The sequence below is a fragment of the Sander lucioperca genome, chromosome 4 (genome assembly GCF_008315115.2).
Source record: "Sander lucioperca isolate FBNREF2018 chromosome 4, SLUC_FBN_1.2, whole genome shotgun sequence".
Lineage (NCBI taxonomy): Eukaryota > Metazoa > Chordata > Actinopteri > Perciformes > Percidae > Sander > Sander lucioperca.
The window spans coordinates 45247968-45531324 of NC_050176.1; the positions used below are offsets into that span (position 1 = coordinate 45247968).

Below are 283357 nucleotides of genomic sequence, written 5' to 3' on the forward strand. Positions count from 1 at the left end.
CAAACCCATCTCAAGATCCACTTGCTGGCTTATTCAGGAGCTTTTGATTGTAGATGTTCAAACTCCCACTTCCATGACAACTGAGAAAACTGCAACTGCTAATGAAAACTATGTGATAAATTGGAAAGCACCAGAACAAGCAAATGAGTGGACTTTGAGTGGATATTGTTTTGACATCTTCTGTTTCCAAGGTCAAGAATGAACTGTGAAGCTCTGTTTTTAAACTGTTTTTTATGCCCAAGTAACTGAACCAAAAACCTTTAATTTAGCAGAATGACACCTTGATACTCTTTAATGTGTAATGTCAATTTGCACCTGGCTGACGCGTGCTGACTAGAATACATTTCGAAAGTGTCACTTAAATGTGACACAATCCATCAATGTTATGTTTGAAAGGTGAATTTCCTGAACTGGATCCTGCTGCAAGAAAACTTTTTAAAATGTAGGGGGCAATTTGGACTTAGACTTATCTGAAAAACGCTTCAAAGGTGTTAACTGCTGTAAAGATTAGTGTGAAGGACTCAAAATGTCAAAAGAGTTCCGCAATCTTTTTTTTCTTTTATCCAGTATGCAACACTGACACCATGTGGTCATGAGTCAGTATTACTTTAGTTTTCTGGCTGTGCACATGATCATTTTGTAGCATGTAAGGAGCGGCTCCATTGTTTCAAATGCATTTTGGTCATAGTGAAGGATAAAGTACGAAAAGCAGAAGGACAATAAATCAGTCCATATAAACATACTTTTCAAATTACAAATAATATTTAAGAGCTACATTTCTTTGCATATTCAGTCCAAGGCCATTTATTTTGAGCCGACAGCTGGAAGATACAGCTACCAGTTTGATTTATAGCAATCTGGAAAATAATCATTTATGAGTAGAACGCTATTTATATTTCACTATTTATGTCATATTAGATATTAAAAAAAATAATAGGTGGACAATACATTTATGTGTAACTTAAAAAGAGGGAGCTGTGGCTGCCTGAGTGGTTTGGATGTTATACAGTACGCATCAACCATATCGGGATAAAATAAAGATTTAAAAGGCTAATAAGCAGGGTAATCATTAATTTTATGTACAGCAAAACCACCATTACAAATGATATAAAAGACAAACACATGTTAATGTTCAATTACTTATTATCTTCAACAACAAAAGCAAAAAGCAGAATCAGTTTTTAGGCCAGGATGTTGGTAGCACTTAGTACTATTCCACAGGCCCATCACAATGCCAATCCACTGCTGCCTACTAATTTGATTTTTTAAACAATATCAACCTAATATTCACATCGCAGGTTGAATGAATGAATTTTTTTTTTTTATAAAGTCTTTTTATTGGGGTTCTGGTATTCAATACACACATTTCCATTCCAGCTATGTATAGAACCACTTTTTCCATGAACTGAACATATTAACAACAGAAAGAGAAAAACACAGCAGGGATCGCACTAAACAGACTTACTTAAAAAAATTAAATAAAAAAAAAGGACAAAGTGAGACATACCCCTAAAATAATGATGAAGCCTAAAAAATGACAAGACAGACACACCACCATGCAGGCATAGTTATATTCAAATTGCTAGAACAGGCTGTAGTCAGATCCTATGTTGTTAGTTGGATGAGACAAAGTTCAGTCCAGAGGGGTCCACTGCGGCCAGAACTGGTTGCCATATCTTGATGAATCCATCGAAATTGTCATGCAGAGTATGAGTCAGTTTTTCCAACGGGAGTATTTCCAATACTTCCCTATACCAATCGTCCAGTGTAGGGGTGTTCTTAGATATGCAGAACTTGAGAATGGTCTTTCTTGCTACGTACAAAAGTATGCCAATCAATTTAGCATTATGGGCACTTTTTGCACTGTCCACTTTAGTTGCTAAGATGCACTGGAGGGGTGAAAGTTTCAGATCATATCCAACCAAGGTAATCACTTCCTCCTTCACATCTCTCCAGAACTTTTGTATCTTTACACATGTCCAAAACATATGTACGTGTGTGCCTGTTTCTGTGTCACATTTAGGGCATTTAGGTGAGCCCAGACCAAGCCTGCCCCTCAGTAGCGGTGTGATATGGAGTCTGTGCAATATTTTAAATTGCCTCTCTCTATCAGCGTTACAGCTCATGATAGTAAGTGTATTTTTTATGATCGCTGCCCAGATATCCTCTCCTATATGACAGTCTATATCATTCTGCCATAGCCTTCGGATGTGCTTAGTGGAGTAATTACAATTTAGGCCTAAAGTTTCGTAAACATGAGAAATAAATCTCTGAGGAAGTCATCTCTGAAATCAACGAGGTACAGTAAGACGTCATCCGCATACAGAGAAATCTTATGTACTGTGCCTTTAACATTGAAGCCTCTAATCATTGAGGTAGATCTGACGAGCTCGGCTAGTGGCTCAATGGCCAAGGCAAACAGGAGGGGGCTCAGTGGGCATCCCTGGCGGGTACCACGCTCCAGTGGGAATGGTTCTGAACAGTAGGAGATAGTAACTACTGCTGCTTTAGGAGAGCAATAAAGTAGCTTCACCCAGTCTACGAATTTTGTGCCCATTTTGAATGTTTCCATAGTATAGAAAAGGAAAGGCCATTTAACCCTATTGAATGCTTTTAATGAATCCAAAGATACCACTGGGCCCTGTTCCTTATTCTCACTGGCCAGCTGTATGATATTCAAAAGCCTCCTGATGTTGTTAGAAGAGCTCCGTCCTTTAATAAAGCCTGTTTGATCAGGTTTTTATGGAAACATTTTGAATTATATTTTTCTCAGCTGGGTTTACTTGAAATGTCAATTCATGTCTTCCAAGGCCATATCATTTTGTATCCTCATTATCGGCAATTAGTAAAATCACTTGTATTAAAATGTCAGCATGTGTCACGTCCAATAAAAGTCTGTTTTCAACTAAAAATTATGAATTACTGACCACAGGTTTAGGTCTTTAGGAAAGAGCAGTCCCCATACCATACATGCAAGGACCAATTGTTTTGCAGCCTGCAATAAAGTCATAAAAACACACATAAAAGAAAAATCATTAAACCACACAAGAAAAGGTTTTTGAAACATTAAAAGAATCAGGTAGCATATCGATCAACTTCTAGTCATAAGTCATCTCACATAAGTGGCCCATAAAAGGCTTTCTAAGTAAATCACACTGTTTCACCAGATAAATGGACAAGGAGTGTCTGCACTGAAAAAAAGGATGTCAGTTTCTAAAAAACTATTAATTAAATCCCAGGGATAGTCCCAGTGGATGTGCATTTCATGGATTTTATAAAGATAGAGGAACATTTTGCGAGGGAGGCGCCTATGAAGTAAATCGCAGAATATTAACCTCCTTACAAACTGTCCAGTATATCAAATGGTCTTTGGAGTTGTCAGATGCTTTCAGGGGCTTAAGAAAACTCATTTTCTGAGTGAAAGTGAGCTGAAGAGAATTGCCTTTCTGCCTTTACATACAGAGAGAGGGCTAAGGGCTTCAAAGTGAAAAGATATAATTGTGTATGTTGAAATGTCCAGTCAAATAACATATCTAGTCGGGTGCTGCGACCCTCCAACACCAGCATCAGTACAGCTGTGCATAAAGCCTCTATTTTCTGTCAGTGTTGTGTTCCTCTGTTCAGAAAAGCCTTGCAGCAGAGCTGTAAACATTCTTTCTCCCTGATTCGCAGGCGGTTGATGTGAGATTTAATCATACCGGTGTTCCTCTGTAGGCTGTCACTTGTGTCTCCTCATCTTTTCATGGTCACATCAGCTTAAACTCATCTGTGCCATCAGTATTCTTGGTAAAACAGCAGGAAATAACAAATATACAACATGATTTTACAAGAAAGCATATCTTAGGATGGCATATGTATGTATCAGCCTACAACTACAAAGAAACTTTCCAATAGAAATTTGACTAACTAATTGAGAAAGTGTTTTGCCTATGTGAAGACAAGTGACAGCTTTATGCTGTGGTTGTGACAGTAGTGATTTGTGGGTAGGTATTAGGCACTTCAAGGCTGTGATATTGAAACTTGTAGCAATCTTTTTTAATTCAGGGGTAATTGTGATGCTTTCGGCATAATTCACCTTGACTAACTTCAACAACAAAAATAAAAACTGCTTCTTTAAACCTTTTGATATAAATTGGTCATTCTTGAAAGCATTTGGTGAGAGACTTGCCATGTCATGTCAGGCAAGTCAGGTTCACCGAGGTCAAAGCAAAAGTTTGTGTCATTAATCTTCATCCATCTACTGTAAGTCTGCCTCAAGTACAAGGTTGACCTTTTAACAAAGCTCAACATGGACACCAACTGGACAAAGGGGAGTTTTACAGCCTGAATATCATGCAAAATGTGTTAAAGGTCCCCCAGTTGATTTCATTTGTTAGCTTTACAGCAATATTAATTTGGTTCATAGTCTGCTGTGAAAAATACTTTTAAATGTACCACAAAAAGAGTCCATAATGTTTAATTATTAGGTCAATTTAGTCAAATGCAGTTAATCTTTATAAATAGAATGAATGCTGTTGGGACAAAGAAAAACAAGTACAGTACCATAGTAACGTAGTATCAATCTACAATGCAACAGATAATATAATGATATTATCTGATACTGATACTAACAGCACTATAATATCTAAGAGCTAATTGTAAACAATGTCCATCTTGCCTCATGTTTTAGATATAATTGTTATACACATTGCTTGGAATTCCTAAAATGAACCAGAATTGTACTGTTAAAGTTAAAGATTAATGTTCCGTGTTATAGCCCCTTGAAATGACTATCAAATCGATTAAATATTTATTGAAGGCCAATAGACATTAGAAATTGTGACGAAACTTTTTGTTAATGTTTGATTGGGTCTTATTCACAATGTGGATGCATTTAGAAGATAAATATACTGTAGCATATGTTTATGTTTATTGCATAGTAGCTGGATGCTGCTCACATATGCCCAGCAAGGACCTGAGGGACCTTCAGTGGTAGAAGAGAAGCACAGCTGGCTCAGTAATTTGCCTGGATGCAGACCCTGTGTTATTCCCAAACATCAGCTTGTTCCTTTCAAGGGATGGGAAGTCTCTGGATCGTTATGGCATCTGTTCAGACTTCTGTATACCCTAAACACAAACAGACTCTGTTTTCCACTGTTTTCATTTCTGTGATTTCATGACCTGCTACAGAAAATGGAAAACTTGCATAATTTCAGTCTCGCAAGCTCAATATTACATCCCTTTGGTTTGCTCCCAGAGCAGATGGCAGCAGCAGAATGTAGGTCTCTATTGGTCTCTGTGAGGGTAATGTTGTCTGGAAACAGTTAATCTGGAGCAGAAGCCAGAAAATGCTCTTTTTCACATAAGCAGTCTGTATGTTGTAAATAGAAGCTAGTAGACTCTGAGAGGTTTCACTGGAAAGATCACATAACTGCAGGAATGTCAAACTGTGCTATTAGGTCTACTACTTCACGATGCATTATAGCATGGTTTTAACATGTTGGCATGTGTAGAGAACATCCCTATCTGCTACACATGACTTGATTTAAAATTCTCTTATATTTTAGATATTTTACACTGAACATTTTTACATTTTTTATGATCAAGTAGAATGGTAAAGTTGATCAATTGTTTGTAAGGCAAGACCCTGCACTGTATCTCAGGATAATGCTTAAAGCTGGAAACAATGTCTGATGTATAAAGTCATGTCATTATCATACACATAATTTTCCTGGCTTGTCTCGAACTTGTACAGCTAAACTACACTAAATAAACCTTCAAGTGTCACAGTTCATGAAAGAGTGCATTTTGATGTGATACTTATCATAATATCTATGCAACTGATGCAGAAAAGGTGTAAATAAATAAAAACACCAATTTAAAACAAACTGCATCTGCCAAAGAGCTAAAATGTAATAAATGTAACAAATTAAAATACAAGAAAATTAAATACAAATAGAAAACATAACAAACTACCATAAGAAACCCTCGACTAACTAAAAGCCTGCTTGAAGAGCAGAGTCTTCAGTTGCTTTTTAAAAGATTCAACAGAATTCACACAACCAGAAAGGGAGGCAAAGCATTCCATAGCCTAGGCACCACTGCCTGGAAAGATTGGTCCCCTCTAGTTTTAAAATGAGTGCGAGGAACCACTAATAGCCTCTGACCTAATGACCTCAGACTCCGGGTGGGAGTGTGAAGCTGAATCAAGTCAGGTAGGAACTTGACCATGCAGGACTCTAAAAGTAAGGACCAGGATTTTAAATTGAATTCTATACTGGACTGGTATCCAGTGAAGTGCTGCTAAAACAGGCGTGATGTGTGCTCATTTGTTAATGTGAGTTAAAAGTCTTGCAGCCGAGTTCTGAACAGCCTGGAGACGGTAAAGCTCCTTCTTACTCAAACAGGTACAAAGACTGTTGCAGTAATCTAAACGAGAGGAAATGAAAGCATGAATGATCATCTCCAACTCACCCTTAGTCACAAAAGTTCTTAATTTGGAAATATTCCTCAGTTGAAAGAAACAATTTCTAACTAATTGTTTAGAGTGGAGCTCCAAGGACAAAGCTGAATCAAAAACAACACCTAAGCTCCTGAGGCTCGGCTGGACAGACGGGCCTAAGTCACCAATATGCTGCTTTATATGAGGGATTTTACCTTCAGGGGCGATAATTAGTGTTTCTGTTTTATCTGAATTCAGAAGCAAACAATTGTCACATAACCACTGCTTGATACTGGTCAAGCAGTTGATTAAAGAAGACAGTTTATAGAACTCAGTTTCCTTAAACGAGTAGTACAGTTGGATATCATCCGCATACAGATGGTAAGATATGTCGCTAAATTGACTAATTATTTGTCCTAGAGGAAATATGTACAAGAGGAACAGAATAGGTTCCAAGACAGAACCCTGAGGTACCCCACACACCAACTCTGCAGTTTAAGACATGATCTGATTCACATGAACACTAAAACTTCTACCAGAAAGGTAGGATGAAAACCATTTTAAACCTGATCCAGACATCCCAACCAGATCACGAAATCTATTTATCATGATATCAATCATGATAATCAATCAATAGTGTCAAAAGCAGATGAAAGGTCCAATAGGCAGCACGGTGGCTCAGTGGTTAGCACTTCGGCCTCACAGCAAGAATGTTCTGGGTTCGAACCCAGGTCGTCTCAGGCCTTTCTGTGTAGAGTCTCCTCGTGCTTGCGTGGGTTTCTCTGGGTTGTTCCGGTTTCTTCCCACCATAAAGACGTGCATGCAACTAGGATTACAGTTGAAAATTAGCGAACTGCGTGCATTTACAGAAATGTTGATTAATGTGCATTCTCCTAATCAAAATAAATCTTAATAGGACTAACACTGTATATTCCTTAGAGTCAGCTGACGTCATAATATCACTGGAAACTTTGAGTAATGCAGTTTCCATAGAGTACTTTTTACGGAAACCAGACTGGAATTTGTCAAACAACTCATGATTCTCTAGGAAAAGGGTGATTTGCTCAGCTACAACTTTTTCTAGAATTTTTTATATGAATGGAAGTTTTGATATTGGCCTGTAGCTTTTAGGTTGTAGCGGATCCAAACTAGTTTTTTTAGTACAGGCTTAACAACAGCATTAGATGACACAGTTGCTTGAGGGCCAGAAGGAGAAACTATTTCATTAATGGAAGCAAGTTCTCGCTTTTCTCAGCATCTCGTTTAAGGTAACCCTTAGTTCTTTAAGGTGAAGCCTATGAACCTCGAGTTTAGAAGATTTCCAAAGATGTTCCACTTTTCTACAATTTCTCTTAAAACTCTGGATTGCTTCATCAATCCAAGGACAAGGTTTTTTATGGGAGAGAGTACTAGCTTTAACTGGTGCTACTTTATCTAAAACTGATAAACACTGACCATTAAAAGACTTGATAAACACATCTACATCACTGCATTCCATCAGTGAACATGGGTCGAACAGGGCAAAGAACTTCTCAGAAGCATCTTGATTAATAATCCACCTTTGGGCCCTAATCCTCAGGGGCGGAGGATCTCGAGGAAAGTTAATGTTGAAAAACACACAGCTATGATCACTCACATGTACATCTTCCACACATGCATTTACTATGTCTAGACCAAGAGAGAAGACAAGGTCCAGGGTGTGACCCTTAATGTGTGTGGGTCCAGTAACATGCTGAATAAAATTAAAAGAGTCTGTGATAGAAAGGAGATCAGCAGCTGTGTTACATGTAGAATCATCAATATGCAGGTTAAAGTCCCCGATAATTAAAACCTTCTCAAGTTTGATGATAGATGATAAAAAGTCAGTAAAATCAGTAAGAAAGACACCTTCCGGACCAGGAGGGCGGTAAATTAACACACTGTAAAAAGAGTTAAAAGAACCTACTTTGAGCATCTGTGATTTAAAAGAGGAAAAACTTTCAGAGTTTATCGCTCTACATATGAATCTGTCACGATGCACAACAGCAAGCCCACCACTGCGGTGCAGTACTGGTGTCCCAGTAACAGAGCAGCCAACAGGACAGAGCTTGTTTAAGTGAACAAACTCATTTTCCCTTTGCCACGTTTCCGTAAGGAACATAAAATCCTTTGAGCAAGGCAAACTGGAGTGATGATGGCAGACCGGCATCCTCAACCTCAGTGTTGTGAAACATTGAAAGTGAAAGCACTTTCAAAGAATATATCAAGCTGACATTGACATAATATAACAGGTACACAACCAATAAACATTGTACAATGCACCTAAACTAAATGACCAATAATAGTAAACACCACAATACATATGTACAATAAACGTATTTCCACTCCTGTATGAGTAAAACAATCCTCTCATTTACTGATTGCAAACCTCATATTATCCCTTTAACTGCATTTACAGGTAGCCTCTGCTGGCAGGTAAAACAACAAGCCTAGCTTTCCAGCATACCTGACTAATTTTACAGGCTGACAGGTTTAACTCTGCCAACTGCCTCTCTACTAACTTAGCAATATTGTTAACTTTTACACAGTCTAAATACACAAAATATACACAGTTAATATCACAGTTAAAACTATGCAAGTAACACCACATGAACTGTTGGGCTTCTTCTACATTAACGTCCATTTTACCAGGCTGAAACTGACCATTTATGATTAGCACTACTAGTAGTCTGTGAATTGCTTATGCTAATCACTAACGCTAATCACTTATGTTTACAAGCCCTATTAACAAATACATAATAGTCTCTGGTGCTGTCGTTGGCACAAATAACACAGTGAAACTGCAAAATGTCTCTCAATTTTATAGGAAACATCTTTACAGTCTGGCAGTTAGTTTGCAAGACTTTATGAGGACGTGTTGACAAAGTTAATCTTTTAATGTGTTCATAATATTGCTTGCATTGAGGTTACGTAGACCCTTCACACATACAAAGCAAGCAAGGAAAGAATAAAAAACACTTTGCTGAGCTGCAAGGGGAATTTCAGTATTTTTCAACCCGGACCCTTTTTCTCATGCATTTGTGTCTGTGAGTAATATGAACAAAACTCTTCCCATAATGTAGTCAGACACTTGTAATAACAATCTAAGCCCGTCAGTTGCAAAAACACCACTTTGAGTGGGAGTTCATTGACGGTGCACATTTGCCCTATAGTACATTGCAGCCTGGTTCGTGGCTGCTGGTTACAGCGTTCTCGCTCAATACTGGACCAATTTCAAAGATTAGTCACTTAATATGAAAAAGTGTCACGCTAAATTTAAAATTACATTTTTCTAAAATGAGCTTTGCAAAAACATTAGATTTCATCCTGACTGATCAGGTTTGAATCATTAAACATATCCACCTTAATAGTTTTATTGGAAGGAAGAAGTGACAATTAATGCCTCTCCTTTCTTTAAACTGTTCATTTATTTCCCTAACAACAGACGCAAAATACTTGTATTTAAGTATTTGTCACTTCAATTTGTCAGAATACATTTCTGAAATTAGGCTATAACCAGACACAGAACTAAATTCATTGCCACAAAGCTTTATAATGTAATTACAGCCTAAATGAAACCCTTTCTACTGCCTTCTTTTATGTGCTTCTGCAGTATTTGAAGATCAGTTTAGTTATTAGTTTAATTAACCCTCCACGTATTCTATTTAACAATTATTACCCATCCTCCCTTTTCTTTGATCATTTTTCCTTTCCCTCTCCCCATACAGAACTGAATTCATTCCACAAAGCTTTTATAATGTCATTACAGGCTACATTCAATCCTGATCCGTGAAAATATTTAATTTCATACCTAGTGTAATATTTTTCTGAGGTAAGGTGGATTTAGTCATTTGTGTGCTCCTTTCAGTTTTAGGTAAAAATAATAAAATAAAAGATTTTTTTTACCATAAAAACGGATTATGTCTTCGTCCATCATTCAAAAGTTTTAAGGTATTGTGCAATGCTCAGTGGCTTTTCCCAGCATGCAAATTACATTTTAACACATTTCAACATTCTTTTGTCTCTGACACTAAAAGAAAATTTACACATACTGTAAAGTTGGGCATTTTAACATGGGGTCTATGGGTCTATTGACTCCCTTTTGAAGCCAGTCTCATGTGGCCACTCGATGAACTGCAGTTTTAGGCCCCTCCTGCATTGGCTTCTATTTTTCAGCACCGGAGGTTGCTGCTTGGGTTTTAGAGTGTTGAACCCATATTGTCCTAACCGAAGCACTTGCAAAATCAACCTGACATAATTTATTGGCACAAATCAAAGACAACCCTGTAACACTAATATTACTCTTATCTTGTTAACTCTCTGGAATGTTCGTTTTACCAAGTCTTTATTGATCATTAGTGGTTCCATTGGAGACACCAGGAAACAGCAACGAAACAAAGTGGCATATAAACACCAAATGTAAAACCAAATGGAAAACATTCAGAATTAATCAAATAAAATTAAAAACAGCTTAAAAAAATCTTAGTGAAGTTTTAAAAAGCGGGGGTGGGAGGTGAAGCCCTTTTACAACAGTGAGTTGAGCATATCATTACAACAAAGCTCTATATCTGGCATGAATGATTGGCAGAAAACTATCACACACAAGTCTTTACAGTGTTTACTATTATGTAGGTACAGCCAGAAATTCATTTTGCAGTGCACAGCTGTTATTGTATTTGTTTCAACTTCTACTTTCACACTGTATAGGAGAGTATTGATACATTTGCATATAGATGGTGGAGAGGAAGATGCATTAATTTTATTGTATATAAGTTCACAGTAATGTTAAAATGTATGTATGTGTGTCTATATGTGAACCTAGTAACATCTCGCTCTATCTACAGTGAATGTCATTGTGTTTTCAAAGCATACATTTACAAGTGTTCGTCCATTGCAACAATAAGCCACAAGTAGTGCAACATCTAAAGACGTGTCCATGCAATATGTATAACTGATCAACTTGAGCCACATTGAAACAAATATTGCCAAGATGTTGAAAAACAGATGCAGGAGAAATCAGTTATTTCATCAGCTGTCCACCACATGGGTGGAAAGGAGCACCATGTCTGAGCAGACCCACACAGTAGACATGGGATGTGAGGAAGAATAAGGAGGAAGTCATGCTCACGGGGAAGGAGATAACAACATTATGACATAACACCGGGTACACATTTGGGGTCTGATACCAGATCTGTGTGTGTGTGTGTGTGTGTGTGTGTGTGTGTGTGTGTGTGTGTGTGTGTGTGTGTGTGTGTGTGTGTGTGTGTGTGTGAGTGCCCCAATCTTGAGCCTATGATTTTTTCATATTTTTAAATGACTTGGTTGATTGTAAACCACACTCTTCTTTTATTGGAAGTATTCATGTGCTTCTTTTCTGTGACCACGCACTAAAGGCAAATTGATAAAAATCATAATGGTCTACAAAGAGTGTGTCACCATTGTGCAAAAAAATACAAAGGTATTGATTAATGCCAGTGTGCTCACACTCTTAGTCATACACACACACTCAGGAGGTGAAACCCCAAAACAACCACACTTTGCACACGGTCAGGTTGTTCAACCAAGGCTGGTGATGTTGGAGCGACCACCGGGGGGTGCTACAATACGGTGGCCAGACCTACGAGGGATGTTGTCATCGAGCTGTGCCCCTGGGAAATGAAGACAAAATGTAAATATTAGATTTATTTACATAAATATTAGAAATTATTGAATTCAGAACCTGTTCAGTATACATAAAAGGTCATAAAATGCATCTGGACATTGATTCATTTGACACATTAAAAGGAATCACTGGATTGGATTTTAAAACTAATATAAAATAAATTGTTTCTGTTACCTGATAGGCTAAAGTTGGACTGGTGAAGATTGCGTATTGGTGGTGGTTGGTGAGAGATGGGTGAGGTTTTGGCTGACGGAGCAGGAGTTATATATTTGGGGGTAGGAACAACATCATACACAGGGCCATCATACAACCCACGAGTAACACCCTGCTGTTTCTTCACCTGGATAGAAAACACACAAACACAAAGTTAATCTGTTAGTCTTTCTTCAGAAACAAAATGGCCAGTTACCCACCAGTCACCATAATATAAAACAAGTTGGCTCATTTGTTTTGCTGGAATCAGTTAATATGGAAATTATGAAAGAATGTATCTGACTGTAAAGATTGTTGTGAATATATATTATATATATAAGAATGCAAAACAAAAATTAGAGTATGACAGTGACGGTTGTCTGTAGGCTTTTGTGATGTAATTTCTTAATTGAGGTGTCGATAATACTTTTTACCTTGTTTGTTTCCTGAAGAAATGTTAGCCATTGTTCATGTGATTCCGTTTTCTAGTTTGTTAGTTTCTATTTTCTAATATGTCTTAATGTCAGACAATGAATGTCTGACTGTAAGAAAATACCAGGGACAATAGTGGAAATAGGTCTAGGACTTTTATTATTCAATGCATGACCAAGTGTTTTATAAATATATTAGACTGTTGCCAATAAACCAAACCAAATTAAACTGAATTATTTATCAGTGTTTTTAATATGTATTAAAGTGATTTTGAAGACAGTAAGCAGAAAAGCAAGATTGCAACTATAAGGAACTGGATGTTGCCCATCTAATCTTTGAATGGAAAATACTATTTAATGTATTTAAAATGAACTGTCTACTGTACCTGGTTCCTGAATTTAACACGCTGGTAAGCGTAGTCTGGGAAGTGCTTGCGGGGAATAAATCGGCCGGTGCCCTGCTGGGCCTGCAGCTTGCCTTCCTCATAAACCACCCGACCTTGACTCAACACCAGCACTGGACCTCCACGGCACTCCAGACCCTCAAAGATGTTGTATTCTGAAGCCTATGTGGAGAGGGATAAAACATACAAGATAAAGAATGTGGAAAAAGTGATTTAAGCAGATGAATAAGGGAGAGCTCTTTCATTTCCCTCCCACCATTCAGAACAGATGCCCTACACTGTCTCAGCCCACTGTGCCATTTCAGCAAGCATTGTATCAGAAGGCAGTAAAATGCAGCTGTTGAGAAAATGGGGGATGAATAAGTGAGAGGCTCGGGGCATATAGAAGGAGTGACTGTGAATGCAGGGGGAAGGGTAGAGAGATGGTAGCATAGAATGGGTGAGGGGTAAAGGGGGATTATGACCTAAAGCCGGCACCAGTCTGGATTACGGCCTTGGAGAATGGCAGAGCAGACTGAATACATTAACCACTGTCTAATATTGTCACTGTACTGCATTGCTTAAGGTCTATTTTCACCTCAGAGGCCATTCGGCTTAGTTTAAATGCATCATTTTGTCTTGAAATTTAAAGGCTGGGTTCACCTGAATTGCACAAAAGAAAACACATGTCCTTACTTAGCTCATGGGGCATCTGACCATGTAGATAGCTCTGGTTTTATTTGTCTAGGTTTTCAAATATTTGTCACTGAGATTGCTGATGCGACCCCAGACCTACAAAGGGGTTGAATTTAATTTTGCTCTTGGTAATTAAAGGATTAAAACAACAGTGTCCCAATAAAACACAGTCCTAACTGTGAACATCTTTAAATGGAAATACTTCCTATTGTAGAACTGTAAATGTCATTGTCCAAAAAAAGCCAGTTTTATAACTAATGTAATGCATGTATTTTGTTATTCTAATACTACCACAACTATGCAATATGACATCATACCACTCACAGTAATGCCAGGCTTGACTATGTATCATATTAAAAGTACATTTAAGGGTTTTCTCTTCATCTCCTGTGATCTGACTCTCGGTTTTTATCTTCTATCTTTCACACTCTCCCACATAAAACCCCTCTCTCCTGCAGCCTTCCTCCTACCTTTATGTACTTCTGCTTCCTCAACTGATGCAGTATTTGTGATCACAGAACATCAGTTGCATTACCCTTTTATCCCTTGTATTATAACAATTTGGTCATCCTCCCTTTTCTTTTGCCATCTTTCCTTTCTCTCTCCTCCTATTTTCTTTTGCTCTCACCGACTGCTGGAGTTTGGCAGTGATGGTTTTGACGCTGTAGGGGTCCCAGATGACAATGTCAGCGTCAGAGCCCACCGCTATCCGGCCTTTGCGTGGGTACAAGTTGAAGATTTTAGCAGCGTTGGTAGATGTGACTGCCACAAACTGGTTTTCGTCCATTTTGCCCATGGCCTGAGAGACAGAGAGTGGTGGACAAAACTCAATGTCACAGCTACACAAAAGACACAAACACACACACATACACACACACACACACACACACACATACACATCCTCATTTCTCACCACGGCCTTGTCCCAGACGAAACCCATTCTCTCCTCCACTCCATTGGTTCCCTCTGGGATCAGGGTGAAGTCATCTTTACCGATTGCTTTCTGGGAAGTGCTGTAAGCGCAGTGAGCGCTGCCCACTACCTGGAGGTCCCCACTGAATCAACGTAACAAAATGATATGAAATAATCCACATACCCTTCACACTGCAGTGATCAACTTGTCAAATGTTATATTTTTCACGGCAGAATTTTGAAAAGTCTTGAAGGCTGCTGGACGGATCATTGGTGTCCCACTTCCCTCATTCCTGGACATTCCATTACAAAACCCGCCTCACGCGCAAAGCAACCAGCATTGTGGGTGACCCCAGCCACCCCTCACACAGCCTCTTCAGCCTCCTGCCATCTGGGAGAAGGTGCCAGAGCCTCCGAGCCTGTTCTGCCAGACTGGCAAACAGCTTCATTCACCAGGCTGTCAGGAAGCTCAACACCCTTCCCTTTCTCTCCCTCTACTCCCCTCTGCCCCCAAGAACTCTGGACTCTGAACACCCCCCCCCCCAATCAGGAACAGCACCGGTCACTTTATAAAAGACTCTCAGGAACACTTTTCACTTTCATTTTATATTTTTCCTTTATATTGCACATTTTTAATTTCTTTAGTTTCTATACTGTTTGGTTTTGCCTTACTTTTTGTGTTATTTAGAATGTATTTATTGTATTGTATATATTTGTACTTATTGCACCATGGGTCAGAGAGAAACATATTTTCGATTCCTCTGTATGTCTGGCACATACTATGATAGAATTGACAATGAAGTTGAATGACTTGAACTATGGAAAGCAGCTCAATCCTTGTGATCAGATGGTCAGTTCAAGACAGTATTCAAATTCAGGCAATCATGATGAAGATAAAGACGGACATTTCTACTTTTAGCCATCAGGTGTCCTCATTGAGCATGTGAGTTAAAGTACAAGTCATGTAATGACCTGGGGCAGAAAAACCAGCCAGCTGAACCAGCCAGAATAATGCAACGCAGCTCCAGTCCCAGTCCCTAAAGCTTTAACTATCCACATCACAAATGTATTATCGCCCATCAAAAAGCTTTTAGTGCGTGTTTGGCCATTTCAAACAATAGGTGTACTTGAAAACGCACGCATCAGACGCTTTCAGTGCATTTGGGCCTTAAAGCTTTAACTAGACCACATCATAAATGTATTATCAAAAAGCCAACACCATATATACTGCCTTTACCCCTTAATATACAATAGGTTGAATTTGACTGATAAAAAGCTATGATTAGAATGATTTCTCATCTGAGGCCTTTTAGTAATTTGTTAATTACATTACTTCATGATAGTGAGCTGGGGGAGTGTCCAATGCCATGACAGTGCTTATTATTGAAGTAATGGGCCTCGCTGAAATGTGAGGAAAAGTGTTGTTCTTTTGTTCGCGTCTCCAGAAAAAGAACAACCTAAAAATACACCCTATTGCTTCAGCAGGAGCTCAAAGACAACAGCAGTATCACACCACCGGTGTGACAGCACAGACCCGCCTAGAGAAGCTGATTTTGCAGACGAAGTGAGGAGGAGGAGGAGGAGGAGGAGGAGGAGGAGGAGGAGGAGGAGGAGGAGGAGGAGGAGGAGGAGGAGGAGGAGGAGGAGGAGGAGGAGGAGGAGGAGGAGGTGGTTGGTAGCCAAGGCAACAGATGATGAAGGATTCTAGTCCCTGTGCTATTTATGGAATCGGGGACAGTCAAAAATGTACAGCATATTATTCTGTGCATTGAGTATGTGTGTGTGTGTGTGTGTGTGTGTGTGTGTGTGTGTGTGTGTGTGTGTGTGTGTGTGTGTGTGTGTGAAGTGAGAACTTAAGTGGGTTTTCTATGATACTCATGAATTACAACTGAACATCAACGTATTTGACCTTTAATCATTGATAATAGTATACATATACTATTGTACTTTATATGTAAGTATGCAGTTTAAGTGGTTTGCAAATGATTATGCAGTCCTTTATCCATTAAGTCTCTCCCAACCCTTACCTTCTGCCCCTCTTCTGCTTACACATCAACGCATTTTCTTCGTCTGTTTGTGTTTTGTTTTTTTACTGAAGCTGGTCTGATATTGTGTCTTACACAAGCAGTTGTTTGTGGCATGAATACCAAACTAATATCTAAGGGCGAACAGTGATAGTTAGATCCTTGCAGGCGTCTCCTTTGGTGTCATCCAGCTGATTTGCATTTCACTTTCTGCAGAGCTAAATTTAGCTAAATTAAACATTTTCTCTGCCCTCAGTCTGCAGTTTTTACATGTCCCAGCATTCATGAAATATACTGTAGGCTACATATTTAGTCAGGCTTCTCAGAGCATTATCGTCACATATTGTAAAACACTGGGGCCCGGCCTTGCATTAAAAGACTTTGCTTCATTTACTTAGTTTGCGACATGTTCATCCATTGCTAAAAATGGTTTTAAGACATACCAAGCCAGCAGTGTGTTGAGGTGGTCTGGGGTTGTGGGGTCAGGACTCAAAGGTGGAGAGGTCACATAAGCAGCTGCTTTGGCCCAGTTCCTGCTCCAATAGTGAGAGCCGTCAGTGACCAGGCTAGCTGTAATTGGCTCCCCAAAAACTACAGAACCTGAATGGGAGGATAGAGGGACAGTGTAGGTCAGGATGTGAAAAGAAGATGTTCATAAACACTGGAAAAGGCTTTAAAATAGAATCACATACTAAATGATTGAAACTTTTGGCGTGAAAAGAAAGAGAGGCTGACCTTTCCTACGGGCCTGGGCGATAGTGTCAGCTGCACTCTTGCTCATCACCTTGGTAATGTACACAGGACAATTCACACGGTTGCCAAGCGTGATGGCACGGAACACTGCCTCAGCCTCCAGCTGCATGGAAAGAAAACATTAAAACCTTTGGATGGATGGATGGATGGATGGATGGATGGATGGATGGATAATGGGGCTGACGAAAATGATATCACCTCTTCAGGACGACTCAGAGGATGGCCTTCAGGTCCGGTGATTCCCATTCCAAGGATTTTTCTCTGTTCCTGAAACACAAATGAAATCAATTTAATTATATAATTGTATTAACTATAATATGTATTAACTTCATACCCACTACAATAACTGTCAGCATTGCATACAGTACTTGTCAAATCATGTTTTACCCACATTCTCACATTTTAGTGCCTTTGCTAGTATTTTATGGCTGTAAAATCAAAATTTCATGGTCTGTCATGCTATCAATGAAAATAAAGTGTGCATTTTAATCCTACAATGCCAATGCACTGTGGGGAGCTTTTGCTGGCTGCACTTGTTGTGTTTCTGACAGCGATGTCTGGAGAACAGCAAAATTGGGATGAAAACCAGACCCCCGACCCCCTTACTGTTTTTCTTTTATTAATTCTTTTTTTTAAATTTTTTTTATTGTTTGCTCACAAGTATGTCATAATTATTCATCAGCACTCCCATTATCTTCATTACCCTCATTCATCTTCACATACATCATGGTTTTCGCTGTAATTGTCCCCTAATCTCCATGACCACGGCTACCACTTTTCATCAGTGCTGTCAGAGCATTATCAGCACCTTCACTCTCACCATCTTAATCACCATTACATCACCATCATTAGAATAATAATGGTCAACAGCAATGGCAGCCTAGGAAAGACCTGTCATACTCAGCAGCTGCAGCAGCAGCATTAATCCTCTATGAGAGCTGGGGAGTAAGAAGAACATCTCTCAACTGCAGTGAGGGTTTCAAGAGACTATAAAGGTAGAAGATTAGACATGAATTAGTTCAGCCATTATATATTGTTAGTTATTTTACCACAGTAAACTGTTGTGTCTGGAGGCTGAAGACACTGACAGGTTGTGTTGTTATAAGAGGTATGAGTAGTCAGTTGCCACTAAGATACAAGGAAGTTATGTAGCACTTACCTGAGCAATCAGGTCTCCATTTTCAGCATGAACTAACACCACAGCACCCAGCTGCTTTAGGAAGGAGAACGCTTCATACAGCTGAGGGAGGGATGAATCCAAATAAAAACGAAGGGATTAATAGTGAAAGGAAAGAGCAGTAAGTCAGTAGTGCCGTAGTAATGATTATGAAGCATACCTGAGAGTCTGACATCTGGTACGTGTCCTTATAAGCCATGTACACTTGGAAGGAGTTGATACCTGACAGCAGTGGAAACAATAAATGTATTCATGACAATAAGGTAATAAAGGGAAACTCAGCAGCGAGGATTACAAAGATAAATTGTGTGAGTGTAGCCCATATAATGTATCATGAAATGCAATAAAGTTAAAATGAAGGGCAAACTTGTTGTGAAATACAGAAATGGATCCACAATATTGTCTGGTGTACAAAGCATGCAGAGCATGTTTATGTCTAGCATCTGAGCCAAGAATTACAACTCTCATCTTTATTTTTGAAAGAAACTGGACACCCAAGCAGCTGCCTTGGCTCAGTAACTGGTTTATTTTGAAACTGCCCCAAAAGAAAAGTGATTTTTTTACTTAAAACAGATTACAAGCAGGATTTATATGCTACCACCATGACAGCACCGTAGAGAACAATGGATTACTGCTGTGTCTTCGCTATAAGAGGATTCAACACTAGGCAAAATTGTTTCTAAATCTATCCCTATTGTTCTTATGAAATGGGTCCAAAATAGGGATGAACATGAAACAGAATTACAGCAATGACCACAGCTCTGAAACACTATGGAGTAACTAAAAATTGATGTACCTTTCTCTTGCACCAGCAGCTCCAACTCATCTTTAACAATCTCATTCCACTGGGGGATGTCTACATGCAGGGAGTAATCGCAACATGCCTTCTTATCTGCAGCCTCCTGCCAGCACTCAAACGCCTCCAGCAGACTCTCCCCCGGCGCGGGGGTCACATGGTCAACTGAAATGTGGGAGGGATTAAAGGTTAAAATGTTTTTCAACTCTTGAATGATTATGTGGTTGCAGTATGAACTGTGGCTGCATATGTGAGTCTAGACATCCACACTCACTGATCATGGTGGTGCCCCCAGCGAGTGCAGCCTTGGTGCCCTGGAGGAAATCATCAGCAGGCTGTGTGCCCAGGTAATGCTTCATCAAGCAAGTGTTGACATCTATCCCCCCTGGTATCACCATGCGACCATTGGCCTCGATCACCTTGATACCCCCCGGTACAACCAGATTCTCCCCCACCTGCCTGCCAAGGATCGGATACATTAGACATAGTGGTGGGTGAAAGGGTGGGTGACAGGGAAAAATGTTGTGCAGGAACATACATGGATGGTTGTAGATGAAAAGGGGTTGTGGAGGATGAGGATGTGAAAAGGGGAATAAGGCAGTGAAATCATTATCGACTGCAAAATATTTGCAAGTCTTTGTATGCCTCTTTAATTAGCTCCTTATATACGCACTTGATAAGCCCATCCTCAATGTACACATCTGCATAGAGAGACTGGTCATCATTGACCACCCGCCCTCCTTTGATCAACAGCCTTTCACTCTGCAGGGGAGAGAGAGAGAGAGAGAGAGAGAGAGAGAGAGAGAGAGAGAGAGAGAGAGAGGGAGGGAGAGAGGGAGGGAGAGAGGGAGGGAGGGAGGAAGAGTGTAAGCAGTACAGGAGCTGCTGAATTCAATCCTGACATTTTGATCTATTGCACAATCAGTTATGTAATCCTTGACTTCATAGCAATATTATGACACACTGCAGTTGATCATGGAAAGAAACCCATAGCCACATAAGTGCTGTGCATGGTGGGGTCTCACAAAAGCTAATAGTTGTGCTGTTTGCCTTTCTCTTTTATTTGTATTAATTTTATGTAGGATGATATTATAAGTGCAATCAAATACTAAATATTTAGAAGCACAGTGTGAGATAAGCACCTTTTTCAGATTACCATGCTTCCACACCCTATAATACCATGGAACGTGCCTGCATGGCAACAGCTTTAGGAAGATGCTATGTCTCCATGGTAACTAGTGATCACCCATGGTTTGAGATGATGGCAGCTGACAGCCCAGCTACATTCTCAGCACATTTAACCAATAAAGATGCTTACAAAAGAAAGAATGTGAATGCAGTCTCATGTTATTTTCTTTTTCCACCATGAAATGTAATGCTTAGTTAGGCTATATCAATTGTAGGTTGTCTTAGATTCATTTGGCATTTGATAATAACCTACTCTGGAAGGATAGAGGATGCTTTCTGCAGAACGGATGTTATAATATAGTTGAAAAAAAATGCATCTTTGCACAAATCCAGTCCCACACCTTTGTGTTGTTTTATGCAAGCCATTGTTTCCAATGTCCTGGTTAGACCGCCACGTCAACCAAATTAATCCCTCTGACAGGCGGCGAGATTACACAACACTGTCCAACCCTGAGTGAGAATAGGCGCTCGATTTGACACACAGATATTGAGAATTGTCACCTCTCTGTCTTGGGTTTGCTGTTTAACTTAAGAGAAACTGTAGAAGGGCCTTCTGCTCTTTGCCACCTCACTAAGAATGTAATCCCTTCTCTGACGGCATTGGCAGCAGGGATTTGCATGCAAGCGTAGAGCTTCTCGGGGCAATGCCGCTGACCAGGCCAGGTCTCTTACCGTCAGATGGGGGATGCTGTTCTTTCCCTGGTAACCGGTCCCAGACATGCTCTCTCCGTCACTCTGCCCCCTGACAGTCAACTCAGAAGCGGGTTGTAATTACTCCAGCGCCCAGCGCTGCTCTCTGCGCCCCTTTGTCTCCCCTGATGTGTGTTGGTTATTGTTTCCGTGTGCAAGAGAGACAGCGATGAATCCGGCGCCGTACGGCTGCGTCGGGATGTGTGGTGTGGAACGCGAACCGTGACAAGACAGGTGACTATCCTGGGCGTGCGCGTGTGCGGAAAGCGAGCGTCTGCCCGGTGGCTCACACAAACAGCTCAAGTGAGAGCACAAAAACAATACAGCGAGGGTTGCTGTCTGGCGCTGTCCTATTCAGCACCACAGACTAAAATGAGTGTAATTGTGTCGATGTGCATTTGAATTTTTTTGGGATCTTTTTTATTAGTTACGTTACGTAGACGTAGTCGCAACAAAAAATGGCAAATAAAATGGCCAAACTGCAATGCAGCACAAAACTTCATCATTTATGCAGACTCAGGCATTTGTTCCAAAAATAACCTACTCAAAATGTTTCTACCAGCTGTAGTCTATGGACGTTTTTGTCACTGCTTCATGTGTAAATCATATATCGTAAATACATGACAACGATCAGAATTTCAACCAAAAAGCCAGACACAGAGAGAAAAAGCCAAGGAGCAAAATCCTTACTCCTACCTCTCCATTTGGGATTTCTTTACCGGATGAATATCTGACCTCAACACCAGGGTGTGCATCGTCTGTCTCCCCGGTTGAGTTGGTCAGTGACCCCTCCCGGGCCTCGCTGGACGTCTTGCCCATGGGGTCACCAGCGTCCAAGACCCTCTCCCGGCTTCCGCTTCTCGGGGTGCGGCTCCCTTTCCTCCCCACCGCGTAGTTATCGAAGTCTATGGTCTTGCTTTCAAACGCCCCCTCCACGGAGCTGAACATCCCGTAGGTTTTCTTCTGGTTCGGCCCGGTGTTGATCGGCCCCGCCAAGTAGACCGGTAGCTCATCCTCCCGGTTCCACTGTCTTCTGCAGTCAGACATTGTGGCTTCCACGACAGACGGAGACTCCCCCCAATCTGAAACGATGACAGGAGCCTCGACTGTTTTACGTCTAACCGGGTCACAGACAGCCCCGCCCCTCAAGCGCGCTCTGATGCTAACTGTGAAAAGCAGCTCTGTCCGAGCTACCTAAGAATGGACACACACACACACACACACACACACACACACACACACACACACACACACACACACACACACACTCACTCACTCACACGCACGCGCGCACACGTGTATTACAAGTGAAATGATGCAGTGCTCCATATTAGGGAGTGGTGGTGTGTCAGTGTGAACTAGTTTTAATGTGAAGCATCTGCAAGAGCCGTTAGTGACCACGTGCAATCATACAGACAATTAGGCTAAATATAAGGAAAGCAAGTCTCTCTACCATCCATCTCTTTCCTTATAATGTGTGGGGGCTGTGCGTGAGCAGGTCACACCATCAGCGGATTAAACCAGCATGTGTCATCCTTAAACCCACATCTGGAGGGAGAGACAGATTGTTAAATGGTCTATAGCTATGCTCTCATAATTAACTAGGCCACACGGGGGGGCTGGTCTATTGCAACTTGCAAGACACTAGCAAGGTATAAGGCTCCCAGACAACAGCAGGTGCTTTTATCTCCACTGGGCCAAAACCAGATACCTGTATGCTGATGGGATGCTTACTAATGTGAGCAGACAGTCTTGTTTCAGGCAGCAACAGACTGTCCTTCGCACAGCCCATAGGGATTCTGGGAAAGGGCGAAAGAGAGAGAGAGAGAGAGAGAGAGAGAGAGAGAGAGAGAGAGAGAGAGAGAGAGAGAGAGAGAGAGAAGAGAAGAGAAGAGAAGCTGGGAGCTGTCTTTTCAGTACTCGCGCAGGTGGACAGCTCCCAGAGGAACAATGCGAGGTTGGAATGCGAATGCGTCACAGTGCTCATGTATAAACACAGGTTTGGCACTATACGTAGAATAGGCTACATGTATCATAGCACATGTCTGGGAGCAGGCATTTAACCTATATAGCACATAATATGATAATTATATTTTTATTGGGTAACAGTTACGTAAAGATAAAGGTACAGCATATGGTTAAGTAATACATAACTAATGCATGACTTATAATAGTCAAATGCATGAATTGATTAGCAAGATATATCACAAATTCATATTGCTCGCCATTAAGAAATGACCAAGTCACTATGGTGTTTATGTTATTAATTGATGTTTAATGATACAATGTAATTAAAAAAGCCAATTAAAAAATGGCATTTAAAGAACGATGCATTTGATGAACAGTACCTGTTCTCACTGAATTATCAAGCTGTTTTTATCAAACTGGTGGCCAGATGCACACATCTGCACGTTGCTGCACGATAATAATAATAATAATAATAATAATAATAATAATAATAATAATAATAATAATAATAATAATAATAATAATAAAAACAGCTTTAGAGTGACTTATCAGAATTCCTTAATAGTCAATCATCCAGTGTACCCTTATTATAAATTGTAACCTTATTGTTAGACCGCTAGCTGGCGTCGCGTGGTCACTCTTATTGTCGATTGGTACCATATGGAAGAGAGTCAGACTCGATTAAGAGTAGCCCTACATATAGCTTTTGACTGGAACCCCATAATCTACTTAAATAGCCAGTGGAAATAACGGCACATGCAGCCTTATTGAACATCAGTCACCCACTACTTTCAAGCTTTAAAGATACAAAAAGAATCACGGGTGATTCATTGAAGAAAACGTTACAAGAGACGATAGGTAAAAATGTTCCTCACAAGTTTAATAAGCGATAAAACGCCTATAACCAATCCGATACGTTGGCCGTTTGACGGGCATATATTTCTCCCTATCAGGGGCGAGTATATTTCAAGAGGGCAGACCTTAAAGTTGTGGTGTTGTTATAGACCAGACACATGAGAGTTTGGTCACGGTCAGTGTTCGTCGCAGTGTGGAGTGCATGCAGCTCAGCATGGACTACAGACACAACTTTTGAACTGAGGAGGATAATTTACTTTTTATCCTGAAGAAATCTGCTCATTTAGTTACCAAGTAAGGTTTTTTTTCTTTTGTTTTAGCCAGTGCTGTATTGGCGTACGTATAGAGTTGAGAATTTACTTGACATGAAGTTCAGAGTTCCCGTATAGCTACTTGCACATTTAGTGTCCGCGTGTAATGCATGTGAAAAACCGATGAAACGCTCTATATTTTCCTAAGTTTAAGTATCAGGTTAACAGAATGTTTCTGCTTTCATTTGCCACTTTGTTTCTTCTTTCACAATGTTGATTCACACTGAGTAGAACAGAGTTTTCATGATGTTTGTATCCATGTGAAAACTCTTCAAAGGGAAGGTGTCATATTTTAATAATTTTAATCCATTTCTCTGTCAGGGAGTTTTTAAAGAGTCAACCCACCCGCTGTGTCTTCACTTATGACTCACTTTTAGATATTACCTCGATTATTTTGCTACAGTGTATGGATGTCATTAACTACATGATAAATGATTTACACCCTTTTTATTCCAGTAAATATGGAGAATGATTTCCCGTCATCTCCAAAAGCTGTGAACACCCAGGGGTCATGCCCTGCTGTGGATGGACCCTCTCTTCCATCCACCACACAGAATCCTCCTTCACTAATCTCTGCTCCCTCTCACCCCGCCAAATCTCCAACCTCAACAGAGACCACTACAAAACCAAGAAAATTATCTAATTCTTCTCAAACATCCGCTCACACAATCTCTAAATTGATGGATACCCCTCCTTCTGTAAAGGGGTCAAAGCCCTTAAGTCCTGCTGCGCCCAGTAAACCCACATCCACTGAACCCTCCTCTCCTCCTTCAAACAAAACACCCCTTGTTACTTCTCCTAACTGCTCTACCCCTCAAATGTCATCATTGCCCAAACTCAAATCTGCCTCCTTTACATCAGATTACTTGGCCTGTAACACTCCAACAGATTCCCCTACTACTTCTTCCATCTCTGCTTCTACTGTGGCTCCTACAACTTCTTCCAGCGTTCCCATGAAACGCACCTTTGCCTCCATGGCCAAGCGGGTGATAATGCAGGAAAGACTTAGGAAAGCTGAGGAGGATCCCAATGATGAAGAGAATGGTGAGAATGCCTATGTTTTGAGTTTGGGATTAAATGACACATTGTGAGTTTAAAATAGCCCTGAGTGCAGAAGTCTCAGACCCCAGACACATTGCTGTGTTGTGCTGATAAGCCTTGTGCTATGTTTATAAATGTATTTCCATGTGTAGCAGGGTAATTCTGCCCTTGGATAAGCATCTCTCTTGGCCAGGCTAACATTAGCATTTAGCTCTAAGCACTGCCATGCCTAAGTAAAGTCTCACAGAGCCGTTAGCATGGCTAGCCTTTTTGTTTTGTTGAATCTGAACATGCTTACTGTAAGCTCTGTTGTTACATAGCAACCTTTTGTCAGCAATATATGAACCAATTGTTTGCACCCATTGGTTTATTTGAAACTGATAGTATTAATTATTTCTGAATTACAATTTAAACTTTGTGATTTTTCACTGTCATCATATGTCAGAGCTGCTGGAGGGCTACAGGCAAAGACACTGAACTCCTTTACTTAAAGGACACTGGAGAGACAGTAACAGTTGTGAAACTTAATGCAATTGACAAGTAATGGTGTGACATAGTATCTGGGGAAAGGTGTTGAGGGAGCTCTGAGGTCTTGTCACAGACTATATGCATATACAGACAGATGCACAGACTCTCACATCTACTTCACCTCTGACTTCTTGTTATTCTCATATTACAAGATATATGTCAGTTGGGATTCATTCATTGCAGGCTGTGAACACAGTATGTGTAAAAATCAGTCACACTGCTCATTCAATACAGTCATACCACTATACAAGTTTGGATGTGAGGGTATTTTTTAATCCATTGTTTCAGAAAGTAGTTTTTCATTGATCGAGATCTCCTCCCATCACCTCCAGATGAAGAACCAGAGGAAGATTTGTCCTTGGAGCAAATAGAGGAGAAGGCCAAAGCTGGTGATGCCAGAGCCCAGACCCGGGTGAGTTAAAGCACATGCACACAGACTGGCACTTGGCATTGTTTTCCGTCCTGCTGGTTGACTCAGTCTGGTTGTGAGCATGTGTCTATTTTTGGCCATTTGGAAAATGATCCCAGGCTTTCAATATGATACAGCAAAATGCTGTCACACATACAAATCATTATGAACACTATTGCAGTGCATTGCAGCACTGCACTGAATTTGTACAAATATTAATGAAATATACACTCTTTTTACTCCTCAAACTCTACAAAGAAGTACAAATGTTAAAAGAGGTGCTGGCAGAAGAGAACAGGGTGGCTAGAGGTGGAATATGAGCCAAGACTTTACATTTAAGACCCACCAGCCTGAAAGGGTAAATTCTTGAATGGCTCTATGTGGCTTTACCTTCCCCATTCTATATGTCATGTATTTGCAAATACCAAGCACCTAAATAACCACAGGGGTGTGTGTAAGTGAACATGTCAAAACATGTGACCACATCAGGATAGTGGTTGGATTAGAATGCATCAGACGCTGCAACAATGTGTCATATACCATAACGCTATACGCCTTCATACACAGGGAATCAATGTTTACTGTTGCTGTGTATGTGTAGTTTGACAACACTGTTGATTTAAATGCATGCTAATAAAGCAGGTTTATGAGATTATAGTATGCTTGTAGTATCTTCTGTAGACAGAGGCAGGAATATATTCATGCTATTTCAAATGAAGACACATCTCACCCCGCTATAAACAGACACATGTAATGATAACTAGGAGAGAAGAAAGTTAAGAAATAACAGTTAATATTAGAACACAGTCACTTGATATGCCTCTGGGGCCTGCGCTACCCCCACAGACTGTAAAAGAATGGCCACCCCTGACACTGATGACCACAGGGAGAGGGAATTATAGGTTTTGTAGTCATCTGTAATTCATGTGGTTCCATGAACTTCACCGTGGACTGTTGACTGTGATTGGAACTACTTTTTTTTTTAACAAAGAAATAGTCCCTATCAAACCAGTGTGCCTTGAGGATTATCCAAACTAATGAGGGACATTGTCTGATTGTACTTAGTTAGATCAAGCCCACACTTGCTGAGTTAATCTCCTCTCTTCCGTGTTTCAGCTGGGACAGCACTACTTGATTCTTGCTGAAGAGAAGGACACAGAGCTAAATAATCGTCTGGCTGTTAACTGGCTGATTAAAGCAGCTAAACAGGGAAGAAAAGGTGCAGCGAGAGCACTGCAGCGCTGTTGGATGCAGAAAAAAGGTTAATGTTACAGAATACAATGCACTGTATTGGTGTATTTGTGTTTGTAGTTCCGTAACTTTTCCTTGTCTGTCGCCCTCTACTAGGAATCACCCCAGAGAATGAGGCCGACATGCGCAAGTTGTCGACAGAGAGTAAGTTTGAGCTGGCAGTTCGTAAAGCAGCCATGATGATGTACTGGAAACTCAACCCGGAGAGGAAGAAGAAGGTGGCTGTGGCTGAGATGCTGGAAAATGTCAGCCAGGTCAATGCAATGCCAGGTAGGATGCACACACAATCACAGCCATGTGGACAAAGACTCCATCAAAACCATATCAACAACAATCCAGCCTTATGTACTACAGACTGCCCAGAATGCTGTAGCATGCTGTTATAACTAAAGCTGCCATTGATGTTAAATATATCGTATATTCCCCTTTGTCATTTCAGTATTTGCAGCTGTCATGGTGAAGAATATCACATAACATGCAGGCCACCACATCCAGGGGAATGTTTGCAGCTCACTTGTGTTGTTGTTGTTATTCTTCACCAGCAGGGAGCACTGCAAGCAGGATTCCTGGCCCAACCTCAGGCCAGACCCAGAAAGTATTGGAGAGCATGGTCAGCAATGAGTGTAAGTATGCAAACAGAGACAAAAAAGAGAATATCATTTTTCTTCTTCTATAACTGCTTTCTTTGTGTCCTCTCAGCCACACAGTTGGTGGACCTGGATGACTTTGTTGAGATGACTAAAAAGTATGCACAAGGTATTGTCCCCTCTGCACCCCATACTGGCAGCCAGGTCACAGTCAAGACTAAAAGCTCTACGGCTGACAACAGAAGTGGGGAGGTAAAAGACCCAATCAGGAAAAATAGAAATAATATGTCATCATAAGGACACAGATGTCATTTTCCATGTGTCTATTTTTGTATGTGGACCCAATTGTGTTTTATCAAAAGGCTGAGCTGGTCCCATCAGGATACAAGAAAGCATTTAAACGATCTTGGAGCTTTGGCCAAAGGGGGATGATGCTGGACACTAGACAGAATGGGGCCATAAAAAAAGCTATGGACATGAAATCACGCTTAATGGTAATGATATCTAGCAATACATTTCATTCTATTTTTCTTGAGTTATTCTTTATTAAATATCTGTGAAATGTCTTTTGTTGTGGATGTTTTTACTCTTGATTATTGAGTTCTCTTTCCTAGTTTTTGCATGTTGTACATTTCTCAGGTCTTTCTTTATATCTGTCTCTCTTGACTTCAGATCCTGCAGTACCCGCTGCACGGTATTGTTGAGATGAAAGAGCACCTGGTGGACTGGGCGTCACGGGCCGGTGTTCAGTGGCTGAGCACAGTCATCCCCACGCAACACGTCAACGCTCTTATTTTCTTCTTCATCATCAGCAACCTGACAGTTGACTTGTTTGCTTTCGTCATCCCCTTGCTTGTCTTCTACCTCTCCTTCATCTCCATGATCATCTGCACACTGCGTGTTCTCCAGAGCAGCAAGGTGATTGTAGTTGGCAATTTAGCCCTGTTGCTTTTCAATGCAAAAACTATGTTGCTACGTGTTTCTCCGTTCTGTCAAGATGTTGATGTATTTGCATTCATTTTTGTTTTTCACTTTACTGATGTGGATGAACATGTTGGAAGTTTTCCATGTGTCATCCTCTTTTCACAAACTATGCCAGTGGGAAACTCATATAGTCAAATAATGCTATCATTTTCCTTACTGTCATAAATCCAGCCAGAGAAAGCTCATCTTGTGACTTTACAGTAATTACACTGATGCCTTACAACTGGCAGTGATGGTGGTAATGATTTATGGATGTTCAAAAAAAATTATATCTCTCTTTCTTTGAACTAACATCTTTGTTTTCCTTTTTTTTCACAGACTTGGGAGAACTTCAGAGCCCTGACATCTCTGCTGATACATGTAGAACCTGACCTGGATGTGGAGCAGGCAGAGACCAACTTTGGCTGGAACAACCTAGAACCATATCTCTATTTTATCCTGTCTGTTTTCTTTGTCATTTTCTCCTTTCCTGTAGCTGACAAGCACTGGATCCCCTGTTCTGAGCTCTCCACTGTGGCCATCTTCTTTACTGCTGTCAGCTACAAGAGCCTCAGCCCCATTGCTGCAACATATGCACGCCGAGCAATGGTCATAGAGGTCAGTGGGCGCACAACAAAGGCATAACATATGTGATTAAATGAATCACAGTTCTGCATGTTGTAGCCTATTAACCACAACTCACGGAGTATAACATTACTATCACAACTACAATCTTACACAGCGTAAAGCAGGTTTGTAGAAATGTTTGACAGGAATGTTACATGACCTGTATAGGATGAGCTAAAACATGCAGAAATGTGGTCCTTTTAATGCTTTTTAATCTGACAGACATAAATTACAATTAAAACAGATCCCTTAAAGTTTAGCAAAAAAACGACTTTATGTACGTCTTATTTTTTTTAATCCAGGTTGCATCATCTCTGTGTTGCCTGACCCAGTTGCTGCCAGAGAACATGACAGTGATTCGTTTCCTGGGGCGCACCTTTGCCACACTGCCACTAGGGGAGTCAGTGGTGCTGAAACTCAGTCTGCCCTGTCTGCTTTATGTTTATCTGTTCTATCTGTTCTTCAGGTGAGCATGAGCATTTGGGCTATTGGATGTGTTGTTGAACACCACTTAAATATAAAATTTTAATATATATGCATTTATTTTATTTCCTCTTCTTTCTTTCACCTTCAGCATGGCCAGGGTGCGTGGTTTCAGAGGGACTTACTGCTTTCTGGTTCCATACCTTGTGTGCTTCATGTGGTGTGAGTTCTCTGTGGTGCTCCTGCGGAGTTCCTCTGCTGTGGGTCTAATGCGCACCTGTGTGGCCTACTTTCTCTTCCTGTTTGCCCTGCCTGTTCTGGCTTTAGGCCTTGCCATCATGCTCTTGATCCAGCTCGTTAAGTGGTTCCTCGAGCTGGAACTGACAAAGGTGATTGTGACCCTGGTAGTTTGTGCGATCCCCGTCACCCTGCGGCTGTGGACGCGGTTCAGCATGTCTATTCTGGATGTCTTCCGCTCACTGACCCACCGCGGCCCAGTCAAACTCATCTTACTCTGCATCTCCATGGTGATCTTATTCTTCTCTATCTATGTGTACCATGCAGAGGGACAGAAAGTGTACAATTCCACCCTGACGTGGAGACAGTACAGCCAGGCGTGCGGGCCCCCTGCCTGGGAAACTAAAGGCATGGCCCAGACACAGCTCTTCTGCAGCCACCTACATGGACACAGAATCACCTGGGCTGGGCGTTTCAAGCATGTCCGTGTGGCCGAAACAGAAAACGGGGCACAGTCGGTTATTAATATGTTGCCGGTGTTCATGGGAGACTGGCTGCGCTGCCTGTATGGAGAGACGTATCCCAAATGTGAGCCAAAGAATACTACAGTCGCAAACCTAACAGCTGCCAATTTGACAGCTGGTTCTGCATCGGCTACACTTGCACTGCCCATACTTCTCCAAATGCAAGAAGAGGAAGAGTTGTGTCAGATCAAGGCTCTGGCCAAACACACCTGCCATATCAAGCGCTTTGACAGCCACTTCTTTGAGGTGACAGTAGGGATGTTACGGGATGGAGGTGTAGAGGACCCAGCCTGGGATATAGTCCTAATTGCCAGCCATGAGTTCAGGCAAGTTCTGCTTAACCTTAATCCCGGTGATATGGTGGAGTTTAGCACCAAGCTGGAGGGCCGCCTAGGAGCCAGGGCTCCAGCCTTCGAGTTAAAGGCGATCCACTGTCTGGACTGTGTTTCGTCACAGCTGACTGGAGGCAGGCAGGTGAAGATAGAGAGAGACTGGAGACGCACTACAATGAGAGCCCTGAAGTTTGCATTTGATTTTTTCTTTTCTCCCTTCCTGTCAGCAAAAATCACCACCTGAGAAGAAAGGCAGCAAGACAGTGAAGCTGAAGTAATAAGGACTCACTTTAATCTCTTCAGGAAGCCATGCTGTCTTTATCTTGTGATGTGATCACGTTACTATTGTAACTTATGATGTTGTTTACAATTTGATTTAACATGGATCTACAGCTCATAGTTTATGTAGTTAATTTTTTAACAAGGTGATAGCATTGAAATTATTTAATATTGGAAGTACTTCTGTCAGTGCATGACTTTACAAATATTTGTAAAATGTACCTCCAAAGCAGTTCAAGAATGACTTGAGACTTATTGTACCAATCACTTTGAGTTTTTCTAATCCCGCTAAACCGAGAGACAAAAAAATATTCACCTAATTGTGTCCAGGGTACCGAAGCTCTGAGAGGCAAAAGATAAGAAAAAACAATTATGGTGATCCATTTTGTCTGATACATCTTTTTCTTTCCTGTGTTTATGACTTAAGAACAGGTGAAAAAAAGGTTTTGCCAGGACAATCCTTCCTTGTTTTTATTTTTTCATCTCTGAAACAGGTGGGGAAACATGTTTTGCCAGTGTTTGTTGTTGTAATACTCATTTCGGCCACCAGAGTCTGAAGTGCACACTACCCAATGTTCAAAATAGGACAAAAAGCATTCATGTTTTCTTCCAGGGGAGTTTTAATTTCTCCATGAACACTAAATACAAGGTATTGTTTGTTAACAAGGTATGTTACATTACTGTCATGTCTTTCTTTTGGCTAGAAATATATTTTAATTGGCACTAAAACATGGGTTGGTGGTGCAGCTTCAGCTTCTTTTGGCCAAAATAACTATTAACAACAACAACACACTTTTTTCACCTGTTTTGACAGATGAAAAAAAACACATTTTGAAAACATTTTAGATTAGGCTTAGAAAATGGTTAAACTGATCTTATTTTTATTCTCACTTGCCTCTCAGAGCTTCTGTAACAGGGTTGTGCTTTTAGAAGGTTCGTGTTTCAATTTGCAGTGTTTTAAATTACTGGACAAAAAGCCTGTACATTTATGGTGCCAGATTATGTGCAGGGAAGCTAATGTTGGGTGCTGACCACTTCTGAATGCCTAGAGAGGCCGTTCTTTTGTTACAAATGAAATGTTATCAGAGTGAAATTTATCTTTGATAAGAGAAATGTTGCTGCTGCTTTTATACTAAGGAATGTCTTACTAGTATGGGGAATATGTTTGCATGTACAGTATGTGTGTACCTTTTTGTGTGTAGTGCATTATAAAATGTAGGTTTACCTATTTATTTAGAGGTTGTGTGGCAATATATATTTATGGCTCTGTTAGCCAAGAATGATCTTGCTTTCTGATCTTAAAGCATTTAAACATCTTATATTTATTTAATGATCAGATGTTCCTGTGCCTTGAGCTGCAATGCACATAAAATGTCATTTGAAAAGCCAATTTAAGACATTGATCAGGTTTTTTTTTATTTTTGCGGTGAGGCTGTTCATGGTAAACTCACAAACCTGTCAAAGTATGCAGCTGTAGTCTCTGTTCCATGCTTCGTATTATACTCAGACACCAGAGTGCCACAGCAAAGATGACATGGCCAATGATGCAGGAACTGATTTTAAGTAACTGGCAGGGATGACTTCTAAATATGAATTTTTTTTTTAAACACCACTAGTCTTCACAGTATACATTGAGTCTTCCTCTGGTATATCTGACTCTAGACATACCAACAAAAGATTGAACAGTGTTCATTCCGTAGAAATAGAGTGCCAGTACTGTGAATTTTGATATTTATATGGTTTGTTTTGCTTTACAGAGTGATTTTACATTGCCCTGATGTCATGATAATTTAGTCACATTTATAAGACAAAATAAATGTCACAGTTTTTAACTTTGCTTTTTGTTACTGTAAGGATAAACTGATGTTTGAAGTGTTTATTTATGGGTTGAGAAGAGTTTCCTACTTCTTAAGCAAAATACATAATTTCAAAAGGAATTATTGAAATCTGATTATTTAAAAAATGCTGTTGCAAAGCTGAAAATGGGGCTGTTCTTCACTGAGATGCATGGTTTTTACAGGGCAGTGATGTTTTGTTAAACTCCATTAGAAGCACTTAGATGATCAGCATATGATACTTGCAGTGCATAAAAAGCCATGTGAACATATTAAACTGTAACCTCTACAGTACTTACCTGTGAATGACTATCACTGATGTTAAACCTGTTTACTGTGAATCTGAGTGCCTTCTTTATTTAGTGATAGAGTTTATGGGAGCGTGCAATGACTATTAAAGTGCAGTTCTTTCAAACAAAACCACCTTTTTGATGCTTTTATTCAGATTCATAGTCTGAAAGTTCAGTGATGAGAAATTTAATATAGACACACAAGCATAAAATGATCCAACACATTTATTTGTCAGATTTTATATTATTTTATTAATGCACATTCCTTTCATTCACCTCATTTAAGTTATGTTTTTTGTATAGTTAGATTTTTTTAAGTATGATAGATATACACGCTAGTAGCATTGAGTAATGGCAACATGCTGCTGCTGCTGTGCTCCTGAACACAAATCCTCTCAGAGTTTGCATGTGGTGGTGGTTTTGATGTGATTACAACTGACCTGCTCTAAGCTGCAGCTCACCATTGGAGGAATGAATCCTGTAATTTATATAATGCTTCAGGTGGCCTGCCACTATGTAAACCATTTTCTTGTGGGTTGTCATTGTGGATTGTGATGTGTTGTACACTTCGTTTAACCAGTCAGTGCAAGATCGTGTCTGCATTCAACAACAATGGTGTACACTGAAGACCAACACATAGTAGCTAGTCCACAGGCTGTAACATAAAAGTCTTAGAACAGTGATTTTAAAACCAAAGGAGTTGCAAAGTGAGGAGAGAGCAGACAAGTGGAACATATACTGTATATTAACAACTGTCTTCTTTTACTTGGGGTTGAAGGTCTACACAGTGAAACTGTTGTTGATCCATCAGACGGAGTACTCGTTAGAAAAAGTGCAACCTCCACCTCTGCACTGATTCTGTTACTCCACCTACTACAGAACACATCCAGACCACTTAGAATGATCCTATCAGGGCCAAGGTCACTTGAAATCAAAGCACTTCACTGTAAACAATCACATCTTGACCAAGTCACAGAATTCAGTCCAACACATACATCACCTTACTGCTGTACATCCTAGGCTTTTCACTGCAGAGTAGCATGTGGCACTGTGAGGTATACGGTATAATGACATTACGAACCTGTGATATAATAAATTCACATGACATTATTGGTTGAATGTTAAAGACATTTCAGCAATGTACATAATGAGCTATTGGACTGATGATGAACTTTGACTTTCAAATACACTGGACACAAACTCACTCATCAACACGTTGTTTGGCTAAATCAGGGGATTCATTCATGAACAATGTGCGTAGATTCCATCTTTTCTTGATTGTAAGATACTTCTTCAAAATGTGCTTATACATTATAAAATGAACGCTGCTCATTTTAAGTTAGCATAACACTTAACATAAATTAAACTTTTGTATAAATTAGGTTTAATCACCAATTAGCCTCAATTTGAGCATATGTGAGAGAGCTCAACATTAACCCACTGTAGCTCTCATTTTCAGTAATTTACCACGTAGACTTTAGAAAAGAAAATTACATCATCAAAACCCAATGCAGGCCTAATATACACAGCAAAACTGTAAGTGTTGATTTGTGCACATTTCATCCCCTCCCTCTTCACAGCCAGCAATACCTATTTATGTGCTGCTTTAACTGAAATAGTGCGATTCCGCAATCTTTCCATCCATAAGATTCTAGGTTCATCAGCAGTGTACTGGACAAACAAATGCATCTTTTAACTTTGAGCTCTCTGGAACCAAAATTGGTACCACCTTAGAAAAAAAAGAACACAGAATATTTACAGCTAACAGTAAAAAGAGTGTATACCTGTAGAAGAATAGCTCATGTTTTAAAGCAGGAATACTGCTGCACTGTGTTTTTGTTAGTGCTGTTATTGCAAAGTGAATAGAACAAAGATGATGGGGCATTTACGGGTGAAATCTCCAAGAGCACTGCTCTAAAGGAGAGGTTCAGCTGCTGTTGTCAACCCATGAAGAAAAAAAAAGGATGTTGTTGTGAAAAGCTGTACAATAAGATAACACCACTCCTAATGTTCCACAATAGTGAAAAATATGCTTCATTCGTCATCTCAAGATGGTTTTGTAGCATCATTCGCTGTCTGTTGCTACACATCGCCAATCTTCCATTTTGTGTCAAAAGGTAGGCTACCAGAGCAACATTGTGTGGTCAACAGCACTGAGTCATTGCAGATGGAGAGGTGTCCCCGCACCTCTTTTACTGCCCCTACGGTGGAGCAGTTAGACAAACATCTTCAAAAAGTGGGAATAGTGGGACCAAAAACATGTCCTGATGGGTACTGGAGATGTCAGTTTGTCTCAGTGTTTAACAAAAATGATTATACACCTTCCTAGGGGATCAAATAAATGAACTTGTCTTGTGATTTTATCATTAATCTCATCTTTTATCAACACAAACATATGTTGCATCTCAGTATGTTGTGATACTGCTTGCTTTTGACTTAATCTTCTCATAAAGGCTTTGCACTCCCAATGTCGTCTCTAAGACATCCAAATATATTTGGGTTGCTGTTTGTCTTTCTTTGTGTCTGCCACTGTCCATATTGCCATCTCTGTCACTGTACCTGCGCCTCAGGGTTGACCCGATCCTGGAAGATGTACAGGTTGTTGGTGGCTGCTATGGCAATGATATTCTCAGACGGGTGCCAAGCCATGTGCAGGATTTTCTTGGTAAAGTCCAGGCTATCAACACCCACATCTCCACGGCGACGCTTACCGCCGTTATACACACGCCGGGTTCGCAGCACAGCCCGAGGCTTGCTGCTTTCGCGCCAAGCCTCTAGGGTTACGCCTCGCCCCGTCTCCCTGTCAAACATCCGGAAGAAGCTGTTGTATGCGCCTGTCATGATCACGCTGAGGAGAGGAGAGATTGACATAACGAGATGTCATATTGAGAAGCGCAAGATAATGCAGTGCAGAGGGTAAAGAGAAGAAAAGCACGGTTCAAAGGTGGGAGGAAGTGGAAAGGAAGAAAACAAAATTGAAGGCACAGGGATTGATCGGACTTCTGCTAAGCTTGTCTCTGGGATTGATTTAAATGTCAGATAATGGCAGAGGCTAAGCATTTAGAGGATCACTGCATGCAGAAACATACTGACACACTCGCCCTCCTATGCTTTTAAATGGATTTAAATATACTGTACTTTGTCTATCCTTTTCTCCTTTTTATCTCTGCCACTTACCTGTCTGAGCTGTTCCAAACACACTCAAACTTGTCAAAGATGCAGTCGTTTTCATAGAGGGAACACAGCTTACTCCTCAGGTATTCATGGACCTGGGGATCAAGCAGACAGTCAACCTTAGTTTCTGGGGTAGATTCAGAATTAAACATGATGGTCCAGTAAATCGACGACATGCAACGCACAACTTCTACAACAGACTGCTTGTGTTCAAATTCTGGCTAGATGCCATATTCATCAACAACACAACACACAGGCTCCGAGGGCTACATTAACTGGATTGGTGGGCATACATTTAAGGTAATACAGATTTTAACTGACACATGGATGAGACACAGATCAGGGAACAGATGTGCTACCTCACCTGGTACGTCTCCACGGGGCCCTTGTCCATGTTTAAGTCCCACACCTTGGCGGTGAGGTAGTCTCTGGTCAGCAGGTAACGTCCACTGTGGCTGAACTTCACATCTGACACAGAGGAAATGATCTCTGAGAAAAAGGACCGGCTCCCTGGATCTTCAGGTTCCTCAAACACTGACCAACGACAGAGTGATTGATTATTAATGAATATAATAACAGAATTCTTTTTTGTGAGACCAATATGCTCAATTCTACGTTTCATCAATGCGAACAAGCTCTCCAATGTCCACAACATGCTCACGTTTGGTGTGTCTGTCACAGAGTGCGGAGGCTCTCATGTCACAGAGGCGCAGGGTGCCCTTGCTGCTGCTGTACACAAACAAGTGGCAGTGGTGAGGGTGGAACTCTGCTGCTGTGATCACCTCTGTCAGATCCTCCATGTTGGCTGGTTTGATGTCCACAATATCTGAGAAAAAGGTTTGTTAGGAATTAAACACCACAGAGATGGCATGAGGGCAGAGTGAGGCATACCAACACATACACATTTTAGGTGCTTTCATGTTTCATGTTTCAGTACCAACATGTTCTCCACGCTTTCAGCTCATTTTATAATCACAACTTCAAAAATGCTCCCCAACCAACCCCCAAAATGCATGCACACTCTGCTCCTGTCTCTGTTCTATTTGTGGTAGTCCTGTGTGGCTCAGTAGAAAGTGTGCTGCTGAGTGAATTATTTAAACTCTTCTTCCATAGATGCCTCTATGATTTTCTAGGTCAGCTTCCTTTTGAATGGGAAACCACCAACTGCACCCCTGTCCAACACGCTGCAGCCTGCGCTGAACACACGGCACTCTAATCCAAACATAAATCCAAACATAGTCATATAGTCATAGGCTGTTTACATTAAATATAGATCAAGGATGAATTCAGATGAGCAAGAATGTAAAGTATATTTCGACTGTGTGTATATTTCAAGAGCTGGTATTGTGTGTGTGAGCATCAGAGAGTATATACATTTTGGCACACTTGCATGTGGTGCATATCAACACTATTACAGTAATTCATGCACACTCTTACATACATCAGATTTAGTGTGCCCTTGTTCTTACAGTATACTTTAATACATAGATTCACTGACATTTTTTATTTTTATTTTGCACCAATAACATTTTGAATATCATTTAAGCAATTTAATAGGCATTAATTTTAGGTTTGGAAAATGATTTGAATGGGTGTCTACTCATCCCCAAAATATTATTGACTTATTATAACAGTTTTTAATCTGTAGTAAAGGGCCCAATATGTTCCACTCTTCTTAGTTTGTTCCTTATTACTGTTCCAGAAATTGATTTTTACTTACAGTAAAGATTATCCTATAATAATTTTCTCATTGCTGCTGCAAGATTGATTGTGATGACACAAACTAATACTTTGTGCTTTCATTCAGTGAAGTTCTGGGAATTTCATACCCCGTGAAATCTGATTCAGCTCCTCCAGTAAAAGATTACGTTACACACAAAAATCAAAGGCCAGCTACAGAGTTATAGAAAGCAGAGAATGATGTTTCTGAGCAGAGAGAATGTGTATGATATAAACAAAACAAATCACTGTTAGGAAGGATACTGAAGCTGCGGTCTGTGATGCCCAGGTGCCACATATTGATGCGGAGGTCATCAGCAGACAGGTAGGTCTCCCCGTCGCTGTTGACTGAGATGGAGTTAACATGGTAGGTATGTCCGTTGGAAAACACTCGTCTGGGACGAACCTCCACCATCAGATCTGTGGGTTTCAGCACCGGCACCTTAGATAGAGAAATAGAGATTATTGACGAAAGCGGGGAGGAGAGAAAGAGAGCGGGGTACATGATAGGAAGACATGTAGGACAGAATTAGAGGACAACAGAGTCAGGGGTCATATGAGGGCACTGGAACATCAACCTGATACGTGCAGTATTTGACTGACCAAAATAAAGGTAAATGTGCAGGCTTGTGTGTGTGTGTGTGTGTGTGTGTGTGTGTGTGTGTGTGTGTGTGTGTGTGTGTTTGTGCACACCTGAAGAGAGGTAATGGTAGAGATGTCCTTGAGCCTTCCCTCCTCATCTTTCAGGTTGTATCCTTCTGGTCTCTTGTCTCTTTCACTCACCTTCCACAGTTTAATGGTCTTATCTGTGACAGGCAGAAAGATTTGCACATCACAGGAAGTTGATTAAGTTGAGTGGACAAGAGACCTGATAATGATTTCCTCTTCATATGGACAGTTTCTAAGGCAATCCAGATAGGAATTTCAGGGCAATTAAGTCTCATGACAGAAATATCATTTAAGCGCAGATTAGATGCTGTTGTTTTTACATGGCAGGTTGGTGCCACTCCTGTACCCACAAATGTGATTCCAATGACTTTGTGTTATATTATCGCACCTATAATAGAAGATGAAGCCAGTCATGATCTTTCTAATATCAATCAAAATCCGTGCATCATCCCGGTTGATATTTCATATTACAAACTGTACACAGGTCTACTTGTTGAGCTTCATCCTAACTGATCAGATCTGGGTTCTCTCCTGGTGTCACTGGTTTCTCACCATTGGTGGAGAGGAGGAAATGTGCTGCATTCTGCTGTGGCAGCCATCTGATCTTGTTGATTTTCTCTTCAATCTCCAGACTCTTCAGGTAGTCAAAGTCCGGCTCGTGGCTCTGGAATGTGCTGTAGACATTGTACTCTCCAGAGTCCCCCGTTTCCCCCACCTCCTCTGACTCCCCTTTAGACTATAAAGATCAAAAAATAAGAAACCACAGCTTTGAATGAGCATATCTTTGAAGATACAATACAAAGAACATCCCTTTGGGACAAACTGACACACAGAATGCTGTAGTTAGGGCTTAGGTAGTAAGTACTGCATGCTGTTTGTGGATATTCTGGGTATAGAATGGGGCGATTATTTCAAGTTTTACATGTTAAACCAACCTCAGTCTCTCTCTGAAAGATGACCACTCGGCCACCTTTATCCCCTGTGGCCAGCAGGTCCCCTGTCTGGTTAAACTCCACCGTAGAGATGACATCAGCTGGGAGGGCAACGAGGAAATGTGAGATGATTAAGAAGGATAATAGTTAGAATAAAAGAAGAACGGGTGAAGGAGCGATAAAGAGGTGACAGAATAAAAAGGAGATTAAGTTGGCACAGGGAAAATGAGGGGCAGAGAATTAAGAAAAATATGGACAGGGTTGGGAATAAAATACTGGATCAATACAAAGTAACCTGTTCAATAAAACCACGATAACTCTGATAATGATGATTGGGCCAGATGTGGATACATTCTCAATGGGACAACACAATAAACACTGAATGTTAATTCTGCTTTCAGCTCCTTAAACTCCAACCATAAAATCAAACATGTATCTGTCATTTAAACAGGCCCAACAATGAAGTGTCTCTCAGTGAGTGTTCATTAAGTAATGGAATGATTTATGTTAACATCCATTCCCTATATTCAGCAGTGCGGGGAGAATGCACCCATGAAGCTGAAATGAACCCATTCAATCATACCGCCATGTTATCTGACACCACAGAGACAGCGATGCCGGTCTCTTCTACCTTCAGTGACGTAGTCTCGCAGGAAGGTGTGGTTGATTTTGGGGCTCTCAGCGTCCTCGCCCATCTGAAGCTTAAGGAGGGTGACCCGCCAGCGCGCCCGTCCTGAGGGGAAGGGACCAATCCGTGCTCTCTCTCCCCACCCAGGCTGCGCCCATGCTGCTAGGGCCTAGCGTAGCGGCCTGGAACAAGGCATCATGGGAAACCAGCCAGCCAGAAGGAGAAGAGACGTGAAGAGTAGATGGAGACGGGAATGGAGAGGGAGGAAGAAGAGGGGTTTTGAGAAAGAGGAAAAGGAACAAGAGGAAAAGAAGATGCAGGAGGACAGAAAAGAGGAAAGTGGTGAGGTAGAAGATGTGAGGCAGGAAGAAGTGGATGGAAAAGCTGGTGATGAAGTTGGAAAGAAAAGAGGAGGACTGTCATTAAGCGGGCTGACAATACATGCACACAGCATGCCAAATGGTGTGACCTTTGTTAGTCATTTAACACACTTATTAGCAAAGACACATGTGTGCAGAAACACAAGGCCTAGTCAACGCTGAAGCAAATCCCAGAGCTGTAGAGTGGAGGAAAAACAACAAACAGCTCCAGCAGAGAAACAGAGAATATAAATACATCTGTATGCTCACAGAAACACGCACAGGATGAAGAGGATGTAAGTGAAAATATCTACTGCAATCTTCACCCGGTGTGAAGCTCTGACAGTGGTAGCGAATGTTCCCAGGGTGTGGTAGTCTTCTCTGCCTACTTTCCAGATCCCCGCTCTCACACACACACACACACACACACACACACACACACACACACACACACACACACACTTCTCAAATAGATAGTCCTTGACGGAGATCAGAGGAGAACGCAATGTCTTGCCTGTGCTGCAGGAGGGAGACAGGCCTCAGCACACCTACCAGTCCGCCTGCTGCTGCTGCTGCTGCTGCTGCTGCTATTCCTGCTGCCGTGTGTGTGTGTGTGTGTACGTCCTCTGCTGCAGAGTGCCCGAGCAGGCCTGCGTGTGTCCCAAGGAGAGGAGAAGGGAGAGAAAAGAGAGAGCAAGGGTGGTGGTGAGAGGAGGAGAGGCAAAGGAGGAGAAAAAAGAGAAAGAGATAGGGATAACGAGGAGGATGGAGGTCTGCTGCCTGCTGATGCTGTGGAACTGATAACGTTCAGCATCCACTGTGTCATGGCAGCCTCCTCCTGGAGCAGCCAATCACAGCACAGCTGTCACTCGTGGTTCCACCCACTGCAGATGATGAAGGAGTAAGAGGCCAGCAGATGGAGCAGTTAGACACTGAGTGGTAATATTAAGAATAGAATTTAGGGGTTAAAGGAAATACTTCTGGTCATAGGCCTACTTTGTTTGCCAGTTTTGGTGCAAAACTCTAAAATGTAGGGATGGCCTTAAAATGTATTTAAAATAATCTGTGACTGATACAGATTACAATACACATAACATAGTACTTTGCAAAAGTCTAATTAAAGCAAATTTATTTAGCTATAACTCTACCCACCAGTTTATAACTTAAAAATGCTTACTGTGTCTTGTTTTTATAAAACAAGTAAACCAAAAATACTATATATATATATATATATATATATATATATATATATATATATATATATATATATATATATAGTGTGTGTGTATATATATATATATATATATATATATATATATATATATATATATATATATATATATATATATATATAGTGTGTGTGTATATATATATATATATATATATATATATATATATATATACATATAATTTTGTCCAATAATTTGATTTGATAGGCAATTTATTTTTAATTTGTTCAAGTACAATCGGGAAACAAAGTGAAATAAGTGAAATGATAAGGTCTCTACATTTTAATGAGCAGGCTAAAGACAGGCAGTAATTCATGGGAAACTCGAACTTTCTTCAGATAGCCTAATGCACTAAGCAAACAGGGGGACTAACCTATGAGCTAATTCATAAAGGAGCAAAGCCAGTGGTTCTGGAAGTTTAAATTAGTCCCTTTAATGAATAAACCAGTGGCGCCAGATCGGCTAAGTAAGAGGTCAAGGGATTACCTTGACGCAATCGCCTCCGGGCTCTGCATCGCTATCTCTGGCACGTCACTTTAGTATGCCTCACTACGTCCACAGCGCAGGTGTTTCTCCTAGATAACGTTAACTCATCAGGCAAAAATCTGAGTTTAGTCGATCTTTTTTCGCTTTACCTGAGCGAGGGGATGCCCTGCCTCCACTCTGAAGCGCTGGAATTCATGGAGTCTGACAGTGCGACGACCGGGGCATCTCCTTCCGCTGGGACAGAGAAGTCCTACCTCAGGGAAACAGTGACTGAGCCGCCGGTGGTGAGGGACATGGGCTGGTTCTTCTCCCCGCTGTGGAGCCCTCGCTCCAACACGCGCAGCAGGTTTGGAGGCGGTGGGAAAGGCGACCAAGTGGAAGCATGGCTGGATGACCACTCCGACTTTACGAGGGCTTACTTTTTACGCAGAGCTTCCACGTAAGATATTTGACACTAAAACCCTTTCCAACTGATAACTGCATCTATGAATTCGTGTAGCGTATTTTAAAAGTCCTACATGACTGTAAGTCATGACAAAAGTCTGCGCCTAATGACATAGTACTCTATGCTAATGTTATGACTGTAAGCCAAGAAAATGTGGCTCAAATCATTATTGCTTTAGGGCAATGTTTCCTCCACAAAATGTATTTTCCAAAAGACATTCTTCATGTTGTGATTTGTGCTTTCCCAGCCAATCAGCTATCTGTCTTGTCTGTGACATCAGGGTCAGTGGTCCACAGGGAGAGTCCCCAATGCCCAGGTTTCCCAGGAGCAGCTCTGATTACTCTGACCTCCTCAGGAAGGCTCATCATCGCAGGACTTCCTCTCCACCGACCAGCTCACACTTGAACATTTCATCCTTGACGGACAGGCTCAAACCCCTTGCCTCCAGTCTCAGGGCCCCTGAGTGGATGGATCGCTCCAGTCCAGATATATTGGGCAGTCACTCCCCTTGTTCTCCATGCTCTCCTCGCTCTTCACGCTGCTCTTTTTTTTCCAACCGTCCTCTTTCTCCTGTTTGGCTTTGCTGCCCTGACTTACCCCACTCTCCTCATCCTCTGTGTCCCACTACTACAAATACTGCAGCCTGTGGCAATGGTGAGTGTTGCCCATGGCTGCTGGAGCTCCTGAGAGGAGGTCTCAGCTGGATGGGTTCTGTAGCAGAGCTCTGCCAGGGTGCTGTCTTGCACACTGGGGAGCTCTTGGCAGCTGATTGTTGCTCCCTATCTCTGGTAAAGAAAGACTGTGTTGGAAGGAACACATTGGAGGAGGTGATTGCCCCGACAGCGTTAGGTTGCTTAAGCGAGGGCAACCTCTGCAGTCATGCACACCTGGAGCTGGTGAAAAGTATCATGGGATGTGTACTGGCTACAGGGTCACCAGTAAACCTGAGAGATGTATCAGAGGTAAACCTTCAATCTGACACAATAGTTGTAGTCCTCATGACTCTGGTTTGTCAGTCTTAGTGCAACTAACAACTTGGTTTGTCAGTCTGTTGTGTGTTTTAAGCAAAGCTTAAACTTGTAGGGCACATGTATTTTAAAGATGTTTTTTTTGGGGCTTTTCCACCTTTAATTGACAGGACAGCTAGGTGAGAAAGAGGAGAGAGAGAGGGAAGACATGCAGGAAATGGTCACAGGTCGGACTCGTACCCTGGACCTCTGCGTCGAGGCATAAACCTCTAAGTATATGTGCGCCTGCTCTACCCACTGAGCCAACCTGGCCACGGGCACATGTATTTTAAATGACCAATGAGGACTGTACACTAATGAGTCGCCCATTTCATGATAACGTGTTTTTAGACGATGACATGGTTATTTTTATGTTGTGTGGGCGTGTATAAGGGAATCCCAGATGACGCACCTGCTTCTAATCCTTTTAGGACCTCCTGATTAACCTCTGATTATTGAGATGGGGATGTTCTCTACTATGCTATAATTTTCCTTGCACACACCTGCACGAAGAGAAAAGACAGCACAGCTCACTTAAAGGCTTACAAGAGGTACAACTCCTTGTCCTCATCACCAATGTGATTAGGAAACAGTGTCAATGTCTAGCACAGTTAGCAGGTAATCCCCAGTTAGCGACGGTGTGGATGGATAGTTCCTAACCACCTGTGGGGCACCAAGCTTACTGAGAAACGTGGGTATTCCTGGCTAGTGTCTAAAGTCAATGAACAATATTGACCAGGTAGTGAACAGGCGTATGAATAGAGTAAAATTTGGCTAGGTGTTATAGCCTGTTGCTGTCAAATTACATTAGATCTTAATTCACACAAGTATGCAATACACATGTTTTACACACACAAATGTGTTGCAATTACATATAAGTGATGCGATGCTTGTCTGCAGAGTAATGTACTTAAGTGTCCTTTGTTTACTTCCTCAGGATCCCAGATTCGACTTAGATGACGATCAATCAAAGATTAGGACTGTTTTGAGTGTTCCTATCAAGGCCCACAGGGGAGAGGTAACATTTGTAACTATTTTTTCATTTATTTCAAGATTGTATAATGTGTGTTTTTGCACATGCCTTAATGCTTAATCAGCGTAACTATTTGGAACCTTCAGTGCGGTATTGTAGAGGTTATTGCACAGATTGCTTGAAAGCAAAACATGCTCTTTTTGTGGACAGGTGGTCGGTGTAATGATAATGATCAACAAGAGAGATGGCTGCGATGGATCAGTTTCTGTTTTTACCAACATGGATGAAAAGGTGAGGGATGGGAGGTTTGGGCCTGTTACTACAGGGCAGCAAATGTTAGAGCTCTTGTCTATTGTGTATGACTTGCTATGTGATGTATGTCTCCAATGTCTTTAATGCTAACTATATATAAATGTACACATTTCGTTAAGAAGTGACTAATAGCTGTCTGCCAGCGATACATTTCAGTAACAGTAAGATTGAGTCGAATTTTATTGACCAGGTGCTGTCAAATCATATGGATGTGTTGGGGATGGTCCTGGATAATGTCCAGCTGTATGAAAGCTCAAGACAAGAGGCCAAACGCAGTCAGGTAACACCACCAGAGAACAATAGGAAATCTACCTATTTCTATGTATGTATGTATGTCTAAGGTAATCTTATCTACGTGTGTGTGTGTGTGTGTGTGTGTGTGTGTGTGTGTGTGTGTGCGCGCGCGCGTGTGGGTGTCAGGCCTTGATAGAGATGGCACAGGTATTGTCAATGGAGCACCGTTCCTTTGAAATTCTGCTGAGTAAGATGGCTGCCACCATCATGCCCTTCACACGTGCTCAGTACTGCACCATCTTCATCCCTAGCCAGCAAACTTCAGTTGTGGAAGACCAGGTGCATGATCCTGTTTGATTCAGTTTTTGTTTTTGATCAAATCGTGTCTTTCCTAATGTACAGTATTTTCTGTTCCTCTGGTGGTTTTTATTTCAGGTTTCCTTCTCCAGAGTGATCCACCTGGAGTGTGAGGAGCTCGGATCAACCTGCCAGATCTACAGAAGGTTCTGCCTGTTGCTTGATTCATAAAGACAAAGAATGATTATTGCCTAGTCGATAGCTGACAGAATTTTGCTTATAACAACTTTGTAATTGCTTATAGACATCAACCAAATGGTATTTTATTCATCTTACAACATCAGACATAGTGTTAATGGTTCCATGTCATTTTTCAGGCAGCGTGACATCAGTGACATAGACCAATCACCTGCCCTTCGAACTCTGGTTGCTATGAAAACACTCAATATGTCAGAGAGTTCTGAGGAATCAATAAAGAGTCTAATCTGCTGCCCCGTCAGAAATGAGAGATCTGAAAATGTTATCGGTAAGTCTCTTTTGAATGGCAATGGTCATGATACATTATTCATCAGTCTCTGTTGCACTTATGGTATCATATCACAAACTCTAGGCTTCCACAAACGACTTCATGAACTGTACCTTCTCTAAAACACAGCGGTACAGTCATTCATGCTTGGCACACCTAAACATACAAAATGTTGTTTGGTGTTGACCGCCTGAAAAAAGAAGTCAACTAGTAGTGTGATTAAGACTATTAGGGAAGGGTTTGATTAAAACGTATTTCTTATGCTGCACAACTGTCCTCAATCCATGTCTTTGTTGTCATATAGCGGTCTGTCAACTGATGAACAAAAAGAGCAGAGACTCAGATGAGATGGAAGCCTTTAACAGATATGATGAGCGCCTACTAGAGGACCTGTCGGTGTACTGCGGCCTGGCTCTGCAGTATGCTCAGGCTGTGCAGATCACTGAGGAGCGGAGGGCCAGTATAGAGGTCACACAGGAGGTGGGTAACCCAGTTATTCTACTCACATCTTTAGCTTGCAGCCAAGTGAATTTATTCAGGCAACTTACAATGTCTGAATGTGTGTTCTCTCTCTTTATCACAGGTTCTTGCCTACCACATCACAGCAGCAGAGTCGGAAGTCCAAGCATTGCAGGTGACTCATGACTTCCTTTGGTAGAAAGGAACACTTTCTGTCAGTCTGGTCTAGCCTTGCTACAACTCCTGACCTCTCTGTGCTTCCTTAATGTAATAGCATACATGTAATTAATAACCAATTTTGACAAGAACAAAGACAAACTCATCTATCTTCTTTCCTTTCCTTTACGCACCACTTACTCCCCTTTTCAGTTCCTCTAAAGCCACATTTTTTCACCACCTAATTCACTCTCCCTATTGTTCAATAGTCCTGTAATCCCCCCTCAGTATACAACAGGTCAGATTAACAGTCTTCAATCCTAACGGACAACTAATGATGTACCAAATGAAAGCTCTTAATTAGCCTCTATCACTGCCTGTGAGTGGCAAAGCTGATGGTGACCTTACCCATGTTAAACCTAGATGGTTTTTCTGCTTGTAGACAAGAGGTAGAAAAATAAATCATGTGTCTTTAGTTGTGTCTGTGGGTGTATGAATGTTCCGTGCCTGAAAGTGTATATTTCAATGGCTTTTTTCTGTTTTCAGGAGGCCACTATTCCTTCTGTTGAATCACTGAATATTCTAGACTTCCATTTCTCTGATTTTGGTCTTCCAGAAGACCTGACCACTCAGGCTACCATTCGTATGTTCCTGGACCTCAATTTGGTACAGGATTTTAACATTGATTACAAGGTAACTGACCTAATTAGGCTTCATGGTAGAGAGTAGTAGGTATGAAAAAATTGCAAGCATATTCAGTTTTTTCTTTTAAATATTTTCTCTTTTAGAGAGAGTGTGTGTGTGTGTGTGTGTGTGTGTGTGTGTGTGTGTGTGTGTGTGTGTGTGTGTGTGCGTGTGTGTGTGTGTGTGTGTGTGTGTGTGTGTGTGTGTGTGTGTGTGTGTGTGTGTGTGTGTGTGTGAGAGAGACAGAGACCTATGACAAGATGTAGTTCACCTCAAGTGTTTCACTGTTGGCAAATTGAAATTTAAAAGCAAAGAAAAATGAAAAGCATAGTAAATTCAGATAATTCTACTGATCCCTCTTTAGTTATTTACCACCTCTTATAATGTCTCTTTCCTTCAGAGTCTCTGCCAGTGGGTACTGACCGTGAGACGTGGTTACAGGAACAGCGTGCCATATCACAACTGGAACCACGCACTGAGCACTGCTCAAAGCATGTTTGCTATGCTCAAGGCCACAGACGAACTCCAGGTTAGTGTATCATGTCTGCGTCTACAGTATGTGTGTGTTTGCTCATGTGCATGTATGATAGCCCTCACTACCAAAACTCTAATGTGTAAAGGTAATAAGTCTCAGTAAAATGTGTACACCCCCTAATATGTGGAGCTGTCATATCTTGACAGTTGCATCATGTTGATGAATTTCTACTCTCGTCTGTTTTTTGTTCTTAAGTTCAATTCTAAAGTTTGTGGAGGTGTCATTCAAGGACTGCCGGGTTTCTCCAGTACAGAGCACTCTATATTACTTGAAAGAGGATTAATTTGAGACCTCCCCAAAACCTCTTTGCTGCTTTCTGTGGGAATCACACACCAGCCTAAATCTCTACTTGTGACCCCTGTTGCCTTCTTACTTCAGGCTCTCTCTGTTAAATGTTTTTCGTCGTTGATTCAAGAGCCTTGAGCTAATACACAAAATGTGTGAGTGTGCCTTACTTTCTTGACTGGCTGAGTTCAGAGTGAAAACTGCACAAAATTTAACATGCTTTCATGTAGAGAAGCAGGTAAATAACTTTCTTCTCTCTCTCTCTCTCTCTCTCACTCTCTCTCTCTCTCTCTCCATCTCTTTCTGTTTGTATTTTTAGACAATTTTTTCCCGTCTGGAGATTTTAGCACTGATGATAGCTACTCTGAATCATGATCTTGACCACAGAGGAGTCAGTAACTCGTACATAGAAAGGTAAACACTATACTCCCCCTCCTTTCATGCTTAGTCAATGTTATATATTTGCTCAAATAATTCATCTAATCCATGGCTATGTATATTTATCCAGTACTATACTGGTAATGCTGTCAGTTGTCAGTCACTGTCTTCTTATATTCAGCCAATATATAAATCTCTCTCTCTCTCTCTCTCTCTCTCTCTCTCTCTCTCTCTCTCTCTCTCTCTCTCTCTCTCTCTCTCTCTCTCTCTCTCTCTCTCTCTCTCTCTCTCTCTCTCTCTCTCTCTCTCTCTCTCTCTCTCTCTTTCAGGAGTCAGCAGCCTTTAGCTCAGCTGTATGGACACTCTTCTCTTGAAAACCACCACTACAACCTGTGCCTCTTCATCCTAAACAACACTGTAAGAACCATCCAATGATCTTCACATTCATTTTGACCCATCTCTTTTTCTCAACCTACGAGTCACTTGTGTATGCACACAATCGTTACCTGTTTCATCATATCCAACCACTTGTAAATCATATACTACTGTGTTTTTCTCCAATCATCACACTTAATTGGACTCTGTATCTGTCTAGCTATGCGTCTTTATCTGTCTCTTTGACTTGATTCATTTTTAAATCAAACTTTGCATGACACATGCACACCTATTGCATCGGAAATATTTTAGCATAAATTATATACAAATGCCCTAAGATGGAATGCAATTAATTGGATGATAAACTGATATATTGTATTATATTTGCTATAGATATTGATTGATTGTGTATATAGAATTACAATACTTGAAATATCTCCTGCTTGCTCAACAAAATTAAAAATGGGTTTCTTGTGTGTGCATACTATGCGAAAGCTGTAATGGTGCCAGATATTCGCCAAGAGAAATTGAAAAAAGTTGAGTTAAAGTGTAGACACAATCTTTGTTGTCATAATAAACATCTTGTTTTCTGTCTATGTGTATATTTGGTGGTCATTGAGTCGAATTCTTTACTTTATTTTGCTCTCTTACTCGGTCGCTGTCTCTCTCTCGTCCTCTCTCAGGGGAGTCAGATTCTCAGCGGTCTCTCTGCAGAAGACCACAGAACTGTACTACACATGATCAAAAGGGCAATCCTCTCAACTGACCTAACTGTCTACATGGAGTATGTTAAAACAGAAAATGTCAAAGTAGCTGTAGGTCAACTATTTTGTACGTCTTGTTTAACCCCCTTTCTCTGCTTGTCTTTTTAGGAGAAGAACAGAGTTCTTTTCTCTCGCCAAGAAAAGCAGAGTGAACTGGAAGAGTGAGAAACAAAAAGATTTACTGAGGTGAGAATCAAATTGAATTAGAACCCGGGACATACAGTATGAAAATTATATCTATGATGGAATGGGGCAGGGGGCTATTCCTTTAAGATACTTATTCACCCCACAGGTCGATGTTGATGACAGCCAGTGACCTCTCTGCTATCACAAAGCCTTGGCCTGAACAAAAAAGGGTAGGTCTCATAAAAGACTTTTTTTTCCCTTTGTTTATCTCTGAGTCATTTTTATGTTCATCCCGACCCTGACCTCACTTTTCCTCCAAAACAGATTGCCAAGCTAGTTACCATGGAGTTCTTCGCACAAGGGGACAAAGAGAAAAAAGAGTTCAAAATCAAGCCCATTGTAAGTATTGCTAGCAGGATTTTGTCCGGTTACATTGTTATTTTGTTAAAAACAAATCAGTGTTATTTATGGTAACTATCAAATATTTTTTTCACACTCGTCTGTATTGTACAATAAGAATCACATTCATCCCCAAAACTGTTTTTACCTCCCTGATGCAGCCTTGTTAATGTTAATTAATAACAGTACAAGAAATACACATAGCCGGTTACTATTCAAACACATTGATGGTACTTTAGTCACAGTGGAACATGGGTGATTTCTTGTTTGACTAGTTCAACTACACTTGATCTGGCCTCCTTTGAAATAGTCCTAACAGCCAGTTTACACTCTCTTCTGACCAGGACATAATGAACAGAGAAAAGAGCACTCGACTGCCATACATGCAAGTTGAATACATTGATGACATCTGCTATCCACTGTACAAGGTGTGTTATTTCTGCAGGTGTTGCATGTAGTACAAACATGCATAGGCCTATGTGTGTTTGTTTGTAAGGAAAAGAAAATCACAACATTGTCTTTAATGCTGTTCTATTCTCGTATCCTCTATTTTCCACTCTTCCATCACTTCATTCATCACACTCTTCGTCTATGTCTCCCTCAGGCTGTATCTAGACTGTTCAACACCTGCTCCCCACTGCTGAAGGGATGTAAGAAGAACAGAGAAAACTGGATGCATCTTACTGAGAAAGCAGATGAAGAAGATTGTGAAAATAGTAGTTGTGTAGCCCTGGAAACACATAAAAACAATGAGGAAAAGACGCAGACAGAGGAATAGAGGACTGGGCAGAGGATAAAGACACAATTGTACCACCTGCACCTGTTTGTTGGCCATTCTCTCTTGGACACATCTTGACTAAATATGGGCATAGTGTCCACACATCAGAACTTTGACTACTAATGTGTTGGGATATACAACAGTCTTTTCTTATGATTTATTTATTGGGTTTTCAGGTTTACAGTATTAAATGTAATAAAACACCATACGTTGTCAATTTACACATAGCAATTAGATGTCACATTAAGCTATACAGTACAGCTAATACAATGGTGCCCACAGGAGACAGTGTACAATACTCATAAAAACATATATGTATGTATGTACACACACACACACACACACACACACATATATATATACACACACACACACACACACACATATATATATATATATATATACACACTAAGGTAGAGTATTTATCAGTGCACACACCTACAGAAGGGCTAGGGTCAGAACTAGATTATGGTACAATGAGGTCAAATAAATGGGGCACAGGAAAAGTTTGGGTAGGTGCCAGAGACCCCATTGAGGACAATGGTGGGAAAATGGACAGGGATTCACAGGCCTTCTATTCGTCAGATGAAAGGTATATTATATTATTATTATTATTATTATTATTTTATTATATTATGGTATATATATTCTACAAAGGGCTGCCAAATAGTGAAGAACTTATAGTCAGAGCCTTGTAGGGAGTGTTTCTTTTTTTTTTTTTTGTTGCATAAAGTGCAACACATCTCCAATCAAGCAAGAATGAGTTAAATGCTGCAGTTGTGTCCCAAATATAAGGCTAAGAGTATATCCTGTCCTAAGACCAATGTCAAACTTGTGAGCAGTATCATATAAGTAACCTAATCTGTGTTATTATTTTTAAATGGACTGAAGCTACCAAAGCTAAGAAAATAGCAATGGCCATACTATAGCTGCATTTGTGTGTCAATACAGAACATTGTCATGTAATGCATTACTGTATAGTTGCAAACCTTATCTGTAGAGCATTTTGGCCCAGTAAACATCAAAACTATCCGGGGCTGCACATTATGATTCAGTATGATCCCACATGTACATTATAGCATGTGATCCTGAAAGGTGTTTTGTAACCCAGTGTTGTATATAAAGCCTTACACATTTGTAAATTTACATCACCACTGAAAATGATGAAATGTCTGATAACAAACCATTTTAAAATTTTTAACAAACCATTTTAAAATTATAATGAATAAATGTGGTCTTTGTGCCAGAAAAGTCAAGCACATTATTTTAAATACACTGCTATTGTTGCACACATCACCATGGCCATTTCCTTCGTGGTGAGAAAATGCTACAGACAAAATATTCCTATAGTTTTATGGATATGGATATTTGTATGGATGTATAGCTCAGTGGTAGTGGGTGACGCGTTTGTTAAATTGGGTTCAGGATTCTGCAGTTAGCTAACCCAGCCTCTGGGGGACAGTGATGCGCTTTAACGTGGCGCAGTTGCTGCCGATTTCGACCCGCAGAAGAAGACGCCGTCGGAGAGACAAGAGGAAGAAAATGACAGGGCGCGCAAAAAGAAAACTCAAATCTAGTCAGGTAATATTACAATCTTTTGACCCCCCCTGTTGGGCTGCAGTTATGTCCGTTTAAAATGCCGTTTTACCTGGCAAGGAGATGTGCTGCGTGTGGTTATAATGGGGACAAAGCAACTTCTGTTAAACGCTAAGGGCAGAACTGTTTGGCTGTGTGTGCAGCAGCGGTCAGACGAAAACATGGCAGCAGCACTGCTGCCCGGTACTGCAAAGCCGCTTGTTCAGTGGCGTTCACAACCAGCTACACGCCCGTTTATAACATACCGTGTCGATGTTTGTTGCATTAACACAAGTCCGCAGCGCTGAGTCGTGGAACATAACCGAGTATTGTAGTTCGGTAACGTTTGTAGGCTAGTCTGCTGTAGGAAACACAACTGTGTAGAGGGTCTCCCAAGGAGTCGCTCTCGATCCCTTTACGTTCCTCTGACGGGTACAAAATGCAAAGCACTGAACACAGCTCCACTTAAAAGGGAAAGTGGAACCATGTGCAATGCAGTTGCCAGTTTGTTACCAATACAACAAGCCTTCGATAAACCCTACCTTAATGAGGGTTATAATGATCAGTTTAGGGAAGGCGATATGTAGAAAATCAAATATCACGGTATTTTTGACCAAATACCTCGATATCGATACCACAACGATATTGTAGTGTTGACTGTTAGTGCTTTCACAAAATATTTACACAATGAGATTTTTGATAAATAATCATCAGTAATGTGGATATAATGACTAAGTGGGTAAAGGCAAATAATAGAACAGTTACAATAGTCTGGTAAGTTCAGAAAATGACATAACTTTACTGTAATGCAGTCTTTAAAACCAGGAAAAGACCACACTTATGCCATATTACGATATCCAAAAGCTAAGACGATATCTAATCTCATATCACGATATCGATATATTGCCCAGCTCTAGATCAGTTTTTCTTCTTATTTAGAGTTCACCTTGTTTCTTCACCTTGATGATCATTTTGGAGTCTGTAGTTTGTGATGCTGTTGAGTTTGATTGTGCTGTTATTCTAAAAGGTTTTTCTTTTTTTACTTATTTATTTCTTATTGAACATATTTTAGATCACACACAATCATCAACATTAACATCCCTTGAGTTGACAACAAGACTCACCATCATAATAACAGGAAAAATGTTGTGTATAACGTAGTTGTTTTTCCTACAATACATTTCTTTAGGAGTCGGGTACAGGCAATGGGGAGTTGAAGAAAGCCCGCACTGATGAATCTAAAGCCATGCCATTGTCAGAGGTGGATTCAAAGCAACGAGACGAGATGGTGCAACTGTACAAGCTTCAAATGCCAGAAGATCTGTACCACTTCTGGGACCTCTGCAAGGAGCTTTGTCCTGACAGCCCCCGTGGTATGCCCTTTACACCAACGGTGCATCTTGTTATATAAATACTGATAGGACAGAACGGTGAATCTGACATTTAATCAAATGCTCTATGAGACTACTTGTAAACAAATATATACCATTACCAGCCCAACAATTAAGAAAACCTGCTGACACAAGTGTCTTTGTTAGATGTTGTCTTTATATTTGCCTGTTTTGCATTGAGAAGCAGTGTCATGGTCCGGAGTTGTTCTTTTGGTTATAAGTGCTGCCAGACCATGGTAGTCTTCTAAACAGCATTGCTGTTTAACATACCATATAGTCAAAATATTCTAGCAATTCCTCACTGAAAGTTTCCATGTCCCAAATTGACATCTGAAACCGATTTTTTTTTTTTTTTGTGTGTGACCAGCAGTCAGACAGTCCAGGGGTTTCATTTATAAAACTGTGCAGGATCCTTACTAAAAGTGTACGTAAGCCCAAAAGCCAAAAATGGCGTCAGATTTAATCAGAAATCAGATTTATAAAACCATGCGTACACACATCTGTAAGCAATGTTCCCTTTATAACTCACAGATTACCCACAAGTGTGCATACATGAATCAGCCTCTTATGTCGCCCTGTACACGCCCATTTTTAACCATAAAAAGTCAATGCAAAGCACCTCATGAATGCTGTATGTTAATGACCCTGGCAGTTGGTCTTACGCCGAATCATGACGACTGGTGGGGAAAAAGCAAAAAACTTCTCAGACGCTCGGGAATTGCTGCAAATTGAATTATAATTTCAGCCTGTTCTCGCACAGTGTAGGGAAACCTGATCTATAGACTACCTTTATTAATAATACCGTCCAAAATGGCAGGCATTTCGGCATTCGGGGACAGCTTTGATATACTAGACCTATATGATAAGATTTAACAGAACTATATATTATATCCAAACCAGCCTTAGTGATAAAGTCTGGAAACAGCCGGTTGCTCCCAGAGTGGCGAGAACCTGTATTTGGACCAGGATGGCATGGTTCCGGCGAGTTGCCCTCTCTACTGGACCCAATTCAGTACATAGATCCAAGAGCATAGCTTTAGGGAATTTAAATCGGCATATTAGCCAGTCATCGTCATGGTCCCTGAAGCCTCTTTCTCTCCTGATTATTCCATTGGGGGTTAGTCCTCCTGCAGTGCCATCATGCAGCATTACGCACGGGCGTCACTGCAATATTTATATGTTTACAACAATTAGAGTGATTGTTAACACCTTGCCAAAATCACAGCATCAACTAGTGGTATTCCCCTCCCCAAAGATACAATTTGAAGACGAAAGTCTAATAGGCAAACACACTTTTCTTCATGCAGGTTTTGTCACGAACAGTATTAAAGTTCGGACTAATAACGAGGACATTAAGGGTAACTATTGCGCAAGAGCTTAACGGCTGTATTTCCAGACTTTGACATTTGATGATATGTGCACAGTATTAAAGACAGATATTTAGTTATTTACAATGTGTTCTGCTGTTATCTAATAAATAGGGTATTTAAATGCTATCCTGTATTCCATGCAGTCGGGCCATCTCTTCCTCCTGCGCTCCGTAGCGGACAATGTGACGGTGAGACAGCGCTGATTTAAATATTAAGATTTGAGTTGGATTTTAGAAGGTGTTTATGGAACAATTCTAACTCAGTACAAGTGCAAATAACACTGCTGGATTTAATCTTCATGGTAACGTGGATGATATGGAGTGAAGAAATGTGCGTGAGGCATCAATGCTTGAAAATATTACGAGTACTAGTTATTCCCAGATGTACTTTCTGCAGTCTGACTTCAGTTCACCACCTCACAATCTGTGTCGCCAATTCCCATTGTCTCCAAAATGTGCGTTACCCATGGGTCAGAGTTTGTGTGGAGGACCGCACATTCTCCCGTCAAGTTTGTTTTTTATAAATCACAACCTTTGCGTGGGAAGTGGCGTACACACATTTTCAGCCCCGTTTTGTGCGTACGCCACGTTTATAAATGAGACCCCAGATGTATTAAAGAAGGAAGAAAAAACATGAAATCTCAACATTTGAGATGCAGAAACCTGACCATACCAAGGTAAAGGGAAGCGATTGAAAGAATTTGGTTTCTTGAACATTTCTTTGAGTATTTATAGGTTTTGTATATTTTTCCTCAAAGATGTAGAATGTAAAACAGTGTATATATATATATATATATATATATATATATATATATATATATATATATATATATATATATACACACGAGATATATCGATATAAGGATCAAAACCATCTGTCAAAGCTTAATTTGCGGAAAGTGTACTCAAGCATTTGACTGCCTGTATATTCATTTCTGTATTAGGGCTGTCCCAAACGATTATTTTTTAAACGACTAATCTAACGATACATTTTTTGATTAATCTAACGATTAATTTTTCTATTAGCGATTATTTTCCCATTGCTCAATTATTAACAATTTACACAGAACAAATTTCAATAAGGTTCAAATCTCTATTTATTAAAATTGTTTAACACTGCACTGTTCAAGTAAAATAAATTTTTAGTGCAACCTGAAGCCAGATGTAGGCTATCAATCCAACCACAAAATAAAGTCACTTTCAGGAGGAATACAAAAATAAAAACTTAAAGTAAACAGAGCAAGTGCAAAAAGAGTAGCCTGCATTTGCTTTTTTTAACAGTAGGTAAAATAATGAATAAGCTCTTGTTTAACATCCAAGCTCTTCTCCCTTTTAATATAACTTTAATTAGTTGTATCTAAAGGCTGGTTAAGCACTGTAGGGAGGAGAAGTTGGACAGTTTTTTTTGTCTCGTTCCAGTGATTGGCACATCTGGTTGATGGCGTTGGATATGCGTTAGCATGTTAGATGTATTTCCACTCACATACCCAGCAACCGCTGAACAACGGCGACACACAGTCCTCGTCTTATCCACCACTCTCTCGCATGTACTACTGTAACTGACCCGAAGACCGAAGAATTCGAGGCGGGGACGCCACCAGGCGGGAGGGCATGAGACGAGCGGACGTGACATGGGAGGCTCCAAGCATACAGTCTCGAAGTTTTCCCAAACTTGCGATCTTAAAGAGGCCGGCGGGTCCTCTAACTCTTGTGGGTCGTCACCACTCGCCATACTCGTCCTTTCGTGCTGCTATCTCTGACTCACTCACTGGACTGTTGCCTTACAAAAAACTGCATGTAGACGGAGAGCTCGCCTAGCTTCAGAGCTAAGGCGGGGCTACAGATTAGAACCCGCGTATCTTAACAGTAGTTCCGCATTACATTAATTAATTTGCACGCAAGTTTTATTTATTTATTTTATTTAGTGACGCGTCGAAGCAAAATTATTTGTGTTGATGCATTTACGTAATCGATGACGTCGACAAATCGTCCCAGCCCTATTCTGTATCATTACATGCTTTTTTTCATCTTGCTCTATATAGGTGCACTGAAAGACACACTGGGTTTGCAGCTGGTTGGGCCCTTTGACATCCTGGCAGGAGCCCACAAAAACTCCAAGAATCCTCAGCCTAACTTCCACATTCACTGGAGGTATTTATACGACCCACCAGAGTTTCAGACCATCCTTCTGGGGAGCGAAGACAGTCAGCATCACATCGGCTACTACAGGTATAGAACACAAAACTTGTTGCCACTTGCCATCTGAAGTCTTTGAAGGTGTGGGATCTGTGCTGAGCTATGCTGTAGCTTCCACTAGAGAGCCCTTTGCTTAGCTTACTAACAGTCTACTAATCTAGCTAGTGAGGGGGGGGGTTGATGGTATGACAACAGTGGTACCTGTTCTGATTTACTGAATGCTATTGTTCTCAAAATCCACCAGAGACTCTCCAGACTCCCTACCTTCGTTTGTTGGAGAAAATGAAGCCAAGAAAGGCTGCACTATCACACAGATGGGAGGCAATGTGTTTGCTGCTGTCCTGTGAGTTTTATCCATCTGGCTATGGCACTTATGTTTAAATTTTGTAGTACATGATCAAATTACAAGTTGAGCACACTGACACTGCACTTTTCATTTCTCACCAGTAGCAAATGGTGAGTATGCATTCCAGTAAGCAGGCACATACAGACAACTATTTATTCTGACCTGTATCAGTGTAAATAGTAGGGCTGTCAGCATTAACGTGTTAATCACGATGCGATTAAAGGCTGAGCATAACACGTTCATTTTTTTTCAATCGCATGGCGGCATTTAATAATTTATTTTACACTTCACTCGGCTTCGCGTCGTGCCTAACAGGCTACTATTTTGTCCCTTTGCCGCACCGTTACTTATCATCAAGCTGCGATACTTCCTCCTGCTTCAGGCATGATGGAGAAAGACAGCAGCAACACTGAATTTTCCAAAACTCCCGGACGGGTCGTAGACAAGTCGAAAGCTATATACACATTGTGTAAAGCTGAATTAAAATATCACCGAAGCACGTCAAGCTTGAGCTACCACCTACGAGCTAATTAACGTGACTCAGGTTGATGCTACCCACTAGCATGCTACCCACTCAGGCAAAGCAGTATTTTGGAAAGCGCTACGAGTGCTACTCGCCGACCTGTTGATGAAACCAAATCCCAAAAAATTACTGCAGCTCTTGCGAAATGGGTGGCAACCAACTGCAGACCTGTCAGCATCGTAGAAGACTTGGGTCCCAAGACGTACTACGGTTGGCATGTTCTGACCCGTCTCATTGCCGTCGAGGGGGACAGTAGTTTCACGCATACACAGCCTGTACGACACGGAGAAAGCAGCCCTGCTACAAGGTGCTGCAAACGCTGTCTCATTAACCGGTGATCACTGGACGTCCGTGTGTAATCAAAATGATTTAGAAGTTACTGCACACTATATTGACTCTGGTAAGGGTAGGGATTTTTTGTTTTTTAGTTAGGTACTTGGAGGAATTGTGCAATAATGACAGATTCACACATTTTTCTTTTGTTTACAGTAAATAAATAATAAACAAATACAAATCTTGAAGTCAAGTTCATAAAGTAACTTTCTTAGCATTCATTTGATTCCCAATGAAGATACACTGGTAAGAATTGCTTTTCATTGTTAATATGTACTGAAATGCAGAATAATAGAATTTTAATCATGTGATAAAATATGCAATTAATCCATAGACTGTATAATACAGTCTATGGATTAATCGCGATTAACTATAGAAATTCAGCGATTAATCGCGATTTAAAAAAATAATAATCGTTTGACAGCCCTAGTAAATAGTATCGGGACTTACAATCTTCGTTCCCAGGATCTTTTCCTTCTGTCTGTTCCGAAGGTTAGAACTAAGCTGGGGAAAAAGGCGTTTAAGTTTGCTGCTCCCTCTACATGGAACAAGTTACTGAAATCCATGAAACTTAATGAGCTGCTCTCATTGGTCACTTTTAAGAGGATGTTGATTCACTTGGAGGCAGCCACATCTGGCTGTAGATATTTTGCCTGATGTGTTTAGGATTGTGGTTGACTTTGAGGGATTTGCTGTTTCAGTTTTATGTTTTTAGTGTTTTTGTGTATTTTGTGTTTGTATGTATGTGTGGTTGTACTGCTGCCTGTCTTGGCCAGGAGACTCTTGAAAAAGAGATTTTTAATATCAGTGAGTCTCTTCCTGGTTAAATAAAGGTAAACAAATAAATAAAATAATAATTATGTTCAGATTGATTTGCACGTGCACATATGGTAGCCACACAAACCTCTCAAACTTAATGCTTGCTCAGATCAGTGATCATAAAAGGTGATTGGCGCACCCTACCTATTGTGATAAACTGCCTATTATGTCTGCGATTGTCTTCACATTATTGAATATGACTTTTTTTCATCACACGGTCTACTTCCATGGATGTCCTCTTACCCACTGTTGATCCCTTTGTTTCCACCTCCATCAGCCTGTATCTGTTGAGGAGAAGGAAAGAGAGGGGCAGCAAGAAAGCAGGGGGAGAAGCTTTGGAAAGGTTGGAGGCACAGCTGAGAGACAGGGCAGAGACTCTGGGCTTGTCTCTGGAGCAGAAGACCAAAGGCATGAAGCAGAGGGACAAGAAGGTAACGTACACAATGGAATAAACAGGGGTTTTATCTGTCTATTGTATTAAGAACTCACTCATAGTGCTTCTAATTTCTACCTCCATATGTTATGCTTTGTCCCTCATGACTGTAAATGTAAACCCCTGCAACAGTGTATCAATTCAGTACTCAATATAATATCTATCTATTATAATAATAATAATAATAATAATAATAATAATAATATCAATAGTTCAATAAGTACAGCTATGTTTATCACGTGATTTAAGTCAGAGACACCTACAAGGTATACCCCTAGCATTTAAAATCTCTATTTGGTTTTCAAGGAACCTCCATGGTACAGTCATGGTGGATAAACGTATTACTGTTTTGGACACATTGCCAACCCCACCGCATCACAAAGTACTATCATTTCACAAAATGTGGGTAAATCAGTTTAAAGGGGTTGTAGTAATATGTTAAAAACTAAAATAATGTTTGACCAGAGTGCTCCAAGTTGACACCAGCAGGTCATTTCTTCACCTCTTGTCACACCACAGGTGGTCACCAAGACATTCCATGGTGCCGGCATTGTTGTACCTGTGGACAAGAATGATGTTGGATACAGAGAATTACCAGAAACAGATGGTGAGCTTATATATTGTGTGTGTGTGTGTGTGTGTGTATATATATATATAAATAAATGTCTTTAATTCCTGGTATATATCCTATGAGTGATTACTTGATATTTATTTTCTCCCTCCTCTATATCCAGCTGGTCTCAAGAAGATCCTCAAGGCAATTGCTGAAGCCCGGAATGATGAAGAGCGTGTCAAGGCCTTTGGACCTCTCCAGGAGATGATTACGTTTGTTCAGTTTGCCAACGATGAATGTGACTACGGCATGGGATATGAACTAGGAATGGACCTCTTCTGTTACGGATCACATGTGAGTCTCACAAAGTGTTGCATAAATGCCAATTTAACACTCACACTCATAGTGCGCAATTATTTTATATTAGGGGTGTCACGATTCTCCAAATCTTCGATTAAATTTTCGATTCTAAGGTCACGGTTTGATTCGATTCTCAATTTTTACATTATTATTTATTTTTAGACTAGACTTTTATGCAATATAATATCTGACCTTTGTTTGCAATGTAACACACTACATTGTCAAATTTAAAACATTTATTAACAACATAATGTAACAGTAACATATCGTCAGTCAATTGGAAACTTGACAATCTATCAATAAAGTTGAATGACAATGCGAGGGCAGATGCTTCACCTCTCAGCAGCTGAGCAGTCTGAGAGCAGAGAGGGCGACTCGGCAGTCCGCTAACTTGTTGCTCTCTCTAATATACCAATGTAAGGTGCTCTGTTTAGGCTACAAACCGTTCATGCATGCTGAAATTCAACCATGCGGTTTTGTTGGGATTAAGCTATAAGCAGAAGGAATCTCTGCTAGCTGCTAGGCTAATGTGCAATGGTAAACACAGAATATGGTACACGCACATAGCAGAGCTTGCAAACTGTGTTTTTTTTTTGTCGACAACGCGAACTTTGTCAACATAACTCACTGGAAATCCTAAATACTTCCACACCAGCGACTTCAGTGAAAGAGGAGGGGGCTCAAGTTCTGTTGATGGGTTTCCTGCATCTGCAGTTGCCATGCTATGTTTTGACTGGCTGTAGCTAAGTTGGAAGAGGTTGACTGACTTGCAGCACTTCAACACGTGTGTTTTTTTCCGCTTGGCAAGCCAACCGATGTGACATGGGGGCGTGGCAGTATCGACGATTCCATTTTTTTATTCGAAATTCAAGATTGTGACTTAATTTCGGTGACACCCTTATTTTATATTAATGAAAATCCATTACGTTGAAGCCATTGCCAAATGAGTTGATACAAAGCTAATCAAGCCTATCAGCTCCACAAAACTCTCTCTGTATTTCTCTCAGTATGGCTATGTTTACAAAATGGTGCCGTCCGGCGACATTCGCGCGCGTAAGCTCAAAGGATGCGTTTTATGTCACCACTGAGAAAGGACAACCGCAACGTTCAGCTTTGGAGACGAAGAGGACATAAAAATAACAAGATAATTACCTCTTCTGAAGAGTCCATGTTTTTTAATCCTCCGTGTCCTCCTTGAGCTACTAGCAACTGCGTAGAGGAGGGGTGGGGGTGGTGCGATCACAGAAGGCTTGCATCATGTGGATGCACCGACAGTGGTGTTGTCCTGTGGTGCTTAGAATTCCTCATGGGGGCGACAGAAACTATGCACTATAGCTTTAGATATGCTGTATAAAACCAAATATTCAGACAACTGAGATATGGTTACTTCTCCTGTATGCAAAAGCATGTTTCGGTGAATGAATGATTGTTTTTCAGTATTTTCAATTTTGCACAGTGCTTCCTCAGCGTCTTGTGACATTGTGTTAGGTGCACTTGGGTTTGCGAGAGTAAAGTTAACACACTCCTCACAATAGCTTTGTTAGGGTTCAGCACCCCTCCAGTACGTCACAGTGTGGCAAGGTGGGATTTAATGGCCTATACTAAACATAAAAACACATTTCTGCCACACATATTTTTATATTTTGGGGATTTAAAAGCCAAAAGGTTTGGGAGCCACTGCTTTTAAAAGGCCTGAAAGTTGCATAACCACTAAGAAAGAAATGCATTATTAATCTTTTGTTTCCTGACTCTCCCCAGTATTTCCACAAGGTTATCAGGCAACTTCTGCCCATGGCCTACAGCCTCCTGAAAAGGAATTTGTTTGGGGAAATTCTGGAGGCCCACCTCTCCAGCCGCAGCCACGACAACCTGGACCAACTCTCCGCACATTAAAAAAGACTCAGAAGTACACTCCAGCTCTAAGCTTTTCCCACCATGTGTCCTTGTCTTCTGTTGTTTGTCATTGTTAATGTTTCTTGGTGGTGTTGGCGCTACTGTCATTGATTTGAACCATTTCAATGATAATCTTGTTTGTAAAATAAAGTATTTTTTATATAGTTACCTGTCCGGTTTTTGTATTCAAGGCCATCTCAATATATCCTTAATGTAATGTGATTAAGTCTTGATTAGTTTGGCCACTGCCATGATAGGTCATCTTGATAGGTAACGATAGGTAGTAATCGTAAAACATGGCTTGTAGGACAATATTGTGTTTTGAGTGTGATACCATGCAGTGGAAACAGAGGGCAGTGTTGCATATAAAAAATAAATAAAGAAAAGCATCATCATAGGTGCTTGTGAAACATATATCCCTACCTTACAGGTTGAGTCAGCATGTCCCATAGTTAAGATAAACTCAGCAGTCAGTCATCAATCATTTACACTGATTGGGTAAAAGCTTTATAATGTGGCCTTAGGTTCTTGAGATGTCATGTTTTCAGTCTTTTCTTAGATGTGGTTACTTGTGATATGGTACTTAAATTGGAACTGTTATTTCTAAGGCCATGCTGTATGAAAAAGGGATACTGCCATAACATACTTAGCAATGAGTTGCAGCAGGAAACAGAATCCTTAGGAGCATGGGCAGTTTGTGGGCCCAGGGGCATGCATTTGCTGTCAGGCCCCTTTTGCCTCCCAGTTACCATCAAGTACAGTGCACACACTAAACCATCGATGGCCCTAGATTTTGATGAAACACAACTGTAGGCCCCTCTAAGTTATAGTGGCACTCATACGTTTATGAACCCATGCTAAAGTTGACTAAAAAGAGGAATTAAAAGATCATCTTTTGGAAATTGATCTTAATGCCTTAATTAAAAAAAATTAGGAAAAATCCAACCTTTAAGGACACCAATTTTCTTTGTGAATGAATAATGTATCATAAATAAATAAATGTTCTTTCTTAAAATACAGTGGCATAAGTAAGTACACCCCTATCTTAAATTCCCATAGAGGCAGGCAGATTTTTATTTTTAAAGGCCAGTTATTTCATGGATCCAGGATACTATGCATCCTGATAAAGTTCTCTTGACCTTTTGAATTAAAATAGCCCCGCATCATCACATACCCTACACCATACCTAGAGATTGGCATGGGGAACTTTCCATAAAATCATCTCTCAATCATCTCTTTATCAGGATGCATAGTATCCAGGATAATGTGCATCCTGATAAAGTTCCCTTGGCCTTTGGAATTTAAATAGCCCCACATCATCACATGCCCTTCACCATACCTAGAGATTAGCATGTTTTTATTTCAGTTAGCCTAATAGCTGGTTTGATTTTCATTCAGAGATAATTTTATGGAAAGTATAGTAGTATAGTATCCTGGATCCATGAAATAACTTAAATAACTTAAAAATAAAAATCTGCCGGTGTACTTACTTATGCCCCTGTATTTTAAGGAATAACATTTATTTATTTATGATACATTATTCATTCACAAAGAAAATTGGTTAGCATTAGCATGGGTTCATAAACTTATGAGTGCCACTGTACAAACATAATAATGGAGAACCCAGTTGATTTTGTACTTTCATGGTACAAAATGTAAGGTATCAAATAAGCAACTGGTACACAGTGAACCTAGAGCAAACCCCCGTGGTATGATAAAGTCTTTGCATCTTATATATCTGTGCTAACCATTTAAAAGTATGTCTATCTTGACCAAATTTCTTTGGACTTGTAGAAGAATGACTAAAGACTGAGGTAATAAGCTATACTGTGTCCAACGTGATTGCTTTCTGTTGCTATTTTCTAAGGCACATTCATTAAGTTATAAAAGGAAAATATTGAAAAGACCTTGGTTCTGTATATTTGGTTTTGGATGTAACCATTACAGTGACATAAGGCTGAAAGTAGTCAGTGCTGAAGGGGCCAACCACCATGAAATTGACAAGAAATTGAAATTGAAATTGAAAGAAACTGTGCCAAAAATGTCTTTATGTTGGAATTAGCAAAATGAAACAAGCTTTACACTCTTTAATACATGTTGTATGCTTTTGGAATAAACAAATGCATGCAAAACAAGTTATTAGACAGTTAACATTTCATTTAGTACTCTTCAATTTAAAGGGAAGGTAAATTAAAATAATGTCGGACTTGGAACAATATGTTTCCACTGCAACCGGATGTCTCTGAACAATGACACGTTTGTTTTGTCTATTGAACATGATTTTTTACTTTTTTCCACCTCGCCCACCTCGAGTCCTGCTGGTTTTTAAATGTCTCCCAAGACAATGTTATTGATTTTGCACTGTCAACCTCCATTAAATTTGTAGCTGAGTGAGGACACACAGGCCAAGGGTGGGGGCGTAAGAATACTAAGATGGAGCTTACATTATGTAAGTCCAATGTGCCTGGGCTTCGATGATTTCATGTTTGTGTATTAAGCAATCTTACAGTTTTCATTTCATCTTGGACCACACTGTTAACTTGCTTCTGCAGAAGCACAGACGGGTGGGGGACAAACAAAAAGGCAAAACAAGAGCGCACTGCTGCTTCTCACTGGTGCATTCACGTGCCATTGGTAAAAAATGTTCTGGTCAAAAAAATTTTGATATAGGCCTATGTCTCTTATTTTATAATAGGAATCAAGTGGAGCAGAGCTATTTTTCTCAGTGGTAATAAATGATGAGTACATGTGATGTGACATGTAACTGCTGTTTTAAGTAGTAGGCTATGTTAAAAAATAACACAACTAACGCAGACAAAAAGTAAAAAATAGACACGTCATTAGCCTACTCTAATAATAGTTTATTATTTTTCTCACCCCGTACAGATCGTATTTCAGCAAAGTGGAGTTGCAGTTTTCTTTTCAGATTGACCATCCTAATCAATTTGCGTTTACAACATTTCCGACTGTCCTTGAAGGCAACATTGATCCTGCGGAGTTTCGTGGAAGCGCATTCGCGCGTTCACATCTCCACACCACACACACTCAGCCTACATCAACACACCGGGAGCATCCCTGAACAGAGGGAGCGCTCGTTTTGGTTTGTCAATCTGGAAGAATCACTGTATCATATTTTGTCACGTATCATAACAGACTGTGTGTGACGCCGCAGAATGATCCCGGGCCCGGCCGAGCCTTGTGGATTCTGAGGCCCCCCGCAGAGATCCACCTTGCACCGGTAAAAGGACCCTCACTGACCGCGTCGCCGGACCAGCAGCAGCCAGCCCGAGACAGAATGTCAAAAAGCCCTGAAGGAAGTCTCTCCAGGGGCGGCGGCTCCGATGGAGACTTGAAAATGGCCTCTTCGAGCAACACGTCTCCCGAGGGTGGACCTCCACCACCGCTGCACCAGAACCGTATACGGCAGGTGGGTGTCTGTCCGCAGCCTGCTGTTCTGCATTGAATGGCCCAGCCAGCCGTGTAACGAGCAGCCCAAACCGCTGCCGATGATGTGCATTTAGGGAGAGCATTCAAAGGCGTCGCCGTGCTTTAGCATCTGGTGATGTAAAAGATTTTCTCAGATGTTGCATAAATTGTGTTCAAATTAGCTACTAATTGGAGCAAGCGACTCTGCGGAGAAAATGCCAGACTCAAATTGTGCTAGTTGTTATGCCCGTCAAAATAAACACCACCAGACTTGCGCTGACTCTACTAGTCACTATTACAGTCTGCAGTGAGGAATGTTTACAACTTCACATACAACCTACCACTGTAGGTTTACTGTTTACATGGGACATATTGTGCTTTACTGGTCAGAGGGTGGATATCCCTGTTGTTTTCATTGACCCTTCTGCCCCAAACTTGACATAGGCCTATTGGTAGTAGTTTATCTAGTAGTTTATTAGTAATAGTAACTCGAGTACTGGGCTCTTGTGAATTTTAGTAGGCAGACTGTGTCCAACTTGAAGAAAAAAAAACAATGATAGTTTAATAGCCTTCTGCCTGAGACAGACAGAGAGAGAGAGAGAGAGAGAGAGAGAGAGTGTGTGTGTGTGTGTGTGTGTGTGTGTGTGTCCACTACGTGCCACTCTTGGGCTGGGCTGGTTTGCCAGTAAGTCTGTCCTTGTGTAGACTGAAATTCTGATATCACTGGTACTATGCAGCTTCTTATTCCTCTCCATCACATATATTTCTTGCTAAGAACTATTTCATTTATATCTATGAGTATGTTTTCATAATGTATGGCATAAACAAGAAAATTAATGTTAAGTGTAACCACCTAGATCGTGTAATGTGTTTGTGTATTCAGTATTCAGAGAGTGAGTCAGGAGATGGTAGATGGTTGTTTCCTGTCTCAGTGCACTCTCTCAGGCTAATGTGATTTCAGTAATGGACTGTAGTGCTACATATACACACAAGTACACACACACACACACACATAGACACACACTTTAGTGTCTTCTTTTAGGGTGGGGCCATTGAGCTTATATACTTTGATGCAATCAGGAGTTTATCCATTTTCAGCATTGAGTAATCTAAAGCAGCACTGCTTAAACAGGTGTTGGTGTGTCTTTATATCCTTTGGTTGGTGTGTTCTTCATATACACAGAATAAAGATTAGCAGATTAGCCATAGGTCTCTGAACTATAACTTGTTTGCTATAACCAGTGACTGTAAAAAAAAACGTGCTCAACATGTGTGTCTAATGAAAGTACAAAGGAGTCTTCTCCTTAATTTCCTCCCAAAAAGTTGATCATTTCTGTTAAACGTGAACACTTTTTTGGAGGCTACACTGGTAAAAGGAGTCATGTTTAAAGATAATCTTTACACATAACTGTTACCCTCACTGAGATCTGTATACATGTTTGCAATATTACAATATCTCCTCAGTACATACCAGTATGACATCAGCTGAACCTGGATAAGTGCCTCTAACTTGGCCCCATTGATCAATCACAAGTGGCAGTGATGATGAATGATCATGTCCTAGCTGCGGCATTAGTAACTCCTACTGGTTGTTCGCTCTGTATTTTTTCCCCTCCTCTGGCCAAGACTTGGCATTAGTAAGAAACTTACTGCAGGTAGAATTGGACATTGGAAGACAAAAATAGATGAAGTACTCCGATTTCCAACATTGCCTTTTGATTACACCATTGTGTAAAGGTCCACACACCTACCAGGATGAAGCTGGGTAGGGCTACGTGTATGCTGCCAATTATGTAAGGTCACCACACTCAATGTATCATTGTACAGTGTATCCATAAGAATGATCAAGGTGTAGGCCTCCTGCACACTGCCTGCGTGGCGTGAGCATGGCATTTCTGTTGCGTGTCAGTTGCGTGGCAGCTGCGTGGTGTTTTCTGTCTTTGCACGCCAGAAACGTGTCTGACGCGGCGCTGCTGCTGCTAGCCTTGTCTGTACACATGTATGTTTCCCATTGATAAAATGCACTCAAGCAGTAGTATACTTAATGTTAAATATAAATATATACTGATTTGATTACAGCCAAAGCCGGCAGTATTGATGGCAAAATAGGCTACAAAATATTTCGTTCTGTATTGACAGGTGCAATATTTGAAAATCGATAATTATTTATTATTATTTTTTTAAATTACATTTATATCTGCATTTAAGTCAAAACCTAGAGACTTTCAAACATTCAAATGTCATTTATTAAATGTATTTGTGTCAAAATGACATATAAACATCTTTTCTTTTGCCTGGAAACGCTTCCAACACTAGGCGTCGGTCCTATTTTTAGCATGCATGCGTTTTCAGTGCGGCGCGAGCCGCACCTGAGACGTGCGTGTCACGCAGGCAGTGTGCAAGCTCTAAACTGTTAACATGGGAATCGAAATAAAAACGGACACGCCATGCAGCTGACACACTCACGCCACGCAGGCAGTGTGATAGGTGCAACAGCAGAATGAGGAAGATAGCCAGTTAAGCATATCTGCATGCCCATACAATCCTGACAAGATGTCAGAACAGGCCAAATAAGTGCTATAACACCATAACACCTGTGTGTATGGACCCTTGTTTAGTTTTGTTTTGGCTTTTTTGACCACTTAGGGGGCAGAAGAACTCCATAACAAACTGACTGCCACAGCCCTGACATAATATTGGCTAATAAGATTGTCTGGGCTAACACGTATCAAACATTTGCCTTTTTACAAATCCAGCAGATGCAGAGCACCATTACTATTCATTTGGATTTGTGTTTCTGGCTACCTGACAAATGTAAGTTTAATATTCACTCTCCTTTTAGCTCTTGGGTCTCCTCCGGTTCCTGTGTAAAATATCTGTGTTGTTAGCTTGCTATATGTTTGACTTTCCTCACCAGCTAGCTGCTACTTTGTCCATCTGCAGTTTGGTGCTGGGAAGGAAGCGTACGGTGGTTTCATCAGTGCTGTTTTTCGCTGAAAACATGTCATGCTGCTGTTGGAATTTGGGTTGGTGAGAGCAGTTGAGACTGAAGTTAGTGTGTGTGGAGTAAAACCACAGCAATGAGCTAAGAGGCTAGAGAGCTTTAAAGAGAGTTCTGTGACCCATTTCACATTATATGTAGTTATTTCATTCGTTGTAAATATAAAAAAAATATTGATTAACAAAGCTTTAAAGGTACTTTTGTTTGTGTATGTTACATTATTGTACCTTTTTAAGAAAATGGTGGCTGTTGTACTCCAAAATGTACTATTTAATCTACCTTCTTCTGAGTGTGTAGTTGCATTTAGCCCTGTCGATAGTTTAAGTGTTATTTGTTGAACACGCTAGAAAGTGTCAGCAGAAATGTCTTTCCAGAGACAATAACCTGGTTTCTTAGGATTATCCACAGAACAGAACTTGCTATAGATAGTTTTTACTTTACCTTTGACAAAATAATTCTTTACAATGAAGATTGTTCAAAGCAATGTCTCTATATTACCCTGAGTAAACAGGACATGTTTCTAGGAAGACACTATGTATGTATGGCTTGATGCCAATTGGGGTTAAGTCTAAATCTATGTTACGTCTAAGTCTGTGATTTGGGGGAACTGATTCTGTAAACTGGGGAAGGCTCTGCGATAGAGTTGAAAAACATGAATTGATAGTTATGGGAAACTTCAAATGTTGAGATAGAGCTCAATACAGCAATAACAGATTTACGCATGTGAGGCAAAGAGAGAAAATGACAAAGGGACACAATGTGATGTGAGGATTTAACTTTCAGATCTAAAAATACTGCCCGTCTCTCTTGTGATTGTCCTGGAGAAGGATAGCTTCTACCGAGCCAAGTGGCTGTGCGTCCTAGTCTGTGTGCTCACTGAACATGTGTCACTGGGCATTTATGCTCTGCTCTGGGCTGGTGCTGAGCGATTGCTTCCCTCAGTCTGCTTTCTCCTGTCATGAACAAAACAGAGAGACTGCGTCATAATTCGTCAACCCTCTGCCCGTGCCAGTCCACTTTCTTGTGGTTGAATAGTGGATACTTAAAGAGCTCAGTTTGCAGAGATCAATTCAGAACTGGATTGTATGTCTACTGCAGTCTGATATTGGTAATTGAAAACTTTGACCCTCCAGGCTTCAGTTGAGACATGCTGACCACCTTTAGATATAAGCTCTCAGAGATGAGCTTGAATCCTGCAAAACACAAATGTCTCCCTTCCCTCACCCTGTCTGCCACACACTCCTCCCCACCATTGGTCCCGTACACTAAGATCCTGATGTGCCAGTAGGTCAGATTTCACTGCATCCTTTGACATTTTCATCTCTCTCTCTTTTCTGCCTCTCTGTCTGCATCTCTGTGTCTGCCTGCCTATCTGTCTATCTCTCTTTCTCCACTGGGAGTGGTGTGATTGGATTCTGCAGGAAGGGAGTCCTAATGGAGCCATGGCCTTCATTACATTACCTCTGAACAGCCTCACACACACACACACACACACACACACACACACACACACACACACACACACACACACACACACACACACACACACACAGCCATAGCTGTCTTCCAATGCATAATGTCAAATAGGAATGTTTAACCAACTGAGGTCTGTGTGGGTACAGTTTTACAGGGTGTATGTACATGTACACACACACACACACACACACACACACACACACACACACACACACACACACACACAGCATTACATAGCTGTATTTACCCAAGCTGTTAGAGCACTTGTTATAAGTGCTTACACAGAGACCTGTGAATGACCAAAGCCAGTCAGCCACTCCAGTACCTATACTAATGGTTACCATATCCTATTAAGAATGAATCATTGTTTCCTGTGAAATACATGCTTGGCTCTGCATTGTTGTATACTGTATATAGGCATGATTTAGCAAGATATGTCTGTCCAGTACACTGTCCCGCTCTCTATATAGAGTATGTACCAGCAACATCCTCATCAGAAAAACTTGATCGGTCATCATTCATGCCCCAATGTCCTGACAAAACCCACTGAGTCCCATTTGTTGTTGGTATGCAGTCTTTATTTTTGACATAATCTCATCTTTGAATGGAATGTTACTGTAAGTGCTGCCATGTTTTGTCTAACCAGCAGTCCAAAAAAGTTGGCTATAATTGTTTTACAGAATGGCTAATCAAATAATTGGCTAATCATTTCAGCATTATTGTTATCTTCTTTTAGGGCTGCAACTAGATTATTATTAGAATTTTTTTTTAAGTTATTTGTTTGGTCTTTAATTGTTCCTCAAATGTCTTGTTTTGTTCAGTCAACAGTTCAAAACCCAAAGATATTTGATTTACAATGACATAAAACAGAGAGAAGTGGCAAATCCTCACATTTAAGGAGCTGGAACCAGCAAAGTCTGGGCATTTCTGCTTGAAAAGTAAATCAAACCATTATTTATCACAATAATAAATCTTCTGTTTATCGGCTAATTGACTGATTAACTATCGTTTCAGCTCTGATCTTCACTCTGTTGTTCTAAACGATGTCTACCGCAGCAGACAAAGTTGACCTGAAGAATTGACACATGCAACATGCAACAAGTCATATGATGTTATCTATGGGTTTTGTATGAGTTACTGTGTAATGGTAGGGTGGTGAGAAAAGCATTGGCATTCCTGTCATGGATCCAAAATCCTTATGGGCCATCAACATGTCTATATTTGGGAACAAACGGCGTGCTGACACTGTATCCTGGACTGACCTTCTTGGCAATCGCTACCTCTTAACTAGTTGGGGTGGCCTAGTTGTATGTGAAACCATCTCCCACACTGCCCTATTTCACCCTGATGGATGTTTGAAGAGCTATAGCATCACTTGATGAATCATAGTTCGCCATCATCACGCTTTTCTTGTTAAGGTATAAGCCTGTTCATAAAAAGAACACAAAGTAAAAAAGTGACAAACAGATAAGAAGATACATCCTTTGCCAGTCATGCTCTACAGAAGGGCAGGTGTTTTGGACTGGAGGCAGTGGGAGGCATTTTGATGTTAATTATTCATTATGGCCTTATAACTCTGTTTCCCGTCAGAAAGAGGGACAGAGGAGGGCGTGGTTGGTGATCAATGGACTTCTCAGAAGCTAAGCTCAAACACCTTGATGTAAATATGCTCTGTCTCGTCAGCTCCTTCTTAAGCTTCCTCCTCTCTTTCTCTCCCCACTGCCTCTCACTATGTTTGAGTTGAGTAAGTGAAGGTTTTCTCGCAGGATAACACATCAAAGCTTTTCACTGTATTGATGAGAATAGCATGGCTCAGAGTACTGCACACAGACAGAGACAAACAGACACACACACACACACACACACACACACACACACACACACACACACACACACACACACACACACACACACACACACACACACACACACACACACACACACACACACACACACACACACACACCTTTTTAACTCCTGTTGGAGAATTAGAAGAGTGCAGTTTAATCCTTGTTTTATGTCCACACTCTTATTAGGCTACCTCTAATTCAGGGATTTGTGTTACTTTTATCATGTCATGTTTAGGGCTGTCCTTGACTAAAGAAATTCTTAGTCGACTAACACTTATATGATTTTGTCGATTAATCGATTAGTTGATGTAATCGACAGAGCTGTGCTCTTTGAGAGGTGGTTAAGACTAGAAAAGCACAATATAATGTAGTTAATTAACCATCTGTAAAACTGATTTTCTCCACAATTAATCCTGCAAAAGCACCACTTTAAATCTTGCGTTTACCAGAAATGTGCCCATAAGTTTCTCTGAAATGAGTAATTAAGCATGAATAAGCATAAAAAATGACTTATCAACTAAAGAAATTAAGGGTGCTCCGATCAGGATTTTTGGGGCCGATCACCGATCACCGATTGCTGTGAGCCGTGTCGACCGATGCCGATCACCGGGTCTATTTGAAACCTTCTATTTATCATGTCATATTTATCATATATTAATTTTAATATTCTTAACAACAATGCATAAGTATTAAAATTAACAGAAGATAATGTATTGTGAATTGTCAACGGTTTACTTTTATTGACAGGAAACATTCCACTTCCTCTGTTAGAAACACACCTTAAACAGCTTAGAGCTTAACATATAGCTAAAGCCTTATTCAGAATAAATTACAAAACAACTGTCAGTGTGTTCTTCAGTGTGTCTTTAGTGTGTTCTGAGCAGGAGGGGGCCACTTACATTTTTTACCAGCCACTTTTTCCAGAATTCAAATTTATAAAAGAGAGTGCACTATCATATTTTGAATTGCTTTATTAAATTATGTTTTATTATTAATACATATTTTATTAATATAATGTATTTATTATGTGTCAGTAGCTTGTTGATCTTTACATTGTAAGTTCATTTCCTATCCTGGCCTGGGACACACATTCATACGGTTTGATAAAGGACTTATTGGACTTTAACTTATCATTGATTTTACAATAACGAGTGTAGCTCATGGATGTATTAAGTGTAGCTGTCCTCAATTTAGGTCATCCTGTACGTCTCATCTCCGGTTTTTCCTGCATCCACCGTGTGTGTGTGTGTGTCTCGTCGGTCGCGGGGTAGAACTGAGCAGCAGAGAGCCAACAGATTTAAAACGGCAGCAGCTTTCAAGCGACTTAAACATCGTTACAGTCTACATTGACGTTAAAATGTAAACAGGTTGGCAGGACGGTCTGAAATGTTTTGCACGGTCTTTCGCTGTATGTTTTGTCAATGCGCCACTTGTTTGAAAAGTACCTTCTCTTTTTCTTTACTTCGCCCTCAACAGCTTGTACATCCATAGCTACTGCTGACTCCGCGGCGGGCCTCTTAACACCGGGGATATGTCGCCACATTTTTTAACAGATAATTTTCCTTTCGTCTGTACCTCAGCTCAGCTAGCTAGTTACACGGCGTCCCGGACTAGCGCTGAAAACTAGCTACTCGACTATGCGTGGTCAAAGCCCCGGCTGTGAACGGTTTAATTTCCTGTAAGTTCTTCACAATAAAAGTCCTCCGTTATTTTCGTATTTGAATGTTTTTATTATGAAGCAGCAAAATCCGGAAATGTTAGGGATTCATTAGCAGTAACGTAACGTGATTCCTATAAGCATTGTGCATTGTTACTTAGCAACAGCATTCTTTGACAAAATCTGGTTGGTGTGTAACTTAGCTGCGTATAGAACATTTTCTCACGAGTAGTGCGTCATCTGATCGGCCTATCTGATCGGCCTTTATGGAGACCACCGATCAAACTATTTAAAGCCTTTATCGGCCGATAACGATCGGTTCCCGATCAATCGGAGCACCCTTAAAAGAAATCTTAGTCGACTAAGACCAAAACGACCGATTAGTCGACTAATCGACTAAGAGGTGGCAGCCCTAGTCATGTTTGGTTTAGCCCAAACCAGAACTAAAAAGTGTGATTGCTAATGAAATGTTTATACTTCAACTCACATCTGTTTTATTTAGTCTGAATCATTCTCTCTCTCTCTCTCTCTCTCTCTCTCTCTCTCTCTCTCTCTCTCTCTCTCTCTCTCTCTCTGTCTGACAGCATCACTCAGCATTCCCAATATGAAATCTGTTTCTGCCTCAATACCCTTTGTCATCTGACATGGGATGAGATCAGGCGTCAGATGGAAATACATTCTGCCAACATTTTAGCAATGCTAGCACATGAACAGTGGGTGCAAATGCATGCAACATTTGAGGGCTGTGGCTCTCTGTGATGGGGTCGGGAGATGAAGAATAGTCAGATTTTAAGATAAGTTATACACAGATGGACAATTGCTTTTGTTCACAGTATCTGATTTTTTGGCCATTCAATTTTGTTTTTTGGCAAGAAATCTGTAACAATTTATTTTATCTGCTCCCATGATCCAATAAATTACAGGCTTCTTCGCACACTTCCTACAATCTGAAGTCCTTAACACCTTGATACCAGGATATTGATATTACTTAGCATTGATAGCATCTGCAGTGGGATGGCCTCTAGGCCTCTCTCTCATCTGATTAACAGCAAACTGACGTCATGTGTTCTCAAGGGACTTGGGCAGCACTTCAAAGAGGAAAAAAGGGAAAGCCGTAAATTAGTATGACGGCCATTTCCAAGGCAGTGGGTATCAAACTAACCCTCCTTTTTTACAGAGAAGCACTGGATATTGGTTATAGCTGCAGGCATTGCATTTCACTCGCACAGCTTTTAGATATAACACCTCGTAAACCTGCCGTCAGTTGCGGGAAGGGAATAATGGATTTACAGGCGTGATCAGTTGCTTATTCTGCATTTCTAGATTCTTCTAGAGTCCTCATAGTCTGCTTTGAAAAAAGGATGTTGAAGGCTGTGGTCTAACGTAGCAAAACACAATCAGTTAATGTGGCACTGCTGTCTGCCTGTCTGTCTGTGGAAGTGGGGAGGGAGGGTTGTTAGTATAGTAGCAACACTGAAGGCTGATTGGAGCAAGTCATGTTACTGGTAAATCAGCGAAGTCACAAATCAGATGTTTCCATTTGTGTGTTTGTTGGTGTGTAGACGTGGTACTGCTTCAGTTACAACAGGGTGTGGTCTTCTTGACTTACTCCCTCCTGTCGTCTTACTCTCTGGGCGTATTATGTAACTGTATCAAGGATATACGTCCCATCTAAAAAGCGTCTTTCTATTCCCTTACCCCCCCCCCACCCCCTACTATTGCAGTGCTGAAACATGGATGGTTTTACCTGAGAATGTTTGTACATTCTTACTGAGGGTGAAAATGGTTTGATATGTCTTTCACTATGAGGTCTACTATTCTGTCATGACGTGCTATATTCCTTTGTAGGCATGGCAGCCATTTAGTATTTAGGGTGTGGTCTTCTTGACTTACTCCCTCCTGTCGTCTTACTCTCAAGGCGTATTATGTAACTGTATCAAGGATATATGTCTCATCTAAAATGCGGCTCTCCATTCCTTACCCCCCCCACCCATCCACCCACCCACACACACACCCACATTCACACCAATGTCTCACTCAGTCTCCTGTCATTACTCACTATATTTGGGTGTGATCTGATCTGGATTCTTAACCACCTGCTTTGTCCACTTGATAATAGATTTGACTCCGTGTAATGTGATTTTGTTTTGTGAGAGAGAGAGAGAGAGAGAGAGAGAGAGAGAGAGAGAGAGATATGTACTTTATGCCTCTGATCTTTAGCAGTAAAAGAGACTGTAAAATTACTTGACATTTAAGTCATATCTGTAAGCCGATCCGTTACTCTCTGCTCTGTATTTTGTTTTGTATTTTGTTCTTTACAAACAAGGCAGACTATAGACCAATTTATTACCAATTTAGACATGACCAATTTTCGCCTACCTATACAGTAGCACTGTCAAAAGTTTGAGTGCAAAATCAGTTGTTTTTTAAAAAGCAAATGAAAGCATTTATTCTTCTTGATAATATTGTTTTGTTTGTAGAGCTCGTTGATTGATTTATGAAGCCCACAGGTTTGTCACAAAAACCTTGTAAAGTCTGTCTTTTTAGATGCTTTTTTCTTCTTCTTTTCTTCGTCATTCATCACAAACTCACCACTTCACACTACGAATTTCTAACAGGAAAGTATGTTGATTAGAATTTGAACAACAGTTTTTGAAATCAGGCATGTAGTAAAACTGCAGTGCTAATTTTCTCATGTTACAGTCATGTGATGCAGGGTCAGCTGCAGTTTAGAATCAATATCCCAAAGGGAAAGGATGAGGTGTGTGTGTGTGTGTGTGTGTGTGTGTGTGTGTGTGTGTGTGTGTGTGTGTGTGTGTGTGAAGTTGGTATTGTTTCTTCTGTGCAGGAGGTTTCTTGGCCAGCAATGGCTCTTAGATGAACTCATTCAGTGATGCACTTGTTTTGATAGTAATGGAAAATGTATTAAAGTGTGGAAAGTAGCTGGGTCTCTCCAGTCCACTGTATCTGCCTCTAGTCCAGTGGTTGTCGATTTAGCCCTTCGGCTGTATTACTTCCAAGAAGACCTTTCAGTCACTCACACGCTCACTTACCAGGTTAACATAAGCCTATATGCATCACTTCAACCAAACAGATGTAAGCACTAATGCAGACTAGCACTGCTCAGTGAGGAGCAGTAAAGAGGGGGTTGAAAATTGTGGTCATGAAAAATGTATGGGCTTCTAGAAGTCTAAATGACTCATCTGTACAGAAAGATCCTCCCTGCATGACATCTCAGATGCATTATATGCTGCCATACGCTCATCACTGGCAGAACTCCACTAGTCAGCACTATAGCTCCATTAGCAGGCAGACAAATCATAAGCAACAACAACAACATCCAGAACAACCATAGAAATAACAGTAAAAACAAATAAGATAGTGGCTCCCAGGAGCACAGAGATAAGTCAGATAAACACTTCAGTGTTTTTGTATGTTTTAGCTAATTTACTACTATACTTTACAGCTAATTGTGTTCCAAAGTATATCGTAGAATATATGCATTTCTCCCACTTCCCGGGCAGCTACTGGTTCATTTTAGTTCATGAGTATGATATGAAAATAAACCTGCAGAGACAAGCAAGTTGTGAATAGGCAATCCATCACAGTGAACATTTCTTTTGGTTGATAAAGAAGTTGAGAGCAAGCACTGAATACAGAAGTATTGCATTCTCAATATTTGCTGTTGGAAAACAAAAAAGACAAAGAATATACATGAACATTTTGAAACACATTACTTTGATCATATGTCACACAAAGCTGCAAGAAACTTTTTGCATATTCATACATGTAAATGTGTGTGTGTTTGTGCACATGATAAAGTACACGGTAACATACACCCCAAACCTGCATACACATTGACTCACAATTTGAAGCACATGAACAGGCATGGGCAGGGATATGTGTTCTGGTTTCTGCGTCTCCCATATCTGTCTAGCATAGAGCTCTAATGGGCCATATAAAAGCCTTTGGATCTATAAAATGAAAAGCAGACCATTAACCCATGCCCCCCCCTTCTCTCTCTCTCTCTCTCTCTCTCTCTCTCTCCCCCCCCATGTACGAGAAGATCCACTAAAACAATAGAAACAAGAGCTCACATCAGCTCTCTTTGGAGCACCCTCTCAGTGTAATCTGACTCCTAAATGGACACACACACACACACACACACACACACACACACACACACACACACACACACACACACACACTTTAGTTTATAATGTATTCTCCTAATCCTTATTATCTTGCACGAGGGATGGAAGAGATCAATAGAGGTCATTGATCAGCCTTTGCTGATGCATATACACTGAAAAGTTAGTAGAACAGTATTTATAAAGACATCCTGTGTGAGGGAGGGAGGGAGAGGGAGACATTGACACTTGTCTGCTGCTGCTGGTGGTGGTGGACACACACACACACACACACACACACACACACACACACACACACACACACACACACACACACACACACACACACACACACACAAAACTGTAACAAAATGACTGTTGTAGTACTGTCTAAGTACAATGTTTCAGGCTCAACTAACATGCTGATCAATAAGCTTATAGATTTTGTCTGTTAAAGCTGAAACTCAAGAAGTACAGTACAGTAGATGTCACTTTTAGAAGTGTAGACAGTGCAGAGTAAATGTTATGGGGAATGTTTTCTGTGTGTTACTTTTGATTTTCAGGACTTTAAAAGATTAGATGAGGTATATACAAACATAGTTACTGTAATCATTTGTAGGAAGCAGGATACAAAACACAAAAGACCCAATCATAAAAATCAAGTTATGTCAAGTACTTACTGGGACATATGACTCATGAAAAAACTAAGTCATTTCAAGATTCTGTTGTCATTTTTTTTTAGCAGAGTCACACTTTGGCTTACCTTTTGAAGAGCTTTTGGAAAACAGTGCTGTTTTGCTTGGTAACAAAGTCAAGTCAAGTCAAGTTAATTTATATAGCACATTTAAAACAACCAAAGTTGACCAAAGTACTGTACAAATTGAAAATGAATAAAAAAAATAAAAAAAAAACAAAGCAAGAAATGCATGAAATACAGTACAATATCATCTCAAGATGCTACAAACCTCTAAGATCAACCAAAGGCCTTTGAGAACAAATATGTCTTGAGATGTGTTTTAAAACTGTCAATGGAGGGGGAACATCTGAGACAAAGTGGGAGACTATTCCAAAGCTTTGGAGCTGCCACAGAAAAGGCACGATCTCCCTTACCCACTAACCTCGATCTAGGAACAGTTAAAAATAATTGATTCGCGGATCTAAGAGGCCTGGATTTGGAGTAGGGGCTGAGGAGTTCTGATATATAGTGAGGAGCCTGACCACGAATGGCTTTAAAAACAAATAAAAGAATCTTAAAGTCAATCCTGTATTTAATAGGTAGCCAATGCAGGGATGCCAGAATTGGAGTGATGCTTTCTCTTTTCCTTGTGCCAGTCAGAAGTCTCGCTGCAGCATTTTGCACCAGCTGTAGGCGAGACAAAGAGGAATGGCCAATACCCAGATACAGTGAGTTGCAATAATCAAGCCTGGAGGAGATTAATGCAATGGTGACAGTCTTCATGTCATCAGAAGACAGGATGGTCTTCAGTTTGGCAATATTCCGGAGTTGAAAAAAGCAACTTTTGACCACGGAATTGATCTGTTTCTCAAAACGAAGTGATGAATCAAAGATGACACCAAGATTCCTTGCATGGACGTGAAGGTTAAGAGACAGCGGACCCAGGTGGCTAGCTATGCTTGCTGTGGTGATTGGGGGACCAAGAAGAATCACCTCTGTTTTAGAGTCATTCAGCTGTAAGTAGTTTTTGGCCATCCAGCATTTCACATCCTGGAGGCAGTTAAGAATGGATGTAATCGAGTTTGAATCCCCCAGATTTAACGGCAAATAGATTTGTGTATCATCGGCATAGCAGTGGAAAGAGACATTGTGTTGGCGGAATATATTGCCCAAAGGGAGCATATACAGAGCAAATAAAATAGGTCCCAAAATGGAACCCTGAGGTGCTCCACAAGTAATAGGGGCTGTGGAGGAGTAAAGGCTGCCAATGTTAACAGAGAACTCCTATCGGCTAAATAGGAGGCAAACCACTTGAGGGCAGTGCCCTGGATGCCAACCTGGTCCTCAAGACGATTTAATAAAATATTGTGATCCACTGTATCAAATGCTGCACTAAGGTCTAACAGAATTAGGATGGCACATTTTCCACAGTCTAAAGCCAGTAGCAGGTCATTTGAAACTTTAAGAAGGGCAGATTCTGTACTGTGCCGAGCCCTGAACCCAGATTGAAATTTTTCCATGATGTTGTTATTATCTAAATGAGACAATAGCTGAGCATAAACAATTTTCTCCAATACTTTAGACAGGAAGGGAAGCTTGGAAATGGGACGGAAATTATTTAAATCTGATTTGTCGAGGTTCGGTTTTTTAATAAGAGGATGAACTATTGCATGTTTAAAAATAGATGGGACAGTTCCATTGGCAAGACTGCTGTTTATAATAAGGGAAATTGTGGGACCTACAGTGTCCAATACATCCTTTAAAAGGTGTGAGGGAACAATATCCAGAGGGTAGGTGGAGGACCTTGTATGAGCAATAGTGTCATAGACGAGAGACAGAGATACAGGCTGAAAGCTATTTAGGATGGCAGGGGGGGCAAGCATCAGACCAGGATCATAAATGGGCGGTGAGATATTTGAACGAATAAGATCTATTTTTGTTAAGAAAAATGTTAGAAAATCCTCACAAATGGCTGTGGATGGTACAAGACAAGTGTTGTCAACAGGTGTGAGAACTGAATTTATTGTATGGAACAAGGCTTTGGGATTGTGGTGATTTTTGGAGATGATGTTGGCGAAAAATTTGGCCCTTGCTGCTTTGACCGATAACTGATAGTTAGTCAGACAGCCTTTCAGTATCTCAAAAGAAACATGTAGCCTGTCCTTTTTCCATTTTCTCTCTGCTTTTCGACATAGTCGTCTCAGAGCACGAGTGTCGCTATTCAGCCAAGGCTGAGATTTGGCTCTAGGTTTCCGGATAGTCAGAGGGGCAACGGAGTCCAAAATATTTCCACAGATAGAATGAAACTCTGTGATTAATAGGTCTGTATTCAGCTGATGGGGTGGGGTTTTAGAACCGCTAGGTGAAAAGGAGGCTCTGAAGGCATCTGAGAAATAAGTTGGAGTGGATGTATTTATAGATCGGCAGTAGTGAGCAGGAGTTTGATGATTGGCGATGATTTGAAACAAGGTGGAGAACCTGATACACTGATGGTCTGAGACACCCAAATCCTCCACATCCAGAGAATCAATGGATAGACCCAGTGTAAAGACTAAATCCAAAGTATGACCACGGTTGTGAGTAGGGCAGGTAACATGCTGAGTAAAGTTAAAAGAGTCCATAGTTCCGAGAAATTCAGCACTGGCATTGGAAGGAATGTCCACGTGAATATTGAAGTCCCCAGAGATTAAAATCTTATCATAGCCTAAAACCACCGAAGATAAAAATTCAGAAAATTCAGTTAAAAATAGAGAATTCTGTTTGGGAGGGCGGTATACAGTTACACAAAGGACAGGCTTTATACCACCTGTTTTAAACATAAAAACCTCAAAACTGGTATAAGCATTTGAACCAACAGGAGTGCACCGGTGGCATTTTTAAAAAATAACAGCAATACCTCCTCCACGGCCACTAAGCCTGGGTGAGCTAAAGAAGTCATAGTCAGGGGGACATACTTCTAAGAGCTGGCTATATTCACCAGACTCCAACCAGGTTTCAGTGAGGAACAAGAAATCTAGCATGGTGGAGGAGATAAACTCATTTAGAATAAAAGTGAGTTGGCCATAATTCTACAAAACAATAGTTAGATTAATTATATGTGGAATAATATAGCCTACATACATTATGAGCACTTTTTTAAACCTTGAGTTAATACTGATTAAATTGATTAATAATACTGGAAGAGTAGATCTGAAGATTGTTTTTTTTAAAAATCTTTTTTTGAATGTTAGTTTCATAGAATAATGATGCAAATAAATGCAAAGTAGAAAGTAATTCCTTTTTCCATTTTTACAGTTATCATATCTGTTCTGGTATTTCTTCTATTTATTGTGTTAATTGTGTTAAAATCAAAGACCCGTAGCCTTATTCTCGGTTTCACCAGCAGAGAGTGCTAGAGGAGTAGAGCACATCCACAGAAATGTTCAAACAGCATCATAATGGAACTGAAAGCTCTTGGGGTGTATGCACCAGGGTAGTGCATTTTAGACAGCATTACAGTGTGGAGTGATTCAGCAGATCTAGCAGACTAGTGGAAAGAGATGTTGCTGCTGATGTTATGTTGTTATTGTTGTTGACTGAGCCTGTGAAAACATATCAGACAAAATGTGTGAACAGAAATAGAGGTGTGAGATAGCCCTTGTCCCTGATGCTGAAATTACAAACTCCTGACATTAGCTGTATTGACAGAGGGAGACCTTGACACTCGTCTGTTGCTGGTGGTGGTAGACACACACACACACACACACACACACACACACACACACACACACACACACACACACAGACACACACACACACACACACACACACACACAAACAAACTGTCAAATCATATTCCATCAGACAACATTAGTCTACCGACGGTGCAGTGCAGTTGAGATTCAGACTGACCCACTTTCTCCCCATGCAGGGGGAAGTCTGTAACTTGCAAGTGACTGGGAGCTACTGTTCTGTGCTCACTGCTCTCTGATCCCCCTCTGGGCCGAGTGGTGTGTCTGGTCTTCTCTGCTTGCTCACAGAAGGACAGCCTGTACCCAAGTTCACCCTGTCTCTCGTTCTCCCCACTCTTCTTTCTCTTCTTTGCAGATGCTCTTCATTATTGTTTTAATTTATTTATTCTATCTATTTGAAGTTTTTTTTTTTATGTCCTCCTGATGTCCCCTAATACATGTACCTCACTTCCCCCTGTGCTGTCTTCTTCTTTCTGTATAGTAGATTTTGTTGTTGTTGAAAAAACTGATGTTGAACACAACACTATCAAATGTCTTCATACTCACCAATTTAAGGTCTGTCCTTTAAACAACACTCATCACCAGATAGGAGGGCTAACTATGAACCACAAGAAGACCATCAGTGTCTTTGTAGTCCCCGCTTCTGTGATCATTGGTGCACCAATACTCTAACATCTGCAAAAGGATTAGCCTTTAACTTTTCCAGGGAAATGAACAGAAGAAGATAGAAAGCAATGTAAAAAAAAGGAATATGTTGTATTCATGTTTATCGAAAATGCACACATGAAAACCTTTCCTTCTCCTCATGTGTCCCCCTCTCCCTCAGGATAGAGTGCATTTTTACAGCAGTAGCAAGGTAGAGTAGCTGCGGCTGTCAGCTGGCTTTTGGCATGAAGCCTCACTAAACCTCTGATACAAAAAAACACTTTCCTGTTACTGTAGCTGACATACACACATTAACATGCATGCACGTGCACATGCACACACACATACACACACAAACACGCTTTGTAGCCACATCTGTTCACATGGAGCAGGATTTTCGTGTGTGTGTGTGTGTGTGTGTGTGTGTGTGTGTGTGTGTGTGTGTGTGTGTGTGTGTGTGTGTGTGTGTGTGTGTGTGTGTGTGTGTGAGAGTATGTGTGTAAGCGGATGGGTCTTACTCACATCATACAGCAACTCTTTACAGTCCTCATCTTCCTCTCTCATGACTGTGAATGGTTGATTTTCAATTGGCATATATGGATGTTTGGACCTCTGAGTGTTTTGTATGACATTGTGGAAATCCAGTAGCTGTTTCCTGGCTTGATGTGGAGGGACAAAGGCTGATTCTCCTCCTGATCCTTCAACTAAGAAGAGAAAGAAGACTGAACAGGATCATTTTTGGAGCCAATTCATTGATTTTTCTTCTTCTGTATTTTCAGTCGAGGAGTTCAGATGAACACTAATTTGAATGTGGATTTCTTTGGAATACCGATATCAGACAGCATACACAGCTTACTGCTTATTTCTTTTTTTAAATTTATACAGTAACACACTGTTTTTTTGGCATCTAGTAGATGTGGTACAATTTTGTTGAGACAGAGAGAGGTAGAAAGGTGACGTCATGGCCCATGCTGCAGCACACCTAAAGAAAGCTCGCGAGTTTGAGGCAAATCCAGAGTACAGTGCTCTACAGAAAGCCAGGGAGAGGAGGAGACGGCATCGTGAGAGAGCCGAGCGAAAGCGGCAGGTAAAACGCACATAATACTCTGACAAAATCATATTCACAAGTTTGTGTCATGTTTTGTGCTTCTTACCATTTTTTTGATTTCAACAACACATGCTTTTGTGGGCTTTAGAGTATACTGTATAGGGCAGTGTATTGGCAAGAATCTGGCGATATGATACGTATCACGATACATGGGGCACGATTCAATATATTGCAATATATTTTGATACTGTGCGTAAGGCAATTTTTAAGTATAATTTTAGAAAAACTAATATTTAAAAAAAGACATGATGTGCATAAAAGTCAAAGAAGTTTACTTTAGGTAAACAATTTAGTACACAGAAAATCAAACTGCCAGTTTGGGATTGTGGTTCACAGGTTCTTAGTGAGCAAATGTTTATATGCTAAAGTAGGCCAAAGTTCAGCCATAGCTACATTGTTAGCTTCTAGCAAAAAGTCAGGCACTGCTAGGCACTATTAGGCAAGGACACTAGTGGTGCGTCTCAGCATAGCCATCTAGCGGTAGGAGGTTTAAACACAACATTAACGTGAACCACTGTCTTACATGAATTTTTGCACGTAAACTAAACTAAAAAAAAAAAAAATTGCATTTTTGAAAATCGATACAGTATTGCTAAATAAAATATCGCGATACTCAAGTGTATAATATTGATTTTTTCTTACACCCTTAATACTGTAAGCGTTGGTGATAGCCGGACATGAGACTGGGTTGTGGGGGTTGCACAGATGTGGATGTGGTTGACCGTACAGGGTTCTGTTGTTGCTGTCCTGCTGTCCTCTCAGATGATTTATCTATGTAGTGTGAGTGAGATTGATGATGACAGATGTGAGAAAGGCTCAAGCTCAGAGGGAGGTCACATGCTGGTTGCATGGAGAGACCTTTTGGTAATATTTGAGATTTAAAAAATATACGTTGGGTATGGTATAAAGAACAAGTTAATGGAGAATGGGGAAAAAAAGAAAGTAATGGACATAGTGGAGTCAAATAATTGATTTTGCAGAGTCCAATATTTTTTAAATATTGGACACAGGGTATCATTGCTCTTATACCATGAACATTTACCAAAGATAAGAAATGGAAGCTTTTTCTTTAAATAATCATAATTTTTTTAATCTGACTTGTCCATTAACCCATGCATTGGTTACAGCATATCTACAAAGGAAGCATTTCAGTCGTCCTCACACAGGTCTGATGGAACAGATACACTTAAAACCATTTTTACCCTTCAAGTTGTACTTTCTTCCGTTTCACGCACCTAACTACAGTGATTGTGTGTTGGGCTCTGAGCACTGCCAAAACGGAGGTGACCTACACTCAATACTGTGAACCTTAAGCAATCACTTAGATTGACATTTAACTGTCTAACTGAATGGAATGAAGTTTGAGGTGTTCTGACAATTTTAACTGATGTCGGCCAGCCAAATGACATATATAACTAATAGCTATAATAAGAATGTCTAATCTATTCAAACTTTTTGTCAGTAGTTAGTAATAGTTAGTATTTAGAGACTAAAATGACTGAAATAATCTAGATCAAGTGGCTAAGTTTTTATAAACTGCCACACGCTCTTTATTTAAATCAAATCTGTGTTTGACAGCATTTGTCCTCATTAAATCAATATTATGTGTACTTGGGGTAATCATACAGGCCATGACAGTGGTAAATGAATACCATTAGTGGCCTGATGTACACATAAATGCAGTTGCTAATGAGATATTTATGATACTGTTTTGTTGTTCCTCCAATGTAAGCACAGAAATGGACACTGTACAGTGTATAATCCAGTATCCGTCATGACATGACTGACTGCAGGTCAAATCCTGAACAGATACAGAGATAACAGATGGTTCTCAATCAATCCCATCTTTGTGTGTCTGTCTGTCTGTCTGTCTGTCTGTCTGTCTGTGTGTGTGTGTGTGTGTGTGTGTCTATTATTATGTGCATTTGTGATTATAATCTGAAGTGGTATATAAACGTGTTATCCAAAGCACAAAGCAGTATCTGGTATATTCTGCAATCATGACTGTAAAAGCATGTGCTCATTGATGCACATGGGTAAAAACATGGTTATAAGTTCTCTGAACCATGTCTACACATCAGACATTTTCTACATTCTCCTAATGATAAACAAAGGTTTGTGTAAGGTGATATGAGAACTGTGTTCAGGCTCAACTTCTATCACTCTATCACAACCCTTGGTGTTCCTGGAGAGCACCGCAGGCCATGCGGCCCCCAGCCCGGCTCAAACCCAGCTGTCAGGCACCCCACCCTGGGTACACACGGCAAGGGGTTGTGGTCTTCATTGGAGAGAGGGTCTGGAAAGGTAAAAATAGCCAAGGCGGGAGAGACAGTGAGGGTTAAGGGAAAGCTAGAGGAATAGTAGGCAGGACTGGGTCTTTGCTAGACTCAGTTCACAAATTAAGGCAGAGGTATCCAAGACTGAAGAGATTTTGCTGGGCGAGGGATTAAAGGGCATAGAGAGGGGAAAGAGTGATGGTGATAGTAAAGGAAGTGGGAATTAAGAGGAGACATGGACCGATTTAATGGATTGTAAGATTGATTGATGCAGCCAAACATCACAGAAGTGCTTTTACATAAGGACCATAGCGCAAAGTGAGAAACTGCAAGTATTGGACAATATAATACCATACAGTGAGTGAAGAAAGGCAACAGTTTTAAGGTATAGCTGGGACGTTATTAACTCATTTGGATGGTAACCATGGGCAACGCAGCATCATGCAATACCTGTGGATCGAATAAAACTTTAAAGACCACTGGGAGTGACAACGATTTAAACCATCACACTGACTACTACGGAGCCATTGACTCTGGATCTGAAGTTCATGATTCACTGGTAAGAGGTGGGAAGAGAAACATGGCTCATCAGCTTTCACGTTTTCTGTTACATTGAGGAAGTGTTCAAGAAAGCGTGTTGTATTAATCGCTTTGCTGCTACTGTTTGTGTGTGTGTAGAAGAATGACCCTTGATCCTACAAGGGTATGGCCTCATCCCAGACATGCGATGAGGAGTTTGATTGTGCTGACCTTACAAGTTAACCCCCAGTTATGTTTGATTGACAAGTTAATGTCTAAACCCACTAAAAAAAAGGTTCAAATCTCGTCAAAACTCTCTCAAATCAATACAGCCAGTAGTCCTTTCTTTGCAAAACTAATGACATTTGAGTAGCAGAATAATAGATCCATACATTTTGTAAGTAATATCTTTGTAAATGTTCCTAATTAATCAATAATGATTAATCGACAGAAAATGAATCATTAAACATTCCCTACCTTCTTTTGTCTTACTGTATGTGATAGTGAACTGAAGTCTTTCAGGTTTTGAGTTTGGACAAAACAAACACTTTTTCTTATTTTAACTTTAATTTATATTTGTACATTTGTCGTTTTGTCTTTTCTTTCTTATTTTTCAGAAGGATGTGTGTGTGTGTGTGTGTGTGTGTGTGTGTGTGTGTGTGTGTGTTGCAGCTGCTTGTGCAGCCTAGATGTCTGGTGGTTAAATTTGGAATAGCCTACTCAGACAAACTATTGATACAAGGAGGAAGTTTTACTTCAATACAACCATGAAACACTCTCTGAACCCTCTATATTAGTTTTATTTATATCAAAGAAACTCATCACGCACAGCAAAATACAAGCTACTTCCATCTTTCTAAAATGACTTGACAAAAACATGGGGTGAAAAAAATCACTTGTAAATAATGAAATTAAAGACTAGTCTGTATAAAAATTGGAAAACTCTAGTCTGTCAAATGTTTGAAGTTGCTATATACAGACATTAGCAGCAAACAACTATTTGCTACATGAAGATAGTGGTGTAATGGTGTCCTGAGCAGAAAGTCAAGTCACACTCCCTCTGTGTGTTGTAATCTGAGTTTGTTCTTTGTTTTGGTAGCCGGGCATGTTGAGCACGTGAGTCCCTCTCTTTGAAACCGTTGGTTGTATGTAGCACCTTTAGGTCTTTTTTTTGGTTTTTGTGTATGTGTTGGGTAAAAGAAATATTGTTTATATACACAATTTCTTTGTGTAATAAATACAGTCTGACCTGTGTTCTGAACTAACCCTTACTGTGACCTTCAAACATATTTCACCTCTACAATAAATACCAAAAGTAGACCTGAAACTTCATGAGCCAACATTGAAACATGCTTGTATTCCTGTTCCTAATATCAGCCTCCCTTCTGTCTTCATCTCTCCAGTCTGACAGTAACACCAGTTTCCTGCGGGCTGCCAGAGCGGGGAACATTGACAAAGTCCTTGACTTCCTGAAAAATGGAGTAGACATCAGCACCAGTAACCAGGTAAGGAAACATTGAAGATCTTTCTGTTTCTGCTGTTGCTTACGCTGTAGGATGTCAATTGTGCATTGTGCAACAGGAGGACAATGTAGGGACACAAAGTCATGGAACAATCGACTCGGTACACGTGTTATTAACCCCTAGGTTCATTTTGCCCCGGAATTGTCCTTTAAGCACCTTGACTTAAGGACAAACCGTGTCAGTTGTAATTATTTTTTATTCATTGTGTTGTTGTCAGCAAAAGAATGGTATTTTTAGTCAAGAAAAAACGAGTTTTAGAGTCAACAAAATCTTGATTTGTTTTTGTTATTTGAAATTAATATGTTTCTCTTCATTCAACAGCAAATACTACTAGAATAGGTTTACATGCCAAAGCATGTATACCTATGTTCAAAAAACAGATTATGTTTCTCATACTGCCCATTGCTGCTATGCCTTCACCTGAAACACTCTCACTCCTAGCCCGCCTTCCTAAAAAGCCCAGTCTGTTCTGATTGGGCAGCTGGCCCACTCTGTTGTGATTGGTCAACCAAATTCAAACAAGCCACTGGGCGGGCTGTGCTTGCTTAGGCAACACCTATGGGCAGCACATATGAAAAACTGGGCCTGCTTTCTCAATCAATGACATCATTAATTGAGGAACTTCAACAGGAATGTGGGCAAGCCGTTTTCAGGCAGTTAAGAAAAAGTTGTGGGAGAGAAAGCTCCATTTGGAGTGACATTTTTTTTTTGTACTTTATATATCTAGTACATACACAAAAAAAACTATATAACACACTAAAAGACGGTAAAACTAGCATAATAGGGGCTCTTTAATGGTTCGTTGAGCGCACATGCTACTCACATACAGCACATGCCACTGTCACAGATGTAGGTCACAGCTATTTAATCTAACCTTCTCTTGGCTGTGTCACAGGTGGCATCACACAACTGAGCTAGGTCAGCGCATTCTTTAACCTGCTAGTCCGCCTTCACAAGATCAGAACCACCCTCACAGCTACAATTACTCCCCTCCTCTTCCCTCCACCACACACATTCTTCCCTCCAATCTCAGCTGTATTTGACGGACCTACATCCCTCTGACAGCTGCTCCTACCCCATACCCACCCCCAACCACATTCCACTGAGGGGGAGGTATTTGGGAGGGTGCACAATACTTCCCCCTAGATCTCTATACACCCCCTCCCCCCTCCAACCGCCCTTTATATGTCAATGTGATTTACAGTAGTCACAAGGTAGCTTAATATTGTACTGTCTCATTGCCATTGGCCTTTTGTATTTCTCCAGCCATTCAATAGCAACTATTTATACACTGGGCTGTAATTGGTTGGCAGACAGGAAGTGGCAACTGCCCACCCATAGCTCTGCTATTTGTTGTCATGGGCACCATTGGGGTTTTGTTTTGTGTACCAAGAGGGAAGCCAGACTATTCAGGGCTGTGATTACACACACACACACACACACACACACACACACACACACACACACACACTCTCTCTCTTTCTCTCACTCACACACACACACACACACACACACACACACACACACACACACACACACACACACACACACACACACACACTCTCTCTCTCTTTCTCTCACTCACACACACACACACACACACACACACACACACACACACTCTCTCTTTCTCTCACTCACACACACACACACACACACACACACACACACAAACACACACACACACACACACCCTCCCTGCAACAGGAGAGACCTGCCCTTCATAGTATCTGTCAGATGATCACATTTGAGCCCTTGTCAAGTGCCCAAAAATGCAAGTGACATTTTCATATATATCCCAGTGATGCGTTTCTCTCATCTCAGTGTGTGTGTGGTGTGTGTGTGTGTGTGTGTGTGTGTGTGTGTGTGTGTGTGTGCATGTGCGTGTGTGCGTGCGTGCGCGTGTGGCCATGTAAATGCATTAGGTAGATAAATACCACTCGGCTCATGACCTTACCCTTAAGTTGGTAACTGTAGGTAATATTACTCGAATAACTGATAATACACACACACACACACACACACACACACACACACACACACACATGTACATTGATAAACTTAATTGACATTAAATTCAAAATTTGAAGACACATATTCCTGCTTGTGCATGCTTAAATAATATTAATAATATTTCAAGGAGATAACAATTTCTACAACCTGCACAGTGAGGCCTAGATGATGATTCAAAAGTATTATGTTACAGTACCTGTGATTAGCAGCGGAATTGCTCTCAAGGAAATGAGCAGATCAGAATCATGTCAATGGAAAAGCACTCCACGCAATTACAGAACCATTATCTATAATAGTACTGTCAGCATTGCAGTCAATTGAGTCAGAGCTCTGTTGATGAGAGCAACAACAGACGAGACAGATGCAATTATATAAATCTAAAATGTAACATTTGATTAATCTACAATGACTTTAAAATTAAGGAACTTTATATCAAAATACAACTTTGATTACTGTTACTCAGTTGGCTATTTACAAATTTCAGCACAGTGTTATCACTTGGATAACATTTGCACTGTTAGTAGCAGCTCAGGTCATGGCGGAAATAACATCCTATTGTTACAGTGTTATTTTCTGTATTGATAGCAGCTAGATCCAGGACATGTGTCCTAAAATTAATAATAATATACAGTATAGATAGTCTGAAAGACAGCGGGACAAGCTGGAACTTCACACAGGAATTTTGAGTGTTGCCCTCGGCGAAGTGTTCATTTCTAAGAGTCAGATCCTAGAAAGCAGCAACAGGTCCAGGATCTGGCGCCATGGGCAGAGGGCTGTCCAAGTTAGTTAAAGGGAGGGAGAGAAAGAGATACTGCCTGTCTGCCAAATCCACAGTCGAACTATTGTAGTGAGTAAGTGAGATAAAGAAAACAAGTTCTTGACAGATAACTGTAGCTCCCAGTTTTTAGGCAGTGTGACTTTGTGAGCTCCCAAACATGTATTTGTATAATATCTGTTCATTTTGGACTCATCTGTCTTTGTATGTGTGTGAGATTTTGGTCCATTCGAGTGTGTCATTTTTGTGTATGTGAGCTGTTGCGTTTCTATGTCCTCACAATTAAAGGCCCCTCTAATCTACCCAAATGTTAATCCTTGGTGAGTGATATTACTCTTTAATCTGCACACATTTACATTATTTCCTGTTTTTTCTCTTATATTTATCCCTTCTGACTCTTTGGCCTGTAAAACAGCGCCAAATAATTGTAACCATTTATTACCACGTGTGATTATAACAAAGGTTAACGGTCATAAGGCCGTGAATATTAATCTGCCTTGGACGGAGCTCAACAGTGTCCCTCCTGCCAGGAAGCACTACAAACTGCCAGGGATCACTGTGTTGGGCTGAACATCCATTAGCTAAATGAAGCTTTCACTTACAGCTCAGAGGAAGAGGAGATTTAAATCAGTTTGTGTGACAGAGAGTGTGTATTTGTGAGTCCGTTGGGGCTTTTGCTTGTTTCTCTTGGAATACATAATGGTAGAAATGTGATTGAAACTCTATAATAAGATTGCATTATTCTTGCTGTGTCAGTAAGTCCACCATTTCACTTTCTGCATGTTCAAACCACAGCAGAGTTGTTTCTCTCTGTTCTATTCTCGTAAATTACAATAATTGGGTTCTGAGAAATTCTCAAAGAAGGAAAATACATAAGTGATATTTTTATTCCTTAGGAAAGAAAGACATAAATGCCTTTTTTAAGTATTTTATTCTTACACATAATGGTGGCTCTCATGTTTGCTTTTTAAAGTCATATATCTGTGACTTGACCTGACATTCACTTACATACTTTGGCCTCTGAGGAATGCCCTTTTTTCTTTTTGAAAGGTTGACAATTTCAGCAGCTTCTACATATGAGTATCCATGTTTGTTTGTTTGTTTGTGTGTGTGTGTGTGTGTGTGTGTGTGTGTGTGTGTGTGTGTGTGTGTGTGTGTGTGTGTGTGTGTGTGTGTGTGTTGTTTCCTATATGCCTTCTATGACTGTGCAGAAACATGACACCCCTTTGGCTGTTTGGCATTTGGCAAATCAGAGAGAGAGAGAGAGAGAGAGAGAGAGAGAGAGAGAGAGAGAGAGAGAGAGAGAGAGAGAGAGAGAGAGTGTGTGTGGGGGGGGGGTGCGTGTGTGTTGTGCTTGCACTGGGGAAGGAAGGAGGCAATAATAGAGGTGTAAGCATCACAGCTACTCTTTTACATCAGTGCCAGGAGAGCCTTCAGAGCCAGGAGGCACAGTCTCTCTTTAACCCATCTGATACAGCCTGCAGGGGGGAGAAGAAGACAGGCGAACCCAGTTTGGATCTAACCCAGAGGGGTAGTGGAAGGAGGCAGGGGACTGTTGCTGTCAGAGCTCCATCACTTCGAAATCCAGCTTAAAGCACCATTTTAGAAGGCGAGAGGTAGAAAAGACATTTGGTTTGATAAAAGAAGCAGCAAACCCGAAGGATAAAAACGTGGTCCCGGTTTAAGATATTATTTTAGTTTCAGAGAGAAAGCACAGAATGGAAGAAGATGAGGATGAGGTGAATCATTCTTGTGTGTTTATACATGTCTGTCTCAGAGGAAATTTGCTTCTGCATGCGGTGTTTGTATAAATACATGAGTTTCACTGCGATTTCCTGTCAGTGTGTGAAACATTTACACTCTACTCCCCTCCTCTTGTGCTGCTCGTAACCTGTACCACTGGTTGATGGATCAGAGACCTTTGGTGTACTGTAATGATCACACCAAACCTGCCTGAGGGAAAAATCAGCAATATTTTCTCTGACTGATACAGTACTTCTCGTGTTTGAGTCGCTTGCTTCTTGTCGCTTTTCCTTTTCTTTCTTTTTTTTGTTGTTGACATTTTTGTAGATTACCACACTGTAAGAATCAAAATGTAATATGTATTTGAATGTTGTTTTTAAGTGCATATTTTACACACAATAACATTTAAAAAAAAATCTGTTGTTGAAGAAAATGTTCCCACTACATTTAACATTGCTCTAATGTGATATTGACATTGACACTATCATCTGTGCAATACAGTGTAATTTGACACATCATATTATTGCCTCATAACAGTATGCATTAAGACTTCAGCAACATTACATTATACTACTCTTCATTATAGTAGTATGCATACTTGTTTCTTGAAGTCTTATGTTAATGTTTTTTTTCCAGAATGGTCTGAACGCACTACATCTGGCAGCGAAGGAGGGACACAAGGATTTAGTGGAGGAACTGTTGGAGAGAGGAGCACCTGTTGACTCTTCCACCAAGGTACATTCACATATTAATATTATGTTAGTTGTTAGGGTAACACTTTATAATAACCATCATTCATAAATGGTAAATTGATAGTTAATAAACTTTAGATAATAGTTATTCTACTGTTAACAATGTAATAATGATTTATAATGGTTACTTATTATTAGTAACTCTATAATGTTAATTATTATTATATTATATGAATTACCATTTTACTGTTAACAGTAAAATAACTATTAAGTAAAGTTTCGTTACCTATAATTAATTAGCGATGGTTATTGTAAAGTGTTACTTTTGTGAGTGTTTATCAACTTTCCAGATACGAACATATCACAGTTTGATCTAAAGCCCTACATGGGGGAGGATGTGGAAAAAAAAAGAAGGGAGGGAGGACAGTGACAGCTGGGTGACAGAAAGAGAAAGTAAGCAGTGCACATCAATGTAAGTAATAGTGGTATCACTTGTAAAGTACTACATAAATCACTGCTTCTCTCTTCTTCTTTTTTGCTTCTCTCTTGAACTATGAAACTTGATTCGCAAGGGTAGTGATGGACCAGAAGGTGATTTAAGAGGGACAAAGTCATATGAAAAGAGTTTAATTTTGTAACTTTATATATTCACAATAACAAGGTGTTCTCAAAAAAGTCCAAAGTGAATGTCTTGTGCGTTTCTGGATTCTTTCTTTTGGATGGCTTCCTCTTTTAACATACTGTACATTGAGATTATAACAACATTTTAAATCAGTTTAGTCAAGTCTTACGCTTTGAAAAAGATCACAGTGCATCATGATCAGATATTCTACCTTTCCTGGAAAGGACAGAGGGTTGAGAGTGAGGGTAAGATACTTGGCAAGGGGTTTGTTTTTTGACTCTGATATCTTATGTGTCAGGTTTAACAGCTAGCAACAGTAAACAGCTGGCAAATAATCTGTCACCCTGCTGCCCATGTCCTTGGATTGACATAAATTTGGCCTTTGATATTAATCAGTCAGTAAGTCCTGAAAATAAAAACGGATGATGATCATAACATTATCAAATTGCATCATTTGTTTTTAAGGAGCAGATATTACTGTAATAGAGGTTTGTGTGTCCATCACACCTTTTACACTTGCATCCCTTTCAAGCAGCTCTAATCTTTAAGGTGTTTATACCCACACAGGATGCACACTTGGCTGGTGGGCTTAACCCTGTTTTTGTTTTGCAGAAAGGAAACACTGCCCTCCATATTGCCTCACTGGCTGGACAAAATGAAGTAGTCAGACTACTGGTGAAGAGAGGAGCAGATGTCAACTCTCAGTCACAGGTGAGAAGCTTCTCAATGATCAAAAGCTACTACTGTAGATAATCTAAAAAAACGGTGTGTAACACCAACACCTAGAGCAGTTCCAAATTTTACTGTACAATTAATTGTCTCAGAAATAATCGCAATTACCAATACAATTGTCTCTTTCAGTCATAAATAGTTAAAAAAAAAAAAAAAAATCATGTATGTACTACTTTTTCAAACAAAGTAAAGTTTTGAATCAATCCAAGAATACATCTTTTGGTTATATATCACTGTTATTTGACCCAGATAATGTAGTAACACAGGTACACAGAAGGTATGAAGTAATCCACGCCTCTTTATTATCATAAAACATTGTATTTTTTGCTTAAATTAACATAAATCTGAAAACTACCATAAATGGTCATACCCCTTAGGACCTTAGCTAATGTTGGCAATTAATTGCAGTTTAAGAAACGGCGATTGTGTAAAAAATATTGCGATTAGACAATTATGTAATAATTGTTACAGGCCTACCAACACCAAGAAAATGATTGACTGAATGTGATGAATTATGTGTGTGTGCATATATGGACTGTGCATACATGGACTGTATGCATTTGCCTCCACAGAATGGCTTCACTCCACTCTACATGGCAGCCCAGGAGAATCATTTGGAGGTGGTGCGATACATGTTGGAAAATGAAGGGAACCAAAGCATTGCAACAGAGGTATACTGATACCCTATTTTCCTTTTCTTTTCTTTAAATTGATTGAATTAATTTTACTTGTTTATTCTTCTCTGCTTCTCCAGGATGGCTTCACGCCACTGGCCATTGCTCTCCAGCAGGGCCACAATGCAGTGGTCTCTCTGCTATTGGAACATGACACGAAGGGTAAAGTCCGCCTTCCAGCCCTGCACATCGCAGCCCGCAAAGACGACACAAAGTCTGCCGCACTGCTGCTCCAGAATGACCACAACGCTGACGTCCAGTCTAAGGTGAGGAAAGGCTACAGAGGAAGAAATTCAGTGAGGAGAGAGGCATAGATGGGAGTGCCAGATGGGAGTGGGGAGAATGTAATTACAAAATGGGATAGGGAAGAAGGAATTGAGGGAAGCAGTAAGTGTGTGATAATGCATCTGACTAAATGGAGGATTTAAATGCAGGTTTATTTATTTTATCGATTTATTTGCACACCATTTTGGAATATGATAATTTTAATAGACAGAGCCTCTCTCCGAATGCTTTGTTTGCTTCCTTGTCTTTGCTTTTTGTTTTCTATTTGTGCGACCTTGTAAACTTACCCTGTGTTATATGTCAATGTTGTGGTAAGCCCCTTTCCCTAACAACCCTACATCCTATTCCCCCTTTCTCTCTCTATGCATCCTAACCAGATGATGGTCAATAGAACTACGGAGGTATACATACTCTATCACCTCTTCATTTAATTCCTTTTTGTCACTTTTTAACCATCTCTTTCAGCTTTTTTGTCCTGATGACTTTAAGGACAGGAATTCCTGCATGTCAGAATTATGTACCAATTAGTATGAACGCATGCGGGTGACTATGCTGTGCTACACACTCCTGCATGGCTGACAGCAACAGACATCGTGTTGTATTCCTAGATCCCAGAGAATGTTAGTTTATGGCATTTTAATTAAATATTGTTTTTCATTTCTTTTTTAATTTTGAATCAATTAATCACTCTTTAAAATAAATTAGCGTTACAGATTTTGATACTTGACTGAAAAACTGATAGCATTCCAATCAAACTTCGATTTTTTATTCACTGCTTTTTCTCTGCATAACCTACAGCATGTATACTTCAAAGCATTGTTTTACCTCTCTGAATCACATTGTTGATCTTAAGTTAACTCTGTTTCTTAATTAAATTGCACCATGTCTATCAGAATGGGAAGGTAAGGAGTAAACCCACCTACAGCTGTGTACTGTAGATATTATGGCTTATACTGTATATAAATGTCCATTTGTCCGTCCAAGCAGACACACAGTGTATAGTTGCTTTGTGTATTTCAGTTTTGTTTTTAATATCCTTTGCGTTTAAGTTTAACTTTTGGTATTCAAAAACCAAACTGCTTTGATTTTTTTTCACCATTTTTTTTAGCAAGCATGGCAGAATTTCAGGGGTTTTGCATGCATTATGTATTGCCTGTGCTATTTTGGGGTATGCTCATTTTTGTATGCTTCTTACACCGATGGGTCTAGTTTCTTTTTTCAGCATGCTGCCTCATCGTTGCACTGCTTCAGTAGAGTCAGGTTTCTTTCCTGTATCTGCCACGGCAAAATCTGATCTTTCTTTCTTTCATTCTATGTTCTTTTATTCTTTCTTTCTTATGTTCTTTCTTTCATTTATTCTTTCATTTATTCTTTCTTTCTTTCTTTCTTATTTTAATTTATTCTTTCTTTCTTTCATCTCATTTCATCTTACTTTGCTCTTCTCTTGCAACTGTTTTCCTTTTTCCTCACCTGTTGTTTCAACCAATCTTCTCTTTCTTCATTTTTGTGTCCTCTAACCTATCTTTCCTTTACTTTCCCTCTCACTCTCTCCTTCCCTCTTTCCTTGTCTGTCTCAAACAGAGTGGGTTTACCCCTCTGCACATCGCGGCTCACTATGGTAACGTGAATGTCTCCACCCTGTTGCTGAACAGAGGAGCCGCTGTGGACTTCACAGCCAGGGTATCGCCCCATTTTCACTTAAGAAATCAAGAGATTTTGTACTGCTGTCTATTAAAACATTTGTGTTTGTACAGTGTATTTACTTTTTACCATATACCATAGAACTTTCCATTTTAATCTTAGTCTTTAATAACTGCATTTCCCCTTGGCCTGTCAAAGGTTGCATTTGTTTTTGCATGTTTTCAGCTGCATTGCTTTCTTGAGATTGGTCCATGAATTTAGTTTCAGTTTCATTAAATGCAGTTGGGTAGTTAGTGATGTAACTGTATATTATTGCCCTCAACTCAGAAGGATTTAAACCATACAAACTAAATTATTATTAAAACAGATTGTAGGACTTTCTATGTGATGTGGCATTGGAATTATTTTTTTATGTCAGCTCCCAATCACAACCACAAATTATATTTTCGCTGTGTAAATTGAATAGTATTTGTGGTAAAGTTAACTTTCTTTTGTTTTCTTGCCTGCCTTGTCAGAATGGGATAACGCCTCTCCATGTGGCCTCCAAGAGAGGCAACACCAACATGGTGGCCCTGCTGTTGGACCGAGGGGCTCAGATAGATGCTAAAACCAGGGTGAGACTCTTATTTAAAGTCAAGACATCAGCTTTTATTAAATAGTCACAATTCTGCAGCCACCCCCTAGTGACTTTCTAATAGTCTACCAACCACTTGTGGATTGCCTCTTTTGTCGAAACAGATTGGATTAATGTCTACACTTTGTGTATATTTATGCGTTTGTGCCTTCGTCTGTGCATGTGTGATTGTCCCGCAGGATGGCCTGACCCCCCTGCACTGTGCAGCCAGGAGTGGTCATGACCCAGCACTTGAAATTCTGCTGGAGAGAGGAGCTCCCATCTTAGCCAGAACCAAGGTAGTGTACGGCTGTGCCATTACTGGATCAGCATACCCCAGAGTTGTGCTACAATCAAAAAACATCAGGCTTTTAGTAGTATTTCACTTGAAAAACACACAATATATTGTACCTGCATTTCCTCCTCCTTTAGCTTCTCATCTCAGCCATCTCTTCAATGTAAATGCTTTTTCTGACTTTTGTTATCTACCCATGCACCATCACCTTTGTCCTCACACAGAACGGACTGTCCCCACTGCACATGTCAGCCCAGGGAGACCACATAGAGTGTGTTAAACTCCTGCTGCAGCACAAGGCGCCTGTTGATGATGTCACATTGGACTACCTCACAGCGCTGCACGTCGCAGCTCACTGCGGCCACTACAGAGTCACCAAGCTTCTGCTGGACAAGAAGGCCAATCCCAATGTCAGAGCATTGGTAGGGATTCACAGGAAATAACAACTGTACAAGCACAAAGTAGCTATCAACACAGACTCACAAATACAGCAAATACACATGCAGGTATACATAACCATGTTCAGACAATACAGAGTGCTTTTGATTCCTATAATGCCTGTCAAATTTAACATAGTAAAACAGCATCATTCTCTTCAGTAAGATGTGAGACCATTAATCAAGAGTGGAACAGAAGACATACAGTCATACTTACCAATATACAATTCATGACTGCCTTATTACGTCATTACTTACTATGAAAATGCTCCTGATGAGTGCCAAATTACCTGTAATAATCCGATAAAGGGCCAATAATAAAATAAAAATACATTTCAACCTCCAGATGTACGTAGATATAGTATTTATCTGTCTATTTTTGTTTTTCTCTCTCTACCAGAATGGTTTCACTCCTCTCCATATCGCTTGTAAGAAGAACAGGGTGAAGGTGATGGAACTGTTGGTCAAATATGGAGCCTCCATCCAGGCCATTACTGAGGTAAGACACTTTGTGGGAATGTCTCAGAACAGCACCTGTAAATACAGAACACTTTTCTGTAAGGAACTTTGCATTGTATGCTCATATTCCTGCCTCTCTCTCTCTCCTTCTCTCTCTCTCTCTCTCTCTCTCTCTCTCTCTCTCTCTCTCTCTCTCTCTCTCTCTCTCTCTCTCTCTCTCTCTCTCTCTCTTGCTGTTTCTAGTCTGGTCTGACTCCCATCCATGTAGCTGCCTTCATGGGCCACCTCAACATCGTTTTACTTCTGCTGCAGAATGGAGCATCTCCTGACGTCCGTAACATTGTGAGTACTGACAAATAGTTTATTCAGCTCTCTGTAGTCAGTAGTCAGAAATACATAAGGCAATAAAGTAAACAGTACTTTTAGTATTTTTTCCACCATCAGTTTATCTAATGCAACAACCTACAGAAGCAGGTATTTTCAGAAATCCTGAGTGTTTCATTCAGCACAGCATCATAACCCTCATAAATGTTCTGTCTTTGCATATCAGCGTGGTGAGACAGCTCTCCACATGGCAGCACGAGCAGGTCAGATGGAAGTGGTTCGCTGTTTGCTGAGGAATGGAGCATTGGTTGATGCTATAGCCAGGGTGAGTCATCTGTCGCATCATCAGAGTTAATCACTGTTTCCTCTGTTTATCATAAATAAGCACTATTTCATCCACACATACTCATGGGTCATATCGCCTGCCTCAGCTCTGGCTACTGTGTGTCGATCTTTTCTAATATAATTGTTTCTAACTGTCTCTCTGCCTTTTCATTCCTCAACCACAGGAGGACCAGACTCCCCTCCACATTTCATCCCGTTTGGGGAAAACTGATATTGTCCAGTTGCTGCTGCAGCACATGGCTCATCCAGATGCTGCCACCACCAACGGCTACACTCCCCTCCACATTTCGGCCAGGGAGGGCCAGGTAGAGACTGCTGCCGTGCTGCTGGAGGCCGGAGCCTCACACTCACTGGCCACGAAGGTGAGCAGAGGATAGAACATGATGTACACTGGCAGAGAAATACCTGATCAAACAAACAGATGCAAGATTATTATTTAGGCTCACAAATATCCAGTTAAACAATTTGAATATGCAGGTTTGAAACAAACTTTTCCCTTTTTTCCTCCACAGAAAGGATTCACTCCGTTACATGTAGCAGCTAAGTATGGAAGCCTCGATGTAGCAAAACTTCTCCTTCAACGCAAAGCTCTCCCTGATGATGCTGGCAAGGTGACTCGAAAATCAGGATTATTTATACACTCAAATACTATGGAACATAATAGAGAAAAGGTGAGGTTATTCCAGGACAATTATGTCTCTGAAATAGCCTCATTATAGGGTAGAAAATAATTGTTGTACGCAGGAAGAGAAAAACAACAAAATCATAAACGTACACTGTTCTATAACAGAAATACTAATCATTAAATCAAATGCTTCCTCTTACAGAATGGCCTGACTCCGCTGCATGTGGCAGCTCATTATGACAACCAAGAAGTAGCTCTGCTGCTGCTGGATAAAGGGGCATCGCCTTATGCTACTGCAAAGGTTAGACAAAGGATTTTAAAGAAGAGCAGTACTTCAGACACTTGCACAATATGTGATGCATTCTGCTTTAGCAGCTATTTTGTGATCAAGCACTGCATTTTACTTTTTTTTACTTTTGCATTTTACTTTTCAGCTTACTACAAGATCTTATTGATTATAGTAGTGACACCAAGAGCTGGAGAGTGACGCTAAGCAGTCCTTTGATTTTTAGGAGCTGATACCAAAACCTGAGATATTCTTGATATTTTAGATTTTACCTGCACAGTAAAAAGGAATCATAAACACTTGCTGTTTTAGCTACTGTTTAAAATGTATAGGGGGGATTGTAACCATATGGAGTGATGTTGTTGATAGCATCAACAATATAGCATCAATATGCAACAATATGCAATATAGCATCTAACTGTTCACCTTACTCCCTTTCCAGAATGGCTACACTCCTCTCCACATTGCAGCCAAAAAGAACCAGACGAACATCGCGTTAGCACTGCTGCAGTATGGAGCAGAGACCAACGTTCTGACCAAGCAGGGAGTCAGCCCTCTACACCTGGCAGTCCAGGAAGGGCACGCTGAGATGGCTAGCCTGCTGCTGGGCAAAGGAGCTCACGTCAACACAGCCACCAAGGTCACAGACAAACACAGACACATTTTAATACTTTGGTCAGACAATTGTTTTAATATTGATTAGCCACTGCATCTATTACTAAGGGTGCAGGTGGCACCATTAGATCTTATATTTTCATAGGACATAAGAATCGAATCGTATGTCTTTAATCTTGCAACCATTCAGAATATGCAAAAATAAGGTGACCAGATTTCTGGGACATTTTCAGCTCAGAAGCGTAAATACCTCCAAAACAGGTAATGTTTTTATCTTTGTAAAACTTAAAACGGGGACACTGCCCCTCACTAGGCCTATAGCTGCACTGGGGCACAAGCCTCCCTAGGGGGGTCCATGGGCATGTTCCCCTGTAAGAAAATTTTAACATTGAAATGCATCAATCTGGTGCACTAAAGAAATCCAGAGGTTAGACTTGATTATTCTTATCTGTGGATGGAAATATCTGTGCTGTAGCTTGAGCTATTTTGCACTTCAGAATTTTAACCATGCACACACAGGTGGAATAGTTTTTTCTTCATATTTTTGCATTAATGTCACTAGGAAGCATACCAGTAGAAATATATATTCATATTTGTAAGTGGGATATATATATAAGTAAGTGGGATTGTCTGGAATCTGGCAATATAATAACCATTATGGTGGAATACACTGGCTAAGCAATTTACAAAAATGTCTGTACTGACATAAATAGTTTACATGAGAATACATTATAATTTGTGCCCAAAGTTGGAGACCATGTAGAAATTTTGTTGCAATTTCAAAACCGGATTACCCGGGAGCCGCTTGTTGTACTGATGCATGTGTTGAGTGAAGAGTTTGTGAGATATTTCACAGAGAGTAATAGTGTGCAGAGGTTTATGCAGAATGCAAATATGATAACATTTCATGTAAGTTCAATGTTAATTTTCTCGCAAACCATTTGTCACAGCAAGGGGGTTAACACTTTTGCATGCACTATATCCGTGTCACATTCTCATTAGGGTTTGAGCCCCCCTAAAGGTCTGATCCTAGAATCGCCCCTGCTGCTACTTCATACTTGTACTCCACTACACCTCAGAGGGAAAAGTTGTAATGTTTACTGCACCACATTTATCTGACAGCTTTTGCTTTATTGCTTCAGGCTGGGCTTGTTTCTGCAACAGCTCATTGAGTATCGGATACAATTAAAACTATTGAGGAAATATTTTCCTTTGACATTGGTCCAGTATTAAACGAGATCGCTGCAGTCCACGGCGAAACAAGCTACAATGTACAGTAAGTTAATAGGACAATTGTCCAGCTTGTATTCATGTTCATAAAAGTGCTCGTTTTGCCACTGACAGGCTCAGATTAATATTCTAAGTGTCTGACAACATTATGGAAAGGATTTCTAAGTAGGTCGACCTTTCTATTAAAGAGTAAAATCCTTTTTTTAACAATAAAAAGTCTGCAAAATTGCATTTGCTAAACCCACCAGAGTATGTACTACCATGTAAATAAACAGTAATTTTAGCATCGTAAAATATGGGCATTCTAGAACATCTCTGAGCTCTGAGCAGCGCTTGCTCTGGCTGAGCCTGCGTGTGTAGGGTGCACGACTATACGTTTGTCAATGTTTTCTTTCTTTCATTCTAATTTTGTGTCTGTCTGTCAGTGAAAACCGGGGACAGGTCACCGAAACCGGGGACTGTCCCCGGAAACCGGGGACTGTCCCCGGAAACCGGGGACGTCTGGTCACCCTATGCAAAAGGGATTGAGTTACAGGTTTTTTTTTGTAGTGTCCCACATACCAATAACATGTATAGTTTGCAAATCAAGTGTTTCACCTAAGTAGTTACACACACACACAGACAGACACACAACACTAAGACAACTCTGTGCTCTGTATGTTACAGACCGGACTGACGCCTCTACATCTCGCAGCCCAAGAAGACAGAGTCAATGCAGCAGAAGTAGTGGCCAAGCATGATGCCAACTTGGATCAGCAAACTAAGGTACACACACATTAATGTACACACAAACATACTAAAAGGCATACACATACACAAACTAGTCACCAATGATGTGAATTTATGGAAGTGAAGACAAAGATTTGTTTTTAATTTCTATGTTGAAGTCCTACTGTAGAACATCTTGGAATTATACCCGCTGGCTAATTAATGGGAATCCCCCAGTGTATTATGTATCTTATTTTATGTGCATTCACCGCATGAGATTGCATTTTACCGGCTGCTTTTTAAATGTGAGGAATCTCACTACTCGCAACAATCTCACTAAATCACAAATCGTAACACATACTGTACATACAAATTCAGCATATCTGCCACCTGCTGTCTTTATACAAACATGGCAATGTCTACATCATACATCTACATCATTCAGAGGGCGTTGATCTATGTTGCTATACACAGCTTCTTCACAAACAAGTAAAACAAAGCAGACACAATTGGAAAAGAAAATCTCTCTGTATCAACTCCTCATTCTCTCTACGCTCCAGCTCGGATACACCCCTCTCATAGTGGCATGTCACTATGGCAATGCCAAGATGGTGAACTTCCTGTTACAGCAAGGTGCCAGCGTCAACGCCAAAACCAAGGTAGAATTCAAATGTCAAACTTACCTATGTGTAGAAACGCTGATCAAATTAAACTGCAAAATTAAGCACAAGACATAATACAGTTTAAGTCTCTGTTAATTTAGATATATAAAATATTTTGTTCTACAGAATGGATATACACCCCTTCACCAGGCAGCACAACAAGGGAATACACATATTATCAATATGTTGCTACAGCATGGTGCCAATCCCAATGCTACTACAGTGGTAAGAAGAAAACAAATTATTTACTCTCTTCTCATTAATAAGCAATGTTTTTTTTAAAAGAAAAGAAAGTAAGTAAGTTTTTTTTTTGTCACATTATCTCTGTCTTCCTGTTAGAATGGAAACACTGCTCTGTCTATTGCCAGACGTCTGGGTTACATCTCTGTAGTGGACACACTGAAAGTCATCACTGAGGAGGTCATCACTACCACAACGGTAAGCTTGTGGTACCTCAAGACTCAGGATGTTTTGTCCTAAATTTTCCAGAAAACCTAATGAACTTTTCTCTAATTTGGTTGTTTGTCAATGACTGTGAATGGGGGCATCAGACGGTCACAGAGAAACACAAGCTTAATGTTCCTGAGACCATGACTGAGATCCTTGACGTGTCTGATGAAGAAGGTGAGTTACTCTAAACAGAGAAAGCAAAAAACAAAGAACTTACTGTGTACTGTACTGTCGGCGTTTTTTAGGCTACGGATACTATAACTCAAAACTGACCTTGGACAACACGTGCTAGCTCTCTTTTCCATTGTTCAGTAGTCATAAAGAGCTGTGTATTGTGGGTGATGTAGCCGTGGGTCTTAAAGCTGTATGTTTCATAGCTTTGAGGTTGGAAGACGAGCCATTATCTGAGATGTCTTTGGAGCTGGAAGGTACTGCAAAATGTATGACCTGCTCTGCCAGCTTCGTGTGGACTTTATTTGTGTTCTTGTGACCAATCAGTGAGACATATTGGTAGCGTTCAGTAATGCATTTACTTTTTGCTAAAACAATGAATTTTGTCTCTAGCCTTTTACTCCAAAATCCGATCCCCAGAGAGCCTGCCTCTAGAGAGTCTGTATATGGCTGATATTTGCTGTTGTGCGGTTTATATACCTGATTTTAGATAAGAAGGCCTTTCCATGATCTAACATCTCGTTGTTTATTGGGTGTAATCAGAATTGACTGGTTTTAATGCAATGGTGGAAACTAACTGTATGAAATGTGTGGGGCTGTTGATATGAGCATGACATTTATAATTATAGATAATTGAGGAATGAACTGACTAAGTTATGGTGACATACAAAAATCTATTTTCAACAAGGTTGTCAAGTCTTCAGAACCAGTGAACCGTTTTACAAAAGCAATCTGTGAGCACTGCTCAGACGTAGATCGCAAATGGTGGCAGCGTCATGTTTCACAAATGATTGTCCCTCGCAAATTGCAGATGCATTTTGTGAGTCCTCCTACAGGGCTCTCATGCATGATGTAAAGTAAGTATGGTGTGTTCTGATGAGTGAAAAATGCAAAACTAAGCAAGGAGAAAATTATCTCACATTCAAATCTCCCCCTCCCCTCATCCTGAGACTGGAAGTTTTAAAATAGTTCAATGACATGAGCTGAGATGGAAAATACAAGCAGCAGGACTGTGGACATGTTTGAATAAATACAGTACAAGTCATAATCTGGACAATTTTTGTTTCTCAAAAAAGAATAATCTTTCTTTCTTTGCAATATATCAAATGGCAAATCTTTGTTTCCCAGGTGAGGACACTATGACAGGTGATGGAGGAGAGTATCTGAGAGCGGAGGATCTCAGAGAGCTGGGAGATGACTCTCTGCCAGGACACTACCTGGACGGCTTCAGCTACATGAGCCACAACCTGGACAGGTCACGAACAATACATACATTCTCACACTTAACAAAAACGTAACAAATGACAGCACAGGTGTAAAGCAGGTGATGACACATTGCTCATACTGTCATCCACTGGCGTTGACCGACCTGCCATGATGCAAACACGCAACCAGGCAGTAACATATAAAGACACTCAGAAAATCCAACCTGCTTTTTCACAACAGGTCACAGCACACTCCCATTCACCAAAGTTTCCATCAGAAAGAGGGAGTTTTCATCGAAGACATGCTTACAAGCCACCAGGTGAGGACAAAGCATACAAATAGGGTATGGTTGTCATTTTGTTGGTTTAGGCTTTTGTGACTCCAACTGGCCTGTTTCTTGGTCTGTAGGTGTCAGCACTGTCTAGAGAGCACGATAAGGACTCGTTTCGTCTGAGCTGGGGTGCTGAGCACCTTGATAATGTGGTGCTATCCTCCAGTCTGCTACATTCTGGGTATACACACACACAAACACACATACAAACATTCACACCGTTCCCTGGTGTAAAAGTGACACTAAAGATGTGTATTTATTCTTGAAATCGAGACTCCATCTTTTACATGCTTTTGTTTACTATCAGGAGTGTATGAGTCACGTCTAAATCAGTTTTAATTTTTCACTCCTTCGCGTCCAGGTTTTCTCTATTTTTATTCTTTTATCTTTGCTGCTGTGTCTTTTTCTGTCTCTGGTCAGGTTTTTCTCACATTTACCTATTCTTTTTCTCTTTTTGTTCATTGCCTTGTTGCCTCTTTGTGCACTCTCTTGTGTTGGCTGTGTTTGTGATTGTGATTGTGATTGTGATTGTGATTGTGTGTGTGTGTGTGTATTGTTGTATTCTGCTTCTAGCCATTCCTCTCCGTGCCTAGACCATGACAACAGCAGGTGATACTCTTTATTCTTTGTTTTTGCTACTCGTTCTTCTCTCCTCTGTGCCCGTACTTTTTTTCTCATTCACTATTAAATTATCTTCTTATTACCATACTATCTGTCCGCATGATTTCATAAATGCATGACTTTACATGTCCAGGTTTTGTTTACTAGAGATGTCTCAATCAAGTTTTTTATTCTTGATGTAGATCTGACTCCTTTAATCTTGAGCATCTGCTCAAATTCCAAAAACAGCAACAACAGTTTGGCTATAGACATATTTAAGTTAATATGTGCTAACTTTTCATATACAGAAACCTTGAGTATTACTGTAAGAACGTATTACTTGTTAATATTTAATACCTATTTACTCCCTGACATACAAGATTATCCAGAAATAATCTTGATCAATGCCGTCCTCTTGCTTGCCTGGCTTGCAAATTACATTTTGAGTGGAATGAAACTGGAAAGAGAAAAGGCTGGAATTAAATGAAATGAAATTATTTGTATCTGCTGAGATATGCTTGTTGTTATATCAGTACTGAATGGGGTCATTAAAATGGTTCCTTCTTACTATAATATTGTCTGCATGGAGGCTCATAGTCAACAGATTTAACATCTGTGCCGAAGTATTGCATTTATTAACCATTAATCTTAAAAAACACTTTATTTGACATCTTGCTGGACCCTCTTCTTCAGCTTCCTGGTCAGCTTCATGGTAGATGCCAGGGGCGGGGCCATGCGTGGTTGCCGTCACAATGGCCTGCGAATCATTGTGCCACCAAGAAAGTGTTCTGCACCCACGCGGGTGACATGCAGGCTGGTGAAGAGACACCGTCTGGCCTCTATGCCCCCTATGGTGGAGGGTGAGGGGCTGGCTGGTCGCATCATTGAAGTGGGACCCACTGGAGCCCAGTTCCTGGGGTAAGTGTGTGTTTGAGTTTGTGTGTGTGTATTGTCTTGTGTGAGTGTGTTTACACTGTTGTGTGGTGTGTTCATATGTTCTTCTTCATTCCCTCTCTGTGCTGCGCATGGATCAGTAAGCTCCACCTTCCCACAGCTCCACCCCCTCTAAATGAGGGTGAGAGCCTGGTCAGTCGCATCCTGCAGCTGGGTCCTCCAGGAACCAAGTTCCTCGGGTAGGACTATGGTTGGGGGACACCCTACCATTCTGGAAGTGATCACATACTCACCCATATTTTTCCACTGTGTCCACCTGAGATTTTTTTTAGTTTTCCATAAGATATTTATGAGTAACGCTTTTTTGTTTTTTATTTTGTTACTTCCTTTTTTCTTGGTACTATAAAAGTGCAAGCCTTTGTCTGAAACCACCCGACCTGTTGTCTTGTGTTGTTGCGTTATCCCCATGCTTTCCTCAGTCTATAGTACCAATCCCCAGACTTGTTTCTCGTAGATTCTGCTCCTGATGTGGAATGGATTTTCTCTTTTTGTTTAAATATTTTTCAAATGACTTTTTCATGAATATGTTTGTTCTACTAGGCATGTAATGCAGCTGATGTTTTTACACACAAATTTTAATCTTGTGTTCCTATTTGTTTTGTTTGTTTCTTTTCTTGCATAAATCAACCCAAACATCATATTATCTCTGATGAAACCAGCTCTGTCAAACTGTTACCACAAATGTACTTTTAATTTCAATTTGTGTTTGACTTTACCTTGTCACCCTTTTAGGCCTGTGATTGTGGAGATCCCCCATTTTGCAGCCCTGCGGGGAACAGAGCGAGAGCTAGTGATCTTGAGAAGTGAGACAGGAGAGAGCTGGAGGGAACACCACTGTGACTTCACTGAAGAGGAACTGAACCAGATACTTAATGGCATGGATGAAAGTAAGGGATCCTAACTAGACTGTGATAAGCTAACCAAGGGTTGTGATAGGGTTTGATAATTTACATCACAGCATTTTTTATGGTAACAATGCATGAAACCCAACAGCACAGAAACTTAGATCCCTAATATGATCAAAGTAAGCCTTAATACAGGCCAATGTAGTGAAGCAGGCCAGACTCACCATTTAGATTACACTGATGGGATAATAATGGGAAGCAGAAAGTAGGGAAATGGATATAGAAACTGAAGTAATCGTACACCTGAAATGTCATTCTCCAAACTTCACACAATTGACTGCTCCTATAGTATTTATGCTAAATATTTTTGATCGTCACAGAACTTGATTCCCCAGAGGAGCTTGAAAAGAAAAGAATATGCCGCATCATCACCCGAGACTTCCCACAGTATTTTGCGGTGGTGTCACGCATAAAACAGGACAGTCATTTGATTGGACCAGAGGGCGGGGTCCTCAGTAGCACTCTTGTGCCCCAGGTCCAGGCTGTCTTCCCTGAAGGAGCCCTCACCAAGAAGATTAGAGTTGGGCTACAGGTACGTACAGTGCATTTCTTGGCCAGACATGAATCAAATGTTCAAAGTTATAGCAACTAATAAAGTTATGTTTAGGGATGTCCCGATCAGGTTTTTTTGCCCTCGAGTCCGAGTCCAAGTCATTCGATTTGATTGAGTATCTACTGATACCGAGTCCCAATCCGATACTTCTATAACATATAAAAAAAGAATAAAGAAGAGCGAAAAAACAGATCCAGGATGTTCCTTATTTTTAATTTAATTCACCATATTTTAACATTCAACAACTCTGTTAACAAACAGAGCACTTCTGTTACATATCTCACAGTTTGCTATGGCAATGTTGTTGTCATCAACTTTATAATACCTCCAGACCACAGACATACTCGCGCTTTCTGCTTCAAGCTGCTTCCGTGTTCTACTTTGCCGGCATTTAACCAATAGCGTCTCTGCAACAAAGTGATGTCATGCCGCACGCGTTGCTGTTTCTGTGTGGAGTATAGATGTGTTAAAAAAATAATGAGAATATATATACATATATATCCGAGTCCTGATCGGGAGGTAACGTCCGATTCCGATCGAGTCTGAAACCACGTGATCGGGCCCGATTTCCGATCACGTGATCGGATCTGGACATCCCTAGTTATGTTGATAGATTTTGTACTTTGTCCCAGGCTCAGCCCATTGATGTTGAGGTGGTAAGAAAGGTTCTTGGTAACAAAGCCACATTCAGCTCAATTGTCACATTGGAGCCAAGAAGGAGGAAGTTCCACAAACCAATCACCATGACAATCCCTATTCCCAAGAGCTCCAATAGTGACGGGTCAAGTGGAGTGTACAGTGGGGAGACCCCCACCTTACGTTTGCTTTGCAGCATTACAGGTAAGTAATTTGAATAATCAATTAGCAAACAATAAAATAAAAATGAACACATCACAGTGCATTATCAGCTACCACTAGCTGATTGTGGTAATGTAGACTAGTCAAAATAAATACTCCATCAATGCATGCTTGGATAGTGAAATCCTGTCATCATTTTTCTTTTCTATAAATACAAAAAAAGAGTGAACAGCCATGAGAGGTTGGGTAAAAAAATCATGGGTCTGTGTTTCAGGTGGAACTACTCCTGCCCAATGGGAGGACATTACTGGCTCCACGCCTCTCACCTTTGTTAACCAATGTGTGTCCTTCACTACAAACGTGTCAGCGAGGTAAATTCTTCCTACATTTTTGTTTTGTCTATATGGAGTCAAATGACCTTCACTTAACACTTTAATATACTCCTTTTCTTTATGTAGGTGATTCAACTAAATGTGCCATTCATACTCCTAGGTTCTGGCTGATAGACTGCAGACAGATCCAGGAGTCTGTTAGTTTTGGCTCTCAGCTGTACAGAGAGATCATCTGTGTTCCATATATGGCCAAGTTTGTCATTTTTGCTAAGACACTTGACCCCATTGAGGCCCGTCTGCGCTGTTTCTGCATGACGGACGACAAGATGGACAAGACCCTAGAGCAACAAGAGAACTTCACTGAAGTTGCCCGTAGCCGAGATGTTGAGGTGCAGTGTGATGATGGGGAATAAATAAGAGTATGAGAATGGGTTCATCTAAAGGGGAGTGAGCATAGAAATGAGAGAAGTAATGCTGAATTAGTATGTAGCCACATTTTTATGGAGCTAAAAGAGTCTCAATAAAGATAAATGCACACACTACATTCACATATGCACACACAGGATTCATACATGCACACACATGATTCATAAATACACACACAGGATACACAAATGCGCACAAAATTCACAAATACACACACAAAATTTAAAAAGCATAGAAGATTCACAAATGCATACAAAATTCAGAAATGCAAAAAACATTTACAAATGCACACAAGATTCAGAAATGCACAGGACAAGATTCAGAAATGTATTTCTGATGCACACACAAATATATCTTGATTTACAAACTGCTTGCGGTCTGTGAACTTCACTGCATTTGTGTGTGAATTTTGAGACTGCCCTGACTTGGCTCGATACACAAATGCATTTTTTTAAACAGGGAATGATCTACAACCAATCAGATATCTCCCTTGTTTTAGCCAATCACAAGAACGCACCCCACGTGGGGGATTGTTTACTTATAAGCCAATCACATGAACGCGTTCACACAGCGCTATATGAATGTGGTGTGGGCGCGGGCTAGGTGGTGGAGTCATCCATTCTCGTAGTAATTCACGTAATGTTTTGCTCAACTTTAGGAGCTCCACACAGTCTGCCCAGAAAGCGGCAAACTCCATACCCAGTGAAAGTCACCGTTTCTCGGTTATTGGACGACCGGGGCGCGGGGCTCCGGAGCTGGCTGGCTGCCAGCTGCCGGCATAACTTTCGTATATTTACAGTTTGAATTTCATCACGTCACTTATAAAATAGCTACCCCAAGGTCTTATAAAGCTAACTATGGTGTCCAATTTCAATTTAATGCATTTTTGTGAACATTAGGGTTCTCCTTAGGAGGAGCTGCTAGCTAGGCTAGCTATGTGTCCCATTTAATCCTATGGGAAAGATCGTTGCTACACTTTCGGCATAATTTTCGCATATTTACAGTTTGAATTTCGTCATGCCACTTAAAGAACATCTACCCAAAGGTCTTACAAAGCTAACTATGGTGTCCGATTTCAATTTAATGCTTTTTTTGTGAACATTAGGGGTTTCGTTTCAGAGGTCTAAGAGGAGGCTAGCTAGCTCTCATTGATAGAGCTCCATCCAGCCGCAGGCTCTATCAATGAGACTCGCGGACAAGAGGCGTTTATTTCCATGATCGTTTGTTTAAATAACTCAACACACATATCCATTATGAGATTAACTGGAACCTGTGGTAAGAGATTGCGGGCGTAACAAGCTTGCTGACCACACTCTCACTCACACACAGCGGCCATTTAGCAGGAAGAGGGGAGCTGCAGGCCCTGGAGGTCTGTCAGGGCAGCGGCGTTTGGTAGTCCATTAACCCAAAAAACTGTGACTTTGCGCGGGTATGGAGTGCTGTGGGCTGCCAGCCGTGACGGAGCTCCATCTACCTCCCAGCAGGTCGGGGTCTGTGAAGGAAGGCAGGCCGGGCGGCGAGGCAGCAACACAGGCAGCACCGGCCGCTGAACTCCCGACACACAGTCGGACAAAATTTGCAATTAGCCATCAATTTTCGTAAAACGGCCCATATTTGACCTCTACATAGTTGATTTATCGCCTAAAATGTTGTCAGAAGTGAATTTAATGATGAATAAGATGGTGAAAATTGTTAAAAATGTCCCGTTGTTGGTTGTTGCTCCGTCTGCAACTTCCGAGTTGGCAGTGGGCGTGACTTATAAGTTCGACCAATCAAGTACACCTAGGAAAAGGGAAAAGGGAAAAGACCCTGCTCTGAAGTAGGAGCTAAAAAAGTACGCTACTGTGGCCAGAGGAACTTAAAAATCCCCAAATGTTTCCTGTCGGAACACGACGAAAAAAGTGTTCTAGGAACGTTTAGTTCTAAGAACTGCAAAAATCCCTCCGGTCGGAAAGCCCCTCATGACTCCTACACCACATTCATATAGCGCTGTGTGAACGCGTTCATGTGATTGGCTTATAAGTAAACAATCCCTCACGTGGGGTGCGTTCTTGTGATTGGCTAAAACAAGGGAGATATCTGCTTGGTTGCAGATCATTCCCTGTTTAAAAAAATGCATTTGTGTGTCGAGCCAAGTCAGGGCAGTCTCAAAATTCACACACAAATGCAGTGAAGTTCACAGACTGCAAGCAGTTTGTAAATCAAGATATATTTGTGTGTGCATCAGAAATACATTTCTGAATCTTGTCCTGTGCATTTCTGAATCTTGTGTGCATTTGTAAATGTTTGCATTTGTGAATTTTGTATGCATTTGTGAATCTTCTGTGCTTTTTAAATTTTGTGTGTGTATTTGTGAATCTTCTGTGCTTTTTAAATTTTGTGTGTGTATTTGTGAATTTTGTGCGCATTTGTGTATCCTGTGTGTGTATTTATGAATCATGTGTGTGTGTATTATCTTTATTGAGACTCTTTTAGCTCCATACATTTTAGAGGTATAAAGAAGGAAAGAAGAAGATTATGGAAAAGTGTAGTGAAGAGTGAAGTTGGTGGGTATCTTAAGGGACACAGAAAGTGTTAGGAAGAAAGAGGAAAGAGGTTAGTGCAGATACCGCCTACCAACTGGTTTTTATTAATATAGTTTGTGTCCTTTAAACATTCTGAGAACAGTGTTTTTTAAGATTTGAATACATAATTGTTTTTTTTATCATGAAAATGGCTCCCATATCCACACACAGGTGCTGGAGGGAAAACCCATATTTGCTGACTGCTTTGGAAACCTGGTGCCTCTAACCAAGAGTGGACAGCACCATGTGTTCAGCTTTTTTGCCTTCAAAGAGAACAGACTGGCCCTCTTCATCAAAGTATGACCACACATTGGATAAAAAATGTCTAAAATATTTACTTATTTACTCAGAGATTTATAAATGAAGATATGTGTATATACAAATATATGTAATCAATAGACTAAATTGTTGTTTTAATTAATGAACAGATCAGAGACACAGCACAGGAGCCATGTGGTCGCTTGTCCTTCACCAAAGAACCACGCACATATCGTGCTCTTAACCACAATGCTATCTGCAACCTTAACATCACTCTACCAACATACTCAAAGGTTAGTTTGAATACATCTCAGTTTGTATTTGTTTAACAATAGGACATTATTTTTAGTTGCAGTAACTACATTGTTTGCCTTCTCTCTGTTTTATGATTCTCTTTAGGAGTCTGATTCAGACCAAGATGCAGATGATGAGGTGAATAAAATGTACTTGATACAGTACTGTATAGAACAATATCATAATTACTTTGTAACTAACTATGCTTTTTTTATCTTGCAGAGTGAGCTGAGTGACAAGAAATGTAAGCTGAACTCTGTTGTTTTGTATACGCATGCATTTTAGACATTTTACAATCCATTTTCAATCGTTGGTGTTTGTACTGAGGGTACAAATATATTATAATTTATATATAAATTAAGTATATATTATATATATTTTTCCAGTACAACACAGTAAATTAGAGTCACTTCACTTGATTAACATAAAGTTACTGGTCATAAAGGTTGTAAAGTATTAGTTTACAAATATGAACATCTGTATGTGCTGAGAGATGCACTGATTGATATATGCTACTTTCCATTTGGATTAACCTCGCTCTTTTATTTTGCTCTACTAACCTGTACATGTAACATGTTTGTTATTGGCAGCTATGCTATGGCTGATATACTCTGCCTTCCCCTCACTCCAAACCCCACTGACTTTCTCCCTCCCATTACCCTTTCTGGTAAAACTTTATAATAACCATCAGGAATAAATGGTAATTGATAGTAAAAAGTTCAGTTATTTTACTGTTAACAAACAACGACATTATAATTAATAATGTTAGCAAATTAATAGTAATGCTATAATTTAGTAACATAACTATTACCTAAAGTTTAACTAACTATTAATTAACTATTTATTTATGATGGTTATTACAAAGTTTTACCCATTTTCTGTATGAACTTTTTTTTTATTAATCATAAATGAAGGTCAAAATAATACTTTTTATTCAAATGCACTCAAAATTGCTTTGATTTCCAAGGTATTTGTGTTAGAATTTCATCTTATCTTGAGAATTATGTTTTGTGGTAATAATATAAAGTATAAAAAGTATTCATTTTGACCGATTCTTTCATCTTGTCACATTCATCAAACATTTTTACCAGTGACATGCTGAAAACACAGATGTTGTTCTGTACAGAAATAATTGACAAACAACATAATTAGTTTGTTCTTTGTTAAATTGTGTAGATTTATTGCTGGTTTATTTTTTATAATTGTCACTCATTTTGTATGAATCTATTTTTTTACTTTGACTTTGACATTTACCAACCTTTCTGAGTTGCTTTCATTCATTCATTGAGTTGCACTATAAATCAAATCCCCATTCACATTTTTACATAATTATTTTACGTCACTACTTTTTTGCTGTATTTGAACTAATAGTCCTCTAAGGTCACAAAACAGTAAATTTCTGAATAACATAATTTACAAATTTTAACCTTTAATGATATGTGACACCACAAGAAATGCACATTTTTTCAGAAATTTAGAAAATGTAAGTATTTTACTATACAATATTATGCCATTTTTCAAAGTTAAGTGAATAAGTTCATTACTTTACATTGCTTATAAATTCTTAGTATTGTACAACTTTAAATCAGACCCAAAATGGTTAGGGTTAGGGTTTTTTGATTGACATTAATTACTTACTTCACACCTCTTCTTACTAAAAACCCTATTCATTTTTGTATTCAGTTTATTATGTTTTCTATGTTTTAAAATATTAATTTGTAGGCAGACATGACTGTTCATGTCAGCAACAATCTTGAGAAGTTCTGTTATTATCTTTCCTTCCTGTCCATTTGTTCCATATGTAGATTTCTTTGTTCCCTTTGGTTCTTTTTTATGTTCTGTGTAAGTTTTCTGAATATGTAGTCAAACATATAAGATTGATATTATTCTCGTCCATATTCTACCTGTTTGGTTACTCCTCCTGGCTTTGCTTATGCTGTTGCTGCTCTTCTTCCCTTCAAACTCTTCTGGATCACTTTGTCATCTTCTTTTTGGTCTTCTTTTCAAGACTTCCTTATCCTCTGCCCTGTCATTCTTCTCCTTACTCTGTGAACAGAAGATGGATTTTTGATGGCATTGTCTTGATCACAACTTTCTGATGTCTCTCTTTCCCACTTAATTTGTCCCTTATGTTCTTTACCCTTTTTGTTATCAAACTTTTTTAATTGAAGATGATGAGTCTGAATCAACTGAGACATTCTCCCTGAGAACTAACCAACCTCTTGACCCAGCAACACTTGCAAGCCCGGACCTTCTCTCAGACATGTCGGATGTCAAAATGTCTATTTTGAATGCAGAGCAAATGGAGCACTTAATATATGCAGAGAGAGCTGGAGCAAGAGGGTTGGAGGAAAAAGAGCCTTTGGCCATTATGTTCAAAGACAGGCTGGAAAAGGTTGGAGGGATTCAAAGAGGTGGCATAAATGATATTAGACAGAAAGTGCAACAAGATGATGCTAAAAAAGAGATGGGTTCACTCTATGAGACTAAGACTGCTGAACTAAAGAATCCTGTCGAAGAGCCCGTCTTACAGGAGATTTGCATTCAGGGGAAGACTTCAAGTAGGTCTGCCATAGAGGTCAGAGACATGACAGGCCTGGTCTCACACCTTAGCATCGACATGGACCAATACCTGGAACAGAGACCTGTAGTGACAAGTGGTTCTCTAGAAGACCTTGTCCAAGATAGATTTGAACAGGTTATTGTAAAGTGTGACGGCAGACGGCGCCCCCCAGATATCAAGAAACCTATTAGGAAGAAACTTAGAGATAGAGAACGTTCTGGGTGTAGCAGCTCTGAGGGTGAGCTGGAAAGGATGAGCTCTGAGGAGTCGTTGGATGGCAATGTTGTTCTTAAGGAAAGTGCCCTTGTACAATCCACAGATAAGGATCCTCCAGCTTCTCCATCAGTGGTTGAGACACCAATAGGATCTATAAAGGACAGAGTTAAAGCTTTACAGAACAAATTCGAAGAGGAGGAGGTGCAAAAAAATACCCAGGAACTAATTCCTCAGTCAAAATCTTCTATCGCCACAAGGAAAAATGAGGCAGACATGCCAGAACTTCCCAGAGTTCCCAAGTCCCCTAAATCCCCCAGATCTCAGACTGAGAGATTAGAGGAGACTATGTCTGTTAAGGAACTGATGAATGCATTTCAGACTGGACAAGACCCTTCGAAAAATAAAGCTGGACTTTTTGAGCACAAAGCAGTGGCTTCTTCTTGTATCTCAACATTGATATTTGAATCAGAAGATTCTAATCAGATACAGAGGACAGAACAAAGTCCTATGGAGGAGCCGAAATCACAAACCCAAACTCAGAGACTCACAACTTTCTATCAAGAGAGTGATATCAAGCAATGGGACAAAACAGACATAAAGGATCCAACTGTAAGCTTTATTAGAGATAACTCTGAGGAATCACAGTTAATTTCACATAGTACTTCTTTTGGAAAGACAGTAAAATTTGCTGATACAATTCGATGTGACGATGGAAGTGTTAGCCCACATCGAGAGGCATCAGAGTTGTCAGAGAAGGAGACTATCTCTGTGAAGGAGCTGATGAAAACATTCCAGACTGGGCATGATCCCTCAAAAACCAAAGCAGGGCCTTTTGAACACGAAGTTGTGACTTCTTGCATTTCAACATTGATGTCTGAATCAGGCGATTCTAAAGAGATACAGATGACTGAACAAGATGCTACACAGGAGCCAAAATCACAAACCCAAACTCAAAATCTCACAATTTTCCACCAAAAGAGTGATGTCAAGAAATCTTACACAACAGACTTAGAGGATCAACCAGTAAGCTTAATTAGAGATAACTCTGAGGAATCACAGTTTGTTTCAGATAGTGCTTCTTTTGGAAAGACAGTTAAATTTGTTGATACAGTTCAGTGTGGCGATGGAAGCATTAGCCCACAGAGAGAAGCACCAGAGCTGCCCGAGAAGGAGACTATGTCTGTTAAGGAGCTAATGAAAGCATTCCAGATTGGAGATGATCCCTCAAAAACTAAAGCTGGGCTTTATGAACATAAAGCTGTGGCTTCTTGCATTACAACATTGACATCTGAATCAGGAGATTCTGAAATACAAAGGACTGAACAAAGTCCTATACAGGAGCCAAAATCAGAAACCCAAACTCAGAGCCTCAATACTTTCCATCAACAGAGTGTTGTCAAGAAATATGACAAAACAGACTTAGAGAATCAACCAGTAAGCTCAAACAGAGATTACTCTGAGGAATCAAAGTTAATTTTAGATAGTGCTTCTTTTGGAAAGACAGTAAAATTTGCTGATACAATTCAATGTGACGATGGAAGCGTTATCCCACAGACGAGAGCATCGGACTTGTTAGAGAAAGAGACTATGTCTGTTAAGGAGCTGATGAAAGCATTCCAGACTGGGCAAGATCCTTTGAAAAGTAAAGCTGACCTGGGTGAACACAAAGCCATTGCTTCATCTTCTATTCCAACACTGACATCTAAATCGGTAGGTCCTGACGAGATTCAGACGACTGAAGACAGTCCCACACAGGAGCAAAAATTGCAATCCCAAATACAGAATATCACAATTTTCCATCCCCAAAGTGATGTGAACGTAGGTGGAAAATTGGAGATTGAGGCACAAACAGTATGCTTAAGGAGAGATAACTCTGAGGAATTGCAGCTAATTTCAGATATTGCTTATTTTGGAGAGACAGTAGAAATTGATGATCAGTTTGATGATGGAAGGGTTAGCCATGAGAGAGAAGAGCCAGAGTTGTCAGGGAAGAGCCAGGGCAGGATGCAGTTAGGAGAACCAGTCATAAGCACTGGTAGGAGTTTATCTGAAGACTCACAGATCAGTCCTGATCGCAGACATTCTGAGGACTTCAGTGCTGATATAAAGGCTGAGCTGGAAGAAAGTCCAGAGTACCAGCTTTTCAAGCAGACATCAACAGCTGAAGATGTAAGTGATCAGCTGGAGGCACTTGAGGAGGAAACCTTGGCTGATTCTGATAGAAATCCAGCATCCAGCAGTCCCTGTGTGAAAAGTTATTTTGGGGAATGTGTTTCTCTTATTGAGAATCAAATGAAAGATGATGATCTAAGTCCTGAGAGTCCCCAGCATGAAGGTATGGCTGAATCCCCGAACACTAGTGTTGATATTAGGACCCCTTGTTCCAGCTCAGGGGAGAGCGAGAATCATGAAGGACTTGCAGCAACACATAAAATGACCAATGAAATTCTTACTTACTCCACTAAGAGCGAAGAAACATACATCATACCTTCACAGGAGAAGAGGCTTCATGGAGCAAGCAAAGATAACACAACAATTGATCGTGAAAGCAAAATATTCTTTACACAAACTGACACTGAAGTAACAGAGGTCGAAATCGATGAGCCACAACTTCAAGAAGTCCACATTGAAAGGAACACATCTAGCCAGGCATCCACTGCAGTAAAAGATATGTCAGGAATGTTGTCCTTAATGAACAGTGACTTAGATCAGTGTCTAAAAGCCAGGCCTGTGGCACGTCAGCCACCAGGAGAGGATTTTGTTCAGGAGAAATTTGAACAAACTATTTTAACAAAGGACAAAGATAAAGAAATTCTTGCATTTGTCACTGATGGAAATAAAGGAGCAACAGTGGATGGCACAAAACAAGAAATATATCAAGCACCAATGGGAGAACATCCAATTTTATGGGCAGGTGAAGAAGTAAAGAGTGAATTTAAAGAAGTAAAAGATACGTCAGCTATGTTGTCAGTTATAAACAATGACTTGGATCAGTATCCAGAGGTGATGTCTGTGGCTAGTCGACCAATAGAAGAGGATGACGTGCAGGAGAAATTTGAAATGTTCACATCTTTCACTTATGAAAATAAAGGAGTGACAGTGGATGGCACAATACAAGAAAATGATTGTGATACAGTGAAACTTAAGGTCACAAGGAGAGGTGAAGAAATGGCAAGGGAAATTAAAGAAACTCAAGCAACATTGACTGAAGAACTCCCAATGAAGGAAGAGTGGGTAGAGAGAAAGGCTTTATATCAGCCGTCTAGAAAAGTAAAGGAGATGTCAGGGATGCTTTCACTGCTTAACAGTGACTTAGACAAGTACCTTGAGGACAGGCCAGTAAAATGTAGGTCTCCAGAAGAGGACGTTATCCAGGAGAAATTTGAACAAGTTACTCTCACCAAAATGCGAAAATCCTGGAGTGAGGAGCAAACAAATACAATATGTGATAAAATGCAAATAGCGTGTACTGGTGTGGAGGATAATATAAGTGGAGAGACACATGAACAGACTGCTGTGGTTGAACTCAAAGAACTTAAACCAAGTACTGTATTGGAGACATCATTCCAAGAAGTTTGCATCGAGAGAAAGACACACCAAGAACAGTCTACAACTGAGAGGGATATGTCAGGCATGTTGTCACTTCTCAGTAGTGACTTGGACCAATATCTCAAGGAAAAGCCAGTGACAATACAATGCCACCCAGAAGAAGAGGATCTAGTCAATGAGAGCTACAAACAAGTTATTTTGACAAGTAGTAATTCAGATGATAAGATAGATGTAGAGGCAAATGAACATATGCAGACTAACATAGTTGGAATCACAGAATTGTCACCAAGTTCTGTATTTGAGACACCATTAGAAGAAGTTTGCATCAAAAGAAAGACACAGCAACAACAGTCTGCAACTGAGAGGGATATGACAGGCATGTTGTCACTTCTCAGTAGTGACTTGGACCAACATCTTGAGGAAAAGCCAGTGGCAATACAGTGCCACCCAGAAGAGGATATAGTCCATGAGAGCTACAAACAAGTTATTCTGACAAGTAGTAATTTGGAAGATAAGATAGGTGTAGAGGCAAATGAACACATGCAGACAGACAAAGTTGGAGTTACAGAATTGTCACCAAGTTCTGTATTGGAGACACCATTCCAAGAAGTTTGCATTGAGAGAAAGACACAACAACAACAACAACAACAACAACAACATCAACAGTCTGCAACTGAGAGGGATATGTCAGGCATGTTGTCACTTCTCAGTAGTGACTTGGACCAATATCTTGAGGAAAAGCCAGTGGCAATACAATGCCACCCAGAAGAGGATCTAGTCCATGAGAGCTACAAACAAGTTATTTTGACAAGCAGTAATTTGGAGGATAAGATAAGTGTAAACGCAAACGACCACATACAGACCGACGTAGTTGGAATCACAGAATTGTCACCAAGTTCTATATTGGAGACACCATTCCAAGAAGTTTGCATTGAGAGAAAGATACACCAAGAACAGTCTACAACTGAGAGGGATATGTCAGGCATGTTGTCACTTCTCAGTAGTGACTTGGACCAATATCTCAAGGAAAAGCCAGTGACAATACAATGCCACCCAGAAGAAGAGGATCTAGTCAATGAGAGCTACAAACAAGTTATTTTGACAAGTAGTAATTCAGATGATAAGATAGATGTAGAGGCAAATGAACATATGCAGACTAACATAGTTGGAATCACAGAATTGTCACCAAGTTCTGTATTTGAGACACCATTAGAAGAAGTTTGCATCAAAAGAAAGACACAGCAACAACAGTCTGCAACTGAGAGGGATATGACAGGCATGTTGTCACTTCTCAGTAGTGACTTGGACCAACATCTTGAGGAAAAGCCAGTGGCAATACAGTGCCACCCAGAAGAGGATATAGTCCATGAGAGCTACAAACAAGTTATTCTGACAAGTAGTAATTTGGAAGATAAGATAGGTGTAGAGGCAAATGAACACATGCAGACAGACAAAGTTGGAGTTACAGAATTGTCACCAAGTTCTGTATTGGAGACATCATTCCAAGAAGTTTGCATTGAGAGAAAGACACAACAACAACAACAACAACAACAACAACAACAACAACAACATCAACAGTCTGCAACTGAGAGGGATATGTCAGGCATGTTGTCACTTCTCAGTAGTGACTTGGACCAATATCTTGAGGAAAAGCCAGTGGCAATACAATGCCACCCAGAAGAGGATCTAGTCCATGAGAGCTACAAACAAGTTATTTTGACAAGCAGTAATTTGGAGGATAACATAAGTGTAAACGCAAACGACCACATACAGACCGACGTAGTTGGAATCACAGAATTGTCACCAAGTTCTATATTGGAGACACCATTCCAAGAAGTTTGCATTGAGAGAAAGATGCAGCAGCAGCAACAACAACAGTCTGCAACTGAAAGGGATATGTCAGGAATGTTGACACTGCTCTGTTCTGACTTAAATCAGTACTTAAAGGAAAAGCCAGTGGCAATACAAAGCCACCCAGAAGAGGATCTAGTCCGTGAGAGCTACAAACAAGTTATTCTGACAAGTAGTAATTTGGAAGATAAGATAGGTGTAGAGGCAAATGAACACATGCAGACAGACATAGTTGGAGTTACAGAATTGTCACCAAGTTCTGTATTGGAGACACCATTCCAAGAAGTTTGCATTGAGAGAAAGACACAACAACAACATCAACAGTCTGCAACTGAGAGGGATATGTCAGGCATGTTGTCACTTCTCAGTAGTGACTTGGACCAATATCTTGAGGAAAAGCCAGTGGCAATACAATGCCACCCAGAAGAGGATATAGTCCATGAGAGCTACAAACAAGTTATTCTGACAAGCAGTAATTTGGAAGATAAAATTGGTGTAGAGGCAAATGAACACATGCAGACAGACATAGTTGGAGTTACAGAATTGTCACCAAGTTCTGTATTGGAGACACCATTCCAAGAAGTTTGCATTGAGAGAAAGATGCAGCAGCAACAACAACAGTCTGCAACTGAGAGGGATATGTCAGGAATGTTGACACTGCTCAGTTCTGACTTAAATCAGTACTTAAAGGAAAAGCCAGTGGCAATACAAAGCCACCCAGAAGAGGATCTAGTCCATGAGAGCTACAAACAAGTTATTCTGACAAGTAGTAATTTGGAAGATAAGATAGGTGTAGAGGCAAATGAACACATGCAGACAGACATAGTTGGAGTTACAGAATTGTCACCAAGTTCTGTATTGGAGACACCATTCCAAGAAGTTTGCATTGAGAGAAAGACACAACAACAACATCAACAGTCTGCAACTGAGAGGGATATGTCAGGCATGTTGTCACTTCTCAGTAGTGACTTGGACCAATATCTTGAGGAAAAGCCAGTGGCAATACAAGGTCACCCAGAAGAGGATCTAGTCCATGAGAGCTACAAACAAGTTATTCAGACAAGCAGTAATTTGGAGGATAAGATAGGTGTAGAGGCAAATGACCACATACAGGTTGACGTAGTTGGAGTCACAGAATTGTCACCAAGTTCTGTATTGGAGACACCATTCCAAGAGGTTTGCATCGAGAGAAAGACACAACAACAGTCTTCAACTGAGAGGGACATGACAGGCATGTTGTCACTGCTCAGTACTGACTTAAGTCAATATTTAAAGGAAAAGCCAGTAGTGATACAAGGCTACCCAAAAGAGGAGGTACTCAATGACAGCTACAAAGAAGTTATATTAACAAAAGATACTAAGAGGGAAACTCTTACATTCTCCCCTGAACATAAGATGACACTAGAAGATACACATTTAGACTTTGTGGACCTCAATAAAAAGGGAGATTTGGAGAGTGGATGGCAGACATGTTCCCATGAAGATGAAGGACCCAAGAGTTGCTCATCTAACGAGGGTGAGGATAGAACCTCACCATGTGCAGCGTCACATTTTAATGACTCTACTGAAGGGGTGGTGGGCATTACACAGTCATATGTAACAGTGGATGACTGTTACAATGATCATAAAGATGTTGATGTAGTTGCTGCTCATTCAATTCTTAAGACACACACATTTTTGCTACCAAATAGTTCTGACACATCGCAACGACCGACCAATTTGGAGAACCTAAACACTGTGGTTTTTGACCCAGCTAAAGAGCCATGTCATCAAGATTCGCTAGAGTCAAGTCCTCTCATGGAGGATAGATCTTCAAACAAATCCCCTGATTCAATTGAGCCAAGCCCTACTGGAGAATCCCCTAGTCCAGACTCTCTTGAAGGAAGTCCGACCCAATCAAAGGACACAGAATTTAACATGCCAGCCAAGACAGCTGTGTACGAGGATTATGCCTCCCAGCTAAAAGCATGTTATTCTTATGACAAACATATTTATAGGGATGAAAGTGAGCATGAAGAGCAAGAAAACAACTATGAGGTCAACCAAATGGGAATTAAGATAAAGGAGGACATACATTCCTGCTCAGCAAAGACAGTAATCGATTGCAATATGTATTCTGACACCAAAATATGTGACAATGATAATCTTCACATGCTCATAAGGCAAGACTCTCTTGATGCAGATGATAGTAAAGATGATGCTACCAATAAACAATTAACTCCAGAGGAGGAGATGTTTAAAATGGCTGCAAAGATCAAAACATTTGAGGAGATGGAACAGGAGGCTAAAATGAAGAGAGACAAATCAGAGACAGGCGATCTCAGAGATGATGAACTAGATCTAAAATTTGGCCCAGTTATACAGACTTCCTCACAAGATACACTAGAGAAGAAATCTGAAAAATGTGTGATAGAAAGCACTCACACACTTAGTGAGGCAACAGATATTAGTGTGAGCATTAAGGAGAAGGTGGAAATCAAGTCACAACACAAAACTACTCAATCAGTTGATGGCTCATTGTGTTCAGAAAGTGAGGAGTCTCTGGCACTGTTGACAGAAAGAGAAGTTGAAATACACAAAGATAAAGAAGCTGTAGAAGGTGAATGGTCCTCAGTCACTGACACACATTTTTCCAGCTGTGTGACAGATGAGCACCATTCAGATGATGACAATGAAGTTGAGTCATCACTGATAGATGGTTCAGGTTCTGTTAGCAAACCTCAGGCTATAGTGTGCACTAAAGAACTAGAATATGTTATTCCAGGGTTTGAGGGTGAAAATGATGTAGTCCTCAATGCACAGTTTGAGGCTGAAGAACAGATAAATCTTTGTCCTGCAGAGGACAGAAAAACACATGATAAATCACCTGTTCGAACACCAGGTGATGAAAGAACCCCTGATCCATTTCAGTTTCAAGAGGGGAAGCTTTTTGAAATGACCAGAGGGGGAGCTATTGATATGACAAGAAGAAGTTTTGATGAAGGGGAAGGATATGCATTTTTTCATATAGGGAAACATCCAGTTGATGAAGTTGTACCACAGGAGACTGGGGAAGGTCAAACAAAGTCTTTAACTTTAGAGAAAAATGATTATATTACAGATACAACCCTTCAAGAGATCCCCAAATCATATCTACCTCAGGGTGCAAATGACACAATTCCTACTCCCAAACCCAGAACTCTCACCAAACCCTTAAGTGACATATCAGAGAGTGAAAAGCCACTTTCTGAAGCTGATCTTGGCAGCTCCGTAGAGGTACAGCTTGGTTCCCCCAGTGTTTTGGAGAGACTAACCAACACTCAAAGTGAGGTTGGAAACCTTGAAAGCCTTGGTCTAGGCTATCTAGACTCTACTATAGCTGACCTTCAATCAGACACATCCACAGTTGCCCATTCAGCATACTCAGAGCAGAGCCATGATTCCTCAGACTCCTCTCCTGATGATGATGAGGAGGATGAAGATGAAGAAGACCAGTGCTCAGTTATAGAGATGTCCATTTCAGCTGCAGAGGCTGGCATCCCAGCATATCATCAGGATTCACCCCCACCTTTGGATATAACCATGAAAGGTTCACAGAAATCTGAGCTTGATCGGGTTCAAAGAAAAGCAGAAAAAAGCTCAAATTTGGATCGTAGGACTAGATCTGAGGCCCATAGTGATAGAAGTAAAGCCTCTAATAAAGCCAGCAGGAGTTATTCTGACAGTAGTCAACCCACCGATGAATCCAACCTTTCCCCCTCCAAACTTCCTGTCATGGTGCAACAGAAACCTCCAACTCAATCAATCTCCTTCTCCTCTCCCCAAAGGAATGACATCCAACTCTCTAAGACAACCAAAACATCTGTTAGGTCTTCTTTGGATGCTGATGATATAAGCAGCGCTAGTCACAGAAGTCCAGACTCTGTTATCTTCACATATGACATCCCAGCCTCACACAGTTCTGATTCTGAAGGAAACCCATTGCCAGGTGTGCAACCATCTTCTGGGATAGAGGATGTATTTGAATCCAGGCCTGCCTGGGATGACACGGTGGAAACGCAGATGCAGAGAATCGTCGATGAGCCAACTCCAGAATGTACGCCAGGTATGGCCAGACCTACATGAGCTTTTGCTTTCCTATCTCTTCTCCTCGGCAGCAAGACCCTTTTCCTATTCCTAGAACATAATGTCACCATTAGTCTTTTTGTGTTTTTCTTTTGTGTTGTGATTTGTCTTGTCCCATCTTGCATTGTGTTTTTTTGTGTGTGTGTGTGTGTGTGTGTGTGTGTGTGTGTGTGTGTGTGTGTGTGTGTGTTTGTGTGTGTGTGTGTGTGTGTGTGTGTGTGTGTGTGTGTGTGTGTGTGTGTGTGTGTGTGTGTGTGTGTGTGGGGTGTTTTGCATGTTGGTAAGTTATTTTTCCATCTGTGTATATGCAATCTCAAGATTGGATGGCCATGTTGTTAAAGAAGTAATATCTTTAACAATTTTAATGCAGACTTCCACTATTGTATTGGTATCTGTACTACTAATATACAGCTTTACTAATATTAGCATCCACATCGCTTAATCAGCACATTAATGTCATTGTTTACACTAATGATTAAAAACATGATGTGCTAATTGTGACCAAATAATCATAGTCTGTTAACAACTCAGCTCCTCTTCAGCGTGACGAATCCCACCTTCATGTCATAATCCATGTCAACATCACAGACCCACATTTAATTTCAGAGTATTACAGCCCAAAAACTGAATCCTCAAGAATAACATTTTCGATCTATACCTACAAGGTATATTTTACATGACTGGTACCTGCAATGTGAAAAAAGCTTTACTTTGATATATCTAGGTAATGGTATTCTACACCTTGAATTGTTGACCATGATATTAAAATTTAATGTTTGGCTATGACGGCATTTTTTAGTGGATTGGCAGGATGATGCTGACAGGAAAGAGGAGACATTAGCTATTGTTGCAGATCTTCTTGGCTTCAGCTGGACTGGTAAGCTGTAAAATAATGCAATTATTTTGCAAGTATTTTGTTTGAAATGCAACTGATGTATTTGTTAGCTGAACTGAGGGAATAGCTGAAACTATATCAATGTTCTAGCAGCAAAAAATATATAAAAAATGTGTTTTTTACATTTTCGTCCCTTGTTTTGTTACCCATCACTCTAGAACTGGCAAGAGAACTGGAATTCAGTGAGAACGATATCCAATTAGTGAGAACAGAGAATCCCAATTCCCTCCAAGAGCAGAGCCATGCCTTGCTGCAGCGCTGGGTTGAGCGTGAAGGCAAACATGCCACAGGTACATGGTACTTGGTCTGACAGATTTCAATTGACATTTTACTAGTATTTGTCAATACAGTACTTTCAATCCTGTAAACATTGTTAATCCATTTGCACTCCAGCCAATTGCTTGAACACAGCCTGTGCAATGAATCTATTTTAACTTTGGTTTTTAATCTATCAAATTAGTGTATGGTAGGCCTATATTCATACTGTAGATTCAATGTAATCTTACATTTGCAATTTTTAAATCATTTCTTTGTTGTGTCAATTGAATGCTTTTTAACCTTCTTTTAATGGTTGTTAAATCCTTCAACAGAGGACTGTATGATTAAGAGACTAACCAAGATCAACCGCATGGACATCGTCCATCTTATTGAAACCCAGATGAACAAGTCAGTTCAAGAGCAAACATCTAGAACTTATGCAGAGATAGAGAAGACTCTGGATCACAGTGAAGGTATTACACCAAAACAAACACTCAACTCAGCAACCAGTTTCAAGTATCTATCTAACACCAGGCTATATTCATGTGTTTGCTAGCACTCTTATTTATCACGTCTGTGTTTTTTAGTATCTGTAGCCCTATCTTCAGTGCAAGAGGATGCAGACAGCCCCAGAGTCGTGAGAAGGGTGGAGTCAGACCGCAGACCTCCCCCAGCTGTTTCTGAAGAGGACCTCTCAGTTGCTTCCCTACTGGATATTCCTTCCTGGGCAGAGCCTGTTGGACACACCCACTCAGAGAGCATGCATGGAGACCTGTTGGAGGAGCTTGAGATCCCACAGTAAATTATTTATTTGAAATGATTCTTGAATCTGCAACACACATCAGCAGCGTAACGTAATGCCATATCATTTGACACAGTTCAACAGACACCCACTGCACACACCGGACACGCCATATAGGCATAAAAAGGTAAAGAAGTAGTCTAGTCAAAACTGACTGAAAGCTGTTTTAAGGGAGGGAAATATTTCCCAGCATGTCAAGGCTGAGAAATATAACAGTGTCATATCCTGATGTAAGGAGGGTTTGCCCTGTGTCCATTGTTTGTGGGTTTTGCCCTTTAGTCTTGTTAAATTAGGGCTTTGACATATCACATTCATGCAAAGTCATATTTTTGACCTAGCCTTCTTTTTGTATTACAGTGAATTGAACCCTAACCTGTGGATCTCTGAAGATGTAATTACACAAGAACCTACAAGTTACGACAACTCAGATGAGCAAGTAAGTTTGCTTCCCACTTTAAAAGAAGCAGCACTGGGGAGCAAAGCAACTCAGGGTTATGCCCCCAGAGTGAAAGACCAGCAAGATTGCTGCAGTGTTGAAGTTCATTCTTCTAGGCCTTTCCAAGGTGGCACACAATGCCAAGTCAAAGACGACTCCAGCCCAACCTTACCATTGAAGCAGTGTGGTGATGAAGATGAACAAGGGCAATCACCTAAAATCCTGAAGTTACCATCATCTATATCTATCAGAGACTTTGGTTTGTGCCTATCAGAGTCAGACCAAGCTGAGACTGACTTCAGTGAGCTTTGTGATGAGTTTAGCTATGAACCACTGCATACAGAGCGAGCTAAAACCAGTAGCAGAAGAATTTCTGACCCTATCCTGTTAGCCTTGCCACCAAAGGACCAACAAGCAATTCTGGCCATGACTGAAGATGACACAGATGTTGCTCAAAAAAGCAGGCTCTCTCAGAAGTGTACTGATGAGGTCCCAGCCCAAGTAATGTCTGGTCATGACAAGATCCCACATGTTTCATGTGTGGAGACAGGCTTAAAACCCTTTAAGTCAAGTAAAGAAGAAAATACAAAACCCCAAGTGTACAGTGATTCATATCCAGAAAACATGCCCTTCATTGATGATTTAATTGAACCCATAATTGCAACAGCTAAGTACAGCATGGTGAAACAATTCAAAATGAAGGTACCAAAGACCAATTTGCCACAAAGTTTGACAACGAGTGACCTTGCTCACATAGCTTGTGACTTAACTGATATTACCCATCTTGCACTGCAGTCACCTGAGCAAGATATGACATTACCTTTCACTTGTATAGAGTACAGCCCTTTGACCCCTGATTCTTTAACATCTGAGAAGCAGTGTGGCTCATTTTCATCTGTTAACGAAAGGGATATATTCCCTGCAGAGGCATGTATATTAAATGACCCCATAGCTAGACTGTCGTCTCCTGAATCGGTCATGTCAATTGGTGACTATAGGGCAATGTCACCTGACTCTCCTTTGGGGGGAAAAAAGGTCTTTTCTGCTGACTTTTCCAGTATATTGGATGGCAGCCAGGCACGCTCTCCAAGGTCTGATGCATTTAGTTCACCAGATGTTACAATTAATTTAACTGAAGATGAATTACACCCCAATCAACCAAACACATATAAATGTGCATCACTGTTTGGTTTGAAAGAGTTTTCCACTGCTGTAATTTCACACTCATTTTGTTCTGAGTTCTTTGAATCTTGGAATAAGTATAGGCCACTGTCACTTCACTCTCAAGTACCTAAATGTAGACCACCTGTAACTGATGGTGTACAGATAAAGGAAGACTTCAGGGCAATCTCACCTGTGACATCATATATCGAATGTCATTGCCGACCATCCTCGCCAGAATCACAGACTTCTCAGTGCAGTTTCTCATTTCTTGAACTTATGCTCTCAGAACCTATACGTGCCCAACTTATGAATCAATATTGTGATTATTACTTACTATATTCAGGAGGAAATCCACCCTTACCACTGACGTCAGCTCCTCACACTACAGTCTGCGAAGAACTAGGTCAGGGTAGCCCTTTGACACCAGACTTGGTAGCCTCAGATCATTTGCAATATTATATAAATGCTCTATCACCTCTTGATAAATGGTGGGATGAAAAAAGCACAGATGCACCAAATCGATTGACATGGCATGTAAGAGCTGAAGAAAGGGCACCTCTGTTTACAACTGCTGTTTCAGATGCAAAATGTCTTACACATGATGTCAAAAGTATCCATAGTGGAGTAGATTTATGCTGTTCAAGTCAAACAGAAAAGTCATCTGAAGCACCAAAACCACAGAAGGAAAGTAGTCAATCTTTCCTTGATTACTGGTTTTCTAAGTTGAAACCACAATCCTCTGATTACATACCATCACAAGGTCAGTCAGATGATAATTTAACAAACATAAGACAAAAAAACTCACAACACAAAGATATGCAAGATTCCATGAATTCATATTGGGTGAAAGAATCATCCAAAAGAAACTCAAGCTCAGATCACAAATATAAAAAACAATCTGTAGAAACCTGTCACATGTTCAAACAACTATCAACAATGAAAACAATGGTCTTTGACTTGGTGGAGAGACCAAAATACATTTTAGAGTTTCCAAGTAACATAGCTCCAGCGTCCAGCAGCGAAAATTCTCCAGAGTCGGTGGCTTCTGATAGAGAACATAGGGTCCTCTCTCCTGATTCAACTGTTCCTCAGTTTGGATCTCCCTATATCACTCACAATGTTGAATTATCAAGACATAGGTCGTTTACACCACAATCAACATTTTCAGACAGGGAAGGTACTGATTTGTGTCTGGAGACACTCTTTGACGAGACCAGATCAGAGTCCCCTCAGTCAGTTCTATCAGACTTTGAACTTGATAAGTTATTTAGCAGCAGGGCGTTGTCCCTGGAATCTGTGTCTTCCGATTTTAACTTTTTGCTTCTTCAGGACTGGTTGGCAAACTTTCGAGCATCTTCCCCAGAATCTGTGGTGTCAGTTGAGCAACGTTCTTTGTCTCCTTGCATGACATTTGGCCAAATGAAGTGTCAACATTGTAACAATTATTTACAGTACTCTGAAAGTAGACCAGTATCACCTCTTTCAACCCTGTCAGATGTTGAGTATTCAGATTTTTGTCTCGAGGAATTGTTTGGGGACAAAAGACCAGATTCGCCAGATTCACTTACTTTACGGGTTGATGCTAAACACACAAGCGTAACTGTAACTGCATCCCAACCATTGTTCACTGCAAGACCTCTTACATATGCAGATGTTGTGCAGGGAATAACACATGAAAGACAAGCAGACGCTTTGTTGGTGTGCGAACCATTTGAGTTTATACCTATTTGGCCTCCGTCAGTGTTGTCAGACAAGGAGTGCACTCACTCCTCCATAGAAGACTGGGTCACCAGACCACATTCTCCAGAGTCGTTGGTGTCTGATATAGAACATAGGGTCCTCTCTCCTGACTCAACTGTTCCTCAGTTCGGATCTCCCTGTATCACTCACAATGTTGAATTATCAAGACATAGGTCGTTTACACCACAATCAACATTTTCAGACTGGGAAGGTACTGATTTGTGTCTGGAGACACTGTTTGATGAGACCAGATCAGAGTCCCCTCAGTCAGTTTTATCAGACTTTGAACTTGATAAGTTATTTAGCAGCAGGGCGTTGTCCCCGGAATCTGTGTCTTCCGAGTTTGACTTTTCTCTTCTGCAGGAATGGTTAGCAGACTTTAGAGCATCCTCCCCAGAATCTGTGGCATCCATTGAGCAGCATTCTTTGTCTCCTCGCATGACATTTGGCCAAATGAAGTGTCAACATTGTAACTATTATTTACAGTACTCTGAAAGTAGACCAGTATCACCTATTTCAACACTGTCAGATGTTGAGTATTCAGGGTTTTGTGTCGAGGAACTGTTTGATGACCACAGACCAGATTCGCCAGATCCACCGGTTGATGCTAATCTGACCAGTGTAACTGCACCTGCATGTCATCTGCTTTCAATTGCAATACCTCTCACATATGCAGATGCTGTGCGAAGCATTAGACTTGAAAAACGACCACATTTTTTGTGTGATGGAAATACATCCTCCCTCAACTACTTTTTTTCTGAAATCAAACCATTATCTGCTGAAACCTCTTCTTCAGTACATGAGTCACAGAAAAAAGTGACTAAACTCAAACTAGACCCTACGAAACCCATATCATCAGACTCCACAATATATACTCATCAATGCAGTGTACAACACAAGCCTTTTGTTAACAACTTAATGTCACATTTGTATGATCCAATCTATAAGGGAAAATGTTCTTGTTGTGAAATAAGATCCTTTAAATCTACCCTAGAAAAATAGTGTTGCATGGTCAGTGGTACACCACAAAAAACTTGACATAATATTCACCAGGTTTGCAGAACAACATTTTTCAATGTTGTTTTTGTTTTCATAGCACGTCAGATGACAAAAGCTGATTAGTTGTCGTCTTTAAGGGCTGTGATCACTGGTTCTGTTTCACCAGTATGTCAAAGCTATTCTGGCATAGCACAGTCTGAAACAGGGCCTTGCCAGCATGCAGTAGAAAGTTAATTTAATGAGAGTCCTTCACTTTCAGAGTATAGGCTACAATCACCAGACATATTACATCCAGATAATCATTTAATCGTTCAACCTGCTTATTCTTTTTTTTAATTTCTTTTATTTCACCTTTATTTTTATAGGCAAGTCATTAAGAACAGGTTCTTATTTACAATGGCAGCCTGACAAGTGGCATAGCAACTTAGGGAAAGGGAAGGAGGGCTAGATAATAAAAACATTAGAAATACATACAGTTTAGAAATGACATAAAATACAATTTGAAATACTAAACAGAAAATGATAATGGGTGACATGGGTGAGTAAGAGAGGGAAAAACCATTCTTCCCTGACCAGAGGCCCACTTCTCCAGAATTGTTTGCCTCATTTGATGAGTTCACTGCCCTATCTCGTTGAAACAAATTCCTCAGTTGGACTGTCAACTTTGTTATTACATGCATTTGTCTAAAAACAGATTTGTTTCACCAGACTCCATATTGCTGAAGAGAGATTGTATTGATTAATGTCTGGGTACTTTGTTGAGATCCGACCAGATTCTCCTGATACTATTGTATTTGACAGTGAATTTTAGTCTAGTAATTTAAGTCCTTCAGCAATATGCCATCAGATAATGAGTACAGTCTTTCCTTGACTACTGGCTATCTGAGTTAAGACCATCCACCCCTCAAATTATTTACTCCATAGGAGATTTAGATGAAATTTTAAACCAGCTGCCATGTGGGCAAAGTCTCCCAGATAAGATTGCGGCCGTAGAAAACAGACTTGTAGCCAGTCTCAGGGAGGTGAATGGCACACATGTGATCCAGTCTATGAAGGAAAGTATGTCTGTGATAAAGTTAATTTATTTGAAGATGCAGTGATACATTGTCTGAGATGGCTTGTGAAGCTTTAACAGTCAGCATGGGAGAGCCACAAATCTTGTCATTTTTAAAGCATAATGCCAGACTCCATTACAGGAACCATTACAGTATTACTCAGTATCCCACTCAACGGTACTTGATCTTACAGTAACAGATTCAAATTCTGAAATGCTGATTCCACCAACTGGAACAGTTGAGTCAGGACCCATAGCTTCCTCCTCAAACACAAATGACTTTTTTTGTCAAGCCTCCTCCCTGGACAGCAAAAAACCTAAGCTAGATCATGCCAGATCAAACAGGATTAGCCAGTTTTGCACTGAGTTGAGTCACATGCCATCTGTAGAACAACATTTTGAATGTCATCATGCTGTCTGGCTGGAAGAGGCTTTCCATGAACAAACTCAAGCAAAGACAGAAAATCGGTGAAAGGAAGATCACTTGTACACAAACAAACGATCAAACCCTGAATAACAATTAAAGATGACACAAGCCCAAGATTCTTTTTCCAAGAACATGAAAAGAAAATCCTTGAGCGAGGACGAGGGCAAAAGTTCCTTGGTGTTGGTAAGACAGCACAAGCTCTTGCTCAGCAATGAATGCAGTGTTGCTTTCAAGAGTAATAAATATGGCAATACATAAAGTGTGAATGTAGAACTCTTGCCTCAAGCTTTTACTAATAATGCCCAGAGGCTTCACTGTCTTGCTGTGGCATGTTTGCATTCAAGCAGAAAAAAGATCTTTCAGTGAAGCACAACTAATGAAAATTACAGAGTGACCTATACTTAGTGACATGAGCTTCTTGTCCTGGTATGAACAGTCTCATATGTTACATAGGTAAAGAGCTAACCAATGGACTGTGATTCCTTTTAACTGCCTGACCGGACTGATTTAAGCTTAATTATATCTTAGGTGCCAGACATTTATTTATTTTTTCTAAGTTTACAATCTACTGTAGTTGCAATCAGTTGGATAGCACTATTTAGATCTTCGCTTAACAGCCATAAAAATCTAAACCAACCAATGTACTTGCCACAGCTAGATGCATGTACTGTCTGTTATGCACAGAATCCCACTGTTTAAATAACAAACATTAAGACAGATCACAGGAACATACCACTCCATTGGCACCCGTAATGGGTGCCCTAGTGACAGCCATATCCAAAGAAGCTGAATTAAGAATTAATTTCAGTTGAAAAATTAAATGTGATGACATAATTGCATGCCAATAGCTAGACACTGCCTCCTGCTACTGCCATTCTCCCACATTCTGTCATCTAAAATGTCTAGGTAGGGGAGACAACAACCCTTTTGTAATAATGTAATATACTTTTCAAAATGTTTAGTTATGTTAATTAAGCAGTCTGTTGGCTGTTGTCATTACTGTAATAACAGAATTATTTGGGAGATGGAGCAGACCTGCAGTGGAACGGACAGTAGTAGCATTTGACTGTGACAAATACTGTAAACTGGTGGATTTAACATTGTCATCAGAAGGCCAGTGCTTCTTGCCCTATATTATGACATGGCAGCGAACACTTACTTCAATGAGTGTAAAATGATGCATGTCCACCTTCATGTTACTCCAAATCCTGATTTTCACTGAAGTTCACTTGTGCCCTGTTTTTATTAGTGTAAAATGATATTGGGTTGTGAGTGATGTTCTCAATGTAATATCTCCAAGCATTGCTATTATCAAGACTATTTTAAAACCATATCTTAATGTTGCAGCAAATTAGTCATCACATGTATGTAATGCGTTTTAAAATTGTATGTGGTCTATAAGATAAATGTTAACATACGATACTACTGCAGTGACCTAAACGCAAGTGGGCGTAAGTGAATTTCCTCATTTGAGACACTGCTTTTATGTATAAAACCAGAGTATGCCATTGACAAATGCATGCTTCATTTGACTATTTCTTTCATCAGCAAAAGAAATCACATCATATTTATAATTTTTTCCCCACTCCATTGTATCATTTCTTGCAGGTATCAACAGCATCTTCCAGGACAAATCTTTCAGAATCTTCAAAACAAATAAGTGGTCATTTAGGACAGGGCCAGGTCTTTCCAAACAAGACACACTCCTTGGCACATGATTCAATCACACTTTCCACTGAAAAACTAAAATTACCACTTCCAGGTACCTTTGACCTAAGTAAAACACAATCTAAAATCACACTGACCAATCAAAGTAGCTCACCACAGGAAAAAGATGAAAAGCTGTCATTCCCCAAGCAAAGTGAACATTCTGGCTTAGCTAAACCAGACTCACTCTGTCAAATAGCTCAAGAAAGTCCAGATGACCAAATGTTCATGTCCTTAAAGTCCACTCCAACACAGCCAGAGTCTGGGTCCCCTCAGCTTGAACAGCTGCTGTCAGATCTGGAGGAGATGAAACTTGCATTTAGCCCAGAGACACTTGACCCTATTTTGTCAGAATTCAGTGATGAAAGCCCTGAAGTTGAACAAATTGAGTTTGAAGACCTTTCACCTGAAGACCAATGCCATACAGAAGATATTGATACCCTGAGAGTCGATGTGTTATCTGTTGTACAGCCTGCAGAAGATACTAACCATACTGATGTAGCAGTCACAGAGCATACGCGTTTCCAGACATCCATTCAAAATGAACCTAAACTAATCTCAGACACTCCTGATTTAACAAAAACCTCTGAGACAAGTGTACCATCAAGCCTTGGTTGTCGTAAAGATAGTCCTGTATCCCCTACTGAGTCCCTTCCAACTCCAGAATCTTCCCAGAGATTTTGTGAAGTGATGGAACCACTGAACTCAGGTCTTCCTATCGATATATTCCAGTTCAGCTCATTTTCTTTAGTGTCTTCCCCCAAAGTAGCTGCAAAGAGTCCGTCTAAGATACCTGAGGAACATGTGGCTAATCTTTGTGAGCAAGATTATACAACTGACTTTCTTAAACGTCAAGAAGAACTTGAATCAGCTACAGAAGAAATATCAACACAAAGTATCCAAGATCAACCTCTACATTTATGGGAGGCAACTTTTGTTGAAGCCATTCAGAGTGAAGATTTCTCTTCTCTTTCTGATTTGACTCCGGAGACAGTTACATCTGCAAGACATTTTAGCTTTGATGAACTGATGCCGTACCCCTCCCCAGGAAACTTGGAGACATCCTCAGATGAGGATAGGCCAAGGACCAGTGGACGGCATTCAGAAGAATCTCTTACTTCAGTAGACTCTGAGGGTTTTACCTCTCAGCCCACTCCAGTCAAACCCAAAGCAGAGGTGACTTCATCAACCTCTGATGAGGAGTACAGCATCCCACCTGGGTATTCAGAGATCTCTTCTACCACAACCATCTATACCCGCATGCCTCCAGAATACAAAGAAGTTGTGCATAGTGGTGTAGACAGCCCAACGTTTGAATACTCTGACCCAGAGCCTTACTTTGACTGCATACAGGCTGCATCAGATTTCTCAGAGACTGAGCCTGATGAACCTGAGACAAGTACCAGGTCAAATGGAGATCAGCCCCAGGATCATCTTAGCCATCATAGAGTACTAGAAAGGGGGAATCGAAGAGTCCTGTTGTCCTCTGGAAGTGAAGATTATGAGGATGCTCCTTTTGTCCATGAGCCTCTTTATAATGTACAAGAAGAAAATGAAGAATTATTACACTATTCAGAAGCATCGGATGAAGAATTCACCATGTGTGAGTCTTCACAACCGCCTCCTGTCTGTGACATTGGGGCATTTGATGATACTGACAAATCTCTGACAAGGGTAAGATGAGATTTGGTAAACCACCCCGACCTGCAAGCTTTTTTCCCGGAGCTGAGCTTAACCAAATACTATATTTGCTTCAGAAAGGAATGACTGCTAACCCTCTGGCAACATGGATGGGTTGAAAAAAATCCTCATAACCCCTATTTTATTTTGATTTTAGATTTAACCAGTCCTAACTCAGCATGCCATTGTGCTGCCTGTAACCAGCTGTATCACTCACAGTAATGACATAAGTCCTGTGTTTTTTCATCAGCAATAAGCACATTAATGCTTTAATTAAGTGTAAGCATGGTTTTGCAAACGTTTTTTTTCCGAGTTACAGACTGCCATGTTGTACTTTCCCATATAAGATATCAAAATGAATTGTAAAATTCTCAAAATCAACAGAAGGTGCACCATATCACTCTGCTTATTGCTTGCTTTGCTGCAGACTAGCTTAACTTTACTTAATCCTAATGGATTTGTGTCGCTTGGTCAGGAGATCACCGCAGAGCTCGGATCAATGTCAGAAAGTTCAGATGATGAATTTTTGACCACCAGAATAGTGCGAAGGAGAGTTGTCATTCAGGTATCTGATTTAGCATGATTGATGTTTTTTTAGATGAGCATGGAGGATGTGATTTCCCGAGTGCAACTTTAACCGGGCTTGGCCTTCACTGTCAAGTTAAAATTTCGAACAACCTTTAGTCTCATCAAAATGGGTGAAAAAATGGGTGTTTGAAGATTAATTTAGGGTTTATAAAAAAAACTGCCACTTGATTTGCATAGATGGCTGAACCTCATGGAGGTGTATTATGCTGCTGTGAGCACTTCATTGTTGTTGTTTTTGACAAATGCAAGTTTGTTCCCTGTATCCCACAGTCTCTATTCTCTCACTGAATTACTACCTAAAATTTACATTGCGTGTTGTTTTTTCTCTAACGTGTTTGCTTTTTTATTTTTGAAGTGGAGAATTTAACACAAACATTACACTGACCCAAGTTAGTATTGCTGATTATTGTTGTTTGTCTTGTTTCCCTTTATAGGCTGATGAAATGCCTGACCTCCCCACTCAGTCAGTGACGGAAGAAAAGTACAAGGATGAAAATGGACACATTGTTGTCAAAAAGGTAAAGCAATATCCTATCTAAGCTCTCAAGCATGTATCACATGGCAGTATTTAAACCGGAAGTAACAACAGCCAGTAAAGCTTAACAAATCTAATTTGTGATTCAGAGAGAGACAACATTTGTTTCTGGAATGTTTGCAACTAATTATGTGGATGGTTGCCTTTTCCTTTATACACATACTTCACCACCTAATGGTCTTTAAATGCATGATCTTCCTCAGGTTACGCGTAAAATTATTCGCAAGTGTGTTTCGGTGGATGGTGTGGAGAGTGAAGAGGTGTCATTAGAAGGAGCTCCCCAGGGGTCCATCAGTATGGCAGAGGGAGATGGATACTCTAAGGTGGTGAAGCGAACTGTACTGAAGAGTGAGGGAGACCACACAGAGGTGCGTGTACTGTATAATATGTGTGTTCATTATTATAGTCTTCAAAATCTCTTGTTAACAGAAAATGCCAGACACGTCGACATTTATATTGGTAGAATTATATAAAAGACAGTTAAATAACAAACTAATAACCTTTTTCTTCTGATTTAGGTAACATTTGCTGAATGTGAGGGTTTCTCAGCATCAAGTCAGGAGACAGCTGAAGGTTGTAAGGTCAGTCGCGTAGAACGGACGGCAGTGGTGGAGGGTGAAAGGACAATGACTCACAGGGGTGATCCGTCTTTGGCTTCTGACCTCCCCTCAGCCCAAGACGACTTCAAACAGGTTTGTTGATAACCTCGTCACCATTATTGTGTTGAACTACAGCTCTTGTCTAGAAAGTAATTCCATGTGCATTTGGAAAGGTATGACGTCTCTGGTTTATATTTTCATAATTCAATTATTCAAATTAAGTGAATACTGTTTTTTCCATTTCATGCCACAGGCACTAGGTTATATAAGTGGTTTTAACAGAACAGAGCCCCCTCATGTGGTAGAGAGAGAGACTGTCAGAGAAGATGGAACTGTGGTCAGGAGGTGTGTGAGTGCAGGAGTGCACCAGCTTGATTGTGTGCATGTGTGACTACTTGTATTTTGTGAGTGTGAAGTTTGACAATGACAGCCCTGCTGTAGGTTTATTAGTTTAACTAATTTTGACTAAGGTTTGCAAATGTTGCTATCATTAACCACTTAATAAAGTAAGATACTGTAACATTGTTTTATTCGTTATAAATCAAAGAATGATAACATACAGTGAAACAGGTAAGATATATGCTATTTCTGTCATTATGTTTTGTGTTTACTGGGTACTGTTATGTATTGTGACACCTTAAGGCTCTCAGAGACGACAAGCCAGAGCAAACATCCTGTAGGTGCCAGTGAGCCAAGTATACCACATAATTAAGGAGATAAACAGGAGGCAAAAGCAGCACAAAGGCAGGCTGTTAATGACAGATGTACAAACAGGTGTACACAAATCAAAGGAAAACTTTTTTTCTTTCACTCGACATTGAGAACATTAATATAGCAGCAATATGTCAGCAGATCTCATCCCAATTGTAGAGGACCAGAGACATGGAGAACCTTGGCCAATAGTTACCCAACACCTTAAAAAAAGGACACTTTTTTTTTTCTTTGATATTTTCACCCATCTTTATTTGTTGGGGGTCAGTTTATGTGTAATTGCCATGAATGTGCCGCACAGAGAATCTGTATGTGATCATTAGCCTGTTTAATGTGTTTTATAGCATAATATTTAGGTTTATGCAATTATAAAGTAGCTATGCTGTGCATGTGATCTCCATTGAATGCTGGATTTACAAAGCATGATATAATTTGTGGGTGTTTTGTTTCTGTCCTATAACATATCTTTTAGTATAGCAACATCTGTCCCTTTAATTTAATTTCTACAGAGATTTAAGTGCATTGTTCAATGATGCTGAGCTGTCTTCCTCTGTTTGTTTACCCTCCCTTATGGCTCCCTCCCCAGGGCCCACATGCGTAAAGGTTGCACACACAGACACACAGTGGTGAAGGAGGCTGGGCAGCGCAAACAGGTCCTTCTAGAACAAATGGACAACCCCAGAAAAGGGTCAAAACCACGTGACCTCCAGCAGCATCTCCAGCAACTCTTTCACCGCTACTACGAAGAAGAAAAGGAGGACGATGAGGATGACGAAGAGGAGGAGGAAGAGTAGAAGAATGTGTAACACTCTCCCCCACTCCCTGGCTCTGTCAATGCTAAAGTCCCCCCTAATCCTATGCATTAGCCACATGCAATCCCAGTGTGCACCACAGCACCTCAAAGCTACCACCGTCTTCCTGTTTAAGTCCTGGAAGATGACCTTTCGTTCATTCATTTGTTTTCTTTCCTGGCTGGTATAATGTATTCATGATTTTCTTTTCATGTTCTGATGTTGTTTTGCCTTTTTGTGACCAAAGAAAGCCTTCTGTTGTTTTCCTGATTCATTTTTATTTCCCATGTCCGAATTGATATTTTTTATTTTTGTCTTGATGCTGTGGTATAGAAACAAAGAAAACAGGTAAATACTATTCACATTAACTAACTCAGAAACCTCCTGAAGGTAAAGAACACTTTACCTGCAAAATACTGGTACTGCTCTCTGAGTAGGCACTTAGACTGAAAGACAATATCTCTCACACTGCACTGCCTCTCACAACCAGTTTCTCAGATATTCCTTACTTAAAAACTGTCTCACTCACTGTACTAGCCTCTCTGCTCTTTTGATTCATGTGGTCAAGATGTCACACAGAGAAAACCAGACTGTATCGACACTAAATCGAACTGCTGCTGCTGTGTTTTGTGTAGGCTATGTGTAATCTGTTTTTGGAATTATATATTATCTATAATCTAGACATTACTGACATCAGTAACCTAGGAATTAATAATCACTCGTGAAGTAGAGCAGGCATGACTAATCAACATTTGTCATCATGATCCCAGCTTTGTCCTCTTTGTAGTTCTATGGATTGCCCTTCTGCCTCTATTTCCCTTCTGTATGTGTCTTTCTGTCCTTGTTGTTGTTTTATTCAGTTTTAGGGGCTTTTCTCTTACATTGTTGCTGTTGACTCATACTGTAAGAATGGTGAATAAGTGAGTGAGATGGTATAGAACTATTACAAGCTGATTTTAAACTCTGTTTTCTGGAGATGTCTTAGTTTATTTTTGATTTTGAGTTTTGTTTACTAGTAAGTATAACTTATTGAATCTTTGTTTGCCATTACTGAATTAGATCATCACAGCTGTTTGAGAGTCACTTTCTCATATGACATATGTAGTAAGGTGATCAGGTGTTTCTGCTTTATTTAATTTTTTTTTACATTTTTCAGACATACAGAACAAATTCCACAATATGTGCCAGGTAATATCAGATGGTGCACAGAACAAAGAAACACAAATTGAACAAGAACAAAAAACCTCTCCCACCCTCTGCAGTCTCGAGGAAAACAAAACAAACAAACAAACAGAAATCACACCTTGCCTAGTCACTCTCCTCTAGGTCTTGTGGCGCTGAGGTCATTAGGTCTAATATTTCTGCTGCTGCGTTTTTCCATAGGTTGATAGTCGATGATTTGGCTTTGTTAATCCTTGCTGTAGAGAGCTCAAGCATAACTATGTCTAGAAAATACGCTAACCACTGTTTTATACAAAGCGTGGGGGGGGGGTGTAATTTAGAGTTGTCATTAAGTAGCAAAACAATCGGGTCAGTAGGAATTAGATATCCTATCACATCAGATATTATTGATGTTGTTTTATGCCAGAATTCATGCACCTGTTCACACTCCCAGACCATATGCAGGAACGTTCCAGTTTGTTCAGGTTGACAGAAAGTACAATGGAGTGGGAATGGCTTTCGAGACGTATTTCTTCTGAGGAGTCCAATATGTCCTATGGAATATGTTGAAGTGGATATACTGGTGATTTGGGTTCTTGGAACAGTGGAAAATATCCCAAACTGCCTCCCAATTAATTGTGATCCCCTCAGGGCTCAGCTCTCATTCCCATTTCTTTACTATTGGGGGTTCTTTATTTTAATTTTTAGACTATTAGTTTATCTTTTAAATGAGTTTTGGCAGTTGTGTGCTGTGTGTTTGTGAGTGAATGAGTCTGTGAGTGGAGTAAAAGTGTGTGCCAGTTTCTGTCAGCGAAGAAATGAAACATTTATTTTACACAAACCACATTCAAACTCCTGAATGTCAGGAGGGAGAACCTCCATGCTTTTTGTGCACATGATATGAGGTACAGTATATCGCAGCCACAGAGAAAGTTTTATTTTGGCGGGGCAGATGATAATTACAAGATAATGACACACCAGGCACACATGCAATGAGGCAGGTGGAGAGCTTAAACATACCATTATTCACAGCTCTGAGCATCGCTACTGTATGTATCTACAACATGTAATGTATTTATTTCACTATCACTGTTTACTTTGTGATTAAGAAAAGTGTAAAATGCAAACTAGTGGAAGTTCACTGTGACTGGTATGCTTTTAATTTGAAGAATCAGCATCCCTTTTCTGTGATGTGACAGTTATATACACATACAATGCATATATAAATATCTATAAGGGCATGTATTACTGTATCAAAATTCAAAAAGACAAAAACAAAATGGCTGCAGTGTCTATGGCTGATAGAGAATAAAAGTCTACAAATGTATAGTGTTGTATCTTGTTATATCGTTCATTTAATTTGTTCACTTGAACATACACTACAACACCGTCTGTGTGACCTGGTGCTACCCCCAGCTGGGCCTCAGAGGTAGTGCAACAGTGGAGGAATCTCAGCACCAGATTCAATATGGAAATATGACAGATTTAATTATACAATTGAGTAATTATGGTTACATTATGCAGTGTCACAATTTTAAAACATAAAAGACCAAACATATGGGCGCCTGGATAGTTCACCTGGTACAGCACGCGGCCATATAAAGAGGCTTAGTCCTCGACGCAGCGGCCACGGTTTCAACTCTGACCTGCAGCCCTTTGTTGCATGTCATTCCCCCTCTCTCTCCCCTTTCAAGTATAAGCTGTCCTGCGCCCAACAAATAATCTAAAAAAATAAAAGACCCAACATATTATCAATTTAATTCCAAGCCAGCGGGGTCAACTATTCCATAAGGTTGCATGTAGCACATTTATAAAGACACTCAAATCAGGTGCTTGTGACATGTCACTTAATATGACAAGACAGCAGCAATGTCAGTGGGGGGGGGGGAGACATAGATATATGCCATTTATGCACAGGCAAGGGTGAAATCCACCATTTTGATACTTGTAATTTTAGGATTAATCTCCTGCTCTGTTTTTGCCCCTACAACTAACCTGCCTTTAAATACATAATGCCTATGTTTGTATGTAGCCCTTATTTTGACATGTATGCAATCTACATTTGTCTGCACTTACCTTATTGCCACCACCAGTGGTGGAATGTATCTAAGTACATTTACTCAAGTACTGTACTTAAGTACAAATTTGAGGTACTTGTACTTTACTTGAGTCTGTTCTTTTCATGTCACTTTCTACTTCTACTCCTCTACATTTTAGAGAGAAATATTGTATTTTTTACTCCACTACATTAATCTGACAGCTTTCATTACTAGTTACTTTACAAATTATTTTTGCACACAAAGCACATGTAGTTTATAAAATATGTTTTATCATAAATTAAACTACCCAACAATATACAGGGCTACAAGTTCAGCTGAAATAATTACTGTTTTGACCATTTCCAGTTTCTAAAATGTGAGGCTTTTTCTGCATTGAGTACTTTTACGTTTAATACTTTAAGTACATTTTCCTGATTATACTTATATAATTTTACTTAAGTAACATTTTCAATGCAGGACTTTACTGTAACAGAGTATTTCCACACTGTGGTATTAGTAATTTTACTTAAGTAAAGGATCTGAATACTTCTTCCACCGCACCACAAACTTATTCAGGCCAAAGCAAGTTTAAAGGAGCTGTTTATAGCTGCTAGTGTGTGTGTGTGTGTGTGTGTGTGTGTGTGTGTGTGTGTGTGTGTGTGTGTGTGTTCTGCAGAGTGTGGGAATGGCACACATACCCAGAGTGTGGCTTGTATTTTATATATATATATATATATATATATAAATTCCTTTTGGGCTAATATAGCATGCCTGTATATCAAAAAGTGTATTAGGATAGAGCAAAGATCACAGAAATACATAAAATAATTAACAAGTCTAAGACACACGTCAGCATCTTCCATCCACATCTGCACTAGGAAAACAATGATCAACCAGCAACACAAAACAAGTTAAAACGTATTCTTTGTCACACCTTCTAGCTGATTTATTTATTTCTTAAACATGTTTAGCCATCCATTGCCGTGCTGGCAAAAGGTTCACACCATTTAAGGAGTGGTGCGTTGCATTGACATCATACGTTTCATCAAAAGAAATGTTTATCATATTTTCCCTTACAAAAGAAGAGACCAACCAATTGAAAAGAGCAAATAGTAAGGATGACGAAGACACTGGCATTGTCCTGCAGTGGTAAGGAGGCCACTTGCTGGTAAAAGCACTGATCGTCAAGGAAGACATCTCAATATGTATTACAGTCCAACTCTCATTTGACTCCACTGCTGTCTTACCATCCTCTTGCCTAACTGCAACGTTCTTCAATCCAATGCTTTTACGACGTTTCCAGATATATTAGCCCAACCATCAGGTTAACACTTAAACCTGACTAAAGGTAGAGACTACAGTGCCTTTGCTTCATCTTCATCATCTCCACCTTGTCTGTGCAATTGGTTAAGTAACACACTGGAAATGACAAGAATAAAATAGCAGAAACCCTACACACAGTCATACAATACAAATACAAACATTATGAAAAATGAGTTTGTTTACTTTTCATTTTTATACAAAACGTAAGGGGTGCTTCAGCAACCAGGAGTTTATTTTTCCTCCTCTTAGATATGAGGTTTTGATATTTACGCTGGATGTTAACCATAACTGTGTTGTTGTTTTTACAATAGTTCCATGATACTGGAGGACAATAGAAACATTTGGGACAGGACTGATGCATAACATTAACAAACGCAAACAAACAAGTTAGTGATTCACAAATCAAACAGAAGATATTATAGTTTCATATGATCTTACTTACAATTTTCCCCCATGCACTACACAATAGTCTTGAATTTCCATATATTACATATATGCTACATTCTCTTATTTCTTATTTCACTGATATAAAGGCAAACATATCTTGATGCAAAGTGTAAGCTGCTCTGCTTTTCTTCACAATTAAATTAGTAGTATAGGTTGAAATCGGACAATTCAAACAGTATGACTTAGCTCATAGCAAACATAAATGTAGCTCATAAACTGGATTTTACATAAACTCTTAATTCCTTTGATAGCAAGAATAGCAATTTCAATGTTTGTTTTTATCAACAATCACAATGTATATACATCACCAGAAACTAAAGCAAGCTCAATTTTAACATTCTAATCTTCCAAATGTTTCTGTATTGCGCACACATAAATACACATAAAAATACAGAACTAATGTTTGGGAGATGTTACAGTAGTATATTTTAAACATCTCTATTTTATATTTAAAATGCATACCAAAACATCTTAAAAAACAAACAAAAAAATGTCAATATGCTCGTTTCATAATGTCCAAATATGGTGTGCAGCCACCCGGTGGTGGTTTCGAATGATGTCCATTGATAAAATGCCATAACAGTAAAATATATTAATACTTGTATCCTGCGATGTCATGTCCTTATAGAAGGGTCGAAGGTCAGAGAGCAGTCATGGGTTGGCTATTTGGCTGCCCTACTAGATGTGCTGATTTTTTTTTTTTTTACCACATGTTGATATTCCATTAACTGCAATAAAAGAGAGATAGAGAACATACATGTGAATATATACTGACAGGTTCCACACAGCAATGACAGTGTTAACCTGACCAGTTAGACCAGTGGACTTTTTCTTCACAGGACATGTAATAGCAGGAAAGCAGGATGTACAGGTCTAATTAATAACACTAAAAGGCCCAGGCACAATAACATTGTGCATGCTGGCTCACTGGTATTACTCACTGGGAATAGTCCGTACAGACCTATTGTTGACCCACCCAGGTGTTATCAATTATTTTGCCTAATTATACCTCTTTTCAGGAATGTGTGGGTATATAAAGACTCTTGCTTACTCTCTTGTCACTCTTGTCGCAACTGTTAGGGCGGGACAACTTACACCTTTATGATTCATATACATGATCATTTTTGGTCTCAGCATAACTCCACCAAACGTTTTCCTGGTCAGTAGTCAAATTAGTTAATGTGATAGTTACAGCCAGTGTCAGTCTTGAAAATACTCAAAGCTCTTAAATGCTCCATCTTTGCAGCTGACTGTTGCTAAACTCCACCAAACAGCAATTGGAGAATCATAGCTTAGCAACTGTAACAAGGCAGAAATGCCTTTCAATGGCAAAAGCATGATATCATGTATGCAGCCATCAAGTGCATTTTATTTAAATTTATTTATTAGGGCTTTTTATCCTTTATGTAGAACAGCTGAAGAGAGACAGTAAAATGGGGAGAGAGAGGCGGGACGACATGCAGCAAAGGGCCTCAGGTCAGATTTTAACCTGGGCCGCTGGCAAGGACTGAGCTTACATGGGGCGCGTGCTCTACCAGGTGAGCTAGAGGCCTCCCCATCAAGTGCATATTTAAGACCCTTTTAAAGGTTGTCTTTTTAAAAAGTCAAGTGGAAACACTAAAAACTGTTTTTGTCTTTCCAGCCAACAACCAAGTTTTATTATATTGCTAGCGTTAGTTGAGTAGCCACAAAATCTGCACATGACAGATTTTTTTTGTCAACAAAAGCTAATTGTGAACTGTATTATATGTCATGATAGAATGGAAAGCTTAGAAACCTGTCAATTCCCTTTTGGTTAGCTACACCAGGCTGAAAAGCGCATGTAACCACGCCCAACAGTGATGTCACAATGTACTGACCACACCCTGGAGCATACCTGCAACACTGTAGCAAGGTGAGAAGTTTAATCACTGGATGTCAGCAAAAACAAGATTTTTAGCTGCTGTTTAGTTTCCCTTTAAAGGTGCAGTAAGCGATGCTGGGCAAAGATTGTTGATATTTGAACTCAACTGCCAAACAATTACAACCCCTCCTTCAGAAGCTCCGCCCCTCAGATTCACAGACAGATAGCTACAACACATTCACATGCTGTCTCCCCCCCTCGCCCCCTACCTTCAACTGTCACCGCCTGTTGCTGATTGGCTGGAATAGTGTTTTGTGGCTCGTGCACTGCTTTCTGTTTGTTTTCCATTTACACAGCCAGGACTGTGTATTAACACAGATTTTTTTCAGCGCACACAGAAAATATAGTGCTAGGTGACTGTGAGGAGATATTCGCTACACAAAAAGTGTATTGGATTATCATCACTTACTATACCTTTAATCAAGGTTTCTGTGTTTCTTACTGTCTCTTACTGTGAGGGGATGCTGGGCGAGCCCGAACGGTGGAAGTGGATGTTCTGCCACTTGCCGTCGCGGCGGTGCCACACACGGGTCTCCTCAGACTGCATGGTGCGGGGCATGCCGCTGGTATCCATGTACTGGGTCAGTCGAATATAGGCAATACACGCTGCATTTTCCCCAATTAGGTGCACATGTGGGTTCAAGAGGATGGTGTGCACTGGCTTGTTCCCTTTGGACAGGGCTGGAAGGGAGACAAAATGGCTGATTACAGAAAATGTCACTTAGTAACATATTAAATAAATATAATGGATATCATCCTGTCATTTGGGTTTACGAAATTCTAAAACAGCTGCATGATTGTTCAAAAACAAAACCCTGACCCCATCTTAGAAGGAATACTAACTGAAAACAAGAGTTACTAAAAGTCTCCATATGTTGATGCTGGATAGTGGACAAGCACAGGCTTGCCAAGTGATTGAGGTTTCTAGGACATATCTGGTTTATCTGAACTATTTTTACCATGACTGAGGACATTCTGCCATTTATAGCAGTCATTATTCATTAGTGATTTTTTTGCTCCAAGGTTAGTCCATAACTGCAGTAATGTCCTTGTAGTGTACCAGCAAACATGAACTGTAAACTGACGACTAAATATTGATATACAACAAACAATTTACCCCATACCCGCTAATGCACCATTGACACTCGCTTACATACACACAACATGCTCAATAAAACTTTCAGTGTGTTGGGGATCTTCCTTATTTTCAAAATATTTATATCAATATATTTTTTGCATTCTATATTGTTTAAACCCTACTAATTGGAAGCAATGAAACAGATTCCTATAAAGATGGTTAGGTATTTTGTCTTTCTCTCTTTTGTCTTGCAGTGTTAACGGTTTGCCAGGACATTAAATTCAGCAAACAAGTTCTATCCACTGGCAATTAAACAGGAAGTTTTCCTCATGGTGCTTCAGAGCATACAACTGATGCATTAGATCATACAACACATCATGCAAATGTAAGCAAGCATGTTTATAAATCTCTCTTGTTTAAGACTCCAGCATCTAGTTTGGGTGCAGAGCCAGCTGGCTACTTGCACCTTTTGGAGCAACCCCAGACCCCTGGCTATTACACATTTCAACTTCTCTGAACAACAGTAGCATGAGAAAACATCGTGACAAATTCCTTCTTAACTGAACAATTCTGTTGGTTGTCTAATTAGATATTTTATTTATCTATTTAGCAAAATGTGACAGTTTCAGGCCACATACAGCTGCCCTGATGATGCTGCTAAAAAAAAAGTCATGATTAATGTTTACCATTCTCAAAGTAAAACCGATGGAAGTCATGTCCTTCCACCAGGTTGCCCAGGGCCTCAGGCTCAAAGGAAGTTAGACCAGGATCACAAATCTTCCTGTTACACCAAAAAGAATAGAGAATCAGCAAAGGACATCAGCAATTTAATCATCAGCCATTTTGATCCTACTGTACAAATTCAGAGAGAAAAAAACTTACGCATAGGACTCAAAGTCTCCATTGTTGATAGACTCAATCAACTGCTCAGTGACTTTGATAATTTCCTGTTTGCGAGCTACAACACAACATCACAGAACATCATCAACTACACAAACCGATGTAAAAATGGCTAGCTGTTACTGTGTTTCAGACAAATCTGATTTCAAATCAGCTTCAAATGGGTTCTAGTCTACGAATTAGCAAGATTTCAAAGTTATTAGAAATGGAAGGCACTCAAAAAAATGTTTTTGTTATTTTATATCTGAGTAACAAAACAACAAGAAAGCCTCCCATGACCAATAATGATATCAGGCAGGAAAATGCAAGATGACATGATTCCTTTCACCAACAAAGCTCAAAATGAACAAAGACAAACCAATGCTCAGATGCAAGTATTTGCTACAAAAGTAGTTTTAACTAAGTAATGCTGACAATTACCTTTATTGTTATTGGTGCAGGCTGGGGGATATTAAAACAATTACTTAATTTGTGCAACAAAAAGACATGTTAGTAGTAAAAGACAAATATAAATCAGTATTTCACCGCCATTGCTTTCACAGCCATAAGCTACAACACTGTGTGTGTACATGATTGTGTATGTGAGTCAGCTTTTTACTGTGTGAGACTTAATGTTTGGTTAAGTCAGAACAGAGGACGTATAGAGAAGTGAGAAGAGCATCTGTGTATACAAGACACAAATATACAGCAGAAGAGCATCTTCTTACAATTGAAATACAGAAGAATAAATCGGATGGAACAAGCAGATATTTAGGGGCCAAAAACAGGTTTTATTTCACTGGAGAAAGGATAGTCAGTGCATTAAATGGACAAAAATTCTCACACCATATACTGTATCAAACACCCACTTATCTAAGCCGAGGAAATTATTTTGTTCATCAGGAACACAGGATTTAAGACACTTTACAAGGAGAGATCACTTTCCTTCACTAATGACTGGGTAACAGGAGGGGAACAAAACAGACCGTCAATCTGACTTACTCTGAACTGAGGAGGTGGGAGTCTGTCTTGAGTCAGACATCTGTGAGGAACGGCTCTTAGAGCTCAAGATACCACTCACTAAGCTGCCCAGACGAACGGCTGTCAGCGGTTGCATGGACGGGTGTGTGATTGGGTGTCACGTGTTTGGTATGGGATGTAACAAAGATAAGGGCATACATATGTATTTATGTATGTATGAGCAAAGGCAGGATAAGAAAATTTATATTTTCAACAAAACATAAGAAGGGGAAGAAAAAAGTAGAAAAGAGAGACATTTAGTTATAATGAAAGCATAAAAAGGTATGCAAAAAAAACCTGAAGAAGCAAATGCTTTTTCCTCAGACATAAGATGGGAGAAACTTAAGGATGCACGTGAGGGCAGGACAGATAAAGAACAGGGCGGACAGCATTTTGCAAGAGGAGTTGACAGCTAAAGGGGGGGGGAGGTTGCAGGTGTTAACTTGCTGTGCATTTTAACTGTGTTGCAAAACAGAATGAGAAAAAAACCTATAAAGGAATGAACAGTCTGATTTGGAAGGACCGACTGTTACCTGTTACTGTAACCTCACAGCGTGGGTGAGTAGATAAATGAGACAAAAACACAAATGTCCCTACCTTTTACATCCTCATCCTCAATGGTGGTGTTGGCACTCTCAATGGACTCCTGGAGAATGACAACCTACACAGTTTGTATATGTAATGCGTGCATCGATAATGATATAGTACAATGTATGTTTGTAATATCAATGAGTGTTAAAATAAATTTTTTAAATGCTCCTGCCAACTAAGTACTATGGGGGCATTTTTTTTATTGCAATACAGCTGACAGAAAAAAAGAGACAAGGAAGGAGGGATGACATGCAACAAAAGTCCCCAGCTGGGTTTAAATCAGATTACATGGTAAGGGGCTTAAACCACTAGGCCACCAGGAACAGTTGATTATATAACAGTACAAGATATCGGCTTTTTAGAGTTGGTCGAGGGAGATGCTACTGCTATTAATTGAAATTGAAATAAATGAAAAGGCCTAAAGTACGGGAGCAAACAGCTTTGATATCATGCAACTAACAGTGAAAATGGTAGTTTTATTGTAATACCTTATTTCCATCCACGGGGTTGTGGATCACAGTTGTCTGTGGTTCCTAAAGAAAACAAATGAGAGAACTTGTGGGAAGAAATAACTATAGAAGGACAGAACATATATGAGTGCACAGAAACTGTAGAAGGAAATGTGTTTGTGTGTTCAGATATTGAATCTATCTATCTATCTATCTATATATATATTTATTTATTTATCTATCTATTTTATCACAATGCATCTGACATCAAATGAAAAATAAACCCTTCTTCAATTGTCTGTGCCCACTTGTTTTTCTTTCTTCATGCTTTTATCTCTTTCCGACTTGACATTGCTCAATGTCTTGTTGTTCGTGTCTTTCCATTCTCTCATCAGCTACAATGGCCTGCCTTGGTAATCAGACGTCTGGGCTTTTGTGGAATCGATCCTGATGACCAGCTTAGTCCTTCTAATCACTCACCCCGATTACACTAATATCAGCAGCCTGTGAGTGTGTGTGTGTGTGTGTGTGTGTGTGTATGTGTGTGTGTGTGTGTGTGTGTGTGTGTGTGTGTGTACATGATGATGGAGAGAGAAAGGGATTAGAGAAAGAGAGAGAAAGATGTCTGTGTTTATGCGTAATCATCTTGATAGCAAATGGGGGAACAGAAAGCCTTTGACATCATGCAGAGCAACAGCCATGTGCCCTGACGTAGACAGCCAGTCAGCAGACACCATGCACAAGCCAATGAGTGACAGCCAAATCACTTGGGAATGTAGCATTATCATGAGCCTAAGGAGGTGACATCCTCACATGCCAGCCATGCACAGAAAAACTTCTCTATATGAGCAGCAAACCCAAAATAACACACCCTTGCTACTTTTACAATCAAATGCAAATATGATAGCACTGAAGTACATGCATGGTGTAGGTGTGTAAAGAAGGAGAGAGGAGGGGGTGGGGGGGGTGAGGTTCTCCCTATCTACAGATTTAAAACTACACTAGTCAAAGACCAAACCAAACGTGTGTAAATGCTTATTGTTTCAGCAGCATTAACAATATACAGATCCAGCAAATCCAAACTGGCCAAGTTATGTATGCTCCATGCATGCTCTGCTACTGTATATGAAGAAATGAACACATCATTCTCAATTATGATTTTTGTTTATGGTTAGCTGTCTCAAATATGCTAGAGCTGGGACATGCTTTTACACACAATTTCATTCAGGGATAGCCTAAAGTTGATCTGTTTCACCCATTTTCTTTAGTCTTATATATCTGGTTAATAATTTAAATCTTATCAAGCAAAGGCTGAGATCAAACATTATATGCTCTGAACCCGTGTAAAAGGGTGAACCTGTTCCTCCTCCACAGTGGATGTGAGTTGGGGAGGTGTTAAAGGTTTTGTGGATGAAGGTGTGGGTGTCGAAGAAGTTGTGTGCTTATACCAGCGCAGGGGCAGGGCCAGTGTCTTTAGGACTGGTCACTGTGTTGGCTTTGTTGTTGACCTGCAGGGGGCAGTGTAGAGGGGATATGACTCACACACTCTTTTCAGACACACGTTTGTACACATACACTCTGGCTACGGTCCATTCCAATAAGAGATCTTTCCAACTCATGTGTCCCAAAGATGTGATGTTACATTGTTACCAAACAAGACCTTGTGGTATATTGACATTCTATAACTTTCTATACACTTTGACTTAAGTTCTTGGTATAAGGAGATGCATGAACTTTACTACACTGAGAACATCTGGAAATTGTTAACATGAGTAGAGGTCCCCCCAAGACAGAAGAGACCTTTTTTGGAGTTGTGCCAGATAACAGGCATTGATTGGTCAGTTATCTGGTCCAATGGTATACTTACAAAATCACGTCCTATGCTAATACAATGCATTGAGATATAAGCTGTGTGCACACAAAGAAAAGGCAGAGCGGCAAATTTTGAGGTTTGGGTTGGTCATTCTCCAAGCTCTCTGCAGGAGTTTGTAAAATTGATGCTGAATCTCTGATTGTAATAAACCTTTTATTATCAAGATCAGTGTCGGTGAATTCCTCTCCATACAGCATCACAGCATTACTATCAAAGACACCACAACCTCTTCATGAATTCTGTGTATTTTATAAAGTATTGAGAAAAGCTCCACTTTAGACAGAAGCAGAAGCACAAGAGGCCAGTAAAAGTAAAACTAGGCTGTGGTGAAGATAGGGAAATATGATCAGAAGTAGTCAAAGGGAAACTGCTTATGTTTGCAAGACCAAATTTCTTCATCGTTAGCATGTTTTGATTGAATTGTAAACTGCTAGACCTAGGAGAATACAAAGGAAGCTGTTAGATATAACATGGGGGAAATCAGGAGAGAGGACAGCAGTTTAAATGTGTTTTGACCACCCACCCTGTCCGATAAGATAGTATCAGGTAAGAAAAAAAGTATTTGATGGTTGACCAATGATAAAATAGGAAACTAAGCCAACAGACCCTCCACCAACTTTAAACTTTTCTATCCATATGGATGTAGATACTTGTCCAACTATCTATTGAAGGAACTGTGAGATCAAGCTAAGAAATAACAACCATTGCCCACCACTGCTTGGAGTGACTGTCCCTGAATGATGATTTTGTTAGGTGCACAATGCATAACAATTATACAGAATTATCTCCTCAGACACTGAACGTTCCAGCACACAAATGCAAATAACAACGCATTTACTTCATTGTCCAAAGCAACTCACCTTAACGCCATCTGCCTTCTTGTTGAGCAAACTCTTGGCTGCTGTAGAAAGGAAAACAAGAGACAACACTTCAGCATGAAAGTTCACAAACAGAGTCCTGAGCCTGAGGCTACACTAACATGCAGCAAGCATCAGTCAACTGTGCTTATCTTCAAACTCCAGGTGCAAAATCCATAATGCAATGCAACAGATGCGTAGAATGGTATCTTTGTTTATGCAATGTTGTTCTCCGACTACATACTAATTCACATGTGAAGGGCTGAAGGGTGGGTGGTTGATTGGGTGTTTATTTAGCAAGTGATGAAAGGGGTAATCTACCTATCTCCAATAGGCCCAGACAGCATTCCTAAATTAACATTTGCACACATACACATGCACTTATCCACTAGCACCCACACATACAATCCCACCACTCTTCTCTCATTGTATTTCTCATGGTATAAAATAATCCAAACACTACTAGATTTCATTTCAAAATGCATGCTGTATCCTTGTCTAAATTTCATTCTGATTTCATATTGGCACTTTTGCAAGAGTGAGCTTCAATTTTGTTCTTTTGAATACCAAACACTTCATCTTCATGCATATGTGATTGACTATAAGAAGAGTAATTAAACATCACAACTATTTATTTGGGCCCAACCCTGCATATTTCCCTGTCATTCCAAAAACAATCTTACCTCAAATGGAAACCACAATCCAAACAAAAGAAGGAAAGAAATTTGAAAAAGGAAGAAATTATGAATAAAAAGAGACACAAATGCACTAATGTATTTTACTGTAATGAAGAGAGAAAGCAGGCTAATAAGAGCCTGAGAAAATAGAGATAGGTAAAAAAAAAAATGCATGCAAAAAGGTATGATAGGGCGCAAAATCGAGATAAAGTGAATGAGTAACAGCTAAAGAGATGGCTCTGTTTACCAGTGGCACATTTAAGCCAGAATCACCTTTGTTCTATAGAAAAGCAGACCAAAAGGCGTTCTAAATTAGGTTTACCTACTTTTTAGTGCCTCTGATCAGTTTTCCTCATGAATAGAAGATGCATTTTTCAAAGCATACCTAACCAAACTACTAACTCTGAGAAGTATTTCAAGCCTCTTGTTTCTTTTTCTTTTTTTAGATCAACTTTTATTGTATTTTTTTTATGCAAACATACAGAACAGAACAGAGAAATACAAACTGCACAAGAACAAAAACCCTCGCCCACCCCTCACCCTCTGCGGTCTCAAGGAAAAAAACTAAAAAACAACAAATAAACAAACAGAAATCACACCTTGCCTAGTCACTCTCATCTAGTTGTTGTGGCGCTGAGGTCATTAGGTCTGATATTTGTGCTGCTGCACTTTTCCATAGGTTGATAGTTGATGATTTAGCTTTGTTAATCCTTGCTGTAGAGAGCTCAAGCATAACTATGTCCAGAAAGTATGCCAACCACTGTTTTATACAAAGTGAGTGGGGGGGGAGGGTGGGGGCAGCCCTGAGCTATCATTTTCTTGGTTGCAGTTGAGCCAGCTAGCCAAATTTCTCCCAACCAGGTGTAATTTAGAGTCATCGTTAAGTAACAAGACAATTGTGTCAGTAGGAATTCAACATCACATCAGATATTATTGATGTTGTTTTATTCCACACTCATGCACCTGTTCACACTCCCAGACCATATGCAGAAAAGTTCCAGTTTGTTCATCAGTTTATCATAAATCCTACACACTAATCCTATCACAGAAAAATCAACAAACCATTTAATGACTGGGTGTGCCTCAAGACTGTTTCCTCATGGCACTCCATAACATTTTAGGGCTGATCTTAAGCGAAGATAAAAGATATAGCTCTCAGGTCTTCAAAACTAAACATACCTTTCTCATTGAATAGCTGTTCTAAAGTATAAATACCTCTGTCACGCCACTGGTTACAAGCAAAGGGCTTGTTACCAGACATTAAGTGTGCATTGTGCCATATTGGGGTATTCAAATGACACTTATTGGTATGGCATAGTTGCTCCTCCACCTGTTTAAAGTTGGTCAATGTGTTGGTGATAATAGGGCCATAGGCTAACATACACTTTTTTGGACACACACCTGCAAAGGCCAGGTCTTGCAGTCTTAGACTTCCAGTGAGGTTTTGCTCTATTTCTCTCCATGGAAGTGTAGATGAGGGGTCCATCCACACTCTAAGGGTCCGTAGCTGAAAGGCTCTGTGATACACTTTAAGGTTGGGGAGGGCCAGGTCTCCCGTGTTTGTGGTACGTTGTAGGGTAGAGTATTTTAGCCTATGTTGTTTATTATTCCAAATATACTGCTGAATTACGGTATCAAGTTTCTTCCAGAAATGTATTGGTGGGCTTAAGATCAGGATCATTGCACTTAAGAAATTCACACAAGGAACTATGTTCATTTTAACAACAGCAATCCTGGACCGTAGCGATGCCGGCAGCGCAGACCAACTGGCCAGATCCCTTTGAACACTACTTAATATAGTTTCATAGTTGTCCTGGACAACTCGCTGTAGCAATGTGTGTATGGTGATGCCCAAATATGTCATTTTGCTTTGGGTTGGTATTGTACCACTAATAGCTGATGTCACATATTCAATAGAAGAAGATTAGATTTATTCCAATTAATTTTATAGCCAAATGAATGAAGTTGAAGATCTTAAAGCAGCCATATTATGCTCATTTTCAGGTTCATAATTGTATTTTAAGGTTGTACCAGAATAGGTTTACATGGTTTAATTTTCAAAAAACACCATATTTTTGTTGTACTGCAGTGCTCTCTCTCACTGCTGCAGATCCTCTTTTCAGCTGGTCTCTGTTTTAGCTACAGAGTGAGACCTCTTTTCTTCTTCTTCTTCTGTACTATCTTTGATTGCACTGCACATGCCCAGTAGCTCAGATGTAGATCATGTCAGCTAGCTAGCTCCATAGACAGTAAAAGAAAGGCTGTTTCTACAACTTCGGTCAGTTACAAGGCAGGATTAGCTGGGAGACTTCTAAATGAGGGCGCACATGTAAGTAGTTCTTTTGTAGATTATGGTGAACTTGTGTGTTGTAGCAGTGCTTTGCTATTGAGAACAAGGTAGCATGCTAGCGTTAGCATGCTAGCGTTAGCATGCTAGCGTTAGCCATAGCGTTAGCATGCTAACGCTACGAACTAATGGTTGCGGTTAGCCTGCTCGTTTCGGCTTGTGACGTCACAAGCCGTGCCGATTTTGAACAGCTCACCCAGAGACTGAAGGCAGGACACATTCAGAAACTGTATCTCACTCTAAACAGCATGGATGGATTTTTTTCAAAGTTTGTATGTGTGTGGAAGCACCAGAGACACAAAATAACACCCCAAATCCCAGAAAAAGTGATTTTTTCATAATATGGGCACTTTAAGAAGTTTTGGAACAGAGTTCTCAAGGTCAGAGATGTACAGCAAAGTATCATCTGCAAATAACGATATTGAGCTGTTATTGGATTTAATCTGGACATTACATATTTTTTTTTGCCTTATGGCTTGGGCCAATGGTTCAAGAGAGATTGCAAATAGCATGGGAGAGAGCAGGCATCCCTGTCGCGAGCCCCGTTCGATGGGGAATGGCTGAGAATGCAAGCCATTGGTTGAGACTATGGCCGTGGGATTCATATATAAAGTGTACCATGTCAATGAAGTTGGCCCCCAAACCAAGCCTCTCCATTACTTGCCACAAGTAGTTCCACTCTAGGCGGTCAAAAGCCTTTTCCGCATCCACTGATAAAACTGCTGCCGTTGTTGGAAGGTTTTTGGCTTCTTCTATTACATGAAACAATCTGCATATGTTGTCTGCAGCGTGACGCTTTGGTATAAAACCTGATTGGTTGGGGTGGACTAGCTTCTCAATAAAGCGTTCTAGGCAGAGTGCCAAGACTTTGGAATAGAGCTTAATATCAGCCCCAATGAGGCTGATGGGCTTGTAGTTTGAGCACTCCGTAAGATCTTTGCCCTTTTTGGGTATGACAGAGTTGATTTGTTGATGAAAAGTGCCCATCTCTATGGCCAAGGTTAAAGTTTGTAAAATGATAGGTCCTAATATGTCAAAGTATTGTAGAAGAAGTTATGATGGAATTCCATCAAACCCCGGTATTTTCCCTTTTTTAACTGTTTTTAATGCTGATTTAAGTTCCTCTAAATTTATAGGTTGACCCAGTTCTTCTGCCTCCTCTGGATCAAGAAGAGGCAGGTTTAGCTCTTTTAGGAACTCCTGGCACTGTGTCGGATCTGAGTTGCAGGAGGACAAGGATTGAAAGCTCAGCCATCCTCAAAATTAACATGTATACATGTCTTGAGTACCCTACCGGAATTCGCTGGTAAATTTGTAGCAAAGGGTGAACTGTTAGATCTAAGCAAAGTGTGGTAGAAACATAAAAAATAAAATAAAAGTCTTCTGAGACCACAGACCCCCTTAAGCCTCTTGTTTCTTTAAGATAAATATTTTTGTTTATAAGATATGTTTGGGTAACCAGGTCTTGTACACCAGGCTGAGAGAGACATACCTGAGAAGTTTCTTGTGACCAGCAAAGTGGTCAATATGGCTCCCTGCAGTGATAGAAAAGAAGGAAGGAAGGAAGGAAGGAAGGAAGGAAGGAAGGAAGAGACAGAAATAGGAAGATTGATTATAAGTTCACAGCAAGGAAAAGGAGCACAGCAAAAGGGAAACTTGAAGGTTTTAGAGAAAAGTAAAGTCTTGACTGAGGAAGAGGGGAGAGAGAATGATGGCTTGATAGATTGTTCTACATAAATAGAAACATGAAGGATTACCAGACGTCTCACCTTGAGTTTTCTCCTGGCATTGAATTTCTTCAAGCACTCCACAGTCTCCTGCCTGTGCATCATGGAAGCTACAGTGGACCGTTGCTGCAGGAAGAAGATGAGAGTATTTGAGGATTAAGAGAGTATGGAAACAATGGATGGCAAGAATGTATGCATGTGCATGTGTGGGCAATAAGACTACGTGTGTTTGTACAAGTTGGATCTGATGGCATACCTAAGACGGTACCTATAATCGTTTATCATTATCAATATGTGGGTCTTTATTGCTGTGTCTGCATCTGTAAATCTGTTTGTGTTTTTCTGCATCGCTGTTGTTTGTGTGCCACATACGCAGATCCAGGGATGTTTGAGGGCCTCTGCGGCAGTGATGCGTTTACTGGGGTTGATTGTTAGCATCTTGTTGATCAGATCTTTGGCCTCAGGAGTTACAGTGTCCCACTCTGGGGATGGGAACTAGTCAAAAAACAAGGGAGTATCAAACGCTCATTACACAGACAAAGGTAGTAGGGACAAAGTCAAGCATTTTTAGATTTTAAACAAGGCAAGGGAGAGGAGAAACAAAAAACTTGAATAACATAAGTAAACAGACAGAAAATGAGTAAAACAACCATCCTCGGAAGAAAAGAGATGGACTAAATACGTGTATTCACTTTTTTATTTTAACATCATTTTCACTGAATTGATGCAGCAAGACAATCGATCCAGATCATCTATAATATTCTTCTTTAAGTTATAATTAAAAAATCTACAAAATATGTTAATATATATAATAATATGTTGTTTTTTTCAAATGACAGCCCAAGGTTGGACTGTATGTGTGTAAGCGCTTACATCATAGGCCCCAGCCTTGATTTGTTGGTAAAGGCGGTGCTGGTCCTCATCCCAGAAGGGAGGGTAGCCCACCAGCAGGATGTATAAAATCACACCTAGAAGAAAGCGACATGGTAAGTTAAGCATGGTAACAGAAAATACTAATATATTTTAGTACTGTATACTGCAAAGAAATATATATAATTTACTACTATTAAACACTTGAAACAACATGAAGCTGCAGTGTTGGTGCAGAATACTCTTCTGCACACACCTGACCAGGTCAGACAAAGCCATAGACTAAGGTTTTATCTCCAGAGTCAAGAGAATTTGAATGTTATTTACCACAGGCCCACATGTCCACTGGCTTCCCATATGGGTCTTTCCTCAAAACCTCCGGAGACAAGTAGCCCGGGGTGCCGGCAAAACCTGGAGGAGTGATATGGAGGTAGTAGATGTGGAATGGTAGGCAGGAGTGGGCAATTTAGTGATAGGCTGTTTCTCAAATAACTAAATGAGTGATTGATAGATAGACTGACTAACTGGTTGGTTTCTTGATTGACCAACTGATTCAGGTTGAAAAATGGATGGATGAATACTCACCAAACCATGCCTGCTGGTCCCCCTGCACCTCGATAGCCAGCCCAAAGTCAGCCAACTTGACCGCCGCCCCCTTCAGCTTACTGGCCAATAGAAGGTTCTCAGGCTGGGGGGGGCGGAGTCAAACAGGTTAGAGGTGAGAGGTCACACGCTCTGGGAACAAGCCGCCCACAGACACAGATCTAAAATCAGATTAGCCAAACCAAATCCTAATCCAAACTATTAGGGGTCAACAATGCTAAACTGCTCTTAAATCAGTGTCTGAGGCAACTCCCTTTCTGCCACACAAATGACAGAGAAACATAAATGTGCACGGGACCAAATCTCTAACAGACAAAGGACATTTTCCACGCTGGAGCTGTGGACTTGCTCCCCAAGTCTCATGGATTCTGAGCGAGTGAATTGGTAACAGACATGATGCGCTACCACCAACACCAATCCATGAGTGGGAACAAAGTGCACACTGCAGGGAGAAGGATACAGGAGGGGGCTGTGGTGTAACAGAGATGTTGGTGTAAAAACAAGTGACTTAGCCACATATGGGTAACTACAAACACACCGCACACTAACACAGGATAGCATAATCATAAATACATGCAAGCACACGTGCACACACTCTCAAACACACAAACACACACACACACACACACACACACACACACACGGACGCAGGTGCAGAAAGGTCTTTGCTAACCTAAGGCCAGTTAGACAGTGTGCTCTAATGAATAATAAATTTCCTAACATTTAGAGACTCTAAACACAGATAGCCTGTGAGCAGTCAGAATATGGCAGACATATGCCTCAACATGACTAACTGACAACTGGACAACATCTACATAATCATTTACATAATGATTGACTAATTATGAAGCATCTGAAAACCTCAAGTAACTTCAAAAAAGGATATCTCCCCTAATAAATAATAATGTATTAATCCCACAAGTTAGCATACACATCACACACAGGCCTGAAATACACACACATGCACTAATGTGTCAGAGTGAAGGGGGCTGCAGCTGTCGATGGACAGGCGCCCTGAGCAAATGGGAGTTCGGTGCCTTGCTCAAGAGCACATTTGCAGTGCCCAGGAGATGAACTGGCAGCTCTCCAGCTACCAGTCCATCTCCATACTTTGGTTGATATGAGGACTTGAACCAGCGACCCTCTGGTTTCCAATCTAACGCCCTACAGACTGAGCTACTGCTACCAATTGCAAGTCTTATAAACCAACAGTTACATGTTCACATTTGAACATATTTAATAGAGCTCTCTTGCTATATCTCCCCTTTTCCCTCCACATAAAAATGCTCTTGGGAGGTTATAAGAGTACAGACAATCATTAGAGTATTCATGACCTTGGAACATCTTTCAAATCTCAACATCATTTTTACATAATTATGCAAATGTTTATCATTCCTGAGGTTCTTCCTTTTGATTGCTCTTATTCCTGTCACCATGGCGCTGCACTCGGAGTACTACACAATCACACACACACACACACATAAAGACACTATGCTCTCTGAAACATCAGGGGTAGAATTAGAGGAGGATCCTTATTCTTGACATTGTCAGGATGGGCATTAAGCCCAGAATATCGACTCAACAACATTTTAATGTAACAATATAGCTGCCAAGCCTTAAGTCTCTGCCGTTTGGTAGGTTTGAATCTTATTCTGCACACCAGAATTGTAGCCAATTTCAAAGCTGAGGTCAAGTTCTAATCAGCTTTCGTAATTGTTCAAAGCTTTTAGGGCTTCTACAAGAAAGAATGGAATATTGTGACAAATCATTATGATGAAAAGACAATTATCGGCTTCAGTTTGATCATCAAACAGATTGTAAAAAAATTAAAAAAAAATGCAAAGTGTGTGTGGATGCAAAGGATAAGGATTGTGAGGGGAGTCACTGGGTCTTTCTGAATGAGAGTCAGGAGTGAACATGGCTGCAGCCGTGGCTGCGGTCGTACAAACCTTCAGATCCCTGTGGACGATCCCATTAACATGGCAGTGATGGACACTCTCGAGGATCTGCTGTATGCAGTGGCTGAGGGTGGCAGAGTAATGAACAAGCACGGGATTGTGATGGAACAAATGGATGAAGAGACAGAAAAGGAAAAGAAGAAAGGCAGAGAAGAGAAGATGAGGGAAATTAGTTGAGGGGAAGAGAAAAGGAACAATGTATCATATGACACTGTAATTAGGCTTATGTATGATGCTGTTTTCTTGTCAGGTGACATGAAGTCACATGAAGGTAAGTCATTTTTCACAAGAGTTAATGTATTACACTGTAGACAATCCAAAGCTATACAGTCTCTATGACAAGCATACACAGATACACACACAAACTACCTTTCCCTTTTTCTCTATTTCTCTCTCTCTCTCTCTCTCTCTCTCTCTCTCTCTCTGGGGAGAAAGTATTTCAACACAGAGCTGGCGGTGTAAGGTAGGCTGTGTATGATTAATACCGCAGGCTATATGTTGTTAATCACTTTTATAAATGAATCTATGAGATGCCTCAGAGACAAGGGAGCTGTATCACACCTTTGAGAAGACCATATGTGAAACACACAAATATACACACCAGGAACAGACAGAGATGCATAATGGCTGCTGTGCTCAGCACTGTGTGTGTGTGTGTGTGTGTGTGTGTGTGTGTGTGTGTGTTACCTGGCATCCGCCTCACTGTAGTACTCCCTGGCTACGATGTCCTCAAACAGCTCTCCTCCTGTCACCCTGTGGAGAGACAGATAAATCATTATAGTTTGTGTGTGTGTGTGTGTGTGTGTGTGTGTGTGGGGGGGGGGGACTCGAGTCGCACTTAAGTCGCACAAACAGCTGACTTCAGACTTGACTCGGACTCGACCCAAAAGACTTCAGACTTGTCTTGCGACTCGACCCAAAAGACAACAACATCGATCTTCATCAGGCATCTCAAAACGCACCCAAATAGGTCAGTCACTCACACGCTAATGTGAAAGAGACCTTACATTTAGCATATATCGTCACAGGTAACAAACTAACCAAGTGTTGTGCTAATGCTGGGAACAGGCACATTGTATCTTTATAGCTAGTAGTTGCTGAGGCTCAGACATCCATGGCGCACAGGAGGCGGGGCGCACGGATCCATCTCCCCAGGAACAAACGCTGTGTCGGGTGGGTAGGCTTGGAAATTTACTTAAAGTATAAAAGTAAAAGTAGCCTTGCGAATGACAACCATTTTTTATGCAAAGCTACCTGGACCTGAAGTGCAAGCTGAGAAACTTCAGTGGACATGGAAAAAAGGCTCTTTATATGCCATTGCCTACATTTTAAATGAATGTCTGCCAATAGGCCTAAAACATCACATTCTGCCGAATCTCTGGGATCTCCGTTTTCTTCATTTTCAATCATGTCGCCATCCATACTACTATGTGCTAATGTTACCACCATCACGCCGCAATGATTTGCCGCGAATGAATGCCGCTGAATCTGTTGAGTCGTAGTGGTGCGTCAAGTGCAACGTACATTACTCCCATCCAATTAGACTGAATTCGGTATTGATGACGCGAAAAATAATAACAGTAACTGAAATTATTTGAAAACTAAAGTAACGAGCCAATTTTGTAAAATGTAAGGAGTAAAAGTAAAAAGTCGGCACAAAAATAAATAGTAAAGTAAAAATATCTGAAAAATATACTTGAGTACAGTAACGAAGTATTTGTACTTCGTTACGTCTCATCTGTGTGTGTGTGTGTGTGTGTGTGTGTGTGTGTGTGTGTGTGTGTGTGTGTGTGTGTGTATGTGTGTGTGTGTGTGTGTAACACAAAGTTACAAAGTAATACCTACATTTACATATATATATTTTTGGTAGTATGTTACAGCTTGTAATGCTGCAATGACTTTCTGTTTACATAGTGGACAGAACTGCAGATGTCCTAGCAACAGATTAAGATGAATTCTCATAAAGTCTTTACTAGACATTCTGGTTTAGTAATTCACTGGTTAAAACAACCTAATACTTAGGAAGGACTTAACATACAAACTATACGAAAAACAGGTCCAACCCAATCCAGCTTCATAAGAACTAAGGATATTCCCAGAAACAGTGTTAACCTTACACAAATACACAACTTAGAAGGTAAAGTAAAAATAGGAAAAAACGTGAAATTGGAAGGCTATTACAATTGACAGAGAACGTGTGTGAGATTCTGTTACTCACAGATCAAACACCAGATAGTGGAAACCCTCTTCTGATATGCTGTCATGGAGTCGTACTGTCGAGGAGATTTAACAAAAACACACGACAAAAAAGGAAAAGACAGAAGAAAAAAACAAAATGAAACAGTAAGCAGTCAATATTATACAAGTACTTCCAATACTGATTATTCACAATTTCCTTTGTGCTGCTGTGCCTCATAGTTAGATTGTTAGTTGTGGAGCTTATCAGAAGTAAGTGATAATGTAGTCTAAAGGAGTAGTGTGAAGCACTAAGTTTAAATCCAGTAGCAAAATGAGTTCGCAATGCATAATATAATCTATCTCAATTGTATGTGATGATTGATTCTGTTATTAAAAGTGGATACATTCTGAAAAGGTTTATTAGCACAGTTGCCATCCCCACAATCACTTCTGAAAAATAAATAAGACTGAAATGTGTCCTTCAATCAAATTAAGCCCACTGAGCATTGTCTTTTGATCCTGAATGGCCCTGCTATATATAATTTCATTTTCACACCCTCTTTTTAAAATGTAAAAGCCAAGCAGTCAGAATGTTCAATCATAGTTTTTGGTAGAAACTTTATAAGAGCAGACGTTATCTTGGAAAACTGACTGGAATGGCAGCTGTGGTGCTAATCTGAAATAATGACAGTGAAGAAAAGAAAGAGCATAAGCGGATGAGTGTGAAAAGACCAAAGAGGAGAGACAGGTTCTATCAGAGGTATAATGAGAAGGAAAGAGTGTAAAGGGTCAGTGGTTTAGAGAGAGGGCATAGGGTCCCTGTGTCTTTCTGATGATTCAGCTGGGAGAGCACACAGATACATCATCATTAGATACCTTTGCGCGCATGCACACACACACACACACACACACACACACACACACACTTGTCGCCTCCATAACTTTGTCTAGAAGATGAATAGCCATAGCAGGTTTCAACAGAGACCTGAACAAAATATGTGTTTTCGTTTGTATCAGTGTTCGTTCTTGTGTGTGCTTATGTTAAGATCGAGGACTCGCAGCTCACCGATGTTGGTGTGCTTCAGTAAACGACAAATCCTCGCCTCTCTCTCCAGCTTTTGATGATCTTAAAGAAAAACAGGGGAGACACAAACACAGAGAGAAACAGAGACATGTTATTTTTAATGCTCTTCATTATTCCCTGCTATGATTGGCTTTCTGAATTATCGAACATGAGGTTGGCTGCAAATTTGTTTTGACTCAGTGGAGGACACAGCGCAGTGTTTGGACGTTGTTGTCAGCGTCAGTGTGTGTTTCTGTACTTGACATCCACACTTCTGTATGTGTGTGTGTGTGTGTGTGTGTGTGTGTGTGTGTGTGTGTGTGTGTGTGTGTGTGTGTGTGTTGGCTTTGTGCCAGCCCCGTTCTTTTCCTTATCAGAACTGAAATGCTTGACAAAAATAATGTGACCTGATATGTGCTTGGTTGTGTGCCACAAACAGGCAGGCAACAGTGGACAACAAACAGAGTGAGCAGCCACAGTGGATTCATATTGACCTCTGGTGTCAGACTTAATATGAGCTGCTGCCTGCAGGTTTTGCTGCCCTGAGAACAAAATAAACTTGCAAAGATAAAAAGTACTTGTATCTCCAAAGGCCAAATCTAAATGTAAAGATCATTAGGGTTTTCTTGCTCATTTCTTTGTTCACTTACAGCAGACTGGTGATGTGATAATACACACTGAGAGACACATGCAGTATGGTTGCAAATGATGCAATGAGTTACTAAATGACAATATTGTCACAGCATTACTGGATTTTTGTATCCATCACGTCATGAAGTACCTTGATTGGTCAGTTATTTCATTCAGTTGATTAGCCAAAAACAGACCATAAAACCAGCAATAACTGATTTGTTCAGCCACTTTGAATACAACACTGACATGTCACATTATAAAGTTGATATGTTTGGAGCTGTGTATCTGACCACCTGGTGAATGTAAGTCTAATATCCACTCTTTTCTAACTCTGCTTTGGTCTCTATCAACACCTGAGGGAAATATCTGGCTCTGTAGCTGCTAAATGCTCCACTGTGTTCACCAGCTAGTTGCTAACTATGTCTGTTTGCAGTTGTCTGTTAAGCAGGTAGTGTACAGTGGGGGGTTTTAGTGTTAAGCAGGTAGTGTACCCCACTGTACACCACTGTACACTACCTGCTTAACACTAAAACCCCCCACTGTACACTGTTTTAGAGCTTTGCCACTGAAAACAGCTGCCTGGTACCACACCATGAGGGATTGGTAGTGAACATTGTGTACCTAATTTCAGCATTGGACATTTAACTTAAATACTGTATATTCTGCTTATTTCACTTTATATTGCATGCGTGCTTGCCATCAGCAAACCACCAAATTTCAAAGAGCAACATGTATAAGGGTTACTGTACTCCTTCCATGTGACCACAGACAGGCTGAATCTCACATCTCTCCTCTATGAGGCCAGTCTGATTTTATCTGACTTTGTGAAACAAGAAGAGACTCTACTATCTCCCTGTCAGAAGACACCAAAGTCCAGTGACTCTGATTCGGAACAACTGAGTGAGAGCAGCAGTCGTTATAAGTAGTGTTGCAGCACGGCGTTGAGGCGACCCATTTTAGCTTTGCCTCGGGAGACAGAGCGCAAGAGCAAGAGAGAGAGAGAGAGAGAGAGAGAAAGAGAGAGAGAGAGAGAGAGAGAATGTGAGTGAGGGAAAGAGAAGCAGCAGGTTCAACTTTTTTTCGAATAAAATAGGACACCTATTTTTTACTCTCATCCGTGTCTCCTTCATCTGCTCTTCTGGATGCTATGGAAACTGTGGACTCTGCAGCTCAGATACAAGAACAACAAAGAACACCAGGCAACGTGGTACCATTATAGATATAGGTATCTCTTTGTTTGTGTCAGAGAAGTGTATCTATAGGAATCGACAGGCAGACCACAGGTAAACTTTGGGCCGCAGTATACTTTAAACGAAATGGAACTTGCCGTGCTTTCAAATGCTCGGTGAAAAATACCAGTACAACACAGTATGTTCACTGTGACTAAAAAGACTGCTCATCCACACCAGAGGGTGGAGTTTATCAGTCGCAGTGAGAGAGATAAAGCCAGAATAAAATCCCAACAGTGAAATGCAACATAAATACAGGATGAGCTGTGGCTTCACTACAGTTAGAGCTAAAATAAAAAGTTAATTTAAAACCTGCCCTGGTACAGTTAGTTACAGGCACAAAAAAAAAACAGAAAAGGAGATGGTATGTTCAATCCCTAACCCCTGGATAAAGAGGGAGGTGCATGCGTGCCAGTCAGTTTCAAGTCAATTTTATTTATATAGCTGTATATCACAAATCACAGATTTGTTTCAAGTGACATTACAATCTGTACCGCAAATGAGACAATGCTATGAACGATAAACCATCAACTTAAGTTGGAGAGTGTCAAAGATGTTAATAAACAGGAAACTTGCACCCCAGGGCAAAAGGTAAAGCACAATTAATCACCTGGTAGTGTAAACCTGCTTCAGGGGTGGTGAAGAAGACCTGCACACGCTGCAACAAACGGACCCCAGTGCTACTCTTTTGTGTGATTGCAAGTCCGCCATAATGCCGGTGAGAACACGACAATTTCAATTTTGTTTGAAGCATACTGCCAGTTTTACAGACAAGCACAACAGCGGAGAGGCAGACATCCTGACAGACAGAGCCAGAAACAAGGGCAGCTCAGCCATCGTTTCATGATAAGCAGGACCCTTTGAGCAAGGTCACTAATCTCTCTATCTCAGCCTCTGCCTCACCATGTTACTAATGACACATAATCGCCTCTCTCTGTCTAAACTTTCTTTCCTTTGCAGAGTTAAACATTTGATTTTATCAACCTCAGTTTTCTTAATCTAGCACTTTGTTTTTTATCTTATATATCAATCCTTTATTAGTCTAACAGTGTCAAAGTGCATTGCATTGTTGAAGTACATGCTTTTCTCTTTTTACCTTATGCATACTATAATTTATACAACATGTTTGAATAGATGATAATATATATATATATATATATATATATATATATATATATAATACATACATTATCTTTTCTAAAGACACCAATAATTAGTCACAATATTTTGTTATTGTATGTACAGTAAACAATCAGATTCCCTTCCTCATTGACTTCATAGTTCATCATGACAGCGTTCTACAGCAGAGAAATTACTAGAAAGCATACAGTACTCCGCTGAAGTTAGCCTGGTCCACATTTTTAGCCCCCAGCCCTTCTCCTACGTACTGTAAAATGTATCTGGCATCCTATCCCACACAGAAACATCACCAGACACTAAAATAAGATTTTTGTGTTTTCATTTTTTGTTCTTTGGTGATGTATATGGAAGTGTGAGAAATATAGAAAGTCTTCCAGAGTGGTGCATTCGTATACAGCAGGAAAATTGACTTTCCTATTTAGATGTAGTCTTATGAATGCAATGCTTTGCAGCCGACTCTCAGGTTTGAATATCAGAGCTTCCAAATGCAGAGATCTACCATAAAAAGAAAACAATATTTAGGGATGCAATTTAGCCTCACCTGGAAAGTAGTAACTTTGTTCATATATAACATATTATTAACATCATCAACCATTTCCTGTACTATCAGCCACTGGCAAATTTGAAAACATTAATAAATTGTGCCAGTTTGCACATTTTAAGTAAGATTATTTTTAATATTTGATAAAATTTTAGTATTGTAATAACCAATACTCTTTGTGGTTTTAGGCCTACAGGAGAAACACAGAATAATGTTGATTAGAGCTGAAGATCTTTGCCCGAACCCGACGGGTTCGGTCGGGTTCGGTCGGGTTCGGTCTTCATTTCTATCATGTTACACGGGCTCGGGCCGGGCTCGGGCTTGCGCTCCGAGTTGCGCAGTAAATGAGCGGTCAGGTGAAGCGTTTTGATTAGCGTGAAAATGGATGCTGAGGAGGTGAAACAGAGGCTGGCTTCTGGAGGACTTATTTTATTTCTTTGTTCCAACTTCCATGTGGCCTATAGCCTCCGTTAGTCATGAATAAATGATGTTAAAAAACGGAAGCTTGACGGAAGACAAAAGAGCTGTGTGCGTGCGGCGCAGTCTCTTTTTGCTTTCTCTCCCTTTTCCGCCGAGTGGTGCGTGTGCCCGCTCGCGGCGTGAAGAGCGTGTCCGCGCTATTTTCCGACATGCACTCTAATCACTGCTGATAGACGGCCTTTTGTACAGTCAGGCTGTAAACGGGTTTGGGCTTTTAAAAATCTGTCAATCAAAATGTACTTGTCGGGCTCGGGCCGAATTCTGTCGGGCTCGGGCCTTGTCGGGCCGAACTTTTCAGGCCCGATTACAGCTCTAATGTTGATACATGACAAAGTTGTTTCTCTTTGAAGCAATTACTGTAGAACACAATGCTAATACTGCCTTTAAAGCCGGTACATATGTGGTCATGTTGGGTTAGTGGTATTTTTCGCTGTGTTGTAACTCACTGTACAGTGTAAATGTCTGTCATATAACAGCCTCACTCCCTCTCTCCATCATTTTCCACCTCCACTTTTCTTTTACTCTCTCTCCACTCTCTCCCTCCTCCACAGGTAGTCCACCTCCCAGCCAGCTGGACATCTGTTGTCTAGCAACTCCTGCACCAATCAGAGCGTCAGGCCTCTCCTCTCCTCTGCAGTGGAACCAGCCTTGCATGCAAATGGCAGACATCGAGAGTTCACACACAACTATCAAACTACAGAGAGGAAAGTAACTAATTTGGTAGCATACACACTTTATAAAGGCATCTAATTATAACACATCTCCTTTGGAATATCAAACCATTTAACCTTTAGCACAAAGAGAACAGACTGTGAACATGTATTAGCATAGAAAGTAGAAAAGGGATAACAGATCCTAAATTGCAACACTTAAGTGCCAATATGCTTATATTATAGAAGATTAAAATAAGTGCACACAGTACACTTTAATGAATATGAAAAGCCATACTATTTTTTGTCTACATTAGACATTAGATTAGAATTGATAGAAACCTATCAATTCTAGTGTCATAGCTCTTTTAGAGAGTCTACAGACACTAGCTTAAATTAGTAAAATGGCCCAATAGTTGACAACATGTCAATAACTTTGTGAATGTTTTAATGCAGCTTGGTTGAGGTCTGCTCAGGTTTTTAGCACTATTGTTCATAACAAGAAGGATGCTGGGTTTTGCCTGGTCCTTTCTATGTTGAGTTTGCAAGTTCTCTTTTCAAACATCAAAGTATACACGTCTGGATTAGAGCACACAAAATGTGTGAGTAGAGGTTTGATTGTCTGTATGTTAGCCTGTCAGAGCATTTTTATTTTCCAATGGATTAGAACATCACACCTTACACCTTCCACAACTTCTTCTGCAGTCAACTTTGAAAACTGCCTCACTCTCAAAAAGTCTTAAACTGACGAGTTGTGACTTGCTGACAAAAATGCACTACAATACATTCATGTACCTGTGTGTGTGTGTGTGTGTGTGTGTGTGTGTGTGTGTGTGTGTGTGCTTTTTGCTTACATAGTTAGAAATGACAGCAGCATTTCTGCATAATGTGAAGCAAATGTAATTGTGCAGACAAATGTAAAGCTACCCTAGTCAGCTCTTATCATTCAGGCCTGATCTAAGCAGTGTGTCTGAATGTCTGTATGTATGTTAGCAGTAAATGACTATTCATGTATAAAGTAAGACCATGACAGTTGGTGATTAAGACGTAATATACTGAGTTGCTTTCCTTCAGTCAAAGTTGTTTTCTTTCACTTTTTCAATGAAGTTAAACATGTTTGAAGTTGTTGTTTTTCTATTGCTAGTCTACGGTGGCCGACAGGGGCAAACGCCCTGCAACTTAAGAAAACACATGCCAATAGACAAAACACAAGCAATTTAAGAAAACATCTTCATTAATTTGACAACACATGTGCAGCATTCAGCAAACACTCTGCAAATACACACAACACAACCAAATACATAAACGTGCTGCAAATAAAAAACGATGCAAAAAGAAAAGCACACAAACCCCAAAATAAGAAGCGATGCAAAAAGAAAAACAACTTCATTAATTTGACAACACATGCGCAGCATTCAGCAAACGCGCTGCAAATACACACAACACAACCAAATACATAAACGCGCTGCAAATACCACAACACAACCAAATAGAAAAAAGAAAAGCGCACAAACCCCGAAAACAAATTCTCCAGGCTTCTAGAGGGAGCAGCTAAGTGGAACAGCTGGATTTTCGACCCCACGGGGAGAGAGCGCTCCCCGTCGGGTATGGTTGCAGCCTGGAGACCTCCCGTCTCATGCCTACCGTCCATAGACTGTATATTAAATTAATATATATATACATAGTCTATACTCATAAACTAATAACTAATAACTTTTTCAGCAGAAGTCTTACTTACAACACGATGGAGTTAGCAAAGCAGTTTTGTGTTTATAAGTGCAGGCGGGATTTATTCAGTTTGATAAATCCCACGGTAATTCGGCTGGTTTACTAAACAGGGCGGGACTAGAAATCCTGTCTGTTTTTTGTATTTCAAGAGCGAATTGCTCCACAATATGACTACAGATTGATCACCTATTTTGTTGGTAACCGTTGTTGTATAATCACAATATTACACTTGAGGAGGCCTATACTTCAGTAATGCGCCTTTCGGACCTCGAAATTACACCCTCTCATGTAATATGGCTTAAACAAACGTCAACATTAAACGCTGATGCAGTTTTAAATGTTTTATCACCACGAGTTTACAGACGTCTCTGCTGATTGAGTATCAGCTGTGACCTGAGCCGAGACACACCCACCAAACGAGAGAAAACAGATCTCAAACATAGATTTAATATTTAGAGTCTATGATCTCAAAGCAGTTGCACACCGTTTCACAACAGTGCACACCGTTCTGAGATTGAACGTGCCCCGCCGGCTCTCTCTCTCTCTCTCTCTCTCTCTCTCTCTCTCTCTCTCTCTCTCTCTCTCTCTCTCTCTCTCGAAAATCCAGCTGTTCCACTAGCTGCTCCCTCTAGAGGCCTGGAGAACTTCCGTTGTGTAATCTGGATGCAGCGTTTTTCTTTTGCATTTGTTTTTGGGGTTTGTGTGCTTTTCTTTTTGCATCGTTTTTTATTTACAGCGCGTTTATGTATTTGGTTGTGTTGTGGTATTTGCAGCGCGTTTATGTATTTGGTTGTGTTTTTGCAGCGCGTTTGCTGAATGCTGCGCATGTGTTGTCAAATTAATGAAGTTGTTTTTCTTTTTGCATCACTTCTTTTTTCGGAGTCTGTGTGCTTTTCTTTTGCATCGTTTTTTATTTGCAGCGCGTTTATGTATTTGGTTGTGTTGTGTGCATTTGCAGAGCGTTTGCTGAATGCTGCACGTGTTGTCAAATTAATGAAGATGTTTTCTTAATTTGCTTGTGTTTTGTCTATTCGCATGTGTTTTCTTAAGTTGCAGGGCGTTTGCCCCTGTCGGCCACCGTACTAGTCTGCTTTTATGCCAAGAAATATCATATCACAATATTACTTTGTGACATAAAATAATCCAAGAGATCTGCTGTGAAATCTTACTTTAATAGAAACAGATGCAGTGCAGTAGCAACAAATGCTCAGTGTTTTTTAGTGATGGTCTTTTTTTTAATGGTAATCACAAAACTGTCTCAAAAGCTTCTGTGGTAATTATATATTGCTATAGAATAGACACAGTTCATTTAAAGGCGAATGAATTCTAGGGCTGGTATCGCCAATGATTTCCCGAATCAATTCGATTCTGATTCACAAGGTCCCGATTACATTTTCCTATTCGATCAATTAGATTAGGGAAATTTCAGTTACAATACCAATTTAACTTGGATATAAAATAGATTCTCAGAGAACTGATTCTGTAAATTGTACAAGCAAGAATATATTTGTATAATGCACCAGGTTCATGTTTACATTAAGAATTGATCCCCAAAAAGTATTTTTAAAGTACTTTTAACTCAACAGGACTAACATGGCAGTCATTGACTAACTACAGCAGTCATCAACACAATATGGTGCAACTGTAGAGTGAGTAGAGTGAACATGTTGAAGAACATTCTTGTGAAACAACTATACAACTATACCATGGTAAGCAATGAGCTCTTTCTGACAAAATGTGGCTGTCCTGAGGTGACAACTGTTAAGAATAGGCACCAAAACGATTAGTTTAGATTAGAAAAAAAGATTTTGTTTTGAGTAATGACTTGGTGAATGACTGTAAAACTTCAGGAGCTGACATTAAACACTGAGGCCTTAATAGGGCTTTACTTATACCAGATGAGAAAAGAGGATTAGAAAATAAGAGTATAAAAAGACATAGCAGTTAATATTCATGAATTATATGAGTATTCTAATGGATATACTTATCACAGTCCCCTTAAGTAGTACTCCCGGGACACGAACACCCGTTTGTGTGTCATATGATGCCCTTATACATCCATGGTGAAAAGGCATATGTTAAAAGATCGATTTTGGGATTTTCTTAATCAATATCAGATCACTCAAAAAAAGATCAATTTAAATTGGAGAATTGATTATTTTAACCCAGACCTAGAGAGAGAACTCTCATTTGAGCCTATTAAATGTGGAGTGAACAAAAGTAAGTGAAAAAAGTGAAGAAATGATATTGCCCTAAGTTACCAAGTCATTTACTTCCAGAAAAATATAAAGAGGAACTGCATTTCTTTGCTAAGTTATTAATACATTCACCACTTTACTTGCATTGGTTCTCATCAGTTTTTTGAGTGACGCAAAGTTGCTGTAAAAAAAAGCTGCTGAACACAGCATATGGTGTGATATGTTGTAATGTTCTGCTGTCATAAACCACTTATCAGATAAACCCACATGTTATGATGTGCTCTGGGTTTATAAAGAAGAGAGACGAACTGCATATTTAAGTCATAATGAATGATAAAAAGCAAACATTTAAGTCCTCTTCTAAAGAACATCTATACATTTGTTCAAGTTTGATATAGTATGTTTTAAAACTACGAAAGCTACTATGACTAGAATAAAGAATATGGAGATGGCAATGTTGTCCTGCAGGTAAGTAGTCCTTATTGCAAAATAACCCCCAAAAAGTAATTAAGGACATATGTATGTCAAAATGGCAGGCATATATGTTACTGGTGATCCACATGATTAGTTCCTCTTACTTTATACATTTGTTTTTGTTATTTGCTTTGACTTGAATCATCCTTCTTTCACACAGGAGTATTCAAGATTCAGGGACCTGTTTGCTTCCACTTCAGAGTGTTGTGTTGAAAAGTTGCTGACACATTGTTCTTACCCTGCAAATCATTGCCACCACCAGACAAACTCCAAACCAGACCCCACCAAACTCTCCCAATATTTCCCTCTTTGTCTCTCTCCACTGCTGCTTGTTTCTCTTTCAGTCAGTTTCTGATGTGTTGTGTCTGCAACCGCACTGCAGCAGAGCGTACTGCTCTGTGTGTATGTGTGTGTTTTCTTTGCCTTTTGTAGTTTGGCGTACTGTAAACCTAATAACACCAGATTTAGGGACAGACAGAGAAGACACAGGCAGATATAGAAAGTGAAAGGGAAAAGAAGCAAGAGACGGGGACATAAATAGAGACAGAACAAACAGTCAAATACACAAAAAAAGAAGAGACAGACAAGCCAGCATGTGTGGCTCTGGAGTGATGTTCACTTTAAACATCCTGTCCTCGGTTTGTATCTTCACTCTAATTGACAAAGTTATGGTGGTCATCTGATTTCTGGCCTCTTGTATCAATCATAACCTACATAATATTGTCAAGCACTTAACTTAAAATTTACTCACATACAGTAAGGATAATATGTTTATTTGGTTCCATGCTGATATCGAGTGTTTGCAATTTCTATTTCTGATAACTAATATAACTACTGGTTCAAATTTATAGACAAATATATCATTGGGATTAAGTAACTTGACTACCTTTTCCTAACATGAAATGTGACTTGAAAAATTGACTTTGCTCTTAAATTGTAGGTAAATTAAGTGGCTAGTAATGGCAGTGTGACCTGTATGCTATACTTCACACAGAGGGGAATACTTAGCTAAATTTAGCTAAGCAGGAACAAAATATTTTTGCTTTTGCTGTTTTGAAAAATGTAAAGTCACGTTACTATCGGTTATAATTTTTTTCTGTACCAGATGCAAACTGGAAAGGGGAAATATAAATTAAAGAGGAACTACACATTGAATTATTTTTTGTGCTGTGAAAAAATCACATAGATTTTTGTCGCCGTATTATGTTAATACATATAATGTTGCCAACAATACACATATTATGTGCAACAAACACTGAAAACCAGCTTGTGTGTCTCCTTAACGTTGAAAAGTCATTTGGGCAAGATTATGTGGCCCCTCCTCGACCGCACTAACACAATGCTGACCGAATTATGTTTTCTATCGACAGGAAACAATATTAATTAACCCTATCTGGGAAGTTGCAAACATGTTGATGCAGAATGTATCAGTAAACAGTGCTGGGAGGGTTACTTTTAAAACATATTCCACTACAGATTACTGAATGCATGCCCTAAAATGTAATTTGTTTGAAAACATCCTCCAGGAATTTATGCTGGGCACAATTAATCCGTTTAAACAATCAATAATTTATTCAATAATGGAAAAAACTTCATAATCGTCAAAGTGCTAACCCTAATCCACACACACATATTGACCCATCACACACACCACAACAGGGTGCTGTAAATGCTTTGTGCCAGTTTAATTAAGAGGTTTAATTAAAAAGATGGGGGTGAACATCCTCTGCGGACAGCGGCTAAGTAGTCCTCATCCATACGGTTCCATTCTACCCCCCCGCAGAACTCGAGGGTTTGGTTTCCCAATAGAGGAAGAATTATGAGACTGATAACTCCCTTGTTTTGTCTTGTGAGTAAAAACAAAAGGTGGCTGGTGTCAGAGATAAAACTGCCCCTGGAGTATTGCCGGGAGCTCTTAACATAGAGTTAATGGCTGCCTTTATCTTATCCAGCGTAATGCAGCTGCGTGCACATTAGACTAATATGTGGAAATGGTTTAATCTGAGGCTGGTGGTCTGGACACATCCTGACAAGGAGAGACACAAATTCACATTTATAATCTTATACATTGACACAAAAAGCTCCAGATTTAAATGCAGGAATGAAGCCCTGCTGTACACTGACTTCTTACATTATGATAATAGCTGCAACATCACTCATTTAAGAAGTATGTGGTGCTGCTAAGGAACATTGGAAGCATTTGGATATCTGTACCCATAATTACATGAAAAACGATTTTTCATGGGGAAATAATTTCTGCTATTTAAACGACAATAAAATATAGTGATAAAAGCAAAGGTGTTGCCTGAAAATGTCCCTTTACCGAATAAAGAAGAAAAAGGGACAGATCACTAAATATGTAGCTCCATGGTTACCACAAGAGCTGGCATAGCAAGGTGCAAAGCTATCTAAGTAAGACTACTTATGTAACTTTCCATGAAAACTTTGAAACATACAAGCCAACACTCAAGAACACATAATACACACTTAATACTCAAAGGAAAATTCCACATTTTCCACATCTACCGGAGCAAAATTCTGGCTGCATTTATCCACAATGCCTTCCAACAGAACATGCTTAAACTTTCCATCAAACTTTTTCTTTACATAAATGTGGTGGAAAGCAATAGCGTTAATCTAATGAAAGCAAGGTGTTTTGCACCTACACTGCATTCCACTCCTACTACTGCTTGTAAAAAAGATTGGTATGTCTGCCTCTTCTGCTTTGGACTTTGGTCTGCAAGATTTTGAAACATCAGTGCAAAATGGGTCTTGTACAATAGTACTGTCAATTATAGTTACAGTTAATGTTTTAGAAATGGAAAATGTTTCTGCAACTATGCATCTCCAAGGAGATACAGTACTCAGTAATTAAGAACGCCCTTGCCTTATACAGAGTCCATTACCCTTGTTAGTCATACTGTAGGTTCTTTCCGGGCTGAGCGATCAATCATTTTTATATCGAAATCCTCACATTTAAAAGATATAAGAACTGCAATTTTGATTATAGCTTACATTATTAACAAGTATTTAAGATGTGAACATTTTATCTGTTGACTGCTGAGTTTGGCAGCTAAAGTTGTCACCAGTATTGTAAAAATATCAAGAATAATGGTTCACTTACTAGATTTATTTTAGAGGTTTCATGCCATTCCAATTGTCTTTACCAGTGGATGGAGATTGCTCAGTAGTCATCATGCGTCTTAGCATTGTCAACTTAGAGTGCAAACGCTATCTGCTAATGAAGGCCATGAGATGTGGCTAAGAGCTCCAAGAAATCTAGTAAGGACACCTTGATTTAGAATTTGTTTTGTCGTACTTTAACAATGTCAGGCGAAATGTAATATCTTACTAAATGTGAGCTAATTTCATCCCAAGTGGCCAAAACCTCAGTCATTGCAGGTTTAGTGCCAGACCTATCTCCACAGTGCTGTGTCAGCGCTGGAGTATAGTATGGCTGCACAAGTTTACATTCTGGTATTAAAGGAAAAAACGCTCTGGGTTGTTTGTATCTTCTTGGGTGGCACTAAGCCCCTGATGCAGCGACAGTGCTGCTGCAAAATAGCTAATGGAGATAGCAGAAGAGCGCGCCGGATGTCAGGCTTTATACCAGCACTTTACATCCTGTAAGCCAGACTATTGCAGATTTAACTAAAATTTAAAAATTGCAACAAGACAGATTCCCCACCTTCTTTACATTAAAATATACACACTCATACAAACATACACATAGATAGACACCCACACCCATGCTACAGTTTCAGGCTCAGTCTCATGCGTTTTCAGTCTGGTTGGCTAGACAGGTGAACATCAACTGAAACCAAAAAACTAGCTCCTTTCGAAAGATGGAATATTTTTAACACTGTGTGTGTGTGTGTGTGTGTGTGTGTGTGTGTGTGTGTGTGTGTGTGTGTGTGTGTGTGTGTGTGTGTGTGTGTGTGTGTGTGTGTGTGAGAAAGAGATCGAGACACCAAGAGTGAGAGAATGACCAACATTTATTTTTAGCACCCAGTGAGTCATGTGATCCCCCCCTTCTTCCCACTGATCCCTCCTTTCTCCCTCCCTCCTATTTCTCTGTCTCTCCCCCTATCTTTCGCTCTACCACAATCACATCCACTCTCTCTCCTCCTTCCCTTCACTTCAAAGTGAGGCGAAACAGAGTCACAGTGACACCGGAGGAACACAGGAATAAAGACCATAAGAGAGGGAAGGAGGAAAAACAATATAAATATATATATACACATATATAAATATATATATATATATATATATATATATATATATATATATATATATATATATATATATATATAGGCAGGCTGGCTTACACCTCAGCAACAGCTATCATCTCTGTTACCATGACATCCCCAGATAAGAAATATCAACGGCACACTCCTATTACCACAGAAACTGTCCACTATGAAGGAGGGTCAGTTACGGGATAGCAAGAAACAACAATTAAAGCAGTCTGCAGAAGTGATGGCATTTACCAACAGGCTATATATCAGAATAAAATGGGAGAAAGAGAATGAAAGCACCATCAATGCTGTATCAAAACTCATATTACTAAATCTTTTGATTCCTCACTCAGTACCACAATGCAATGCAATATTTACAAAGCGAGACCAGCAGGCCTTTTTTTATTCAAAATATCTTTATTGCAATGGATTCAAACCTACCCAACTGTTAAGACAAGCTGAAAGGGTCACACAGTAGGCAATGCAGCTAGTGCACAGATACAGAAACAAGAGCAATCATGTGCATGAACACACACACATACACAAGCAGATGAAGGATTACAAACACACACACAAGCACACTTGCACACACACACACACACACACACACACACACACACACACACAGCACATCACAAGCAAATACAAAGTGACAAAAGATAGCAGACAGAGTCATAGTGACAGGACACCGATGCATGCATGAAGGGAGAGGACAAATATTAAACTGCTGTGAGGGATACAGTGTGCACAAAAACACACAGACACACACACACTTAAATGTTGACTTTCCGTTCTTTCTTTCTATGATTATCCATCTCTCTCCCTCTGCTTCCTATCCCTTTTTTCCCCCTCTTTCTCGTTACTGCTTCCTCTCAATTACTGGCTCATCTGCTGCTCTTAATGAAACACTGCATAATCAGGATTGCAGATTGTAGGACTGTGACTGGTCCTATAGGCCCACCACATGTGTGCATGCATAACCAGGAACAGCAAACACACACACACACACACACACACACACACACATACACATACACAAACACACACACACACACACACACACACACACACACACACAGTGCCTTGATCTGCCCGCTTTCCAGCCACCAATCCTACACTAAACCCTTTTCAATTTTATATACTCACACATGCACATGCACTTGCAAACACACACACACACACACACACACACACACAGTAGTGGAGTGGGGTTGGAGGGAGGTCATGATCCTGCCAGAGAGAAGCGAATCAGAGTTGCAATTCTAGGGCTTATCGCAGAAAGAGGGTAAGACCATATCTGACACGCCAACATGCCTGGTATGTAAACCTCTACAGAGAAAAACGCACACAGAGAAAAAAATGAGGGAGAGAGAGGAAGAGGCCACAGATCCTCATGCATATAAGGTGATATAACCCTTTGCAGTATTTTTGGAAAATCTGTCCCAGCATGGCAGTGGTGAGACACTGATCTATCTGCCAAGGTGTCTATTACCAACACTGCACCCAGCAAGCAGCAGGGTCAACAAGGGCAGAAGAGAGACAGAAAGAGGGAGAGAGCGAAGGATGGGTGCGGGAAGAGAGAGGAAAGCAGAAAGAAAAGAGACGTCGCATGAAGGGACCAAAGAAAAGGAGAGATAAGAAACAAAGCGATGGAAGGGGTCAAGGCAGGGATAGATGGTGAGGTAGTAGAGGAGAAAATGTGCAGGAAGGAGTGGGTGGGTAGAAGCACCTGGTGAGAAATATGACTGCATCTTGTAAATCAAAAAAAGAGAGAAGAGATATAAAAAAAAGAAGAAAAAGAAAATGCTAAATAGGGAAGAAGATGTAAAAGAGAGGAGAACGTGGAGAGAGAGGATGCTGAAGAGGAAGGAGCTGCAGGAAATAAATGCAAGGTAAAATACTGCAAAGAGGGGGAAAGAGTTGCTTGATAATACACACAATATACTATTAAAACATACATTTGTATCATCACAATGAAACTATAGACAGTGGCATTACAAAGTGCACAACAACAGCCAAGGTCATTTCCAGTAAATTACTACAAATTACATTTTAGTTGGATGGCTCAGCTCACATCTACAGAAGCCTGACTGCCTGTGTGGTATGACAGCAGTCATTGGTTAGCACAGGCAAGCAAGCTGTGACAAAACACACAATTGGCTATAGAGAAGGAGGAACCACAAAAGTACAACACACCATTGGTTAGTAATCACAAATATGCTGTTAGCGGTTACTGGGTCACATGTGTGCTTGCGCATGCACGTTATGTGTGTGTGTGTGTGTGTGTGTGTTGTGTGTGTCTGTGTGTGTGTGTGTGTGTGTGTGTGTGTGTGTGTGTGTGTGTGTGTGTGTGTGTGTGTGTGTGTGTGTGCAATTATGTGCGTGTGTCCCAAGCCCGAGGCAACCAGGCCAGTGGCTACAATTACAGTGACGGATGTGAAAGAACTGGGTCGGCTTCGTAAGAGATCTGCCCCTGAGACGACAAGACTAGCCAGAGCCCTGAATCAATACAGAACACATGCACACGCATGCATAAGCACACACACACACACACACACACACACACACACACACACACAAGGTTGTATGTGACAAACATTTACATAGAAACCAAAGGACAGATATGAATACAATTAAAAAACACAAAAAGGAAGGACATGTTCCACACAGCACAAAAAGTGCAAGTGGGAAAACAGCTACAGCATTTACTTGTTATATTTACTGTTTTCTTCTGCGCAAACACAACAAATTTAACCAACCAACTGACTTTCTCTCTCTTCTCTCTCTTTCTCACACACACACACACACACACACACTTGTTCCCTTTCAGAGCCCCAAAGTACAGTGGCCAACAGGGGCAAATGCACTGCAACTTAATGAAACACACGCAAATAGACAAAACACAAGCAAATTAAGAAAACATCTTCATTAATTTGACAACACATGCGCAGCATTTAGCAAACGTGCTGCAAATACACACACCACAACCAAATACAGAAACGTGCTGCAAATACAGAAACAATGCAAAAAGAAAAGCACACAATCCCCGAAAACAAAAGCAACAAAATAACATTGTGAAACAGTGTGCAACTGCTTTGAGATCATAGACTGTAAATATTAAGTCTACGTTTGAGATATGTTTTCTCTCGTTTGGTGGGTGTGTCTCTAGTTTATTGGCTCAGGTCACAGGTGATACTCAATCAGCAGAGACGTGTCTGTAAACTCTTGGTAATAAAAAAGCAGAGCGCTCTCTTCCTGTGGGGTCGAAAATCAAGCTGTTCCACTTAGCGCTCCCCCTAGAGGCCTGGAAAACTTCCGTTGTGTAATATGCAGCATTTTTTTTTTGTTGAATTTGTTTTTGGGGATTGCGTGCTTTTCTTTTGCATCATTTCTGTTTTTTGGGTTGTGTGCTTTTCTTTTTGCAACGTTTATGTATTTGCAGCGCATTTGTGTATTTGGTTGTGTTGTGTGTATTTGCAGCACGTTTGCTAAATGCTGCACATGTGTTGTCAAATTTATGAAGATGTTTTCTTAATTTGCTTGTGTTTTGTCTATTTGCGTGTGTTTCATTAAGTTGCAGTGCGTTTGCCCCTGTCGGCCACCGTACCGAAGTCTGTTTCGGGGGCAGCAATGTTCAGAGCTCAATCACATCAACTCACAACTCAGTGACACTTTGGGGCATGTTTTTTGTGTGTGTTTCTGTATGAGTATGTTGTGTGTTTCTGTAAATGTTTGTGTTCCCTACCTCTGGCGGAAAGCTTCTTAGTGTTGATGATTTTTGCAGCAAATTCCTGTCCAGAGGAGATCTTCACACACCTCCTGACCACAGAGAATGCGCCCCTGAAATGAACACACACACACACAGAAATACTTAAGGATGTGTTCAAAGAAAGGTCTGAGTAACATTATAAGGTGTGATCTATACCAGCCCATTTACAATCAGAGGGATGTTTCAATACAGAGGCTTAGAATAGCCGGGATAGAATAGCCAGGATTAGTGTGATAAACCTGGCTTGAGTAAGCCAGTAAACCAGATACTTCAGATTGATTTGAAGAAAAAACTGTTTTAGTTTAAGTTTGGCAGGAATCAAGCTAGTCTGGAGGGATATATTTCCATGGTAACTTAAATCAAACTTTTTAATTTTGCTAATTTAAATCCAGCTCTGTGTCATGGCAGTGTGGGCAGCGTGTGCAGATGAACGAGTGTGGCTTCCGAGCAGCCGAGGTCTGCCATGATGCACCAGATGACACAAGACGGCGGGTTTGTCAGCGGATCTCAGCAGACCTCATCTGCTCCGAGCTCCGTGCACTGGCACCGTGGATGGAAGCCACACACCGTTCATCTAAACACACTGCCCACACAAATCTGACACAGAAATGGATTGAAATCGTCAAAATATCCCTTTAACTGATAGTTTTACTTTATGAAACAGCACTCAGATGTCATAAATAAGTAATAATAAACATTTCAACATTAAATTGCACAAAGCATGGATGTAGTATCTTTGCAGCTACTCACACAAACACACTCACATACCCATACCTACAGTTCACACTGTCCTCATCGCTACACATGACCATCAGCACCAACAAATGTGCCTACCAGCCTCTGTTTAAGTTATGTTTAAGCCATGTGTTGTTCTGGTGTTCCAGGCACATGTATGAAGATCAAAAACTAGGTCAGTTATATTTGAGGGACAAGAAGAGCAGAGTGCTACATCTCTCATCTCTAAATGCAGCCATGGAGACATCCACCTCAGTTCTGCTCAGCTCTGCAGCCATGCAAGCCGTTTTGCTATTCAACCTCCATCTCTGTTTGTGCATTTTTTCTTTCAATTAATATCTGTTCTCATCCTGTCTAGCTCCAGACATCAGATATATCACAAACAGTTAGACGCACTGAGATGCAGACAAAAGAGAGACAAAGCAGAAAATACTCATTACCTCAAATGAACCCTGCTCTTTCACTTACTGTACTTCTAATGGCTGACAACTGTAGTGTGATGTTTCTGTACAATGTTATATGTATTTGGTTAAATCAGTGTTGCGACATTAGAAATATCTAAAACTTTGTGCATATGTAATCACTGCTGAGTATATAGCATGTGTACCATAAACATGTTATCTAACATACTCTGGAGTGAGCAGCTTGCCACTAATTCTTACCTCTAATTTATAGAGGATTTGATAAAGGAAATAATCACATGACATGATAAATAAGAATTTTACTTGACTATCCTGCATTGTTGGGTAGCATGGCAATGTGAAGTGCATATGCTAACTGTGTCTGTTAACTGAGTCTTTACAGTGCTTAGTGGTAGAATGTACATATAGTAGCTGTGCTTTTGTTTTTAAAAGTAAAGAAGCTAGCTGAGACAAGGTTCAAGGTTAGCAGCCAAACCATCTATGATGAGGATGTTTCTGTGGGTTTTTTTTTTTTAAGTTCTGAGACTAACATGGTTAAAAAATGAAATAGAAAACACTGTACATAACTAGCTTGGACCATCTGATTATGTAATAATATAACAATGCTTCACAAAGATAAAGACATTTGCATAGGGATGCAAAGATGGGGTTTATGGGTAACCAAAGGTCACATAAACTCACAAACTGCTGGGACTGAATATTATCCAATTCAGGACATTGGTTTTAAAATGTTGATACCATTTGAATACTGTATTTTCCTTATTATACCGATGGTTTTGCATGTTTTAGTCAAATCATATAAATCACAGCTTACCATTTTACGAACCATGTGGTTATGTTTTTTGAATTTTAATGAATTATTACTTTAACTGAAAATCACTGGAAATCCAATTAATTTCCGTACAGTATTAAATCCTATTAGTTACAAAGTCAGTTACAATAACTTACATACACTGCTGTCTTTTTGAATCATTCTGCAATTAAACTGCAAAACAACCCAACAATAATGTAACACTGACAGAAACAAATGCAGATTTGATCTTCACTGTGATGGATCAACTTCAGCACGTTTCAAGGATCTCCTGTTTGATTTTCATACAGAACGGACTGTTAGGAAATATACATTAAAAAATCCAAAACTGAAAACCATTTATTTGAAAATAAGCAAAGAATTTAACAAATACATGATTTATTGATGTAGTTAAGGGGAAATAATTTGCAAACACACTGGTATAGTCCAAGCTAGATCTTTAAATGACAATTTTCTGGATGTATCTTATTTAGTTTACTAACATTCCCAACATTGTGTACAGCACCGTGTAAATATCTGCTGAAATCATCTAGGGAGAATTGAAACAATAACAATATCCAGGTAGGTTTTGCTCAAAAACAGTGTGGTATTTTCATTTCATCACTACCAGCTACTCTACTGTATGTCAGTGTGCTCCTCACATTAAAGGGTTCAGGTGAGTTAAAAGGTACTATAAAAGCAATATGGCTGCATTATTAATGACAGATGGTGTGAGATGAACACAGCACAGGATCATAAACGCAGAGGGCTGAGGCTGTAGAGGAGATTTCTTCTTCAACACAGGCTTCCATCAGGAGGGTGATGAGAGGGTTACATTACTTTTTTTTAATCTCTCTACTTAGGCTGCACACATCTGGGGCTGTGTATACTGACCACGGGGTTCTGGGCAGATTTCAGGTCATCACCACGTCCATGAGCGCGTGCACATACACGTACGTGGATCTCTCTGTCTCCCTCTCTCAGGGGTGAGGAATTCCCTGCCTGTGTCTGATAATTGACCGCAGCTCGGTGCTTGGCTGGGGAATGTGTCATCGCCAACTACGTTCTGCTGTCGCATTACCGAGTGTGTATTTCTGTCACGCGGGAGGAGGTGGATGAGGATTTGGGGAAATTAAGGTAGAGAGAGGCAGGAGATGGATTACCAAATCTCACCATTTCACACACCCCGATGCATTTCACCCCGGTTCAGTTTACAACACTGGAGCTCCTTGCTCTCCTGTGGCAACCCAAAGGTCGAAATGCACAGGATGGAGGCAAATGACGACATGATCGATTCGACATCTTCTTTCGTAAACACAAAACATAAGCAGGGCTTCAAATGAGGGACTAAAACAAATAGGATGCCATATGATCAGGCCTGTATGATTACCCCCATCACAGGTTCCATACACTATCAGCAGCTCGCACACTCACACCTACAAAACCGCACAGAACCCAGAATCCGTGTCCCTAAGCCAAGCGGCCTATTACATAACAGGGTGTCATTTCATACAGAGATGATGCGAGATGATAAAAACATGATTCCTTACTTCCCCAGCTCCTCGAACAGCTGATATTCGTCGGTAAATCTCGTGCAGATCGTTAACGCCATCCTGAAGGAGGTGACAAGGGGTGTGCGGAGACGCGGATAGGGGGCACTCACAAACAGTCGTTAACACAACCCGGTTTTCTCCTGGACCTGCAAGCCAAACTGAGGGATTCATGCACAGCTGAAGCGCATCGGCGGGAGCTCTGGTGGGATGGTTTCTGCGGCAATTGCACTGCCTGCTTGAGTGCTTCAATATGGACGAGAGAGCTTCCGGCGTAGTCGTTTGATGTTTCTATATTTTCTTCACATACAGAGGCTTGTCACAGCTCGTAGAAGCAGCATTTTGTGTGCATTCCGAAATCTGGTGTGTGTCTGTCCAGCGCTGTGAGCGTCGTCTCTCTGCGCGCATCAGACACCGCACTACCGCACCACCTACCCCCGGCTGTGCGTTCAGTCCCGCCCCTTTGCCTGCATCCTCACACATGCCAATAACAAACAAATAATAATAATAATAATAATAATAATAGGCTAGTAATCAATCATAATTGTATTGTATTATTGTTAATATTAACAACAGTGCCATACATGTTTTTAATGTAGGCTATAATGTAGCTACCATTCTGGAGAAAAAGGCCTAAAGTCTTCTGTGGCTCTGGAGACATCTTGGTCAAGTCTGAAAAAAATGCCCTGATGATAACCCTGATGATGTCATCTGGGTTATTCCAGCTTGGGCTCATAGACTACAAAGGTTGCATTACAAACTGGGGTATTGGAGTAGAGCTGAAACTAGGGCTAATAATGAGTAAACGCAAATTCCTTTTAATGGCCCTCATGCGTGATTAATGCATGTGAGTTCTGTATTTTGGTCCCTCACACCAATTTGATTTAGGGAACATCATCGTCATTTTAAATTATATTTTATAAAGAAACCATTGTCTTTGCTGTTGCAGCATCATCATAGTGATAAGATATCTGCAGGGATTGGAAGGTTGACACAAATGCAATAACAAGTGCATGTGACTTACAGTCTAAGTTTACTGACTTGCAGACTGGGTTTATTGTTGCAGTTAAAAAGTTCAATTATTTAAACGATGTCAGATAACGTTTCTTTGCACAACCCCATACAATTCGCTTTAGTTATCCACGTGAGAATAAAATCAGGGTTAGGCACCGTGGGAAGACAATGAAGCAGCATCTGTGGTGAACTCTGTGATGTTGGGTCCAGTACCATAAGGAAGTGGAATACAGTTGATTCAGGACACACTAGGTAGGTTATTAAATAGTATTTAACATAGCATATGTACAAATTCTTACAGTATGAGACTTTTAAAAATAGCATTGAGTAAAGTCTCCTTCAATTTGTCATGCCTTCATTGTTTTGTATTGACTGCATAGTATTGCTAATTTCTAATACATTTAAGGAATATTCTAAAATAAGATATATCAGTTACTAGAGGTTAAACTCATCTCATGACTACATCCCTGCAAGAGACATACAACAGGAAAGACAAATTAATAATATGTAAGAAAGAAAAAACAAAGAAATTCCATTTTCAATTTCAAGTAAACTTTTTTAATTAATAAATAGGTTGTCAGCACAGCTACACAACTGAATCCAGATACATTTACATTCCATAAATACATCAATAAATATGTTGAACTCATAAGTGTTAGACAAGATAACAGTATGCAGTTTTACAAACTACAAGAGCAGTGACATCAGAAAGTAATTGGCTACAACACACACACAAGTGACATTACAAATAAGCACATACTTCTTAATAAATAACGTGTTTGATACAAATATAACCTTAATGGGTAAATTGCCATTTTCAACATTTTGAAAATCAGGACATTAGGCAATCTTCTGGTATTAAAATGAGATGAGTGTGATGACAACAAATACTTTCTGCGACTTTTCATTTGTCTTTAAAAGGCTCAGACTCATGAAGCACATCTGTCCTGGTCTGTTCAGCGTCTTCTGCTGCAGAGAAAAGAAACAGAAAAGAAGAATTATATTGTGCATCAAAAGTGAACACTGTTCTTTTCTGTATTACTATCCAGTTACATCATGAAAGTAGACGACTGAGTGTCTTTGTACTGTATAATTGATCTGTACTTACTTGGACATGATCTTATTAATCACTTTCTTCACCCAGGGAGCTTCAGGGTCCAGGCAAACTTCTTGGCCTGTCTTTTTCAGAGTGGCACTGCAACACCAAACAAGAAACAGAGATGCAGTCAGAAAAAGCCAGCAAATGACTAAAATGGACTCAAAATCTAAAAGTATCAACATCATCGGGATGAAGGCTTGGAAATGAAGTCTTACATGATCTCAGTCTCGTCGCAATGAGAGTTGGCAGGAATCAATTCCACCTTCTCGATGTGGCGGCCGATGGGTTTGCTCTCTGTCTGGATGCAGCGGCAGTGCAGCTCCACTCCCAGGCTTCTCAGACTCATCCCTGTTAGGACACAGGAGTCACATATGGTCACAAAGTGCAATAGTTTGTGTTGATAGCTCTGATGCATTGAGGAAAAGAGGACAGCAGAATGTGCACAGTAGTGACAGTTAAAATGCAAAACTGAATAGAGTAACTTGATCAACAGCGTAGTTCAATACTGTTACATTCAATTATTGATTTACAGAAACATTCTTACCTTCACTGACGGCCAGGAAGGCCAGGAGCACCACAATAGAGGTGACAAGGACTCTGCTGATCATCATTTTTGAAGTCTGAATGGAAAAGTAAAAGAGCTTTTTATAGTACTGAATTCTTCTACTCAGTTCCTTCTTTCCTTTACTTTTCCTTTTCTTGGTTCAGCTGCCTTTTCACTCTGCTGTTTGAATCTAGCGCTGAAGAGTACAGTCTCTCCTTTTATAGCCGTCTTCTGGAAATGAGTCAGACAGGTTGTGCAAGCTGGGACTGTCGGCAGCTGAGTGGGAATTTTTCACTGACTGTGTGTTGCACCACTGCTCACACCAGGATTATGTTGATCGGCCAACAAGGGATTCACAGATGACATGTAATAAAATGAATAACTTCATGCAATCTGTGAATGAGTGGCTGACGAATGTCACACTCAGGTTTTGTCATATACAATTTCACCTTCAGGAATTGGAATTTGATGTACCAAGAGTCCGTTTATGACTGTTGTGTGTGTAGTGCGTACTCAGACATACTTGTGAAGCTGTCAAAAGCTGAACGGCTACTAAAACACATTAACAAGAATATCCAAATACTGAACTGCATGCACAGCCATGTTCATTGATATTGAAGTTCAATAACAAACATTTCAGAACTTGTTAAAGCATTTTTTTGTTATTTAGAAAGAGATAGAGAGAAACACGGTGTCAAAACTCCTTTACAAACAAGGGTACAATCTTCCTAAGTTCCCAATTATTACACTCATCAAAACAGTCATATCGCTGGCTCATGCATCTGACATTTCTCATGTCAAAAACCTTCAGGGGCCTGAAAAGCCTGACACAACTTCAACAGGCTCAAACCTATTTTATAAAGTCTATGGCTCAACCATTTCTGCACTGTAGCCAATCTCACAAAGCAGAAGGATGTGTGAAGTAACTTCTGAACTGAGGGGCTAGCAATAACAATAACAGGGAGTATAAAAATATACATTTATTTTAATTATTTCTTTATTGAACAGGAACTAAAATAAATCTAAACAGGCAGGGAAGCAGTGGTGGAAAAAGTAGGCCATTCAGATCATTTACTTAAGTAATAATACCACACTGTCCACTACAAGTAAAGGTCCTGCATTCAAAACCTTACTTAAGTAAAAATATGCAAGTATTATTAGCAAAATGTACTTCTGGTATGACAATTTAAAGTATTCATTGTACAGCAAAGTGTTCCCTGTCAGTGTTTTACCATTAGATATGATGTTTTTGGATTAATGTTACTCATGCATTAATGTGTCTGTTGCATTTTACTGCTGTAGATGTTTAAGGTTGTGCTAATTTGAACTCCTTTCTATACTGTTAGGTAATTTAAAGCTATGGTGCGTAGTTTCTGTCTCTCCCATGAGGAATTCTAAGTAATGACAACAAAACTGTTGGCACATCCACATGATACAAGCCTTTGGTGAATGCCCACCACCCCCACCCCTCCTCCACCCAGTTACTTGTAGCCAAGGAGGACACGGAGGATTAAAAAAACATAATGGACTCTTCAGAAGAGGTAATAATCTCTGCAAGATGTTCTGTGTGCGAAAGTTGCCGGACGACAACATTTTCTGAACATAGCCATACTGAGAAATACAGAGAGTTTTGTGGAGCTGATAAGCTTAATTAGCTTTGTATCAACTTATTTGCCAATGGCTTGAATGTAACGGATCATCATTACTATAAAAAGTTACGCACTAAAGCTTTAATCTAGTATTTGTCAAATGGGGGTCCGTGTACCCCTATGGGTAATTTGGAGTACTGCAGGGGGCACGTAAGTTTTCTTTTAAATGTTAATTTAAAAAAATATCAGTCATGCATAATTCCCCCCAAAAAATATAGCCTACACTATAATAATGAATGAATTTAGTGATTCTAAACATTTGAAATTTAGCATTTAAGTGTTTTTCAGTTACAGTATTGTTGTTTAGTAAATCAGACACTGATGGTGCAGTGCTATATTGTGCTTCTTTATATCACAGTCTATGCTTCATATAGCTAGGCTGTTTTTTCTACTAAAAATGTTTTGTGGTGCAGAATACTTGGATGAAAACATATTTCAAAGGGGGTACATTACATTCTTAAAGCTACACTGTGTAAGAATTTCTCCCATCTATTGGTGAAATTGTATATGACAACCAACTGAATATTACTTTCTAGCCCCTCCCATTCCGATCGCGTTTTAAGTCCTACGATGGCCGAACCCGAAATTAGCTCTTAGTATCTCCATCATTTACACGCAGCTGTTCTAGCCACTCCAATATTAACTTTGGTCTTGTTGCTTTGCCTGTCGCGTTGTCATTTTAATTCTCTTTTTCGCTTCCCTAGCAAGTAATCTCTCCCTGGCATTCGTCACGGTGCGGGGTGCCACTGAGTGTAAAAGGGCGAAAGGCGGAGGTTTGTCCCTCTTTGGCTAATGTATTTTAAAGATGGAGGCGCAACATGCCGGCCGTCATTTGAGCGACTCGCTCATATGTATTCTGAATGATTCTAAATGGCAGATTCTACGCTTACGAGGATACTTTGCTTAGTTGGTGGAAGTAATTAGACATGAATGAGCACATATTTGTGAAAGAACAAAGGGGTTTTTGCTAAGAATCAACTAAAAAAATTACACAATGTAGGTTTAAAACAAAGTTGGGAAACCACTGGTTTAATCTACAGCATTGCATCATAGTATATGAGATCATCATATATGTAGCGTCACTGTCGCACATACTGCCCCATCAAAGCTGTCATCAGCAACAGTTATAGTTTATTATAGGTTCCTCATTAGCTGTGCCCTTAAGCACATACTCTTCCTGTGGTCCTGCTATCCATTGAAAACATGGCGAAAACTGCCAACGCTAACATTTATTGCAGCAGAATTATTCAGTTTCTGTTGGTATCAGTTGGTGTTTGCTGTTGGCAGCTTAGGTTTTCCGCCATCCATATTGTCCCCGCTGCAGCTACAGCCTCCCTCGGCCTCTCTCTGGCTCAATACAGCTGACTAGCCGAAAACACTTCACACATCCTCTCACTGATGGAAACTTACACTAGTTTGCAATACAGGAGAAGAGAACAGGGAAGGTTGTGAACAGCATTGCACCCCCTGCTACCAAAGCTGAAGTAGCACTCTGTAGTTCTAGGAAGTAGAGCAGATTTTGCAGCTGCGGCCAGCTGAGCCCCAGAGACACAGAGAACATTGGAAAGAACAGCTGGCTTTTCCCCCACACCATACCCCTCATTCAGATAGATAGAAATAAGGTTGAAAATCCCAAAATTGTCCCTTTAAAAAGTACAATTATTTAAACAATTACAGATTGCACAACCTTATACATTTCGCTTTATTTATCCATGTGAGAATAAACTCAGAGTTATGCACAGTGGAATGATAGTGAAGTCATTACACCAGGAGCATCTGTGGTGAAGCTCTGTGATGTTGGGTCCAGCCCCTTAAGGAAGTGGAAAACAGTTGATCCAGGACACACTTCAAGCACTTCTTCATGTGTAAAAGAAAAGGATGTGCAATTGAACATTATATCAGTAGGTAGGCTATATATGTGTTATAAAACAGTATTTAACATAGTATATGTAAGAATACTTACAGTATAAGACGTTAAGACTTTTAAAGGTCCTATGACATGCTGCTTTTTGGATGCTTTTATATAGGCCTTAGTGGTCCCCTAATACTGTATCTGAAGTCTCTTTTGCGAAATTCAGCCTTGGTGCGAGGGTGGGGGATTGTGGCCTTGACCAACTGCCACTTTGCTTGTTTGCAAACCATAATGTCTCTCTCTTTCTCATGGGCGAGCCAAATTCACTGAGCGGGCAAAGCAGAGAAAGGGGAGGTAACCTTTCCCCTTATGACCTCATAAGGGGCAGATTCCAGATCAGCCCATCTGAGCTTTCATTTTCTCAAAGGCAGAGCAGGATACCCAGGGCTTGGTTTACATCTAACGCCATTTCTAGCCACTGGGGGACCATAGGGAGGCTGGGGGAACTCATATTATGTGTTATATTATATGTTAAAAAACCCCAAAGGGAAATTTTCATGTCATGGGACCTTTAATAAACTATCAAATAAAGTCTAAGGGAACATGTTTCCTTCAATTTGTGGTTTTGTACTGACTGCATATTATTGGTAATTTCTTATACATTTAAGGAATATTCTAAAATAAGATATATCAGTTACTAGAGGTTAAACTCATCTCATGACTACATCCCTGCAAGGGACATACAACAGGAAAGACAAATTAATAATATGTAAGAAAGGAAAAAATCAAAGAAATTCCATTTTCAATTTCACATAAACTTTTTTTAATTAATAAATAGGTTGTCAGCACAGCTACACAACTGAATCCAGATACATTTACGTTTCATAAATACATCAATAAATATGTTGATAAAACTACATTTTAGACAAGATAACAGTATGCAGTTTTACAAACTACAAGAGCAGCCAAGTGACATCAGAGAGTAATTGGCTACAACACACACACAAGTGACATTACAAATAAGCACATACTTCTTAATAAATAACATGTTTGATACAAACATAACCTTAATGGGTAAATTGTCATTTTCAGCATTTTGAAAATCAGGACATTAGGCAATCTTCTGGTATTAAAATGAGATGAGTGTGATGACAACAAATACTTTCTGCTACTTTTCATTTGTCTTTAAAAGGCTCAGACTCATGAAGCACATCTGTCCTGGTCTGTTCAGCGTCTTCTGCTGCAGAGAAAAGAAACAAAAAAGAAGAATTATATTGTGCATAAAAAGTGAACACTGTTCTTTTCTGTATCACTATCCAGTTACATCATGAAAGTAGACGACTGAGTGTCTTTGTACTGTATAATTGATCTGTACTTACTTGGACATGATCTTATTAATCACTTTCTTCACCCAGGGAGCTTCAGGGTCCAGGCAAACTTCTTGGCCTGTCTTTTTCAGAGTGGCACTGCAACACCAAACAAGAAACAGAGATGCAGTCAGAAAAAGCCAGCAAATGACTAAAATGGACTCAAAATCTAAAAGTATCAACATCATCGGGATGAAGGCTTGGAAATGAAGTCTTACATGATCTCAGTCTCGTCGCAATGAGAGTTGGCAGGAATCAATTCCACCTTCTCGATGTGGCGGCCGATGGGTTTGCTCTCTGTCTGGATGCAGCGGCAGTGCAGCTCCACTCCCAGGCTTCTCAGACTCATCCCTGTTAGGACACAGGAGTCACATATGGTCACAAAGTGCAATAGTTTGTGTTGATAGCTCTGATGCAGAAAATAGGACAGCAGAATGTGCACAGCAGTGACAGTTCAAATGCAAAACTGAATAGAGTAACTTGATCAACAGCGTAGTTCAATACTGTTACATTCAATTATTGATTTACAAAAACATTCTTACCTTCACTGACGGCCAGGAAGGCCAGGAGCACCACAATAGAGGCGACAAGGACTCTGCTGATCATCATTTTTGCCTTTTACAAAATTCTGCAACAACTAACACTGATGATTGTCTTTCAGAAAGCTGTCTGATGAAGTCTGAATGAAGAAGTATATTGTACTGAATTCTTCTACTCAGTTCCTTCTTTCCTTTACTTTTTTTTTTCTTGGTTCAGCTGCTTTCTCGCTCTGTTGTTTGAATCTAGTGCTGAAGAGTAGAGTCTCTCCTTTTATAGCTGTCTTCTGGAAATGAGTCAGACAGGTTGCGCAAGCTGGGACTGTTGGCAGCTGAGTGGGAATTTTTCTCACTGAAAGTTACCTGATTGACACCTCTTAATTATCAAGAGGTGCTCTGGGGTCAACATTTGTCACTAATGCAGAGTAATCATTTGAAAAACACAGCTACTAAAAGTCTGTAATAAATCGGTTGATGTGACAAGAGTGCTCGAGAGAAAATTAACAGTTTGTTGCACCACTGCTGCTGTCAACAGCTGGACAGTTAGTAAAACAACAAGAATAATAAAACACCGAGCTGCATGCACAGCCATGTTCAGTGCTGTTGAAGTTCAATAACCTGAAGCGCTTTACAGAACTTGTCAAAGTCTTTTTTGGAGTTTTTAGAAAGAGACAGAGAGAAAAGTTGTTTCTGATTTTAAAGTTTTCTTTTCAATTCCTTTTCAAACAGAGTACAATCTACCAAGTTCAATAATGCAGTTATAATAAATGAACACTAAATGTAATCACAAAGAGAAACTTTAAACATATGTAAACCATGTTCATGCATCCTATAGATTAAAAACAACAGGGCCATTATTACACATATCAAAACAGTCATATCGCTGGCTCATGCGTTTATCATTACTAATCAAATGACAGGTAATGTACCAAAAATCTTCATGGGACTAAAGAGCCTGAAGCAACTTCAACAGGCTCAAACACATCTGCTCATACGTCACTGCGTCCACTTTCACAAAGCAGAAGGAAGTATGAAGTAACTTCTGAACAGGTGGGGCTAATCTTTAATCTTTAAAACAGTGATTCTTAAACAATATGTGCTGGTTAAAATGTTTAGGAAGGGAGATTAGGTTATGTCTGTTGAAAGTGTAACATTTTTATTTTTATTATTTCTTTATTGAACAGAAATTAAAATAAATCTCAGAAAGGCAGGAAAGCAGTGGTGGAAGAAGTCATTTAGGCCATTTAGATCCTTTACTTATGTTATAATACAACACTGTCCACTACAAGTAAAAGTTCTGCATTCAAAACCTTACTTAAGTAAAAATATGCAAGAATTATCTGCAAAATGTACTTAAGGTATGAAAAGTAAATGTATTCATTTTGCAGTAAAGTCTCAGTGTTTAACTATTACATGTGATGTTTTTGGATTAATATTACTCACGCATTAATCTGTGTCTTGAACTTTATTGCTGTAGCTGTTTAAGGTTGTGCAAATTTTAACTCCTTTATAAACTGTTAGGTAGTTTAATCTACAGCATTGCCATGCATCATATTCTGTTTGGATGTTTGTAGCATCGCTGTCCTGTGAGAACCAAGTATCTCTAAAAAGTCAAGCCCTGTTTTTAGCTTTCTGACAATGCATTTTCAAGCTTCGAGGCTTTGGAGGTTTTTAAACCATTTTTTTTAGCTTAAGAAGAAGATTAATTTCCTTAACCCATAAAGGAACACTTCATCCTTCAGTTTATTACAAACATTCACATTCAAAATCACCAAATGTGGAGATACATAGTTTCACTGGACAGGAAGGGGATGACAAATTGTATTCTGTAATCTAACTAAAGCTATCAGACAAATGTAGTGGAGTAGATGTAGAAAGTTGCATAAAATAAAAATACTTAAGTAAAGTACAAGTGCCTCTAGTTTGTACTTACTGAACTTTACGAAAAGGTTATAACCAGATCAGGATCTCATCTGGAACTAATCATGTCCTTTTGTTTGGCTTGTAGTAAAATAAAAGCAGATGTGACCCTCACATTTGGTAAGCATGTGACGAATTTCACTGGAAATGTTTGATTTACAGCTGTGCCTTTTTTGGTTAAAGATGTGTGTGTAAGTGTATGAGATGAGATAATGTGACAGTCATCACCGGACCAACTTATGTTTGAACACATATGACCACTCTCTATCTCAGGGGTCACCAACACAGTGCCCGTGGTACCAGGTAGCCCCCAAGGACCACATGAGTAGCCCTCAGGCCTGTTCTAAAAATGAAAATTGAATATTGATATTATCTGTTTCCCACCTTGTTAAGTCATTGTTGATAATTATTGATAATGAGAAATCATTAACGTGATCAGTGTCTTCACATAGATGACTATCATTAATCATTAATAATCATATAAAAGGCAAACTGAGCAAATTTGTTATTTCAGAAGAGTGTATCAAACTGGTAGCCCTTCGTATGACTCAGTACCCATGAAGTAGCTCTCAGTTTCAAAAAGGTTGGTGACCCCTGCTCTATCTATTGGTCTCCACCTAAATTTACCCTGTGGTGCTGGGGGCAGAGTGCTAATATCAGATGATTTTTGTTGATATGAAACCAATAGAGGAAACAGGGTCTGTAGCTTCATGGGATCACAGAGGATGTATGATGCCATTTAAAATTTTCACCGCATGATACATAATTTGGATTTTCCAAAACTTTCCCTTGACCTCAGCTAAAACTTCCATTGCCTTCTTCAGCATTGGTATAACTTGACAAAACATTCCATAGTGCATTAAGGTATTGTATACAAGAGTATAGTGTTGGTAGAGTATAATACTGCACATTTTTGTCTTGAATGGCATTCTGCCTGATAACATTGACTATCAGTATCAGCGCCTTATTATAGTATGGTTTACAAATTAAATAGGCACATGCCCACTACACACTACACACTGATACTGAATATAAAAGACTGAGTTAACATGGCTGATAACAGCAGCTGGGAAAAAAATCAGGAATGAATCATGAACTTGTTGTCGGCCTGTCTTCCTTTTTGTTTTTTTCTCTATGTCTGAGAGAAAGCTGATAGGTATGCTTGAGCGATACCGTGCTGCTTTAGTTTAAGCATGCTCCATTGTAATTAGTGAACAATAGCAAACAATTAGTTTCTGCTACTAGGGTTGGACTGTTGGCAATATTAATGACATAAAATATGAGGAAGTGAGAGGAGGAAGTGAGAGCCTAAAGGAAGACTCAATAGCACATAGAGTCTGGGGATTTCAGGAAATGTCATTGAGTATTTGGTATACCAAACAGCTGGAGGAGGGGTTTAAAGATTGACTGCTTTGAGTTGGTGACTTTATCTGTGGGTGGGTGGCCCTGCAGGAGTTAACATTCCACATGTGTATAACAGCATATCTCTGATATTAAAGATCATGCCAAGATAAGCTTGCTGGCATGCATAAACTCAGTTCAGGTATACTTTATCGGTCATATGTAGGTTAACACAGGGTCAAATCAATAGTACAATGTATAGATATATATATAATATATAATATATGACGACTATAGATAATTGTGCAATGGCTTTCAACCTTATTTTTGCATGTACAGTATATATTATTATTACAGTACATTCTTCAGTTTTTGTTTTACACAGCACGCATTTACATTAAAAGTAATAATAAGTCCCAAACTGTTTTATTCTTGTTATTTGATAGGTTAGAAAATAATTGTGTATTTTTGCATAGCATAGCATCATTGCACAGATGAAGTTGCTCAGTGATGTTGCATGGCTTTTTGAGAAGATGCCAAAATACAACAGGACAGATGGATAAGATAAACATTGTTAATTGGTCTGGTGCAGATATCCAAATTCCAGATAACGGCAACAAAAATGCAGTGCACGTTTTCACAGGAAAAATATTTTAACAGGATTTCTATAAAAAGCAGCATTTAAAGGTGCAGTGGGTTTTGTTTGGCACATATATTCAGATTTCAGATTCCTGCTAAGTGACCTCTGCTTCAGCAAAAAAGAGACAATTTTCATCGGAAAAATCTTTCTTTTTTTTCTTCTTTTTTTATTTTTTTAAAGACATCTTAAAAATTCCATCCAAGCTTGCTAACTGGAGGAGTGCAGTGAGATAGAATTGTACATGTGGGAAACTAAATCCACTACTTTAGTCTAAAAATAATAAACTTTTCTTTTGCCTCCAGACGCACTGATAAAAAAACAGCAACCTTCCTTCCTTGTAATAGCTGAAGGAGGGAGCAATGATGAAAGGGTAGAAAAGGATTTACAGAGAAGACTTGCATCACAACTGCAGAGGGAACAGCAGAGCTTTCTACAAATGTTTGCAGTCTACTGACTAACACCTTTTCTTAAAAATCAGATTGTATGCCTATCTTCAGCTTCAGATCAGATATGTCTATCATCACTATTGTGGCAATCCTGGTGTTCCTGACGATCCCTGAGGGTGAGGCTAATCTGTCTTTTGGTAAAATGTAGTCTTGTAAAAATGCCTTCACTCGCTTTGTTGCCTGCGTCCATGCACTCTGTAATTTGAGTGCCTGTTTGTGATCTATATTTAGCTATCGGCAGTGTGCTTTACTTTGCTTCTATCCAGAAATTAACATTTTTTCTCTAACCTCTCATAACCTCAGGTATTCTGGGGGATCATGGAGTGAACCAGCGATGTCGATGCATCAGCAAGGAGAAACAACCCATCGGACGTTACATAGGAAAGGTGGAGGTGCACCTTTCCAGCTCCCACTGCAAAGATATTGAGATTATGTAAGCACTGGGGACAAAGTTCAACAGTTGTTCTCTTAATTTGTACTCACATAACAAACCTATCTGAGGTGATGACCTGTGTCTTAATGGGTCTGGTGTAATATTACAAAATCGTACAGGAAATATTGCTGTGACTGATGTCTCTGTCTTTGATCATGCAGTGCCACTCTTAAAAAGGATGGGCAAAAGATTTGTCTGGACCCTGATGCTCCTTGGGTCAAAAAAGTACTTCAGAGGAAACAGGCTCAGTAAGTTCATCTTTACTGTATTTCTGTGAATATGTGAACCGATAAGCATGAGAACAGACCTCATATGAACAAAAAAAAATTGAAGGGTAAGGGTTCAGGGTAAAGAGTTGAAAGCAAGGATTGCACACTCTGAGGCACATGTTTCTAGGATTTTATCACCTTAAGGTCGAGTAAAAGGCAACTCTGGCTTCAATTCAGTTAGTTATTCTTTTTTTTTTCTCACAGATCAGGGAAATATGAGGTTGTTTGCAGAAGAGGATTTTAGTTATCACTTCTGCTAGCATATAACCTTTCAGGAAGCTGGTTAACCATTAGTCATTACTGGCTTAGTGAAGATTGTTGAAAACATGTGACGACAGCTACATTTCAGAAACTAATAAAGCAGTAGTCCCAGTCTAATTACTAAACTAAATTGGAAAATAAAAACAAATTTGAAATGATAGTTAAAACATATCACATTCCAATTCAAGTCATGATATTAAATGTAATAATTTGAATTAATTTTATTGTGATCATGTATATAGTGAGCAAATAATCATCTGCCGCCAATTCCATATTAAGTATCTGTGTAAGTGGAGTGGAATTGCCTCTAAAACATATGTTCTTTTTTTCATAGAAGACCAACACCTTGAAGTACAAACCTTCACAGAATTAGCTCAGATGGAAAGAATGACCTTTTAGAGTAACCACTGAAGTTCAAACTGGAAGTGTTAATTTCACTGATGGAGCACAAAGATCACATTTTTCTTGATGGGAAAGATTAAGCTCAATAGGTTTCCTGTGTGCCAACGAGAAATATAGCAATATGTTAAACTTTTTTTTACTTTAGAAGATCTATTTTCTGTAAGCAATTATAACACTTGCATTTCAAATGTAAAGCAAAATACATAATTGTAAAATAAATAAATAAATAAATAAATGTTACACAATATACAATATACATGGCACAATAAATTGGTATATTTGCAGTCTGCTGGACAGAATGAAATTCAAGTGGTGTGTCTGTGTATGAACTTGTGTTTTCAGCTTTGCTGTTGTTTTTTATCGTATCTTTGTTTGTATGTTTTCTACAGGAGAATTATATACAGAAGATATGCCTATGTATTCAAAAACATATATATCAATTTACATCTAAAATATTAGATAATGATTGTGAACAAATTGTGGCATGTCTTACAAACTAAAAATCTGTTAATGTCTCTCTCAGTCCTTTACTTTTGAGATTATTTTATCATTTCATTGTAATTTCTCGTGTGTCATGTCGTGTGGGAGGAGGATGAAGCAAAAAAAGTCATGGTCTGAATCCATGATTTTATCAGAACAGTTGATTTATTGTAGCTATACAAAATACCACTGTTGAAAGACATCATATAGACAGTATTTTAAAATGTTGTTTAGTGTCACATTCTTTTAACTTTGAATGTAATATGCTACACATCCAAAAAAACCACAGCTACAGCAGGCTTATGTAAACCAAGTCACATTAACCATAATGATGAAACTTTGGATGAAAATAACAACAAAACACAATATGTTAAATTTGATTAACCTGACATTTTCAAATTGGACTCCACATTAATCTCACCCAGAAGTTAGACATGATCTCTGAACTCACCAATGCTATTTTCAGAAAGCATTTTTGTTTTCTTAAAGGTCTGTCTTGAAGAGCACTGTCCCTAAACACAGAGACATAAACATTGTGTGATTGTTTACCACTCTCTTGTGCTAAACATTCTCAGTTTTTGCTAAACATTCTCAGTTTTTAGGGAGGTCTTTTTGCTGTTTATGATGGAGAAAACACAATAAAATATCCTGAAAATACAATTGCAACAAACAGTGTTTCTTGGTTTGTGTCATGTAAAGTATGTCATGTAGGACAGCGTGCCTGCAGCGTGAGATTAAATTCAGTGGAAGGACATCGCCACCTCTTGGACAAAGGTGCACACTCTCAGGACTATAATCATTTTCAAGTGGCTGTAAAGTGCACTCCTCCATTTGCAGCTGACATTGTAACATTTTAGTGCAACATTACCCAAAGTTAAACTTTTCTTGTTTTTCATTGTATCATTTACAAGAAAAACATTTGGCTACAGCTACCTAATCACGAAAAGTGAGCCAACAGCAACACAATATGTCTATTCATGAGCTAGCTATATGTCTGTTCATGAGCTAGCTATTAGCCAAAGTCCATATCAGTGCTGTTGCTTCTGGCAATGCCTACTCAGTACATATGGAGGTCACAGGTTTTTGTTGTGATGTTGTCTATTCAAAAGAAACTGAGTTTGATAATTGCTATTATTTATTTCCATTCAATATCAATGACAGAAATAGATGGAATCATAAAGTCATAGCATTGATGCTATGCTCTACTAACTTGAAAGTGCTCATTTATCTACTGCAAAGCTAACTATAACCAGCTTCCAACTTAAAGAGTAGTCCACACTTGCCTTAACTGCTTTAATTACGTCAGACCACCAGTATGTATATCTTTAATTTATATGATTTTAAATTCAAGTGGAAATCCCAGAATTATCAAACATACCAAATAAATCATGCAGTTAATTTCAAATTCGCAACCTTCTCCTGCAGCCATGGGATATATGCCCTGCAAAAAAAACTGTTTAGGACTGGTGAAAACCAGAGGGCTGCTGGTGTTAGCAACAGCATCACAAAGCTCCTATCTTTGTTCCATTCTTGTAGAAAAAGAAATTTGGAAAACTTTTGATGTAACAACATTGGCATATTTTCAGTGTGAAATAGCATAGTGTCACAATGTCAGCCAGCTATTAATCCATGTCTGTTTTATTTCCTTTCCTGGCACTAACTCTCATTATTATCATAACTCTCATTTCAGCCACTCCCACCTGTCACGCATTAGCCCCAGTGTTCTCGCCAATCCCTGTCATCTAACTCCCACACCCACCCCATTCCTTCATCAGCTCTGTAGAATTTATACCAGCCCAGTTATCTTCATCCCGTCATATTGTCTCGTGTTCCTACCAGCCATTGACGAGCAGCCTTTGTCTCTGCCTGCTAGTTTTTGCCTGTTATAAACTCCACCCTTATGGAATTATTTTTGTGTCTTTAATACCAAGCAAAACTTCTCAAGTATCAAACAAAAACCACTAACTCAAGCAAAAAAAGTGTCACCTCAAAGGTAAAACTTAAAACTTGTAAACAAAACATTTGTGTAGTCGTAAACTATTGGTTTTATATTTGTTTGATATTATGTCCTTTTGTTTACCGTTCCCTCTGCTTCTTTCTCAATGATCAGTCTTTTGATCTCTCCATCACGTTTGCAGTTCTGCTCCCAGCTTTCTCGTTTGCGCTTCCCAAGTCTTTGTTTGCGATTCTGACACAAAGCTATCGCGTGGGCGGGTCTTACAGGGGTGCGTCCCCATTGGCTAATGCGTATTTGGAGTATTTTTGAGTGACAGCTCAGTGCCTGCCGGCCCCCTGACGTTTCAGTGCAGTTAACTTAAGAGATTTTGGATGACACACAAACCACTCCACAGCGGATTCCTACAAGATTAATAAAATGTAAGTATTGATCGTATATATTGTCTGTGATGTACTTTGCAAGCATGGTTACTAGACGTTTGTTGTTTCGTTGTGTTAAGTTACTAATTAGCTAGTGAAGCTGTTAACTTAGCATTTAACGTTAGCTAACTGCTAACGTATTAATTATCGTCTTCTCTCTGTAGAATAATGAAACATTGTGGGACGTGCAGGACCCCGAGCAGAGCAGAGCTACAATGCTGTCCCAGGTAACGTTAGCTAGGTCAGTAACGTAGCTATATCTGATAATACACAATGCTAGGGTATTGGTTAAGTAGTACAATGTAGAAGCTGTGCATATAATGTATTCCCATCTAGAGGTTGACACATACAGTACATATGCAGTGTTAGCTGTGCCTAACTGGTTCATCTTTATAGATATGTGCATTATTATAGCATAGCATAGCATAAAAAGAAACTCAGTAATGATAGCTACATTTACACCAAGAGGATGACATTACAAGACAACAAGAATGTTCATCTGTACTTTCCTAGTTATGACAAAACTGGCTATCCTAACTCTAATTACATGTATTCTGTTGTATTTGCAAGCAGGTCAGCATAAGGAAAGTGTTCATATTGTTTTTAAAGCCTACACATTTGCTAATGGCTACTTAAAAGCAAGTTATTTTAATTGTAAATCACCCAATCTTAGAAGCCGCAGTTATCAATAAGAACTTTGTTACCATTTGATTTGTGTAAGGAAGTTTGTTATACTTTTCTATCACAGCTCACATCAGGCAGCAGGCAGTCCAACCAGGAGGACGTGGTAGCAGCAGAAGGAGAGGAGCCCTCGGTCTCTCTGTGGAGGAAACACTGTTTGCTAAGGCTTCTAACAGCCAGGGTATAGACCAATAGAGTATGTATTGATCATATTTTACTGAGATACTCAATTAACACTTACAATAACCTTTTTCTTAAGTTTATTTTCATTTGTGTACTTGTAGTTTCTAAGTCCATTGTATATCAATATATACAGTATACTGTCCTGTAATTTAATTTGTGTTTACATTGTTTTACTGTAATTATATTTTAAAATGCACGTAATATATTAAAAACACTTTTTTACATTCACCCTTGTCTGTTTGGTTAATTATATAATACAGGAAATAAGGTTGAGACTATGATAATGCTTTATTTTTAGTCCAATATAAAACTTCACATACATAATGGATATTTGAACATATTTTGCTGGAGCCCCGGTGGTAGAAGAAGCTGGAACTCAGTGTCAGTCATTATTTGCAGTACATCACAGGTCAGGATCAGTTTTTCATCACCAACAATACACAAACATACTGAGTAATAGGGTTATGAATATATTTCACATATTCAGTTTCACCTAAGGCAAGCTGTATTTCTGTGCTGACTTGTGTCTGCAACAACACTTCTGAGTGTGGTGCAGGAATATCACACACAACTCCTGGACACCTGGGATCATCTGGTCTCCTGAGCTCACTGATGGCCGACCGCTCCAGTCTGGACGACAGCCTCTTTGAAGGGCTGGGATGTGGCTGTAGTCCTTCACTTCCTTGACTAATTGTAAAGCTTGAAGTACCTTATTAGATGAAAAAAAAAATGTTTGAATTTAGCTCAATAATAAATAATTTAAATTTTGCACTCTAGGAACATTTTTCTAGCTTTCATAATCACTACTGGAACACTTATTTCTGGAATATTATTGATCACACTTTCTAGATTCCTACCTCCGTGCTGACTACATGTGTAAAGTACAATATGGCTTCATGTTGAATTTACTCAAATGATCCATCTGCTTTTCCCTTGGGTAATCTGCCAAGATGGTCCAGGGCAGCCAGCAGGACCCGAGCTTCATCAGCCATGCACATCACTAAAAAACAATAATGATCACTTAGCAAAGTGTGTTAGTTAAAATACATTGTTTGGATAATAGTAACAATATGCATTAATTCTAAATATTGTTGAAATTTACATTGTTAAAATATACAAAAAATATGTCCATTATCTGCCATCTGGCAACAGTGCAATACAAAAAGAAACAGTGTATAGATGGAACATTATCTAATGTATGTGTCAACCTCTTTATTTATCATTTGCACAACGGGGAAGGAGTAGTTGGCAATAAAAATCCCAGGCTCCCAACAATGCTGAGAAAATGTGTATTTGATAAGTAAATGAAGATCACACAAGTAACAACAAAATGAGAATCTAACACAAAGTGCAAGTTAAAATAAGGAATACAATACAACATAATAAAATATATATAAAAAAAAGTAATGTAAATTACATAGTAATTGTGATGAATAATTACTGAGTGTAAAGAGGAATGTAGTAAATGTATATGCATAAGGAGAAGTAATAAATATATATATACAGGTGTAAACTGGAACGTAATAAAAGTACTATATGCATAATGATAAGTGTAAAATATGTACAAATCGCTGCCTGGTGTAGCCTATATTATGGTCATGTTGTGCTATGGAATAGTAAAAGTTTACCTATTGACCTTTTACGCACTTACCTAGTCAGAAGAAGTCCAGCAAAGTCAGACATTTGGGCTACAGCGCAAGTAAAAAACCTACATTGAAGCTGGGTCCAGTCATTTTGTTTGGAGGACATGTGCTGTAAAACAGGCCACCAGCTGGTCTCCTACATCCTTCAGAGCCTTGCCAAAGTCCTTAACAGAAAATTGATATGGACAAAACAAGGGCTTTCTTCACAATTATTCTCAGAGGATATATCTAACATATTTTTCATGCTATTGACTAATAAAAAAAAATCATCTTACAGTAAAATATAAATGTACAAGTTGCAGTTGCAAAAGGTACATGTTGACAACATTTTTGGACATATTTAGAAGTATACATTTTACTCTAATTAAATAATACTATAAAAGAAATGAGATCTCTGACAGTTTATGTCTAAACTGACAACCAGCAATGTACATACACATAACACATAAACTGTAACTCTTGTTAATGCAATGACAGCACTTTAACAATATTGTAATATGTCAGTTATTTTATTTTATTTTTCATTTTATTTACACAAAGAAACTTACAAAGGTATTGTATTACCATTCAAACAATAGTAACATTATCCTATTATTACACACCGTTGGCTACGTATTTGACACTGTGTGTGAGCTTGGCCACAGTATTTTTCTGCAAGTTGAGATCTAACTTATTATAAGACACTACAAGAATGGGGACATTTAGACCAACATGTTTGAGTATTGTGAAAGGATCTATATCTTTACCATGGCATGTCGGGAGAGGCTGGAAGCAGAGATGTGAGAGGCAACCAGGAGGCAACAGGGGGTTGGATTTAGAACGCCATCCGCTCTGTAGCATCAGCATCGTATCGCATAGCTTGAAGTGGTTAACAACGATGTAACAGCAGTCTACTTCCAAAAGGTTACGCCCACTTTTGGGAAGCGGAAGGTGGACCTGTTTGTTTCGTGGTCTGGTCTCTTGCCGTAAACTGCAAGCAATCGTCTGAACTCCATTTCGATAGCACATCTGCAGTCATCATGGATTGTTATGAACTCTGGAAGCAGTGATGATGAAGGACGTGCAACGCTAGAAAGATAGCTGCAACAGACATGTGTTGACTCATCTAACGTTAACTATGGCAGATTGGTAAAAAAAAAAAAAGAAGGTAACTTTAACGTTAAGGCTTTAATTTTTGACGGATGCGATGCTTGTTGATGTTATAGCTAACGTCAGTTACGCAAGGAAATAAAGCGTTAATGTTAAGTTTCCTCGCTAGCTAACCGTCATCATCATTGATCGTAGCAAACTTTAAACATAATATTTCAGGCCTACGTGAACATATTAGTCACGTAAATTCAAAATAACGTTACAGAATTCACGCCTTCCTTTCCGTCTAGTTTGCTACGTGCTGTTTTCCCTCTAAAATAACACCGTTCAACTACTTAGCTAGGCCTACGTCAACTTAATGGCGCGCCACTGTAGCATTGCATATTTATCTGTGTGATCATATGCTCATTTGTTTATTATTGTTGTTAAACGTTGGCGCTAGCGGTTTGCTGTTGCCTTAACTGCGCGTGCGTGTGACTGACTGTTTTCTAGGTCCCCCCTCCCGTCACGGTGCTCCCCAGTCGGTGTCTCTGCTGCCATGGTGGTGGGCAGCCTCCCAGTGGAGCTGTGGAGGGTTATCTTGGCTTATCTTCCGCTCCCCGACCTGGGCCGCTGCTGTCAGGTGTGCCGTGCCTGGCGGGAACTCATCCTCTCACTAGACAACACCCGCTGGAGACAACTGTGCTTAGGCTGCCCTGAGTGCCGACATCCCAACTGGCCCAGTCAGCCCCACCAGGAGCCCCCATCCTGGAGAGAGGCCCTGAAGCAGCACGCCCTGTCCACTCGCACATGGACTCAAAATGGGCCAGAGCTCCAGTCCTCTGCCTGCCTCCTCTTTTTCCGTCGTCGAAAAGACCGCAGGGTTTGGCATGTGGGTCCTGGATGCGAGTTTGAGACCCTACGTGGGGCCCTCGGGGTGGTTGGGCCATATGACCGCGTAGTTCTTCATCCAGGGGTGTATGAGGAGCAGGCTGAAGTGGCGCTGAAGGTGCCTGTGGAGCTGGTTGGGCTCGGCCGATTGGGCGAGGTGGCCCTCCTGGTGTGTATGGAGCAGCAGTGCCCTACTGCCCGGCTGTGTAATCTGGTGTTCATGCCACCCTGGTTCTCCACTGTGGTCTACAAGGTGAAGTAACAGCTTGCCATGATGGTTTCTTGATACAGCAATATCTTATCAAGTGTTCAGAATAAGTCTGCTCACATCAAATGTTTTACAATCGGGTCCAATTATTTTGTTTCTTTCTTGCTAAATCTGTCTTACTCCAGTCACCTTTCTCTCCTTGCTTCACTCTAGACGTCATGGGGTCACGTCCAACTTGATAACTGCAACTTTGAGGGGGCTCAGTTGCAAATCCGCGGCCCAGGAACCTGCCAAGCTCGCTTCTGCTCCTTCTCACAAGGCAGCTCTGCCCACTTGCTTGGCGTTGTCCTCAGTCTGTTGGACAGCTGTGACTTCTCGGGAAGTGACACAGCTTCTGTGACTATTGAAGGTCCTCCAGTGTCAGAAAGGAACTGGGCTTGTAAACACTTGGCTGCCTTGGCCAGGACGTTCCCATCATGTGGCGCATCTGGGAACGATAGCCCTCCCAGAGGCCCTCTGGCTGACTCTACTGGTGGGCATCAACCTCCAGGTGGTAATGTTAAAAAGGAGCCTGTGAGCATAGACTGGCAGAGGAGAACTGGGGTAGATGCAGTGTGTCAGGGCACAGTGATTGAAGATGGCTGGAGTGATGGCGACCGCAGCGATGGAGAAGAGGAGAACCGAGGTGGAGGAGGAACTAACAACACCAAAAACCCACTTATATTGGATTACAAAATCCCTTGTGACCATCATGGCCTATCCCATTTGCTCAAGCCCCAGCCAGATGGCTCTCTGCCACTGGCCTCCACCTCAGATCCACCATCTTTGACCCCTGAACCCCTCACCCTTCAGCAGGAACTAGACAGGGACCCAGAGGCTCAGATGTTGGCAGCCTCAACCCTTGGCTGTATCCTCAGACGTTGCCTCTTCAGGGAAGGGAAGGGTGGCGTGCATTTGTCTAATTACGGACAAGCTCGGCTGGAGGGCAATGTTTTCCGTGGGCTGAACTATGCTGTCCGCTGCATCCAGAACTCCACAGTAAATATGATCATAACAACGGTCTTCAGACTAATGGAGTGTCTCTTGACAACATTTACATTTCATTTGATCAATAACTTTTACAGGCTGCATACCTTTTGTGTCATGTGTTAAGTTACAGAAGTAGCTCAGATCATGAGTAATTCAGCAGCAGTTTCTTTTTCTAAGTGTTACTTGAGCTCCCTCTCTTTCTCTCTTAACCTCCTTCAGATAGTGATGCTGAGAAACGAGGTGTGTGAGTGCCGTGCATCAGGTGTGTTCCTGCGCCTCTCTGCTCAGGGCCTCATCGCAGAAAACAACATCCACTCCAATGGGGAGGCAGGGCTGGACATCCGAAAAGGGGCTAACCCCATCATTGTAGTAATTGCTGCTCCACTTTCTATTATGTCAAGGAAGAAACAAACAATACCCACATTTGACAAAATAATCTTAACACACAGCCCACTTTTTATGTTGTCCCAGAGCTTTCAACAGTATCTCACAGTCAGTTGTCATGGAAAAGATTATTTTGTCAAACCACTATATCAAACTTGGTTCTACAGACTCAGGTTAGATTGAGATTCTTTTGAGGTCCCAATGCCACATTGCACCTTTTACATCTTATCAGTAACTTCAGAGCTTGTACATTGTCAAATAACTCGCACAATGACGTGAAGAAGCTGAGAGGTGTCCATAATAAAAGGGATGTCGAGTGGACATTCATAAAACACAATAAAAGTGATCTATAGAAGCTCACATTTGATACATTTGTTTGTAACATCAGTAGGTACATTTCCAAACAGCGCTTAGTTTTCTCTACTCCATTTTTTTATTCTCTCATTCTGTCTTTTATCCCACAGTGTAACAAGATACATAGTGGTTTGCGTTCAGGGGTTGTTGTCCTTGGCAATGGAAAAGGTTCAATTCGGAGCAACCAGATCTATAACAACAAGGAAGCGGGCGTGTATATTCTCTTCAGCGGGAATCCTGTGGTCAGGTAGGTAGGACTCCACAAACATTTAACTTGCACAGGAATGTGTAGCCCCTGCTTAAACCTATCACCAGGATGTGTTTATACTACCTATTCCTTCAAAATGTAAAACTTGGGAGTGTTGTATGGCTTGATAATTTCACTCAAGCAACTTCACAATCACTTTGACTGCTGCAGTGCAGTGGTATATGTTTTGCTGCTATACATAACCTAGCATTTTACAGTAAAAGTAAGCAGATGTGATGCCCGGGGTGCAGTTGCTGACATAAACAAGTGCGCCTAACCTAGTGTTTCTGCATAGACTACTACATAAAGTCTGAACTTGTTTATTTGCTCCTGTTCCACTCATTCTCTCCTCACTCTCTCTCTCTCTCTTAGTGGGAATCACATCTTCCAGGGCCAGGCAGCAGGGATAGCTATAAACGAGAATGGCAGAGGGATGATAACAGGTGCTAAATGTGTTCTTCATTTCCCCCATTGATGTGCCACTTACAGAAAGGTAAAGAGCTATTTGTGGTTATGAACCTTTTATTCTTTACATATAATATATTCCAGAGAATGTAATCAAAGAGAACCAGTGGGGGGGTGTGGACATCCGCAGAGGAGGTGACCCCATCCTGAGGAACAACTACATCTGTTATGGCTACTCAGACGGTGTCGTGGTGGGAGAGAGAGGCCGCGGACTCATTGAGGGAAATCATGTCTACTGTATGTCATTTCAGGCTGTTAATGGCAGCATCATATGTTCATCTTCACATAACCGCTTACCTTTTGAGATCATCTTTACCAACCATGGCACAGTTGTTTCATTTCTCCTCTTCCTCTTGTTTCTTCAGGTAACAAAGGCTGTGGTGTGTGGGTTATGTCGTCCAGCCTCCCGCAGCTCCTGGGAAACTACATCACCCATAACTGTATGTATGGGCTGGCAGTGTTCTGCAGGAAAGACCCAGAGAACATCGAGGCCAGGGAGGGGAACTGGCCAGGGCAGGACGGGATTGGTGGAGAAGCAGGCAGCAGGGAAAGGAGGGGGGTAGAAGGAGAAGGGATAGAAGGGCAGGAGAACTTGAATGAAGAGGGGGAACTGTTTGCATGGGAGAGTGATCTGGACAGTGAGGATGAGCGCCACTCTGCCCATCGTTCCATCAGCGTGGCCCTGGTGGAGAGCAACTGCATGAGCTACAATGGAGGTAATATAGATCTGTTTGAGTGTTACATAGCGTCAGGGGCACAGTCATTCACATCCTGTTTCTAATGTTCTCTTCATCTTTCCCTGTCTCTCTCTGAAGCAGTTGGTCTGTACGTGAAGAGCAGTGAGCCCCTGAATGTCTTTGCTAATCTTGTGAACAGTAACCGTGGCACCGGCATAGCTGTGCTGCAGAGCAGTCAGCTGACCCGACTGGGTACAAACTGCATTCTTGAAAATGGTCGAGGTGGTGTTACGGTGGAGAAAGACTGCAGAGTGGAGCTTCGTGGTAACGGCATCTATAAAAACAGCGGCCATGGTGTCGGTTTCAGTGGTAACGGGCAGATTTTGGAGAATGATGTGGTTGGAAACCGTGGATATGGGATCCAGGTCTCTGGCAGTGCTGACATCAAGGTGAAATGGACTGAGGCTTGGAAATGTTTAACTAGTTTTCCAGCACTGTACATAGATCCTTAATGACATTTTAACACTTATGTACATTTTTATAGTTTTCTCATTTTTATCTTTAGGTAATGCGCAACCGTGTCCAACCAGTACAGGGCTTTGGCGTTGCTGTGCTAGGGCCAGTAAAAGGTGTTGTCCATGACAATCTCTTGTTCCAGGGCCACCCTGGAAACAAAAAGGCCCTGCTACATATCGATCCTGGCAATGAGAGCTGTGTGTTGCGCAACAACAATGTTCTAAGACGTAACAGGTAACTAGGCAACTGACAGCCACTGATGGTCTGAATGTCTGGCACTTTCTCTCTGTACTCTTTCTCCCTTTTCTTTTCTTCCTTCTAGAGACGGTATTTTTATCATAGTAGCACAGTGGTGAGAATTATAACCTGATTCTGCAGCTCTCCTCAGCTTTACAGAGCTTTATAATGAATTTCTGTACGGCTTTCCTGCTTTAGTTCACTCACCGCACCTCATCTAAATTAAGAACTGTTTAACATTCACCAGATTATTTTAAAAGGTGATATATATGTGTTCACAACTTGTTTCCACTGCCCACAAGTAACCAAAAAAAAGTTTTTGCAGGTTCATTGATTTGGTGTTTCAACATCTGCACTGCTCCTGATTTCTGTATGAATTTTTCTGTCTGAAAAAAAATCTTTATCTCTTTGCATTTTGTAGCTGTACATCTGCTCCTCCCTGGGTTTTAGAAAACCCTCCCCCTCGTCCGCTGGCCAGCTCCCCTTCTGGCCTCTCCTCATCCCAATATCCTTCCAGACTTGCGATTTCCGTGACGAACAGGATCAGCGCTACTGTAGAAAGTGGTTGCCACAGTGGCAGCATGTTCTGCTCCATCCTGTGAATGCTGGCAAGCACTTAGATACCAATATGAATGACTTTCGAAAGAGGTCAGCATCTGGTTGCTTTTGAACTGGTGTATATCGAAGCTTTTGAGCACTCTTGACCTTTGACAATGATGCCCTCTTGTTGAGGTCTAGTAACTGTCCAAGAAGAGGCTGCTCCGTGTATAACCACTAAAGGGGCCATCCACCTTCCAGTACATTAGGGTGGCACAACATGTTGTAAATCTGAAATCAGACTTTTGTAATTTTATGATCAAATGCCAGTGTACTTATCCAATGTGGACTCATGAAGTGAAGCTGGAGTACAACATTCAAGCATTGTCATCCTACATCTTAAACAACCATTTCCATACTAAAGCTTTAACTTAATCATGTTCTTTTACATTCAGATTTCATATTCATGTTCAGACCTGCTGTAGACTTTGTTGGTTTCATCTGTTTGCTTCTGAGACTCACTGGTTGGGACATGCACATTTAAAAAAAAAACCTAGCAGGAGTCAAAGGCTCTAGAGATGCCAGCCTCATCCATGCTACAAAGTAAAGCTGTGCCTTGTTGGACTTTTTATTCAATCAATGATTGTAGCTTGGGAAGGAGTTGTCCCAGTGTGATGTGTATATGCAAAAAAGCAGGAAAAAAGAACAAAGCCAATTAAGCTTCTGCCTCTTTCACACAGCCATTTCCTGGTGAGTCTGTTTTTTGTATCATGTCCTCCGTGTTGTTCTTGAAATGTGATGCACCTAAGCTTTCTTTGACGTAATGAAATTCAGTGAGGTTATCATTCCAGATCCTATCATCACGCTGCACAATGACACAACCACACAGATTCACCTGGAAATAGCCAGTTATAGAAGGAATACTGAGGTTCAGTGTGCAGTATGTGCCGTTTACAAATGTGCCTATATGTTTTTACTGTCTATGCTAGATGTTTTCTGTCATCTAGAAGTTGTTTACAGCTCATTCCGCCGCTTTTTTTGTATCTTGCACAGTAAGCAATAAGTAAAGATATCATGTTCAACTCAAAGTTCACCACTTTTATTTGTCTACAAAATGCATTAATAAACTGTTCTTGTATGTGGCATTTTCAATTTCCAACAGTCCTCACTCTCTATCCAATTCTTGATCTTCAGTGCATTTTCTTGCGTTTCCGTCTCTCCATGAACTGATCATATTTGACCAGAGGTAGAACAAGAGAGGCGTGCCTGTTTGTGTCTCGCAGCTCAGCCTCGTAGGCCTTCGCCCGTGCCTGTTTAATTAGGGTCAGTCCCATTGACTTTGCTACTTCAATCATCCTGTAGGAAGACACAAAACATCAGTTACTGTATACTTGCACACTACAGTTTCCATATACAAATGTGGCCTTTTGCTCTTACCTGGCCTCGGTGATTCCCAGGTCACGGTGCAGTAATGTGAGGTCACCAGTCATGCGATTCATGTGCAGCAGCAGGGCCAGGGCGTAAGCTGCTAATTTGGCACGCATTGATGCTGACACTATGTTCTGGACCCTAAAAGAATGAGGTAAGGAGAAAAAGTGAAATTAAGAGATGTATTTTTCGATAAAATCAATGCAACAACTATATTAGTAAGACATAACAAGGTTTCTTCAAGGATTATTTTCAGCAGCGGGGTTAAGGTGTGGGTATACTCGCGCTCGACACCGTGCACGGGCCGCCGTAGATGCCGCTCGCCCTACGAGCACGCAAGGAGACGTTTATGCTCAACGCATTGTTCGTTGCAGTACTCTTACTGAAATACAGCAAGGGACAATAACAGCCTCTTTGTTCATTGTATTCAGAAATTTAGGCAAGGAAAAGTAAATCATTCTCATTCATTTTTAATATGAAGTTGCAAATTGAATCCAACCAAATCACAGACTGATCTCATGAAATGGCGTATGTATGACACGCCAATTCATATGCCATTATTGCAGTGTTATCAAGACGCATACTCGCTTTTTAGCGTGTTTATCAACGCCGTTTGTCCTCCATTGACTTACATTAGCTTGCAATTGCGTGTGAATTTACGCTGTAGCGAGTAGCATGAAAGGGCGAGAATCCGCGTAGGGAGGTTGGTTGGGGTGGCGGATGGGTAAAACACAGGACTTTCACCCAGTAAAGCAGGATCATGTCCCCCGTGTCATGTTTCCTTAAAGCCAATCCCATTCTTCTTTTCCTAAACAGTTGCTTTCTTCTTTTACTAAAGCCAACCCCGTTCTTCTTTTCCTAAACCCAACCGTAGCTTTCTTCTCGCGATAACAAGGCAAGACGGCGACAACACGCCAAGTGGCGTGTATGTTTACGCCCGCTGTACACAGCGTAGACATAGACGCAGATAGCTCAAAATGCGTACAGATAACACACCACTTGGCTTAAGAAAGTCACCGTGTATGTTTACGCAAAGTCATGATACCACATTGCAAATCAAATTCCAGACACATCCCAGTGGTTAGGCGCTATTGATATAGAAGCTGATGCAGTCCCTGCAGATATCTTACAGAATGATACATGTGCAAAACTTCCATCATACCTGCCATTGTTGAAAGTCTCCACAGTGAATGTTCTGAGCAGTTTGCTCTGAATGATGCGAGGACAGCCTTCCTCCTGCCCAACTGTATGTAAATATAAATCACAATTAGTTTGTGCTCCAGAGATGCGTGTAGAAACACCTTTGACATGCATTTGATGAAGGCAAACAACATTACTCACACTTGCGGGTGATGCTCTTCTGCCGTGCCAGCTTGAGGAGCATAGAGAGGTAAAAGGCACAGCGTGCCGCCTTATCTCTGGCTTCACCCTCAGTCGGCATGTTCTCCAGGTGCTTCACAACACACAAGCACCTTCAATAAAATGTAAAAGTACAAAACAATTCAAATGCAATGCAGGAAACAAAATGTAGATTAATAAAATACCTAAGCAAGCGTTGAGTCCTCTGTCACCCTACCCTGCGTCATCTCTCATCTTCTTCAGCTCCTCAGATGTGAGTGCTGCCATCTTGGAACCAGCCTGCTCCAAAGCCCCAAACTCTACTGGACTCAGGACTGTGGATATCAGTTAAGGATGGAGACCCGAACAAACAAGCTCAGCTGCAGCTTTCACCTCCAGCAATTATATCTGTTCCACTATCTACAGTTCCACACAAGCAATAGGTAAAGATATCATGTTCAACTCAAAGTTCACCACTTTTATTTTCCTATAAAATGCTTTAAGAAACTGTTCTTGTATGTGGCATTTTCCATTTCCAACAGTCCTCACTCTCTATCCAATTATTATCTTGATCTTCAGGCACACAAACACAGAAGGATACGATCATCAAATAGGTAGACATTCTCAGGTTTGTCAGCGCCTGCATTGCAAGGGGGTAGGTGGAGAGCCAGGTCTCCCTGGACCTCTGTCTCAGCTACTTCCTGTTGTAGAGCTGAGGAAAGAAGAAAAAAAAAGATGAACATTTTATATTAACAAATTGACACCAGAACAGAAGACTATGTGGAGAGAAAAATGACAACTCAAGCAGCCAGTTATTTAACATAACTAGGGCTGCCACCTCTTAGTCGATTAGTCGACTAAGATTTCTTTAGTTGAGTCATTTTTTATGCTTATTCATGCTTAATTACTCATTTCCAAGAAACTTATGAGCACATTTCTGGTAAGCACAAGATTTAAAGTGGTGCTTTTGCAGGATTAATTGTGGAGAAACTCAGTTTTACAGATGGTTCATTAACTACATTTATATTGTGCTTTTCTAGTCTTAATCACCTCTCAAAGAGCACCGCTCTGTCGATTACATCAACTAATCGATTAATCAACAAAATCATATAAGTGTTAGTCGACTAAGAATTTCTTTAGTCGAGGACAGCCCTAAACATAACCCTTGTCCTTCTTTATAAACCAACCTCTCCTCAGATGACTAATTGATGATTTTTAGACTACTGACTTCCATATCCATGACTCCGTGTAGCTTACCTTCCAGACCCTTCTGGTCAATCACAGTGTTGGCAGCCTTAGCCACTGCTTGGTGCAGGGTATCACTGCCCACTTGATTCAGCCTGCGGGAGCTCAGAGCTCTCTTCTGTTTGTTGGTGCCAAACGCCTCAATCAAAGAGTCAACCTAAAGAGAAAATGTTAACATAAGATTAAGACATCAATACCATTCTTCTCTTATTCTAAGAAAAACAGCACAAATCATCGCACCTTGTCTCTGTAGGTCTGAGTAGTGTCCCTGGGTTTTGCGGTCTCTGTTGCGTCTCCCGGTATAACAGGTTGCATGTTAAAGAGCTGAGCACTGTGCACCTCCATTTGCATGGACTGCCTGTTCAACACTCCTACATAATATCTAAAACAGAAACAACACACGTATTACTGTAGGTAGTTACACAATGATAAATCTCAAAATATGCTACATACTTGCAAAGGTTGTTGCATTTCAAGGACCCCGGCCCAAAATTATTTCCAACATAGCACAGTCTGTCTGATTCAGCAGCCTAGACAGAGGAAAGCATAAGCAACACAGTCATGAAAGTACTCAAAGTAGAGCAGCACATCCTAAACAATAAATTATAGATGTACGGTAACGTAACAGTGCAACTGTATAGTACTGAGGATGAAGGCAGTCCATCTTTCTCACCATTATCCGCCTGCTCTTTTTCCTGGGGTTACTCTCATCTGCGTTCTTGTACATCGTGAAATCCAGTTTGTCTTCATTTTTGACGCTGCCATTTGAAAAGCGGACTGAAACATAACGAGGACCTTGTCAATGCCTGCGTTTCATACCACCATAAACACAATTCGGAAGACATGCACGTTAAGTTTAATTAACCCAAGCAGCAACTAACAAGATACAACAAATTCAAGAAAACGTTTTTCTCACTGTTCTTACTACTGTGAAATGTAACTTCCTACACATGAGAATAACCTCAAACTTCACTCTGGCAAGCACAACACTGAACAACTAGCCCTGTTGCTAGCACCCACGTGTGCAATTACAAACGGGTGTTTAAAATAGAGGACATAAGCACGACCCAACATTTACTGGCAAAATTTAAATTAGAATATTCTTCTAATATGTTCGACAACCAACAAATGTGAGACAGTCACCAATAACAGCTTTTTCAGAGTCGCTCTCCTCTCTACAACACACCAACGAGCAGGGGGCAGCCATATTTGTTGTCATGAGTTTGATGCAAGAGGTTTCACTCCTTTGTACTTCCGTGTTCGCCAAGATTGATTTTGTTCTTAAACCACTTTGTGAAATTTGTTTCAGTAGCTGCAATTCTTAAGGTCTTATTTTACTATTGCATTATTATTCATACTTTTTATGAATGCTAGTATTCATATTAGAAAGCCGGTTTTTTTTAAAAGATATCAACAAACATAATTCAACAGCTAGATCAAAGTGCATTAGGTCTACACAAACTTAATTCCAAAATATAAAATATCTAAAAAAAAAAAAGGTCCTAGAAAAAAGTATATAATAATAATTGTAAACAAATATCTACCCAATAAACAGTAAGTCAAAAAAAGAAAGAAAAAAACAGTAGTAATAAATAAGTAACAATTATTCAGGGGAATCATCATACAACTTTAAATACAAAAACACTAATAACACAATTATGTACAATGTACATACTCTACTCTTTGATAGTTTTTCGTCTGCAATAATCTACATATCATACGCTATGACCATTTATACTAGGGGAAGACCTAAGAAGTGTATTTTGTGTGGGCCAGAGCCTTCAGCTACCAGGCTCCTCTCCTGTGGAACCAGCTCCCAACTTGGGTTCGGGGGGCTGACACCGTCGCCACATTTAAGAATAAACTGAAAACCATCATCTTTGATAAAGCTTATAGTTAGGGAGTGAGGAGTTGCAGCATAGTAGAGTAGAGTAGAGGGAGGCAGGAAGTACAAGCCCGTTCCGGCAGGGGAGAGTACGAGCCCGGTCCAGGGCCCCTCTCTTTAGCCTGCCTCTCTTAGTTATGCTATTATAACTCTAGACTGCTGTGGGAAGCTCCTTCCAAGGACACAATGAGCTGCTCCCTCTTCTCTCTTTTCACTTGTCTCCTTTTGTGTGCATCTTAGTCCCAGAAATGCCTGTTACTAACCTAGCTCTGGGGAGTTTTCTCCCCGGAGTCCCTTTGCTTCTTCTTGACCCAGAACATCGCCTTGGAATTGGGTGGCACCTACACCGGGGTCCTGGGTGCAGCTGACGCTATGGACTTACTACACCCTGCTACGCTCTGCGTTTCCCCGCAGTGTCCGACTGCGTCCTGCCGCGTCCAACCGCGTCCACCCAGGCTGCTGTGCCACACTACACCCCGTAACGCCCTGCTGTGCCCTACTATGACATGAACTACTATGACTACCATTGTGATCACTGCTTCACTATCTTTATTATGACTATTATTGCCACCATTCACCACTCCCCCAACTGGTGCCGTCAGACACCGCCTACCAAGAGTCTGGGTCTGTCCGAGGTTTCTTCCTAACAAAAAAAGGGAGTTTTTCCTTGCCACTGTCGCAATAGCTACTGCTAATGCTTGCTCTTGAGGCAACCACTGTAATAGTTGGGGCTTCGTAAAGTACAGAGTTTGGTCTAGACCTACTCTATCTGTAAAGTGTCTCGAGATATCTCTTGTTATGATTTGATACTATAAATAAAATTGAATTGAATTGAATTGAATTGAATTGGGCCTATTTAAAATGTAAAAAGGTTTACAAAAGCTTGCACGTCCAGACAATAAATACTAGGTGATGGACATGGAAAACCATGTAAAAGACAGAAAAATAGAGTCCACACAACAGATAATGCTCCCATGAACATATATTTTATATTGACCACCAAATATATCATGTTCATGTGAAATGTATCCATTAAAATATTGAGTTAAAGCGTTATTGTTACATACAAGTTTAGATATAGTTTTATTGAAAATAAATTCATGTATATCTGTCCAAAACTGATAACGGGGAATCATAAAATACAAATTTACACATACAAGAAGACAGTAGCAGAATGTTTTTCCACAGGGTAAACATCTTGCTTGTGCAATAACCCTGTAACACCACGCATCCACCTTGTTTTTAGCCAGTCCTTGTTTTTAGCCATGTGTCTATTTCTGTGTATAGTACATTGAAAGCAACAAAAAGTCAAGAGCCCTAGTCAAATTCCTTGTACGTGTTTACTTGGACATTAAAGCTGATAAATTCTGATTGACACTCTATAATCTTCATCTTGACCCTCTCTATAATCTTTGGATACACAGGCTCTGAGAAACAGCGACCCCCTGTGGGTGAAACGTATAGTTGCAGCCCTTCACCTCGGCGAGGTCATGGACATTAAAGTGAAGCACAGCGCCACCCTGTGAGTCTGGTTGGGAAAACCCGTCTGAGTGTGATACATTTTTTAGAAATTATAACAAGTATGTCGGACCCGCATAGAGATTAACAGTCAGTCTTATTAATGGATCTTTTATCTGACTGTGCCTAGGGGTTACACTGACAGACGGTCACCGTGAGCTCACATCCCTGGCAGCTTTCGCCCCCATAGCCAAAACCGAAGGGGACGTGGGATGTAGCAGTAGAAATGTTACCCAGCTATTGCTACCTTTGATGGGGGTAAAAGCTGCTTCGATACAAACAAGCGGTCCAGCTAGGTGACCGTATGCTAAGTTGCTGCTTCTGCTGTAGCTAACTTTAGCCTCGTCAGTTTCTGGTCAAGGCCTCTTGATTCTGCTACGCGTTGGGAAATTCAAGGTAATGTTAGGTATTATTGGCTCTCTTATCTCACCGTCACAATAGAATGATATGCTAGTTTAGCTGGTCATGTGTTAGCCATCTAGACTTCTTATCTAACGGTAACGGTATTACACTGCAGAGAAACGTTGCACTCCACGGCTAACGTTTGCAATGTAGTAGTTACTGTGTTGTCATTGCGTTTGTCACGGTAAACCTCATATTTTAAGCAACAGTAAACAGTTGGGAGTAACGCTAGCTAAAGTGCGAGTTATTTCACAGCAACAATAGCAAGGATTCAGCCTACTGTAAAACCTTGTTCTGGGTGCACATTAACTATTTCACTGGAATTCGTGTAACGTTTAGGCCTTCTTTATCTGCTTGCTCCTGAATACCTCATAGACCAAGGAGCTCATAATAGACTATAGGAGAAAGAAAACGGGCATTCCACCGCTAATCATCAGCGGGGACTGTGTGGGGAGGGTGGCGGACTTCCGCTTCCTGGGAGTCCACAGGGAGGGCCTGACCTGGAGCATGAACACCTCTGAGCTGCTGAAAAAGGCCCAGCAGAGACTGTATTTCCTGAGAGTACTCAGGAGAAACAACATCACACAGAGACTGCCGGTGTCCTTCTACCGAGCCTCCATAGAGAGCATTGACATACTGCATATGCGTGTGGTACACCAGCTGCACAGTGGCTCAGAGGAAAGCGCTCCAAAGGGTCATTAAACACCGCACAGAAGATCGTCGGCTGCCCTCTCCTTACACTGGTAGAACTACACAGTTCCCGCTGTCTCAGAAAAAGTCCAGAACATTCTAAAGGACACCTCCCACCGAGGCCACCCCCTGTTCGAACTGCTACCGTCAGGTAGACGGTACAGATCCATCAGGGCAAAACAAATAGATTCAAAAACAGTTTTTACCCAACTGCAATACCTAAGCCAATGCTGCTAAATTGAAATGAACTGATAGTCCATTGAGGGATTGCGCAATAAGTGTGACTGTGTATGTAAGGATGTATGTATGTATGCCTGTTGATGCTGCTGTGTATGCATGCAGGTATGAATGCCTGTTGATGCTGCTTTTAGATAGTATATCATTTTATTCTTTTTTTACTACTTTTGGTTATATCTTAATATTAAGAATGACGCAGTGCCGGGTCAGTACTTCGAAAATTTCGTTGTACAAGTGACAATGACAATAAAGTTCTATTCTAAACCTGTAGGACCACCACCACTTATGCTTGTTTTCACCCCATCTCAGTTTTTGGTTATTTTGTCACTGTTTCCAAATAACATTATCAACACCTTCACAAACAAAAGTGCCACATGAAAACCATCATCTGTGTAAAACCTCACTCTAACCCCACCTTTACTTCCATCTGTCCTCTACATACCCTCATTAAGGCCACCATCATCTTTACACTCTCTAAAGCTGCAACTAACACATATTTTCTTTATCAGTTAATCTGTGCATAGTTACCCAATTAATCAGTTAATCAATTAGTTTATGAAATATCAGTAAATAGCGAAAAGTGCTTATCACTGTTTCCCAGAGCTCAAATGTGATGTCTTCAAACTGCTTGTTTTGTCCTACCAATAATCTAAACACAAATATGTTCAGTTTTCTATGACAAATCATTAAATGTTTGGCTTTTTTCGACAAATGATTTAAACCTTTATCAAAACTGCTGTCGATAAATATCACTTGACTAATGGCATCAGCTTTGATTTTTCACATTAGATTTTTTTTCCTCTACCGCCTTCAACCTTTGCCTGCCTCTGTCTTTAGGACCATGGATTTCCCGGGCCACTTCCAGCAGATCTTTCAGCAGCTCAACTATCAGCGTGTCCACGGTCAGCTGTGCGACTGTGTCATCGTGGTGGGCAGCAGACACTTCAAGGCCCACCGCTCGGTGCTGGCAGCCTGCAGCACCCACTTCAGAGCCCTGTTTACGGTTGCAGAGGGAGATTCTAGCATGAACATGATCCAGTTGGACAGCGAGGTTAGGACCTTAATAATACTGTGAAAAAAGAGGGCATTCATTACATTAATGTTTGTAGTCATGCATGGATGAGTCTGATGGTGATCAGAGGTAGGAGTTGAGGAGAGAGTGAGACTTCAACTTCAGATAATCATAGAAGTGATAGTTTTAAAGTAAAAACAGATTTTTGTTTAACTCTGGGTTGCTACTGTTTCAATTAGTGGCAACAAGATGAATCAACTTCCTGTGTATTTGCAGGTGGTGACAGCTGAAGCTTTTGCTGCTCTGGTGGACATGATGTACACCTCAACACTGATGCTGGGGGAGAGCAATGTCATGGATATGCTCCTTGCAGCCTCACATCTGCACCTCAACAACGTAGTCAAGGCCTGCAAACACTACCTGACCACGCGCACCCTGCCCATGTCCCCCTCGTCCGACAGAAGCACCCTTCATCACCCTCAGCTGGAGCAGCAGAGGCACAGGCAGCAGCAGCAGCAGCAGCAAGTAGCAGATTTAGCAGTGAACCCTACTCTAGCAGCTAATGCTAACCTCGCAGCAAACACGGCCACATCCAAGTTGCAGCGCTCCTTCCTCTTGCAGCAGCTGGGGCTTAGCTTGGTGAGCTCTGCTTTGGGTGGGATGGAGGAGGACAGAGTTGGAAATGTAGTTGGCAGTAGTGGGGTCGAACAGAGAGCCTCCTTCCCAATCCGACGCTTCCAAAAACGCAAGCCCTCCCTGGCCCTGTCAGAGGAGAGACCCAGGCAAAGGCAGCGCCCCTCGGCTCCTAACTTAGGGCTGTTAGGAGAAGCAGGGCTGAACGTAGAGCGAGAAGAAGGAGCACTGCTCTCCCCCGACTCCCACAAGATGGAGGATGAATCGAAATTGGATGCCACTATCGCTGGGCTAGTAGGGGTGTCACAAGATGATCCTCAGATGCCCAGCCAGTCAGACAGTGGGCATTGTGAGGAGGACTTGGGTAGAATGCAGGGAGGGGTGAGGAAGGAAGAGGACATGGAAGACCAGGACCACCAGGTCAACAGAGCAGGTGGGAAGAACAAATCGGGGACAGAGGAGGAGGAGGCAGAAGAACAGGAACAGAAGGTAAAGTTGTAGCTGGATTTATTGTTGTTGACATAGTAAGTAACTCTCATTAAGCCGCATGGAACATTTGTATCCTAAATCTCGTACTTTAATTTGATGAGGTTTGCTCGCATGTGTGTTCCAAGTCAGATTCTTAAAACTCTTAACTGCACAAACCTGTTGTCATAAATTCCCTATTTCTACCTGATAAATGCCACCCATTCATGAGCAGGTGCGTGGCATGGTGTTTTTTGCCTCCAACGGCGCCTTCCAGGCAGCTAACCCTAACCTTAACCCTAAACATAACCATTGCCGCGCTACCTGGGAGGAGACGTTGGGGGCAAAAAACACCAAAGACCGTGTAAAGACCCTGAGGCAGCTTTCACAGTGTGAGAATTTTCCTCTATGAAAACTAAAACTAAAAATGCTCTCACTCAAACCTTTCAGTAAATCTGCAAGACATGGTGATGATATGGTGAACAGAGTTGTAACCTATTTAAACTGCACGTTTAGTTAGATGAATGTATTATAATTCTTAAGTCAAACAAGTGTTTTTTCCTACTGGCTAACACTTGAAATAATGACAGCATTTGCAAATGACAATGTATTACCAAATGCATTCATTTCATTCTACCTCTTCACTTAATATTTAATTTAACTCTAATTATTTTCACAAAATGAACTATACTACTGATAAAACGGAAGACTGTGGGTAGATAATAGAGAATAAATATGAAATAAATTAGAAAATGGCCAAACAGACAGAATGTGATAAGTCAAATATTTATTGGAAGCTTGTTAACTAAATATTTAGTTAACCGTGAATGTGAATTTTCTTAAATCACTCATATGTGTTTGTACAAGTTCTTGAATGAGGCTTACTGACAATCACAAAAGCATTTAACACACATGTACATGTAAAGTCATGCTGCTCTAGTTTAGCTGCTGTCTAAAGAATGTAAATCTCCTTTGGCCTGAGATGAAACTCCTCCTTTGCTCCACATAGGTGGTGGTTAAACGAGAGCCGCTAAGTTCGCCTGAGCCGACTGATGAAATCAGTGACGTGACATCGCAGGCTGAGTCCGGAGGCCAGGAGGAGGAGAAGGCGGAGCTGAGCCCAGAGAGCAGTGACCGCAGCTTCACCGCTGAGCCCCAACACAGCTCTGACTCTCTGCTGCAGCCGCTCCTCAAGAGCAGCATGGGAGGCGGCGCCGGAGTGGAAGGAAGTTTTGGCTGTAATAGCGGACTGGGCACCAAGCCGGATTTTAGTATATCTAGCTTCCTCAGCCCTAAGGATTTTGGGCGTGGCGGGGCAGGGATGGTAGCTGGAGAGGATGACCTCCCCAACACAACAACTGGCGATGCAGTAGCACACCACTTCCTCCTCAGACAGGAAGCTGCTGGTTCATCAGGCTCTGCTTCTTCCTCTCTTGTGAAGTCGGGTCCGCTCAGTGGCGAGAGTCGCAACAGTTTTGGAGACAACATACACGCGGATTCTCTATTCCTCCGCCCCCTGCATGATGGTTTAGGGAACCCTAGAGGAAGTGGGGAAAGTGGTAGTGGAGGGCGTGGAGGGGGAGATCCCTTTGGTTTGGACTTCCAGCACTCTAGTCTAGGTCTTCACTCTCTGGGGCGACCGTCACGAGGAGCAGGGGGAGTGACTGCCGCTGCTCTGGGTTACCCAGGTTACAGACGTATTGCTCCGAAAATGACCACTGGCATGGGAAGAGAAGACGGAGTGGGCGGTGTTCTCCAGGATGCTGCCTCTTCCTCCTCAAGTCTGGCAAGTCCTCTGCTTCTAAACGAGAGCGGTGGATATGAGATGAACAATGGCAGGCCCACCTCCCTCCCCCCTCAGCTTACCCGAGCTTCAGCAGACGTCCTGTCAAAGTGCAAGAAGGCTCTGTCGGAGCATAATGTCTTGGTGGTTGAGGGAGCTCGGAAATACGCCTGTAAAATCTGCTGCAAAACCTTCCTCACCCTGACTGACTGCAAGAAACACATCCGCGTCCACACAGGAGAGAAGCCCTACGCATGTCTCAAGTGTGGAAAGCGCTTCAGCCAGTCCTCCCACCTGTACAAGCATTGCAAGACCACCTGTTTGCGCTGGCAGAACAGTAACATGTCCAATGCCCTGCTGTAGGACTGAGGTCACAGTGCAGCAGGGCGACCGGATGAATACATTAGGAATCAGTATGGGCTGTATTTAAAATCCCAAAAAATGTTTAGATTTTTCTGAAGCTGTGACAGAGCAGCTGGATCTGATCAGCTGTTCTGATGACAGACCAAAGATAGGGATGATAATGTAATCATGCATCTTCTTTTGCAGGAGAGACCCACACTATCAAGTCAGCTAAACACATTTAGAAAGATTATAGGGATGCAGGACAGGCAAAGGGGCCACATTTGTTACAATGGATTCATCATAGAGAACCATGCATATACACTGTATACTCCCCTGTTGTAATCATGAGTGTATTATGAGGATTTTCCATCAGTGTCAATGCATGCAGCCTACGGACTTTGCATAATATGACCCGGGACAGTCTCGGCTTTTTGAAAGCTGCTACACTGTGAGCTTAATTGTCTTTCTAAAAGGTATCATGTGGGCCCTCTTGCTGTTAAGTGAAATTTAGTTCTGTTGATTCCCCAGTGCTGAACATCTGTAGTTTATGGAACGCTTATTGAAGCAAATTTGAGTGTCTGTGAAAGTGTTTGCAGGTGACAGGCAGCTGTGCAGCACCAACATTAAGAACAAATATTATGTAAAATATTGTGCTTATGTGTCGATTTTTAATCGCACATTCGTAAAACATGTAGCAGCATCCCACATCAGACTGTTGAGTCGTAATCGTGCATATTGACTGTGCCTTGTTCTGTGCAAGGCAGTCATATAGACAGGACTAACTGATTCAGATTCAGTTTGTGCGCCAGATATAATGCCTGTTAAGTACTAAAAACTATTGATGGTTGTGTGCTCTTGATAGTCTGCTGTACAAAAAGGTGGAAAGATTCAGTCCTGTGAGGTGGGCCGATGTAATGCTGAAATCTGTTACTTTTTGCAAGTTCAACCAACCCCCCCCAAAAAAAGACAGTTCAACCTTTCTCAATAGCTGATAATGGATAGTTATACATATTCAACCATCAAGTCAGGTCAGTGTTTGTCCTCTGTAGTTGCCTTTCAGTCCAAGCACCTTTGAATTACCATCATCAGAAGTGTTGCTGAGCTCAGTTAAAATTGAGAAAGTGTCAACTTGGAGCATCCTTTTATTAAAAGCTGCATTCACTGGGCCTTGCAGCATTTTTTGCATTATATTGCCATTTTATTACCGAGATAACAACTTCACAGGAAAATGCGCTGTAAATGCACCTTATTTTGTGTCATGATGTGCAAGACTTGCACATTTGTTGTGATTTTCAATTATTATTATAGGTATTTAGCGACTTTCCTGTCTTATTGGTTACTGACTGTGAACTGTGAACATTTCAGCTGTGGTAGTGTACTGACCGTACGGTCAGTACTGACCGTACTGACCGTGCACTACCACAAGTAGTGTACGGTCTGACCGTCCAGACATTCTCCGGTCTGACTGTACTGACCGTCCAGACATTAGCCAAGTTTCCCTGGTCGCCGGTGTTGTTGTGTCTGTTTATTAAAAGGGTAATGAAGTTTTCGCTGAGAGGCAGTGTTGTCTGAAGAAAAATGTCTAGTTTGCTGAGGTACAGCATATGTTGAAAAGTGCTTTAGAAATGTAAATATTACACATTTGTGGTTGATTTAATCATATTTCTCTTGGAGGAGAGACGAAACAAACTCTTAAAGAACTAAAAATTGTGTATAAGTTTGCTACTGTACTTGATGTCAGTGCTTTATACATGTCTCTTTATACATCTAATGTTGCATCTTTTACAAAAGCACTTAGACAAATCGTTCTTTTATATGTTTACTAGAATGTTGAACTATGTGAAAACGTTGATCTTTTGCAATTATCCAACTCTACCAGCTCTCGGGGTTTTTTGCTTCTTTACAGAACCATCAGGATGAGTTTGCAAGCTAAAGGTTGTAGCATTTTTGCTGGCAGGTGATCTATAACACACGATTTCCACAGTTTGTGAAATGCAAATACACAAAAATTAAGAAAATAATTTGACAGGGTCTCCTGTCATTTTTTTAAATGTTAATTTCAGGAGTTTTAGCTGTTTTGTATGTAACTTAATGTCTGCCTGTAACTTGGTTACTGTAGGTATGATAACTATGTTTTAATTGGCGATTTGCGTAAGATTTAAGGATAACAGACATGCTGTGAAGGAATAAAAATTCGCAGCTCGTAGAAAATGACAAATGATTAGCCTGACTCCTGCGTTGTTGTGAATGAGAGTGGCTTCATTAGGAGACCGTTGGTTGATTGAAATCAGTGTTCATGCAGTGTTCTGTTTGAGTTCTGTTTTCTGAACCAAAATGAAAAAAATACATGTTTGCCTTTGTGTATGCTTAATTGCTTGCTGTGTTGCGTCACCTACACTTCCAATGAGAAACACATTGTCATTGCTTTAATTTCTAGTCAGCACCTTATTGTACTGTAGAGTCATTATTACACTGTTAGCCCGTACACAAGTACATCTCTTTTATGTTAATGGATAATCTTGACTTTTTTACTTCAGAAGAAGAATCGCCTTGTAGGATGTTTCTCCCTGTAAACATAAGCTAACCAACCGTTTGCCCTGTAATTCTTGACACCGTGGAATCAATAGTAAAGTCGTTGAAGCTTGGCCACCGAATTTAAAATGATCACTGATCTCAAATCTGTTCCTCTGTGTTGCTTACTCACATTCAGCCTCCTCCACACTCTGGAAAGAGTGTAGGGGAGAAATGGCTTCCACGCAGTGGTCTGTTAAGGATTATTATGGTGCTGTCTTCGAAAACTGTTGCATAAACAAGTAATGTGAATCTCTGAAAAATGCACTGACTGTATTACCCCTGTATAAATATGCCAAATGTTAAATTACATTTAAGGCCTAAATTGATTATGAAAGTCACTGCCTTATGCTCTCTAGCTTGAAAAGCTGGGCTTTTGTTGATATGCCAAATCTGAAGTGTTTCTGTGTTTTCTTCTGTATACCTAACATAGTGTAACCATGAGAGGACTAATTGTATGTTTGTCTCTTTACTGTTGAAGGCTATGAAGATTTTACAGTATGTTCAGTTGTCGTATAGACTGAATAAAAAAAACATTGAAATTCAAGTTTTGTTGCTGTTGACATTTTTATGAAATATGAGCTGAAGTGACACAGAGGTTATACAAAAATAAGACAAAATGTAATGTTATTGTACATGTTGAGTTGACTGAGGAATTAAAATGTAAGCAAATAAGGAAGCATACCATTAAAAACTTCCAAGTTGTGGTTTTATTGTAATCTTCTAAAGAATAATTATGAGTTAAACTGATGATCCAGTAATCAGCCGGAGTGGACCAGTTTATTCTTACAGTTTGAGTTCTTTGATCATCGTCTCACCCCGCAGGCCGAGGAGGAGGTTGTTTGCTGCCAGGGCAGACATGGCATTACGGGTAGTATAAGAGGCACTAGCAATATGCGGGAGAATCACTGTGGGAGGAGAGATTTAAAAAGATAGGCAGTGAAAATTGAGCTCAGTGATGACAAGTTGGCCTTAATAGTGTTACTTGAAAACCAAGTTTTTGTTTAAGCCCTAATAAGTCTGAGAGACTCACCACAGTTTTTGAGGGTAAAGAGTGGGTGGCTTGTGGGCAGGGGCTCAGGAACAGTGACGTCTAACCCAGCTCCTGCAATCTGCCCAGTGGACAGAGCCTCATACAGGTCTTCCTGGTTCACCACACCACCTCTGACAAAACAGAATGACCAGAATTACAGACAGCCAGGAAAAACAGATAATGTACTCATGGCCAGATTTGAGGAAACTTGATGTGCATCTTAGTCAAGTCGTTCATTACGAGGATATTCTGTAAAATATGTGTTAAACTCATTCGATGTGTGTTTGTGTTTAGGATAAGGGTACCTGCTTGTGTTGATAAAGATGGAGGTGTTTTTCATCTTGGAGAAGAGGTCTTTGTTGCAGATCTCCTTTGTTTCCGGTGTTAAAGCACAGCACACAGCCAGGAAATCTGACTGCTTTGCCATCTCGTTGAAAGAGACTAGAACAAGAGACGGTGCCATTGATGTTATCACATTAAAATAAAAGGCTGACAGCAAATTCTCATTACATCATATTTAATTTCTTCGAAATAACAACATACTAGCATATTGAGTATCTCTGAAATCAGGATGTGAAAGGTCTCTTTGACTAGCCAGTGGAGTAAATCATTATTAAAGGTGCAGTAGGTGAAACTTATAAAACTAACTTTCTGTCATATTTGCTGAAACTGACCCTGTGTTCGAGTAGAACTACATGAAGCAGGTAATTTAAAAAAGAAAATCTGGCTCCTCTGCCACCACCTACAGCCTGTAGTGCGATTTGCAAAAATCCACAGCTCCCTATTCAGATGCACCAATCAGGGCCAGGGGAGGTGTCTAACTGCGTGTCAATTGGGCTTTAGCAGAAAAGGAGGAGGGACTGAGAAGTTGTTGATGTTCAAATTTCAAGTCCTGGATCTTCCCAATCCTACCTGCAGCACCTTTAAACCACTTCACCATCCACCTTGTTTACAGTGCATGCATTGTGCATGATTATAACTGATATGTTATATGATTATAACAATAAAAAATGACAGACATTTTACTGACCACAAATATATAATGCTTACCATACTCTGCATTAATGATACTGGCCAGCTCAGGCCTGGGGGCCACATCTGTGTAGATGAACTTCTTTACTTTGAAAGGTGCCAGACGCTCAGCGATAGCCACACCTTAGAGCACAAAGACACAGTGTAAGAAGTATTGGATTTACAGAAATGGCAGTTTGATGTTAAGCTAATGTGCGTGTAGTGTTTCGGATAGTCTATGCTCACCAATCCTCCCCAGGCCCAGGATACCCACAGTGCTGTTGGCCAGCTCGTGTCCACACAGCCACAGAGTTCTCCATGTGCCCCAGCCACCACTGACACAAGAGAGACAGAGAATTTAACCTTTGACCTTTGGTGTGTGTGTGTGTGTGTGTGTGTGTGTGTGTGTGTGTGTGTGTGTGTGTGTGTGTGTGTGTGTGTGTGTGTGTGTGTAACATTACGTCTTGGCTTCATGTGTGGCCTCTATGAGTCTCCTGGAGGTAGTGAGCAGCAGAGCCACAGTCAGCTCAGCCACAGCATCAGTCAGAACATCAGGAGTATAACCCACACGGATTCCTCTGGGGAAGAAAAAAAAATACACACCAAGTTACACACAATATTATATGCACATGTCAGTCACGCAAGTATACACACAAATCAACCCTTTTATGTGTCTTAAGGAAATAGAAAGATAAGAATCACCTTTTCTTCAGCTCCTCCAAAGAGAGATGGTCAAAACCCACAGACATAGTACTGAGGACCTTCAGGTTTGGACCTGCAGGAGTTCACCAAACATAAACACACACATACATTGGAGAGGGCTTTCATTTCATTCATCATTCAACTGACTCAAAGACTGTCCTCAGACCTGCAGCATCCAACAACTCTGCATCAATCTTCTCTGTCAGCACGCAGACCAGACCATCAACACCTTTAACCTTCTGCAGGAGCTCTTTCCTGGGTACGGGGACATCATCTGAGTCCCACAGCTCAAACTGCACCCTGGGAAAACATAAACCAGGGCAGAAGATCCAAATAAAATGTTCTTAATTATTCACAGAAAGGAATTAATTGGTTACTAAAGCTTCCGTTAAAGCTCCTACTAAGATATACTGTATCCCAAACTATATCGCTTTATAGAAATACTGGGACTTTAAGGTGCAGTGAGACATTTCTTCATCTCTGCTGTGGCAGAATACTCTTTAGGCTACCAGTCTTATCTGACTGACCTAAGGGCAAACATTAGCAGTCCTGTTTACCCTAAGTAAATGATGAACTTTACAAAGCAGACCATTCAAAAAAGGTATCACAGTCACATCAGGTACATGTATCAGATTCTATATAAAAAAATATATATATATATATTTTAAGTGACTTAACAGGACTCACTGTCCAGATTCACGGAGGATCTTCAGGCCCTCGGGTGGGATCTGTCGGGTGACATACACCCGTGGCAGGGTTGACATCTTCCTCTGCACGTTGCTTGTTAGACCCCAAGTGATATTTAAAGGAGTAACAGCGATCCACTGGAGCCGACGCAGTGCCATACGACTGCACCACATTTCCAGGAGAGGAGTAAATCTGTGGGCAGGTGAGATGACAGTGTTACTTTCGAGTTCAGAGTCTGTTGTGTGCATGTGCAGGATTTTGGCCTATTTCAGGGGGAGGTTCCTGTGTGGGTCTTTGACCAATATGAGTAGAGGGAGGGTGTCTCTAAAGTCTGAAGTTGAGAGATTTTCTCTTTCACACAAACACTCACTCACACACACACACACACACACACACACACACACACACACACACACACATACACACACACAGACACATAGTGTGTGGCACTATCTTTGTGGGGACCCGTCATTGACATAATGCATTCCCTAGCCCCTTACCTTAACCTCAACCATCACAACTAAATGCCTAACCTTAACCATTACCCTCACCCTAACCATAACCTAATTATATTCCTAATCCTAAAACCTAGTCTTAACCCTCAAACAGCACTTTAAATTTGTGGGGTCCAGCATTTTGCCCCCCCCCCCCGGCTTTTGGACCCCACGAATACAGTTAAACAAGAACACACACACACACACACACACACACACACACACACACACACACACACAAACACAGAGACACAAATATATTAAAGACAGCTGTAGACCTCCCAGAATGGGAGTCAGTAGGATGTAAATGTTTCACTGGCTGTTGACCTTTGTTTCTTTAAACATTGTTTTGTTTCTGTTCTGTCTCTCTGGCTGGGACTGGTTCAGCAATCTGTCTTTACTTTGTCAACTAGCGCTAAGTTTATAAGTTTAATAAGTTTATAAAAAAGAAAAAAAAAAATGTAAGTTACCAAAAAATATACAGTATATATATATATATATATATATATATATATATTACATATTTTAAATTGTTTTTTGAGTATTTGGATTCTGGCATTGATCAATAGCGTGAAAATATATTTTAAATCATTCTTTAAAACAATGAATAATGGTTTGCTTGCTGACCATTGTGTTTCAGGAATCATATCATTGTACCAATGAGATAAGAAGATTGATGAACAAACAAATGCCTTTGTCGGTATCATCATGAAAATCTAAGAGACACTGCTTACTCAACGACTGATTCTCCTCAGACTGAAAGAGACTGTACCACTTCTTCTTAATGCTGGTTGAGGGAAGCACACTTCAAATCCAAACAGCTAAAATATCCCAAGGCTCATCATCCAGAAACGTTTATAGGATGGCAACCTTTTCTGTCCTATTTTCACACCTCTTTTAATGTCATTCATCCGTACATTGTATCAGAGTACACCCCCAAGTGAACCTTTCTTTCATTTCTCTTTAGTTTAGTTTAGAACAAACAATAGAGTACATTATGCTATACTGTCTTTTCAAGAAATGAGTGTGTGAAATCGAGTACTATTTCAGTAATCTTAGACAAATTAATATGATTGAGAAGATATGAGTTTATTTATTTATTTATTTGTATTATTAGTATTAGTATTAGTATTTTATTCTATTTTATTTATATATTTTGAATAGTGTACATGTATTAGATATTCTGATCCACACTCCATACCAAGAAGAAGAAGAAGAAGAAGAAGAAGAAGAAGAAGAACCACTCGTTTCTCTCATGGATTCTTTTTTTTTGGATTTAGTTTGGATAAATTGATTAGTATAGAAGATCTTTGATTACAGTAAGATAACGGTTTCTCTCTACATGGGGACCATGGATCCATGCACTGCAGGAGTTAACTAACTAACTCCAGAAGATGGCAGTAGTGCAGCCTTGAGGATGCAACCTGCCGTTAAAACCCCCAGAAGAAGACATTCGCACTAGCTCGTCGCGCACACTGACAGGTAGCTACGTATGATTATTTGTCTAATTTTAACAATATTCACAGCGCATTTTTCATATTAATTGGTAGAATGATAATACCTAAAACAGCTGTCGACCCTGGGCAGTTACTCGTAGCCTAACGTACGTGTCATCACTTTTAACGAGTTTATGACAAGTGTCCTCGCCTCCCGGCACCAGGCAGCAGTGGCACTCAGTGCTAGCTAGCTGTAGATGCTAACGTAGAGCTTTCCACAGCAGGTTAAAGAAATCCACCAGCGTTATTAGTAGTTAGTAGCTAACTGTGATCTTTGATTGTTAGAAGACGTCACTTCATTGGTTCAAGGCAGTCACCTTACCTTTGCACGCTGACAGCTAGAATTGAGAGTAACGTTAGTAAGTTAGCCATTTAACGTTAGCTAGCGTTAACCTACAACAGGGCGTTGGTTTTAGATTATTACCGGTAACAACCATCACATTTTATGGCTTTGGTAATCACTGTCTGTACTCTTGTTTTTTTTGTAATTGGTGGGTAGAGGCGTTATCTCAGACAGTTGAATCCCCCCTATCTCCCTCCCAGCATGGCTGCAGACTCAATGGAGATTGACGACTCTCTTTACAGGCAAGTCTAGTTACCTTTTCCCTTACTAAAGCACTTGAAACTGCAGCAGCCGTTACAAGACATGCCATTACAGTACTGTGCTTTATACTACAGTCAACTAAACTACACTGTGTGCTCCTCAATTTCCTTCTTGATATCTCTATCACTTTCCCTCACACTCCCTCTTCCTTTCTTTCTCTCTGTCTAGCCGCCAGCGATATGTGCTGGGAGACAGTGCTATGCACCAGATGGCCCAGTCCTCAGTCTTTCTCAGTGGAATGGGAGGACTGGGAATTGAAATGGGTAGGCTAAATGTCACATTATTGCACAACAGCACTGTAAGATATTTAATACCTTATCACATGATCTTCATTGCCGGTTGTGGATTGACACTAAGCAATTTGACTTCTGGTTTTACAGCAAAGAATATTGTCCTGGCTGGTGTGAAGGTATGCACTCTCACTAAATATATAAAATAATATGATTGTCCAATACAGTGACAATATATAATGTTTCAATGTAGAGTGTCTTGAGAATTGGTTTTCCTGTGGCCTTATCTTGTGTGTGTGTGTGTGTGTGTGTGTGTGTGTGTGTGTGTGTGTGTGTGTGTGTGTGTGTACAGGCAGTCACCCTTCATGACACAAAGCAGTGTGAAACCTGGGATCTGGGCTCCAACTTCTTTATCCGCCAAGAGGACGTGTTGAGCCAGAGAAGAAGGTAATACACACCACGACGCTGGACTGTTCTGACTTTAGTCACAATCTGAAATATCATTTACTCATTGTAATCCAGTTTCCTGTAATCCACATACATATGCAAACTCTTTTATTTTATCTCAATCCCTTTGTCTGTCTTTTATCTTATCCACCCTCTTTTACTTTTCAACCACAGGGTGGAGGCAGTGTGCCCTCGGGTCGCAGAGTTGAACCCTTATGTCCACGTAGACATGTCTTCCTCTGCTCTGGCCGACAACACTGATCTCAGCTTTCTTGGAAAGTATCAGGTATTGCTTTTCAGAATCTGTAGGTTGGAGGTTAATGGAGAACTGAAGGTGTGATTCATAGAAGTTACGATAGTTTCCAAGAGAGACCAGATGTCGTGGCGTCAATTAAAACATTTCAAACCACTGCTTCAGCATGTAAATCCGGAAAATGCTGCTACTCTGTCAGGCGGTGGGAATGTTACTGTCAAAGGTTGAAATTGTAGTAACTGCTAAACACTCCGGTAGGATTTGATGAAATGTTCAGGGTTGATGTATTCTATTCGCTGACTGGCCCATGGGTTGTCTGCATTACCTGTTTATTTATTCATTAATGGAACAACTAAAACTTGTCATTTGTTTTTCAATTGCATATAACCTTAGTTAAAACCTGCATTGTTTTCTGCTCTGCTCCTCTCCAGTGTGTGATTCTGACTGAAGCCAGATTGAGCCTACAGAAGAGAGTGAATGAGTTCTGCCACTCACAGCGACCCCCCATCAGAGTATGTCTACAGTCCCCATAGTGGTTATACATTAAAGAGCGCTAAGCCATGTCAACAACCAGTCAAATGTCAACCAAACCTTTTGCCTGTGTATTTACTGTCTCACCTTATGTCCTTTCCAGTTCATTGGCTGTGATGCATATGGCATCTGTGTGCGAGTGTTTTGTGATTTTGGAGAGGAGTTTGAAGTGTCAGATCCTACAGGGGAGGAGCCCAAGGAGATTTTCATCCAAAGTATCACTCAGGTAGTCTGAACACTTCAAACATTCTTGACAGTCTTCTATTTATCTATCTTTTTCCTGTCTGACAGTTTTTTTTTTATTTGGCAAATGTGATGAGCTACATCTCTGTGTGTTGGAAGAGTAAGCTGGATTTGACAGATTTTTGCATTATCTAGAATTGCAGTTCCATAATTCATCTTTGAAAATACAGTATGAGCCCACAAAGAGGGTGTCTGCTCCAAAAAAACATTTGATCTCCTTTTTGAATGTGCACCCCTTCAGGACAATCCTGGGGTGGTAACCTGCATGGACAACCAACCCCATGGCCTACAGACAGGCCAGAGTGTTGTCTTCAGAGAGGTCAATGGCATGGTGGAAGTCAACGGCACCACACAGCCAGTTTCAGGTATTGTTTCTACATTGACCATAATAACTTTAGTATATTTGATCTTTTTACTCTAAGTTTATTATTGTAATTGTGTATTGGAAGTGTATAACACTGGCATACTCAATAAATCACAAATATACACAACATTTAGAATATGGTTGTGGTATTTATATAAGGTGAAGCAAATGTGCTGTTTTTCATAACATACTAGATCTGTTACCTTTGTCACATTTTGAACTATTCCAAGGGCAGATTTGGTGAGATATTTTCTGTATAAAGTGACATAATAGTGCATTAATCTAATGCGTTTGTCTGTTTTTTCTATACATTTGTGTGCACGTGTGTGTGTTGTTTGAATGTGTGTGTGGTATTAGTCCTTTCCCCTTACAGTTTTGCAATAGGAGACACATCCCAACTACAACCATATGCACATGGAGGTTTCTTTGTTATGGTGAAAACCCCCAAGACATACAGATTTGTAAGTTGACTAGTTGTCGTATATAAACATATATGAATAGAAATATTCGTTGTGTGTGTGTCCCTGCATTTATCCACTTTTGTATTTCAGGAGACAATGGAGAGACAGTTGTGTGATCCTCAGGTCCTGACTCCAGACTTCAGTAAACCCGAGGTGAGAGTGTTAAGATGTTCCTGGAAACGGCATTACAAAGCAAGATTATTGGGCCGGCTAGCCTGCTAACTTTGGGCTGAACCCAGTTCTACAGCAAAACTAGCTCACTTTACCAATGCACATAAACTTCAGGATCATACCTTCAGGATCCCTTCATGGCCAAAAACACTGCCTTCACATTATATTTACAAGTAAAGGAGCACGTGTGTACAGACGAGCAGAATCACTTGACTTCTTAGTATACATAAGTGGTGTGCTTGTTCTTTTTTGTTGGGTAAATAGTTGATGATAAATAAGCCAGATATCTCAAAGAAGCCTTACCAAGTCAACCTTGCTATGTGATATTTACTGCTGTTTACAAATGCCTACCAAGCAGTTTTCCTCGCAAACCCCTTTTTCTTCAAATCTACCCATCAGGCCCCACTACAGATCCATGCAGCCATGTTGGCTCTAGACACCTTTCAGGAACAGCACAGTAGACTTCCCAACACTGGGTAAACAAAATATTTCTCTGCTTTTCACTGTCTTGATCTTATCTACTGTTTAACTTTCTGTACTTCCAACAGTACCCGAGGTAATCATTTGTCTTGGCTGTGGATTTTAGTGTGTGAAGTTGTTGAAATGTGACACATCAGTTGTGAGCAGTTTTACTTTTATGCCATCAGGTGTTTACAGGATGCTGAGGTTTTACTAAAGCTAACTGAGGAAGTGAATGCAACTCTCAGAAACAAAGTGAGTGCTTTTAATTAGTTTTATATCCCTCATGCTTTGATATCCTTGAACCTGCATTGCATGCACACGTTTCTCTCTCTCTCTTTTTTCATTTTGTCCTTTTTTCTTCCAGGCTCCTGTGAATACTGAGTTGGTGCGCTGTCTGTCGAGAACAGCGAGGGGAACTCTTCCTCCGTTGGCAGCAGCTGTAGGAGGTCTAGCCAGCCAGGAAGTTCTTAAGGCCATCACAGGGAAGTTTGCACCACTGCAGCAATGGGTAGGTTACTCAATTTGAAATGTAAACCTCCTTTTAGAAGTGAAATGGTGCTTATTGATAATTCAATAGCTCAGTCTACCACTTTTCCATTGCAACACAGCAACGGAAACAATAACTTTAATAGGTTTTTACTAATTTTTGTTCACCGTTTTTGCATCTTTTTAAACATTTTCCCCTATCTGTTAATTTCATCATCAATCTCTGTTTCTCCTGCGTTTAGTTTTATCTTGATGCCATCGAGGTAGTCAAGCCACTTCAGTCTGTTTCTGCTGAGGAGTTTTTCCCGAGGGGCGATCGGTATGATGGATTACGAGCTTGCATTGGTGAATCAATGTGTGTAGAACTGCACAAGCTCAGGGTCTTCATGGTAAGGCTTGTGCTGTACATACAATGCTTCTTCATATTAAATAATTTTAAAGGTTTATGTCCAAATTAACTCTACATTGTCTTCTCTTCCAGGTGGGCTGTGGTGCCATAGGCTGTGAAATGCTAAAAAACTTTGCCCTGCTTGGAGTGGGATTGGCCAAGAGCTCAGGAGAGGTGGTTGTCGGCATTTTCTCTCCTCTGTTTGACTATTTCTTTATGTATTGCAATACAATGCATAGCTTGACAATATGTATTTAGTGAAACTGTGTATTCTGTATCTGTCAATTCTCAGATATGCATCACAGACCCAGACCTCATAGAAAAGTCCAACCTCAATCGGCAGTTTCTCTTCAGACCACATCACATACAGGTGAACCTTTTAATGCCACATTTATTCACCTTTACTACTTGTGATGTGTGACATTGTATATCTTCTCTGTGCAGCTGTATTATGTAGGAAAATAGAAAAATATTGGATCAGACTGACAGATACTCGTACTAAAGCACTCGGATTACAATCAGTCAAAAAAAATGATCGGATTCAACCGCACGCTCCACACAGACATTCACTTCTCCGGTCTTCCTGTGTCTCAGAAACCGAAGAGTACCACAGCAGCAGAAGCCACTCATGATATCAACCCAGACCTGCAGGTAGATGCTCACCTAAACAAGGTGTGTCCTGCGACTGAGAGCATCTACAATGACTCCTTCTACTCCCGCCTGAACCTAGTGGTCACCGCGCTGGACAACGTGGAGGCACGGAGATATGTAGACAGGTTGGTGCAAATATTGACGAGACACGATCAATAATCTTAGCAGTGGCCCTAGTTTGATTTTCTCTGACTGAACCCATCCTTCACCGTAAACCCAGAAAGAGCATGCTTATGACATGAATGGAGGAGTTGGCAAGGCATTTCATGAAACATTTACTAATTTGACCAACAACTGATGTTGTGTTTCTGCATGTATTTCATTTTCAGCCGCTGTTTATCCAATCAGAGACCTCTCCTGGACTCTGGCACCATGGGAACTAAAGGACACACAGAAATCATTGTGCCAAATCTGACAGAGTCCTACAATAGCCATGTGAGTATGTGTGAGAGTTTGTTTGTGTGACCATCCTTGTGTTTTTTTTTTTTTTTTTTTACTTGAGTTTATTCCCTGCATTATTTCAGTCCCTTACCAGACCTGCTTCATAGACACAGACCTTAGTCTTACAGTGCTCCTAAATATATCCTTTCCTTTGCTTACCAGAGGGACCCCCCAGAAGAGGAGATCCCATTCTGCACACTCAAGTCTTTCCCTTCTGTCATAGAGCACACCATTCAATGGGCCAGAGACAAGGTCAGCCCACTAAAAACGGAACAAGTGATCAATGTTATCATTTTTGACACCGTGTGAGTGTACTGTCTTAATTTTAAACTTTCTCCTTGGGTTTGTCCAGTTTGAGAATTTGTTTGTCCACAAGCCCTCCATGTACAACTCGTTCTGGCAGACCCACTCCTCGGCTGATGTGGTGCTACAGGTAAGACTTTGTATGTCACAATTGTTGTTGTGACTTATTATATGTAGCATTTCTGTTGATCTTTGCCAGCAATGTAATACTTAATTTGAAAAAACACAGTTTTTAAAGATTTCTTTGTGTGTGTAGAGGATGCAGGCGGGGGAAAGTCTGGAGGGAGCATTCCAGGTCATTAAGCTGCTAAGCAAACGGCCTAGCCAGTGGGAACATTGCATCACTATTGCCCGTCTGAAATTCGAAAAGTATTTCAAGAGAAAGGTATTCTCTTCCTGAAAATGCATATTCATTTAAAATATTGTATATGTGTGTTGGTGCAAGCTCCACAATATGATAGGCATGTGTTTACATGTTACTGATTCTGTTTTTATGTAGGCCCTACAACTGTTGCACTCTTTCCCCCTGGACACGAGGTTAAAAGACGGAAGTAAGTTTTTCTCAAACACTTGTATACCTATAAAGTTACCAAATCAATAATCAAAAATATGTATAATTATGTACTTGGAATCAAATAATATAGTGAATTCTTCTTCCCTTCCTTAGGTTTGTTTTGGCAGTCCCCAAAAAGACCTCCAGCACCTTTTGATTTTGACTTGAACGACTCTTTGTGAGTATGCTCTTATGTTACAGTTTAAGCCTTTCTTGTATGTGTCATATCTAAGATTGCCAAACTCTCCTCTTTCCCCATCAGGCACTTCACTTTCATTGTCAGCACTGCCCGGCTCTTTGCAGGGATTTATAACATCTCTTACTCAGAAAAGGTAGGTCACGTACACTGACGCATACACTCTCTCACTCACTCACTCACTCACTTCCTGACTGAACTTTTCCTTCTTTCTTAGGATCTCTCTGAAGAGGCAGTGACCAGGGTTCTCTCAGATGTCAAGATCCCCGAGTACAGGCCCTCAGAGAAAGTAAGCTTCTATATTCTGGTCCTTGATTTCTGAGTGTAAAATCTTGTTTTAATCTTGTTGATTGTTTTGGATCTATCCCTTCCAGTGTATAGAGACCAATGAGGCAGCAAAGAAGCCTGATTCAATGAAGATGCCTCTAAGCAGTGAAGAGGAGAGGGAGGCCATCACACAGCTGGAGCAGGCCATTGCTACTGACAGTGTTACAGCAGGTTCACAATTAAAAGAAAATCACAGCAAATACTCAGCAAGCAGATTTGTTGAATTGTAATTTTTGAAACTTAGAGTGGTATTCACTTATATCCATTACAACGGTGTGAATAGTTTGGGAACAGGCACTCTTTCCCCATCCTATTAAGTAGGCAAGCCTACATTACAAACACTGTAAAACTATTTTCAATAATTGGTGATAATGTCTGTGCTTTCAAATGTAGAGAGGTTACAGGTGAGTCCACTACAGTTTGAAAAGGATGATGACAGCAACGGCCACGTGGACTTTGTCACATCAGCATCTGCTCTCAGAGCTCGGATGTACGCCATTGAGCCAGCTGACAGACTCAAGACCAAACGAATCGCTGGCAAGATCATCCCCGCTATTGCCACGGCAACAGCTGCTGTGGCTGGACTGGTGAGAAACGTTTGAAATTGAAATTGTGTTGATGGTTTAACTTTGTGCCTTTTGTTTTGAAACCCCTACAGATGTTGGGCAATGACAATTTCTTCAATTTAAGAACAGCAGATTTTGGTATTCAGCATTACTGCTTGATAATGTGATTATCAATATTTTTGTCGATTTGTTCAAACTTGACAATGCACCTGAACTCCAATGCCTACCCCTGAGGGTGGTGGGCCCATGAAGTCCTTTTGGGTTGCGCCAGACCAGGCCACCAGGCGCAAGCTGGCGAGCGGGCAGTTTGCAGTCGAATGTGAAGCGGTCAGGAGGAGAGTCTTAGACGATGGTTCTCTTACAGAAAACAGTGGATTGCTCCCTTCGGGTTGTGAGTGAGTTGCTGCCTTAAGTGAAGGAGCATCTCAGGGTCTTGTTCAAGAGTTAGGATAAAATCGAGCGTGAGATTGACAGGTGGATTGATGTAGTATCAGCAGGAATGGGCGATGAACCAGACCATCGTGGTGAGCTGAACCGGAAGGCAAAGCTTTCGATTTACCAGTTGGTCTATGTTCCAACCCTCTCCTAAGGTCATGAGTTTTGGGCCGTGACTGAAAAAAAAAATGAGATCAGGGATACAAGGGACTGAAATGAGTTTCCTCCTTAAAGTGGTTGGGCTCACCCTTAAGGCCCTGACACACCAACCCGATAATCGGCCGTCGGACAGTCTGGCGAGGACAGTGACTCGAGTCTGTTTGGTGTGTTCTGTGCCGCCGTCCGTTGGAGGGGCCGTCGGCCTTCATTTGGGCCGATTTCACATGTTGAATCGGAAGGCGGGCAGTCGGACTCAATGGCCAATCTGATTGGTGGAGCACTAACCTGGAAATGATGAGCGGGATGAGCCTAACGTCTCTCAAAATCTGGCGAAAATCTTTTAAACTGACCTTGTCGATCTGAAATGAAGAGAGATTCAGCAACTGCATGGCCTATTTCTCGCTTAAAATGTTTTCAGAAACACGTTTCAGTGAACTATCTTTGTAAAATATGAGATCATATTCCGAACGAAGCTGCCATTATGCCCGGTTGTAAAATCCGGGAGCAGCCAGACCCACGTGACGCGTTTGTCCAATCAGCTGCCTGATTTTCTTTTTTTGGGCGACAATACAGATTAGTGCCGCCTGCTGTTATGGAGACGTATTACGTCTCGCGCACGCGCACAACGTACGCTCAAGTCGCCGTCGCTTCAGTGTGTTCCAAGGCACTTTTTGGACCTCGGGGAGCCGACTGATCAGTCCAACTGTCTTTTCTGCCAACGGTCGGCCGTCGGGTTGGCGTGTCGGGGGCTTAAGATATAGGGTAAGGACCTCAGACATCGGAGTAGAGCAGTTGCTCTTTCTCATCAAAAGGAGCCAGTTGAGATGATTGACAGTGTGTGTATGTATATATCTATATATATCGATCGATCGATCGATATAGATAGATATCGATAGATAGATAGATAGATAGATAGATATCGATAGATAGATAGATAGATAGATAGATAGATAGATAGATATCTCTATATATATAGAGAGATATCTCTATATATATAGATAGATAGATAGATAGATAGATAGATATATCTATATATCTCTCTCTCATCTGGCCTTGGAACACCTCGGGATTCCCCAGCAGGATCTGGAAAACATTGCTAGGGAGAGGGACGTCTGTGAACTACCTTGTGTAGCCTGCTGCCACCATGACCTGGCCTTGGATAAGCGGGTGGATGGACTTACAGTATTAGGATGTCAATGTAAATAGATGTTGGAAAGTGTGGTTGAATTTCTGAAATGAATTCCATTGTTCAATATCCATGATATATTAATCATTTTGCGTTTATTATTTTTTATGTATTCAGGTTGCCCTCGAGTTGATCAAGGTGGTTGGAGGCTACGAATTTGAATCTTTCAAAAACTGCTTCTTTAACTTGGCCATCCCTGTAGTGGTGCTCACTGAGCCTGCCCCAGTTAAACAGTCACTCATCAGGTAAGGGCATATACGCAATTCCTTAATCTCACTTTCACACTTTTACTTGATACAACACCTTTTATTTTTTTATTTTCCTGGCATGATGGCATCGCTGTTTTGAACCCATGCACAGAAAATGTCTATTATACTAATGACCACACTTTACTTTTATTGCACCATCACAGCAGGAAAGTGAAAATTTCAGCTACAAGATGGCACCAAATGGAGGATGTTGAGACATATTTCATTATTATCACAATGTAATGTAGTGACAGCTGTATTGATGTCTTTCCCAGGGACAACATTTACTTCTCCATCTGGGACTGTTGGACTATCTTTGGCCATGAGGACTTCACTCTCTCTGACTTCATGAATGCAGTGAGGGTGAGATACCATTTGCTTGTATTCTACTTTGTTGATGTATTAGCAATTCAGATGCAGACACCACATTATTGTATTTCCCCTGAGGCTTGTCATTGCTTCTTTGTCTGTTTTTTTTTATGATTTGTTGTTTTCATTTCAGGAAAAGTATGGAATTGAACCCACTATGGTCGTCCATGGTGTGAAGATGCTCTATGTGCCTGTGATGCCTGGACACTCAAAGAGACTCAAACTAACGTAAGTGTTTCCTGATTCTCCCATTTTTTTGTGATACTCTATTCGTTGTGACTTGTGAAGTAGGAGTCAAAATTACAAAACAGAACTTCTGTTGAAATGTCTCTTGCTCAGACACTTCAGCAGGGTGGATGCTTTGTTATAGGGCATTAACAGATGCTCTTTGTCATCACTACACCACCATGTGGACATTTGCATGACTGTCTGTATTGTTAGGTTTCCTGGACAAAGGCTAATGCAAATGCAGCTAACCTTGCCTCTGACTCTCTACAGGATGCAGAAGCTGATCAAGCCATCAGTGGACCGCCGCTACGTAGACCTCACTGTGTCATTCGCTCCAGAGGCAGATGGAGACGATGACCTCCCTGGTCCTCCTGTCAGGTACTTCTTCAGCCGCAATGGAGAGACACCTTGACACCATCCTAGATGTCGTCCTCAAACCTCTTGTGTCCTTACTTCCCTTCTTTCATGTCAATTGTTGTACTCCAATAACCTGGGCCAGGGCCAAGAGTTTTCTTCAGGATGTTCTCTGACAAGGGCAAAGCTCCTGGCCCCCAACACCAGCCCCGCCTGTGTGTAATGGAGCAAGACAAGGCCAGTCCTGGTCCCAATTTTTCTTGCCCCAGATCTAGCCAACACGAGGCTGCTTGAGTAGCACTTAACTGCACCTGTGTACATATTTTCTCTGTTCTGTTTTCTACTCTGGTGAAATGCACAGCTCCGCCTGTGCCAATGCCTTAATTGTTTCAAAACCATTTTCTGTTTGTGGCAGTGAGTCTGACTAAAAACTGTTTACAGAAACCTGCATACTCTTAACACACAACCCCGTTAGTCTAATTTCTGTCTGAAGTCTGCTAGGCCCTAAGGGGGATGGTGGTAGGACTGTTGGGGCGGTGAAGTGGATTTGTAGTTGGTAGGAATCACACCTTCTCCTTCCTCAGAGTCCTCTCATTGGCTTTGAAATGATTGCCAACCACAGAATTAGCCAGATGTTGGTCATCTCTCTTTATAGAAACTTGTCAAGCCAATATTGTTGTATAATTTAGAGGTGCAAAAGGTCAGTGGACAATGGCGAAACCACCAAAGATACTGATTATCATTGTGTCTGCAGATGATTGTTCTCTTTTATGATCACCTTGACTGCCTCATAAAAACACATTTATATTATGGGCAGTAATTATTACCCAAACATTATAGAGCAACACTCACTGGCAGCATCTTGACTTGCTTCATCAGTTTGACGCACGTCAATATTTTGGAATATGTCACCGTCCTATTGACGAGCCTCAACTCTTCAGATGAGCAGCAATTGTATTACAATGCTCCCCAGTCAATTGACATGCATCAAATAACACAGCAGATGTAACTTAGGTGATGACAGCATTGACAGTTAAAACATTTGAGTAAACAATAGGTTCTTTAGATTAAGTAATGGTGTGAGTTCAATGGCTGTTTCACACAGAAAAAGCCATTCTTTTGACAGACATGAAACATCCATCTGGGATCACTCGTTTCAAAACCCATTTTTTTAAACAAAATTTGTGCTGTTCCTGATTTATTTGTTGCATTTGTTTATGGATGTGTGTCCATGACATGTATTTATTTACTTGTTACTCATTTTTGTGTCAAACTGAGCCCGTGTTGAAGAGCTCTGTGGTGTCATGGTGCACTGGTTAATTGTGAAGTGTTAAAAAAAGTAAATCATTCTTCTTATTTAGTTCCAGGGTCTATACGGTATGCATTGGCTTATATTGGCAAAGTCAATGTAGTTTTGAATGGAATCATTTAAAAATATTTTTGTTGTATTATGAAGATCCACCTGAATATAGTGCACTAACAGGTCAATTAAGGCTAAAGTCACACAAAATTGCTTCCTCAACCACATTTATTTCTATTCCCATAACTAAAGATGGTGAATTTCGCTTTGCACAGAAAATGTTGTATCCTATTGACAACCCTTCTTGTGCATTGAATGTCATAAGTGTAAAACAAAATGTTAACATGACAATGATGTATGTTCCTGTGACAGACAACTCAACCAATGGGCCAATAAAATGTGAGATTTCAGGATGTCCTCAAGACTAAAGCTGGTGTGTCTTTGTTTTAAATGCATCACAGTAGAGCTGAAACGATTCGTTAGATGGAAAAATAATCAACGATTTTGATTTGGAAAAAAAGATTGATAGATTAATCGTTTAATTTTTTTCAAGCAAAAGTTGTGAAAAAAAACGCCAGAAATTCTCCAGTTCCAGCGTCTCGTGAGGATTAGGCTGCTTTTTTGTGATTAAATCATTGTAAACTGCATATCTTTGGGTTTGGGACACACGTCACCTTGGGCTCTGGGAAGTTGTTACGGGAATGTTTTCACAATTGACATTTCATAGAGGAAACAATTCACGAAAAAACAATCGGCACATTAGTCAATAAAAATAATAGTTGCAGGCACAGGATTTCAGAGTAGAGAAAAAAGACAAAAACATGTCAAGTTATTACACTGTTACATTACAAAGACTATCTTGCATAAAATCTCATGACATGTATTGGGATAACAGTAAAAATTCCATACTTTTTACAAAAATGGATACTTTTTACACTGTACACCAGTAAATAGAATTATAAATACACTATAGTTCATTTAGAGCTCATGTAATCATAGGCATGTATTTATCTTACATTTCATCGTTAACGTAGTGATTAAAAAAAATGATTTTAGTACAAATGGTACAGCAGCATTAACGTATTACAGAACCTTAAGCAATAAGTGCATGTATTTCATCTCGATATAAAACCTCAAAACATTCACATTATATATCTAGGTCCTGCAAGTTGCCCCAGCTGGGTCCCACCTTGACTTTGGCCTTAAGCTTTACATACAGTTTTACTGCCGACTCCATCTCCCTCTTGACTATCTGAGCAACCTGACAGAAAGACAAAGAATTATATATACATGTGGTCTTTTTCAGAATGTTACCCTGTTTTCTCCACCCTAAAAAACATCTGTAGGAAATGGTCTACATTAAAGTAAAAATCCATTCAAAAATCACTCATTATCTCTTATCACAGGTCAACCAATTACTGCAAACGTGTGTCAGTTGTCATTATTTGAATATCTGAAATTCAGACTTATCAATACATATACAACTAACTAACCTGCTTTGTCGGCCCAAAAATAACAAATCACTCAAGATGAAAATCTCACAGTGGTGTAACTTTGCAGGTCTACTCAGCACCAAGTTTTCTGTAAACTACAATGCTTAAATACTTCTGATGATTTTGACAATCTAAATAATGACCATACCTGTATGAGGTCTTCCTCTGTGGTTTCATAGATGAGCTCATCATGCAGCTGCAGGATGAAGTAGGCCCCTCTGAGTTGAGACGTCCCAACCCTGCGGTAATTGCTGGCTGTATAACGGACACCGTTAGGCATGATTTAATTTACAGACTAAATAATAATGCAGTGGTTATCTCTTTCTGCATGTTGTGTTGATACAGTATGGGAAAAGAAGAGTTAAGTGTTAAGTCACCTGAGTGTGTGTGCTGGTGAGAGAGTGGAGCTGCAGGATATGTTTTTCGTAGCCGTTTCTGGATGTTTACGGTGGCAAGTTTAACAATGTCTGCTGCTGAACCCTGTACAGTTGTGTTCACTGCCTGACGCTCTGCCTGAAGAGAGACAGAGAAGTTATGGAATTCATGCTTACAAATACATTCTGGCAAGTTCTGATAGACGAGCATGCTTACATGGCCTTTGGTGTGCGTATTGGCATTAGTGATCCCAGGTAGGTATCGCCTACGGCCCATCAGAGTCTGAACATAGCCGTTCTTTATACAGTTCTTCACAGTTTCTCTCAGAAAACCATTGATGCCTGAAACACAAGACATGGATGTTCAAGTTGTCTTTCCAGTACTTGTTTCAATGATTAATGACAATGAAAAAAAAAATACAATAATATACAATTACATTATGAACAATTATTTGTGTATGTAGGATTCTACTGCCACATACTTACATATACACACAATTTGTGACACATCAACTGGGACACAATGTGAATTAAACAGCGTTGTATACCTTTGTATCTGGCCTTGAAACTCTCTATGTAGCAGGCCGCGTCATTCTCCTCCACTCCCATTTGCTCCCCCAAAGACTTAGCTCCCATCCCATAGATAATGCCATAGCAAATCTGCAAAGACAAAAACACACCAGTAAGAATGCATGCGTGTCCATGTCATCATCTCTCTCCTGCCTAGCTGTACCTGTTTTGCCTGTTGTCTGAGGTTGTCGTTCACAGACTCTGGGTCAACGCTTTTCCACTCAGCTGCGATGCAGCGGAACACGTCTGCTCCTCCATTCAGCACCTGATGACGCACACAGTTCGTCATTCCTTTTACCTGTTTCTTGATGACTGTTATATTATGTTTCCTTGCTATTTACTGACCTGCAGAAGGCGTTGGTCCTTGGAGAGGTGAGCCAACACTCTCAACTCCAGCTGAGAATAATCAGCTGCCAATATCATCCCACCTACAGCGCAGTACAGAAAGACACAGCTAGTAGAACAGTCTGAGACAAAGTTACAGACGGAGAAGGTGATCACCCACACAAATCAACTGTATCATCATAGTAACCTGAAAAAGGTACGAAGGCATGTCTCATGCTGACAGAGAAGGCCGGGCCTTGTTCTGCACGGCCAGCTGCAGCTGAAGGCACCACAGAACGTCTTTTTTTTCTGTAACAAAACCGTACAAGCTTTAGTTAGACAAACGTCGTAGTTATCTTAACACTTGTCAACTTTGGAGAAAACCAATAAAATGTTGTGCATTCCCACCCATACACAGCATGTAACAAGTTTATTTTTCACTTTAAATGTCTACCAGCATCTGGCTTCATTAATTATCACTTGTGTGTATTGTATGCAATACCCTGAGTTTTCTACTGTAGGTTTTATTTCACTTTTAAACCCTGTCTAAAACCAACATTCCCTTTATTGCAAAGTGAAACTTACATTGCCGTGAAGTGTATTATAAGTCCTAGTGTTTGCATATATTTCCATATCACGCTATATGTATGTATTAGGAATAATACTGTGAAAGAATGTAGACACTACACAAATTAACTTTAATATTGACATATTAATCTTTTGCATAGTGAAAATATGATCTCATCCAGATGTTTGTAATCATGTGGTGTTTACATGCACCCGCTAAGAAATCTGAATATTTTAATATATAAGATCATATTGAAGTATTTAAAATAGCTACACACTTTTTCTAAATGAGCTGGGTGTAAGGTAAAATGTATCACAAAGAGCTGGTGTGCTTTAATTAGCCTGAATGTACTCAATTTGTTTCTCAAGAAGTCAAGTTTATCCACAAAAGTGAGTAATAAATATGTATGTTATGATTAAAACAATAGTTAATTTATATTGTTTAGTGACATTAAACCATGTCTCATTTTACTGAGAAAACACTAGAAGGCTCTCAAGTACTCCCTCAGTAGTCAAAACCCACTTTGAGAGCCACGTGCTCAGATCAGGTGCAGTGATCTTTGATGTTGACCTACCCTGTTTTGGTGGTCGTGCTGCAGCTGTCTTGTGAAGGTGGGCTCTCCCCCACCACCGTGGGCATGTAAATCTCAAAGTCTTTGGGGACATTCTGTATGTTGGGCTCAGTGAAGCTCACTCTACCTGACAACAGAATGAGCCGGGTCACTGCATGCTTTACATTTACTTCAAATAAAATTGTATTGCACACTGTAATACTCTTCTTTAACGACAGATGCATGTAATGTCTGTGTGTGTATCTGCGTGTTACCTGTGGCTGTGTGTGTCTGAGCGATGGGGTATATTCTGTCCATGGCCAGTGTGGTGTGGTATTGCTTCTCCCTCTGCAGGGGGAACACCACTTTAGTCAAGGCATTAGTGATCCTCCTCCACTCCAGAATAACACCTGGCAACGGGTGGAGGGGGCGAAGCTTCTCCAGAACATCCTGCCAACCATCATTACAATTCAGTTTAAACATAGTCAACACTCACAAATATTACCTTATCTTTCTCCCAGCATTATAGAAAAACAGTTCACCTTGGTGGTGCTGAACTGCTTTCCAAGTCGTACTCTGCCGCCGCCTCTCCTGGTGTAGCCAAGGGTCTTCTTACTTTTCAATGCACCCACATCACCGTTTGGAGGCAGGTGTAGCTCTAAAAACAACACCTACAGTACACGTGAGATATGTTTGAAAGTTGTACGTTTTACTACGCCTTGTACTTTTGGAATTTGATTCAAAAACATGACTGGGATACAGAAGATGCATCGGACCTGTGCGATGTCGTCGATGCTGGTGAGAGAGAAGCTGTGTCCGGCTAGGTTGTAAGCCTGAGACTCCAGCGCGGTGAGTTTGGCTTGCATCACATGTTTTTGTCTTTCACACTCTTTGACGCTGAAGCCCACTCCATTTAACTCCAACAGAGCCAAAGACACCTGGGAGGGCATCTCAATGCTCCTGAATACGTCTGACAAGTGCATGCAAAAACATTACAACAATGGTAAAAAAAAAAAAATCATGGTTACTACAGTTCTTACCACTGTAGGAATATTGTATGAATGCCTGCTTTGCTTTTTATACCAAGCATGCCGTCCTTCTCTAGCAGGCCAGTGAGATGGTTCATGACAGAGTGTATTAGCACGCTCTTGGTCGCTGCCCTAACACGAGGACAGTGTGCAAGCGCGTTCCCAAGTCCATCCAGCAGAGGTAACTCTTCGGGACAGTAGACAGTCACCATGTTGGGTAGAGTCCGCTCCTCACTGCCAGGGTCCACCAACCAGCACGCAACCTATGGCAGACATTCAAAACAGAGTCACTTTGATAAAATGTCAGAAACAAACTTCATGATGCAGCAAAGGTTTTTAGCAAAACAATAAATATATTGTCCAATTTTATTAAATGTTCTCTTTTAAAGCCCCTATGTGTAGATTTGTTTATGTGATTATAGCACCATTCAAATTATTCTGATGGGGAAAGTTTTTGTAGAAAATGAGAAGATCCCAGTGAATATTGGTGCATTGCTGTCTTCCAACGTTTCATTCAGAAATGTGTGAGAAGAGGTTTTAAATGAAATCCCATGGAACAGCCTGCTCATACCAATATGCGAGTTTCTATACTGTATGTGCTGTATGTGTATGAAAATGTGTGCACACATGATATCCCTCACCTTGGGATCTTCACAGTTTCCCTCCAAGCTGATGCTACAGCTCTGGACTAGCATCTTGTACACCTGTATGATGTCATACGTGACAACCACACCTCCTCTATGACCAGCCGGTGGCCTGCTCAGACAGGTCTTTACCAGCCGCAGCCTCTCACTTACTGGCAAATCATCATCCAGTGGAGGCGGGGCCAGACTGGAGCTCAAACCTGAGGGGTAGGGATGTAACAATTACCGGTGTAACGGTAAACCGTGATAAAAATGGTGACGATAACAATTACCGTTTTAATACCGAAAACCGTGATGATTTACATTTTATAGTTTTACATTTTAATTTTGATTATGAAGACAACAAGTATATAATTAGTAGTGTTTCTTTGATTTGTTTACATATTTTTCTTTATGTCTTAGCTTGAATGTTTGGATTTGCATCATTTAAACCTGCACTACTGGAAATGTTCCTGACAAACCCTTGTTCCTTTGATATTAAAAGTTATAAAACTATATTTTTGTAATATAATAAACACTGTTACACTTTTTGAAACTATTTCAGCTTGTGTAGGCCTATCAGTGCTTTCTGAACATATTGAACACACTTTTAAAAATACCGTGATAATACCGAAAACCGTGATAATTTTGGTCACTATAACCGTGAGGTTAAATTTTCATACCATTACATCCCTACTGAGGGGTAACAGACTGGCTGGCTGAACAAACTATTTTGGAGTGAGCTTGTGCATACATGTATGTGTGTTTCTATACCTCTGCTCTGCTCTTGCTGCAGAGAAATGTAGTATGCATCTCTTGCTCCCCAGCAGACAGACAGTCCAATCAACACCAGTCCATCACTGTCTCTTACTGGAAAACCATCGGCCCTGTGGAGCTCCTGATTAGCTGACGACGCTGCACGCAATAAATACATGCATGGATGAGGAGACTGCATACAACACAGGCTGTGCTTATAATGTTTTAATGTCATGTGTTGTTGATAATATAATATATAATATGCAAAAACCCAAATGCAAGAAAGGAGACTTCTCTGCATCAAATACTTCATAGATGTAGTCAATATCTGGGTTAGCGCATGGCAGTAATTGATATAAAATTTTACTGTGAGGTAATGTCACTTGGGTACATGTTTATCAGTTACCTCTCTTATGTTTCCCTCCTATTTCCTCCTCAGGCTGCTGTCTGTGCTCCCTCTTTTCACAGGCTAAAGCCACAGAGTACCGCTCCTTTGTTTTCCACTCGTTAATGAAAGTGTCGAAGAGGCGCCTGTCACTTGCCACGTCTATGATGGAGAAGGTCCCTGAGTTGCTGGAACAGAGTGGTGCATCCTGGGACAGCTGAAGAGTGAAGCCCTTATCAGTCACAAGTGATTCTGCATCAGAGGGAAGCCTGGGCCGGGGGGAGGATGGAGAAGCACGGTTTTGGGGAGTGCTAAGATTCTGGTCGGTGTATAGCAGGGGTTTTGTTTTTGAACTTAAGGGTGGAACAGTCTTTGGTTTCTGTCCCAGCTGGTGTTGGTGGCTGTGATCTGATGTAGAATTAGGCTGTTTAATGTCAGCAACCGCTTCTAATAGATGATTACGGTTTCCTGGACGAGATTTAGGACATTTTGTGATTGCTGGGTTCCGTGGCAGGAGGGTTGAAGGAGTCGACTGGTTGAGTGGCTGAGCGATGAGAGGCGACTGGACAGATGAGGTCGTCAGTTTTACTCTGGGTGTGACAGGTGGAGTTTCCTGAGTTGGGGGAATAAGATCACCAGCCGAGCCTGGTCTCTCCGTTAATTTCTCACTGTCATGTCTTGATGGTTGTTCCTCTCGAGAATCACTCTCAGCAGCAACAGCCTGCGCATTTGTCTTTCCGCCTTTTCTGTCCAACTGCATTGAGGGCTGAGGTAGATCTGGAACTGCTGCTGTATTTGCAGCATTAATGAGTGTATGAGTGGCTGTGTGGCCTGTTGTGGTGTTTAGCCAGGGCTGGTCAGACATACTAGGCCAGCGGTCAAAAATCTCTTGCAAACCAGGGCTGCAATAAAAAGAGCTTTCAGGTGCATTTTGTGGGTGTTTAAAAACGGCATTATCTGACAATAAAGCATTAATTTCCTCTTTCTTTACCTTTGTCTCTAATTGCTTCCCATTTTCACCCTCTTCATTCATAGTTTCCTGTCTCCCGCCTGGTTTATTGTCATGTTGTTTCATTTTGTGTGTATGGCCTTGATTATTACCGGCTTTATCCCTGTCATGCTCATTTCGAGTTGTGGTAGTAGTTGTAGTGGTGGTTTGTGGCTGTATCTTACTGGGTTTAGGTTGTGGTTCTGACAGCTGTTCCTCAGGCACAACATGGTCTGCATTGGGTTGACTTGCTTCTTGAGTTCTCTCTGTGTGTTTGAGCAAGCTCTGCCTCTCCAGAAAATGTTCACCCACCAGCAGCGAGTCACCCCACTCTGACAGGTTGAAGGAGGACTCGCCCCATTGGACTGCCTCCTGCTTTTCCGCCTCCTGATTGGCGAGAAGCTCACTGCGTCTTCGCTCCTGGGTCGACGGAAGAGGGTCTCTGATCTCTTGGCCAACAGGCTCCTGTTCGTCTGATTGGTCGAGGATCTGGTGTGGGCTCAGACCAGCCAGTAGAGAGCTGTCATACAGGCTGTCAAACAGGAAGCTACTGCTTCTGTTAACACTCTCGGAGGCAGCCCGATTGGCATCCTCATCACCACTTTCATCTTTATCTTCAACAACATTATCACCATCTGGACCAGGAGAAATCTGGAAAAACAGTTTGATTTTTAAGAGGCAAATAAATTAGGAGGTTAATAACCAAAACATAATGGATGATTCTGGTCACTCACCTGGTGGCTGGTGTTAAGGATGAGCTCCATCTGGCTATCTGTGAGCGAAATGTTAAATCTGGGACATGCATTGTCAGCGGCTTTAAGCCAGTTACTTCCATTATTTATGTCCTTAATGATGTCTACAGCTGCTTCTACCATTTCCTCCTCTCTTATCTTCTCTGTTTCTACCGATTGATTCATACCTCTACCATTCCCATCTCTGTGTTGGCATGCCTGTTGAACAATGATTCTTTCGGTCTGGGTGTCCAATTCAAAGCTGTCACCGAAACTCTCTTCTCCATTTTTAACATCTCCCTCTGCTTTCTTATCTCCCTCGTCTCCAGCATACAGCTCGGGAGATGAAAACGTATCTACCTCTCCGCAGTCCATCTTTCGTCGCTTGGCCTCAGGAGAGAATAAGGGAACGGAGGCAGGAGAGACGGTCAGGGGAGAGTCTGACATATCTGCATTTGTAGGGGCTTCTAGCACAGCGGGAGCTTGAACAGTTGTAGGCACCTGGCCTGCAGGCGCTACATTTTGGACTGTAGAAACCACCAAAGGTTTTGAGTGTGACGTCTGTGCAGTCTCTACATTATCCTGTAGGCTTTTGTCAGTTTGCATAGAGTGGAGGACTTTGCTTAAGGCTTTCGAGTGCTTCAGTCTACCTGGATGCACAGGTGAGGCACCATCTCCTTTTGATGTCCTTGTAGGAACACCATGGTGTACTTCTACTCGGGATACTGGAGCTCTGAACCGGGGAGGAGGCATCAGGGAAGGAGAGGGCTGAGGACGTGGTGTTGGTCGAAGCAGGGGGCTGGATGTGATTTCAGCCAATTCCTGTGTCAGGCTCCTTTCAGGAACAGGACCATTTGCTTGATGACTCTCCGGTCTGATTGAGGCAATCCCTTTACTCGTCTCCCCTTCTTTTGGCTCGGCTTTCTTGTCATCTTCCCCTCCTTGCTTTGACCTTGTGTGCTTTTGTCTTTCTCTTTTTTCATCTGGATCTTCTGTGTCATTTGCCATTAATTTTTTATTTGCCTCGTCGTTTTTTGTTTCTTTGCTTCTTTCCACTTGCACTTCATTACCCGTTTGTTTGATTTCTGGCTCTGTCCTGTCTAACTTTCTGTTCTCCTCCAATTTTCTGTTTACTACCATGTCATCAGGCTTGGACTTCCCTTGCTCTCGGTTGGCTTCTCCTTGTGCTTTCTCCATTTTCATTTCAGATATACCTTTCCCGCATTGATATTCTTCCTTATTCGCCCCTCCATGTCTGTCAATATCTCTACTGTCACTTTTCCTGACCCTGTCTCCTTCCTGGTGATTTTTATTGTTGTCGACCTGTGCTTCATGTGAGGTGAGATATGAGGCAGATGAGGTTTCATCGGGGCTGTTTACAGCAGGAGCCCCAGGGGGAAGTGTTGTCGGGTCCCACTGAACACCTAACTGGGCTAGGTCTTCCCGAAGGAGGAGCCTTGCTTCAGACACTATCTCAACAGCAGCCTCCTGTTCCGTCAGGGCCCGACCACCAGCGACCCAGACGCAGCGGAGGCTGCGTCTCTCGGCTGCCTCCACCTCACTCTCGTCCACTGCACGCTTAGAGCTGAGGATGACAGACAGTATAACATTGGCTTTACTTCTGGGGTCATGTTTCAGGGAGATTACAGCTTTGGTGTGCTGATGCTACAGTTGCACATACTTTATGCAAGCTTAGGGTTTAACAGGGGTTTACAGGAACGTACCTGCTTCTATCACCTTGACTTTTCCAAAAGGTTGGTGTATGTTTATAGTAGTGTTGTTAAGAATAATGCCTGCACACTCCAAAACACATATTTACTTAAAACGTTTTGAAAACGTTTGAATCCCAGTCAACTCCACTATTTGGATATTTTTTATATATATTTTGTATGCATATGATATACAGTACATGAGTGTCTCTGTACATCCAGTTATGACTTCTTTACTTCATCATAGAATTCATTTTTTAAAGATTATTTTAAGGGCTTTTTATTATACAGGACAGTAAAACGGGGGAGAGAGGGGGAATGACATGCAGCAAAGGGCCGCAGGTCGGAAGCGAACCTGCGGACAGAGCCTTAGTACATGGGGCACACGCTTAACCAGGTGAGCTATCCAGCCGTCCCACAAAGTGCTATTTTATTTATAAGTCTCAGTTGCTGGCACTTCATTTGAAACAGCCTATGTGCTGTAAAAAGAATCATATTCTTGTTTACCTAATATGCTTATATCTTAATGGTACTCACAAACAAGTACACACCTACCTCTTAAATGGGACAGCATTCCTCAGGGCTTTCTCCACATCAGCTAAAGTAGCCCTGGCTAGTTCAGCGACAGTACAGAGGCCTTGTGCGTACAGCGCTCTGGCTCGTGTTGCATTCAGGAGGGAAACTCTGACAAGGTCGACCAGCTCCCTCTGGACTCCGAAGCTCAGCCTGGTCTGGTACTGGGACAACAGCAGCTCCATGTTGTGCCAGCCCAGACGCTTGCAGAACACGGTTACCATACCTGAAGGGATGACAGAGAGGTCTGAGTGTTTCTGTCAGCTGTACCACTGAGCATATGATTTAGAGTAATTTAATTACTAATGTGTTGCTGTTTGGTTCTGGCTTTCTTTGGGTTATTTGCTGTGTTTACATTGATAATAAACACCATAATAAGTATGATATATATATATATACACACTCACACCCAGACAAACTTGTTCTGAGCCACAGTTAAGCACACACCCTCAAAGTCTGAATTACACTAAGACCTCATAAACCCTCTCACAGTAACTTGATGCAAGAAGAATGACCACTTTACATGGCTTTGAAGGAACCATGTAGGTGCAGAAACATCAGCTAATGGAATAAAGTCTATGCTGTATATCGGTCAGTCTAAAGTGCTCCAGCGTCTTGCATCAAGTTACTACCTTTGTTACTGCCCTCCCCTTTTAAGTGTAGAATTCAGAGTTGGTATACTCTACTGTATATGTCCTGACCTTAGAGATGCTCAGCAACACTCTTAAGCATATACCTGCATATGTAGAAGCAGACTGCTGGAGAGACTGTAACTGCCCACGATTGCAGTTGTATTTGGATGCAACTGTTCCCAAAGGCACCTCATTCACCAGATCCTGCAGCACAAGGGTGGTGAAAAACCTGTGAGGAGATAACAGAGAGAGAATGTGATCAAAACATTTCTAAAACGTTTATTGTTGTTTGACTCTCAGAGGAGAGGATACATCCTTGAGTAGTTTGTGTTAGGGTCTCTCTCCTGAGTCAGCTTTCATCCAGGGGCCACAATGTTGGGAATCAATGGCATAAAGGAAGAGGACAAAATAGCACAAACATCTGAATAAAATAATATAATGATGAACAATAACCATCCATAAACTAGAACTATATATAAAATATGATATGGATATTACATTCATCCAAAACCAAACACTATAAGCTTAACAAAGATACTGATGTTTTATGGATCATGTAATTGTACTCCCCCTTGTTTACTGGTATAATAGCATACAGAAGTGTGTAACTGTGACTATAATTTAGTATGAAATTAGGTAATTGTTTTTCCAAACCGCATGTTAACAATTATAATTCTCATATTTTGGATTCCTTATGAACAGAAAACCACATGAGGGGACTATTTGCCTATAGTATATATATATAGTTTGTGTAATTAACATAAATATGTGCATTACCGTTTATGAATAGCCATTTGTCTACGTTGCTTCTCTGTCTTGGCGACAACTTTGCCACTGACGGATCGTGCAAGAAAACCTTCCTGGATGCCCACGAGCTCCGCTACTCTCTTCATCGACGACGAGAGCTGTTCCCACAGACAGAAGAACTGATACCAATCTATGGTAGTCCACTCTGCGTACAACGGGGTGATCTGGGGGGAATTTAGACATAGAATGAATTTTAAATACTGTGCATTTGAGGAGGGGACATTTTTGGTTTGGTTAAGAGCTAGAATTAAGATTAAGTTACTATAAGGAATGTATGGGTGAGAGTTCAGGGATGATAGGGAGTGAATAAAGTTGACAGAAACCTATTAAATAAAAATACTAATACAAGATATGTGTACCAGATACAGAATGTGCAAGTCATTTTCCAGTACAAAGCCCTTCATGGCCCGCTGGAGATCTGCAAATATTCCCACAGCCTCAGGAGGGGAGAGCGAGGAGGACAGGGTGGCAGCACCAAGTTGAGTCGGACAGTACCGCTCCTCTGGATATGAAAAGACATCAGGATATACAGTAGTTAGTGTAATGGCAAAAGTTTTTCTGCTGATACTTTTTCTTGTACACTGAATTACGTAAGAACACTTAACACCAACAATGGTTCAATTTGTAACTAAAAGGCTACTTTCATCGTATGTCAAGATATCAAGAATGCTCATTGAACATAATAAAGGCCGCACGTAGGTAGTACCTTGTCCGTCCTTCTGGATATTGATAAATTCGTTCTCCATCAGCCATTCAACACAGGCCTCAATAGCTCCTTTGTTGGTCTCTTCATTTAATTCTTTTTTGCCTTCACATTTCATGCTGGCAGCCAGTAGTGAGCACAAAGCGTATGAGCTCACATCCTGTGGAGTGCTGGCCACACCTCCGACAATGATCTGCAAATTGGGATGATTCAAATTAGGGTCATAACACAATTATAAACACCTCAGACTTTCCACATCACTTACTCATTTCAAAACCGCACTCAAAACCCATCTCTTTAAAGCTGTTTTTAACTTGTAACCAAACCAGCTGTGTTTCCATTTGTTTGCTTTTTTTATCCTGCTTCTATGCTGCTTTGCTTCACCTTTTTAATATCTATCTCTAGTTGTTACTATTTCTGTTGTACTGATCTTGTTATTGTTTTTCTATCTTTACTTTGTAAAGTGCCTTTGAGTACCTTTTAAAGCGCTATATAAAATAAATGTATTATTATTATTATTGAATTAATCTGACTATGCATCAACAGCCTCAATAGGATGAGGCAACTATTCTTCAATAAGAAGGAACTATTCATGATCTATTTACTATAAGTAATTTCAATGGGTGCAAAGTTGATTGAGATGTCGGCCATACCTCTAGGATTGCTCGCAGCATGCTGGTGGTGACGCCTTCGCCCTCCCTTCTCGCCAGGCAGCTGCTTATTGGCTGAAGAGCTCCCGTAAGGAGACTAATACCTTTCTGACGCTCTGCCTCCTTACACACCAGCACACTCTCACCTGAAAGAGGATGGACAAAATAACGCAAGGCCAAACTAAAGATGTCTTTTGAATTCACTTTTCAACTTATATGTGCTCGGATATTATGACAGAAGATTTGGTTTTTTCTCTTCAGGCAACTGGAATACCAATGAACGAGCAATAATTTTAAAAAGCATTTCTTGCCCCCTTCTTCCCTCCATACCTGTAGTGTCCACTCCTTTTCTCCCTGCTCGTCCAGCCATCTGTTTGTACGTGAGTGGGTCCAACAAGTGTCCATTGAAGGTAGGGGTTCTAATGATGACCCTGCGAGCTGGGAGATTAACCCCTGAGGAGAGGGTAGAGGTGGCGGCCAGGACTCTGACCATGCCCTGACGAAAAGCTCCCTCCAATATATCGCGCTCATCAAATGTCAAACCTACAGAGACAAACTTCATCTTATTCATAAACTCAAAAAAAAAAAAATCCATTCAGGCCGCAGTTTCTTTGTGGTTGAGACGTTGTGTGAGTGTGATTACCGGCGTGGTGGAAGGCCACCCCCCATGGCACAGTTCGCTGGAGGATAGGGTCTAAACCAGCTGGAGTACGTCTCAACTGGGCTACAACATCCACTAATCCCTCCCGATCCAGACACACCGGCTGTGGCTCTGCTTCGCCATGACGATCTGAAAGGATGAGACCAGAATCTAGACTTAACACAAACTATCTTTAGAACAAGCTACAGTTGTACTTGACCTCACTATTAAACATAGTATGCCCAAAACGTAAATGATCTTGTACCTGTATGTCTGAGGTTGTAGAATTCTCTGGCGATGCTGTCTACCAGTTTCTCACACCAGTTCTTTGAGGGGCAGAACAGCAACACAGAGCGGCCCTCTCTCACAGTCTCATAGCACAAGCTCACTATGTGGTCATCATCCCCCTTTATGAAATATCACATATTTATCACACACACATAACAAATGATTATATTTCTAGTGTAGAAAGAATAATTCATGATAACATGCATGTTGGATGATATCTGAACTACACTCTCAACTACCTTAATTCGGAGTGCAGGGGTGAACTGCCGGACCACAGAGAGGCTCTTGTCGTAAATATTGCAGCCCACTTTGAGATGCTCCTGCAAGGGTACGGGTCTGTAGTCTGTCTGGTAAAGCTCTGCACCTAACCAGCTAGCCAGGAGGGAGAGGTTAGGCAAGGTGGCGCTCATGCCTATGATCTGTACACCCTCAGAAAGAGACCTGCAGAAAGAGTTGCACAGATTAGCATAAGAACTTGGATTTTTAAACACTGTAGCTGTTATACAAGATAAATGTAGATAGACTAACAGACACAAACCCAGTGGTGTTCTGCTTCTGCGCAATGTAGCGGATTTTGGTTAAGAGCAGTTCTAGTAGGTATCCTCTTCCAGAATCTCCAACCATATGCAACTCATCCACCACCACCATACCTAGCAGTACAAGAACACACACTTTTCAAACTCATACTCTACATTTTATACTCAAGAAAACACAGTTATCACTGGTATGTTACCTAGTAGATCCATGTTGTCCTCTTCAATGAGTCTGTTAACAAGAGAATTGGCTTTTTCAATGGTGCAAACAGCCACATCCAGTGCTTTGAACCCTCCAGCAGCTGAGGTGCTGCCCATATATCCATCCACATGAACTCCTGCCTCTTCAAATACACTCTACAGGTTCACAGAAACAAGTCTGTTAGATATATATGTATACACACCCACACACACACACAGGGACAACACATTGTCCATAACAACATGCATGTGCTTTTCTGTCCACCTTTCCCTCACCTGAAGGTAGTGCATCTTCTCTTTAGCCACAGAGACAAATGGCAGAATGAAGAGAGCTTTTCTTTTAGTCTCCAACACACGCTTCAACATCAGCAGCTCTGACACCAGAGTTTTTCCAGCACTGGTGGGGGCTGAAAAAGAAGGGATATAAAGCTGAAAATGACCCGAACAGTGACTGACTCTGTGAATCACTTTTTAGATAGAGATGTTCGGTTTCTTACCAGAGTACACCAGGTTACCTCCCTGCAGCACCTGTCCAACAGTGAGGCACTGAGCCTGCCATTCGAACATGTGAGTCACTCCGTGTTTCTGGTAGCGTTCCAGAACAGGTTTAGGTAAGCCCCAACTGCATAACAGCAGCTTTTCGGCTTGCCCCGCAGGGGCACACAAGGCAATGCCTACAGTACAAATAACAAACTCTCTTTACATGAGGTAACATCAAACTGGTGGCAGGAGATGTTAGTACTGTGACTTATGTATTTTGTGCACAGCAAAGTGGATTTTACATTGGAAAGAAAAATGTTATCTCAGGGTGTACATCGGAGGCACAATCTAATGTCAGATTTAAATGTAATTCAGTAAATTAAACTATCTGGACATACCTGGACAAGAGATGCGTTCATACAAGGTTCAAGGCTGGCTTACTAAGCAGGCATAGTGGCCAATTGCCCCCAGGACCCCAAAAGCTCCAGGTTTACTGTATGTTCAATGGTTTGTGCCATTGCCTTTTTTTGATTAAATTTGAGGCTATTCATTTATATCTTGCAATGGACATTTATTTTTCTTCCTTGTCAAGTCTAATAGTATAGTATTTCTGCGCCCAAGTAGTATTCCAGTGTAGAAAAACATTATTCAAAGCACAGAGAGTTGGAGGAAAGGAGGACTAAAGGGGGGTCCAGCATGTTAATCCAGCCATGACAATGTGTCATAAGGAGTGAACAACACAGAGAAACAAGAACAACTGCAGGAAATATCAACCTTAAAGAAGGTTTTATAAATTCTACTTTACCTGGCTGAGGTAAAGTGTCACTGAGAGTACTAAGGTCTGAGCCAGTGGGAACTGTGAGCACAGAGGCAGACTGATTCTGTAATGACGGCTGGAGTTTTGCCCTCTTTATGGCAGCTGCGAGGCGGGTTGGGCTGAACAAGATGTAGTCCCTGGATACATCCAGAGGTTGATCAGCATTCATATTTGACCCACTTTTGTTTTTGCCACGAGGAGAGCTTTTTCTTCTGGATGTAAGTGTCTGTCTACGAAAACGCACAAAAATGAAAACATTTGTTAAAAGAAAAAAACTGAGGCGCATAATCGACACAAAAGAAAAACTGGACAATAATGTGTAGGTTAAAACTCACTTGGTGGAGCTGCCTACTTGCTGACCGTTTTTTATTTCTTGACAGGATAACCCATTGATGCAGGCAGAAGGTGGTGATGGCTGGATGCTCTCTGGGCCTCTCTGAGCATGCTCCACTTCCTCAGAGTCCTCACTGAAGAGAAGCCTCTGTGCAAGGTCTTTGCAGTCAGCTCTCCATCCTGGTCTCTTACAATCACCACTACGCCCACGGACTCTCTCCTGGGTGCTGGGGTCTCTGTGGGGTCCTTGGCCTGTGGACTGAGGAGCTCTGTCAGCTCGTGAGAAGGCAAAAACAGCTGATGGTGCCGGCTCTGCGTGTGCATCCTTGTTTACTGTTGTTGGACAAGCATTTCTAGGTGCAGGCTTCACAGAGTCTACAGCATCCAACACCTGCAGCATCTCCTCGTCAAGAGCGAATGTGGATTCTCCCAGTGGAAACATTGCTCCTCCATCCTAAAAATGGAGATTAATACATGTCTGTAGATGTAGATGTGCAAATGATGATAAATAGAGTAGGAGAAAAACTCTCTCTCAAGCTGTCACACTCACCAAGAGGCTGTCTTTGTTAATGTTTGTTTTGCCTGATATGTAATGAGTTTTCTGCAACAGTCTGTCTCCGTCTGGTGGCTCATCAGGAGCCTGGAAACTGTGCTCAGAAAAATGTATGTTCACCACAGGTAAGACTGACGTTCATAAATGCTACAGAGATTGGAAGATGTCTCTAGGCAACAGGAGGAATTTGGTCATAATTCTTTAAAAAATCATGAACATTATGAGTTAAGTTAAACTGATTACACTTACCCTTTCTTCTTCTTGATCTGGTGCTGCCCCATGTAGCTTTTCTTTTTCAGGGGAGGACCCGAAGTGCTCATACTGAAGAAGTTGTACTGTTTTTGACAAACGCGTGAGTATGTGGATGTTCATTAACATGACATCAGTTTGACTCTTGACACGAGTTTATAAACTAGCTATAGTTAACACTCAAAGGTAAGGAAAGCGGTTAGACGAAAACAAGCGTCGCCGTAGAATTATTTATTTTGGTTGCTAAGTGTAAACATCGTCTTTCTGTTGGGCAGCGCTCACGGCAGCGCTGAACAAACGTGAAATCAAAAAGTCCGCCGCCGGAGTGCCGCCCCCGGTGCTCCACAAAAACAGTTCGACGGAACAAATGCTTGAATACAAAGGTTCCCATGCACTCCTAGCCTACTCTTCCTCCTCCTCCTCCTCCTCCTCCTACTACTACTACTACTACAACCAATAGTTATACTAATGTTAATAATACTTCTAGACTTGTAATATTGAATAGACAGTCCTTCGATTAAATGTTTGGATGGAAAAATGCAAATGGTTAAATAAAAGAGTGGTAAACATTCTATCGAGGTTATGTGTGTGGGCTGAATTGGATGAATAATGATTTTATAATTTTAATGAAAAACAAAAATTGGCAATAAGCTCATATAGCTTTATTAAGAGAACCGGAACGTTCTAGGTTTTTTTGTTTTTTAAACCTTCAGAGAACCATCACAGAACGTTTCCTGGAGTATCTCTGATTGTTATTAAAAAAAAAACTTTAGATAATAGGGAACGTTCTCTGATGGACGGTTACCTGTTTACTGGGTATGTGTGTGCTTAATTGGATGAATAATTATTTCATAATTTTAATGAAAAATAAAAAATGGCAATGAGCTCATAAGCTTTAGAATCATGAAATTATTAATTGTAAAATGTATGGCCATAATTTACAAACTGTACATATGATATTATATTTAAATTCTGTTGCTGTACCACGTATTACGCTGTCTTACACTATACGTTACTAATACACTATAGGGTATTGCTTACTATACTTATACTTCTTAGTTTATACAGCAATAAAACAGAGCTCTTGGTTATGGCCCCCAAGGCGCTGCTCCAGAAGGTTGAAGATCTCATCCTGGATGTTGACAGGTGCGCCATGTGCCCACCCTCTGAGGTCAACCTTGGTGTAATCCTGGACTCCATCCTCTCTTTCCAGACTCACATCAAATCCATCACCAAATCCGCCTTTTTTCATCTCAAAAACATCTCCAGACTCCAGCCATCACGCTCTGACTCCGTGGCAGAAACCCTCATTCACCTCCCGTTTGGACTACTGCAATATGGAGTCCTGTCTGGGGTCCCCAGCAAAACAGGCGCCAGTGTGTCCAAAACTCTGCCGCCAGGGTCCTTACCCACACCAAGACCTGGCAGCACATCACCCCAACCATCATCCACCTTCACTGGCTCCCAATTAAGTCCCGCATCAAATATGAACTCCTCCTTCTCACCTACAAATCCCTCCATGCCCTGGCCCTGTACAGTACCTCTCCGACTTCCTCCATCCATAACCCAGCCCGAAACCTGCGGTCCTCAGACGCTGGCCTGCTCTCCATTCCCCACACCAGATTCTGTACCTTCGGAGACAGAGCCTTTAGTGTTGCAGCCCCATCCCTCTGGAACCATAGATATTGTTCTAAATCTATGTCTGGAACACCCTCCCTGCAGATATCCGAAATGCTACATCCTTGGACCTTAAAAAAAAAAAAACTCCTGAAACACCACCTGTTTACCACAGCCTACAACCTCCTTTAGCTTAGCCACAGTAGTGTACTTGGGTTTCTTGAAAGGCGCTATATAAATAAAAGTTATTATTATTAGTATTATTTTTATTATTATTATATCCCAGATAGATCACTTAGATTAAATTATATGCAATGCAAACATTCTGATAAATACATAACTGTAAATGGTAATATGTATAGACAAATACAGTTTATGAATTGTCAGTAAGCTGCATTGACAAATACAGTTGTGAAGCTGCATTGATAAATAGGCTACAGTCTATGAGCTGCATTGATAAATACAGTTTATGAAGCTGCATTGATAAATACAGTTTCCATATTGGTTTTGTCTGTTGTATATAGGCGGGGCCTCGGGCTCCGTCTCGGGGTGTAGGGCGTGAGTAAGCGGCTGGTGGGCGCGCCCGCTGCGACGTTGCGGAGGCTTCAAGATGGCGGAAGCCCTGACAACTCAGGAGCAGCTGGTAAGGGTCTCTTTACGGATTGTTTTCCTTATCTCCCCATCATGTTCAGTGTTTACACATGTCACCTTCAGTTTCTTCCCTAACCGGCGATTTTTTTCATGTAATTTGTCACGGTGATGTCCCTGGGAACGATGTGGTCTAGTAAACAGCAGCTGGCCCGTTTGCACGCTCCTGAGCCGACTGACAGCAGTTAGCATGTGTGTTAGCATGATGGCGTTTGCTACTAGTAGTAATAGTAACCTAGTGATCATTTAACCGGCCGGCTGTGTATCTCGAATACTCGCTCATTTGATAGCCCAGCTTTACACGGATCACATAGATATGTCCATATCGCTAATGTTAACTAACGACACCTCGTTACCCAGCTATGGTTTGCCCCATACATGTGGCTTCTAGTGTCTAAAACGGTATCGTTAGCCATCCAGCTGCCACATGTAACTTAGCTGCTGGCTAATGCTAATAGCTATTGTTGACTTGCAGGGAATTTCCTCGATAGCAATGTTGTTAGACGTCAAAAATCATGTTAGACCAAGTGTGAAGGTTAAAAATGACCAAACACTGATTGCCTCAAGTGTTGATTGTCATAATGTACCATGACACAGATAAGACAGACCAAGATCATGACACGCGAGTGTTTGCGATGAGCGAACTAGCTCGCAGTGTGCTGCCTATCAGATTTACGGCCGAGAATTCACAGAAGTGATCCTCCGGTTCCTAGCATTGTTGTTGCCATCACTTTCTAGCGAAAGGGGTGGGCCTGACTTTGATAGCAAGCATCAAATGTTACGCAGCAATTCTGACGACAGCTTCATTTCATAGCTAACGTTACTTGTTTTTATCTTCATCAAGCATTCACAAGGTTAAATTATCTATGAGCTAAGTCAGTGGTTCCAAAACTTTTTCACATCAAGGACCAATAAACTAATACAAATTAGACCACCACTTTGATAAGATTTTGTCTCAGGGTCCTGCATCTGATAACATTTTTTGCTTTTTAGATATTTTATTACAGAAAGATGAAACCCATGACCAAAATAGCCACACATAATGTCATTGTGATACTGATGGATGGAATTTAAGTGAAAATAAATGGTTCCCCCTTTTGCTGGGTTACCCCCTGCAACCCCACTTTGGGACCACTGAGCTAAGAAGTTACAGGACACGCTTGTACTGCTCCCCAGATTTGTCAATGTGTTTCTTGATAGCTATCATCACTTTCCCAGATCCTGTAACATTAATCAATTAACTGCCATGAGGACACATGCTGTTTAAAACCTTGGTAGTTTTAGTTTTAAAGACTGCAGCTGATACAAAATGCTGCTGCCAGGCTTTTAATTTGCAGTGAGAGAAGTGACACACATCTCACCAACTTGCTGCCCTACACTGGTTACCTGCAAGTTTTAGAATTGATTTTAAGATTGTACTTATTGTTTTTAAAACCTTGAATGGTTTGGCTCCTGCCTATATGATCTGCTCATTCCCTATGACCCTGATTGATGCTTGAGATCATCTGGCAGGGCCCTTCTAATGGTTCCAAAATCTCGACTAGTCAACAAAGGTGACCGGGCTTTTGCTGTCCGGGCCCCTCATCTGTGGAACTACCTGTCTGGGGATCTCAGGCTGACAAACTCAGTATCTTCCTTTAAATCTCTTCATAAGACTCACTTTTATCTCATTGCTTTTTCTTAACCGATGGTATTTGTTGTGACTATTTATATTATTGTATCTTGTTATATCTTAAGTTCTGGATCTTATTTGCCTCCTTCTTTCATTGTAAATCACTTTGTAACTTTGTTTTTAAAAGGTGCTATATAAATACAGCTATCATATTATTACCTTGGATTAGGTTACCAAGGCTAGCGACCACCCTGGTGCTGATGTTCAGTTACTGGCAGTTGCATACAGTATATCCAATGGGTGTGATTATCCTCCCTGACTTGTTATAATGCCCCAAATCCGAAAAGGTTATCCCAACTTACTATTTGACATATACAAACATGTTTTGACAACATCAACATTGATTTAGGCAAATAATGGTGGTGCAGTAACAGAATTAGTAAGTGCAAGTGCCGTTAAAATCCCACATTACTTGATAAACAATTGTTGAATAATGACACAATAACTACCAGTAACTGAATGCCAACTTGAGGGGCGTCAAGGGCACTAAATTGTACCTTTTGCTGTAATAATGTGTCTGATGTGATCCCTTGCTTCTCTTGTTTGATCAAAATAACAGGACCTGATGTTGGATACATTTCCCAGAATATGTGTAGTGTGTGTCTTTGTGACTTCAATATGTGTCCAGTCACAGCATTGAAGTCATTGACATCGGCTTTCTTTTTCTTTGCCCCATGAGAGAGTAGATTCAAGTTTTGTACATAGCTGATGAGTTAATCTGTTGTAGCATCACAGATTCTCCTTTTTCTGGTTACGTATTTGGAGGACAGCCTGCTGCTACCTTCTGAATCACGCATTTTTGTAACTTTGGAAGGGAAAGAAATACAAAGCTGAGGGGGCTGAATCATGCATTTTCTTTGTAATCTCAGCCCTTTTGCTGGTAGCTCTACTACCTAAATTCCAAGCCATTCCATTTTTTTTTTTTTTAACCAGTTTTTTCTCTGGTTATTCCCCTTTTGCCCAAATGTATATATTTTTGGCTTTAATCTCACCTCACACACCAACACACCATCTTATTCCTTCCATCTCCTCTCATGTTTTCCCCAGGCTGTGGAGGAGTTCCTGGGTGAGGTGCGTAGCCGGGAGCAGCCTCACAGCGCTGGGCTCGTGTCCCAACCAACAGCTGTAAAGTTTCTTATGGCCCGCAAGTTTGACGTCTCAAGAGCCATCGACCTCTTCCAAGCATACAAGGTACAGCAGTGCTTTGATTGGTGACAAAACTGAGATGACTATTCACTTTTTCTATTATCGACAGGAAACCACCAGGCTTAATTAGGGCTGAATGTTTTGGGCAAGGTATTCAATTACAAGATTTCTGACCTGATCTTTTCTTAATATTGTGATTTAAATTGCGAAAACTTTGTTTAGACTTATTTGATGGTGTATACAGTAAAAACTTGATAGATTTGTACTAGTAATAATCACAAACTTTGCTTGTTTGTAAATGAAAAGAATGAGGTCATTTGATGCAGTTGCTTGCTGCTGTAAAGTGTTGCCTGACAGTGTAAAAGTTTTGATATCTGACTGACAACCCCTAATGATATGTTGACAGCTCTCCAATGTAGCAGCAAACATGCTTGCCAAGTCATAATCCTGTCCTGTTAAAACCGACCTGTTGTCCAGTTCTGAATAACAGCGCTATTACCACACTTTAACTCCCGTATTGACAATGGCAGCACATAATGCTACAGCTTCACTTCTTCCGTGTCTGCCGTTCGCAGTAAAATTTGCTCCGAGCGTTTCGCTAAGAGGAAACTCAATAAATAGCTTACACTACGCTAACGTAATTTTTGCCGACACTAAATATCAAACAAAAGCCCGAGACTATATTGTATCAAGTTGCTGTGAGTTTAACATTGGCCACTTCTAAGCAGAAGGCAGAATGTAACGTCATCTCGGAGCCTGACCGGGCAAAGCCTCTCTTCCTCCGGGCAGCTGCCTCCGTCTTACACAGACTCACTCTGGGTTCAGTTCCACAGCTGCCTGGACCATGGATGTCTAATAATAACGGTCTGTACGCCGTCGTGGACATTTTCACCGTTCGGACTGGAGGACTTGAAGTAGAGGAATGATTTTACCCTGGAGAGCACTAGAGGAGAGCGTACTCTCACTGATTAAAAAAACAAGGCTGCTCAAGTTGGGCCACAGGCAAACAGTGTTTTACCTTTTACCCTTTCTCTAACTGTGAATGTTGGTATTGAAAGTGGTCGAAGTAGGAGGTCTACTCAAAATGTTTTTTTTCTGAAGTATAACTATTAATACATTACAAGTCCTGCATTCAAATATTTTCTTTTACACAGTTTTCTAGTACACCGTAAGTGAGGTGACCTCTAGCTCACCCAGTAGAGTGTGCTCCCCATGTCGTCCTTGGCCCTTGCTGCATGTCGTCCCCCCTCTCTCTCCCTTTCCTGTCTTTAAGCTCTCCTATCAATTAAAGACCATAAAAGCCCAAAAGAAATAATCTTAAAAAAGTACACAGTATGTCACTAGTATACAGTTGAGTTCCATATCTTTTAAGTGCTTTGGGGGCCTATTATTTCGGGGTACAATGAGTTAGAATAGTAACATATTTAATATTTCTCACATCTAGACATCACAATAAATCTATAGCTGTTTGGGGCACTACTATGAAAAACCCAGCACGGGTTAGAAAAAACAGTTGGAAAAACCTCATAAAGTGAAATTTTCATGCCATGAAACCTTTAATAAACACTAACTCTGGACAACAACTAAATTTAAGTTGCTAATGATGTTGTTATTTTAATTTCCCCTTCTCTCCTGTCTCTACATCATGTATCGAAATTAGAACACAAGAATCAAAGAGGGCATCATCAATATCAACCCTGACGAGGAGCCCCTACGCTCTGAGCTCCTGTGTGGCAAATTTACAGTCCTGGTGAGTGTTGAAGCCATTGCGAGCCACATTTCAGGATACAAAGAAAATTGTACACATGCTGGTCATTTAAGAAGAGTCTGTGTATGTGCAATGCATGTCAGTCTGCACATGTATCCCTGCCTTTGTGTGTTTATGAATAGAGGTGGAGTAAAAGATGGTCTGAAAATGTGTATTTTTATGATCAGAATGTATTGCTGCCCTTTCTCACAAATCACATCGGATGGAATCACAATGAATTTACATTCATGTGTATGATAACCTGTTAATGTTCCCATCAGCCCGGTCGGGATGCAAAGGGTGCAGCTCTAGCACTCTTCACTGCTCGTCTCCATCGGCCAGACGTCACCACCCACAAAGCTGTGCTGCAGGCCATCATCTATCAGCTGGACAAAGCCATAGAGAGGTGATGCCCTAACCCCTTTAACATACAAATTTCCTATTTGCACTTTAACCTGTTATTGTGGTATAGAGTATTGCAGTGTTTCCTCTATGTTGATTTTGTAGTGGCGGCCCGCCATGGCAAAATTTCTGCCACCACAGTATCAGAAGTAGGGCAGACGCACAATGTAGTCGCGGTTGCCTTTTAAATTATCCTGCCGACCTAATGTTGGCTGCCGCTCACATTGCAATTTAACAACAAGTAGAACTATTCAGAGCATAGGCACTGATTTATGTTTTCTTCCGTGTGTCCTCACAGGCCATTTATAAAAAAAAAAAAGAAAAGAAAGAAAAAGTTGTCTGTTGTTCGGACAGACCTGCCCCCACTGCTAAAAAAAATCCTAAAGGAAACACTGTATTGCCTTATTTCTCTCAGCTATATTTTATAAAATGATATGCATTTCTTATGGCAAGCTTCTTTACCCTCTTCCTCTGCTTTTAATTTGAAAATCTTAATTTCTCCCCAGTGTACAAACTCAAAGAGACGGACTCATATTTATCTACGACATGACCAACTCCAGCTATGGCAACTTTGACTATGAGCTCTGTGTCAAGATCCTCAATTTGCTCAAGGTAAATAAAAGGAACATCCTCTGTCTTGTCTCTCTTATCTGCCTGCCTTCAAGGTTTTGGTGTCAAAACTTTCTCTCTGAAATTAAAAACCACTTTCACTGTTTTGTCTGTCTGATCTCTGTATTTCCTAGGGGGCATTTCCAGCTCGTCTAAAATGTGTCTTCATTGTTTCATCGCCTCTTTGGTTTCGAGCACCTTTCGCGGTCCTCCGCCTGTTTGTGCGTGAGAAGCTGAGAGAGAGGGTATGAATGTCGGTTTTCAGTTGGAGTTATGTCATAGTGTGTAAGATGTTTGGTTGTCATTCGTCATTTGAAATGTGTTTTCTTTCTTTACCATTCACCAGGTGTGCACAGTGAAAGCTCATGAGTTGGCCAGTCACATCCCAGTCTCCTCCCTCCCTGAACACCTGGGTGGGACCTCCCAATATAGCCACGTGGCTTGGATCCAGTCCTGTGTTAACACACACACAAACACTGTTCAGGGTGACACACAAGAACATGACACACAAGACTGTGTGGGAAGCCTACTGCGCTCCTACAGCTTAGAGTGCAGCAACACAAGCGCAGGCGCTACACTGTCACACACCCAAATAAATACACAATTAGGTTCCGAGTTAGCCGTGGCTAACTCTAACTGCTACGATGATAGCAATGCTAACCCACATAACCACTGCGGTGTGGCGGACGGCAGGACTCGAGGTCAAGGACTGTATCAGCAGAGCCCACAGTCTGCTGCAAACAGGCCGCAGGGGAACCACCAACACTGGAACGGCTCAGCAGTGAGCGTGGCCAACATGGCTGTTAGTGGCTCTAGCCCCAACGCTAACATGAACGGTTGTGGCCGACAAGCCCCTCCCCAGTCCGACACGCCCCCGGACACACCGCTTTCCCAGAAAGTTGATGGAGATGCAGTGGATGTCGAGGCAACGGACTCTGCCCACAGTTCTCAGAATGACGATGTAAAGGAAGAGTATGGCGAGGAAGAGGAAGGGGTGCCTCCGTTGCCCCAGAAATCTTTGCCTCGCCCCCCCCACCAACCTACCTCCCAGTCCCCACCCCTATCTTCATCATGGGGTCCTGATGATGAGGACAGCTGCATGGAGGCGTCCATTCACATGCCAGAGCATGGAGGCATGACGGTTCATGATCTGGTGGAACATGTGAAGAGAAAGAAGAAGAAGGGGATTTATCAGGAGTACGAGGAGATCCGAAAGGAGCCACCAGCAGGCGCCTTTGACTACTCCAAGTAAGAGATAAAAATTATATTTTCTTGGGCTCCTCTGTCTTTTTCTGTGTTCTTTGGTCTCTGCCGGTCACTTCCTCTATTTTCAGTCTCTCTGTACCAAGGTGAAGGTAAATTACGTGACAGATGACACATCAGTCCACCGTTTAAGTCTGTCATGTTACCTCACATTGTATTCAATTTTTCCTTTACAGGAAACTGTCCAATCAGATAAAGAACCGGTACAGTGATGTTCTCTGCCTGGACCAGTCACGGGTGCGACTCTGCCAGCTCTGTGATGACGAGGATGAGGTAATAATTCAGTTCTCTCACGCTCTCTTTTTTAATGATAAAACGTTATTACTCTGTCGATGATTTTATGGATGTTTGATGCTAAATTGTGACTTTGCTGCCAACATCAGTCATATTCAGATTAGTCCTCTGTTCTACCTTCTAATAGAGAGGGTGTATTGGTTACTTCTTAGAGAATGTAATGTTACATGTTGCATGCATTTAGTTGAGTAATTAGTGGAGGGCACTGATACTATCCGTAGAAGACTGGTTGGTTGTAAACATAAATGTTTAAAATTGATTTCAACATTTGGGTCTATTCTTTGTGATGTCTTCCCCTGTCCTTATCTACTGTATCTGATATGTGTGATTGGAACGTGGAATGCTTGACAGCATCAAATACAGTGGGTTTTATGTGGCTAAAAGGCAACAAAAGTTTTATTGGCAACCTGGGTCTTATTATTTTGGTAAAATGAATACGTTATCGTAACAATAATAATAATAAAACAAATTGATAATAAAATAAAAATAGATTTTAAACATAAAGTAATAGCTGTTGGTTGTCTGCTGTCTGTCAAATCACAATTTTAATGTTGCTAAAATACCCGATCAATCATTCAGGGACATCTGGGAAGTCCAGCTCTTGTATATACTTCCCTTATCCAAAGGGTATGCAAAGAAGGTATTGGAGATTTCCACTGGAGCAATACCTAGCGTCTGGCCAGTAGGACTCCAGTCAACAGTTTTAACCATTTACTGCAACTAAGTGACTGGCCTAAAAATAGGCCAATAGTTATGTTCACTGTCCTCCTACAGGAGGCAGCAGATCCTAACACCAACCTTTTCTGCTGTGTGTTTTGCAGACATCAGATTACATTAATGCCAGTTTCATGGATGGCTACAAGAGGAGCAACGCCTACATCGCAACTCAGGGTGAGCAGTTCTTGACACAAACTACGGTCCCACTCCTTATTATCTTTACATCGTCCTCCATGCAATTTACACCTTTTCTGCTCCAAATGCTACTCTGTCCCCCCTCAGACCTCAGTAGAGTAAAGTTCGGTGTTACCATGACCTGACAGACTGTTGTGTCCTTCAGGTCCTTTGCCAAAAACTTTTGGTGACTTCTGGCGCATGGTGTGGGAACAGATGGTACTTATCATTGTCATGACCACCAGGTGAGACTCCTTTTACATCTGAGTTTTGAAGTCAATCGTGTGTTGGTGTACGAAGGGGGGTTTGTATAGTGGTAGTGATAGTCCAAGTAACAACATATCCTCGATGGGCTGATGATGAGATTATAAAGATGTGTGCTTCTTTGTGTCTCAGAGTGGTGGAGCGTGGGCGTGTCAAGTGTGGTCAGTACTGGCCTCTTGAGGAGGGCAGGACTGAGCAGCATGGATACTTCCTGGTCAGGAACACACACATCCAGGTGTTTCAGGACTTCAAACTCTCCCATCTTGAACTTTACAACACACAGGTAAGTCACACCGACTGCATTAGTGCTAGTAGAATCTTACATTTTTAATTAATAATAATGATGATAATAATAATAATAATAATAATAATAATTAAATTAATTAATTTAATAATACTTGGCATGAATATTTACCCATATTCTCATACATGCCATTAAAAAAGGAGTCTGATATATTGCTCTATTCTTCTATGGACCTTTGTGGCCTTTCCTTAGTCTGGAGAGAGACGGGAGGTGTGCCACTACCTTTATGTCAGCTGGCCAGACTTCGGGGTGCCCAAAAGTGCTTCTGCTATGTTGGACTTCCGTGAGCATGTACTTCAGAGAAGGGAGGCGGCAGTCCAGAGCCTGGGCTCCAGTTGGACGGGGCCTCCAGGGGGTCCCCCTGTGGTTGTGCACTGCAGTGCCGGCATTGGCCGCACAGGTAAACGCATGTACCATTGTGGGGTTTGAATATACTTTTACAATACACTTAGTGGTCACATCATTAGATGTGTTTATGTTTGTGCAAAGACATAGTGTCTTTGAGTCATGTGGCTTTGTGTTGGCATACAGGGGTGGTGTAACTGTAAAACACAACAATTTAGTAGGACTGGGTATCATTGTTCAGTACTACTGGCAGTACTTGCCAGTGCAATACCCAAGTTTCGGTTTTGCTACAAATCCCTTTTTTTAAATTTTTTATTTAACAAACCAAAGTTACAAAATGTCAAATGTTGTCTAAAGACAGCAGTAGTATAAAATGTACTTCTAAAATTGGTGATATAATGATTTAACCTCTCTAATTAAAGAGTAAGTAAAAAAGAGTGTGAAGCAGGTATTAGATGCCAGCTTTTAGTACTATTTTTGACACATAGCCTTCAAGATATTCTTAAATGTATTCTTAATAAAAAATAAAAACATATTCTTAAATGTGTTGCCACTGTGATGGCAAAACAAAGTCCTACCCAGTTATAGAGTTTTAGATTTTCCTCATGGTGTCGTATTGTCGAGGCTTTCTTTGTGACCTGCTAAGCATGTGAATACAATTGGGTAAGTTTTTTTTGTGCAACCTCTCCATCTTATTTCCGTCCACCTATGCTCCCCGACCAGGCACGTTCTGTACACTGGACATCTGCCTGTCCCGGCTGGAGGACATTGCCACAGTAGATATCCGTCAGACGGTGCGGCGGATGCGTACACAGAGGGCTTTCAGCATCCAGACCTGGGACCAGTACTACTTCTGCTACACAGCAGTCATTGAGTACGCCCAGCGCCATGGGAAACTGAGCCCAGTGCAGTGGTCTGACTCAGACCTAGAGACAGACAGCGAGTGAGGGACACATAGAAAAATGGGATAGCCAACCTAAGCCGAAGTCATAGGAACGAAAGAGTGAGGAATGACGTTTTCAGAAAAGAGGAGGGAGATGATTCTTCTGCCATAAGAGAGAAGAGACAAAGGATGGAGACCTTGTTTTGGCTCTTGATGTAATGACACAGACTCTCACAGTTGCTCTTCCTTCACATGAATGGATCGGCAGAGGAGGTGAAGAGCTGGAGAAAAAACACACAGGGAGTGGGGACTGTGAATTGCGTCACCGCTTGAGCAAGCTGTCCTGCCAATTTCCGAGCCCCTTTTTATTTAGCAAACTACAGGGGGACTTGGCCTGCCCTGAACCTGTCTTGTTGACAAGATAGTTGTACGAGTTGTAGCATTTTTATATTGACTTGCACATGAGGAATGACAAACTTGAACTTTACCCTTTGAAGCCCTCCAATCCCCAGTCTTTGTTCCTTTTTGTATTTCTTGTTCCTTTTCAACCCTGAACACATCTGTGATCACAGATAAATTGTAAGGGGTATGAAAAGGTGAAACTTGAAAACTTTTTTTTTGGTTTTTTTGTGTTTTTTATTTTATTTTTGAGATTAAATGGTTGTGCGTGAGGAAATGGTTGTTAAGTGACAGTGTGAGCCATTTAGTCCATTTTCATTTTTCTTTATTTTCCATGTCCTTTTTTTCTATGGTGCATTTTCTACGTGTGTTTCATATTTGTGCATATGTAGACTAACTTTTCAAAAGCCAAAGTCCTCACCCTGAATGCTTGGATGTACTCCTTACTGAGATATTATAGACTGAAGCCCATGTATATTCTTGTAACATACATTTATACTTTATTGTGCATAATAACAACCTCTGAAAGAAGAGCAAAAAAAAAGCCTTGTTTAATAAAATTGACTTAACCGTGAGAAGAAATATCTATGTAGTGAGCCAGGTTATGACAAAATATAGAGAAGAGTTATTGTATTAAAACTGATATCGTATTGCAAATCTGTGTGATTTGTCAGGTCTAACATCATCTTTACTGTTGGAGCGTTCTAATTGGACGATCTTAAGTCATTTGGCCTTAACTTGATTCACTGCCTCGTCGTTCTTAGACCTAAACCATACCTGAAACTGTAAACTTTTATTTCCCCTTTTGTTCTTTCCCCTTTTGAATCTTACTCCCTTGATAACTGTTGTGTTATATTCTCGAGGCATATTCTGCCTCAGATAATTGTGCCTTCAAGTTTTCCTTAGCTTAATGTCTCGCTAGTATAGTAATAACACCCAAACGAGTGCACTTGAATAGTACACGTTGACTGTGTGTCACACAGGAAACCCACATTTTGCCTACAGTCCTGTACATAGTACACTCGTTATGAATAACGTGAAAGTAGGGAGTTATCTGGGACTAAGCTCTGGTTTGAGACATGGCTATTCTTTTCTCATTTGACCTCAGGGGGTAATTCTAGTGTTTTTTGCCTAGTGTCAAAGATCTGTTTCTGGGTTTGCCTCTGGTAAATTATCATTTAAGAAAAAGACTATATCAACTTTATTTTGTATTTTTTACTGTGTATCCTACTATATTTATGTCTTTGTAAAACTTCTACAATATTGAAATCCGTGAATGTTGGTACGATGCTACGAAGAAAAACAAACCAGTTGTTGCATTTGATAAGCTGAACAAATCAGATGGGGAGTGAAATATATTTTTTGTTTTTCACAATGAGATTTTGGTGGAAAATGTCACTTGCCATTGTATTTTCAGAACTGACTTGTATAAATAGTGATTGTTCAATTCTAGGACAAAAGGAGGAGGGGGGGGGGGGGGGGGGGGGGGGGAAGCTAACAAGTATGTTTTTAGACAGCTTATTGTTAAACTCAGTAACAATTACATTAATGTCTTGTACTGTGTGGTACCCAATGCCAAGGACAAAGCAAAAAATAGCTATCAAGAGAAAAAAGAATAGCAAAAAAATACAAGTGGCTGCCATTTCTGTTCACAAAACCCCAGCTTGGTGTCTGTGAGTAAAATAAATATATATTTAGAATGGGTTAAGATTTATCAGCATGGAAAGCGAGCCTTGAATGTTTTTTGGGTAATGGTGTCCAAGCAATTAAGTCAAGACAGACATGGATATTGTTGGTGAATGTGGACCCTGCATCCCTCAATGCCAAAGGCCCAGGCTCACCCAAAAGATTTTTCCTATCACACATCCTCAACAGCCTACTAGCATGGACCTACCAGTGCAGCCTTGCATCCACGGACACTGAAAGACTCAGAAGCACCATGGGAACGTTACAGAAGATTATGTATAGACACAAAATGGGAGCGTGTAAAAGAGTCTTGGTATCCATTTTAATTTGTTGTAAGAGAAATAGAGAATGCAATGTGCATTTGTCATTGGTGTTCATTTAATGTTTCTTACTGTGCTTTTAAGTTCTCGTGATTGGCCTTTTACATGCTGGCAGCCCGGCTGTCCCATTAAAGCAACGGTATTACTATCTTGAATAAGTACAAACCGAATGTGATCTCCTTTTGACTGGATAGTGTGGTGCATAGAATAAATGTGCAGCATGAACATGTACACCATTTTTTTCAACGGATGTTTTCCAAGCAAATCTTTACTTTCCATTCAGAGTTGCTGTTTTTTCAGCTTGTCGTGGAGTTTTTCTATCTCCAAACAACAGCCAGCAGCCAGCTTTAGGCTTGAAGATGTAGGTTTGTGTCAACAGACTATGGTCCGTGCCTGGTACCAGTGAAGGAAAGTAACAAAGTACATACTGCAATTAAGTTTAAATAAATATTAAAAATAAAAATGTGTATCTCCACTCCACCACATTTTAGAGGGAAATAGAGTAGTTTTTAACTCCCCAACATAATACAATAACATATTAGTTACTTTGATTGATGAGATCATAAAATATGAAGCATTGTTGTAAATCAAATTACCCAATAGTATATAAAAAAAGATCCACCTCAAGCAACTAAAACAGTAAAATGCTACTTGGCCTACACACTAATGTATCAGTGATAAAAACAGTAATATATAGTGTAGCGTAACACGCACAGGGGGCAGTTTTTTGCATTGTTTACTTTTATACCCATTGCAAAACAGGACTATTGCTACTTTTACTCGAGTGAAGGATTGAATACTACTTGAAAACTTTGTTACCATACAATTACTGATAGAAAGGTTTGACAATTACAAATATGCTTATTAACTATTTTACAGAGCTTCCTTAATCCTGAAAATGCTCCAACCTGATTGGTAGTCACTGATAGACCATTATTAATACTGACAGAGGCCAATGAGTGTTCATCTCAGAAACTAGAAGCCTTTTCCACACAGCGATTTGTAAAGGAAACAGAGTCCCCAAGAAAGACAGAAGTTGGTGATCTTCAACTAATGAGCAAAATTTCTTTATAGACCTGCTACAACAATACAATTGGCTAGATTAAGATAATGTCAATGATGCGACAGTGAGGTAATGCTACATTATTGTGGGCATGTCTGTGTACAAATTAAACAAACAAGATTTATGGATAGTTAGAGGTGCTGCTGGTAGGCAGACTTTATTATCTCTGGACAAAGCCGGACTAGTTGTCTTCACCTGCTTCCAGTCTTTATGCTAAGCTAAGCTAACCGGCTGCTTTCTCTAGCTTCATATTTAGCGTACAGACATGAGAGTGGTAATTGATCTCATCTAACTCTCAGCAAAGATATTTCCCCAAAACCACTTTTTAAAGATTAGACACAAGTTGCTCCAAGTGTAAATTAATCATAAATATTTTGAGTGTTTCTGAAAATATAACTAGGCATGTTTCAATGTGGTTTGAATTTTGGTTTAGTTGGCTACTTTTAAATTTACCCTTTGCCAGTTTCTGTCCCCCTTAGTTACTGTTGCTATGCCTGTTCTGCCTTCCAATCTAGCAATGCACTTACAATACATAGTTAACAGTGATAACAGCTGATTTATCTCTTAAAATTCCTGGTAATTGGAATGGCTGCTTTTTTTAGACAAATGGTCAAAAGCTTCTTTTAGTCGAAGACCGTAAATTTTACCAGCTAAAATGACAACTGTGGCTGGCAAGATAACGTTACAGTTTAATCCATTCCTTACACTTCTGTTCTTGCATTTTTGTAAAGGCAATAAAAAAATGATATGACACCCCCCAGCAAAAATGACTATATTTCAAAGTCTTATTTTAGCTTCAGCATATACACTTTGGAATATAGTTTTACAGAATGAGGACTGTGGACGTTGTCCCCCAATACTTACATTGGAAACACATAAGGAAAGGATCTCTTAATGGCCAGTATGAACAGGTGGAATGATTATAGCAGATTCCTGCCAGCAACAACTGGCACAGCTGTACCTTCCCAACGTTATTCCATTCTCACAATGTGTGGTTGAGACAAAACACTATCATGTAAACATTAAACTGTTAAATATTGCCTGTAACATCTGTAATAACATAACAGCTGAGTAACAGAAGCTATACACCCCACATTTATTAAGAATAAATATACAAGTACGTACATCACCAAATGTGAGCAGTCCAGTTTAAAGTTACACTGAGAATAGAAGAGAATACAATTTCAGGTTATTTTTTAATCCAGTTTGGTGTGAAGATGAAAGAGGATCTCACTCCAACAGTGTACATGGCAGGCTGAGTGACTGAATATTGAACCACATTCTACATTCCCACATAATGAGGCGATCTACAAACAGAGCTAGCGGAGTTGAATTTAACCTTCCTGTGGCAGCATCACCTGCGGATGTGGTTGGGGTATGTTTTGTGGGCACGGGAGCAGGCGGCGCAGCAGACACTTCTGTAGTAAGGATAAACACACAGTCGGGCTTGAACCACCACCATACAGTTATGATACTGGTCGCTGCATGATGGATCTGTGAAGGAAAAGAGGAACAAGTTGGAGAAACTGAGAAAAATGGGAGAAGCAAAGCACATTTCTTTCTTCCATTCAGTGTTATCCACTACACTCTTGGTGGAAGTGTTGGTGCTAATTCACTGAGCCTTCAAGTTAGTTGCTAAATGCTCAATACAGAGTCCAAGTCACTAAAGTCATACTGTCTTTAGTCCTATGGCCTCTGATCTCAAGTCAGAATCAAAGTCCAAGTAATCAATTTAGAATAAATTACATGATATATACAAATTCACATTTGTCATAATAACTCAAAACCCACCTGTTGAACTGGCTTACTCACTATAATTTATACCACGTCTGTTTCCCTTCCCAGAACCAATAATAACCAATAATATATTGGTTGTACTGACTGTGATAATCTGTAAAATACATGTCCTTTGGAAAAAATAAAACAATGAATAAGCAGATTTGTACTCTGTTAGGACTGGGCAGTAAAATGAACATATGCCATACTGTATTATACACTGTATACCCTCACCCTCCATCACGATCCTGTATGCTTATACGGAAGCCAGGCTTTAATAGTGGTGCATCCATTTACCAAGCAATACAGGACATGTTGGCCAATGAAAGCCTAAAATAAGACATGTTATGACTCCCAGAAACCCAGAAACTTTCTTGCATAAAGGTTATTAATTACATGCTTACACATTTGATTGTATTTACGACCCATTATTCACGTTCACAAGTCATTAATTACACCAGAAGAGTGATTACCACTGAATATCAGAAGCGTTTTGAACATATAAACCACATGTTCTTTTTACCCAATGATAAGAAAACTTAATGATCTCTTTGAGATTGGTGTTGGCAGGTTTCTTTATTCATGGGTCTTCAAAATAACATGATCTTTCCTCACTGTTTCCTTAAAACTATTCACTTCTTCCTAGTTAAGACAGTTCGCCCCAGATGAACATCTTCATGGTGACATTATCACAGAGAAATCTCACATCTCTCTGACCCTTGTGTGAACTCTGACCCAACCCCACCATAGTGGATGCACTGCAGTAATACAACACTGCTTAGCAGACTTACTTATTTCAGCTCCACAAGGTTGTTTGTTGCATTCTTCTCGACTCTTTGGGGACAAACTGGGGTCACAGCGATCGCTTGGGGTGATGTTGTTGGCAAGACAACGCACCTCACGCACACGGTAGCCACCGTTGCAGGAGCTTGAACACTGAGGTGATAGAAAGAGAGAGCGAAGGCAGAGATGAAGAGTTGCACATACAGTATAAATAATGTTATTTGAGGTCTGAATGTGGACACCACTTAGTCGTCACAACTCATCCCATACTTCCTCTAAAAGAAAAATACCACTCTTCAGAGCAAATTGTGTCCTGATTACTCTTAATAATCTACAGACATTGCTGAGCAGAGGCTTCACTAAAACACTTTCTAACAAAGAAATAAACAATATCAAACTGTTCAGGTCAAGATCTGTGGATTATCCAGATGATTTGATCATGATTGACAAAACAATCATAACTCAAGGTCCACTACTACAGCTGTCTTCATCAGCAGATGGAGTTTGACTCTTTAATACACCTGATAGTAGGACATACTTTGGGACACTTACCGCACTCCACTCTGTGAAATACCACTGGACGCCGCATGGCTTCAGTCTGCAGGGCTGAGATGTGATTGGCTGAGAGAGACTGGAACATTGTAACTGGTCAACAACCTCCATACGACCATCATTGTTGAAAATACAAGCCACACTCCGGGTCTGTGTGCCATTCCCGCACTCTGCAGAACACTTACACACACACACACACACACACACACACACACACACACACACACACACACACACACACACACACATAAGGTGAAACTTCAAATGGATGATGTTTTCATAGTGTGTACATGTACTGTATGTGTGCATGTAAATTACCTGACCCCAGGGTCCGGTGTACCACTCCAGGCGGTTCTCGCAGGGGCCTGAGTCACACACTGTCACTTCTGGTGGACGTTCCCCTTCACAGCTGTCCAATGGGAGATCAGTCCCATGATCTATCAGACACACTGCCGTCCGGGTTTGTTTGCCTCGACCACACTCTGCAGAGCACTGAGGAATATCACACACACACACACACACACACACACACACACATCATTTTTTTAAAACTTTTTTCCCCTATTGTGTCATATTCTCCTCAGCACACACACACACACACACACACACACACACACACACACACACACACACACACACACATACATACATACATGCACATGCACTCTAACAATTTCTGTGGTACCCGTTGGCTCCAGAGGGAGGTGAACCAGCTGCTTGCACAGGCTCCCATGTCACAGTTCTGTAGTGTGTCTGGCTTTAAGTTCATGTTGCACTCCTCATCCTCCTCCACACCACCCTGGTTGCTCACACACACCACTTCCCTGCTGCGCTGACCCACTCCACATGGTACTGAACACTGAGGACAGAAGGTGGGAGAGAGGTGTGGGGGCAACAGAGAGTACATTTTTTGTTTTATTATTATAAAAATGTACATGTTTATTGTATTCAATACAAATGCGTGTACATTTAGCTTTGGCAATAATGGTTGCATTATTTCTGAGGCG

The 283357-nt window shown here is 40.6% G+C and overlaps 18 protein-coding genes and 2 long non-coding RNA genes across 77 annotated transcripts in view; 11 read left to right on the plus strand and 9 right to left on the minus strand.

Moving 5' to 3' along the window:
* Positions 1-11173: 11173 nt before the first annotated feature.
* crmp1 (collapsin response mediator protein 1) lies at positions 11174-22523 on the minus strand. 3 transcript variants are annotated; one of them, XM_036000285.1, is made up of 14 exons: positions 22040-22523; positions 20139-20227; positions 19740-19924; positions 19466-19630; positions 18830-18891; positions 18652-18732; positions 17691-17759; positions 17475-17595; positions 17183-17339; positions 14717-14858; positions 14432-14602; positions 13111-13290; positions 12276-12441; positions 11174-12087 (listed from the first exon to the last, which is right to left on the minus strand). In XM_036000285.1, the coding sequence occupies exons 1-14, from the start codon at positions 22388-22390 to the stop codon at positions 11996-11998; spliced, it is 2031 nt and encodes a 676-aa protein (XP_035856178.1). In that variant the 5' UTR covers positions 22391-22523; the 3' UTR covers positions 11174-11995. The 3 variants fall into 3 exon arrangements, with proteins under 3 accessions (XP_035856178.1, XP_031141808.1, XP_035856179.1); XM_031285948.2 differs by having other exon boundaries at positions 22079-22522; XM_036000286.1 differs by lacking the exon at positions 22040-22523 and adding an exon at positions 21326-21602.
* A 1794-nt stretch (positions 22524-24317) lies between these two features.
* On the plus strand, positions 24318-31916 carry wfs1a (Wolfram syndrome 1a (wolframin)). Of its 3 annotated transcripts, none has more exons than XM_031285879.2 (12): positions 24318-24460; positions 24934-25521; positions 26379-26458; positions 27572-27716; positions 27803-27976; positions 28249-28329; positions 28406-28545; positions 28656-28787; positions 28966-29211; positions 29596-29878; positions 30190-30349; positions 30458-31916. In XM_031285879.2, the coding sequence occupies exons 2-12, from the start codon at positions 24939-24941 to the stop codon at positions 31641-31643; spliced, it is 3210 nt and encodes a 1069-aa protein (XP_031141739.1). In that variant the 5' UTR covers positions 24318-24460; positions 24934-24938; the 3' UTR covers positions 31644-31916. The 3 variants fall into 3 exon arrangements, with proteins under 3 accessions (XP_031141739.1, XP_031141737.1, XP_031141740.1); XM_031285877.2 differs by having other exon boundaries at positions 29596-29874; positions 30186-30349; XM_031285880.2 differs by having other exon boundaries at positions 28252-28329; positions 29596-29874; positions 30186-30349.
* A 2094-nt stretch (positions 31917-34010) lies between these two features.
* Positions 34011-42125, minus strand: ppp2r2ca (protein phosphatase 2, regulatory subunit B, gamma a). 3 transcript variants are annotated; one of them, XM_031285882.2, is made up of 10 exons: positions 41837-42125; positions 40929-41309; positions 40301-40398; positions 39918-40101; positions 39390-39502; positions 38961-39138; positions 37639-37803; positions 37342-37511; positions 36981-37072; positions 34011-36651 (listed from the first exon to the last, which is right to left on the minus strand). In XM_031285882.2, the coding sequence occupies exons 2-10, from the start codon at positions 40990-40992 to the stop codon at positions 36354-36356; spliced, it is 1362 nt and encodes a 453-aa protein (XP_031141742.1). In that variant the 5' UTR covers positions 40993-41309; positions 41837-42125; the 3' UTR covers positions 34011-36353. The 3 variants fall into 3 exon arrangements, with proteins under 3 accessions (XP_031141742.1, XP_031141743.1, XP_031141741.1); XM_031285883.2 differs by lacking the exon at positions 41837-42125 and adding an exon at positions 41611-41714; XM_031285881.2 differs by lacking the exon at positions 41837-42125 and having other exon boundaries at positions 40929-41822.
* A 910-nt stretch (positions 42126-43035) lies between these two features.
* Positions 43036-67810, plus strand: pde5aa (phosphodiesterase 5A, cGMP-specific, a). Of its 3 annotated transcripts, none has more exons than XM_036000303.1 (22): positions 43036-43438; positions 43692-44406; positions 45389-45469; positions 45635-45715; positions 45927-46016; positions 46157-46309; positions 46406-46473; positions 46645-46793; positions 47098-47273; positions 47377-47427; positions 47955-48101; positions 48493-48621; positions 49232-49326; positions 49620-49707; positions 50349-50449; positions 50538-50615; positions 50722-50785; positions 50880-50954; positions 51299-51382; positions 51559-51759; positions 67259-67265; positions 67794-67810. In XM_036000303.1, exons 1-20 carry the CDS (start codon positions 43161-43163, stop codon positions 51730-51732), a joined length of 2877 nt encoding a protein of 958 aa, XP_035856196.1. In that variant the 5' UTR covers positions 43036-43160; the 3' UTR covers positions 51733-51759; positions 67259-67265; positions 67794-67810. The 3 variants fall into 3 exon arrangements, with proteins under 3 accessions (XP_035856196.1, XP_035856197.1, XP_031141930.1); XM_031286070.2 differs by having other exon boundaries at positions 43037-43438; positions 43725-44406; XM_036000304.1 differs by lacking the exons at positions 67259-67265; positions 67794-67810 and having other exon boundaries at positions 51559-51953.
* On the plus strand, positions 53182-63527 carry LOC116040566 (histone PARylation factor 1). Its single transcript, XM_031286038.2, has 8 exons — positions 53182-53313; positions 54497-54680; positions 58110-58296; positions 58508-58606; positions 60562-60715; positions 61237-61324; positions 61452-61624; positions 63389-63527. Exons 1-8 carry the CDS (start codon positions 53197-53199, stop codon positions 63521-63523), a joined length of 1137 nt encoding a protein of 378 aa, XP_031141898.1. The 5' UTR covers positions 53182-53196; the 3' UTR covers positions 63524-63527.
* ank2a (ankyrin 2a, neuronal) lies at positions 66533-142964 on the plus strand. 16 transcript variants are annotated; one of them, XM_036000295.1, is made up of 51 exons: positions 87709-88058; positions 89422-89523; positions 94709-94807; positions 95999-96097; positions 96691-96789; positions 96873-97058; positions 97455-97478; positions 97971-97979; positions 98659-98757; positions 99234-99332; positions 99532-99630; positions 99851-100048; positions 100464-100562; positions 100766-100864; positions 101073-101171; positions 101356-101553; positions 101704-101802; positions 102019-102117; positions 102545-102742; positions 104614-104712; positions 105216-105314; positions 105444-105542; positions 105657-105755; positions 105869-105941; positions 107067-107193; positions 107385-107463; positions 107553-107656; positions 108049-108084; positions 108769-108993; positions 109110-109208; positions 109762-109916; positions 110255-110466; positions 111120-111327; positions 111560-111656; positions 111778-112006; positions 114779-114904; positions 115036-115158; positions 115265-115297; positions 115382-115403; positions 128242-128319; positions 128496-128627; positions 128928-129068; positions 129183-129393; positions 129755-129833; positions 136826-138598; positions 139080-139169; positions 139627-139710; positions 139931-140095; positions 140246-140419; positions 140580-140671; positions 141624-142964. In XM_036000295.1, exons 1-51 carry the CDS (start codon positions 87915-87917, stop codon positions 141829-141831), a joined length of 7719 nt encoding a protein of 2572 aa, XP_035856188.1. In that variant the 5' UTR covers positions 87709-87914; the 3' UTR covers positions 141832-142964. The 16 variants fall into 16 exon arrangements, with proteins under 16 accessions (XP_035856182.1, XP_035856183.1, XP_035856184.1 ...); XM_036000289.1 differs by lacking the exon at positions 87709-88058 and adding an exon at positions 66533-66950 and having other exon boundaries at positions 115265-115403; XM_036000290.1 differs by lacking the exon at positions 87709-88058 and adding an exon at positions 84672-85202 and having other exon boundaries at positions 115265-115403.
* A 445-nt stretch (positions 142965-143409) lies between these two features.
* Positions 143410-144316, plus strand: LOC116040541. The gene is made up of 2 exons (XR_004102706.2): positions 143410-143773; positions 143806-144316. It is a non-coding gene; the product is annotated as an uncharacterized LOC116040541 (long non-coding RNA).
* A 1637-nt stretch (positions 144317-145953) lies between these two features.
* camk2d2 (calcium/calmodulin-dependent protein kinase (CaM kinase) II delta 2) lies at positions 145954-187872 on the minus strand. Of its 20 annotated transcripts, XR_004897053.1 has the most exons (23): positions 187449-187872; positions 183928-184022; positions 166875-166934; positions 165849-165903; positions 164318-164383; positions 163622-163694; positions 161655-161757; positions 161397-161480; positions 161073-161167; positions 160572-160694; positions 160242-160325; positions 159965-160007; positions 155452-155492; positions 154167-154226; positions 152758-152802; positions 152276-152324; positions 151661-151759; positions 151100-151120; positions 150662-150737; positions 150466-150560; positions 149154-149382; positions 146932-147526; positions 145954-146864 (listed from the first exon to the last, which is right to left on the minus strand). XR_004897053.1 is itself a non-coding variant. In XM_031285983.2 (22 exons), the coding sequence occupies exons 1-22, from the start codon at positions 187508-187510 to the stop codon at positions 147523-147525; spliced, it is 1662 nt and encodes a 553-aa protein (XP_031141843.1). In that variant the 5' UTR covers positions 187511-187872; the 3' UTR covers positions 145954-147522. The 20 variants fall into 20 exon arrangements, 19 of the variants coding, with proteins under 19 accessions (XP_031141843.1, XP_031141844.1, XP_031141845.1 ...); XM_031285983.2 differs by having other exon boundaries at positions 145954-147526; XM_031285984.2 differs by having other exon boundaries at positions 145954-147526; positions 149144-149382.
* A 1125-nt stretch (positions 187873-188997) lies between these two features.
* LOC116040544 (interleukin-8-like) lies at positions 188998-190299 on the minus strand. Of its 2 annotated transcripts, none has more exons than XM_031286003.2 (4): positions 190106-190299; positions 189777-189909; positions 189571-189657; positions 188998-189428 (listed from the first exon to the last, which is right to left on the minus strand). In XM_031286003.2, exons 1-4 carry the CDS (start codon positions 190170-190172, stop codon positions 189419-189421), a joined length of 297 nt encoding a protein of 98 aa, XP_031141863.1. In that variant the 5' UTR covers positions 190173-190299; the 3' UTR covers positions 188998-189418. The 2 variants fall into 2 exon arrangements, with proteins under 2 accessions (XP_031141863.1, XP_031141862.1); XM_031286002.2 differs by having other exon boundaries at positions 188998-189431; positions 190106-190297.
* Positions 190300-194405: 4106 nt separating this feature from the next.
* Positions 194406-195774, minus strand: LOC116040543 (interleukin-8-like). The gene is made up of 4 exons (XM_031286001.2): positions 195516-195774; positions 195192-195324; positions 194986-195072; positions 194406-194846 (listed from the first exon to the last, which is right to left on the minus strand). Exons 1-4 carry the CDS (start codon positions 195580-195582, stop codon positions 194834-194836), a joined length of 300 nt encoding a protein of 99 aa, XP_031141861.1. The 5' UTR covers positions 195583-195774; the 3' UTR covers positions 194406-194833.
* Positions 195775-199726: 3952 nt separating this feature from the next.
* Positions 199727-201643, plus strand: LOC116040469 (C-X-C motif chemokine 10-like). The gene is made up of 4 exons (XM_031285850.2): positions 199727-199972; positions 200160-200289; positions 200451-200537; positions 201154-201643. The coding sequence occupies exons 1-4, from the start codon at positions 199894-199896 to the stop codon at positions 201167-201169; spliced, it is 312 nt and encodes a 103-aa protein (XP_031141710.2). The 5' UTR covers positions 199727-199893; the 3' UTR covers positions 201170-201643.
* Positions 201644-203743: 2100 nt separating this feature from the next.
* LOC116040470 lies at positions 203744-205078 on the plus strand. Of its 2 annotated transcripts, none has more exons than XR_004102683.1 (3): positions 203744-204077; positions 204242-204318; positions 204826-205078. It is a non-coding gene; the product is annotated as an uncharacterized LOC116040470 (long non-coding RNA). The 2 variants fall into 2 exon arrangements; XR_004102682.1 differs by having other exon boundaries at positions 204242-204304.
* Positions 205079-207454: 2376 nt separating this feature from the next.
* Positions 207455-214285, plus strand: fbxo10 (F-box protein 10). 3 transcript variants are annotated; one of them, XM_036000310.1, is made up of 11 exons: positions 207455-207722; positions 208164-208796; positions 208965-209789; positions 210000-210149; positions 210629-210765; positions 211138-211208; positions 211315-211467; positions 211596-211946; positions 212046-212356; positions 212473-212657; positions 213082-214285. In XM_036000310.1, exons 2-11 carry the CDS (start codon positions 208212-208214, stop codon positions 213260-213262), a joined length of 2949 nt encoding a protein of 982 aa, XP_035856203.1. In that variant the 5' UTR covers positions 207455-207722; positions 208164-208211; the 3' UTR covers positions 213263-214285. The 3 variants fall into 3 exon arrangements, with proteins under 3 accessions (XP_035856203.1, XP_035856205.1, XP_035856204.1); XM_036000312.1 differs by having other exon boundaries at positions 212049-212356; XM_036000311.1 differs by having other exon boundaries at positions 207462-207725.
* polr1e (RNA polymerase I subunit E) lies at positions 214275-218459 on the minus strand. Its single transcript, XM_031285849.1, has 11 exons — positions 218352-218459; positions 217882-217985; positions 217662-217738; positions 217449-217590; positions 217221-217365; positions 216565-216675; positions 216202-216298; positions 215967-216097; positions 215788-215869; positions 214635-214766; positions 214275-214553 (listed from the first exon to the last, which is right to left on the minus strand). The coding sequence occupies exons 1-11, from the start codon at positions 218425-218427 to the stop codon at positions 214388-214390; spliced, it is 1263 nt and encodes a 420-aa protein (XP_031141709.1). The 5' UTR covers positions 218428-218459; the 3' UTR covers positions 214275-214387.
* A 2113-nt stretch (positions 218460-220572) lies between these two features.
* Positions 220573-229296, plus strand: LOC116040489 (zinc finger and BTB domain-containing protein 5). 3 transcript variants are annotated; one of them, XM_031285884.2, is made up of 5 exons: positions 220573-220615; positions 222778-222991; positions 223229-224074; positions 225060-227551; positions 227628-229296. In XM_031285884.2, exons 1-4 carry the CDS (start codon positions 220584-220586, stop codon positions 226194-226196), a joined length of 2229 nt encoding a protein of 742 aa, XP_031141744.1. In that variant the 5' UTR covers positions 220573-220583; the 3' UTR covers positions 226197-227551; positions 227628-229296. The 3 variants fall into 3 exon arrangements, with proteins under 3 accessions (XP_031141744.1, XP_031141745.1, XP_031141746.1); XM_031285885.2 differs by lacking the exon at positions 220573-220615 and adding an exon at positions 220622-221007; XM_031285886.2 differs by lacking the exon at positions 220573-220615 and adding an exon at positions 220624-220701.
* Positions 229297-229436: 140 nt separating this feature from the next.
* On the minus strand, positions 229437-232446 carry grhprb (glyoxylate reductase/hydroxypyruvate reductase b). Its single transcript, XM_031285887.2, has 9 exons — positions 232183-232446; positions 231662-231795; positions 231496-231568; positions 231255-231371; positions 231040-231128; positions 230833-230937; positions 230088-230223; positions 229783-229913; positions 229437-229657 (listed from the first exon to the last, which is right to left on the minus strand). The coding sequence occupies exons 1-9, from the start codon at positions 232428-232430 to the stop codon at positions 229536-229538; spliced, it is 1155 nt and encodes a 384-aa protein (XP_031141747.2). The 5' UTR covers positions 232431-232446; the 3' UTR covers positions 229437-229535.
* A 1576-nt stretch (positions 232447-234022) lies between these two features.
* uba6 (ubiquitin like modifier activating enzyme 6) lies at positions 234023-246263 on the plus strand. 4 transcript variants are annotated; one of them, XM_031286065.2, is made up of 32 exons: positions 234023-234158; positions 234716-234757; positions 234945-235039; positions 235157-235185; positions 235359-235453; positions 235628-235739; positions 236138-236218; positions 236341-236463; positions 236722-236845; positions 237202-237305; positions 237396-237458; positions 237876-237952; positions 238124-238190; positions 238303-238446; positions 238667-238813; positions 238906-238986; positions 239105-239182; positions 239407-239588; positions 239793-239898; positions 240067-240156; positions 240257-240337; positions 240464-240592; positions 240707-240758; positions 240875-240938; positions 241023-241092; positions 241174-241245; positions 241331-241454; positions 241677-241870; positions 243747-243874; positions 244153-244240; positions 244380-244474; positions 244745-246263. In XM_031286065.2, exons 2-32 carry the CDS (start codon positions 234717-234719, stop codon positions 244884-244886), a joined length of 3078 nt encoding a protein of 1025 aa, XP_031141925.1. In that variant the 5' UTR covers positions 234023-234158; position 234716; the 3' UTR covers positions 244887-246263. The 4 variants fall into 4 exon arrangements, with proteins under 4 accessions (XP_031141925.1, XP_031141923.1, XP_031141922.1 ...); XM_031286063.2 differs by having other exon boundaries at positions 234024-234158; positions 234665-234757; XM_031286062.2 differs by having other exon boundaries at positions 234024-234158; positions 234672-234757.
* Positions 246002-264096, minus strand: polq (polymerase (DNA directed), theta). Of its 5 annotated transcripts, none has more exons than XM_036000315.1 (35): positions 263687-264094; positions 263435-263531; positions 262887-263338; positions 262540-262781; positions 261752-261928; positions 261531-261661; positions 261254-261410; positions 261059-261170; positions 260760-260961; positions 260498-260639; positions 260236-260382; positions 259923-260135; positions 259596-259738; positions 258946-259135; positions 258599-258741; positions 258210-258403; positions 257537-257661; positions 256783-257026; positions 254522-256103; positions 252821-254438; positions 252433-252573; positions 251677-251879; positions 251091-251298; positions 250784-250977; positions 250550-250678; positions 250283-250355; positions 250032-250197; positions 249098-249198; positions 248911-248993; positions 248729-248830; positions 248544-248655; positions 248213-248337; positions 247999-248134; positions 247770-247876; positions 246002-247389 (listed from the first exon to the last, which is right to left on the minus strand). In XM_036000315.1, exons 1-35 carry the CDS (start codon positions 263755-263757, stop codon positions 247276-247278), a joined length of 8376 nt encoding a protein of 2791 aa, XP_035856208.1. In that variant the 5' UTR covers positions 263758-264094; the 3' UTR covers positions 246002-247275. The 5 variants fall into 5 exon arrangements, with proteins under 5 accessions (XP_035856208.1, XP_035856209.1, XP_031141921.2 ...); XM_036000316.1 differs by having other exon boundaries at positions 250032-250155; positions 263687-264093; XM_031286061.2 differs by having other exon boundaries at positions 250032-250155; positions 250283-250457; positions 263687-264093.
* A 1736-nt stretch (positions 264097-265832) lies between these two features.
* Positions 265833-278423, plus strand: ptpn9b (protein tyrosine phosphatase non-receptor type 9b). 2 transcript variants are annotated; one of them, XM_031286066.2, is made up of 13 exons: positions 265833-265946; positions 268671-268814; positions 270430-270519; positions 270798-270922; positions 271425-271530; positions 271662-271772; positions 271874-272775; positions 272967-273063; positions 273906-273975; positions 274142-274220; positions 274372-274522; positions 274736-274943; positions 275612-278423. In XM_031286066.2, exons 1-13 carry the CDS (start codon positions 265914-265916, stop codon positions 275833-275835), a joined length of 2340 nt encoding a protein of 779 aa, XP_031141926.2. In that variant the 5' UTR covers positions 265833-265913; the 3' UTR covers positions 275836-278423. The 2 variants fall into 2 exon arrangements, with proteins under 2 accessions (XP_031141926.2, XP_031141927.2); XM_031286067.2 differs by lacking the exon at positions 271662-271772.
* Positions 278424-280124: 1701 nt separating this feature from the next.
* Positions 280125-283357, minus strand: part of adamtsl7 (ADAMTS-like 7) — an 8643-nt gene continuing 5410 nt past the window's right edge. For both annotated transcript variants that reach the window (XM_031286069.2, XM_036000318.1), the window contains exons 8-12: positions 283036-283209; positions 282669-282842; positions 282351-282530; positions 281807-281951; positions 280125-280733 (exon numbers count right to left, since the gene is read on the minus strand). In XM_031286069.2, the coding sequence (XP_031141929.1) occupies positions 280594-280733; positions 281807-281951; positions 282351-282530; positions 282669-282842; positions 283036-283209 (813 nt within the window). In that variant the 3' untranslated portion in view covers positions 280125-280593. The remainder of the gene's footprint in view (positions 280734-281806; positions 281952-282350; positions 282531-282668; positions 282843-283035; positions 283210-283357) is intronic.

Excerpts from the sequence above, each read along its gene's own strand:
- crmp1 (XM_036000285.1), bottom strand. The coding sequence starts at position 22,390 with ATGTCTGACTGCAGAAGACAGTGGAACCGGGAGGATGAGCTACCGGTC. Across the intron at positions 18,892-19,465 it reads GCTGCTGGTGCAAGAGAAAG|GTATCAACTCCTTCCAAGTG; the intron begins GTACATCAATTT and ends CACTGCTGTCAG. Across the intron at positions 17,596-17,690 it reads CTCTGAGTCGTCCTGAAGAG|CTGGAGGCTGAGGCAGTGTT; the intron begins GTGATATCATTT and ends CTTTCCATGCAG.
- wfs1a (XM_031285879.2), top strand. The coding sequence starts at position 24,939 with ATGGAGAATGATTTCCCGTCATCTCCAAAAGCTGTGAACACCCAGGGG. Across the intron at positions 25,522-26,378 it reads TCCCAATGATGAAGAGAATG|ATGAAGAACCAGAGGAAGAT; the intron begins GTGAGAATGCCT and ends CATCACCTCCAG. Across the intron at positions 28,546-28,655 it reads CTGACAACAGAAGTGGGGAG|GCTGAGCTGGTCCCATCAGG; the intron begins GTAAAAGACCCA and ends TTTTATCAAAAG.
- ppp2r2ca (XM_031285882.2), bottom strand. The coding sequence starts at position 40,992 with ATGGGCGAGGACGCTGAGAGCCCCAAAATCAACCACACCTTCCTGCGA. Across the intron at positions 40,399-40,928 it reads GCGAGACTACGTCACTGAAG|CTGATGTCATCTCTACGGTG; the intron begins GTAGAAGAGACC and ends TTGCCCTCCCAG. Across the intron at positions 36,652-36,980 it reads GTTTGGAACAGCTCAGACAG|CGTGATCATGACAGGCGCAT; the intron begins GTAAGTGGCAGA and ends TCCTCTCCTCAG.
- pde5aa (XM_036000303.1), top strand. The coding sequence starts at position 43,161 with ATGCCCTGCCTCCACTCTGAAGCGCTGGAATTCATGGAGTCTGACAGT. Across the intron at positions 45,470-45,634 it reads TCAAGGCCCACAGGGGAGAG|GTGGTCGGTGTAATGATAAT; the intron begins GTAACATTTGTA and ends TTTTGTGGACAG. Across the intron at positions 46,017-46,156 it reads AAGAGGCCAAACGCAGTCAG|GCCTTGATAGAGATGGCACA; the intron begins GTAACACCACCA and ends TGTGGGTGTCAG.
- LOC116040566 (XM_031286038.2), top strand. The coding sequence starts at position 53,197 with ATGCGCTTTAACGTGGCGCAGTTGCTGCCGATTTCGACCCGCAGAAGA. Across the intron at positions 53,314-54,496 it reads GAAAACTCAAATCTAGTCAG|GAGTCGGGTACAGGCAATGG; the intron begins GTAATATTACAA and ends ACATTTCTTTAG. Across the intron at positions 61,625-63,388 it reads TCTTCTGTTACGGATCACAT|TATTTCCACAAGGTTATCAG; the intron begins GTGAGTCTCACA and ends GACTCTCCCCAG.
- ank2a (XM_036000287.1), top strand. The coding sequence starts at position 87,915 with ATGGTAACCATGGGCAACGCAGCATCATGCAATACCTGTGGATCGAAT. Across the intron at positions 105,543-105,656 it reads ATCCCAATGCTACTACAGTG|AATGGAAACACTGCTCTGTC; the intron begins GTAAGAAGAAAA and ends TCTTCCTGTTAG. Across the intron at positions 128,628-128,927 it reads TGAAGGCAAACATGCCACAG|AGGACTGTATGATTAAGAGA; the intron begins GTACATGGTACT and ends ATCCTTCAACAG.
- camk2d2 (XM_031285983.2), bottom strand. The coding sequence starts at position 187,510 with ATGGCGTTAACGATCTGCACGAGATTTACCGACGAATATCAGCTGTTC. Across the intron at positions 164,384-165,848 it reads CACTATCTGGTGTTTGATCT|GGTGACAGGAGGAGAGCTGT; the intron begins GTGAGTAACAGA and ends GTCTCTCCACAG. Across the intron at positions 150,561-150,661 it reads GGAGACTTTGAGTCCTATGC|GAAGATTTGTGATCCTGGTC; the intron begins GTAAGTTTTTTT and ends TTGGTGTAACAG.
- LOC116040544 (XM_031286002.2), bottom strand. The coding sequence starts at position 190,172 with ATGATGATCAGCAGAGTCCTTGTCACCTCTATTGTGGTGCTCCTGGCC. Across the intron at positions 189,910-190,105 it reads CTTCCTGGCCGTCAGTGAAG|GGATGAGTCTGAGAAGCCTG; the intron begins GTAAGAATGTTT and ends GTGTCCTAACAG. Across the intron at positions 189,658-189,776 it reads TGCGACGAGACTGAGATCAT|TGCCACTCTGAAAAAGACAG; the intron begins GTAAGACTTCAT and ends TTGGTGTTGCAG.
- LOC116040543 (XM_031286001.2), bottom strand. The coding sequence starts at position 195,582 with ATGATGATCAGCAGAGTCCTTGTCGCCTCTATTGTGGTGCTCCTGGCC. Across the intron at positions 195,325-195,515 it reads CTTCCTGGCCGTCAGTGAAG|GGATGAGTCTGAGAAGCCTG; the intron begins GTAAGAATGTTT and ends GTGTCCTAACAG. Across the intron at positions 195,073-195,191 it reads TGCGACGAGACTGAGATCAT|TGCCACTCTGAAAAAGACAG; the intron begins GTAAGACTTCAT and ends TTGGTGTTGCAG.
- LOC116040469 (XM_031285850.2), top strand. The coding sequence starts at position 199,894 with ATGCCTATCTTCAGCTTCAGATCAGATATGTCTATCATCACTATTGTG. Across the intron at positions 199,973-200,159 it reads GTTCCTGACGATCCCTGAGG|GTATTCTGGGGGATCATGGA; the intron begins GTGAGGCTAATC and ends TCATAACCTCAG. Across the intron at positions 200,290-200,450 it reads TGCAAAGATATTGAGATTAT|TGCCACTCTTAAAAAGGATG; the intron begins GTAAGCACTGGG and ends TTGATCATGCAG.
- fbxo10 (XM_036000310.1), top strand. The coding sequence starts at position 208,212 with ATGGTGGTGGGCAGCCTCCCAGTGGAGCTGTGGAGGGTTATCTTGGCT. Across the intron at positions 209,790-209,999 it reads GCTGCATCCAGAACTCCACA|ATAGTGATGCTGAGAAACGA; the intron begins GTAAATATGATC and ends AACCTCCTTCAG. Across the intron at positions 212,658-213,081 it reads AATGTTCTAAGACGTAACAG|CTGTACATCTGCTCCTCCCT; the intron begins GTAACTAGGCAA and ends TGCATTTTGTAG.
- polr1e (XM_031285849.1), bottom strand. The coding sequence starts at position 218,427 with ATGACAACAAATATGGCTGCCCCCTGCTCGTTGGTGTGTTGTAGAGAG. Across the intron at positions 217,591-217,661 it reads AAATGCAACAACCTTTGCAA|ATATTATGTAGGAGTGTTGA; the intron begins GTATGTAGCATA and ends TTTCTGTTTTAG. Across the intron at positions 216,676-217,220 it reads TGACCAGAAGGGTCTGGAAG|CTCTACAACAGGAAGTAGCT; the intron begins GTAAGCTACACG and ends TTCTTTCCTCAG.
- LOC116040489 (XM_031285884.2), top strand. The coding sequence starts at position 220,584 with ATGGACATTAAAGTGAAGCACAGCGCCACCCT. Across the intron at positions 220,616-222,777 it reads GTGAAGCACAGCGCCACCCT|GACCATGGATTTCCCGGGCC; the intron begins GTGAGTCTGGTT and ends CTCTGTCTTTAG. Across the intron at positions 224,075-225,059 it reads CAGAAGAACAGGAACAGAAG|GTGGTGGTTAAACGAGAGCC; the intron begins GTAAAGTTGTAG and ends TGCTCCACATAG.
- grhprb (XM_031285887.2), bottom strand. The coding sequence starts at position 232,430 with ATGCACACAACAGACTCTGAACTCGAAAGTAACACTGTCATCTCACCT. Across the intron at positions 231,372-231,495 it reads TTGGAGGAGCTGAAGAAAAG|AGGAATCCGTGTGGGTTATA; the intron begins GTGATTCTTATC and ends TTTCTTCCCCAG. Across the intron at positions 230,938-231,039 it reads CCTGGGCCTGGGGAGGATTG|GTGTGGCTATCGCTGAGCGT; the intron begins GTGAGCATAGAC and ends TTGTGCTCTAAG.
- uba6 (XM_031286065.2), top strand. The coding sequence starts at position 234,717 with ATGGCTGCAGACTCAATGGAGATTGACGACTCTCTTTACAG. Across the intron at positions 235,740-236,137 it reads GCTTTCTTGGAAAGTATCAG|TGTGTGATTCTGACTGAAGC; the intron begins GTATTGCTTTTC and ends GCTCCTCTCCAG. Across the intron at positions 240,157-240,256 it reads TTCAATGGGCCAGAGACAAG|TTTGAGAATTTGTTTGTCCA; the intron begins GTCAGCCCACTA and ends GGGTTTGTCCAG.
- polq (XM_036000314.1), bottom strand. The coding sequence starts at position 263,757 with ATGAGCACTTCGGGTCCTCCCCTGAAAAAGAAAAGCTACATGGGGCAG. Across the intron at positions 263,339-263,434 it reads TTAACAAAGACAGCCTCTTG|GATGGAGGAGCAATGTTTCC; the intron begins GTGAGTGTGACA and ends CTCCATTTTTAG. Across the intron at positions 256,104-256,782 it reads AATGCTGTCCCATTTAAGAG|CTCTAAGCGTGCAGTGGACG; the intron begins GTAGGTGTGTAC and ends TGTCATCCTCAG.
- ptpn9b (XM_031286066.2), top strand. The coding sequence starts at position 265,914 with ATGGCGGAAGCCCTGACAACTCAGGAGCAGCTG. Across the intron at positions 268,815-270,429 it reads ACCTCTTCCAAGCATACAAG|AACACAAGAATCAAAGAGGG; the intron begins GTACAGCAGTGC and ends TATCGAAATTAG. Across the intron at positions 273,064-273,905 it reads TCTGTGATGACGAGGATGAG|ACATCAGATTACATTAATGC; the intron begins GTAATAATTCAG and ends TGTGTTTTGCAG.